The sequence below is a fragment of the Anolis sagrei genome, chromosome 9 (assembly GCF_037176765.1).
Source record: "Anolis sagrei isolate rAnoSag1 chromosome 9, rAnoSag1.mat, whole genome shotgun sequence".
In the NCBI taxonomy this organism is placed as follows: Eukaryota; Metazoa; Chordata; class Lepidosauria; order Squamata; family Dactyloidae; genus Anolis; species Anolis sagrei.
In genome coordinates this window covers 19,028,281-19,251,475 of record NC_090029.1, presented here as the reverse complement: position 1 = coordinate 19,251,475, position 223,195 = coordinate 19,028,281, and the positions used below count along the sequence as shown (strand labels likewise).

At 42.1% G+C, this 223,195-nt stretch overlaps 5 protein-coding genes across 7 annotated transcripts; 4 read left to right on the top strand and 1 right to left on the bottom strand.

The window, feature by feature from the left end:
* Window positions 1–17,414: 17,414 nt before the first annotated feature.
* TRIP4 (thyroid hormone receptor interactor 4) lies at window positions 17,415–83,272 on the bottom strand. The gene is made up of 13 exons (XM_067471315.1): window positions 83,123–83,272; window positions 78,946–79,112; window positions 77,100–77,236; window positions 75,501–75,722; window positions 72,784–72,862; window positions 71,232–71,361; window positions 67,886–68,101; window positions 64,644–64,767; window positions 60,316–60,506; window positions 53,909–54,033; window positions 49,435–49,526; window positions 36,145–36,247; window positions 17,415–17,989 (listed from the first exon to the last, which is right to left on the bottom strand). Exons 1-13 carry the CDS (start codon window positions 83,209–83,211, stop codon window positions 17,922–17,924), a joined length of 1,743 nt encoding a protein of 580 aa, XP_067327416.1. The 5' UTR covers window positions 83,212–83,272; the 3' UTR covers window positions 17,415–17,921.
* A 7,019-nt stretch (window positions 83,273–90,291) lies between these two features.
* On the top strand, window positions 90,292–99,863 carry PCLAF (PCNA clamp associated factor). The gene is made up of 4 exons (XM_060755598.2): window positions 90,292–90,421; window positions 93,136–93,213; window positions 97,926–98,094; window positions 99,495–99,863. Exons 1-3 carry the CDS (start codon window positions 90,370–90,372, stop codon window positions 98,090–98,092), a joined length of 297 nt encoding a protein of 98 aa, XP_060611581.1. The 5' UTR covers window positions 90,292–90,369; the 3' UTR covers window positions 98,093–98,094; window positions 99,495–99,863.
* Window positions 99,864–107,556: 7,693 nt separating this feature from the next.
* Window positions 107,557–160,216, top strand: CSNK1G1 (casein kinase 1 gamma 1). 3 transcript variants are annotated; one of them, XM_060755600.2, is made up of 14 exons: window positions 107,557–107,672; window positions 120,366–120,757; window positions 121,129–121,169; window positions 121,689–121,758; window positions 123,452–123,603; window positions 125,986–126,220; window positions 129,191–129,276; window positions 130,098–130,182; window positions 131,911–132,059; window positions 134,228–134,335; window positions 136,000–136,107; window positions 138,510–138,616; window positions 143,906–143,929; window positions 153,087–160,216. In XM_060755600.2, exons 2-14 carry the CDS (start codon window positions 120,580–120,582, stop codon window positions 153,139–153,141), a joined length of 1,398 nt encoding a protein of 465 aa, XP_060611583.2. In that variant the 5' UTR covers window positions 107,557–107,672; window positions 120,366–120,579; the 3' UTR covers window positions 153,142–160,216. The 3 variants fall into 3 exon arrangements, with proteins under 3 accessions (XP_060611583.2, XP_060611585.2, XP_060611584.2); XM_060755602.2 differs by lacking the exon at window positions 136,000–136,107; XM_060755601.2 differs by lacking the exon at window positions 143,906–143,929 and having other exon boundaries at window positions 107,558–107,672.
* Window positions 160,217–166,301: 6,085 nt separating this feature from the next.
* Window positions 166,302–179,627, top strand: PPIB (peptidylprolyl isomerase B). Its single transcript, XM_060755603.2, has 5 exons — window positions 166,302–166,498; window positions 173,664–173,777; window positions 175,759–175,852; window positions 177,684–177,868; window positions 179,170–179,627. The coding sequence occupies exons 1-5, from the start codon at window positions 166,343–166,345 to the stop codon at window positions 179,290–179,292; spliced, it is 672 nt and encodes a 223-aa protein (XP_060611586.2). The 5' UTR covers window positions 166,302–166,342; the 3' UTR covers window positions 179,293–179,627.
* Window positions 179,628–187,969: 8,342 nt separating this feature from the next.
* On the top strand, window positions 187,970–222,992 carry PATL2 (PAT1 homolog 2). Its single transcript, XM_067471467.1, is given in 19 exon segments — window positions 187,970–188,107; window positions 192,192–192,378; window positions 197,825–197,910; window positions 197,912–197,965; window positions 201,485–201,587; window positions 203,765–204,090; window positions 204,202–204,348; window positions 206,055–206,138; window positions 207,561–207,691; window positions 209,212–209,289; window positions 210,945–211,086; window positions 213,065–213,182; window positions 213,260–213,357; window positions 214,873–214,917; window positions 218,472–218,620; window positions 218,761–218,920; window positions 220,688–220,828; window positions 222,649–222,746; window positions 222,839–222,992. Coding segments are annotated over 19 exon segments (2,439 nt in total).
* Window positions 222,993–223,195: the final 203 nt, after the last annotated feature.

Below are 223,195 nucleotides of genomic sequence, written 5' to 3'. Positions count from 1 at the left end.
ATATCAAGCAAAATGTAGGTGCTAGAAACAATATCATATGAAAGCTGACTGGCGCAACCTGGGGATCACAACCAGACACAGTGAAGACATCTCCCCTTGCACTGTGCTACTCTGCTGCTGAGTAAGCATGCCCAGTGTGGAACACATCTCACCACACTAAAACAGTGGATGTGGCTCTTAATGAGACATGCCGCATTATCACGGGGTGTCTGCGCCCTACACCACTGGAGAAATTACACTGCTTAGCCGGTATTGCACCACCTGACATCCGCCGGGAAGTAGCAGCCAATAGTGAAAGGACCAAGGCAGTGGCATCTCCAGATCATCCCTTGTTTGGGTATCAGCCAGCACGTCAACGACTTAAATCAAGACATAGTTTTCTTAGATCTACAGAGACACTCGCTGGAACACCCCAGCAAGCGAGAGTCCAAAAGTGGCAGGCCCAAACCCAGCACCTCAACTCATGGGTGATACCAGATGAGAGACTCCCCCCTGGGCACTCAGAAGACTGGGCGACTTGGAAGGCGCTGAACAGACTGCGTTCTGGCACCACGAGATGCAGAGCCAATCTTAAGAAATGGGGCTACAGGGTGGAATCCTCGGCATGCGAGTGCAGAGAAGAGCAAACCACTGACCACCTGCTACAATGCAACCTGAGCCCTGCCACATGCACGATGGAGGACCTTCTTGCGGCAACCCCAGAGGCACTCCAAGTGGCCAGATACTGGTCAAAGGACATTTAACCAAATACCAAATTTACAAAATCTGTGTGGGTTTTTTTTTCTTTCTTTTTTTTTCTTTTTCTTTTTAATCTCTGTGTTTGTTTTGCTCTGTTAGAATTGTAATACAATGGTTGCTGATGACACGATAAATAAATCCTTCCCCTTGAAAGAAAACCCGGGGCGGAGTTCTGAGGCTGGATCTACCTTGCCCTCCATGATGATGATCAGGCCTGTAGCGAGGGGGTGGTTTTAGGGGTTCAAACCCCCCCCCCCGAAATTTTCAACCCTCCCTGAAATTTTCACACACATCCCCGAAATTTTCCACCCCCCCCCCCAAATTGTCAACCCTCCCCGAAATTTTTTTCTGGCCCTGATGATGATGATGATGATAATAATAATAATAATAATAATAATGTTGTTCATTCGTTCAGTCGTCTCCGACTCTTCGTGACCTCATGGACCAGCCCACGCCAGAGCTCCCTGTCGGCCGTCACCACCCCCAGCTCCTTCAAGGTCAGTCCAGTCACTTCAAGGATGCCATCCATCCATCTTGCCCTTGGTCGGCCCCTCTTCCTTTTGCCTTCCACTTTCCCCAGCATAATTGTCTTCTCTAGGCTTTGCTGTCTCCTCATGATGTGGCCAAAATACTTCAACTTTGTCTCTAGTATCCTTCCCTCCAGTGAGCAGCCGGGCTTTATTTCCTGGAGGATGGACTGGTTGGATCTTCTCGCAGTCCAAGGCACTCTCAGAACTTTCCTCCAGCACCACAGCTCAAAAGCATCTCTCTTCCTTCGCTCGGCCTTCCCTAAAGTCCAGCTCTCACATCCGTAATAATAATAATAATAATCCGTAATAATAATAATAATAATGAGTCCGAAGACTCAAAGACCTCAACGGCGGGGCAAGAAGAGAATAACATGGTACATGTTACAACGGCTGTGAAGGCGGAAGAAGGCTGCAACAGACTGAGAAGCCACGGTCATTGTGTCAAACTACATCACCAGTGGAACCTCACTCTGTGAAGACTGTGTGTTGATCACTTGTGCACTGACCTCCACACATTAAAAAAAACCCACGCACAGGCGTCTTCCAAAGAAAATAAAAAAACAAACCAAGAACAGAAGAAGAAGATCAATCATCATCATCTATATAAATAAAAATGTTAGGTTCGTTTGTGGGATTAACAGAACTCAAAAACCACTGGACGAATTGACACCAAATTTGGACACAAGACACCTAACAACCCAATGTATTCACACCTGGCTCCAGCAGACAAGAGTCCTTTGTCCCACCCTGGTCATTCCACAGATATATAAACCCATTTTCCTACTTCCAACAGACATCACTACCTCTGAGGATGCTTGCCTTAGATGCAGGCGAAACGTCAGGAGAAAATGCCTCTAGAACATGACCATATAGCCCGGAAAAACCTACAACAACCCATGAACATATTGTTGGAAATATTCTGTTGGTCTGATGTAACACAAAAGTCCTCTCTCTGTTGTTTCATCAGTCACAAAATGTATTTAAACAAAACATTGTTTTATGGTATCAGGTAGGGATAAACCAGTCCAAAGTATTCAGGTAGTCAAAGCACAAGGTAGTATGTGATGCTGGGGAAAATGGAAGGAAAAGGGAAGAGGGGCCGACCAAGGGCAAGGTGGATCGATGGCAACCTTGAAGGACTGGATTGACCTTGAAGGAGCTGGGGGTGGTGATGGCCGACAGGGAGCTCTGGCATGGGCTGGTCCTTGAGGTCACCTAGCGAAGACAATGATGTTGGGGAAAATGGAAGGAAAAAGGAAGAGGGGCCGACCAAGGCCAAGATGGATGGATGGCATCCTTGAAGTGACTGGATTGACCTTGAAGGAGCTGGGGGTGGTGATGGCCGACAGGGAGCTCTGGGGTGGGCTGGTCCATGAGGTCGCCTAAAGAAAACAATGATGTTGGGGAAAATGGAAGGAAAAAGGAAGAGGGGCCGACCAAGGGCAAGATGGATGGATGGCATCCTTGAAGTAACTGGATTGACCTTGAAGGAGCTGGGGGTAGTGACGGCCGACAGGGAGCTCTGGCATGGGCTGGTCCATGAGGTCACCTAGCAAAGACAATGATGTTGGGGAAAATGGAAGGAAAAAGGAAGAGGGGCCGACCAAGGGCAAGATGGATGGATGGCATCCTTGAAGTGACTGGATTGACCTTGAAGGAGTTGGGGGTGGTGATGGCCGACAGGGAGCTCTGGGGTGGGCTGGTCCATGAGGTCGCCTAAAGAAAACAATGATGTTGGGGAAAACGGAAGGAAAAAGGAAGAGGGGCCGACCAAGGACAAGATGGATGGATGGCATCCTTGAAGTAACTGGATTGACCTTGAAGGAGCTGGGGGTGGTGACGGCCGACAGGGAGCTCTGGCATGGGCTGGTCCATGAGGTCACCTAGAGAAAACAATGATGTTGGGGAAAATGGAAGGAAAAAGGAAGAGGGGCCGACCAAGGGCAAGATGGATGGATGGCATCCTTGAAGTAACTGGATTGACCTTGAAGGAGCTGGGGGTGGTGACGGCCGACAGGGAGCTCTGGCATGGGCTGGTCCATGAGGTCGCCTAGAGAAAACAATGATGTTGGGGAAAATGGAAGGAAAAAGGAAGAGGGGCCGACCAAGGGCAAGATGGATGGATGGCATCCTTGAAGTAACTGGATTGACCTTGAAGGAGCTGGGGGTGGTGATGGCCGACAGGGAGCTGTGGCCTGGACTGGTCCAGGAGGTCAGAAAGAGTCAGAAGCAACTAAACGAATAAACAACAACAGGGGGGAAAGGAAATGGCCTGAGGCTGTTAGGAATGGTGGGAGTTGAAGTCCAAAACCCTTGGAGGGCCAAAGTTTGCCCATGCCTGGTATGCATTATATGTATGTTACAAATGGCATCTTAAAATTGTTGTAAAGTCACATTGTGTTTATTCAAAACCGCACTACTTTTCTCTTGTTTTCTATCATATTCATAATTATTGAATGCATTTTTTTAAAACCCATGTGATTACGATTAATCACTCAACTTGGTTTTTTGAAAGCTCTTCTAACACCACCCCGAAAGGTCCTGTCCCAGCACGCAGAGATATTGCTCCGATACTGAAAGAATGTTGATCAACGGGATAGGAATAGCCTTATAAAACTGGTAACCGCTGCCATGTTCCTGAATCATTGTAATAGCCATAATTACCACCAAGTCTGCCCTCAAAGTATGTTGCTCACAAAGACCATCCTTAATTTGCCAAGTGGGGGAAAAAAGTACTTCCAGTTAACAATATAAAAATATATGCCCACTAGCAAAATATCCAGTCTGGAAGGGCAACTGGATTCAGTAGTCTACGGGTGTGCAAATGAAAACATTCGAAAAGCAGACAGAAAAATAAAGAAGACACGCAACTCTTATCACTCCTTTTCACCTAATTCCAAATAAGTGGTTCCTGGTCACAACATATTTTATAGAACTCTCATATACTGATGATAACATAGTCTGTGCACATTCAGAAGAAGACCTACAAGCCACCCTAAACACCTTTGCAGAAGCATACGAGAAGTTCGGCCTGTCGAGAAAACCAAAGTGCTCTTCCAGCAGTCACCAGCCAATCCCTCTCCAATGCCAGAAATACAACTTAATGGTGTAACATTAGAAAATGTGAACCATTTCCGCTCCCTTGGCAGCCACCTCTCCACCAAAGTCAAGATTGACACTTAAATACAACACCGCCTGAGCTCTGCAAGTGCAGCATTTTTCTGAATGAAGCAGAGAGTGTTTGAGGACCGGGACATCCGTAGGGAGACCAAGGGGCTTGTCTATAAGGCTATTGTCCTCCCAATCCTGCTATACGCCTGCAAGACGTGGACTGTCTACAGACATCACATGCAACTCCTGGAATGATTCCCTCAGCGTTGCCTCTGGAAAATCCTGCAAATCTCTTGGGTAGACAGGCGGACAAATGTCAGCATGCTGGAAGAAGAAGCAAAGACCACTGCTGGACTTTGGGGAAAATAGATCTTGACATTTGGGAGTTGTAGTTGCTGGGATTTATAGTTCGTCTACAATCAAAGAGCATTCTGAACCACAACAACAATAGAATTGGGTCGAACTTCCCATAACCAACAGAAAATACTGTGTTTTCCGATGGTCTTTGGTGACCTGTCTGACACCCCCTAATCACACTCTTAGGATTCCCCACCTTCAGCTTGAGAAACACTGGAAAAGGAAGTGGAAAAGGAAAGGGAAAAGGAAAAGGAAGGGGCCTGAGGCTGTTAGAAATTATGCCAATTAAGTCCAAAACATCTGGAGAGCTGAAGCTTGCCCATGCCTGCTGTAGAGGAAGCATCCTTGCATTCCACACAGTCAATAGAACCTAACGTTGGTGATGGGCCCAGCATTCAGCTTAAGCAGCTGAGGGGGGAAAGGAAAGGGCCTGAGGCTGTTAGGAATTGTGGGAGTTGAAGTCCAAAACACCTGGAGGGCCCAAGTTTGTCCATGCCTGTGTTAGAGTATATAAATGTGTGTCTATCTGTCTCAAAGGGGACTATCTTTCTGGGATTCAGTGCCATTTCTTTGAGACAACGAAGCTAGGCAAGGTATGGTTATTATATGGTTGTACTACAACTCCCAGGTTTACTTAGCACTCTCTGCTCTGGCGAAGGTTGTTGGGAGTTTCAGGTGAGCAACATCTGGAGTCTTGCACGATTCCCATCCTTGCGTTCAAAGAAAACCCATATTAGGAGCACAATCTTGGCAGCTCACTCCGTTTCAAATCAAAATGAGGTGCCAGAAAGGGAAAAGTCCTCTTGTTGTAGAGCAGTTTAGAATGGCTGTGGATTAGGCCCAAGCCATTGTGGGTTGCCTGGTGAGAAAAAAGAAGCCAATATTGCAAAATAAATCTCACCAAGTTGAAGCAGAAGCCACCGAGATATTTATTGCGATCCAGCTGGAAAGGATGTCACACCGCGATAATTTCTCAAGCAGACATACATTGAACACAAAATAAAGCTTTTTATACCCAAACAGAACTGTCAGATTTGACTTTCCCGCTCCCCACCCCTCAGCCGGCTAGGTGATGATTGGCTGATGCTCTACAGCTGGGAGGAGGCTAGGCCGCCTCCTGAGTGCCTTAACCAATGGATAAGCTCCTGTTGCCTCAGCCCCCTGGCCAATCAGGAGAGAGGGAGACGGAACGAGAGGGAAACAATGAAATCTTGAGTGGATTATGGAAATATGTGGTGTCCAAATGGCTGGTGAGTCCTCAGGGGCCTTCTAGCTGACCACATTATTGTCTTAATCATTTTTTATTGCGTTATAGTGTAAATACATGGAAAGTGGGGGAATAATTGTGAAGGAGATAGGAAAGTAGGAAATAATAATAGAGAAAGGGTACTGTGGAGGAATGGGTAGGGAGAGAGAGAGCCGAGGAGAAAAAAGAGGGAAAAAAGAAAAAGAAAAACTTGGTTGGACTTCCATCTGTTCTTTGAAGATCTTCTATATTTGTATATATATATATATATATATATATATATATATATATATATATATATATATAAATATATAAAGCATGGTAAAAAGTAGAGGAGAGATAATGAAAGCAAAAAATGTCTTTCATTCTCAATAGTCCAGTCTGCTTTCCTGTGATACAGTTATTTGTATTCTATCTTATTATGGATCAAGAAATGACCTCTATTTTCTGTTGTTTGAGATAATTTTTCACCAAGTCCCAATTTGTATGTTTTTTCGGTTTTCCTTCATTCGGTGTCAGCCAGTATGTTAACTCGTCCATGTTCATTATATCTAGTATCTTACTTTGCCATTCTTCTATTTGTGGTATTTCTTTCTGCCTCCAACTCTTGGCGTAGACAATTCTGGCTGCTGTGATTAGGTAATTAAAGATAATGTCTTTATTTTCGTCTCCCATAATGTCAAACATTCCCAGCAAGAAGAACTCTGGTTCCTTTCTCATTTTTATGTCAAGTATCTTTTGTATATCAATATGAATTATATTCCAAAAAAAATTGGCTTTTGGGCATGTCCACCACATATGATAGAAGGATCCTATGTGTTGATTGCATTTCCAGCATCTATCTGATGTATTTTTGTGGAATTTTGAAATCTTTTGTGGTGTAATGTACCACCTATGTATCATTTTCAATTGATTTTCTTTCAGGTTATAGGAGTAGGTATACTTCATTTTCTGATTCCATACCTTCTCCCATTGATCTATGCGGATTTCATGGCCTATATTTTGTGCCCATTTAGTCATAGATTCTTTTATTTGTTCTGTTTCTGTTGCCCATTCTAGTATTTTTTTGTAATTTTTTGTGATTGTTTTGTTGTTTGTCATCATAATATTGTCCCAAAATCCCTCTTTAGCTCTGAAATTTAGTTCTTTGTCAGTTTTATAGCAGTCTAAGATTTGTCTATAATTCAGCCATGATAGGGTAGTGATTATTGTCTTGAAGGATGGCAATCATCATCTGATGTCTGGCGAGAGGGCCAGGATCCGGATTTTTCCTGAACGGAGCTATGGAGACAATGGAGCAATCTTGGCTGTAGTTTTGGTGGATGGAAGTCAACTGAGAAAGCAGATCAGGACAAATTGTGGCTTTCCGAAGGCCCTGAGTTGCCTGCGGGCTGATATGGGCAGGGCGGGATATAAATAATGTAAATAAATAAATGTGTCCTGTTGAGATATGATCAATCATGCCTAGTGGGCAATTTCCCCCAAGCGGCCAGACTCCGAGACTTGGGATCGGTGCCCTTTGTATTGTTCATGCAAATAAGTCCTTGTCAGGGTTTCCTTTCAATCAGGGGAATACTTCCTTTCCGAGGTCACTGAGGGTGGTTTTCCATATATTTTTATACATTTTATATAAAAGGGAATAGGGCAAGAGGATCAGGCAAGGGGTCACATACATAAGGAAGAAGATAGAAATCATAATATAGGAAACATTCCCACTTACGGTGAGGTGGATCTGTAATTGGTTAAGTGGACGAACACAGAGAGTGCTCACTAATGCTTCCTCTTCATCTTGGAAAGAAGTGACGAGCGGAGTGCCGCAGGGTTCCGTCCTGGGCCCAGTCCTGTTCAACATCTTTATTAATGACTTAGATGAAGGGCTAGAAGGCATGATCATCAAGTTTGCAGATGACACCAAATTGGGAGGGATAGCCAATAGTCCAGAGGACAGGAGCAGAATTCAAAACGATCTTGACAGATTAGAGAGATGGGCCAAAACTAACAAAATGAAGTTCAACAGTGACAAATGCAAGATACTCCACTTTGGCAGAAAAAATGAAATGCAAAGATACAGAATGGGGGACGCCTGGCTCGAGAGCAGTACGTGTGAAAAAGATCTTGGAGTCCTCGTGGACAACAAGTTAAACATGAGCCAACAATGTGATGTGGCAGCAAAAAAAGCCAATGGGATTTTGGCCTGCATCAAGAGGAGCATAGTGTCTAGATCTAAGGAAGTAATGCTACCCCTCTATTCTGCTTTGGTTAGACCACATCTGGAATACTGTGTCCAATTCTGGGCACCACAATTCAAGAGAGATATTGACAAGCTGGAATGTGTCCAGAGGAGGGCGACTAAAATGATCAAGGGTCTGGAGAACAAGCCCTATGAGGAGCGGCTTAGGGAACTGGGCATGTTTAGCCTGAAGAAGAGAAGGCTGAGAGGAGATATGATAGCCATGTATAAATATGTGAGAGGAAGCCACAGGGAGGAGGGAGCAAGCTTGTTTTCTGCTTCCTTGGAGACTAAGACGCGGAACAATGGCTTCAAACTACAAGAGAGGAGATTCCATCTGAACATTAGGAAGAACTTCCTGACTGTGAGAGCCGTTCAGCAGTGGAACTCTCTGCCCCGGAGTGTGGTGGAGGCTCCTTCTTTGGAAGCTTTTAAGCAGAGGCTGGATGGCCATTTGTCAGGGGTGATTTGAATGCAATATTCCTGCTTCTTGGCAGGGGGTTGGACTGGATGGCCCATGAGGTCTCTTCCAACTCTTTGATTCTATGATTCTATGATTCTATCCCTCCCACCAGAAATCCATAGAGAAATTGATGAGAGCCTTGATCATGGCTCAGCATACGTCCTTGTCCTTAGCAAAACTATAAGTTACTATATTTTATGGCGGGGGGGGGTCATGTTCGACCTCACTCTCCCAAATCATTTTCGAGGGAAGACCATTGGCTTGGGTTCCCCAGCATTCATATTACAACACGGAACTCCCACCAACAAGTGGTGGGTATGTTTTTAGTGCTTGTTTTAAAACGAGACCAAAAAAAAAGCCGCAAAAACCGCCGTCGATTCGCTGCGCCGACTTCCTCTCTCTTTCCCCAAAATCGGCACTTTGGGAACAGGGCAGTCTGCATTCCCAGAAATGGAAAATAGATTTGCTAGAATGATAAATGGATAATGCCCCGCGGGCAAAATGGATTCTTACGCAAAGTATTTTTACAGCTGGGAAGTAACGTCAAGGCATCACTTCCTATCTTTGCACAGAAAAGGGATTGTGCACAATACACACAAAAGCTCGCCGCTTTGTCTGATCAACATCAGAAGAGTCAGCAGGGTCCTAAAATATATAGAAAAAAATATTGCGTTATTAGGTAATTTGTTATTCTTGGCTAACTGTGTTGCATAAGGGTTTTTAATATCTTCTAACTCAGTGTTTCTCAACCTTCCTAATGCTGCGACCCCTTAATCCAGTTCCTCATGTTGTGCTGACCCCCAACCATAACATTATTTCCATTGCTATTTCGTAACTGTAATTTTGCTACTGTTATGAATCGTTATGTAAATATCTGATATGTAGGATGTATTTTAATTCACAACCAAATTGGGCAGAAATACCCAATACACCCAAATTTGAATACTGATGTGTTTGGGAGGAGATTGATTTTGTCTTTTGGGAGCTGTAGTTGCTGGTTCACTTACAACCAAACAGCATTCTGAACTCCACCAGCGATGGAATTGAACCAAACTTGGCACAGAATTCCACCGGAGTGTGGTGCAGGCTCCTTCTTTGGAAGCTTTTAAACAGAAGCTGGATGGCCATCTGTCAGGGGTGCTTTGAATGCAATATTTCTGCTTCTTGGCAGGGGGTTGGACTGGATGGCCCATGAGGTCTCTTCCAACTCTATGATTCTATGATTCTATGATTTGGGAGTTGTAGTTGCTGGGATTTATAGTTCACCTATAAGACCGACAGGTCACAGGTTCGAATCCGGGGAGAGGCGGATGAGCTCCCTCTATCAGCTCCAGCTCCTCATACGGGGACATGAGAGAAGCCTCCCACAAGGATGATAAAAACATCAATTCATCCAGGCGTCCCCTGGGCAACGTCCTTGCAGACGGCCAATTCTCTCACACCAGAAGCGACTTGCAGTTTCTCAAGTCGCTCCTGACACGACCAAAAAAAAAAATAGTTCACCTACAATCAAACTCTATCAACAATGGCATTGAACCCATCTTGGCACACGGAACTCATATGACCAATAGAAAATATAGGGTTTGGGGGACACTGACCTTGAGTTCTGGAGTTGTAGTTCACCTATATCCAGAGAGCACTGTAGACTCAGAGATGTATCTGGACCAAACTCTACACGAATACTCAATATGCCCAAATGTAAACACTGGTGAAGTTTGGGGAAAATAGACCTTGGCATTCAGGAGTTGTAGTTGCTGGGATTTATAGTTCCCCTACAATCAAGGAGCATTCTGAACTCCACCAGTGATGGAACTGAACCAATCTTGGCACACAGAACTCCCATGGACAGCAGAAAATACTGGAAGGGTTTCGTAGGCATTGACCTTGAGTTTTGGAATTGTAGTTCATCTACATCCAGAGAGCACTGTGGACTCAGTGATGTATCTGGACCAAACTTGGCACGGATACTCCATATGTCCAAATGTGAACACTGGTCGAGTTTGGGGAAATAGACCTTGGCATTCAGGAGTTGTAGTTGCTGGGATTTATAGTTCACCTACAATCAAAGAGCATTCTGAACTCCACCAGTGATGGAATTGAACCAATCTTGGCACACGGAACTCCCATGGCCAGCAGAAAATACTGGAAGGGCTCGCTGCTTGAGTGGTGATGGCACGATCGACAGCATAGATTAAATTCTCTGTCCCTTCTGGCAGTGGCTGGTTATTTGTGTGAATGTTAAACATTAGGAATCAGCTGGTTTTCCCTGTAATAGGAAGTAAGAGCACCTAAAGCTTCAGAGAGTTCTGTTCAACCATTTCAAAGCTCCCTGCTTGAGCGGTGATGGCACGATCGTCAGCATAGATGAAACACTCTGTCCCTTCCGGCAGTGGCTGGTCATTTGTGTAAATGCTAAACATTAGGAATCAGCTGGTTTTCCCTGTAATAGGCAGTAAGAGCACCTAAAGCTTCTGAGAGTTTCTGTTCAACCATTTCAAAGGTCGCTGCTTGGGCGGTGATGGCACGATCATCAGCATAGATTAAATTCTCTGTCCCTTCTGGCAGTGGTTGGTTATTTGTGTAAATGTTAAACATTAGGAACCAGCTGGTTTTCCCTGTAATAGGCAGTAAGAGCACCTGAAGCTTCAGAGAGCTTCTATTCAACCATTTCAAAGCTCGCTGCTTGGGCGGTGATGGCACGATCGTCAGCAATGGTTGTATGTATTTAAAAAATGGAAACTCACTAAGTAATCTTGGGTGGATCACATTCCCATACTCCTCGAGGAAGGCAACAGGAAGTGCCCTCTGAATCATTCTTGCTCAGTAAACCTATGATAGGGTTGCCGTCAATTGGAGTCAAACCGAAGGCAGATAACAAATCTTGGCTACTGGCCACCAGCTACTGAATGCATTTCACACATTCAGGTAGCTCTGCTGACTTGATTTATGTTGCTTAACAGCATGCAAGGTGCCAAAGAAACAGCTTAATTCAGAACTTTGGATTCTTGCATGCTCCCCTGCCTCTGCTATTTTTTATTATTTACTAGCTGTCCCCTGCCAGGCGTTGCTGTGGCCCAGTCTGGTGATCTGGGAAATAAAGTAAGGAGAAAGTGTTGATTTCTAATATATGCAATTTCTTTATGCTTGAGGGTAAACAGCACTTCTTGCTGTTTCTGTGTCAGTGTTGATGTGGAGATTGTCTGGTTTGCCTACTCTGGGACATGCAACATATCATTGTCCTTCTTCAGGGGTCTCTTTCAAATCTATGATACTATATCTCTGTGTGTGAATCATATATAAATGTATGACTGGATGGCTTTTTGTCAGGAGGGCTTTGTTTATGTTTTCTTGCCATGGTGAATGGAGTTGGACTGGATAGCCTTAAGTATTTTGCGTTGGTCATGGGGAAGTTTCCCCAATTCTCTTTGATTCCCCAATTATCTTTTATTCTAGGTGAACTGTAAATCCCAGTAACTACAACTCCCAAATGTCAAGGTCTATTTCCCCCAAACTCCATCTGTGTTCATATTTGGGCATATGGAGTATTCGTGCCAAGTTTGGTCTAGATCTGTGTTCATATTTGGTCCAGATCCATCATAGTTTGAGTCCACAGTGCTCTCTGGATTAGGTGAACTGCAACTCCCAAACTCAAGGTAAATGCCCACCAAACCCTTATAGTGTTTTCTGTTGGTCATGGGAGTCCTGTGTGCCTAGTTTGGTTCAATTCCATCGTTGGTGGAGTTCAGAAGGCTGTTTGATTGTAGGTGAACTATAAATCCCAGCAACTACAACTTCTAAATGACAAAATCATTTTTTTAGTGATGGTCACTCCTTGGGTTAGTAGGAATCTTGTGGCCAAATTTGGTGTGAATTCGCCCAGTGGTTTTTGAGTTCTGTTAATCCCACAAACGAACATTACATTTTTATTTATATTTATTTATTTAACGTATTTGTACCCCGCCCTTCTTATACCCCCAGAGGGGGGACTCAATTTGATGCCACTACATACACATAATACAGTAATTATATATGAATAATATATTAAATTAGTTTTAAAAATTGTTCAAGGCTAAAAAGTACAATGATAAATAATACAACCACACTGGCTGTGTAGCCTTGTCTAAAAACGAATCCAGCAAACACAACACAATTGGAAACCTATCCATAGTTCATTTTCCATTACATTGTCGCCATTGTCATTGTCAGTTATTTGCAAGGTACCCAAAGGCCTGGTCCCATAACCACATTTTCAATTTTCTCCTGAAGGCAAGGAGGGATGTTGCTGACCTGATTTCGCTGGGGAGGGAGTTCCATAGGCAGGGGCCACCACCAAGAAGGTCCTGTCCCTCGTCCCTGCCAAGCATGTTTGCGCCAAAGGCAGGGCCGAGAGCAGGGCCTCCCAGAAGAGTAAATTTTGAGGTGGGACATAGAGGGAGATACATTCGGACAGGTAAGCTGGGCTGGAGCCGTATAGGGCTTTGTAGGTCAAAACCAGCACTTTGAATTGTGCTCGGAACTGGATCGGCAGCCAGTGGAGCTGACGTAACAGAAGAGTATTATGCTCTCTGTATGATTCTCCCGTGAGTAGTCTAGCTGCCGCCCTCTGGACTAGTTGAGGTTTCCGAAAAGTATTCAAAGGCAACCCCACATAGAGCACGTTGCAGTAATCTATTTGGGATGTAACAAGAGCGTGGACCACCGTGGCCAGATCATACTTCCCAAGGTAGTCTGGCGCACAAGTTTTAATTGTGCAAAAGCTCTTCCGGCCACCGCCGAGACTGCCAACTCAATTTTCTGGTGCACTTTGGGGAAGGATGGATCTCGGATGATGGGACTTGCAGTACTCATCTGAGACCACTGCAACCCTCATCCAATGACTGATCAAGACCAAACTTGGCACACAGAGCCCCCAAGACACACTCTACTTCCTGGTACTGTTTGGAGGATGATGGACCACGGATGATGGGACTTGAAATACCTTCATTTACTTCCCGAGACCGCTGTGACCCTCATCCAATGACTGATCAAGACCAGTGGAGCTTAACAGCATGCAAGATGCCAAAGAAACATCTTAATTTGGAACTTTGGATTATTGCGTGCTCCCCCGCTTATACTATTTTTCTATTTCTCTATTCACACTTACTGGGAGCCAGGCCCATTGAGCTTAGTGGGAATCGCTTCTGAATTTATTCATAGGATTTTGCTCTTACGTCTCCAAAGTAAAAAGCCTGAATGTTTATATTGTGTCGCTCGGCATGTTGACCTCCCAAATGGCTTGGAACCGTCCAGGATGGACCCTGTGAGGCTTTGGCCAAGAGAGCCTCTTTGCCCTGAATAGTTCCCCCAACAGCTGTGAAAGTGGATAATGTGCTGCCAGCTGAAGGAAAGCCAAGCCGGGACTAATTTGCAGAAGTCTGATGAAGTTCTTGAAAGGCAATAAATCTCTCCGGGCTACGAGATGCGTGCTGTGGAGGGTCAGGCCAGCCCGATTCCCCTTACGAGAGTAAGCAGTTTTATTTATTGCATAACTGGACAGAACCATCTCATCAGCAATACGTCTTGTAAATCATGCCAGGATTGCAGCGAGAGAGAGAGACTCGGCGCCCAGAGCTGAGTAAGGAAAGCAGATATTTCACCTGCAGTCCCCTTCCTTCACCTGTCCTCCCTTGCAGTGCCTGGCTGGCGTTCAGGTGTGTCTGCGGAAGGCGGGGAAAGAAGTCAGGATGGGAATCGTTTGTTGCAACTCAGGGTACTTTTCACCTTGCTCCCAAACACCACCACACCAAAGCTGTAGATTTTGTAGTTTATTGAAGAAAAGGCAAAGTCAAAACATAGTATAAGAAATGCAAAGTTCCAAAAAGGCTTAAATGCAAAGACAGAGTTCCCAAGATCCAAAAGCAAAAACATGAAGCATAATCTTTTAAGCAATGGTCAAACAATAATCCATGAAACCCAGTTGAACACCGGAATTGTGGCGCAGCTGGCTGAGTGTCAGCTGCATTAAGATCACTCTGACCAAAAGGTCATGAGTTCGAAGCCAGCCCGGGCTGGAGTGGGTGTCCAGCCATTGTGTAGCCCGTTGTCGACCTTTGCAACCCAAAAGACAGTTGCATCTGTCAAGTAGGAAAATAAGGTACCACCTTGTGTGGGAGGCTAAATTTAACTAATTTATGAGGCCATAAAGAAGACTCCGGGGAATGTGGAATGCGGAAGAACTTCATCGGTGTCGTTGATGGACGATGAAAAGCAGCAGCTCCCCTGGCGGCCAGAAAAAAAAAGTTAGATAGCCTTTGTCTGTTAAATGTTGTTTGTCAAACTGGCACTGAATGTTTGCCATATATGTGTTGACTGTAATCCGCCCTGAGTCCCCTGCGGGGTGAGAAGGGCGGAATATAAGAACTGTAAATAATAAATAAATAAATAAAGAACACAAGAACCCAAAATCCCAGACTCAGGAAGCCAGAAGCGTGCTGCTTAAAGCCAAGGTTAATCCATCATTATGCTTCTGGGGACATCATTGTGCTTCTGATGAAGACGTTGAGAGAACTGTGAGACTCTGGTTGCGGAAACAGAGTGTCGACTTCTCCGTAACAGCTTCAGAAAACTTCTTCATCGTTGGCAGAAATGTATCCAATTGTCTGGTGGTTATTACAGTCTTTTAATTGTTTTATCTTGTACATGTGGCCCGCCCATTGTTATCGTTGTTGTGATTGTGTTTATTAGAATGCTATTTTATGATTGCTTTTTAAAATGTATTTTGATGATATTGTTGTTCTTTGTTGTTTATGCTTTGATTTTATTGCTGTAATATGTCCAGGCTTGGCCCCATGTAAGCCGCTCCAAGTCCCCATCAGGGATATGGTGGCGGGATATAAATAAAGGTGATGATGATGATGTGGAACAGTGAATAGTGGTAGTTAAAGAGCACATTCTAAGGATTATTTCTGCGCTTGATTTATTAAAATATTCCCATCCAAACCCAAGTAACGAAGGTGGAGGCATTACTTTTCATTCAACTCTCGTAAAACAAATGTTTGGAGGTGCACTCCACATAGATTGGACATGGCTACGCTACCTTCCCAACTGTTAATTGGAGATGGATTCCAATATCTCCAGAGCTGCACAAAGCCCACTTTGATATAGACCTGGATGGAAGTATGGCTGCCTCCTCTTCCTGTTCCAGGAGGCTGCATGATCATGTTTGCCTTCTGTGTTCTCAGCGGTTTTCCCATTCCCTCTGAAAGGCAGAGCTTCTGGCAGCAGCACCTTCCCACCAAGGCATTCAGCCAACCTTGGCGCACAGCTCTGCACATTTCTGCTTGCCACAGCAGAGCACACCTGCTCTCTGGAGATTCCCAGGCGCTTGTGGCTCCAGCCCACACCTGCCCAGGAGATCAAGGCTTAAGGTTTACATTGCATGCTGTGACACCTAAAGGCCAAATGTAGGAGAAAAGAAAGTGTACACGTATATAAGGTTTGATTGTTGTAGCTCAGCAGCCTGGGGCTGATGGGTTCACTGATGATTCAGAATGGATTGTGGGATTGCCTGGGGTTCAAAATAATGCAGATTCAGGCCTGGATCAAAGCGTTGAAGCTTCAGGCCAGAGAAATGAAACTGGCTCTGACGATACCAAGCTCCAAGGTCAGTCAGAGGAGCCAGAAACAATGTCATTAGATAAGGGGTTGAGTGAGGATAAAAGAGAAAATTTTCAAGGGAAATCACCTGGAGTTATGGAAATAAGCAATGAGCTTCATTTAAGGACTAGAGCAGAGATTCAGCCCCATTGGTTCGAGAGACTACGTGGGAAAGAGATAGAGAAAATTCATGGGAAATGACATGATTTCACGACAGCTTATTAACAGGCAGTTGTTTACGTTATATTAGTTCAGGCAATGTTGACTTTGGAGTGAGAAATCAGGCTTGGGTTCTTGTGCCAAGTCAAATGGATGCCTGAGCTATTTTGTGAAGGAGAGGATGAGATGTCAAGGAAGCATCATGTGTTCACACTATTATTTGCTTAAGAAAATACATGAACTCATAGGAGTTCTGTGTGCCAAGTTCAGATGTAGGTGAACTCCAACTCCTAAACCCAAGGTCAATGCCCACCAAACCCTTCCAGTATTTTCTGTTGGTCATGGAAGTTGTGTGCGCCAAGTTTGGTTCAATTCCATTATTGGTGGAGTTCAGAATGCTTGTTGATTGTAGGTGAACTATAGATCCCACCAATTACAACTCCCAAATGTCAAGGTCTATTTCCCTCAAACTACACCAGTGTTCGTATTTGGGCATATTGAGTATCCATGCCAAGCTTGGTCCAGATCCATCCTTGTTTTAGTCCACAGTGCCCTCTGGATGTAGGTGAACTACAACTCCAAAATTCAAGGTCAATGGCTACCAAAAACTTCCAGTATTTTCTTTGGTCATGGGAGTTCTGTGTGCCAAGTTTGGTCCAATTCTATCGATGGTGGGATTCAGAATGCTCTTTGACTGTAGGTGAACTATAAATCCCACCAACTACAACTCCCAAATGTCAAGGTATATTTTCCCCAAACTCCACCAGTGTTCATATTTGGGCATATTGAGTATCCATGTCAAGCTTGGTCCAGATCCATCATTGTTTGAGTCACAGGATGTAGGTGAACTACAACTCCAAAACTCAAGGTCAATGCCCACCAAACCTTTCCAGTATTTTCTGTTGGTCATGGGAGTTCTGTGTGAAGAATGAATTCCATCATTGGTGGAGTTCAGAATGCTCTTTGTTTGTACATGAACTATAAATACCAACAACTACAATTCCCAAATGACAAAATCAATCCCCCCAACCCCACCAGTAATCAAACTTGGGAGTATTGGGTATTTGTGCCAAATTTGGTCCAGTGAGTGAAAATACATCTGCAAATGAGATATTTACATTATGATTCAGAACAATAGCAAAATTACAGTTATGAAGTAGCAACGAAAATAATGTTGTGATTGGGGGTCACCACAACATGAGGAACTGTATTAAGGGGTCGCGGCATTAGGAAGGTTGAGAACCACTGCCTTACACCATCCTTTGGTCGCAGACAACTCAACGTGTATTTATTGTTATAGAAACAAGTTCTCCTTTGTGTATCTTCCTCATGGCTGTCTGTTCCCTCTGTGGCGTTTACAGCACCTCTGATGTTCCTGAAGTCCCAGGCGCTGGGTTGGGAGCCCTTCCTTCTGCTGTCCGGGATGCTGGTGGGTATTGTATGGCCTGCAGCTCACATGGAGGCCTTCTGCCTCATTAGCCCCTTCTTCGCTCCCTGATGGATCTTTGAATCCAGCTTCCCTGTTTAAAAAAAAGAAACAGAAAAAAGGGTTTCAGGTGTGTGGGGAGAGGCAGTCTAATGGGTAGGTTGTTGTGAGTTTTCTGGGCTGTATGGCTATGTTCCAGAAGCATTCTCTCCTGACCTTTCACCTGCATCTATGGCAGGCATCCTCAGAGGTTGTGAGTTCTGTTGGAAACTAGGAAAATGGGGTTTATATATCTGTGGAATGTCCAAGGTGGGAGAAAGAACTCTTGACTGTTGGTGGCAAGTGTGAATGTTGCAATTGGCTTCTATAATAATAATAATAATAATAATAATAATTTATTTGTACCACGCTGCCATCTCGCCAAGGGACTCGGTGCGGCTTACATGAGGCTGAACCCACAGCACATCAATAAACAAAAGCAATAACAAATAATCAATACAAAACAGTTAAAATAAAAAATCAGAAAACAAAAATACACAACAAGCAATAAACAATAACAATAACATACAGCATTTAAAAACCTATGGCCGGGCCAAATGTAATAATTTAAATTTAAATTTAAAATGCTGGGCATAGACAAGGTAGGGTAAACTAGGATAGGGTTTTCAAAGAAAGATAAGGGTGCGCAGACAATCCTAAGTCAATATTAAAGTGCATTTGAGGACATATTGCTAAGAATTTTCCTTATTCTGGGAAGGCACACTGGAACAACCACGTTTTCAGGCTCCTCCTAAAGACTGCCAGCGTTGGGGCATGTCTGATGTCCTTAGGGATTGAATTCCAGAATCGAGGGGCCACCACCGAGAAGGCCCTCTCCCTCGTCCCCACCAATCGCGCCTGCGAAGGAGGTGGGAGCATGAGCAGGGCCTCTCCAGATGATCGAAGAGATTGTGTGGGTTCATACACAGAAATGCGGTGTCTTGTAGTTGGTCTTTTAATGGTCTTGTAGCTTCAAAGTTTGGCTGCGTTCTGCCTGGGGGGTGGTGGGAATCCTTTGTTGTCCTCAGTGAATAAAGTACAACACTCAGAAAGCAGAGTTATTCCAGACAGGAAACAATCAGGGAACTCTTTGCCCCGGAGTGCGGTGGAGGCTCCTTCTTTTAAACAGAGGCTGGATGGCTATCTGTTGGGGGTGCTGTGAATGCAATTTTCCAGCTTCTTGGCAGGGGGTTGGACTAGATGACCCATGAGGTCTCTTTCAACTCTATGATTCTATGATAGGGCCAGCGAACACCTCCCAACAAAGGATTACACCAGGCAAGAAGCCCAACTTTGAAGCTGCAAGGCCATTAAATGCTAATCAAGGTAGCCAATGGAAACATTCACATTTGCCTCCAACAGACAAGAGTTCTTTCTTCCACCCTGGACATTCCACAGATATATAAACCTCACTTGCCTGGTTTCCAACAGACCCCTCAACCTCAGAGGATGCTTGCCATAGATGTGCGCAAAATGTCAGGAGAGAATGCTTCTGGAACATGGCCATACAGCCCGGAAAACTCACAACAACTCAGTGATTCCGGCCATGAAAGCCTTCAACGATGCATAGTCTCACGAGTGCTTATTTTTAAAGGTTATTTGCAATGTAAATCAGCTGTAGGCAACAAGATCTCCCTCCAGTGACTGTGTTGCTGTCACATTCAATTTTCCTGCTTGAGGAATCAGGCATTTCCAAAACTCAGTGCTGCAGTGACATGGGGAGCTGTGAAGCGCTCTTCAAGGGGGTGGGAAGGAAAGAAAGAAAGAAAGAAAGGAAAGACACCCAGGGAAGCCGGGGAAGGAATCCATGGTGGAAGCTCCCAGTTGCAGATGTCAAAAGTGACAATGAGAAAAGCAAACAGGAGGAGAGCAAGACTCTGATCAAAGTGAGAAACAGTTGCCTGCCATTGTGAAAGGCGGAAGGGAGAAACAGCAAAGCATTCTGGAAACAGGGAAGGGTTCAACTTCCAGCTAGCAAGGTCAAAGTGAGTACCAGGATGTCAAGTGCAAGGAAAGTTCCAATTAACATGAAGCTCTAGGTCAGCGTTTTGCATTGCTGGGAGTTGGGACCCCTGGGGGGGTGGGGTCGTGAGGAGGTATCAGAGGGGTCACCAAAGACCATCAGAAACACAATATTTTCTGTTGGTCACGCAGGTTCATTGTGGGAAGTTCTATCATTGGTGGGGTTCAGAATGCTTTTTGATTGTAGATGGACTATAAATCCCAGCAACGACAACTCCCAAATGTCAAGGTCTATTTTCCCCAAACTCCACCAGTGTTCACAGTTGGGCACATTGAGTATTTGTGCCCAAGTTTGGTCCAGATCCATGGGCGTATCAGGTACCTTCATTTTTTGGCCTGTTCCTGGGGTGATTTGGGGTGAAAACCGCTCTGATTCCCCCCCCCCCTCCCAGGGGGGTTGAGAAGGGCAGGGTAAAAATGCTGTAAATAAATAAATAAAATAAATAATGCTGATTCAGAGAATTGCATTTGATAGACCACATCAGCTCGAGATTATTAAATATGGTTTTCTGTAGGTAGTCACCATCCTGTAGATGGTGACAACAGGATGGCATATGTTCTGTATCAGACACTAGAACTGATGTGGTCTATCCAATGTGATTTTCTGACTCAGGACCCCAAATAACCAAACCAAATCTAAAGTTGACCCAAAACTGATTTGTAACCCTTTTGGTACTAATGTTGGAGAATGGATGTAGGTGAACTCCAGCTCCAAAACTCAAGGTAAATGCCCACCAAACCATTCCAGTATTTTCTGTTGGTCATGGGAGTTCTGTGTGCCAAGTTTGGTTCAAATCCATCATTGGTGGAGTTAAGAATGCTCTTTGATTGTAGATGAACTATAAATACTAGAAACTACAACTTCCAAATGTCAAGGTCTATTTTCCCCAAACGCCTCCAGTGTTCACATTGGGCAGATTGAATATCTGTGCCAAGTTTGGTCCAGATCCATCATTGTTTGAGTCCACAGTACTCTCTGGATGTAGGTGAACTATAACTCCAAAACCCAGGTCAATGCCCACCAAACCCTTCCAGTATTTTCTGTTGATCATGGGAGTTTATGTGTGCCACGTTTGGTTCAATTCCATCATTGGTGGATTTCAGAATGCTCTTTGATTGTAGATGAACTATAAATGCTAGAAACTACAACTTCCAAATGTCAAGGTCTATTTTCCCCAAACTCCACCAGTGTTCACATTTGGGCACACTGAATATACGTGCCGAATTTTGGTCCAGATCCATGGGCGTATTAGGTATGTGTGCCAAATTTGGTGCAGCGAATGAAAACATACCCTGCATATCAGATATTTACATTATGATTCATTGTTGTTGTTGTTAATTCGTTCAGTCGCTTCCAACTCTTCGTGACCTCACGGACCAGCCCACGCCAGAGCTCCCTGTCGGCCGTTTCCACCCCCAGCTCCTTCAAGGTCATAATGATTCATAACAGTAGCAAAATGACAGTTGTGAAGTAGCAATAAAAATAATGTTATGGTTGGGGGCCACCACAACATGGAGAACTGTATTAAGGGGCCATGGCATTTGGTCCAGATCCATGGGTGTATTGGGTATTTGTGCCAAATTTGGACCAGTGAATGAAAATGCACCCTGCATATCAGATATTTACATGACGATTCATAACATTAGAAAATTAGCAACAGAAATTATTTTATGGCTGGGGGTCACCACAACATGAGGAATTGTATTAAGGAGCCGCAGCACTAGGTTGAGACACACAGCTCTAGGTCAAACAACAACAAAAAAGCCCTCTCTATGGTTCAGATAGGTGGGTGACACCTTCACCATTTGGAGCCATGGAGGAGAAGAACTCAACAAGTTCCTGGACCACCTCAACAGCATCCACCCAAACATCCAATTCAATGTGGAAAACGAAATTGAAGGAAAACTGCCATTTCTAGTAGGCATGTGCAATCCAAGGTTCAAAATCAGTGGTTCGAAATCTGTGGGTCCCCAGACGTTTTGGCCTTCAACTCCCAGAAATCCTAACAGCTGGTAAACTGGCTGGGATTTCTGGGAGTTGTAGGCCAAAACACCTCGGGACCCACAGGTTGAGAACCACCGTTCTAAATGGTTCTAAAGTACTTACAAAACTAAAGTTCTGGTGGTGAAAACGAGGGGGTGCTGGTGCTTTGCTTCTACAGTGTTGCTAAAGTTCTGGTGGTGAAACTTTCAGAACTCTAACACAGCTTTCAAAATTTCATTATAAATGGCAGTTCCTAATAGGTTCTGTCATAAAAATCCCCAATAATGAAATAATAATGAAATTTTGAAAGTTTTGTTAGAGTTCTGAAATTTTCACCACCAGAACTTTAGCAACACTTCAGAAGCAAAGCACCAGCGCCCCCTAGTTTTCACCACCAGAACTTTAGTTTTGTAAGTTTAGTTTAGTTTTGTAGAACTCCAGTATGCTGATGACAACGGATGCCTAACCACCGTCTCCCAAAGCAGTTGCTCTACTCCGAACTCAAGAACGGAAAACGGAATGTTGGAGGACAGGAAAAGAGATTTAAAGATGAGCTCAAAGCCAACCTTAAAACCTCTGGCATAGACACTGAGAACTGGGAAGCCCTGGCCCTTGAGCGCTCCAGCTAGAGGTCAGTTGTGACCAGGAGTGCTGCAGAATTTGAAGAGGCAGGAATGGAGGGTGAAAGAGAGAAATGTGCCAAGAGGAAGGCGTGTCAAGCCAACCCTGACCGAGACCGCCTTCCACCTGGAAACCAATGCCCTCACTCCGGGAGAACATGCAGGTCAAGAACAGGGCTCCACAGCCACCTACAGACTCACAAGAATTCTGATCCTGGAAGACTATCCTACTTGGCCAACAAGGGATCGCCTAAGTAAGTAAGTGAGTTTTGTAAGTACTTTAGAACCATTTAGAACTATGGATTGCACATGCCTAATTCTTGATGTCCTAGTCATCTGAAAACCCAATCAACAATTGGGATACATTTGTGTAGGGTTTTTGTATTTAATGGTGCATGGAGAGAAATTCAGGCAGAGTTACTTTTCACTCAAGTAGTACCTGCTGAAATTCCCCCTTGAAGAGACCAGAGCCATGCTCCTTATTGCACCCGGCAACACAAATAACCAGGTAATGGCAGGGAATCATATTTTATTGCCTTGTTCCCTCCCATTGAGTCCAAAAGTGAACTTAGCTGTTGAAACCTCATACCTGTACCTTCAGGTGACCTGATAAGATCGATCTGTGAGTCTACAGACACTCCCTCTGAATTACATCTCAGGAACTGCAACATGCAGGTGAGATGGTTTACAGATCAGATCTGTCCTCCTTCCCTCTGATGGCTTAAAGATCAAACCCTCCTTCCCTCTGATGGCTTAAAGAACAAGCCTGTCCTCCTCTCCTCTGATGTTACACTGGCTTCCCTGATGAAGAGATGTTGAGCATCTGCAGAGCTTGCACATAATCGGGTGCCTCCATAAAAACATAACCACAAACTGAGTGGTTATCTTTATCCAACGTATTTATTAATGACTTAGAGTTGAAGGGTTAGAAGGCATAAGCATCAAGTTTGCAGACGGGACCAAATTGGAAGGGAGAGACAAGACTCCAGAGGACAGGAGCAGGATTCAAAACGATCTTCACAGATTAGAGATGATGGGCCAAAACTAACAAAATGAAGTTCAACAGGGACAAATGCAAGAGACTCCACTTAGGCAGAAAAAACGAAATGCAAAGAGACAGAATGGGGGACAATGCCTGGCTCAAGAGCAGTACGTGTGAAAAAGATCTTGGAGTCCCTGTGGACAGCAAGTTAAACATGAGCCAACAATGTGATGTGGCGGCAAAAAAAGCCAGTGGGATTTTGGCCTGCATCAATAGGAGCATAGTGTCTAGATCTAGGGAAGTAATGCTACCCCTCTATTCCGCCTTGGTTAGACCACACCTGAAATATTGTGTCCAATTCTGGGCACCACAATTCAAGAGAGATATTGACAAGCTGGAATGTGTCCAGAGGAGGGCGACTAAAATGTTCAAGGGTCTGGAGAACAAGCCCTATGAGGAGCGGCTTAAGGAGTTGGGCATGCTTAGCCTGGAGAAGAGAAGGCTGAGAGGAGATATGATAGCCATGTATAAATATGTGATAGGAAGCCACAGGGAGGAGGGAGCAAGCTTGTTTTCTGCCTCCCTGGAGACTAGGACGCGGAACAATGGCTTCAAACTACAAGAAAGGAGATTTCATCTGAACATGCTCTAGGAAGAAGGGAATTCCACATTTCTGGAGCAGTCATCAAGAAGTGTCTTCATCAGGCAGAACTGGGACAGCACTGGAATGTGTAAAAATCCTTCCCGAAGGGTCTGAAGGGTCTCAAGGCCTCTTTGATCTGCCCAAAGAAGCATTAGGTGCCCTTGGCCCGCCGAGCCCTGCTTTAGACAGAGACATTTGTCAGGAGGGCCCTGCTGGCATTGATCTCTGCACTCACAGGGTACCCGCTGACTTGAGACATCCCATCCATAATAAGCAGCAGTAATTCATTAGCCCCGTTCTTAGCTCTGAGAGATGTTCACACTCCATACAAGCCAAGCCAGCTGTATCTCAACGCTAACAAGGTTGAGAGCACCACACATCTGAAGACATACTCTCAGTCCTTCGGGTTTTGATACTACTACTAATAATAAACTTTATCTATACCCGCCACCATCTCCCCAAAGGAGACTCAGGGCGGCTTACATAAGGCCAAGCCTGATAATGCAATTGCAATAAAATAAATATAAAACGGCAAAAATAACATTGTGATAAAATAAGTGAAACATAAGAATAAAATAAAACAGTGCAAAATACAGAACCCAGTGCAATAGAGCAAGTCAGTCCTTTTCCCTTGGAGGAGCACTTGCCATATAGTTATTGCTTATTCCTCATAAGTCAGACTGATTGGTGAAGTTCTGGTCCACAAGAATAATATCCTCCAGCTCTGGTCATACCAAAGCATGCCATTGGTTCCTCTGTCACCCCAAAGGAGATTCATCAGAGAATGCAAGCTGTTTATGGTGATTGTGTTGATGTGAGTACTGTGCGTTTAAAGATGATGAGGTGACACCTTCTGCTGTCAAGAATTCAATGACTGCATGTTGCTTAAGTCGCATTGACTAACCGTCTGCGCAGGGTTCCATACTTTGTACTTTAACAACACAACCGTACAATGCTAAGGCTTCCCGCCAAAATGGAACTGTAGAGGAGAGTCTACTGAACAAGCCAGTACCTGCCGCATACAAGTACTGCCATCTGTTGAGGAGTTATGAAGATGGAGGCATTACTTTTTCTGCTAAGGCTTCCCGCCCAAATGGAACTGTAGAGGAGAGTGTACTGAACAAGCCAGTACCTGCTGCATACCAGTACTGCCATCTGTTGAGGAGTTACGGAGATGGAGGCATTACTTTTTCTGCTAAGGCTTCCTGCCAAAATGGAACTGTAGAGGAGAGTCTACTGAACAAGCCAGTACCTGCCGCATACCAGTACAGCCATTTGTTGAGGAGTTATGAAGGTGGAGGCATTATGTTTTCTGCTAACGCTTTCCACCAAAATGGAACTGTAGAGGAGAGTCTACTGAACAAGCCAGTACCTGCCGCATACCAGTACAGCCATCTGTTGAGGAGTTACGAAGGTGGAGTCATTACTTTTCATTCAACCCTCGTACTTTTTTCCTGAGGCACTACAGAAGTAGTGGGCTCCAATCCAGGAGCACAAGGCCCACCAAAAGGCTCTCCTCTTCCTCTTCAGACCACCCCTCAACAGCAGCACCCCAACATCTGTTTTTTTCCAAGGGCCCCAGAACCTCCTACAATTCTTCCATTTCAATTTTGTTTTGAAAGATATTTTTGATTCCTGCAAATGAAAGGGAAGCCTGAGAGAAGCCATCCCTGTGTGACTAGAAGGGCAAGCCAGGATTCAAGACTTTTGAAAAATAAATGTTATGTTTGATGCTCAAATATGGACTGGACTCAGTTGCTGGGAATTCTGAGCTTCTAAGTAAGGCACCTGCAGTTCACCCAGATAAAGAGAGAAGCACATCTTAGTTTTAACTTTATAGTGTCGGTGTGACAGCACAGTCATCTATGATTTTAATGAATTATTCAAAAATGGAGTCTGTTTCCAACATCCACACTGTTGGACAGCTTTTTATATATATATCAGTCCTTTAAAAAAAATATCATAGTCATTTCCCCACAGCTGCTCACATGCAGGAAATGGGAGTCCTTCCCAGCGTGCGTCTTGTTCCCGTCCTTATCCCATCCTCTGCACCCGGACACCCAATCTCGAAGGCTGCTCTCATTACTAAGAGACACGAAATCACATTCGTAATGCATTTGGCCAGGGGCCTAGTCGTTGCTTCTCTCAAATGTAATCCCACGCGACACGTTCCCTCACAGCCTCAGCATGAGGGATAAATGTACTTTTGACAAGCAACAAACACTACGCCCACGAAGGCGGTGGAATACCACTCCAAACCTGTCTGGTTAAAGGGAGAAGCCACGGGGAATGAAGGCAGGAGAGAAGAGGCAAGATTTCTGCAAAACCGCTTCAATGTAAACAGACAAAAACCTGTTCTTGAGCCTCAGTCCTATCCCACCTTTTGACAAAGATCTACTGGAAATGAAGAAACATCAACACTTGTATATAGAGTAATTGGGGATAGAAGGAACCTTGTGGCACACACCTTGTTTGCATTGGGCAAGTGGGCTTATTAACAAGAGACCCTCCTCATAAATGTACAGCAGAGTAACTTAGAAGCAGCGTGACCCAGCAGCAGTAGCCCAAAGTGATAAAAAGAACAAAAACACCCAGACCAATGTTACATCTTCCTTAGGCTTTTCTTTATAGCAAAATAATATGGTTGCGCTATTTCCAAGAACAAGGTTTCCATGACACAAATAAAATTCAAGTTTCACAAGGGAACTTCTCATACTGAGGCCTACCTCACACTCTGAGGCCTATTCTCCCACTGAGGTGTTCTCTCACACAGAGACTTCTCTCACACTGTAAAGTTCTTTATACTTCCTTCTTAGCTTCCACACTGGGCTTCTTTCTCATGCAGATAAACAGCTTCTGTCTCACACAGCCTAAGCTTACACAGGAGCTTCACACAGTAGCCTTTTAGACACAGCAGCCTTCACACTGGAGCTTTACATACGAGGCCTTTAACTAGGGGCTTCTCTCCCCGAAGTCTCTCAAACCAGCTCTCTCACACACTGAGGCCTACTAACTTTGAGGCCTACCGCACACTGATGCCTTTCTCTCACTGAAGACTTCTCTCACTGAGGCCTACCTCACACTCTGAGGCCTATTCTCCCACTGAGGTGTTCTCTCACACAGAGGCTTCTCTCACACTATGAAACCTTTAACCGGGGGCTTCTCACCCCAAAGTCTCTCACACCAGGCTTCTCACACCAGCTCTCACACACTGAGGCCTACTAACTCTGAGGCCTACCTCACACTGAGGCCTTTCATTCACTGAAGACTTCTCTCATACTGAGGCCTACCTCACACTTTGAGGCCTATTTTCCCACTGAGGTGTTCTCTCACACAGAGGCTTCTCTCACACTATAAAGTTCTTTATACTTCCTTCTCAGCTTCCACACTGGGCTTCTTTCTCATGCAGATAAACAGCTTCTGTCTCACACAGCCTCTTCTCACACTAAGCTTACAAAGGAGCTTCATACAGTAGCCTTTTAAACACAGCAGCCTTCACATTGGAGTTTTACATACGAGGCCTTTAACCGGGGGCTTCTCACCCCAAAGTCTTTCACACCAAGCTTCTCACACCAGCTCTCTCACACACTGAGGCCTACTAACTCTGAGGTCAACCTCACACTGAGGCCTTTCTCTCACTGAAGACTTCTCTCACTGAGGCCTACCTCACACTCTGAGGCCTATTCTCCCACTGAGGTGTTCTCTCACACAGAGGCTTCTCTCACACTGTAAAGTTCTTTATACTTCCTTCTTAGCTTCCACATTGGGCTTCTTTTTCATGCAGATAAACAGCTTCTGTCTCACACAGCCTCTTCTCACACTAAGATTACACAGGAGCTTCACACAGTAGCCTTTTAAACACAGCAGCCTTCACACGAGCTTTACATACGAGGCCTTTAACCGGGGGCTTCTCACCCCAAAGTCTCTCACACCAGGCTTCTCACACCAGCTCTCTCACACACTGAGGCCTACTAACTCTGAGGCCTACCTCACACTGAGGCCTACTAACACTGAGGTTTACCTCACACTGAGGCCTTTCTCTCAATGAAGCCTTTTCATACAGAAGGCAGCTAACACTGAGATGTTCTCATACTGAGGCAAACTAACACTGGAGCCTTCTCATACTGAGAGTCAGGAGAGTCATGGTCTCTCCTGACTCTATGATTTTGAGATATCTGGATTGCAGTTGTTATGGTCTCAGTGTGGTGACTGAACTCTTTCCTCTTCTGCTTTGGCAGGAACACAGAACTTGACTGCTGTGATCAAAGCCTAGGGGTGGCTGAGTCCCTGCACCCCTGTCACTACCTATTTCGTGCCGGCCTGAAATGATGAACCTCGCCCTCCGCCCCTGCATGCAAACACACTTGCTGCAGCCAGCAACGAGCTTTCCTGTGGCCGAACCCCACCAAGAGGGAAAGTGGTGAGAGCAAGGCACTCTGGCAGCCTCCGGAGCAGGCCATCTCCTTCCAGTCTGTTAGGTCTGATCCCTCTTCAAGCAGGAAGCTGTCACTCTGGAAAGAACATGCTGTGACACACTTGGGAAGCGTTTGCACTGGCAGCAGGCACGCAAATGCTGCTTCTTAAAAGCACAAACAAAACACATACACAAAGGAAAAGAACAAACTTCCTTCTGTCGCTCTCTCAGTAAAGAGGAGAGGAACTGATTGGAATTAGTACACAAAATTTTTGGGGAGCCCAATGCCCCAAAGGACAGTGTTACCACTGAAACCTAACCAGTACTGGTCTTTCTGCTAAAAAACCCCACTGATAACCATGTTCCGTTTTCATTCTCCACAACCACCTAGGTCAGTGATAGGCAACCTTTTGAGCTTGGTGTGTCAAAGTTCGCCAAAAACCTGAGCATAACTTGGGTGGAGTGTCACTTCGAGAAAATAACCCATAACTTTGCAATATTTACAGTTTAAATAAGAAAAATGTATAACCCATGCTGAGTTATGGAGTGAACAATGCTCAAATGTGCAGATGTTAAATTTGTAGAGCCTTTTACAAATTTAAGAATGGAATTAGATTGGCTCTTATAAGATGTACTTCTCTGTATGCGGCCACGTGTGTCTGGGTGTCATCAAAAATAGCCATGCGTGTCAGTACTGACACAAGTGTCATAGGTTCACCATCACGGACCTAGGTGATACATGCGGAAAATTGAAATGGTGGCTTCCAGCTGCTCAGCATTCATTTAGGGTAACTCCACACTATAAATTTAATGCACTTCAACACCATTTTAAAGTAAAGGTAAAGGTAAAGGTTTCCCCTGACATTAAGTCTAATTGTGTCCGACTCTGCGGGTTGGTGCTCATCTCCATTTCTAAACCGAAGAGCTGGTGTTGTCCGTAGACACCTCCAAGGTCATGTGGCCAGCATGATTGCATGGAGCACCATTACCTTCCTACCAGAGCGGGACCTATTGATCTCCCATTTCCATGTTTTCGAACTGCTAGGTTGACAGAAGCTGGGGCTGACAGAGGGAGCTCACACTGCTCCCTGGATTTGAACCTGTGACCTTTTGGTTAGCAAGTTTAGCAGCTCAGCAGTTTAAGCCATGAAGGATTTAGGGAGCGGTCCCCACAAAAACGTCACTTTCCCCAGATCTGCAAATCTCTCAATAATCTCGTCCTCGAATCTTTTCCCGTAAACTCTGCTGTGGTTAAACTACTTGCCAGGTGTGTCCCTGTTCAGCATTGCACACAGCCACAGCTGCCAGAACAGTGAAAGAGGCCCATTTGTTTGGGAGACAATGGCACGGCACATGCCAGGAAACCATCCCACGTAAAGACACATTAATCTCTGTTTCAACCACAAACACAGGAGCATGAACAAGTTATTAAATCCAAGGACATGCAAGGAGGAAATGGCCAACGCTACAGCAGTGTTTCACAACCTGGGGGTTGGAAACATGGGGGTGGGGGGGGCACAAGATGTTGTCAGAGGGGTGCCAAAGACCACCAGGAAACACAATATTTTCTGTTGGTCATGAGGGTTCTGTGTGGGAAGTTTGGCCCAATTCTATTGTTGGTGGGTTTCAGAATGCTCTTTGATTATGTTGTTGTTGTTCATTCGTTCAGTCGTTTCCGACTCTTTGTGACTTCATGGACCAGTCCACGCCAGAGCTCCCTGTCGGCCATCACCATCCCCAGCTCCTTCAAGGTCAATCCAGTCACTTCAAGGATACCATCCATCTATCTTGCCCTTGGTTAGCCCCTCTTCCTTTTTCCTTCCATTTTCCCCAGCATCATTGTCTTCTCTAGGTGACCTCCTGGACCAGCCCACGCCAGAGCTCCCTGTCGGCCGTCACCACCCCCAGCTCCTTCAAGGTCAATCCAGTCACTTCAAGGATACCATCCATCCACCTTGCCCTTGGTCAGCCCCTCTTCCTTTTTCCTTTCATTTTCCCCAGCATCATTGTCTTCTCTAAGCTTTTCTGTCTTCTCATGATGTGGCCAAAGTACTTCCTCTTGGCCTCTACTCTCCTTCCCTCCAATGAGCAGTCGGGCTTTATTTCCTGGAGGATGGACTGGTTGGATCTTCTTGCAGTCCAAGGCACTCTCAGAACTTTCCTCCAGCACTACAGTTCCAAAGCATCTCTCTTCCTTCGCTCAGCCTTCCCTATGGTCCAGCTCTCACATCCGTAGGTGACTATGCGGAATACCATTATCTTTGATTGTAGGCCAACTATAAATCCCAGCAACTACAACTCCCAAATTATCAAGGGCTATTTTCCCCAAACTCCACCAGTGTTTACATTAGGGCATATTGAGTATTCGTGCCAAATTTCGTCCACATCCATCATTGTTTGAGTCCACAGGATGTAGGTGAACTACAACTCCAAAACTCAAGGTCAATGCTCACCACACAATAGCATATCCACACTCTCTTCTAGACTACAGCTCCCAGCATCCCCTAGCCCACGCCCTTTAGGAGAGGAGGATGATCCAAATGCACAGCTTCCGAGATGGAAGCTTCCTTCTCCTTGGATTTCTCTGAGAGCATCCCAATCCCGGCATATTTCCAATTACTTATTCCTGGAATGCAACTCCCAGCAATCCTCCAGATAGATAAGATAGATAAACAGATTACATAGAGATAGATAGGTAGGTAGATAAATTGATCAGGAGGACTGCTGGGAGTTGCAGTCCAAGAATAGGTAGAGAAGGAAGAAAGGGGAAAAAGAGGAAGGGAAAAAAAGGACGAAGGAAAGGAAGAGGAAGAGAAGGAAAGAAGGAGACAATGAAAGAAAAAAAGGAAGGAGGGAGGGAGGGGGAGGGAGAGAAGGAAGGGAGGGAGGGAGGAAAGAGGGAAGGAGGGAAGGAAGGGAGGGTGGAAAGGGAGGGAGGGAAGGAAGGAAGGAAAGAAGGAAAGAGGGAGGGAGGGAAGGAAGGAAAGACGGAAAGAAGGAGGGAGGGAGGGAGGGAGGGAGGGAGGGAGGGAGGGAGGGAAGGAAGGAAGGAAGGAAGGAAGGAAGGAAGGAAAGAAAGAAGGAAGGGAAGGAGGGAGGGAGGGAGGGAGGGAGGGAAGGAGGAAAGAGGGAGGGAGGGAGGGAGGGAGGGAAGGAGGAAAGAGGGAGGAAAGAGGGAGGGAAGGAGGGAGGGAGGAAAGAGGGAGGGAGGAAAGAGGTAGGGAGGGAGGAAGGAACGAAGGGAGGAGAGAAAGTAGGAGAGAAAGAGGGAAGATTGGTCACAGCAACGTGTGGCGTGTACAGCTAGTATGTAATAATCTTGGACAGATGCCCCAGTTGTAAGCCACCTTGCATCTCATGTTGAGAAAGGTAGGGTATTAAACAAATCAACAATGTTCTGCCTGCACATGCCTCATCGAGTGCCACACTTGAGGATCTTATCTTGACTGACTGAACAACAGGTTGTAGAGATTTCCGAACTAGCAAGATGGCAGCTAAAAAAGCTAATGGGATTTTGGCCTGCATCAATAGGAGTCTAGTGCCTAGATCCAAGGAAGTCATGCCACCCTTCTATTCTGCCTTGGTCAGACCACACTGGGCACCACAATTGGAGATATTGACAAGCTGGACTGTGTCAGCTGCATTAAGATCACTTCTGACCACAAGGTCATGAGTTCGAAGCCAGCCCAGGTCGGAGTGAGCTTCCAACCAATTGTGTAGCTTGTTGTCGACCTTTGCAACCCAAAAGACAGTTGCATCTGTCAAGTAGGAAAATTAGGTACCACCTATGTGTGGGGAGGCTAATGTAACAAAATTTATGAGGCCATAAAAAAAAGGCGGGATCGAGAGCAGGGCCTCCTCCGACGATCTCAAGTTCCTGGTGGGTTCGTAGGAAGAGATGCGTTCGGATAGATAAGCTGGACCGGAACTGTTTAGGGCTTTATAAGCTAAAACCAGCACTTTGAATTGTGCAAACTGGCAGCAAGTGGAGCTGACACAACAGCGGAGTTGTGTGCTCCCTTAGCAACCTGTCTGCCGCACGCTGGGCCATTTGGAGCTTCCGAACAGTTTTCAAAGGCAACCCTACGTTTTCAAAGGCAACCATCCTTTCTAATATTACCTCTCAAACCAAGCATAAACAGCTGCATAACATAAAGTTCAGTCTATGTCTTTCCCCCTAAAATAGGTCTCCAACTGTGGAACTCCAAAGATTATTGGAATGCAACTCCCATCATCTCCGAGCATAACAGCCAATGGTGAGGAGTCATGGGACGTGCAGCCTAACCTATTTGGAAAGCCACAATTTCACACCTCTGCCTCAATCCGAGGTGCTATACATGTGGTTCATAACTTCCTCCGCAGTCTTTATGTTATTTACATGGGAGTCTAGGCTGAGCTGATAACATCGCAAGCAGCTTGCAATTCTCATAACGTCAGCAAAGACACATAGACATGAACCCTAGAGGAAGCACTGCCTTCATGAAAAGGAGAAACTGACGAGGAAACAAATGCTGAAGATGCTTTTGCAGCAGGATGGATGGGAAAAGTGGAGTAAACAGGTTGGAGTCATGAGGGCTCAGGAAAAGAGAGTTGTAAGCAAGATCAGCCCAACATTCTCAGGCAGAGACCTGTGGCCCCATTCAGGCTCCTTGCTGATGCATTTCCTTGAACTCCATTAGCATTGCTCGCTCTGTGTGCATATGTGACAATCAATACTCGGAGGTGGTTCTGACAGTTCCTTCTTCTGAAATATAGCCTACAGCACTTGGTCTCGAATAAGTATTAACCAGGGCTGAACCTTCTTAGTTTTCAGAATCAGTTGGGATCTGGTGCATTTAGGGAAGCATTTCTCAACTTGGGGGTCAGGACCCCTGGGTGGGTCGTGATGGGGTTGCCACATATTTCTGATGGTTGTAGGGACCCCTTTCGCAAAGAAGGCTGAAGATATACTGTATATACTCGAGTATAAGCCTAGTTTTTCAGGCCTTTTTTTAGGCTGAAAAAATCTCCCCTGGCTTATACTCGAGTCAACGTAATTTATTATTTTACTTGTTGTTGTTAATATTATTAAATTTATTATTTTATTATTGTTGGTAATTATTACATTTATTATTTTACTCTATTATTATTATTATTATTATACTCAATTTATTATTATTGGAGGACATGTAAGCATATTTACATTGAAGAAGGTTAGAATAATGGTTTAATCAGAGTTGGACAGTCTTATCTTGAATTACAGTTTTATGTAAATATTCAAAAACATTTAACCTACTGATGCCTAAATTAATATAATTTTATTGGTATCTATTTTTATTTTGAAATTTACCAGTAGCTGCTGCATTTCCCACCCTCAGCTTATAATCGAGTCAATCCATTTTCCCATTTTTTTGTGGTAAAATTAGGTGCCTCAGCTTATATTCAGGTCGGCTTATACTCGAGTATATACGGTATTTATTTATGACATTTATATGCTGCCCTTCTCACCCCGAAATGGACTCATAGCAGCTTACAAGATATATATACATACAATATATTATATATATTATTAAACATTACTATATTGTACTATACCATTATATTGTAATATTATTGGTAATATTACATGTAATATAAATATATAATTATAATATCATATTAATATCATATTATTAGTAGTATTATATTGCATTACATTATAATATTATAAATATTATATGTATGTACAATATATTATATTATATTATATTATATTATATTATATTATATTATATTATTAGCATAGCACAGGAGACAAGGTGGAATTGTCCTCTAGCCCCCCTTCACTCTGGCGCAGAGTGGCCTCTCTCACTGCCTGTCTTTCTCTTCCTTTTTGGAAACTGATGGTGAATCCTCCCAAAAGCCCTCTTCTGCTGTGATTGACCAGCCTCTCAGCCAAGGGACAGCCTCTCAGCCTCTCAGCGCATGGCAGCGTGATGCTTGTGTGGGCGAGGGAGAGCATGTGAACTTGGAGGGAGGCTTGCACCAGGGAGTATCTTCAAGGCATGGGGATTCTGTGTGGGAAATTTGATCCAATGCCATCATTGGTGGGGTTCAGAATTCTCTTTGTTTGTAGAACTATTAATCCCAGCAATGATAACTACCAAATGTCACGATCTATTTCCCTCAAACTCCACAGGTGATCACATTTGGGCATCTTGAGTATTCATGCCAAGTTTGGTTCAGAACCATCGCTGTTTGAGTCCACAGTGCTCTCTGGATGGAGGTGAACTACAACTCCCAAACTCAAGATCAATGCCCACCAAAACCTTCCAGTATATTCTACTGGTCATGGGAGTTCTGTGTGCCAAGCTTGGTTCAATTCCATCATTGGTGGAGTTCAGAATGCTCTTTGATTGTATGTTAACTATAAATCCCAGCAACTACAACTCCCAAATGACAAAATCATTTTTTGAGTGAAGATCCTAGATGGTTCATTTATATAAAATCACTAGCTGTCTCTGCCATGCATTGCTGTGGCCCACTCTGGTGGTCATGGGGGTTCTGTGTGGGAGGTTTGGCCCAATTCTATCATTGGTGGAGTTCAGAATGCTCTGTGATTGTAGGTGAATTACAAATCCCAGCAACTACAACTCCCAAATGTCAAGATTCTATTTTCCCCAAACTCCACCAGTGTTCATATTTGGACATATTGAGTATTTGTGTAGAATTTGGTCCAGATCCATCATTGTTTGAGTCCAAAGTGCTCTCTGGATGTAGGTGAACTACAACTCCAAAACCAAAGGACACTGCCCACCAAACCCTTCCAGTATTTTCTGTTGGTTATGGGAGAACTGTGTGTCAAGTTTGGTTCAATTCCATCGTTGGTGGTGGTTCAGAATGCTCTGATTTTAGGTGAACTATAAATCCCAGCAACTACAACTCCCAAAGGACAAAATCAATGTTTTTGAGTGAAGGACATACATTGGGTTGTTAGGTGTCTTGTGTCCAAATTTGGTGCCAATTCATCCAGTGGTTTTTGTATTCTGTTAAACCCACAAACGAACATTACATTTTTATTTATATAGATAATATTAATAATATTACAATGTTAATACAATATAATACTACTACTAATAATATAATATTATAATTATATATATATTATAGTACATGTAATATTACTAATAATATTACAACATAATGGTATAGTACAACATAGTAATATATAATATTGATATTGTACTATGCTAGTAATATAATTTACTGCATGTATGTATGTATGTATGTATGTGTGTCTATCTATCTATCTATCTATCTATCTATCTATCTATCTATCTATCTATCTTGTAAGCCGCTCTGAGTCCCCCTTTGGGGTGAGAAGGGAGGCTTATAAATGTTGTGAATATCAATAAATAAATAAATAAAGTACACTATCATCCCAAGGTATTATTGAAAAATAAGATGAGGTTTCAAAGTGTTTGCAGTGTCTGTGGAAGAGAGCCCAAGAGTGCAGGAAAAAAGGACCACCAGCAGGGATTCTGCCAGAAACCCTTTCAAAAGCAGAGTAAAGAACAGCAGACTTACAGATCTTGTGCTTGCCTTTGATGGGAAACTTCACAATCATCTCCTGGGGATTATTGCAGATAAACACAAACGGAGAAGCGGACTCCTGGCTCAGCTGTGGATACTAAAAGGATGGGGGGGGGGGGGAAACAGAACAGAAAGCAACACCATCATAAACATGTCAGCAAACACTGCAATGGATTCAAGAGCTGGAAACTGCTTTCTCTACAAGTTAGGCATATCAACAGAGATAGGTCTGGAATAGCCACAAAGCCATTTAGAATCAGTATAAAGGTAGCAGGCCATCTTTCCAAAGGGATCTTAGGTTTAGAGGATGCTTCCAGGTTTAAGTCCTGGTTTGAGCCCCCGGTGGCACAGTGGGTTAAAGCACTGAGCTGCTGAGCTTGTTGATCGAAAGGTCGCAGGTTCAATTCTGGGGAGCGGCGTGAGCTTCCGCTGTCAGCCCTAGCTTTTGCCAACCTAGCAGTTTGAAAACATGCAAAAGTGAGTACCGTAGATCAATAGGTACGGCTCCAGCGGGAAGGTAACGGCGCTCCATGCAGTCATGCCAGCCACATGATCTTGGAGGTGTCTACGGACAACGCTGGCTCTTCGGCTTAGAAATGGAGATGAGCACCACACCCCAGAGTCAGACATGACTGGACTTAAGGTCAGGGGACTACCTTTACCTTTACCTTATCCCGCATACAGGCAAATCCACACAGATTGAAATGAAAAAAATGTGGCTTTATAGGTTACTGACTTACTTAGGCCAGGGGTCCTCAAACTAAGGCGCGGGGGGTCATTTACCTGGCCCTCAAACAGGGTCAACCTAAGTCTGAAATGACTTGAAAGCACACAACAACAACAACAACAGTCCTATATCATCAGCCAAAAGCAGGCCCACACTTCCCATTGAAATACGAATAAGTTTATATTTGTTAAAATTGTTCTTCATTTTAATTAATGTATTGTTTTAAAGTGGGGTTTTTTTTGCACAACAAATAAGATATGTGCAGTGTGCATAGGAATTCATGTTTTTTCTAAATTATAATCCGGCCTGTCACCTGGCCCTCTGTTTAAAAAGTTTGAGGACCCCTGACTTAGGTGATCCCTCGTTGTCCAAGTATGATAATCCTCCAGGGTGTGTCCGTAGGTGACTGTGGAGCCTGTGGTGACTGTGGAGGTCTGTTGGAACTAGGAAAATGGGTTTATATATCTGTGGACTGACCAGGGTGGGACAAAGAACTCTTGTCTGCTGGAGTTAGGTGTGAATGTTTCAACTGACCACCTTGATTAGCATTTGATGGCCTGGCAGTGCCTGGGGCAATCTTTTGTTGAGAGATGATTAGATGTCCCAGATTGTTTCCTCTCCTTTTCATGGAGGAAACCATGAAAATGAACAAAATTTGGCTATCAGTATTAAAAAAAACTCTAAAATTACAACAGCAAAACAACAGAGAGGAAACAATCTGAGACATCTAATCACATCTCAACAAAAGATTGCCCCAGGCACTGCCAGGCCATCAAATGCTAATCAAGGTGGTCAGTTGAAACAGTCACACCTAACTCCAGCAGACAAGAGTTCTTTGTCCCACTCTGGTCAGTCCACAGATATATAAACCCATTTTCCTAGTTCCAACAGACCTCACAACCTCTGAGGATGCTTGCCATAGATGCAGGTGAAACGTCAGGAGAGAATGCCTCTAGAACATGGCCATATAGCCCGAAAAAACCTACAACAACCCAATTAATTCTTTGTCTAACAATTGCTTCGCCAATAGAGAAGCCTGAATAGTGCGGTGTTTGTTTTGTTCTTTGGGAAATGGCTTTGAAAATCATGGGGCAAAAGACTTGCACGAATTCACAGGCCTCTGAAGATGTTCTTATATCGTTCAGAGAGGCAGAAGTCCTTCAGGTAGATGAGTCTCCGGCTCTTTGGGGCTTTCAAGCGCTCTGAATGGTGTCGGGAAGGCAGCCGCAGGAAATATTCACAGTTCGAACATTCCTCAGAGAGCTGCCTTCAGATCTCTGAAGGAGATGCAGAACAACAGCATGAGAACAGAGGAGGGAGCGCTTTCAGCCGCTGCCTTTTTGTTTTTTCACGCAGGGAAACGGGAAAGGGCTAGACGGTTCAGACAGGCATCACAGCTGGCTTTCCGCACAACATGTTGGGGAGAGAAAAAGAGAGGCAGCCTGCGGACTAAAACAGGGAAGGACGCTTTGATGTTCAAGAAAGCTCAAAGCACACCCGCTCTCGAAAGATTAAGTCAGAGAACCATCGCAGAGTGACAAAAAGGCCCCGGAGAAAGAGACTGTGGACTGAAAGCAAAGAAAAAGTGTGCTGTCAAAGGCTTTCACGGCTGGAATCTCTGGGTTGCTGTAAGTTTTCCGGGCTGTATGGTCATGTTACAGAAGCATTCTCTCCTGACATTTTGCCTGCATCTATGGCAGGCATCCTCAGAGGTTGGGAGGTCTGTTGGAAACTAGGAAAATGGGGTTTATATATCTGTGGAATAATGTCCAGGGTGGGAGAAAGAACTCTCGTCCGATTGAGGTAGGTGTGAATGTTGCAATTTGCCACCTTGATTAGCATGTAATGGCCTTGTATAAGAATTTCTCAGCAATATGCCCTCAAAATGCACTTTATTATTGATTTAGGATTGATTGATTTGCACGCCCTATCCCCTCCAAAAAATTTCCATCCCAGTTTTATCCTACCTTGCTCATGCCCAGCATTATTTTTCAAATTTTAAATTTCACATTTATTTATTTATTTATTTATTTGCTTTATTTATATACCGCTTTTCTCAGCCCTCAGGCAACTCAAAGCGGTGAACAACATCAATACATCACGAGACAAGTATAGGGCAATTAAAAACAATTGTAACATGAATAATTAAACATCAGTATAACAATCATTAGCGCCTCAACAGTAAAATCAGAATCCAGTCTCATCATCCATTATTCCGTATTCCTATGTTCAGTTACACTGTTTAATCAAATGCTTGTTCAAACAGCCAGGTCTTCACTTTCCTCCGAAACGCCAGCAGGGAGGGGGCCAATCTGATATCTGCAGGCAGGGCGTTCCACAGCCGAGGGGCCACCACTGAGAAGGCCCTGTCTCTCGTCCCCGCCAAGCGCGCCTGTGATGCAGGCGGGACAGAGAGCAGGGCCTCCCCAGATGATCTTAGTGTCCTAGCCGGTTCATAGAGGAGATGGGTTCGGAGAGGTAAGTAGAGCCAGAACCGTTTGGCCCAGCCATAGGTTTTAAATGCTTGTTGTGTCACTGTACTGCTTTATTTTATTTTATTTTTGTTTATGAGATGTATTTTATCTGTTTTTTGTATTGTTTGTTGCTATTGTTTTATTATTGATGTGTTGTGGGCTCGGCCTCATGAAAGCCGCACCGAGTCCCTTGGGGAGATGATAGCGGGATATAAATAAAGTTTATTTATTTATTATTATTATTATTATTATTATTATTATTATTGTAGCTACAAAGCCTTCTACAGCACACTTTTTCTTTTGGGACTGTTGGCTGAAAGATATGGTCCAGATCAAAGGTATTGATCAAGGTCAAATGTGTAAAAACACAGTCCTGCACACCAGGTTGACCAAAAGGTCATGAGTTCAAAGCCGCCTGGGTTGGAGTGAGTGTCTGACCAATTTATGTAGCTTGCTGTCGATCTTTGCACCCCAAAAGACAGTTGCATCTTCAAGTAGGAAATTTAGGTACCGCCTACATGGGGAGGCTAATTTTACGATGCCATAAAAATCTCCAGCAAACCTGCAAAGAATGAGGAAGTACTTAATCAGTGTCACAAATGGACGGTGAAGCAACAGCTCCCCTGGTGGCCAGACGGTGAAGCAACAGCTCCCCTGGTGGCCAGAATACCCTCATGAAAAGTTGGAATCTTAACTTGTCTCTGTGTCTGTCTATATATGTTGTGTGTCTATGGCAGTGGTTCTCAACCTGGGGTCCCCAGATGTTTTTGGCCTACAACTCCCAGAAATCCCTGCCAGTTTACCAGCTGTTAGGATTTCTGGGAGTTGAAGGCCAAAAACATCTGGGGACCACAGGTTGAGAACCACTGGTCTATGGCACTGAATGTTTGCCATATATATGTACATTATAATCCGCCCTGAGTCCCCTGCAGGGTGAGAAGGGTGGAATATAAATACTGTAAATAAAATAATAAATAATAATAAAACCTCGATGGTTGCTTCCTGGAGGCATCCTTTGTTGGAAGCCTAATGAACCAACATGGACACAGCATATTATTTGAGAACACAGAAATGCTGGACCACTCTCACAACCACCATGTCAGACTACAAAGAGAAGCCATTGAAATCCACAAGCATGTGAACAATTTCAACGGAAAGGAGGAAACCATGAAAATGAACAAGATCTGGCTACCAGTATATAAAAAAACTCTAAACTCAGGATAGGAAATAAAGAGGAACACTCAAACAACAGAGGAATTCCAGGGATCATGAAACAGCCGGGTGCCAATGCGCTGAAATAAGGAATAAGTCAAACGTGAATGGATATGGCAGTACAAATCCACAAAACATAAGCAGGGTATAAATAAGACTAGATATGGTCCGGATCAAAGGTATTGATCAAGACCAAATGTGCAAAAACATATATACCTATTGTATATGTTACAGGAGTCAGTGCAAAAAGATAACATTTATATTTGTGTTTGGGTTCGGGTTGTATGGCCGTGTTGCAGCAGCATTCTCTCTTGACGTGATGCCTGCATATGTGGCTAGCATCTTTAAGGATTTTGTTGGCAGTGAAACAAGTGGCATGTCCAGGGTGAGATAAAGAACCCTTGTCTGGGTTGCTGTAAGTTTTCCGGACTGTATGGCCATGTTCCAGAAGCATTCTCTCCTGACGTTTTGCCTGCATCTATGGCAGGCATCCTCAAAGGTTGTGAGGTCTGTTGGAAACTAGGAAAATGGGGTTTATGTAAAATCATAACAGGAAATAAAGACAAGGCTCCAGACAAGAAACAATCAGGGGCAGCTAATCACCTCTCAACAAAGGATTCCCCCAGGTAGTAGAAGCCAGACCTTGAAAACTGCTAGGCCATTAAATGCTAATCAAGGTGGCCAATTGAAACATTCACACCTACCTCAAACAGACAAGAGTTCTTTCTCCCACCCTGGACATTATTCCACAGATATATAAACCCAACTTTCCTATTTTCCAACAGACTTCACAACTTCTGAGGATGCCTGCCATAGATGCAGGCGAAACATCGGGAGAGAATGCTTCTAGAACATGGCCACACAGCCTGGAAAACTCACAGCACGCCAAGGAAAGCCCCCGGTGGCGCAGTGGTTTAAAGCACTGAGCTGCTGAGCTTGTTGATCGAAAGGTCGCAGGTTCGATTCCGGGGAGCGGCGTGAGCTTCCGCTGTCAGCCCTAGCTTCTGCCAACCTAGCAGTTCGAAAACATGCAAATGTGAGTAGATCAATAGGTACGGCTCCGGCGGGAAGGTAACGGCGCTCCATGCAGTCATGCCGGCCACATGACCTTGGAGGTGTCTAAGGACAACGCTGGCTCTTCGGCTTAGAAATGGAGATGAGCACCACACCCTAGAGTCAGACAGAATGAGTCCAATGCAGGACTCATTCTGTAAGTCTTAACCAGCTGAAGTTGGTGCCTGATCCGTCCAATCAGAAAAGTCCAGGACTCCAGATACTCCCAACTGTGTGAGACTGACTCTGCTATCCTGAGTAGATACCACTGGACCAGCTGGGCTAATAACCTGACTCATCTCTACGCCTAAGGCAACTTACGAAGTTGATATACTCAGCTTTCTCTCTCACACACACATATCCTTCTAAGATCTAATCAGGTACTGATAACAGACTTTCCAGTCCATTGCTACAGCCCCAAAGGCTAGAAACTTGCTTTATTAAGAATGTAAGAAGAAGGAAATCCAAGACTGCTTCAGGACACTAGATTTCAGTGGTTCTCAACCTTCCTAATGCCGCGACCCCTTAATACAGTGAATGAAAATACATCTTGCATATCAGATATTTACATTGTGATTGATAACAGTAGCAAAATTACAGTTATGAAGTAGCAACGGAAATAATGTTATGTGGTGGTGACCCCCAACCATAACATTATTTTCGTTGCTACTTCATAACTGTAATTTTGCTACTGTTATGAATCACAATGTAAATATCTGATATGCAGGATGTATTTTCATTCACTGGACCAAGTTTGGCACAAATACCCAATATGCCCAAATTTGAATACTGGTGGGGTTGTAGTAGAGTCTGCTAGTAACATTGCAAGTGGTAGTATGGGTGTCAGAAGGGGGAAGAGGAGTGCTCATGAGCAAGAGCTTGATGAGGAACAACAAAGGAAACGGATCTGGGAGATACTTATGTCACCCACTGACGAAGACTCCTTCGAAGGATTTTCTGAGAGCAAAGGGTCAATGAGTGAGGAAGAGGAAGGAGATACAGTGGATGTGAATAGGGGAACTAAGAGGGTTACTCGGGAGCAGGAATTGGATGAGGAGCGACAAAGGAAGAAGATTCGAGATATACTTACTGCTCCCACAGACGAAGAGTCTTTCATAGAATCATAGAATCATAGAATCAAAGAGTTGGAAGAGACCTCATGGGCCATCCAGTCCAACCCCCTGCCAAGAAGAAGGAATATTACATTCAAATCACCCCTGACAAATGGCCATCCAGCCTCTGCTTAAAAGCTTCCAAAGAAGGAGCCTCCACCACACTCCGGAGCAGAGAGTTCCACTGCTGAACGGCTCTCACAGTCAGGAAGTTCTTCCTAATGTTCAGATGGAATCTCCTCTCTTGTAGTTTGAAGACATTGTTCCGCGTCCTAGTCTCCAAGGAAGCAGAAAACAAGCTTGCTCCCTCCTCCCTGTGGCTTCCTCTCACATATTTATACATGGCTATCATATCTCCTCTCAGCCTTCTCTTCTTCAGGCTAAACATGCCCAGTTCCCTAAGCCGCTCCTCATAGGGCTTGTTCTCCAGACCCTTGATCATTTTAGTCGCCCTCCTCTGGACACATTCCAGCTTGTCAATATCTCTCTTGAATTGTGGTGCCCAGAATTGGACACAATATTCCAGATGTGGTCTAACCAAAGCAGAATAGAGGGGTAGCATTACTTCCCTAGATCTAGACACTAGGCTCCTATTGATGCAGGCCAAAATCCCATTGGCTTTTTTTGCCGCCACATCACATTGTTGGCTCATGTTTAACTTGTTGTCCACGAGGACTCCAAGATCTTTTTCACACGTACTGCTCTCGAGCCAGGCGTCACCCATTCTGTATCTTTGCATTTCATTTTTTCTGCCAAAGTGGAGTATCTTGCATTTGTCACTGCTGAACTTCATTTTGTTAGTTTTGGCCCATCTCTCTAATCTGTCAAAATTGTTTTGAATCCTGCTTCTGTGTTCTGGACTATTGGCTATCCCTCCCAATTTGGTGTCGTCTGCAAACTTGATGATCATGCCTTCTAGCCCTTCATCTAAGTCATTAATAAAGATGTTGAACAGGACCAGGCCCAGGACGGTGGGTTTCATGGGTTTCTCTGGGACTGATGGGTCTGAGAGGGATGGGGATAGGGATGACACACTGGATTGGACTAAGGTTCAAGAGGTTTGTGATGTATGTACTCAGCCAACGTCAAGTGATACGTTTGTGAGGTTTTCTGGTGGTGGGGATTGGCAATCGGGAAATACTGCTGAGTCTTGGGGAGATCTAAGTCTTGAGGGCCTTCTCGGTGGTGACCCCTCGTCTCTGGAACTCACTTCCTAAAGACATCAGGCATGCCCCAACTTTGGCAGTCTTTAGGAGAAGCTTGAAAACGTAGTTGTTCCAGTGTGCCTTCCCAGAATAATGAACCCTTAGCATTATGTCCTCTAAAAGCACTTCATACTGATTTAGGATTGCTTGTACCTTTCCACCAACGCCCTACCTCCTCTGTCTTGTTCATTCCCAGCATTATTTTTAACTTTAATTACATTGGGCCCAGCCATAGATTTTAAATGTGTTTTGTGCTATTGTTCAATGTTTATGCTATTTATGTGTTTTATTTTAATTTCTTTGTATTAGTATTTGTATTTTGCTTTGTATTGTGGTTGTTATTGCATGTATTGATGTATTTTGGGCTCGGCCTCATGTAAGCCGCACCGAGTCCCTTGGGAGATGGTAGCGAGGTATAAATAAAGTATTATTATTATTATTATTATTATTGACAATTTATTTATTACAGTCGCTTATACCCCGCCCTTCTCACCCCGAGGGGGACTCAGGGTGGCTTACACAACAAGGCACAATTCGATGCCCGCATTACATGATAACAAAACATAACATCAATAACAATAGCAATTATAACAATGATAACAATTAACCTAAGCAGTCATTATTATCGGTGACACATCCAAAAAACCCATAAAGTAAAAGCAATTAAAACAATTAAAACAGTAAAAGCAATACAAACCTCATTGCTGGACAGCGTTTAACAGACTCATAGTTAGGTTCTACTTTCCGCACATTGTCAGTCCTATCTATCTGGATTCCATATCTAATTGTCAGGATGCCCAAAGGCCTGGTCCAATAGCCACGTCTTTACCTTTCTCCTAAAGGCAAGGAGGGATGTTGATGTCCCAATTTCCCCCGGGAGTGAGTTCCACAGGTGGGGGGCCACCACTGAGAAGGCCCTGCTCCTCGTCCCCACCAGCCTCACTTGTGATAGTGGTGGGGTCGAGAGCAGGGCCTCCCCAGATGATCTCAAATTCCAGGGTGGAAGAGTTGGAGGGGTGGAAGAGTTGGAGGGATGGGCGTCGGAGTTCAGGTGTGGAAATAAGGACAGCTGTAAGTGGTAATGGCAGGGCGGACGTCAGCTCATCATCGGATGATGAGGTGTAAGAGAAAAGTAGGCACTGAAATGGTGGTTCTTTGCAGAAGGCAAAGTGTTGGTTTCATGCCTTGGGTTTTGTCGCTGCTGCTTTCGTGTTGGGCTTGGGTCCTGGATCTGCAGGTTGCTGCTTCCTATCATGTTACAACTTGGCTTGGATTCTCGTGAGTGCGGATTTCTCCTTCTTTGACTTCAGACTGCTTTCGATTATGACGCTGCCTACGTGGACTTTTGGAACCTCGCAACTTCGGATTTGGCTTTCTTCGACCTCAGACTTCTTTTGACTACGTCCCCTGCTTCACAGCTCTTTGTTTGTTCGTCCTTTACTTGCTGTGTTGTTTTGCGTGACTTTGGAAGCACTTCAGTTTAATCCGGATCTTTTCTCCGGATAATCCGGATTATTGCTTTAGGGTTTTTTTAAAGCTGGAACTTGCTGCTACCTTTGAGTTTTGACCAGAGACACTGAAGTAAGTGTCTTTGAGTCCTTTTGCTTTGGGTTAATAAACTACTTTTGGACATACTCTTGAGTCTGACTCTTTAAGGCGTCTGAGTTCCGACAGGTGGGGTTGGGAGCCCAAAAGCTTACTGGCTCACTTTTAGCAGCATTCCATTTCTGAAGGAAAAATCCTTGCATCTGCAATCGCAGAGTCCATGGCAATTAGTTCACTGCCTGGCCACTGTTCCTTCTCATGGAGACTCAGGCTATGTGCCAACCTAAGTCGAGGTCCATCAACAGTGGGGTGCAAACTGCTCTTGGACTGCAGGTGAACTATAAATCCCAGTACTAATGGGAGCGGTGTATAGGGAGCTCACAACCCCCCTATTGCGCCAGCTCCACTGCCTGCTGGTTTGCTACTGAGCACAATTCAAGGTGCTGGCTTTGGCCTATAAAGCCCTGAACCTCTGGCCCATCTTACCTGTCCGAACGCATCTCCCTCTATGAACCATCATGGAGGTTAAGATCTTCTGGGGTGGCCCTGCTCTCAGCCCCACCACCTTCACAGGTGCAACTGGTGGGAACGAGAGACAGGGCCTTCTTAGTGGTGGCTCGTCGGCTGTGGGAGTGGGAGTCGATTGGCCCCTTCCCTCCTGTCATTTTGCAAACAACTGATTTGGGAGCAAGTATTTGGCCCAGCATAATTATCTGTGCAATGCAGTTGGAATTGACGCTGGATTAATGAATATGATTATTTGATGATCTGGCTTTGGATCTCTGCACACTAGTCATCTAGTGTTTATATGATGTATTCCCTTGTTGTTCTGTGTTTATGTTGTATTATGTTGCATTATTTTGGGCTTGGCCTCATGTTAGCTGCCCCAAATTCCCTTTGGGGAGATGGAGGCGGGTTATAAATAAAGTTTATTATCATTAACATTTATTTATTTTTATTTTTATTCTCGACATTTATATGCCGCCCCTTTCACCCTGAAGGAGACTCAGAGCAACTTACAAGAGAGAGATATATATATATATACACACAATATATTAAATTATTAGCATAGTACAGTATCAGTATTATATATTATATATTACTATATCGTACTACACCATTATATTGTAATATTATTAGTAATATTACATATAATATAAAATATATAATTATAATATTGTATTATTATTAGTAGTATTATATTGTATTACATTATAATATTACTAGCTGTACCCGCCATGCTGTGGCCAACCTTCCCTCCTTCTTTCTTTCTCTCCTTCCTTCCCTCTTTTTCTTTCCCTTCTTTTCTTCCTTCTCTACCTGTTTCTTTCCTCACTTCCTTTGCTCTTTGGTTCCATCCTTCTTTGTCTCTTTCCTCCCTTCCTTCTCTCCCTCTTTCTCTCTTTTGTTCCTTCTCTCCTTCCTTCCCTCTTTCACTTTTTTATTTCGTTCTCTCTCTCCTTCTCTCCTTCCTTCCTTCTCTACCGTTTTTCTTTCCTTCTTTCTCTTATTCCCTCCTTTCCATTCATCTTTCCCTTTTTCTCTCCCTCCTTCTCTCCTTCCTTCCTTCTCTACCTTTCTTTCTTTCCTTCTCTCTTTCCCTCTTTCTCCCCCTTTCTTTCCTTATCTACCCTTCTTTCTTTCCTTCTTTCGCTTCTTCCCTCTTTCTTCTTTCCCTTCCTTCTCTCCCTCCTCTCCTTCCTTCTCTACCCTTCTTTCCTTCCTTCCTTCTCTCCTTCCCTCCTTCCTTCCTTCTTTCTGTGTATATGTTTTGTATGTGTATATGCATATATGTGTGTATATATGTGTGTTTGTGTATATACGTATGGTTTTGCACGTGCATTGTAATGTATTTTTTTGGTTTTTTGGCTTTTTGAGTTTCTTCCGCTGTGTTTTTCAGTGTTTTTATGAGTGATGGTCACTTGTTGGCCTGAGAGGTGTCTTGCGTCCAAATGTGGTGTCAATTCGTCCAGTGGTTTTTGAGTTATGTTAATCCCACAAATGAACATTACATTTTTATTTATATAGATAAATATTATATGTATATACAATATATTATATTATTAGTAAAGCACAGGATACAACATATGTTGCTGTAAATTGTTGTTTAATTGTTTTTAATTGTTGCTGTTGTTTGGGCACGGAATAATGCCAATTATGTAAGCCTCGGAGTGAGAAGGGTTGGATATAAATGTCGCAGAAAAATAAATAAATAATCCTAGCAAACGTGGATTGCTGACTGTACATCTTCCCTCCTTGCACCCAGCGCAGGCTGCTTCCTCGCCATTGTGCTTTGTGGTGACCCTAAGGCCTACCTCCTTTCTTACCACTTCCAGTGCGGTTTTGCACAGATCAGTCAGCGTGAATCGCAAGGTTGAGCTTCCATCCGGGTGAGATGAAAAGGGAGTGAAGCAGCCTTGCTAAGGCGTTTGGTGTCTCTCCTTCAGAGCCGCCCAACCCCTTGCCAATGTGTTTCTGTTATCTGTGAGCAGCAGGCAGAAAGCTCTCCGCAGCCTCCGGGGACGATGTGTCCAGTTAAGGAGCAGAGCAGGACTGTGGTTTGTAACCTCAGCAACCAAAGCCGTTAGGACGGTATTTTTTCTCCTTTTCGTCAAGTCATTTTGATTACCAAATCTATTACTATGAGCCGTGGTGGTTTCTCACAGTTCCTTTCTCGCCTCCTCCTGCTCGGCTTTGCAGGCTTTCCCACGCAGACTGTGCGGCTTTTGAAAAGTGCAAGCTATCTCTAACTTGAATGCGTTGAAGCCATCCCTCTCTGGTCCCGATTCTTCTTCTTTCAATGGATTAACTTGAGGTGCATCTGTACCAGTGGTGTCAAAGAGTTGTGGCCCTCCAGGCATTTTAAGACTTCTGTTTCCAGACTCCAATGGCTTCCCAAACATTTGGAGGGCCACAAGTTTGACACACTTATCTACACTCTAGAATTTATACCGTTTGACATCTGGAATACTGTGTCCAATTCTGGGCACCACAACTAAATGGAGATGTTGACTCTAAGCTGGAATGTGTTCAGAGGAAGAAGGAGACTCAAAGGATCCAGGGTCTGGAGAACAAGCCCTATGAGGAGCGGCTTAAAGAGCTCGGCATGTTTAGCCTGAAGTAGAGAAGGCTGAGAGGAGACATGATAGCCAACAGGAAATACTGGAAGGGTTTGGTGGGCAGTGTCCTTTGGTTTTGGAGTTGTAGTTCACCTACATCCAGAGATCACTGTGGACTCAAACAATGATGGATCTGGATCAAACTCTACACAAATACTCCATATGCTCAAATGTAAACACTTGTAGAGTTTGGGGAAAATAGAATCTTGACATTCAGGAGTTGTAGTTGCAGGGATTTACAGTTCACCTACAGTCACAGAGCATTCTGAATCCCACCAATGATAGAATTGGGCCAAACCTCCCACACAGAACCCCCATTTGGGCCACAGCAACACGTGGCGGGGGACGGCTAGTAATATTTATAATATTATAATGTAATACAATATAATAATACAGTATTATAATTATATATTTTATATTACGTGTAATATTACTAATAATATTACAATATAATGGTGTAGTACAATACAGTAATATATAATACTGGTATTGGACTATGCTAATAATATAATATATTGTATGTGTGTATGTGTGTGTATATATGTGTATATATGTGTGTGTGTGTATCTTGTAAGCCACTCTGAGTCACCTTCAGGGTGAGAAGGGCGGCATATAAATGTCGCAAATACATAAATAAATAAAATATGGGTATCACATTTCCCACATTTTCTTTACCAACAGGGTCTTTGTGGATGTTCAGCTAGGAAAATCACTGCAGAAGTCAGAACAAGTGGGTTTTTTTGGGGGGGGGGATGCATACATTTTTGCCACAAGTACCAAAACAACATGCCACTGCTCCATCAACCGCCTATATGGGCAGACCTTTGCTCAGCTTACCTGTTCCTTAAATTGCTCTTGCGACAAGCAGTCACTCAAGTCGACGCAGCCAAGGAGGCAGCTGGAGGGATAATCTTGGGGGAATTCCAAATCTGTGGTGAGAAAAAGAGAAAAGCATCAGGCAGACTCCCACCTTTGATCCCAAGCCCTCTCCGCTGTTCTCCACATGCTCCCGATTAGCCCTTGGCTGTTCTCTCTACAGTGCTTTTAACTGCTTATTTTATGGCTTGGACACTGTGTACATTTCCTTTGAAAAGCATTGTCTGATAATAGTTGCAGGGGGAAAGCTCTCCGACAGTCCTGGAGGTGGTTCTCCAGACGTTCCAAGGCCCTCCCATCTGTTCCATGAATGTGTCTCCAACAGCACAAGACCATTACTGGGCCTAGGTGGCAACTCAACAAAGGTCAAGCATTATTTTCGCTGCCCAAACATCCAGGTCCTGGGCCAAGAAATATGCCAGCTCCTTAATTAGAATACATTTTTCTGCCTGAAATTCTACAATTTAAGGTCATGCAGAATTTACAACATTTGTGACAATCAAAAGCGAGGGAATGAACAAGGACAAGCAAAAATCTCCCAGCAGGAAAGAGAGCCAATAATCAAACAAGTGTAATAGTCATTATTAATAAAAAAAAAGTATTACATATATCCTCGAATACAAGCCTACCCGAATATAAACTGAGGCACCTAATTTGACCACAAAAAATTGGGAAAACGTATTGACTCGAATATAAACCTAGGGTGGGAAATGCAGCAGCTACTGGTAAATCTATATAAATAAAAATGTAATGTTTGTTTGTGGGATTAACATAACTCAAAAACCACTGGACAAATTGACACCAAATTTGGACACAATACACCTATCAGGCCAAGGAGTGACCATCACTCATAAAAACAATGAAAAACACAGTGGAAGGGAGTTAAAAAACCAAAAAAACAAAAATATATTACAACTCATGTGCAAAACCACACATATATACGCAAACACACATATGTCACAGGTTCAAATGGGGGAAATGCATTTTAGCCCCAGCTTCTGCCAACCTAGCAGTTCTAAAACATGCAAATGTGAGTAGAACAAAAGGTACCGCTCCAACGGGAAGGTAGAGGCGCTCCATGCAGTCATGCCGGCCACATGACCTTGGAGGTGTCTACAGACAACGCCGGCTCTTCGGATTAGAAATGGAGATGAGCACCACCCACCAGGGTCGGATATGACTGGACTTAATGTCACGGGAAAACCTTTACCTTTACCTTACACAAATATACACACACACACATGTACAGACTGGGCCACAGCATGGCAGGGGACAGCTAGTCTTCTATATAAATAAAAATGTAATGTTCGTATGTGGGAGTAGCATAACCCAAAAACCACTGGACGAATTGAAACCAAATTTTGACGCAATACACATATCAGGCCAACGAGTAACCATCACTCATAAAAACACTGAAAAACACAACAGAAAAGACTTAAAAAGCTAAAAAACAAAAAATACATTACAATGCATGCGCAAAACCACACATATATATGCAAACACACATATAGACAAATATATATACACACAAAACACATAAACTGGGCCACAGCAACGTGTGGCAGGGGACGGTTAGTATACAATAATAATAATAATATTTATTTATTTGATCCGTCATATGACCATTTCAAAAGTGACGGCTAGTATACAATAATACAGTAAAATTGGGGAGGGGTCAAGGTTTGCTTTTTGGATTATTTTCCAAAAAAATATTTTCAACCCAGAATATGTGGCTACAGAGGGCTGAGTGTAGTAATAATAATACAGCTACACCAGGAACCCAGTTCTCTGCTGATTCCCATGCTGCGAGGAGCCAAGATAGCACACTCCATACTGGGACAAGCTGCCTTTCTCAGAACGGTCTCCCACAAACAAACAGACAGGCATTTGAAATCCTGACCTGTCATCTCTCACTATGTTCTGTGCTCGACCTTCCCCAGCGGAACCAAAGTGTCTGAGATCACAGCACAGGAGGTCGGAGCTGCTGCTTCGAAGCCAAAGTCCACAGGCTGGAATCCAATCTGACACATGGCCTTTAGATCGGAATACTGGTCAGGGCACACATTACTGTCATACTTCACGTCTGGCCATGTCCTAAGCCCAAGCGTATGGAAGGATGCTCAAATGCTTTATCTCAATGTTACGTTGCCTCAGCCACTTTCTTTCCGTGTCAGGGTCAATTGGATCTTCCGTAATACGGAAGACATATGGAAATCAAGAGATAGGGAGCAGAGTATGGGAAAGGCAGGAAAGGAAAGCAGGAAAGGGAAAAGAAAGAGGGAATTTATGGAGGGGAAAAGTGAACTTTTCTTCAAAAATGACATTTCCTGTGTATTATCGAAGGCTTTCATGGCTGGAATCACTGAGTTGCTGTGAGTTGTCCGGGCCGTATGGCCATGTTTCAGAAGCATGTGGACAATTTCCACAAAAAGGAGGAAACTTCTCTATTCTGCCTTGGTTAGACCACACCTGGAATATTGTGTCCACTTATGGGCACCACAATTGAAGAGAGATATTGACACGCTGGAATGTGTCCAGAGGAGGACGACTAAAATAATCAAGGGTCTGGAGAACAAGCCCTATGAGGAGCGGCTTAAAGAGCTGGGCATGTTTAGCCTGAAGAAGAGACATGATAGCCATGTATAAATATGTGAGGGGAAGTCACAGGTAGGAGGGAGCTAGCTTGTTTTCCGCTGCCCTGGAGACTAGGACGCAATGGAACAATGGCTTCAAACTACAAGAAAGGAGATTCCATCTGAACATTATATGATGTAATTTTACTTCATGTACATTGCCCCTCTTGAGCTGTTTAGGAAACAGAAGGAGTTGCCCCCTGGCGACCCTAACTCCTAATTTTTAAAAATGGAATGATTATGAGACCACTTTGATTAAAATCACACAAAAGGCCCTATCAGCAGCGTGACCCAGTAGCAGTCGCCAAAAATGATGAAAATAACAAAAACACACAGACCAATATTATATCTTCCATAGGAGGTTTTTCTTTGTAGTAAAATAATATGGTTGCACTGTTTATAAGAACAAGGTTTCCATAACACAAATAAAGTTCTTAATACTTCCTTCTTTGCTTCCATGCTGGGCTTCTTTCTCATGCAGATAAACAGCGTCACTCTCAACAAGCTTCCTCTCATTCCGAATTCACACAGTAGCTTTTTACACACAGCAGCCTTCACACTGGAGCTTTACACATGAGGTCTTCAACCTGGGGCTTCTCTAACATAAGCTTCTTACATCAGGATTACTCATACTGAGGCCTCTCTCCCACTGAGGCCTTTCTCCCACTGAGGCATTTTCACACTGAGGGCTCTCTCAGACTGACACCTCTCAGACTGAGGTGAGCTAATACTGAGGCATACTATACTGAGGCCTATTGACACAGTGAGGCCTTTCTTCCACAGAGACTTCTCACAGACTGAGGGCTACTAAGCTACAGGCACACCTGCTTATACTGAACTAGTTTTTGCTGAGTCATTGCATCCATTTAATTCAGTGGTTCTCAACCTGGGGGTCGCCAGGGAGTGTCAGAGGGGTCGCCAAAGACCATCAGAAAACACAGTATTTTCTGTTGGTCATGGGGGTTCTCTGTGGGAAGTTTGGTCCTATTTGACTGTTGGTGGGGTTCAGAATGCTCTTTGAGTGTAGGTGAACTATAAATCCCATCAAATACAACTCCCAAATGTCAAGGTCTATCTTCCCCAAACTCCACCAGTGTTCACATTTGAGCATATTGAGTATTCATGTCAAGTTTGGTCCAGATCCATCATTGTTTGAGTCCACAGTGCTCTCTGGATGTAGGTGAACTACAACGCCAAAATCAAGGTCAATGCCCACCAAACCCTTCCAGTGTTTTCTGTTGGCCATGGTAGTTTTGTGTGCCAAGTTTGGTTCAATTCCATTGTTGCTGGAGTTCAGAATGCTCTTTGATTGTAGGTGAACTATAAATCCCAGCAACTACAACTCCCAAATGACGAAATCAATCAATCCCCCCCACCAACCCCACCACTATTCAAATTTGGGCATATCGGGTATTTGTGCCAAATTTGGAAATACATCCGGCTTATCAGATAATTACATTACAATTAATAACAGGAACAACATTACAGTTATGAAGTAACAAAATAATGTTATGGTTGGGGGTCACCACAACATGAGGAAATGTATTAAGGGGTTGCGGCATTAGGAAGGTTGAGAAACACTGATCCTTTCTGTACTTGAGTCACATTTTTGTAATTAAAAATACCTAGTTAATATTTAATATTTCTAACACCCATTACCCCAATCCCTAAAATTAGTTTGTTTTCATGTCAAAATGGTAACGAAAATAAAACATTTCTGGTCACTAATTTGAGATGGACTCTCAAGAAAAATGAGTACTTTCAGAGAGGTTGCGTTGGCCTCCTGTCCACAGAGGACTCACCTTTCTGCAAGAGGATTTTGTAGGTGGTCTCAAGCTCAGAGATCTCCTGCTGGGAAGGTCTTTTCGCTGTAGCAGCTATCCAGAGTCGGCCCCTGTGCGATGTGTACCACGTTCTACCTTCTACCCTACAGAGAGAAGGAGGGATTGAGGGCATGCTGACCAGAGTACCTACACCATTGTGGACACAAATCAGGTGCCACTTTTGTATCTTGAACTCCGCACTCTGCGGGAGACAATCGCCAATCATTTGCATAGAACACTATTCAAAAACAGACAGAATTGCAAAGCTGGAAATCCAAGGAAAGAGCTCAGAAGATCCAAGACTGGCTCCAGAATTATGATCAATGAAGGACCAGAGCAATACTCATACAAATTCAAGAGAGACCTTATTCACAGCAGGAAGGCTCAGAGCAGGCCAAACAATATGGCAAATGTGTTTCCACTCCTGTTAGCGGACTTTTAAGGATATTCCGAGGCAAAACAAAATCCAAAAAGGGAAAAAAAATCAATCTTAGGGAATGGATATGACTGTTGCACTTAAAGACTGGGAACCACCTCTATACGTAACACACACTCCAGTCCAAGGGGGACATGAGAGAAGCCTCCTCGCAGGATTGCAAGACATCCGGGCGTCCCCTGGGCAACGTCTTCGTAGACGGCCGATTCTCTCGATCCAGAAGCAACCAGAGACGACTTGAAGCATGCAAACAAGGAAGCAAAACAACCAACGGTCCTTTTCAGGACCAACCATGACAATAATCACAATCAACATCGAAGGCATGTCAGCTGCCAAAGAACAACTGCTCTATGAACTGTGCCGAGATAAGAAATGCGACGTGCTGTGTGTCCAAGAAACACACAGGGATGAACAACAGAAACGACCCAAAGTTCCAGGAATGATCCTAGTAGCGGAAAGACCACATGCGCAGTATGGAAGTGCTGTCTTCGTCAAACCAGGCCTCCAAGTCAGCAGTGCCCACAACACTGAAGAAAACAATATCGAGGTTATAACAGTAGAGCTTAATAACATCACCATCACCTCTGTGTACAAGCCCCCAAATGAAGATTTCTGCTTCTTCTCCCCCGAGAACTTTGACAGGCACCAAAGGGCGGTAGTAATTGGTGACTTCAACAGCCATAGCCACGTATGGGGCTATGCCCAAGAGGACAGAAATGGAGAGGCTGTCCTGTCCTGGTCTGAACTGCACAAACTATCACTCATCCATGATAGCAAGCTCCCACCATCCTACAACAGCGGGAGATGGCACCGAGGTTATAACCCAGACCTCTTATTTGTGAGCGACAGCATCGTACAGCAATGCACCAAATCAGTGGGACCACCAATCCCAAACACACAGCACCGACCAATAATATGCCAACTGTTCCCAACAATAAGGCCTCAGGAAGTTCGATTTAAACGAAGATACAACTTCAGAAAGGCAGATTGGACTAAATTCTCAGACATGTTAGACGACATGATCACATCGGTCGCGCCAATCCCTGAGGAATACGAACATTTTATTGAAATAGTGAAAACCTGCTCACGGGCCTCCATACCGAGAGGCTGCAGAACCCACTACCTTCAGGGCATTACTCCTGAAACAGCCGCCTTGTTGGAAAACTATTACAGGCTCCACAACAAAGACCCATTCAGTGAGCAGACTCTTCAGGCAGCGCAGAGCATTGTGTCCTCCATCTCTGAAGCCAAGAAAGAACAGTGGATCAAGTTGATCACAGAGGTCGACATGGGCAGGAGCAGCCAGAAGGCGTGGAGGCTGCTGAGACGGCTGAGCAACGATCCCTCACAAACTAATACCCACGCCAACATAAAGGCAGATCAGATAGCACACCAACTCTTGAAGAATGGGAAACCCAACCTTGCCACCAAAGTAGGAAAGAAACCAATAGCCAGACAGCCGGAGATTGAGAACAACAACCTCCATGAACCCTTTACATCTACTGAATTGGACATGGCTCTCAACAAATGTAAGAATGGCAAAGCAGCTGGCTTGGATGATCTACGGATGGAACAAATCAAGAACTTTGGTCCAAAAGCAAGGCGCTGGCTGCTGGAGCTGATGAACAACTGCACTGCATCCTGTCAGATCCCCAAAATCTGGAGGAAAGCAAGAGTCATCGCCATCTTGAAGCCAGGCAAAGACCGTAATGACCCAAAAAGCTACAGACCAATCTCCCTGTTGTGCCACCTCTACAAAGTTCTGGAGAGACTTATTTTGCATAGAATTATGGAAAACATAGACCCCTGTCTGATCCCACAGCAAGCTGGCTTCAGAAAAGGCAAAAGCTGCACATCGCAAGTGCTGAACCTGACCCAGCACATAGAAGATGGCTTTGAAAGGCAGCAGATCACAGGAGCTGTCTTCATAGACTTGTCAGCAGCCTATGATACTGTGAACCACCGCCTCCTCCTGAGAAAAATGTATAATATCACAAAGGACTACCACCTCACCCGCCTCATAGGAAACTTGCTACAAAACAGGAGCTTTTTTGTTGAGTTCCAGGGCCAGAGAAGCAGATGGCGGAAACAGAAGAACGGCCTGCCTCAGCGGAGCGTGCTTGCTCCATCCATGTTCAACATCTACACAAATGACCAGCCACTGCCAGAAGGGACAGACAGTTTCATCTATGCTGATGATCGTGCCATTACTGCTCAAGCAGGGAGCTTTGAGATGGTTGAACAGAAGCTCTCCGAAGCTCTAGGTGCTCTTACTGCCTATTACAGGGAAAACCAGCTGACCCCTAATCCATCTAAAACAAAGACATGCGCCTTTCACCTTAAGAACAGACAAGCATCCCGAGCTCTGAGGATTACCTGGGAAGGAATCCCACTGGAGCATTGCAGCGCACCCAAATACCTGGGAGTCACTTTGGACCGTGCTCTGACTTACAAGAAGCACTGCCTGAACATCAAACAAAAAGTGGGCGCTAGAAACAACATCATACGAAAGCTGACTGGCACAACCTGGGGATCACAACCAGACACAGTGAAGACATCTGCCCTTGCGCTATGCTACTCTGCTGCTGAGTATGCATGCCCAGTGTGGAACACATCTCATCACACTAAAACAGTGGATGTGGCGCTTAATGAGACATGCCGCATTATCACGGGGTGTCTGCGACCCACACCACTGGAGAAATTACACTGCTTAGCCGGTATTGCACCACCTGACATCCGCCGGGAAGTAGCAGCCAATAGTGAAAGGACCAAGGCAGAGACATCTCCAGCTCATCCCCTGTTTGGGTATCAGCCAGCACGTCAACGACTTAAATCAAGACATAGTTTTCTTAGATCTACAGAGACACTCGCTGGAACACCCCAGCAAGCGAGAGTCCAAAAGTGGCAGGCCCAAACCCAGCACCTCAATTCATGGGTGATACCAGATGAGAGACTCCCCCCTGGGCACTCAGAAGACTGGGCGACTTGGAAGGCGCTGAACAGACTGCGCTCGAGCACCACGAAATGCAGAGCCAATCTTAAGAAATGGGGCTACAGGGTGGAATCCTCGGCATGCGAGTGCGGAGAAGAACAAACCACTGACCACCTGCTGCAATGCACCCTGAGCCCTGCCACATGCACGATGGAGGACCTTCTCGCGGCAACCCCAGAGGCACTCCAAGTGGCCAGATACTGGTCAAAGGACATTTAACCAAATACCAAATTTACAAAATCTGTGTGGTTTTTTTTTCTTTCTTTCTTTTTTCTTTTTCTTTTTAATCTCTGTGTTTGTTTTGCTCTGTTAGAATTGTAATACAATGGTTGCTGATGACACGATAAATAAAACTCCAGTCCAAGGTAAAATAACAAAGCAGTTTATTGAGGAATATATATGAAAAGCAATCTGCAAAATAGTATCAAAATACCAAATTATCGAGAATAATCCACAGAAATCAAAATATAGGAATAGCACCAAAAACCAGGAATACAAAAGCAAAATAAATCCAAAACATGAGATTTAGAAACAATCCTCAAAACTTGGAATCATGAGACATGAACAAAAGGAAACATGGAACCTGGAACTAGAAATCCCTTGACTTGACAATGGATCTAAACTCAAACATCAACGTTGCCTGGACTGATGGACCCATCTGCTGGGCTAGCTAATATAAAGTCATGCCTTCTCCCCCTGGGAAACTGATAAGGACTTTTTGGCTAATAGGCATCTTGACCTTCGCAAACTCTCCTGAAAAGCTCTATGTTGATGGATCGTAAATCTCCTATTTAACCAGTCTTTAGTCTGCCCACCTGAACTTTTTTTTCATCCTCTGAGCTCAGATCCGTTTTTGACCTTGCTTCCCTAGCAAACTGCCTTTTCAGGAATGTGGCCTTCAGAAACATTTTAAGTGTTTCTGTTAGTCATTCAGAGGACACTGGGGATTCTGGGTCTGCGAGTCAGCAGGAGAGCCAGCAAGAGATTTTCTCTTGCTGGCTCTCCTGCTGACTCGCAGACCCAGAATCCCCAGTGTCCTCTGAACGACTAACAGGCCAAGAATCCCCAGAGAGATCAGGTTCAGGCACAATCAATGGATGAACTACAACAGTGACCTTCAGGCCAGATTCTTCTCATCCCTGCTCTAAACTGAGAGTCTAATTCACTGGGACAGAGTAAAGAGAGAGGGGGCCAGGGGACAGTTCCATCTTGTCTCCTGCATATGTCATCAGTCAGGGACCCCTCCCCCCAGCACCAACTGCTGATCTGGGCAGAGTGACGAGAGGGGGGAGGGGACAGTTCTATCTTGTCCCCTGCATATGTCATCAGCTGGTGACCCCTTCCCCCAGCAACTCTTGCCCGATCTGGGCAAGAGTGAAGAGAGAGGGGGCCAGGGGAAAGTTCTATCTTGTCCCCTGTGCTATTCTAATCTACATAAATAAAAATGTAATGTTCGTTTGTGGGATTAACTCAACTCAAAAACCACTGGACGAATTGATACGAAATTTGGACACAACACACCTAACAGTCCAACAAGTGTCCATCATCCATAAACAAACACACACACATGCGCGCACACACAAAACTCCAGCTTAACAGATTTAAAAACCAAAAAATACACTATATATACATATACACATACACATACATTCATATACATATGCACATGTACACATTCATACACACATACGCACACAAATATACACATATACACGCATACATATACATACACACATATATACATATACATATGCACATATACATGCACACATACATATATACATATCCACATACATACATATATACACACAAATATGCATATAGACAAGCATACACATATACACAGTATACATGTACACACATAAACACACAAATACACAAATATACACACACAAATATATATACGCAAACACATATATACACACACATACACACATATATACACACACAAAACACAAATACACAGACTGGGCCACAACAACGCGTGGCAGGGGACTGCTAGTAATATAATATAATGTAATATAATATAATATATTGTGTATACATATAATATTTATAATATTATAATGTAATGCAATATAATACTAATAATGATATTATAATTATATATTTACATTACATGTAATATTACTAATGTTACAATATAATGGTATAGTACAATATAGTAATATTTAATACTGATATTGTACTATGCTAACAATATAATATATTGTGTGTGTATGTATGTATGTGTGTGTGTGTATATATATACTTGCTAGCCGCTCTGAGTCCCCTTTGGGTTGAGAAGGGCAGCATATAACTGTCGTAAATAAATAAATAAATACTTCAATGAAACAGGGATTATGGGCTACACTAGCTTCTCAAGAGATTCCAAGAGAAAGCCACAAGGCCCCTTGGGAAAGAAGACACAGTTGATTTTTTTGCTGCTAAATGCCCCCATTAGATTCTTTTTCTCCTGCTACTAGCAGTTACGAGGAAGTACTAGCCTGATTTAGCAAAGCTGGAGGACAGTGTAGGGAGATGGCTCTTCCCTTTCTCCCCCACTGCGCCTCATACATCTCTCTTGTCCCCCACTTGCCACTAGCAGGAAGGAAAAGGCCATCTGCATCAGGATTGCTGGGTTGCAGATGTTTTTTGTTTTGTGTGTTTGGTCCCTGACCCACAATCAATTGCAGCCCTTGAGAGCGGAAAAGGTTGCTGGCCCTTGGCTAACCAAGCTGGAGCTATGCAGCAGTTCTGCTCAGAGGAAGAGTGGGAAAGAGCCCCACCTAGCGTAGGATGCAGGAGAAGAAAAGGTCTTCTGTATGTGCCTTCAAGTCACCTGCCGACTTATGGCAATCCCATGAATATCATAGGGTTTTCTGAGGCAAAATATCAACAAAAATTAAATTCTAGAAGCCACACTCTTGAAAACAGATCATAACAAAAACTCATTCCTGGTTACTGTCACCTGCTTACCTTTTGATTCCTTTGATCAGCAAGGAGGCCCAAGGCTGATGCATGCTGAGGCACCAGCCGTCATCTGAGATCTCCTGCAGTTCCTTGTCCTGGACCCGTAAGCGGCTTCTTTCCAACAGCGCCTCGCTCCCGCCGGGCCCTGCAGGAGGGCCAGTCTTCCTGTGCTTGGGCAAACTAGACTGGTCCACCCACTTTAATGGGGTTTTCAAAAGAAAACAGACAGAGAACAACATCAGAGATGGTTACTATCTCTCTCCTTAAACCAGAAACACAAACAGGCAGCCATGGCAATATGTCTCAGGGGTCTTCAATGCCATCAACACTGACATATCCATTAATCTTATAAAAGCATTTCCCCCTTATCATTAATAATGATTAATGATAAGCTAACTTGCAATATTAAAATTAAAAGGGGAATATGTAAACAAACAGACTTTTGGAAAATACGGGGAAAATTTATTGAGTATGTGCTAAATGAGGGAAAGGGGTATAAGCCAGCAAGAGAAACAATGATATTTTGGAATGGTGAAACAACATGAGTTGGTTGGTCCTGGTGAAGGGGGCACAAACTAAAGGTAAGGGGAAGAGGGGGGAAAACGATAGAATAATAATTATAAAGAAATACAATATGTATAAGTGGATAAAAGGTGTGTGATAGAGTTATATGTAGCATAAGTTGTAATGGAAATTTAAAAATAATAAGAAATATGATTAAAGATGTTTTTGATGTTTATTTACTGTTAAATTGTATATAATATCAATCAATCAACTTTATTTATCATAGAATCATAGAATCAAAGAGTTGGAAGAGACCTCCTGGGCCATCTAGTCCAACCCCCTGCCAAGAAGCAGGAATATTGCATTCAAATCACCCCTGACAGATGGCCACCCAGCCTCTGTTTAAAAGCTTCCAAAGAAGGAGCCTCCACCACACTGCGGGGCAGAGAGTTCCACTGCTGAACGGCTCTCACAGTCAGGAAGTTCTTCCTCATGTTCAGATGGAATCTCCTTTCTTGTAGTTTGAAGCCATTGTTTCGTGTCCTAGTCTCCAGGGAAGCAGAAAACAAGCTTGTTCCCTCCTCCTTGTGGCTTCCTCTCATATATTTATACATGGCTATCATTTATACCCCGCTACCATCTCCCCAAGGGACTCGGTGAAGCTTACATGAGGCCGAGCCTCATATTGTTGTTATTGCTTGTACAACAATACAAGCAATAACAACAATACAAGCAATTAAAATCAAACAAAAAACAATAAAACAAGAACATAAGCATTAACAGTAAGACATACTCTTTTGTCTAAGATACTGTATAGAGAAGAATGTATGCTTATACATTTTGTTGGACAAATTTATAAATAAAATCTTTAAAATATTTTTTAAAAATTAAAAAAGAAAGAAAAGAAGTAAAAAAACAAGCATTTCCCCCTGAAATATTTGTTAACCTCTCCTAAAGATATATAGACCTTTCCCCCTGCAAGCCTTTGCAATCCCTATGTACCTATATATCTGTATCTATCTAGCTGGGGGACACCTGTTCGGACCCCTGGCCTTTATCCCGTGGGGTCCTGTCAGGTTCAATTTTGTCTCTCATGCTATTCAAAATCTACATGAAACCGCTGGGAGAAGTCATCCGGAGTTTTGGAGTACGGTGCCATCTCTACGCAGATGACACCCAACTCCACTACTTTTTTCCAATCAGAATCCAAGGAAGCCCCGAGGATACTGGACCAGTGCCTGGCTGCTGTGATGAGCTGGATGAGGGCGAACAAGCTGAAGATTAATCCCAACAAGACAGAGGTCCTCCAGGTCAGTCGTACGTCTGATCGGGGTATTAGTTGGCAACCTGTGCTTTGCGGGGTTGCACTCCCCTTGAAGTCACAGGTCCGCAGTTTGGGGGTCCTCCTGGATTCAGCGCTGATGCACAGGTGTCAGCGGTGACTGGGAGGGCCTTCGCACAATTAAAACATGTGCGCCAGCTGCAACCATACCTCGTGAAGTTTGACTTGACCATGGTGGTCCACGTCTTAGCTACCTCTAGACTGGACTACTATAATGCACTCTATGTGGGGCTTCCCTTGAAGACTTCTATTGCTCCAACGTTCGGCAGCCACACTACTAACTGGGGCGAATTACAGGGAGCGGTCAACCTCCCGTTTAAGGAGCTTCATTGGCTGCCGTTCATTTTCTCAATTCAAGGTGCAGGTTATCACCTATAAAGCCCTAAACGGTTTGGGACCCGCCTACCTTTGTGACCGCATCTCCTTCAACAAACCTGCACATTCCCTCCGATCCTCGGGGGAGGCCCTCCTTTCACCCCTTCCTCTATCACAGACACGACTTGTAGGAACGAGGGAGAGAGCCTTCTCCGCTGTGGCCCCCCAGCTATGGACTCACTACCTGGTGAGATTAGGCAAGCCCCCACTCTAGCAGCCTTTAAGAAAGATCTAAAGACTTGGCATTTACGATGTGCCTTTGGAGAGTGACCATATATTCCAGTCCTGTTGTTTCACCTACACTGCTTCCCTCATATTGCACTTTCCCCCACCTTATTGAAAGTCTAACTCCACCTTTCAGTCCCCTACGAGCTCCTCCTCCCACAAATGTACCTTTTCATTGCTATCTCATCCAGTGTTTTATCATTTTATGGCGTGCATTTGGCCAGCCCACTGTGTTTTATTTTCCATTATGTTATTTTGTACTGTTTATTTTACTTGATTGGTTTATTTATTTTATTGTGATGTTATTTTTGTTGTTTACATTTTATGTTGATGTAGTGTATCTTTGGGCTTGGCCTCATGTAAGCCGCTCCGAGTCCCCTTTGGGGAGATGGTGGCGGGGTATAAATAAAGTTTATTATTATTGTATTGTTGAAGGTTTTTATGGCCAGAATCACTGGGTTGTTGTAGGTTTTTTCGGGCTATATGGCCATGGTCTAGAGGCATTCTCTCCTGACGTTTCGCCTGCATCTATGGCAAGCATCCTCAGAGGTTATTATTATTATTATTATTGGAGCCCCCGGTGGCGCAGTGGATTAAACCCCTGTGCCGGCAGGACTGAAGACCAACAGGTCACAGGTTGGAATCCGGGGAGAGGCGAATGAGCTCCCTCTATCAGCTCCAGCTCCTCATGCGGGGACATGAGAGAAGCCTCCCACAAGGATGATAAAACATCAAATCATCCAGGCGACCCCTGGGCAACATCCTTGCAGACGGCCAATTCTCTCACACCAGGAGTCACTCCTGACACCACAAAAATTATTATTATTATTATTATTATTATTATTATTAATCTATATACATTAATTTTATATATGAATTTCCCCTCATATGTTTGCAGATAGATATGAATATAAATATATAGGGCTTGCAAATACGCACACACTCTTATAGAGACAGAGATGTCTAGATAGATATAACCATAGATGTTTAGGGCTTGCAAATATTGCAGGAGGGAAATGCACATATACAGAGAGAGTATTTGCAAATGTTTCAGGGGGAAATGCATATGTGAAATTAGTATAATTAATTATAGATCTATATCTAGCACTGCATTTTTATATAGGCATGAATGTTTACCTTTTACTATGTTGGAAGCCTGCCTGAGTCCCCATGGGGAGATAGGGTGGGATACAAATGAAGTTCTATTATTATTATTATTATTATTATTATTATTATTATAAGGTTATTGTTGATAGTATATTGTTTTTATTGACCCTACTTTTCCAATTATAGAGCTAGTTTACTGTTTTTTCTTTGAAATATGGTAAATATTCAAAAACATTTAACTTACTGATGCCTCAATTAATATAATTTTATTGGTATCTATTTTTATTTTGAAATTGACCAATAGCTGCTGCATTTCCCACCCTCAGCTTAGACTCAAATAAATACAATTTCCCAGTTTTTTTTGTGGTAAAATTAGGTGCCTTGGGTTAAATTCAGGTTGGCTTATACTCAAGTATATACGGTAGGTCATTTAAACAGCAAACCTGCTGTCAGGGCAAGGACAATCAGTGTCATCTCAAATATCAAAAAATTGGCTCTCTAGTCAGTCTTCCTCAATAGAACTTTTAAGAAACTGTATCCAATGAAACCAGAGGAGATATAGAAAAACCATATTCAATTTCAAAAAGCTGGCCTAAAGCTAAGACAGAAACATAAAATGCTTTTGGTGCATTATGACGCTTAACTTGGTATGCCAAAGACAATTTCAAAAGAGCCAAAAATCCTGAATTCAGGTTTTGTAGTGCAAGAACATCTGGCAGGATGCAAACGACCCACTTCTGATTTAGAGTTGTGTGAAAGGAAAGAGGAAGTAAACACTGACCACAGGGGCTGGCTGCAGGAGGTTGGGATTCACCAGAACTGCAAGGTCCTCAGATTTCCCCTTGGAGCGCTGCTTTGTTTTGGTCAAGGTGCCACTGTTAATAGCTTCAATGGTTTCATCCAACCTGCAAGGACAATCAAGCGGTTTCAATTATTTTTTATACAGGCAAGCTACACTTTCAACTGATTTTACAGGCTCCTCTCACCTCCATTGCTACATAAAACTTCACTACCTAGGTCACCCCAAAGTCAGCTTGTCCGGTTGGGAGTTTGAACCTGTGTTTCCTTGGTTTTAGTCGAGTGGTTTTTTTCACCAGGGTCCACTTTGACCATGGACCCCTATGACCATGAACCCCTTTGACCAGGGACCACTTGACCAGGGACCCCTTTGGCCAGGGATTGCTTTGACCAGGGACCGCTTTGACCAGGGACCGCTTTGAGCAGGGTTTCCTATCACCGGTGTCCCCTATGACCAGGGAACGCTTTGACCAGGACCACTTTGACCAGGGACCCCTTTGACCAGGGACCCCTTTGGCCAGGGACCTCTTTGGCCAGGGACCACTTTGACCAGGGACCAATTTAACCAGGGACCATTTTCCAAGATCAGTGCCAAAAAGGTTACAAATCAATTTTTGGTCAACTTTAGATTCAGTTTGTTTATTTGGGGTGCTGATTCAGAAAACTGCATTGGATAGACCACATCAGCTTTAGTTTCTGATACAGAACATATGCCATCCAGAAGTCGCCACCTGCTTGCCCACAGAAAACCATGTTTAATAATCTAGAAGTGATGTGGTAGTCGTAATCTTTCGTGGGTAGTCAACCTCTCCCCTCCTGACATTCCCATTGCCTCGGAACTATAAGACGGTTTCACGAGACTAGTCGCTTTGAGACAATGGTAGTAATGGCAACCCAAGAACAAGCCATTTGAACCAAGGCCATCAAAGCCAGAATTGAAAAGTCGACAACAGATCCCAAATGTAGACTCTGCAAGGAAGCAGATGAAACAGTAGATCACATCCTCAGCTGCTCCAAGAAGACTGCACAGACAGACTACAAACAGAGGCACAACACCCTTGCTCAGATGATTCATCGGAACTTGAGCCACAAATACCATCTGCCTGCGACAAAGAACTGGTGGGATCACAAGCCGGAAAAAGTTACAGAACACGCCAAACTCCTCTGGGACTTCCGGATTCAGACAGACAGAGTTTTGGAGCATAATACTCCTCACCTCACAATTGTGTTAAAAAACAAAGTATGGATCGTCGATGTCGCAATCCCAGGCAACAGCAGGATTGCAGAGAAACAACAGAAAAAGCTGACACGATATGAGGATTTAAAGATCGAACTGCAAGGACTCTGGCACAAACTCGTAAAGGTGGTCCCAGTGGTGATCGGCACTCTAGGTGTAGTGCCTAAAGACCTTGGCCTGCACTTAAACACAATCGGCGCTGGCAAAATTACCATCTGCCAGCTGCAAAAGGCCACCTTACTGGGATCTGCACACATTATTTGGCGATACATCACACAGTCCTAGACACTTGGGAAGTGTCTGACGTGTGATCCAATTCAACAGCCAGCAGAGTGTCTGCTGTGGACTCATCTTGTTGTGTTTCAAATAATAATAATAATAATAATAATAATAATAATAAACAACTTTATTTATACCCCGTCACCATCTCCCCAAAGGGTACTTGTTGGAGCGGCTTACATGTGGCCATGCCCAGCAATACATTACAGCAACATAAAATATATAAACAAAATAACATCAAAAATAAATAAATAAACCAATCAAGGAAAATAAACAGTACAAAATACCATAATGGAAAATAAAACACAGTGGGCGGGCCAAATGCATGACATAAAATGATAAAACTCTGGATGAGATAGCAATGCAAAGGTACATTTGTGTTGGAGGAGCTCGTAGGGAACTAAAAGGTGGAATTAGACAAACAAACCCACAAAGTGAGTCCACTACTAAAAAATCTTCATAAGCTGTGCTTCTGACAATCAACAGAGATTATATAGGAACAGACAGCACCAAATATATGCAGTTGGAAACAGAAAGTTTGACTACACAAAGCATGTTCTAATTCAAGAGATCCAAAATAATGAGACAATTTACACATTTTAGCCTGTCACGGTTTTATATAGGGTTAATAATGGAGTATATTTCCTTGCAGGGCTTTTAGGATCAGGTACTTGGCAAGATGCCTATAGCATCACAAGTGTTTCCGTTCCAAATACATTCTGTTCTGATCGGTGCTGTCTGTTTAGTCGACTGCAATGCCACACAGCACTGAAAGTGAGAGAGACATAAATAGCAGAAGTACACTAGAACCTTGGAAACTTCCTTCCCCTGCTGTCAAAAATGAGGCAACAAGAAAATGTCAAATAATACATCCACTTTGACTGAAAAAGGAGATGGCTGTCAATCTATCATACCGACACCTTGAAATGACTGCCCTTCTGGTACTTAACTCCAGAAATACTTAGAAAAAATAGTAAAGGTAAAACATAAGACATATGCTGGAAATGTGAAAAAGAAAAAGGCAAATTTATCCACATGTGGTGGAATTGCAGGAAAGTAAAAAATTCTTGGTTACAAATACACAAAAAGATGAAAAAAATTTAAACACAAAATTCAAACCAAAACCAGAAATACTTTTATTGGAATTATTAGACTTCAAAATAGAAAAGAACGAGGAAAAGATATTCTTCTACCTAATATCAGCCGCAAGGATGACACTAGCAAAAGTATGGAAAACCAAAGAAATCCCCACAATGGAGCAGTGGATAGCAAAAATAATGGACATAATAAATATAGACATATTGACACAAAGAATCTCACATAACTACACAAAACCCCAAAGAACCGACTGGAAAATAGTTCTGGATTTTGTTAAAGAAGAAAACAAAGAGATGCATATTATGGACCTGTAACTGAAATCCAAGGAATGTGTAAGCAAGAAGACGACAACTGAACCAAGCAAGGGCAAAAAATATGTGTGTTTGCCAGTGTATACGCCCAGATAGAGAAATATATGTATGTGTGTGTATATATACATATTTACAAACGTACATAAATATATAACTAATCGAGACACCCCGGGTCATCCTGGAAGTAACCTACTGAACCCATCCCAGTAATTTCCCCCCTCCCACATACCCCCAACCCCCCTTTTATGTAAACATGAAGAAAACTTTATATAATGACTGCCCTTCCACAAAGAGACTCACTTGCTGTGATACTCCGCCATGCTGCCTTGCTCTTCCAGGACCTGACGTCCAGCAAAGTCAATGGTGATCTTCTTGGAGAGCCGCGAGGCATGCCTCAGTTCCCGCAGCTCCTTCTCTCTCTTTTCCAAGGCCTCCCGCTCCTGTTTGGAGAGCCACTGGTTCGAGTCGGTGGCAAAGTAGTCCGACTCGTCATCAATCACCTGGGTTCTGCGTACACTGGAGAGCAAAGAAGAGACGGGTCCACGATTGACCCCGGGAATATTGTTATAAATACAAAGGGTTGTTTTCTAATACTTTTGGCCTCTCTATCTTAGTTTGTCTACTCTGACTGGCAATTGGCCTCAAGATTTCAAGGGAAAATCCATCCCATGATATTCTACTTAAACCTCACGTCAGTTGCTGTATTTTTTTACTATTGCATTTTCCCCAAAATAAGACCAGGTCTCTGGATGTAGGTGAACTACAACTCCCAAACTCAACATCAATGCCCACCAAACCCTTCTAGTATTTTCTGTTGGTCATGGGAGTCCTGTGTGCCATGTTTGGTTCAATTCCATCATTGGTGGAGTTCAGAATGCTCTTTGATTATAGATGAACTATAAATCCCAGCAACTACAACTCCCAAATGACAAACTCAATTTTTTGAGTGATGGTCACTTCTTGGGTTAGTGGGTGTCTTGTGTCCACATTTGGTGTCAATTTGTCCAGTGGTTTTTGAGTTATGTTAATCCCACAAACAAACATTACATTTTTATTTATATAGATTATTTACTCTATTTATTGTTATTACATTTATTATTTTACTCTATTTATTATTGTTATTATTACATTACTTTGCTTAAGTTATTATTACATTAATTATTTTATATTTATTTTATTTATTACATTTATTACTTTACTCTATTATTACAGTTATTATTACATTTCCATTATTTTAACCGTTATTATTTCTATTACAATTATTGTTTTACACTATTATTATTAGAAGGATACATAAGTAATAATAATAAATTGAGGGAGGTTAGAATAATGGTTTAATCGGTTGGACAGTCTTATCTTAATGTACAGTTTTATGAAAATATTCAAAAACATTTAACCTACTGAGACCTCAATTAATGTAATTTTATGAGTATCTATTTTTATTTTGAATTTTTCCAGTAGCTGCTGCATTTCCCACCCTCGGCTTATACTCAAGTCAATACGTTTTCCCAGTTTTTTTGTGGTAAAATTAGGTGCCTTGGCTTATATTCAGGTCAACTTATACTCGAGTATATACAGTATCTGCAAAATTCACTGTTGGCACCATTAAACTGATCACACATCTGACTTGCAAAAAGCTCAATGTGTTGTCATATTCCTGTCTAACATTAGTGTACTTCACAACCTAATGAGTTGTTATGTAAGACTCGACTAATAATAACTCCGTAGGGAACTTAGGGGAAAGAAGCCTTAACTATCAATGCTTCATGACTAAATTATTTATCACTAAGGAACTTTTATATCCTGTTTTTACATTTTACAAAGTGTATTCCAATAATAATAGAGTAACATAATAAATGTAATAGAAATAATAATAGTGATGATGATGATGATGATAATAATAATAATAATAATAGAGTAAAACAATGGAAATGTATTAACGACAGTAATAATAGAGTATAATAATACATTTTAATAATAATAAATAGAATAAAACAATGAATGCAATAATAACAAATAGAGTAAAATAAGGCAATAATAATAGAGTAAAATAAATGTAATAAAATAATAAGAGTAAAATAATGTAAATATAATAATAAATAGGGTCAAATAATAAAAGTAATAAGTTCTTGTGGGTTTTTTCGGGCTATAGAGCCATGTTCTAGAGGCATTTCTCCTGACGTTTCGCCTGCAAATAACTTAAGGAGAAATGCCTCTAGAACATGGCTCTATAGCCCGAAAAAACCCACAAGAACCTAGTGATTCCAGCCATGAAAGCCTTCGACAATACAATAAAAGTAATCATAATAAATGTAATAATAATAATAACAGAGTAAAAGAATAAATATTTATTGACTCAAGTACAGTATAATCCAAGGGGGAGGTTTTTCAGCCTTATAAAAGGGGCTGAAAAACTTGGCTTTTACTCGAGTATATATGGTAATTAAATTTGGGATTTGGAAACATGGTAAAGTCAGGATGACAGCTTCATTTCAAGCAACTATAACTTCTTACAGGACTAAGAGAAATAAACTCTCCAGGTCCTCTCTCAAAAGCAGTCCTTCAAGCCAAAACTGAAGTATGTCTGCTGGAGAAAAGGATTTAAATTGGAAGTGCAAGAATAAGCGTCAGGCGTGGAAACTACAAACACTAACTTTGGAAATGGACCCCAATGCTTTAGCATTAGATTGTGGGGTCAACTACTATACTGAATGTACCATTAACTCTATAAGGTAAAGGTGAAGGTTTTCCCCTGACATGAAGTCCAGTTGTGTCCGACTCTGGAGGGTAGTGCTCATCTCCATTCCTAAGCCGATGAGTCGGCATTGTCCATGGACACCTCCAAGGCCATGTGGCCAGCATGACTGCAGGGAGTGCTATTACCTTCCCGCCGGAGTAGTACCTATTGATCTACTCACATTTGCATGTTTTTGGACAGCTAGGTTGGCAGAAGCTGGGGCTAACAGCTGGAGCTCACCCTGCTCCCCAGATTCAAACCACCAACCTTTACCTTCCCACCAGGGCGGTACTTATTGATCTACATTTATTAATTACTTATTTATTTGCTACATTTGTATACCGCCCCTCTCAGCCCCAAGGCGACTCGAGGCGGTTCACAAAGCAACAATTCAGGTTCACAAGGCAATAATTCAATTCCCAATAATATCATAAAAGCATTTACAACATTTAAAAACATTCACACACACACACACACACACATACATATATATATGTGCATGTTTTTGAACTGCTAGGTTGGCAGAAGCTGGTGCTAACAGCGGGAGCTCACCCCACTCCCTGGATTCGATCCGCCAACCTTCGGTCAGTGAGTTCAGCAGCTCAGCGGTTTAACCCGCTGCACCACTAGGGGCATATTAACTCTATAAATATGTCTAATTCAGTCTCTCACATAAAGTTTTGTGGCTATCCATGGCCAATTCTCTCACACCAAAAGCGACTTGCAGTTTCTCAAGTCCCTCCTGACATGAAAAAAAACTATTCATGGCTTGAAAATACTAAAAGCAATGCTTTGTTTTACCATTTTATACAAGGGATACCGTTTTACTACATCACTGTGTATAATGGAAGTCGAGCCTCCATGGATTGTGATATCTATGAGGAGTCCTGAAAGCAAACCCCACTGTACCTTGTTCTGTCGTACTCCAGCAGCTTGTCCTTGTGTTTCACTGCCTTTTCCAGCCCTGTCTTGAGTCGAGCCTCCTGGCGAGGGAACACGTCCTTGCCAACTTCATCTACTTTCGTAGAATTTTCCCCACCTAAGAACCAGAGACACTTATGATCACCTAGGTGTATCTATTTATTGGTCCACCGTTAATAGAATAGGCTGCATACACTCACCAAGCAGCAATAGAATTTTGGGATCCAGAAGTGACTACTGTGAAGTCTCGGCCTAGTTTTTACTCCTCTGTTTATTTCCCTGTTTATGGCTTTAAGTATTTTCTGCTGTTCATGGGGGTTCTGTGTGGAAGGTTTGCCCCAGTTCTGTCATTTCTGGGGTTCATTCAGAATGGTCTTTGATTGTAGGTGAACTATAAATCTCAGTAACTACAACTCCCAGATGCCAATGTCTATTTCCCTCAAACTCCATCTGTGTTCACATTTAGGCATATGGAATATTCATGCCAACTTTGGTCCAGATCCATCATTGTTTGAGTCCACAGTGCTCTCTGGATGTAGGTGAACTACAACTCCCAAACTCAAAGTCACTGCCCACCAAACCCTTCTAGCATTTTCTGTTGGTCATGGGAGTCCTGTGTGCCATGTTTGGTTCAATTATATCACTGGTGGAGTTCAGAATGCTCTTTGATTATAAGTAAACTATAAATCCCAGCAACTACAACTCCTTAATGACAAAATTGTTTTTTTGAGTGATGGTCACTCCTTGGGTTAGTAGGTGTCTTGTGGCCAAATTTGGCAGCAATTCGTCCAGTGGTTTTTGAGTTCTGTTAATCCCACAAACGAACATTACATTTTTATTTATATAGATTGCTTTTGACGCAAAATAAATAAATAAACCTATAAGGGACAAATATCTTGTTAGAAAGCACTGCAAGGTGATTTTTGGGACGTTTCAATAATCAAATCAAGACAGTGAGCAAAATTATCATATTTTTATGGATGTTCATTGAGTCACAAACAAGCTTAACACTATTGATTATGTTAAATAAATTTAAGGCATTTAATGTTATTTATTGTCTTGCTTTATATTTTAACTCTCTCTTGACATCTTGTAATGGCTAATCAATAATAATGAACTAAAATGATTCAACAGTAGTTTCTTTTTAGAATTATTATCCTCCATTTACTACTGTGGAAACTGCAGGAACAGTTCAAAGGCTGCAGCTGGCACCATCCATCAAGGGCCAAACCAATTCGGGCCTTCATAGTCTACTCTTTTCCTCCCAATGTTCTTGTAGCCAAAGAGGATTTGAGGTTATGCCCTTCTATCCATTTACAAGAAAGTAAATCCTATTAATCTCAATTGAATTTAGATCTCGGTAGATCTAAGAGTAGGAATATACTTTAATATTCACAAAATTGAGACTTTTAGTGACCAGAATAAAAAAAATCAAACCTATGCTCATTCAAGGGCATAGTTTTGCAAAATGAGCACTGCAATTTTATCACTGGCTCAACAAGAGGGTCTGCATAGAAACCTTCTACAATAAACTACTCACCTGCCAAGAGTTTCTTCAATAGCTTCTGACTCTTGTTGGAGTCTCGCTGCAGGACATCCTGTTCTTCTTTGGTGCACACCTTAAGGAGAAAGAAATACGATGAAGTGAAAGGATGGAACTAAAACACCAGTGTGTTTCCATTAATTCATGCCAGTTTCTACATTCTACCATCAGTGGTGGGAATGTGGAAAAGTCAAAAATATTGGAAAAAAATACATCATGCCACCCAAAAAATATTAAAGATAAGTTTCTCACAGGCGCCGGAAACATACCTGTTAGGCATACAAAAAGAATCTAAAATGAATAAAAATCAAGAAAAAAATCTTATTTCTGCTATGCACAGCGGCCAGAATAGTCTTAGCAAAAAGGTGGAAACAAAAAGAAGTTCCCACTCAGGAAGACTGGATGCTGAAGGCATTTGATATTATACAAATGGACAATCTATCTCAGAGAATAAATGGTGCAAATAAAAGAACGGACTGGACAGACTTTAAGGAATTCATAAAATCAAAAGAGATACCTATCTTAATTGACTTGACTAATATTTAAAGGAACAGGAGGAAAGGAAATCTGTCGGCAAGCAGAAGAATGTAGATACAGAATGGATAAGATTTCTGGAAGACCCTGGGAAGTCACATCACAACCCCCCCCCTTTTTTTTCTCTTTCCCCAACCCCCCTCACCCACACCCCCTACCCCCCCAGCCCCCTCCGTCCCTCCCTTTTTTTTTACCTGCACTGTTTGTTCAAAAAAATCAATAAAAATATGTTTAAAAAATTCATGCCAGTTTCTTAGACTTAGGAAAGCCATTTTGACCTTTCAGAGTAAGGGAAATTTATTTATTTATTTATTTACTTCACTTGTATACCGGTCTTCTCAGCCATCAGGCGACTCAGAGCGGTTAACAACCAGTATCAACAACACAGTACAAAATCATTAATCATTTAAAACAGTAATATCAATTAATTAATATCAAAACATCAATACAACAATACAGCAAAGCAACAATCCATCACGTCTCATCAATAGAATCAGCATCCAATCTCATTGTCCATTAATCCATATTCCAGTAATCAATCAATTGCACTGCTTAGTTGAAAGCCTGTTTGAAGAGCCAGGTCTTCACTCTCTTCCTGAACGCCAATAAGGAGGGGGCCGATCTAATGTCTGTAGGAAGGGCGTTCCATAGCCGGGGGGCCACTACTGAGAAGGCCCTGTCTCTCGTCCTTGCCAGGCGTGCTTGTGAAGCCGGCGGGACCGAGAGCAGGGCCTCCCCAGACGATCTTAACGTCCTATGCAAAAGTAAACCATAACATGAAAATATGTAAAAGTAAACCATAACATGATGCTTTTGAACTGTGGTGTTGGAGGAAATAATAATAATAATAATAATAATAATAATAATAATAATAATAATCTTTATTTATATCCCGCCACCATCTTCCCAGTGGGGACTTGGAGCGGCTTACATCGGGCCAAGCCCGGACAACATATTACAGCGGAATAAAACCAAAACATAGACAACAAACAACATCATCAATAATAATAATAATAATAATAATACTTTATTTATACCCCGCTACCATCTCCCAAGGGACTCGGTGCAGCTTACATGAGGCTGAGCCAACAATACATCAATACAACCACAATACAAAGCAAAATACAAATACTAATACAAAGCAATTAAAATAAAACTCATACATAAATAGCATAAACATTGAACAATAGCACAAAACACGTTTAAAATCTATGGCTGGGCCAAATGTAATTAAAGTTAAAAAATAATGCTGGGCATGAACAAGACAGAGGAGGTGGGGCGTTGGTGGAAGCGTACAAGCAATCATAAATTAGTATAAAGTGCTTTTAGAGGACATAATGCTAAGGGTTCATTATTCTGGGAAGGCACACTACAACAAAATTACATAGAAAGAAAAAAAACCAGTCACAATAACAGTGGGTGGGCCACATGTACAGGATAAAACAATTAAAAGACTCTAATGAGATAAAAATAGGAGCAGTTGTTTGCAGGGAGCTCATAAAAACAGAGTTGTGAAACTAAACTTCCCATTTGGAGGGCATGTACTCCAGTGGCAGAAGCATTAAGGGGAGCAATAGTATCATGTTGTACACCTACTCGCCAAAGGCGCAGCGGAAGAGCCAGGTTTTAAGGTTCTTTCTGAACGTTTCTAGGGTAGGGGCTTTCCTGATCTCTCCAGGTAATGAGTTCCAGAGTCGGGGGGCCACAGAGGAGAAGGCTCTCTCCCTTGTGCCCACAAGGCGAGCTTGTGAGATTAGTAGGGGCAAAAGGAGGGCCTCCCCCGAAGATCAAAGGGCCCGGGTTGGTACATGGAGAGAGATACGGTCATGAAGGTAGGTGGGTCCCAAACTCTCAGAAAGTTCTGGATCTGTGTGCAGCATTCAAAAATACATCACAGTCCTAGACATTTGGGAAGTGTTCGACTCGTGATTTTGTGATATGAAATCCAGCATATAGATCTCGTTTTCGGTAACATACTGTGCTTTTGTGTCAGTGAAATAATAATAATAATAATAATAACAACAATAATAATAATATCATGTTATGTATCATACAGATCTGTACGCCACCCAGAAAACTTTGGTCTAAAAAGTTCAGTCAATCAGAACAGAGAAACATGGAATAAGTCCAATCTTGAGCAAGGTAAATGAGGTGCAGAGGAGGATAAGACATAATCTTACCAGAGTCCCACAGAATAAACAAGGTCCGGAGCCTTCTTGTTCGCAAACAATGCGGCCACAGGTCAGGCAGTTGTTGATGAGCTTGTGCTTCTGAGCCAGGCACTCACAAGGGTGGCGTCCTGGAAGCATCACTGCCAGCTTGTCCTGGCCTTCCTTTGTGTACAAGTTGACATATTTCGCCTTCTTCTTGGAAGAGGAGCTGCTACTGTTTAATTCCTGGCTCTTAATAGGGAGCAAGGGAATGCGTTTCAGAGGAAAAATTAAAATCGGAACCCACTGTAGTCTTCCCCAACTTAATGCCCTACAAATGTGTTGGCCTCTATTTACCCTAGTCACTGCCACACTAAAATCCAATATGTCTGGAACAAAGCAGTTTGGGTAAATATCTTTAAAACAACTTCTAAAGACGACAGCTGCGTAGCCATATCCTTAATCTCCAAGAAGCTTCAAAAAGAAACCTTGTGTGGACTTTCGACCGTCCACAACGTCCAAAAAGCTGCAATTACTATAATTCAAAGCAATATCTAATCAATCTACATAAATAAAAATGTAATGTTCATTTGTGGGATTAACAGAACTCAAAAACCAGTGGGCCAATTGACACCAAATTTGGACAGCATATACCTAACAACCCAATGTATGTCGTTCACTCAATTTTTTTTGATTTTGTCATTTAGGAGTTGTAGTTCTTGGGATTTGTAGTTCACCTACAATCAAAGAGCATTCTGAACTACACCAATGATGGAATTGAACCAAAGGTGATACACAGGACTCCCAAGACCAACAGAAAAAGACTAGAAGGCTTTGGTGGGCATTGACCTTGACTTTGGGTGTTGTAGTTCACCTACATCCAGAGATCACTGTGGACTCAAACAATGATGTATCTGGACCAAACTCTACAAGAAGTCTCAATATGCCCAAATGTGAACACTGGTGGAGTTTGGGGGAAATAGACCTTGACATTTGGGAGTTGTAGTTCACCTACAATCAAAGAGCATTCTGAACCCCACCAATGATAGAATTGAACCAAACGACGGAATTGGGGCAAATTTCCCACACAGAACCTCCATGACCAACAGAAAATACTTAAGGCCATCCAGTCCAACTCCCTTCACACAAGAAAACGTCATCAAAGCCCTCCTGACAAAGAGATATGATTCTCACACACAGATATAATATCATAGATTTGAAAGGGACCCCTAAAGAAGACAATGATATGTTGCATATTCCAGAGTAGGCAAACCAGACAATCTCCACATCAACACAAAGAAACAACAAGAAATACTGTTTACCCAGAAGCAGAGAGACATTACCTAGATTAGAAACCATTACTTTATTTTACAGATCACCAGACTGGGCCACAGCAACATGTGGCAGGGGACAGCTGGTGAACAAATAAGTATCCTTGTTAGGATTATAGATCCTCTCACCAAGACACTTCTTCTGGGATAGAGATATGCAATAGCTGCAAGAGAGAATTCCTAAAATAGCTTATGTCTCACTTGCTCCTGTGATTTGTTGGTATTAATAACCTAGTCATAACCTATCCTTTGTTGATTCTGCATCCCAGAATCTTTTGTCTACAACAAAGGCACCTACCTTGGCTAAATCAAGAGGGGTTTTCACTTCCTCCACCGGCTGCTCAGCTTCTACATAAACAGGTGCTTCCAATTTGTTTCTCCCTTTTCGTCTTCCTCTCTTGGCCTGGTCTCCTGGGCGAGGAACCTCTACAGCACCTTAAGGTTTATATAAAAAGCAACAAACTCAATAGTTGCTTGCACCTCAGGTCTCACTTCATCCCTTCTACTTGTAATATCTGAGGAAACATATCGCACAATACCACTGTATTGATTTAGAGTCCCATTTCCTGTTAGAAGAGATCAACTCACAACCATTGCAGGTTTTGACCTACAAAGCCCTGAACAGTTTGGGACCCGCCTACCTGCGTGACCGCATCTCCATCTACGAACCCACGCGACCTCTTCGATCTTTCAGAGAGGCCCTTCTCTCGCTCCCACCCACATCGCAAGTGTGACTTGTGGGGACGAGGGAGAGGGCCTTCTCTGTAGTGCCCCCCCGACTCTGGAACTCACTCCCCAGAGATATTAGACAAGCCCCCTCGCTGGCAATCTTCAGGAGGAACCTGAAAACCTGGTTATTCCAATGTGCCTTCAATGATCAAATGTAGGACACTCCCTGTCCAAAATGGTTTGTGCAATTAAAACCTTTCTCATCCCAGTTTCCCCTTCACGACAATTTTACATTGCATATCTCCAAGTGTTTTTAAAATATTTAAAATTTTCATTCTTGAAGTGGCCCTGCCCTGTGGAATTTCTTGTGTTTGATTATTGATTTTATATTGCTGTGTTGTTTATTATATTGTTTATTATATTGGTGTTTGGATTTTATGTTTTTGTGTAATACTGTGCTCATTGTGTTGATGGGCGTGGCCTCATGCAAGCCACCCTGAGTCCCCCTGGGGGAGATGAAGCAGGGTATAAATAAAGATTATTATTATTATTATTATTATTACTATTATTATTTAACATTGCATTGCCCAAAACATTAAATAAAACAACAGAAGCAGTATCACAGAATTATAGCAGCCTTGTGTCTTCCATACTGTTTAATGAAATTGCAGGAACAGTGCTATAAGGAGTGGAACTCTCAAAAAGAATGGGAATTTTATTGTGGGCATGAGGAATGAGTAAGACCATTATGTGCTAATATTTAGTTAGTACTAATACATCATTCCAAGAAGAAGCCCTGTTCGCCGTTAAAAGCACCCACTTTATTTATTTATTTACTTATTTATTTACTTACTTACTATATTTATATACCACCCCTCTCAGCCCAGAGGCAACTCGGAGTGATAATTTGGTAGGCCTTTGAATTGATCCATCATGGCTCTTTTAATGTTCCCATTTGATCCTGAAATAGGCCGTCAGGACCCTAAGATCTTCTGGGGAGGCCCTGCTCTCTATCCTGCCTGCTTCACAGGTGCGGCTGGCGGGGACGAGAGACAGGGCCTTTTCTGTGGTGGCCCCTCGGCTGTGGAACGCCCTTCCCATGGAGGTAAGATCAGCCCCCTCGCTAATGGTGTTCCGAAGGAGATTAAAAACTTGGATGTTTGAACAGGCATTTGGTTAATCAGTGCAATGAATGTGACGATTACAGGAATGGAAATATGGACGACGAATTTGGATCACGAGTCTAGTTATGAGATGCATTGTGTCGTTATTGTTGTGTCAATATTGTATATTGTGCTCTAATGGTTTTAAATTGTATATCGTTGATTGATCTTATCCTTGTTGTAAACAGCATTGAGTCGCCTGTTAGGCTGAGAAACTGCGGTATACAAGTAATGTAAAGTAAAGTAAATAAATAAGTAAATAAATAAATAGCTGTTTTTGTGGATAGCACCTCAGCGTTTGTGTCCACTCACCATCTTTCTTCCGATACAGAGGTAGAAGGTCAGAGGTTGGCTGACAGGACATCCGCCACTTGGCTACTAGCTCTTCCACAAAGTGCTTCTTCTTGCCATCCGTCCCCTGGATCAGGTCAGCAACATACTCTCGAATCTCTTCCTCATTCTCAATAGATAAGATATATCTAAGAAGGAAGAGGGGGGAAAGGAAAGCTTGTATGTATGCTTTACTCAGAAGAAAAACAAAACAAAAGTGTGTGTGTGTGTGTGTGTGTGTGTACAAGCATGCCTTCAAATAACTTGTCAACTTATAGAGAACCATTCATTTCGTAAGATTTTCTTAGGCAAGGAATACTCAGAGGTGGTTTTGTTGGTTCCTTCCCCAGAAATATAGCCTGCAGCTCCTGGAATTCGTTGAAGTTTCTCATCCAAGTACAGACCAGGGCTGATCCTGCTTAGCTTCCAATATCACATGGGATCTGGTACTGAAGAAATTTCCCTTTGAAGGCAGCTTTAAAAGAAATCTCAAGTATATTTAAGTCCAAATCAATGCACAATTTATTTATTTATTTATTTGCTACTAGTTGTACCTGCCACGCGTTGCTGTGGCCAACCTTCCCTCCTTCTTTCCCTCCTTCTTCCCTTTTCTTCTTTCCTTCTCTCCTTCCTTCCTTCTCTACCTCTTTTCTTCCTCCCTTTTTCTTTTCCTTCCCTCTTTCTTCGTTCTCTGCCTGTTTTCTTCCTTCCTTTGCTTTTTGCTTCCAGCCTTCCTTTTGTCTTTCCTTCCCTCCCTCTTTCTCTTCTTCCTTCACTCCCTTTCCTTTTTTCTTTCCTTCTCTCCTTCCTTCTTTCTCTCCGCATTTCTTTCCATCCCTCTTCTTTTCCTCTTTCTCTCCTTTATTCCTTCTCTACCTCTTTCCTTCCTTCCTTCCTTCTTTCTTTTCCCCTTCCTTCCCTCCCTCTTCCTTTCCTTTTTTCTGTATGTCATTTATCTTTTTGTCATTTTGTCATCTTTTGGGGTTTTTAAGTCCTTTCCATTGGGGGGGGGGGAGTATGAGTGATGGTCATGCATTGGTCTGTTAGGAGTGTTGTGTCCAAATTTTGTGTCATTTCATCCAGTGGTTTTTGAGTTATGTTAATCCCCCAAAAGAACTTTACATTTTTATTTATATAGATATTTGTATAAGAAACAATCATGGCCAGCTATTTATTTACTATTTATTTACTATACTTGCATATCGCCCTTCTCAGCCCTCAGGCGACTCAGGGCGGTTTACAGAGGCAACTATTCAATGCCCAAGAACATCATAAAACATTTAAAACATTAATACATAGTATAAAACCCAAAAAAAGTAATAAAAACGTAAGCCATTTGTGTCTCCTAATTAAAAATGCGTATTCAAAGTAGACTGGAACGTACTTAGTCCTAATCTTTTTCTATACTGGTTTTAAACCACATCACTGGATGTGTTGCAATAGCAGATTCCCAGATTAATTTAGTGTTTACACCTTATTTTATTTTTCTGGTTATTTAATATGTAATTTTTATTTTACTTAAGTGATATTTGTCTTTACTGTTCTAATGTAGTTCAAATCCTATGTAAAATCATACTACATATTTTTGACATTAATACTGAAATCTGAAATATATACAGAAAGGCTTTACTTTCTGTACACAAGAGACAAGAGACCTCATAAAAGAAGCACATAATTTACTTGCTTTGAAGTTTCAGCCTTAACAGCCTCTTTCTCTGTGGAGTCAAGTGGACAATTCCCTCTGAAAGCTATTACAGGGTTGCTGTGAGTTTTCCGGGTTGTATGGCTATATTCCGAAAGCATTCTCTCCTGATGTTTCGCCTGCATCTATGGCAGGCATCCTCAGAGGTTGTGAGTCTGTTGGAACTGTGGTCTGAGTTTCTAACAGACCTCACAACTGGGTTGTTGTAGGTTTTTTCGGGCTATATGGCCATGTTCTAGAGTCATTCTCTCCTGATGTTTTGCCTGCATCTATTTATTTATTTATTTATAACATTTATATTCCGCCCTTCTCAACCCGAAGGGGACTCAGGGCGGAACACAGCATATACATGGCAAAAATTCAACGGCGAGACACAAATTCACATACAAATACATAAAAACATTTATCAAAATATTAAAATACACCATTTAAAACCGTCCTAGTCATCCACGTCAAATCTAATTGGCCTGGTAATCACCAGGATTGTGGCGCAGCTGGCTGAGTGTCAACTGCATCAAGATCACTCTGACCAAAAGGTCATGAGTTCGAAGCCAGCCCAGGTTGGAGTGGGCTTCCAACTAATTGTGTAGCCTGTTGTCGACCTTTGCAACTCGAAAGACAGTTGCATCTGTCAAGTAGGAAAATTAGGTACCACCTTGTGTGGGGAGGCTAAATTAACTAATTTATGAGGCCATAAAAAAGACTCCAGCAAAGCACTCCAGCAGGGAAGCATGCGGGGAATGCGGAAGTACTTAATCAGTGTCGCAGATGGACGATGAAAGCGACAGCTCCCCTGGCGGCCAGAAAAAGTTAAATAGCCTCTGTGTTTGTCTGTATACGTTGTATGTCAATTGGCATTGAATGTTTGCCATATATGTGTACATTGTAATCTGCCCTGAGTCCCCTGCAGGGCGAGAAGGGCGGAATATAAATACTGGGAGGAATATAAAAGCTGTAAATAAATAAATAATATTTCCTATTGCTGCTTTATTGCCCTGTCACTAAAGCTTGGTCCCACAGTCAAGTTTTGACCATCCTTCTAAAGGACAGGAGGGAGAGGGCCGACCTGATCTTACCAGGAAGGGAATTCCATAACCGGGGAGCAATCACCGAGAAGGCCCTGTCTCTTGTCACCACCAATCGTGCCTGTGACAATGGTGGGACGGAAAGCAGGGCCTCCCCGGAGGATCTTAAACCTGTGCCTTCAAGGGAAGTGTGACCCCATCCAGCACAGGTTGCAACCCTATACCCTGTTTGCCTTGCAACTGACCAAGAAGATCTCTGTCTTGTCTGGATTCAACTTTAATTTGCTTGCCTTCATCCAGACCATCACAGCGGTTCAGGACCTCACTACCTCTGAGGATGCTTGCCATAGATGCTTGCCATAGAGGTCTCTTCCTTTCTGTTGAAATTGTCCACATGCTTGTGGATTTCAATGGCTTCTCTGTGTAGTCTACTTCAACCAGGGAGGTCAGCCGTGGTGGAGCGCCTGGTGAATCAGCCTGGACACAGCATATTATTTGAGAACACAGAAATGCTGGACCACTCTCACAACCACCATGTCGGACTACACAGAGAAGCCATTGAAATCCACAAGCATGTGGACAATTTCAACAGAAAGGAAGAGACTATGAAAATGAACAAAATCTGTATTATGAACAAAACCAGTATTAAAAAACTCTAAAATTACAACAGCAAAACAACAGAGAGGAAACAACCAGGCACATCTTAACACCTCTCAACAGGGGAATTTCCCAGGCTCAGGCAGACCTTCAAATGCTAATGAAGGTGGTCAGTTGAAACATTCACACCTAGCTCCAGCAGACAAGAGTCCTTTGTCTCATCCCACAGATATATAAACCCTTTTTCCTAGTTCCAAAACACCTCACTACCTCTGAGGATGCTTGCCATAGATGCAGGCGAAACGTCAGGAGAAATGCCTCTAGAACATGGCCACATAGCCCGAAAAAATCCACAAGAACCTATTGATGGATCTGGACCAAACTCTACACGAAGACTCAATATGCCCAAATGTGAACACTGGTGGAGTTTGGGGGAAAATAGAATCTTGACATTTGGGAGTTGTAGTTGCTGGGATTTATAGTTCCCCTACAATCACAGAGCATTCCGAACCCCACCAACGATAGAATAGGGCCAAACCTCCCACACAGAACCCCCATGTGGGCCACAGCAACGCGTGGCAGGGGATGGCTGGTAATAATAATTATTATTATTATTGTTATTATTATCATATTCCCTTGTCATAACCATACTGCATCTCATTCATGGAAGAGAACATCATGAGATCATAGAATTGTGGCGTTGGAAGAGACCCCAAGGGCTATTCAGTCCAACTCCACTCTGCCAGGCAGGAAGACACAATCTAAGCCTTCCCGACAGATGCCCACCCACCCTCTGCTTAAAGGCCTCCCTCCTTAATTCCTCCCCGCAGCTCACTGGACAAGCTCTTCGCCGACATCCAGCCCGAAGCCGCCTCGCAGTTGCCCCATGCACCAGGGGACGAGGCCCTCGGCAGCTCCCGCCATCTCCTTCCTGGCTCCAGTCCTCTTCAAGGCCGGGCTGCGGGGAAGGAAAATCCGGTTGCACCTCCGTCTCAAGCCGGTAATACATGGAGGTGTTACACACAATACTGCCCGGTCCAGAAACACCAGCTGCATGTTGATAGTTCCGACCACAACAAAGGTCACCCCTATTGGTGACATTTTCTTTCCTGTGACTATGGAGGAATCATTCTACATCAGGCATGGGCTGAACATCAAGCAAAAAGTGGGTGCTAGAAACAATATCATACGAAAGAGAGATATTGACAAGCTGGAATGTGTCCAGAGGAGGGCGACTAAAATGATCAAGGGTCTGGAGAACAAGCCCTATGAGGAGCGGCTTAAGGAACTGGGCATGTTTAGCCTGAAGAAGAGAAGGCTGAGAGGAGATATGATAGCCATGTATAAATATGTGAGAGGAAGCCACAGGGAGGAGGGAGCAAGCTTGTTTTCTGCTTCCTTGGAGACCAGGACACGAAACAATGGCTTCAAACTACAAGAGAGGAGATTCCATCTGAACATGAGGAAGAACTTCCTGACTGTGAGAGCCATTCAGCAGTGGAACTCTCTGCCCCGGAGTGTGGTGGAGGCTCCTTCTTTGGAGGCTTTTGAACAGAGGCTGGATGGCCATCTGTCAGGGGTGATTTGAATGCAATATTCCTGCTTCTTGGCAGGGGTTGGACTGCATGGCCCATGAGGTCTCTTTGATTCTATGATTCTATTATTCTATGAAAGCTGACTGGCACAACCTGGGGATCACAACCAGACACAGTTAAGACATCTGCCCTTGCGCTGTGCTACTCTGCTGCTGAGTACGCATGCCCAGCGTGGAACACATCTCACCACACTAAAACAGTGGATGTGGCTCTGAATGAGACATGCCGCATTATCACGGGGTGTCTGCGCCCTACACCACTGGAGAAATTGCACTGCTTAGCCGGTATTGCACCACCTGACATCCGCCGGGAAGTAGCAGCCAATAGTGAAAGGACCAAGGCAGAGACATCTCCAGCTCATCCCTTGTTTGGGTATCAGCCAGCACGTCAAAGACTTAAATCTAGAAATAGTTTTCTAAGATCTACAGAGACACTCGCTGGAACACCCCAGCAAGCAAGAGTCCAAAAGTGGCAGGCTCAAACCCAGAACCTAAATCAATGGCTGATACCAAATGAGAGACTCCCCCCTGGGCACACAGAAGACTGAGCGACTTGGAAGGTGCTGAACAAACTGCGCTCTGGCACCACGAGATGCAGAGCCAACCTTAAGAAACGGGGCCACAAAGTGGAATCCACGATATGCGAGTGTGGAGAAGAGCAAACCACTGACCACCTGCTGCAATGCAACCTGAGCCCTGGCACATGCACAATGGGGGACCTTCTTGCAGCAACGCCAGAAGCACTCCAAGTGGCCAGATACTGGTCAAAGGACATTTAATCAACTGCCAAACTCACAAATTTGTATTTTGTCTGTTTGTTTGCTTTGTTCTGTTAGAAATGTAATATAATTTGACTGGTTGTCCTGACATGACAAATAAATAATAAATGGGCCAACTTTGGCCCTCCTCCCTCCATGTGTTTTGGACTCCAACTCCTATCTTTCCTAACAGCTTCAGACCCTTTCCTTTTCCCCCTCTGCCGCTTGAGTGGTCAGCAAGTTCAGCAGCTCAGCGGTTTAACCCGCTGCACCACCAAGGGCTCCAGATTTTAATATATATTTCAATATATACTAGCTGTCCTGTCACCATTGCTGTGGCCCAGACTGTGTATATGTGTTTTGTGTGTGTGTATTTGTGTATATGTGTGTTTACGTGTATGTGGTTTTGTGCATGCGTTGTAATGTAATTTTTGTTTTTTTTTTGGCTTTTTAAGTGTCTTCTGCTCTGTTTTTCAGTGTTTTTATGAGTGGTGGTCACCCGTTGGCCTGAGAGGTGTATTGTGTCCAAATTTGGTGTCAATTCATCCAGTGGTTTTGAGTTATGTTAATCCCACAAACAAACATTACATTTTTATTTATATAGATTTTATAGAAATACATTTAATATGTATAGCTGTGGTATTTTTACGATGTTTATGTGTTTTGATTATTCTGTAACCTGTCTTGAACCACGTGGAGAGTTGGGTAAGAAATACAATTATTATTTGAAACACAACAAGATGAGTCCACAGCAGACAAGATCACTCTGCTGGTTGTTGTATTGGATCATACGTCAGACACTTCCCAAGTGTCTAGGACTGTGTGATGTATCGGCAAATAATGAGTGCAGATCCCAGTAAGGTGGCCTTTTGCAGCTGGCAGATAGTATTTTTGTCAGCGCCAATTGTGTTTAAGTGCAGGCCAAGGTCTTGAGGCACTGCACCCAGTGTGCCGATCACCACTGGGACTCCCTTGACTGGCTTGTGCCAGAATCTTTGCAGTTCGATCTTTAAATCCTCATATTGTGTCAGCTTTTCCAGTTTTTCCCTTCGGGGTGAGAAGGGTGGCATATAAATGTCGCAAATAAATAAATAGCCACATCTTCAACTTTTTCCTGAAGGAAAGGAAGGAATCCGTTGACCTAATTTCACTGGAGAGCAAGTTCCACAGGCGGTAGGCCACTGCCGAAAAGGCCCGCCGAGAAGGCCCTGCCTGCTACTTTCTGGCGGGTGTCAGGTGGTGCGATACCAGCGAAACAGTGCGATTTCTGCAATGGTGTAGGGCGTAGACATCAAATTATAATGCAGCATGTCTCATTAAGAGCTATGTCCACTGTTTTAACATAGTGAGATGTGTTCCACTCGACATTCGTATTCAGCAGAGGAGCAGCAAAGTGCAAGGGCAGATGTATTCACTGTGTCTGGTTGTGATCCCCAGGTTGTGCCAGTCAGCTTTCGTATTATATTATTTATAGCGCCCACTTTTTGCTTGTTATTCAAGCAGTGTTTCTTATATATAAGTCAGAACTGGGTGGGTGGGTGACATTTCAGAGGAAGGAACTGGCCAAGACACCTTTTTGTGTATTCCTTGCCTTCAAAAAAGGATAAGAATCTCGAAGTCAGCTGCACACAAAAGGAGTGAAAGTGCTTTAAAGCAATTACATCAGTTTAACATAACAATCGCTGGCTCTGTAGTTACAACCACTTTAGGGCCATTGACTTAAATGAGTTTAAAATCTGATTAGCTCAGCTGTATTTGGTTTTGAATGCAGCTGTTAATCTTTCCAGGTAACTAATAGTAAAGGATTTAGCTTTGTATTGTAACCCCAGAGGTACTTACAGACAGGAATACACACCTTTTGAAGAAAATAATTGAGTCCTGTGTTAAAGGCTCACCTTTTTGTTATATGTATTGACGAAGGCTTTGATGGCCGGAATCACTGGGTTACTGTGAGTTTTCCGTACTGTCAGTCCATGTTCCAGAAGCATTATCTTCTGACGTTTCGCCTACATCTATGGCAGGCATCCTCAGAGGTTGTGAGGCCTGTTGGAAACTAGGCAAGTGGGGATTATATATCTGTGGGATGTCCAGAACTCTTGCCTGTTTGAGGCAGGTGTGAATGTTGTTATTGACCACCTTGCTTAGCATTTAATGGCCTTGTAGTTTCAAAACAGACGAGATTTCTGGAGATTCCACAGATATATAAACCCCACTTGCTTAGTTTCCAACAGACCTCGCAACTTCTGAGGATGCCGGCAATAGATCCATAGATGTAGGCAAAACATCAGGAGAGAATGCTTCTGAAACAGCATGGAGGAGCTTCTTCTGACAGCTCCAGCTCCTCATGCGGGGACATAAGGGAAGCCTCCCACAAGGATGATAACATTTCAAAATATTTGGGCCTCCCCTGGGCAACGTCCTTGCAGACGGCCAATTTTCTCACACCAGAAGCGACTTGCAGTTTCTCAAGTACGCTCCTGACTCTTTACTTTTTATTTTAAACCCTCCAAATAGATACATCCTCTGCTCATGTCCAGCATTTATTTTTAAAGTTTTAACTATTCCATTTGGCAGAGCCATAGGTTTTTTAACTCATGTGTATTATTGTCTACTTATGAGTTACATTAATTGTATTGTTTATTTTGTTTATTGCTGTTGTTTTTGATGTGCTGTTGGGCTTGGCCTCATGTAAGCCGCTTCGAGTCCCTTGGGGAGATGGTGGCGGGGTATAAATAAAGTTTTATATTATTATTATTATTGTTATTATTATTATTATGGAGCCCCCGGTGGCACAGTGGGTTAAACCCCTGTGCCGGCAGGACTGAAGACCGACAGGTCACAGGTTCGAATCCGGGGAGAGGCGGATGAGCTCCCTCTATCAGCTCCAGCTCCTCATGCAGGGACATGAGAGAAGCCTCCCACAAGGATGATAAAAACATCCAATCATCCGGGCATCCCCTGGGCAATGTCCTTACAGATGGCCAATTCTCTCACACCAGAAGTGACTTGCAGTTTCTAAAGACAAAAAAAGTATTATTATTATTTCTGGCATTGGAGAGAGATTGGCTGGTGACTGCTGGAAGAGCGCTTTGGTTTTTTTGATGTTTAATGACAGGCCGAGCTTCTTGTATGCTTCTGCAAAGGTGTGGCTTGTAGGTCTTCTTCTGAATGTGCACAGACAATATTGTCATCAGCATACTGGAGTTCTGTAACAGATGTTGTTGTGACCTTGGTTTTGGCTTTCAGTCTGCTGAGGTTAAATAGCTTGCCATCTGTCCAAGAGATGATTTCCACTCCAATGCTCCAGTGGGATTCCTTCCCAGGTGATCTTCATAGCTCGGGATGCTTGTCTGTTCTTAAGGTGAAAGGCACATGTCTGTGTTTTAGATAGATTAGGGATCAGCTGGTTTGCCCTGTAATAGGCAGTAAGAGCACCTAGAGCTTCAGAGAGCTTCTGTTCAACCATCTCAAAGCTCCCTGCTTGGGTGGTGATGGCACGATCATCAGCATAGATGAAACTCTCTGTCCCTTCTGGCAGTGGCTGGTCATTTGTGTAGATGTTGAACATGGATGGAGCAAGCACGCTCCCCTGAGGCAGATGCCAGTCAGCTTTCGTATGATATTGTTAGTTCCTCAGCTGGAAGGTGTTTAGAGTGGCTTGTAGTCTTCTTCTGAATGCGCACAGACAACGTTGTCATCAGCATACTGGAGTTCTATAACAGAACTCCAGTATGCTTCGGAGAGCTTCTGTTCAACCATCTCAAAGCTCCCTGCTTGAGCGGTGATGGCACAATCATCAGCATAGATGAAACTCTGTCCCTTCTGGTAGTGGCTGGTCATTTGTGTAGATGTTGAACATGGATGGAGCGAGCACGCTTCCCTGAGACAGATGCCAGTCAGCTTTCGTATGATATTGTTAGTTCCTCAGCTGGAAGGTGTTTAGAGTGGCTTGTAGTCTTCTTCTGAATGCGCACAGACGACGTTGTCATCAGCATACTGGAGCTCTATAACAGAAGTTGTTGCGACCTTGGGTTTGGCTTTCAGTCTGCTGAGGTTAAATAGCTTGCCGTCTGTCCGATAGAAGATTTCCACTCCGGTGGGAAGCTTCCTGTCAACAAGGTGAAGTATCATAGCGATGAAGATGGACAATAAAGTTGGGGGAACAACACATCCCTGTTTGACACCTGATTCCATCTTAAATGAGTCACTTTTAGGGGACTATTCCTACTCTGTATATGAGGATAACCGTTTGTATAAGTTCCTCAGCTGGAAGGTGTTTTGAGTGGCTTGAAGGTCTTCTTCTGAATGCGCACAGAGGACGTTGTCATCAGCATACTGGAGTTCTATAACAGATGTTGTTGCGACCTTGGGTTTGGCTTTCAGCCTGCTGAGGTTAAATAGCTTCCCGTCTGTCCGATAGAAGATTTCCACTCCGGTGGGAAGCTTCCCATCAACAAGATGAAGCATCATAGCAATGAAGATGGACAAGAAAGTTGGGGCAATAACACATCCCTGTTTAACACTTGATTCCATCTTAAATGAGTCACTTTTAGGGGACTATTCCTACTCTGTATATGAGGATAACCATTTGTATAAGTTCCTCAGCTGGAAGGTGTTTGGAGTGGCTTGTAGGTCTTCTTCTGAATGCGCACAGACGATGTTGTCATCAGCATAATGGAGTTCTATAACAGAACTCCAGTATGCTTCGGAGAACTTCTGTTCAACCATCTCAAAGCTCCCTGCTTGGGTGGTGATGGCACGATCATCAGCATAGATGAAACTCTCTGTCCCTTCTGGCAGTGGCTGGTCGTTTGTGTAGATGTTTATTATTTATTTATTTATTTATTTACTGTGCTTATAGACCGCTGTTCTCAGCCCAGGGGCGACTCACAGCGGTGTACAACATGGAGAGGATAGGTGCAAATTACAAGACATAATCTAACAACAAACTAGCAATATCAAAAACATCGTCATCAACAACATCAACAATCTCAATATCAATAATACAAAAAGTCATTGTGGAGCGAGCACGCTCCCCTGAGGCAGATGCCAGTCAGCTTTCGTATGATATTGTTAGTTCCTCAGCTGGAAGGTGTTTAGAGTGGCTTGTAGGTCTTCTTCTGAATGCGCACAGACGACGTTGTCATCAGCATACTGGAGTTCTATAACAGAACTCCAGTATGCTTCGGAGAGCTTCTGTTCAACCATCTCAAAGCTCCCTGCTTGGGTGGTGATGGCACGATCATCAGCATAGATGAAACTCTCTGTCCCTTCTACTGGAGTTCTATAACAGATGTTGTTGTAAACTTGATTTTGCCTTTCAGTCTGCTGACGTTAAATAGCTTGCCATCTATCCGAGAGATTATTTCCACTCTGGTGGGAAGCTTCCCATCAACAACTAGGACTCCCATAGATAGCATTGAGCCAAGGCATTTCAAGTGATGCCAAACTCATTGAGTTCTGCAGTGTAGCTGCACCCTAACTTGGTTCTCGCTTTGGCCTTGAACGTGAGTTTATTCACTATTCTGCTGGGGAACCAATCAGCGAGGAGAAGAGCTGCGGGAGGAGAGTGATGAACGGCGGAATCAGACGGGCCCGTTTGTGATTGGTCGGCCGCAATTTCCGGCCGGGCCAATGGGAGCGTGGCGCGCGCGCGGGAACGGGTCTACAAAGTTGCGGGTCAGTTTTTAAAAAGTCCTCCTCGAGGTCGGAAGGGTTGTCTTGGCGGAGATGGTGCGGACCAAGGCGGACTGCGGAGGAACCGGCGGGGCTTACCGGAAAGGCAAGAAAGAGACACATATCTTGTGTGTGGGGGAGTGTCTGTGTGTTGCTGTGGTGGTGCATCTACACTGGGACATTTAATGCGGGTTGATTCCGCTTTACCTGCCCTGGCTCAAGGCTATAGGACTTTGGGAGTTGTAGTTTGGCGAGACCCCAGCAGTATTTGGCAAAAAAAGGTAAAGTTCCCATAAAACTGAAACTTGTACAATTCCATCGCAATTAAAGCGATGTCAAGCCGCTTTAATTCTGCGGTGTAGAAGCAATTTTAAGTCGGTTGCCCTATTGCTGTGTTTTCTGGGTAGAAAGGAGGTGATTTTGCCTTCCTCTGAGGCTGAAAGAGTGTTGCAGAGTTTTGAGCCTTGTCTGGTTAAAGAGTGCTGGTTCCACACCAAACTACAACTCCCAGGAAGGAATATATATATATTTGTAATAATATTCCCACCAAAATGTCTCCAAACCAATCGATAACTGATGTGAATTTTAGACTTTGCTTAAAGAGTGCTGGTTCCACACCAAACTATAACTCCCAGGAAGGAAAAATATATTTTCATAATAATATTCTCACAAAAAAATGCCTCCAAACCAATCGATAACTGATGTGAATTGTAGACTTTGGCTAAAGAGTTCTGGTTCCACACCAAACTACAACTCCCAGGAAGGAAAAAACTATATTTTCGTAATAATCTCACCAAAATGCCTCCAATCGTTAATGGATGTGAATTGTAGACTTTGGTTAAAGAGTGCTGGTTCCACAACAAACTACAACTCCCAGGAAGGAAAAAATATCTTTTCGTAAAAATATTCTTTCCAAAATGTTTCCAAACCAATCGATAACTGATGTGAATTGTAGACGTTGGTTAAAGAGTGCTGGTTCCACACTAAACTACAACTCCCAGGAGGGAAAAAAGATATTTTCATAATAATATTCTCACCATAATGCCTCCAAACCAATCGATATCTGATGTGTTGTGGACTTTGGTTAAAGAGTGCTGGTTCCACACCAAACTACAGCTCCCAGGAAGGAATATATGTATGTATGTAATGTATGTATGTATGTATGTAATAATATTCTCACCAAAATGCCTCCAAACCAATCAATAACTGATGTGAACTGTAGACGTTGGTTAAAGAGTGCTGGTTCCACAACAACTCCCATGAAGGAAAAACTATATTTTCATAATAATATTCTCGCCAAAATGTCTCCAAAGCAATTGATAACTGATGTGAATTGTAGACCTCCAACAACATCATTCCCTGTGTTTCTAAAATATTTTTCGCTTGATTAAGAAGCTTTGAAAGTGCCTGCTTTTCATATTTTGGTTAGCCAATAATGCTATAAGTCAGGCCTGGGCCAACTTGGGCCCTCCAAGTGCTTTGGACTTCAACTCCCACCATTCCTAACAGACTCAGGCCCCTTCTTACAAGAGAGTTGTGTTGCTGAGTTTTTAGCCTTGTCTTGTTACAGAGTGTTGGTTTCACACCAAACTACAACTCCCAGGAAGGAAAAAATATATTTTTGTAATAATATCCTCACCAAAATGTTTCCAAAGCAATCGATAAATGATGTGAATTATAGACCTCCAACACCATAATTCTGTGTTTTTAAAATACTTTTTGCTTGGTTAAGAAGCTTCGAAAGTGGCTACTTTTCATATTTTGGTTAGCTAATAATGCTATAAGTCAGGCCTGGGCCAACTTGGCCCCTTCAAGTGCTTTGGACTCCAACTCCCACAATTCCTAACAGCCTCGGGCCCTTTCCTTTTTCCCCTCATCCACTTAAGTGGTGATGGCACGATCGTCAGCATAGATTAAATTCTCCCTAAGGAAGAAATAGATCAATTTGGGCCCTCTGAGTGTTTTGGACTTCGACTCCCACCATTCCTAACAGCCTCAGGCCCCTTCCTTTTCCCCTTCAAGCACTTAAGTTGTTACACTACTATGAATATAAACAAGATTATAAATGGTAAAGTTAGTTGAAATTAGTTTAGTTATAATTTAAAACTATATCTCCCTGGTGGTGCAGTGGGTTAAATCGCTGAGCTGCTGAAATTGCTGACCAAATGATTGGCAATTTGAATTCGGGGAGCGGCCTGAGGTCCTATCGTTAGCCCAGATCCTGTCAACCTAGCAGTTTGAAAACATCCAAATGTGAGTAGATCAATAGATAGCACTTCGGCAGGAAGGCAACTGCGCTCCATGCAGTAATAATAATAATAATAATAATAATAATAATACTTTATTTATACCCCACCACCATCTCCCAAGGGGACTCAGGGCGGCTTACATGATGCCAAGCCCAGCAAGACAGTAAAACAATATAACACAAGAACACAACAGAAAATAAAAAATAAAATACAAAAACCAATATAAATAAATAGAACAAACAATATAAAGTCAGAACATTGAAACACAGAAAATTGATCACAGTGGGCAGGGCGAATTGCGAAACATTAACATATAAAACACTGGGTGAGAGAGCCAAGTAATCTATCAAGGACAGGGGATCCGGCCTTGGAGGTGTCTACAGACAATGCTGGCTCTTCCGCTTAGAAATGGATGCAACTAGACTTAATGTCAGGGGAAACCTTTACCTTTAATTTAAAACTGTATTGTTTTTGAAAAGTTTCACAAATTAAATACTATTGTTTGAAGAAATAATTGATGTTTGTATCCCCATTGTATGAGACTTTAATGGTTTCCTTCTTTTAACGGCAGTGGTTGCTGCAAGGGCTCCACGGAAGGTACTTGGCTCTGGAAGTGCCAATTTAACATCATCTCCTCCCTCACGGAAAGGTAAGTGTGGGTTGGTAGGACTGGTTCTTTATTGGCTTACGGTTGGAGTATGAGTCATTTAATACTTGTAAGATAACATGTAATTGGCCTCCATTAGAGCCTTCTGCTCCCAGACTCTTCAACGAGCAACACTACCATATATACTTGAGTATAAGCCAAATTTTTCAGCCCTTTTTAGTCTGAAAAAGCCCCCCTTGGCTTATACTCAAGCCAAAGTTATTTATTATTTTACTCTGTTATTGTTATTGCTTTTTTATTTATTATTTATTTAAAACATTTCTATCTCGTCCTTTTCGACCTCCATGGAGGGACTCAGAACGGCTTCCAACCCAATTTAGAAAAAAGGAAAGGTAAATACTCTGTCCCCAGTAGTTGTGCAACACAAATGCCTGTTCAAATCTATACCTCCAAAAGTGGAAAAAGTCATTTTCACGGACAGCTTCTCATTTATAAATGCTTTCCTCAATTGGGGCTCATGGGATGCCTTCTTTACAGTCTTTCCTGCATTGTGTGAAAGCCTTTACTTCCGCTGCTGGTTTGCACATTTTTAATCCACTACATTTTACACATGCTATGCTGCATCTTTTATATTAATATTTCTGTTATGTTGACCGTGTATTTTGTAGGCTACATTGAACACTCTTAAAGATAAAGATTCCCCATGACATTGAGTCTAGTCGTTTCTAACTCTGGGGTTGGTGCTTGTGGTGAAGTGTAAATTTTTAACTTGCAGTTATGTATAATTATAGATAGACGTTTTAAAGGGTAAGTATTTAAGTTGCATAACAAAGGGGGATGATAGCCAGCTCAGCTCATGTTGAGCTGGGTTACCATGGAAACAGGGGCGGAGCCAACTGCCACTTGGCAGGGCAGCCATTTTAAAACAGTTAGTCTATAGTCTGTGAACTGCAGGAGTGGCTGGTTCTGTTGAGTAGTGAGAACCAGGAAGGCAATCCGTAGTTTAAAAACTACAGGCAAAGGCTGATTCTATAGTAGTGAGAATTAGTAAGGTTTTGGCTTTTAGCCTGAGTAGTTTAAATAAGTTGAGTTGACTTAATTATATTAATACAGTGGTTCTCAACCTTCCTAATGCTGCGACCACTTTACATGGTTCCTTATGTTGTAGTGACCCCCAACCATGAAATTATTTTTGTTGCTATTTCATAACTGTAATTTTGCTACTGTTATGAATCATCATGTAAATATCTGATTTGCAGGATGTATTTTCATTCACTGGACCAAATTTGGCACAAATGCCCAGATTTGAATACTGGTGGGCTTGGGGAGGGGGTTGTTTTTGTCATTTGGGAGTTGTAGTATTAGGATTTGGCGCAAATACCTGATATGCCCAAATGTGAATACTTGTGGGGTTGGAGGAAGGATTGATATTGTCATTTGGGAGTTGTAGTTGCTGGGATTTATAGTTCACCTACAGTCAAAGAGCATTCTGAACTCCACCATCAGTGGAATTGAACCAGTCTTGGCACACAGTATTCCCATGACCAACAGAAAATACTGGAAGGGTTTGGTGGGCATTGACCTTAAGTTTTGGAGTTGTAGTTCACCTTCATCCAGAGAGCACTGTGTACTCAAACAGTGACGGACCTGGACCAAACTTGGCATGAAAACTCTATATGCCCAAATGTGAACTCTGGTGGAGTTTGGGGGGAAACAGACCTTGACGAGTGAGAGTTGTAGTTGCTGGAATTTATAGTTCACCAACAATCAAAGAGCATTTCTGATCCCCACCAACGATAGAATGGGCCAAACGTACCACACAGAACCCGCAACATAAAATACTGTGTTTCCTGATGGTCTTTGGTGACCCCTCTAACACCCCCTTGTGGGCCCCCCAGGGCTCCCGACCTCCAGGTTGAGAAACGCTGTATTAATAGTTAATGAATGAGAGAAAGGGTGAGAGAAACCCAGTAAGGATCTCTATTGCAACAGAAACATCACAAAGAAAGAATAAGCTTGTAACTGAAGTAATCTATTAAGGGAAGAAACACAATTTGAAGAAAAATAAGTTGGAAACCTGTTTAGTGAAAGGGAGAGTCCTTTCTAGAGTTGTTTAAGAAGAGTTATAAATGTAATTTTTGAAGATATGTAGGAAACATTGAATCCATCACGCTTCTTCTACATTTCAATAAACTTGTTACTGTTTTTCCTAAAGCCTTGTCCCTGTTACATTTGCTTTCTAAGTTAAGTAACGCTACACAGAAGAAAGACCAAATCAATATTATTAGCTATAAGCTACGCTATCAATTTAATAAGCCTTTACAGAGTGGTGGCTCTTTTACAAATGGGTGGCCTCATCACAAATTAGTGGCATCTTCTAGAATCGTTACAGTGCTCCTCTCCATTTCTTAGCTGAAGAGCCGGCGTTGTCTGTAGACACTTCCAGAATCTTGTGGCCGGCATGACTGGAGCACCAATTGAACAGTTAAATTAGGTGACAAACAACAATTCTGGGCATAAATGTGCACACAAGCACACATAAAATAGATCTTATTATTTAGGTTTAATAGTTGTTGCTATCAACTATGCAAAAGTCAAGGAGTAAGTCCACACTAATCTATATGCGATTTTCCTGCTTCTTGGGAGGGGGTTGGACTGGATGGCCCACAAGATCTCTTCTAACTTTTATGATTCTGTGACTGTGTCTGTTGAGCTACACTCTTTCACAAAGCATGCTACAAATGATAAATATTTGTTAAATATTCAAACATGTCAGTAATCTATATTGAAAAACTAAGTTACCCATTGCTTATTTTTTGCACTACTTGTATATAAAATGGATACATTTTTACAAAATCTGGAGGAGACATTAACATCTGACTTAACTTGGCATACTCAAAATTCAGTTGGGAAAGCCCAGGTGAAAATCCAAAAACTTTACTGTTATGTTTTTATCCCAAGCGGCCTCAAGGGCAACTGAGAAATGAACAATAGGAGGAAGAGTTTATTATTATTTTACTATTTTATTTACTAATTTATTATTTTACTCTATTATTATTTTACTCTATTATTACATCCATTATTTTTTCTCTTTTTGTTATTTATTATTTTACTCTGTTATTACATATACATTATTTTACTCTATTATTATTGGAAGGATACGTAAGCACATTTACATTGAAGAAGATTAGAATAATGGTTTAATCAGAGTTAGACAGGCTTACCTTAAATTATGGTTTTATGTAAATATTCTAAAAACATTTAACTATGTAATATTATTGGTGTCTATTTTTATTTTGAAATTCACCAGTTGATGCTGCATTTCCCACCCTTGGCTTATATTCGAGTCAATACGTTTTCCCAGTTTTTTGTGGTTACATTGTGTGCCTCGTCTTATATTTGGGTTGGCTTATACTTGAGTATAACTAGGGATTATGGGAATTAAAATCCAAATTTTTGGAAGGCCAAAGATTTCCTTCCCCATCTCCTTATAATTATTTCTTTATTTTAATCTTTATTTAAATCACAGAAAATCAGATATAGAAAGAAACAATAAGAACCAAAGTAAAAAACAAAAAACAAACACAAGGCAAGTTTCTTTCAAATTATGAACATTACAGGCATGCGACAGCTTATTTTGTGAGATCTTGCCACTGTCCTGCCATAAGTCAGCTGCAGTAATAAACACCATGACATTTGTTTCTGGTTATATTTAAATAGAACTGTATTCTTAAAGCAAGACTTGCTCTTGTAAAAATAGAGTGTGTGGCAGGGAGCTCTCACTATCGTCTCTCTCAATTTAGAGGTAGGAAGGTGTGGAAAAACCCTGCTTGTTTCTCCCTAAAGTGGCTTTTCTGGGATTTTGTTTGATAGCCAACACGTGTGCCCCTATATTCTGAACACATGCAATATCTCATACGCTTAATCTATATAAATAAAAATGTAATGTTCATTTGTAGGATTAGCATAACTCATAAACCACTGGACAAATTGACACCAAATTTGGACACAAGACACCTATCAGGCCAACAAGTGTCCATCATTCATAAAAACACTGAAAAACACAGCAGAAGGGACTTAAAAACACCCAAAAAATCACAACGCATGTGCAAAATCACACACACACATATATGCATATATGCACACAAAACACATACACAGAAAGAGGGAAGGAAGGAGAGAAAGAAGGAAAGAAAGAGTAGAGAAGGAAGGAGAGAAAGAAAGAAAGATAGAAGGAAGGAAGGAGAGAAAGAGGGAAGGAAAGAAAGGTAGAGAAGGAAGGAAGGAGAGAAGGTGGGAGAGGAGGGAGAGAAAGAGGGAAAGAAGGAGGGAAGGAGAGAAAGAAAAGAAAGAAGGAAGGAGGGAGAGAAAGAAGGAGAGAAGGAAAGAAAAAAAGGTAGAGAAGGAAATAAAAAAGTGAAAGAGGAAGGAGAGAAGGAATGAAGGAAGGAAAGAGCCAAGGAAGGATGGAACCAAAGAGCAAAGGAAGTGAGAAAAGAAACAGGTAGAGAAGGAAGGAAGAAAAAGAGGGAAGGAAGGAAAGAGGAAGGGAAGGAAGGAGAGAAAGAAAGGAGGAGAAAGTGGGAGGGAAGGTTTGCAATAGTAACGCGTGGCAGGTACAGCTAGTGTGTGTGTGTGTGTGTGTATATACATACACACACACACACATATATATATAAACATATATATAAGTGGGACGCTTTAACTGTTTTTGTGGGTTTTTCTATTGATGTGTTCTTAATTCCATTCTATAGGGGAGAACAAATATGCTGGTGGCAATCCAGTCTGTGTGAGGCCAACACCACCATGGCAAAAAGGAATAGGCGAATTCTTTACTCAATCCTCAAAGCACTCGGAGAAGGAAAATCACATTTTGGACGATGAACAACCTGGGTGCAGCGGAATAGGAACAAGTAGTTGAAAGTAAGAAACACAGGCCATTAGGTTAACCACCCTAATAACCCTGTAGCAGCGTAACATGCTTTATTTTCTAACAATCGCTGAAATTCAGGCCTAAAGACTGGCAGAACTGCTTCAGATTTGGCTTTTGAGCCTATATGTAATTGTCCATCCGTCTTGATAAAAGTCAGAAGTCACAAAAATGGCATTGAATATAGAATGAACTTTTGGTAAAATGTATCAGGAGTCACAGGTAACGTTCTTCTCCGTAAACCGACCTTTTTGAGTTATATGTCTTATTCCTACATTTTATTAGTATTCGTCTTTGATATTTTAATATACTATATGCCTTCTAATATTATATCTTATCTGTGTTTTAACTGTGAGGAGAGGAGGGTAAGAAATTTGTTACTATCATCATCTAGAAACTGAAACTAGGGGACAGGAACCGTTTCTGGCCAAGTAGTAGAAGCAAACAGAGGTGTGTGAGAGTTTGTTATGTAGCCCTTTGTAAAAAGGTAAAGGTTTCCCCTTGAAATTAAGTCTACCCGAGTCCGACTCTAGGGAGTGGTGCTTATCTCCATTTCTAAGCCAAAGATCCGGTGTTGTCCATAGGCGCCTCCAAGGTCATATGGCCAGCATCACTGAATGGAGCACTGTTACTTTCCCGCCGAAGCAGTACCTATTGATCTATTCACATTAGGATGTTTTCGAACTGCTAGGTTGGCAGAAGCTGGGGCTAACAGCGGGAACTCACCCCATTCCCCGGATTCGAGCCACCAACCTTTTGGTCAGCAAATTCAGCAGCTCAGCGGTTTAACTTGCTGCGCAACCAGCGGGATCCTTCACTGTGTCACATAATGATGTGATGTCAATATCCACCAGTTCCTTGGCAGTGAGAATAAGGATATTGATCTATTCAAATTTGGATGTTTTCGAACAGCTAGGTTGGCAGAAGCTGGGGCTAACAATGGGATCTCACCCCCCCCCCCCATCCTGGGGATTCAAACCACCAACCATCCTGTCAGCTTAGCAGTTTAACCCACGGCCCCTAGCCCTTTGTATGATGTATATGATTTGTATTTTATTGATTGTTTTTTTAATGTTGTGTTATTGATGTTTTGTTTGATGTATTTTGGGCTTGGACTCATGTAAGCCGTGCCGAGTCCCTTGGGGAGATGGTACCGGGGTACAAATAAAGTTATTATTATTATTATTATTATTATTATTATTATTATTAGTGGTACTCCCCCCCCCCCCCCCCAAATCTGCTTTGAAATTCTATAATAATTTAGATTTGCATTTTGAGCAGCTCCAAGGATTGCAAGCAAAGGGAAAGAGAGTCTTTGTATTACAATGCTGCAATGCCAGCACAATTTTGGATTTGGGATACTGACTTCCATATGATTTTCTTTCCTTTTCAGGGTTTGTCCCCTGCTTCCCTATGTGGATCCCACAGAAGATGACCAAAACTTACTTAGGCTCACCTCTTCTGCTGGCAGATCTTGGCATGCTCTTATAATGACAATGGTACACTTATGTATATATATATTCTGAATTTGTTTTGAGTAAAGGCTTTATAAAGACCTCCTAGGCTGTTTTGTTTACTAAAATGACCTAAAACTTGAATAGCCATTAAGTGAATGGAAATCAATATTTCCTGGGCGTTTAGGTACCGATAAGCAACGCATTGCTTGGTAGATAGGGAAATTATGCTAAATGCTGTTTGCTTCTTTATGCACTTATGAAATACTTGTGCCATATGACTGTTAATAAACTTTTTGTAAAAAATATTTGTATTATTAACATCTGTTTTTCTCTTTTGGTCACTAAATGTAAGATCAAGATGATTTCTTTGTAAGAAGAAGAACTTTATTTTTCTCCCTCGCCTCCATCTCCCCGAGGGGATTTGGGGCGGCTTACATGGGGCCAAGCCCAAAGCAACATACAATTAAAGACAGAACAATCTATACAAATAAAAATGTAATGTTCATTTGTGGGATTAATATAACTCAAAAACCACTGGATGAATTGACACCAAATTCGACACCTACTACCCCAAGAAGTGACCATCACTCATAAAAAATTGATTTTGTCATTTGGGAGTTGTAGTTGCTGGAATTTATAGTTCACCTACAATCAAAGAACATTCTGAACTCCACCAACAATGGAATTGAACCAAACTTGGCACACAGAACTCCCATGATCAACAGAAAATACTAGAAGGGTTTAGTGAGCATTGACCTTGAATTTTGGAGTTGTAGTTCACCTACATCCAGAGAGCACTGTGGACTCAATGATAGATCTGGACCAAACTTGGCATGGATACTCAATATGCCTAAATATGAACACAGATGGAATTTGGGGGAAACAGACCTTGACATTTGGGAGTTGTAGATACCGGGATTTATAGTTCACCTACAATCAAAGAGCATTCTGAACCCCACAAATGACAGAATTGGGGCAAACTTCCCACACAGAACCTCTATAGCGAACAGAAAATACTTCACCATCCAGTTCAACTCCCTTCACCAGGGCAAGAAAACATAAGCAACACCCTTATAACTGATCCCTATATAATATATCACCAAATATCACGCCGCTGGACACCACTATAAAGGAATGTATGTGATATCACACCCAGTGACGCGAGGCTGGAGGCTTATTGATAATGGGTCTGGGCAGGATGGTTCTTCCCCCAAAGATTCCCTTTTTTGTCACGAATCCTACCCCCGTGCCTCCAATTTGGTAGCGAGATGTAAATAGGTATGTGTAATGGTAGAATGAACTCTACTTGTCTTTTATTCTTTTGGTTTAAAGCTGCTACCAACCCAAGTTTCCTTAGGATTTCTGAAATGAGTTTCTGAGGTAACCTTTTCCCACTTCTGCCAACACTGCTCTTCCCCTAGCTCCCAGAATGACTATTTGGATAAGAAGCCTTTCTGTAGTATCAGGATGTTAAAGTTACTGGAACTACCACCAAGGATTAATGATAGATTGAGGAATGATAGAGACCTTTTTGAAAGTTAAATAGAAAAAGATTTATTTATAAACACAGACAACTAACTACTTCTGAGAGGCACAAAACGCTTGTTACAAAAGTTCTTTAGCTTGATGGTTGCTAGAATAAGTTTCTTCACTTAGTTACATACAGAGCTAATAAAACAGATCTAGCTGCTAGTAACAAAAATCCCTCACTCTACTTCAGAGAAATAGTAATGAGTTTCTGACTAACCTATCCTAGGTAGTCCCCTAAGTTATCAGCTAACTCTTCTCAGAGTTATTGCTGCTCACTAACTCAGTCTAGAGAGCTAATCTCTTGTGCTATCTCCCACAAGAAATCAGGTTGCTGTTTGGCCTTTCTCCTGTCAGCTAATCAACCCGTCTCACAGACACTCTCTCCCTGAAAACCTAGTTTCAAAAACACTTCTTCACCCATCAGCTCCCAGTTCTCAACTTCACAGAAGCTGAAATCTTTTCCCTCCTAAGGCTTGGCTCCTCCCACTTGCTCTAGCCAATCCCAGAAGACCTCAAACCCTTCCCATCTTCCAGCTATCCTCACTCAAGATGACTGCTTTCCTGGCTTACACTCTCAAAATGGAGGTTGCCATACTGTTATCCAGGGTTCCTTTTCGGCCTACTAGGTAAGATTCACTGCAACCCTCCTGACAAAGAGCCATCCAGCTATAGATCTATATATATATGATTCACACACACACACACAGATCATATCATAGATTTGAAAAAGGACCCCTAAAAGACAATTATATGTTGTATATCCCAGAGTAGGCAAACCAGACAATCTCCACATCAACACTGACAAAGCAACAACAAGAAATACTGTTTACTCACAAGCATAAAGAAATTACATGTATTAGAAACCAACACTATCTCATTATTTTGCAGATCACCAGATCCGGCCACAGCAATGCGTGGTAGGGGACGGCTAGTAACATAATAAAATAGCATAAAAACAGCATAAACAATAAAACAAACATCAGAAGCAACAACAGACTCATTTTTGGCAGGGGAGAGGGGGCCAATATGCGAAATTAGTTAAAGGATAGGGTGGTCAATAAGGTGGATAGAAACGTATAGTAGCAATTAAACAGGATCAATTCAACTTAATGTGGTGATGGAATATAAGAATTTGGATTCAAGTCATGATTCAGGTCTTGATTCAATCACCTGTCACAGGAGTTGTCAATCGATTAACCCAAGTCGTAATGAATTAACCTACCAAAAGATTATAGAATAATTTCCATTCTTAACATTTATCTGAGTCGACACTGCCATATATTCCAGTTCAAAGCAGATAATTTTATTCAGTTATGTGGAAGGGACCAGAGAGACAACAAATAGATATACAGGGTTAGTCAAAATGAATAGGCCAATAAGAAAATTAATTGTAGCCGAATGTATGTTTACTGTAACCAAACCACAGCTACGTAGCGACAGATAAACTATCAAAGTTTTTTTTGAGCAACACACATGTACGTTAATGCCGCTAGGCGTCGCTAGGAGTCGCTGTTTTCAAAATGGCGGAATCAGGCAAAGAGAAGGCGTTTTGTGTGATGACATTTGCTAAAACAATGTCAGTAATTACGGTCCAGCGAGAATTTCGAGCCAAGTATGGCAAGGAACCACCTCATCGACATTCCATTGCGAGGTGGGTAAAGCAATTTGAGGAGACGGGCAAACAGTTCCGACCTCCATTACCGCTGACCTTGGACGACTTAAAACAGCGCATATGTGCTGCATTCGATGCCATTACGTCGGATGTGCTGCAACGGATGTGGAATGAACTGGACTATCGCTTGGACGTCTGCCGTGTCACACGGGGCGCCCATATCGAACATCTCTGAAGGTGAGACAAAACTTTGATAATTTATCTGTCGATACGTAGCTGTAGTTTGGTTACAATAAACATACATTCGTCTAAAATTAATTTTCTTATTGGCCTATTCATTTTGACTAACCCTGTATTTACAGACATTCAGGATTTGGGGAATCCCTCAGCTAGCCTAATGCTAACTGTTCCTTATTGAGGGCTGCAGACTTGAGCAGTATGAGGTAGACTTCCAACAAGCGCAATATTTATTTGTTTCATAAATGGAATTTTATACAGTTCTGGCCCAGCTTACTTGTCCCAACGCATCTCCCTCTACACCCCGCCTCGCAGTTTAAGATCATCCAGGGAGTCCCTGCTCTCACTCCCTCCAGCATCGCAAATAAGTCTGGCGGGGACGAGAGACAGGGCCTTCTCAGCTGTGGCCCCCTCATCTGTGGAACTTGTTCCAACGAGGTAAGATTGGCTCTGTCCCTCCAGTCATTTAGGAAGAAATTGAAGTTGTGGTCCTGGGACCAGGCTTTTGGACAACAGACACAGCACTTGGACATGGAATTGACTGGAATGGTGATACAGCTGTTAATACTGTTTTTTACTGTTTTAATGAATGTTTTTATTACTGTTTTTATTATATTGCTCTGTTATATGTGTTGTTCGTTTGTTCAGTCGTTTCCGACTCTGTGACATGGACCATCCCACACCAGAACTCCCCGTCAGCCGTCACCACCCCCAGCTCCTTCAAGGTCAATCCAGTCACTTCAAGGATCCCATCCTTCCATCTTGCCCTGGGTCGACCCCTCTTCCTTTTTCCTTCCATTTCCCCAGCGTAATTGTCTTCTCTAAGCTTTCCTTTCTTCTCATGATGTGGCCAAAGGACTTCATCTTGACCTCTCATCTCCTTCCCACCAATGAGCATTCGGGCTTTATTTCCTGAAGTACGGACTGGTTTGATCTTCTGGTGGTCCAAGGCACTCTCAGAGCTTTCCTCCAGCACCACAGTTCAAAAGCATCTCTTTTCCTTTGCTCAGCCTTCCCTATGGTCCAGGTCTCACATCCGTAGGTCACTATGGGGAATGCCATTGCTTTAACAATGCGGATCTTCGTTGCCGGTGTGATGTCTCTACTCTTCACTATTTGATCGAGATTGGACATTGCTCTCCTCCCAAGAAGTAAACGTCTCCTGATTTCCTGGCTGCACTCTGCGTCTGCAGTAATCTTTGCACCCAGAAATACAAAGTCTTCACGGCCTCCATGTTTTCTCCCTCTATTTCCTAGTTGTCAGTCATTCTTGTTGCCATAATCTTGGTTTTTTTGATGTTTAGCTGCAACCCAGCTTTTGCGCTTTCTTCTTTCACCTTGATTAGAAGGCTCCTCAGCTCCTCCTTGTTTTCGGCCATCAAAGTGATATCATCTGCATATCTGAGTGTTATTGTTGTATTTGTTATGCTGTTGTTTTATTGAGGGCCTTGGCCTTTTGTAAGCCGCACCAAGTCCTTCGGGAGATGTTAGCGGGGTATAAATAAAGTTAATAATAATAAGGTTCAGTTCTTGTGGGTTTTTTCGGGCTATATGGTCATGTTCTAGAGGCATTTCTCCTGACGTTTCGCCTGCATCTATGGCAAGCATCCTCGGAGACCTCACCTCTGAGGATGCTTTCCATAGATGCAGGCAAAACTTCAGGAGAAATGCCTCTAGAACATGGCCATATAGCCCGAAAAAACCCACAAGAACTGAGTGATTCCAGCCATGAAAGCCTTCGACAATAATAAGGTTGTTGATGTTTCTTCCAGCCATTTTCACCCCAGTCTTGCATTCGTCAAACTTCGCCAGTATTCACATTTGGGCATACTGAGTATTCATGCCAAATTTGGTCATCATTGTTTGAGTCCACAGTGCTCTCTGGGTATAGATAAACTACAACTCCAAAACTCAAGGTCGGTGCCCACAAAACCCTTCCAGTATTTTCTGTTGGTCATGGGAGTTCTGTGTAGCCAAGTTTGGTTCAATTCCATCCAATGGATTTCCAAATGCTCTTTAATTGTAGGTGAACTATCAATGCCAGCAACTACAACTTCCAAATGACCAAATCAATAACCCCAACCACATGAGTATTCAAATTTGGTCATATCGGGTATTTGTGCCAAATTGGTCCAGTAAATGAAAATACATCCCGCATATCAGATGTTTACATTACAATTCAGAACAGTAGCAAAATGATAGTTATGAAGTAGCACCACCTCCTCCAAGATGAACTGAAATACCTAAACTGGCCCCTACATTCGGAACAGGCCTGTAGCCAGGATTTTGATTTGGGGGGGGGGGGGGGGCTGAGTCTGAGTGAAAGAAGGTGTAGCCTAGCAAACCTTTTGTATTGTTACCCCAATACCCCCATGCATATGGGATATATTGAGCATGGTGATCAGATCATGATATGAATAAACATAACAGTTTAAATAATGCACCAGTAAGGCCTTCTTGCGAACCACCAATTTCGGGGGGGGGGGGCAAGCCCCTCAAGCCCCCCCCCCTCCCCGGCTACATGTCTGATTCAGAAGAATGCTGCACCCGCAGAGCTCAGGCGGTGTTGTATTTCAGTGTCGATGTTGACTTTTATGGAGAAGTGGCTGCCAAGGGAGCAGAAATGGTCCACATTTTCTAATGTCCCACCATTAAGCTGTGTTTCTGGCATTGGAGAGGGATTGGCTGGTGACTGCTGGAAGAGCACTTTGGTTTTCTCGATGTTCAATGACAGGTGGAGCTTCTCGTCTGCTTCTGCAAAGGTGTTTAGAGTGTATTGTCGAAGGCTTTCATGGCTGGAATCACTAAGTTCTTGTAGGTTTTTTCGGGCGATAGGGCCATGTTCTAGGGGTCATTTCTCCTGATGTTTCGCCTGCATCTATGGCAAGCATCCTCAGAGGTAGTGAGGTCTGTTGGAAATAGGAAAATGGGTTTATATATCTGTGGAATGACTGGGGTGGGGCAAAGAGCTCTCTGCTGAAGCTAGGTGTGAGATATTATTTGAGAACACAGAAATGCTGGACCACTCCAACAACCACCATGTCAGACTACACAGAGAAGCCATTGAAATCCACAAGAAGCATGTGGACAATTTCAACAGAAAGGAGGAGACCATGAAAATGAACAAAATCTACCTACCAGTATTAAAAAACTAAAATTACTACAGCAAAACAGCAGAGAGGAAACAACCAGGCACATCTTAACACCTCTCAACAGAACATTTTCCCAGGCTCAGCCAGGCCTTCAAATGCTAATGAAGGTGGTCAGCTGAAACATTCACAACTAGCTCCAGCAGAGAAGAGCTCTTTGCCCCACCCCAGTCATTCCACAGATATATAAACCCATTTTCCTATTTCCAACAGACTTCACTACCTCTGAGGCACATCTTAACACCTCTCAACAACCAGGCACATCTTAACGCCTCTCAACAGAACATTTTCCCAGGCTCAGCCAGGCCTTCAAATGCTAATGAAGGTGGTCAGCTGAAACATTCACACCTAGCTTCAGCAGAGAGCTCCTTGCCCCACCCCAGTCATTCCACAGATATATAAACCCATTTTCCTATTTCCAACAGACCTCACTACCTCTGAGGATGCTTGCCATAGATGCAGGCGAAATGTCAGGAGAAATGCCTCTAGAACACGGCCCTTTTTGTTGTTGTTCATTCGTTCAGTTGTCTCCGACTCTTCGTGACCTCATGGACCAGCCCACGCCAGAGCTCCCTGTCGGCCGTCACCACTCCCAGCTCCTTCAAGGTCATTCCAGTCACTTCAAGGATGCCATCCATTCATCTTGGCCTTGGTCGGCCCTTCTTGCTTTTGCCTTCCACTTTCCCCAGCATCATTGTCTTCTCTAGGCTTTGCTGTCTCCTCATGATGTGGCCAAAGTACTTCAACTTGGTCTCTAGTATCCTTCCCTCCAATGAGCAGTCGGGCTTTATTTCCTGGAGGATGGACTGGTTGGATCTTCTCGCAGTCCAAGGCACTCTCAGAACTTTCCTCCAACACCACAGCTCAAAAGCATCTCTCTTCCTTCGCTCAGCCTTCCCTAAGGTCCAGCTCTCACATCCGTAGGTGACTACAGGGAATACCATGGCTTTGACTAGGCGGATCTTTGTTGCCAGTCTGATGTCTCTACTCTTTACTATTTTATCGAGACTGGACATTGCTCTCCTCCGAAGAAGTAAGCGTCTTCTGATTTCCTGGCCACAATCTGCATCTGCAGTAATCTTTGCGCCTAGAAATACAAAGTCTGTCACGGCCTCCACATTTTCTCCCTCTATTTCCCAGTTGTCAATCATTCTTGTTGCCATGATCTTGGTTTTTCTTATGTTTAGCTGCAACCCAGCTTTTGCGCTTTCTTCTTTCACCTTGATTAGAAGGCTCCTCAGCTCCTCCTCGAACATGGCCCTATAGCCCGAAAAAACCCACAAGAACCTAGTGTTGAGAGTGGCTCCCTCTCCCTTCCCCCCTCCCTTCCTTGTGGCCTAGCCTGGCCCACTTCCGCTTAGCAACCGAACGCGGTTGCTAAGGAGCGGGCGTGGCGGCGGGAACCCGGAAGTGGCGTTGTGACGGCCCCGCGGCCCCGCTGGCGCCTTCCCGATAGGCCGCAGCCTGGCTCAGGGCGTGTCCGGAGGGAGGGAGGGAGAACTTCCGGGTCGCCCCGCTCCCCCCCCAGAGAGCGCGTCGTGAAGGAGGGGGCAGAGGCCCCGGGTTGGCGCCCCCTCCCGAAGGCGGTAAGGCCCTCACTCCCCTTCCCGGCGCTTCGGCCGGCCCGCCTTCCCTTCTCCTTCCCCAAACCCCTCTCTCCGTTTTGTTGTTGTTGTCGTCGTCGTCGAAGGGTCGCCTACGGGGCTTCCTGGCGGGGTCGGGAGGGGAGGAGGAGGAGGCCAAAGGCCTGTTCTCTCTCTCTCTCCCTCACAAGGCCGGCATGCCCCGGCTTGCCCAGCTGGGCCGGCGCGGTGGGGGATTGCTTCCCTTCTCTCCGTCTTCTTCTCGTCCTTGCCTCAGGCTTTGTGCGCTCCTCCCAAGGCCTCATTGAGCTACTTGCCTCCAACAGGCCTGGGCCAATTTAGGCCCTCCCTCCAGGGTTTTTGGACTCCAACTCCCACCATTCCTCATAGCCTCAGGCCCTTTCCTAATAATATAGAGACACTATTTAGTCATAGGCTTTGTGTGCTCCTGGGAAGGAATTGTATATATATATTTCACACATACATACACTTTGTTTGCTTCTTTGAATGCAATATGAGATCACCTCATTTATCTATTTCTGATATCAGCATCAAGCAGAGCAGTTTAGTATAGCTGTTTTAGGCCAGGTTTAGTAGTTGTTTCAGGTCTGGATGTTTGTCCCAGTTTCAGGGACCTCTCCTATATTCTCAGGATATATGGTCATGGGCTTCCAGGGGTTTGAGACTCCAACTCCCACCATTCCTCACAGCCTCAGGCCCTTTCCTAATAATATAGAGATACTATATAGTCATAGGCTTTGTGTGCTCCTGGGAAGGAATTGTATATATATATTTCACACATACATAAACTTTATATATATAGATATATGGTCATGGGGTTCCTCACAATTTAGGCCCTCCCTCCAGGGGTTTGAGACTCCAACTCCCACCATTCCCCACAGCCTCAGGCTCTTTCCTAATAATATAGAGAGAGTATAATATATACTCTCTCTATATTATTGTCATAGGCTTGTGTACTCCTGTGAAGGAATTGTGTATATATATATTTCACACACACACATACACTTTATATATATTAGTCATGGGCTTTGTGCACTTCTGTGAATGCACTGCATACATATATTCTATCTCTCTCTATATATATTGTTATTGTTATGGGTTTTGTGTGCTTCTGTGAATGCACTGCATATACTCTATATATATTGTTATGGGTTTTGTGTGCTTCTGTGAATGCACTGCATATTCTCTTTCTATATATGTGTGTGTATATATATATATATAGTCTATAATTATTTCTATATTATTGTCATAGGCTTTGTGTGCTCCTGTGAAGGAATTATAGATATATTTCACAATACATACACTTTTTATATATAAATATATAGTCATGAACTTTGTGCGCTTCTGTGAATGCACTGAATATATATATTCTCTCTCAATATATATATATATAGTCATGGGTTTTGTGTGCTTCTGTGAATGCACGGCATATATATATTCTCTTTCTATATATGTGTGTGTGTGTGTATATATAGTCTATAATTATTTCTATATTATTGTCATAGGCTTTGTGTGCTCCTGTGAAGGAATTGCATGGTTATGGGCATTGTGTGCTTCTGTGAATGCACTGCATATATATGTGTGTGTGTGTGTGTTGTATATATATATATATATTCTATTTCTGTGTGTATATATAATTGTCATGGGCTTTGTGCGCTTCTGTGAATGCACTGCATATACTTTCTCTCTTCCTATATATATATATAGAGAGAGAGAGAGAGAGAGAGATAATGTGTGTGTGTGTGTGTGTGTTATGGGCTTTGTGTGCTCCTGGTAATGCAGTGCAGTGTCACTTCATCTGTCTATTCCTAATATTGACACTAGTTTGGCTTATTTGGTAGGTACTTAAGTTCTTCTTTCTCAAAATAAAAACAATGTTCTTCCCATCTTCAGGGACCTGCCTTGTTCTTCCAGTATTATTATTGTTATTGTCATGTACTTTGTTTGCTTCTGTGAATGCAATGTGAGATCACCTCATTTATCTATTTCTGATATCAGCATCAAGCAGAGCAGTTTAGTATAGCTGTTTTAGGCCAGGTTTAGTAGTTGTTTCAGGTCTGGATGTTTGTCCCAGTTTCAGGGACCTCTCCTATATTCTCAGGATATATATTACTATATTACTATATATATATATATATATATATATATATATATATACACACACACACACACTTCCCCCCTTTATATATACATACATATACACACGTACTCTATAACTACACACACACATATATATGTCATGGGCTTTGTGTGCTCCTGTGAATGCAGTACAGTGTTGCCTTATTTATGTACGGTATTCCTGATATTGACGTAAAGGTTGCCTGTTTGGAGGGTGTTTTAGGTCTTCTTTTTGAAAATAAGAACAATGTTTGTCCCATCTTTGGGGGCAACCCTTGTTCTCCCAGGATTTACAGTTTGTAGCTGTTATTATTATTATTATTATTATCATTATTATATTTTATATTGCTGTTATTCATTATTATCATTTGTGTGGGCCAGTGAATGCAATGCAATGTCATCTAATCTGTGTATCTCAGTTATTATGATATCAAGCTGTCCATTTTGTTAGTTGGTTTAGGTCTTCTTTTTGAAGGACAATTTGTCCTATTTTCAGGGTCTCACTTATGTTATCCCATGATTTTTAAGTTGTTAATATTATCATTATTATATTTTACCTTATTATGATGTATTTATAGTATGTATATTATTTTATATCATTATTAAAGTCATAGGCTTTGCGTGTTTCCGATATTAACATCAAACTGGCTAGTTTGGTAGTTGCTTTAGTTGTTGTCATTATTACAGCAATTAGGGTATTTAATTGTGTCCCCGCTTTTCTCTCAGGACCAAATTGGGTCAAAGCCTAAAAACACTCCAGTTTAGTAAGTTTGTTTTAGATTTAGTTTTCTTAGATATAGGGGTTTTATTGTTATATATTATGAAAATCTGCTTTTTTGTTTTCATACTTTACTTTTAGATAAAATTAATTTAAAAAAATTGTCCAAAAACATACAAAACATTACAGATTGTAAACAAACTGAGGTTATGCCTGCCAGTTCCTATAATAGGAAGTAACTAATTTGACAATGAACATTTAAATTCATTTAAATTAATTCCATGTATAATTTCATTTCCTGTATATTTATAATGTTAAGTTTTGTTGTTCTTGTTTTCAAATGTATATGTTGATGTCCTGTCCTATGGTGAAAGAGCTATTCTAGATAAACGTTGAGTATTGTTATTATAAATAAAGTAAGTTCCCAAAGTTCCAAACATTATAGGTTTTGTAGGTTTCTTAAGTTGAATTTGTATTTAAGTTGGAGCAGGCACATCTTAAAGTGTAACTTGTCCCAAAATATATATGTTTTTTAGCTTTGGTCACATAGGGAAGAGTTAACACCCCTGTGGTGTTTGTTTTACTGTCTATGTCCCTGTTCAGAAGATTTCACCTCACTTTCTGACCCAGTGAGAATTGAATTTTGAAAAAAATGTCCTCTTGTTGAAACAAGGATTGATGATAAAGCTTCAGTTGAGCTTCCCCATGATAACTCTTTCAGGGTGAACTTCCCTTCATTAGGGGTCTATTTCCCTCACAGTTTATTTCAACATGAAGTGATTAAATGTTTTTAAGCCTGCAGAATGTAACATGCATATTGTGTGTTCATTTATCCAGCACATTTAATTCAAAATATTTCAAGTTCGATCATAAGCTTATTTTTAACATATTTTGAGTGGTTTTTGTGTGTGCTAATTTAGTTTTTTAATGTGATCTTGGAACAGAAAAATTAATTCATACCAATCTTCCTGAGGTAGTGGACTGGAATTAGAGTTTAGGGTTCTTTGATGGACTCTGCTACATGCAGAAGTATAGTGTGTTAAACAAATTGTTTGCTTTCTTTTCATATGGGAAGTTATGTGCTTTGAATTTTCACAAGTCAGCTCTGCTCTTGCACAGTGAGTCAGTAATATTAATTAGAAATCCATCACGGGAAGAGTAAAATTGCTGGCTTCCCAATGGGATATTTATTGATACCCCTTTCAAATACAGCTTCTCAGACAGCTTTATCAACATGGAATCCGGGGTATGATTGACTATATTACTTCAGTTGTATTTATTTTATGTCTGTTGGTTTAGAGTCTTACATTGTAATATTTGAACAAGGTATGTTCACATGCTGCGTATGGCCAAATCTCATTGAGGACTGATCCATACGGAGAAGTTTTAACACCTACTGCTATTAGCAAAAATGAAGTCTGTATATGTCAGTCTTTTGGAACTGTATGTTGTTCTGTTCCATGCAAACCAGCTGTCATCAGAGATAGCACTACAGCTAAATGAAAAAAATAAGCTTTTCGGCTACTAAACCATGTTAAATTTGTTATTCATACTGAATCCATATTTGTGTCAGTTATCTGGAAAAAGCTGTTTATCTTAATTTTAATGTGAATAAATTGGCAGAGAATTCAGCTAGATGTCAAGGGGGATGTATAAAGTTACCAACTCTCATACTAAACTCCTGTACTTTTATTTACATGAAAGCCGAAGCTAGTATATGGGTAATTAGGGTTAATTAAGTCTCAGCTTCTCATGCAGGGACATGAGAGAAGCCTCCCAAGAATAGTAAACCATCTGGGTGTTTCCTGGGCGGTCTCCTTGCAGACGGCCAGTTCTCTCACACTAGAAGCGACTTGCAGTTTCTCAAGTAAATTTCATAATTATGGACTATTTTGTTTGGTTTTCCCTTTTTAACATTGGTACAAAACCATTGGGAGAGAACTGTGGTTTGGAGTTCAGAGGTACCAAGCTTATATTGGATGTCTTTCCATCTGCCTCATTACTGAGCTGTGTTAGACTCCAGTAGCAGTACCAGTTCTTTCATGGCTGGAATCACTGGGGTGTTGTAGGTTTTTCGGGTCAGGCTTAGGGTCAACCTAAGTCTGACCTCACAACCTCTGAGGATGCTTGCCATAGATGAAGGCAAAACATCAGGAGAGAATGCTTCTAGAACATGGCCACATAGCCCAAAAAGCCTACAACAACCCAGTACCAGTTCTTGTTGGCTGGATGGTGAAGCAAAATCTGGAGAAGATAAAAGTGATTCTTTAGTAATGAAAGATTGCAGGCAATTCTACAGGAGCAGGTATGTCATCCAGATGTTCCAGAACTAGGAGTACCTCTGGATTAATTTGCTCTTGGAGTCCCTTCTAGTTTATTGACTTGTGCTGGTACTAGAGCAGGGGGCCCGGGGGCCGGATACGGCCCTCCAAGTCATTTACTCGCTCAGGGTCAACCTAAGTCTGAGTCATTTACTCGCTCAGGGTCAACCTAAGTCTGAAACAACTTGAAAGCACACAACAACAACAACAACAATCCTATCTCATCAGCCAAAAGCAGGCCCACACTCCCCACTGAAATAATAATAACTTTATATTTTTAAAATTGTTCTTCATTTTAATTATTGTATTGTTTTTAAGTGTTTTTTTGCACTACAAATAAGGTATGTTCAGTGTGCATAGAAATTCATTCATCTTTTTTTCAAATTATAATTCGGCCTTTCAACAGTTTGAGGGACTGTGACCTGGTCCTCTGTTTAAAAGGTTTGAGGACCCCTGCACTAGAGAGATCATCCAGTATTGTAAGCATTTATGGAATGTCAGTTAGGCTAATATTAACCAAGTTGCAGCAGCTTTAGTTTATGGGTAAAAAGAGCATCTCTATGCTCATCTTGGTTGAAAACTTTTTCATAAACATGGGCAAGGCTTTGTTTACTATTTGACCTCTGTATTGCACAGAAACAACTGAGGAATGGTAATTGCTCTGGTAAGAAGAAGCCCATTAACAACACAGGTGATGACGAAAAGGAACTAGTTGGCATAAATATTAAATGAAGTTAATCTAACCCATGACACATGGATATAGCAGAATATAATGCTGCAGAATTTTACTTCCATCCCCTTTCTACTGTTAGACTTTGGCTCTTCCTGTAGCCACCTGCTTCTTCAGTTTCTCAGTGCTGATGCGTGGGCACAACTGTGAGTTGCTTCCATGGCAACTACATTTAGCTGTTGACTGATCTGCAAATAGGTAGTTAAACAATGCAGATTTATTCAATATACACACACATACATGTATCGATATATATTAATAGGTTGGCAATACAGGTCACGACATTTGTGCAGTGAAATGGTCAGCATCTTTACAAGTTAATTTAGCTTGTTTTGTTCACAGGAAAACCCATCCTCTAGTTTACATCATAAACTTCTCTTTTACTGCTGAGTCTTTAGTTAAGTAGACTTCCAATGGAATTCATACCTATCATTTTTAATCACCACCATTACCATCTGCATTTTATTAAGCATAATAATTAAATTCCATTGGGGCTATCATGCAAATAAACAGTCAAGGATATTAATCTAATTTCCAAGAAATGTTCTCTTGAGAGTCATGTTAATATTATTCCAGTACACAATGAGCACAATAGCAGTGTCATTGGTGGAGGACGTCTTGTACTCTTATTGAATGTTTCTTGTCGTGTTTCTACTGCATTATTCGACACCACAGTGCTGCCTTTTTAATGTTTTGTTTGATATTTGGATATTTGGTTGTATAAATGGCTTTGTATATGAGTCAAAATGAGTGATAAATAGTAATACTTCATTGTGCAGAGCAGAAGCCACATTCCCAAAAACAAGATTTTTTTCTGATACTACCTACATGTCTTTCAGTCATGTCATACCCTGTTGATGTTTACATATCTATTTAAATATACCAAAATTTACAATCTGAATGAGTGAAAGGCTGTATAAATAGTTGCAGTGCTCTCCGTTCATGCAGATTTTCTTCACGGAATCTATAATTGCTGACTCCTTCCCACATAAATTCAAACACCCACCTGATTTAATATTGTTCAAAATGTGAATGTGCTAAATTCATTATAGTAGGATAAATCTTTTTCGGAAGTGTTGTGCTAAAGCGGGTTGTCTTGAAATTGGCGAATTGGTAGCCATTGCGAGTTTCATTAAGGTTCTGTGTGTTTTTATGCCGTTGTTACAGTTTTAGTGCTTACAAAGAAACTCTTTTCAAGTTTGTAAATGTCTATTTACTCTACCTCCAGAAAAACCTTAGTATTTATTTATTTATTTATTTGATGCACTTATTAACCGCCATTCTCAGCCCTTACGGGCGACTCATGGCGGTGTACAGTACACATAAAAAGACAGTTACAAAGACCAGTATCAACAACATATAACTACGACAAATACAAACTACATAAAAATCCGCTTCGTCTCTTAGTAGAATCATAGCCAGTCTCATCTTCCTTATACCATTCCAGTTCTCATTACCGTAATGTTGTTGCTTAGCACTTAATTAAATGCCCTCTCGAACAGCCAGGTCTTAAGGCTTTTTCGAAAGGACATGAGGGAGGGCGCCTGTCTGATGTGTGCCGGGAGAGTGTTCCACAGCCGGGGGGCCACCACCGAGAAGGCCCTCTCCCTCGTCCCCGCCAGCCGTGCCTGTGACGCAGGCGGGATCGAGAGAAGGGCCTCCCCAGACGATCTCAAGGTCCTCGTGGGCTCGTAGGCCAAGATGCGGTCCGAAAGGTATTTTGGGCCGGAACCGTTTAGGGCTTTGTAGGCCAAGACCAGCACCTTGAATTGGGTCCGGTAGCAAATCGGCAGCCAGTGGAGCTGGGACAACAAGGGCGTTGTGTGCTCCCTGCTACCCGCTCCAGTTAGTAACATGGCTGCCGCACGCTGGACCAGCTGAAGCTTCCGGAGTTGGATGTAGCATCTCAAGTTCCTTAATAGTTATATTTAGAGTTATTTGAGTTTATTCTTTTTTAAATAATAATTTATTTATTTGACTAGTTATATGACCACTTCAAAATAAAATACAAGGCAAAAAGGAGAGGATAGTAGCAGAATATTGAGTCACTTAAGTAATTATTGAGTGAAGTTATTTATTTATTTATTGCATTACTATGCTGCTTTTCCCACCCCTGGGGAGACTCAAACATAATAAATGGGGGGGGGGGGGAATCAATGCCAGACATATATAAAAGCAATACACAACATATCTAAAAGATGACATATAACTATGAATTTAAACCATTAAAACTAAACAACACATCAACATGAACATAATACATAATAGGCATATTGGACATTGAATCAATCCCATGGTTTATTTATTTATTTATTATTTGAACTTATATGCTGCCACTCCCCTGAGGCTCAGAGCGGCTTACAAGAATAGCTAAAATCTAACAAAATTTAAAAGCAATTTAAAACAATTTAAAAACAACAATATCAAACATTAAAAACCTGTCGAAACAGGTATGTCTTACATGCCCTGCGGAAAGCTGGTAAGTCCCATAAGGCACGGACTTCAGGTGGCAGAATATTCCAGAGTGATGGTGCCACTGCTGTGAAGGCTCTGCGTCTGGTTGCTGTTAGACACAAGGTTTTGACACTGGGGACTTCCAATAGATCTTAGTCCTCAGAACGGAGGGATCTCTGGGGTTGGTAGGGGGTGAGGCGGTCCCTCAGATACATCGGCCCCAGACCATGCAAGACCTTAAAGGTGAGGTGATCCGGTGCTCAATTGGTAACCAATGCAGCTGTAGTAAGATTTGGGTTATGTGGCATCTCATCGGAATTCCCGCAAGAAGCCAAGCAGCTGCATTTTGTACCAACTTGAGCTTCCGGATCACCGACAGAGGAAGGCCAATGTAGAGGGCGTTACAGTAGTCCAGTCTTGAGATGACCGTGGCCTGGATCACCGTAGCTAGGTCGTCCCTGGACAGGTAGGGGGCTAGCCGTCTAGCCTGCCGCAGATGAAAATAGGTGGTTTCTAACGGCGGAGACCTGGGCCTCCATCGTCAGCAGAGGGTCCAAAAGGACTCTTTACCAATGATGACGGGCGTAGTGCCTCGCCATCCAGGGTAGGCAGCTGGTTGTCATTTAGTTGTTTCTGTAGTGTTATCACTCGCCAAATGCTTGCTTGAATAGCTAGGTTTTGAATTGTTTTCTGAACGTCAGGAGGAAGGCGATATAATCTCGCTGGGAAGGGAGTTCCACAGTTGAGGGGCCACCAATGAGAAGGCCCTGTCCTTTGTCCTCACCATGCTTGCAATCGTGGTGGGACTGAGAGCAGGACTTCCTTGGCTCAAGCTGGTTTGGACAGGTAAGTTGGACTGGAAACATGTAGGGCTTTATAGACTAAAGCGGGCATGGGCAAACTAAGACCTGGGGGAGTTTTGCGCTTTTGCTTCAAGCAGATGAAATTTTTTAGCATTTTTATTATAAGTTATGTTGATGTAAAAATTTTCAACCCACCTTTTAGCTCCCAGTGCCTTCGCAAAACTTGTATTTAGAAAATTCCACTGTGAGACTTAATACTACATAAAGCTACTTTGCATTACTTGGTAGTTGTCATTTTTAGTCATTTTCAAAGAGCAGCGGTAATAATGCACTTTTAAATAACATGTTCTAAGAATTATCTCAGAAAGCAGAAATAATTGAGCCCAATGGTTCCTGTTCGACAAGCGAAAAATAAGTTTTTGTCAGGAAACTTAACTTCTTCAACTTCCTAATTGTTGTGACTGTACGCCTTGAATACATTTGAATTATATTATACTATCACAACCACCTATGTTCTATGAAACCGTCACATTCTAGGATGATGCAACCTTTCAATGTTAAATTGCCAGTCGGCTTTTATAAGAATACATAACTGGGAATATAAATACTTTTTTCTTTTACATAAGCAGCAACATGTTTTGTTCCTATCCTTTCTGAGTTAACTATGACCAAATAATAAAGTTAGGAGTTATAGCCCAATCTGTTATAGCTTATTTTAACTGTCACATTAAATGCAGAAAATGTGGGTAATACTGTTATCTTAAATCTACATTTAATGAGTATGCCTTTTAGAGTTTTTTATTATCCATTTTGAAATTACCTTTTCCTGTAGACAAAAAATAAAGTGAACTCTCGAGCATGCCTTTATGTTAAATTTGTGTAAGTCTATTTTCATTGTTTGCCTTCTAAGTGCAAATCATTTCTTTTTACTGACAGGTGTATATGGTGTTCGCAGGATCACCATTTTATAAAAGTCAGTAAATTCACCTGTCTAATCCCCTACAGTCTCTTCTGACTGGCAAGTGGCTCTCCTTACAAATGAGATCATAAAGCCACCCTTTACTTCATATGTTGTAACATCCACAGATGGAGTAGGCAGTAAAATTCCAACTGATTGGTGAGCTTGAATAATGTTTAACCTATATTTAAAATAGCTTTTTCCGAATTGTTTAGGCTTCAGGGGTGGACATCTAAAGTTATCCATATCTTCGTGGTTACCACAGCTTGTGCCAGTATCACAAGCTCGCCTTGTAAGCACAAGGGAGAGAGCTTTTTCCTCGGTGGCTCCCCAACTCTGGAATTCACTACCTAGAAGAAATTAGGAAATTAGGAGAAATTAGGAAAGCCCCAACCTAGAAACTTTTTAAAAGAACCTCAAAACCTGGCTCTTCCGTTGCACCTTTAGTGAATAGGTATTCAATCCGACATTATCCCTCATGTGCAGTGTTCTGTCACCGGAGTATGTTTCCCCTCCTTGTGGGAAAGTTTGATTCCACATCTCCCACTATAATGAGCCCTCCTTCACAAATAATTTGTTTCTCTTTTATCTCACCCGAGTTTTTAACCAGTTTTAATTCGTTCTTTTAACCATTACATGTAGCCCGCCCATTGTCATTGTGTTTGTGTTTATTGTAATTTTATATTGTTGTATATTCATATGTTTTATGTAATTATGATGTTGTTTATTGTTTGGATTTTCGGTTTGCGTTTGGTCGTACTTTATTATTATTATTATTATTATTATTATTATTATTATTATTTTATTTGTACCTCGCTAGCATCTCCCGAAGGACTCGATGTGGCTTACATAGGCCAAAGCCTCAAAACACAATACGACAATACAATACCTAAAGCAAATTAAAAACAGTTAAGCAGTATAAACAACAAACAATAACAATACATCAAGACACTATAAAACTGGGCCGGGCCAGAGTAATTAAAAGTGCTGATGTGACAGGAGGTATGTAGGATTATAAAGTAAGTTCAGTGTGCGGTGTGCAGCAATCTCAGTTCTACTAAAGTGCTTCTAGGACTTGGTATTGGAGATTCCTAATCTGGGAAGGCACATCGGAACAGCCAGGTCTTCAAGTTCTTTCTGAAGACTGCCAATGTAGGGGCCTGTCTAAGATCTCTTGGGAGGGTGTTCCAGAGTCGGGGGGCCACCATAGAAAAGGCCCTGTCTCGAGTCCCCACCAAGCGCGCTTGTGACGCAGGCGGGATCACGAGCAGGGCCTCTCCAGATGACCGAAGTGAATGCGTGGGTTCGTAGACAATTTAATGCAATTGTTGTTTGGGCTTGGCCCCATGTAAGTCGCTCCGAGTTGCCATTGGGGAGATGGTAGCGGGGTACAAATAAAGTTTATTATTATTATTATTATTATTATTACAATCTCTTAGGTGGCTGAGCATGTGAAATAATGGAGACCAATGTTTCCTGTTCGACAAGCGAAAAATAAGTCTCAGGAACATGTCGCCAGCTTCTATCCACAAAAGTCTGTTGATCCATTTCTTAGCACATTAATTTACAACAGTTTTTTCTAGTAGCCTGGTTGCCATGTCTCTAGGCAGAACATTTCCATACATTCTAAAACTAAGGGAAGTATATGTGTGCTTCCTTGAAGTTTCTTAAACAATGAGCCTATATGTAATAAGAAGCACTTTGTTCTTTACTACTTTAGGAACAAAAAATACTAGACTACTTGTCTTCATTAAATCTAATGAAGACAAGTAGTGGTGCAGCTGGCTGGGAATCAGCTGCATTAAGATTACTACTGACCGAAAGGTCAAGAGTTTGAAGCCAGCCCAGGTCGGAGTGAGCTCCCAACCAAAATTGTGTAGCTTGTTGTCGACCTTTTCAACCTGAAAGACAGTTGCATCTGTCAAGTAGGAAAATTAGGTGCCACCTTGTGTGGGGAGGCTAAATTATCTAATTTATGAGGCCATAAAAAAGACTCCAGCAAAGCATTCCAGGAAGGAAGGAGAGAAGGAAAGAAAAAAGGAAAGAAGGAAGGAAAGAGGGAACGAAGGAAGGGGGAATACAGAGAAAGAGGGAGGGAAGGAGAGAAGGAAAGAGAGAAGGAAGAAAAGAGAGACAGCAGAAGAGAAAGAAAAGGGGGAAGGAAGGAAAGAGCTGGAGAAGGAAGAAGAGAAGGAGAGAGGGAGGGAAAGAAGGAGAGAAAGAGGGAAGGTTGCCCACATTAACATGTGGTGGGTACAGCTAGTAAATAAATAAATATTAGATTCAGTCTTTCTTTATACCCAATTTTAAATGTACAGCCATAAGCTGTTGCTTTCTAAGGCAGTGGTTCTCAACCTGTGGGACCCTAGGTGTTTTGGTCTACAAATCCCAGCTGCTAGGATTTCTGGGAGTTGACGGCCAAAACACCCGGAGACCCACAGGTTGAGAACCACTGTCCTAAGGGTTCAAGCAGATTTTGGATGCTAGAATGTTAGAAAAAGCGTTATGGGAGATTAAAGCAGAATCATTGTTGGAACTGTCACATATTGCTCTCTTTCCTTTCTCTCTTGTAGGTTGTCTAAGATTTTCCCCTACCTCGCAGAGGACTGCAGCATCGCCCATCGAATGTCCTTTGGCAGTACTTGAACAACCTGGATATGTTGCCAAATATTTCCAAATGATTTTATAGTTTGACCCAATGATTTTTCTGGATATATGTTTCTCTCTTCAAGAATAAGTGCAGAGTCCAAATCCTGATCACTGGCAGATATTTTTTATTTTAAAAACATGGACCATCTTGCTAGGGAGAAAGATGAAAGGCGACCAACAAAAGGAACTCTAGTAAGAAGTACCCACAGTTCCCGCGGATCAGGTTCCTCTTCAGCTGCTGGTGTTCTTATGGTTGGGCCCAATTTCAGAGTTGGCAAGAAGATCGGATGTGGGAACTTCGGGGAGCTCAGACTAGGTAAAGCCACAGTCATTTCACTCATTGGTTAGCTCAGTTTTAATCAGTTAATCAGGAAATCAGTTTTAATCAGGAAATCTGAGTACCTCTCAAGCTGAGAATTCCAAAGGTTCCACCCTGAACTACAATTCCCAGAATTCTGCAGGAGCTACTCTGACGATTAGCCCCTGTTCTTTAACGCTAGTGGGAAAACGTCCTTGGTAACAAACTTAAGAGGAAATGACGTGAGTTACAAACCAGCCAGTGATAATCAGTAATATTTGCTATATCCTTGGTTTAAATTGATCTTATTATATGGTAAATATGTTTCTAGAAACGAAAAACAATTATTGTAACTGACACAGCTAATACTAGGAACCTTTATTTTTCAGGGAAAAATCTTTATACAAATGAATATGTAGCAATCAAACTGGTGAGTAGGCGTGTCCTTTTAAAAGATGCTCTTGTAATTCTGAATGTAAAGTAAAACAAGGCAACTTTTCCATCACTCTGCCTTTGTCCTAAAATGCATGGATGTCAAGAAAAAGTGTGCTGTTTTACAGAATCCTGGGAGAATGAATTCTTGTTCTAAACATCATAACAATATGCTTCTAAGACACCATTGGAAAGCTGTCTTGATGCTAACATGCCAAAAGGGGTTTTTAAATCACATCTTTATTGAATAACCTCTTTCTAATTTATCACATATAATACACCAGGTATGCAATTCAGATTAATGTCCCAGATTGTTGTGGTTTGATAAACTACTGTTATACTCATTCACATCTGATAATATGTTGCCTTAACCTATTAAATTAGGATTAAGATTTGGGCAGCAAATTTTCAACCCCTTTCAAAAAAAAATCTTAGGTTTTGGGTCATCCATATCCTTTTACATTTTGAGAAATACAGCCTCATTTGTGTTTATTGTTTCTTTGCTTTGTTTTTGTAGGAACCATTAAAATCACGTGCCCCACAGTTGCATTTAGAATACAGGTTTTATAAACACATCGGCTGCACAGGTAAGTACTCTCTCTCCCAGAAATAATAGGTGACTGTTGTAAAAGAGTGCATGAGGAGTTGTAGTTAGTAAAATCATATCTTTTTGAAATAATATTGTCTACTTTCCTAGAGAGAAAAGGAACAGGTTTTGACAGTAAATTGTGTACTTTTCATGTTGCAAGACAGACCCCTTAAAGCGCCAGACCAGTATTTAGTAAAAGTAAAGTTTATTAGTTCACAACCAAGAGAGTCCAAAAACAAACCAAAAAGGCTCAAAACACTTATTCTTCAGTGTGAAACACAGTATTACCCACAGTTAACCCAAAAAACAGGACCTGGAAAATAACTCAGATTAAACAGGAATATAATCCGGTTTAAACTTAAAGCTATGCAATCAGTAGGAAAAAAGGCACTCCAATCCGCAGCAGGATGTCAGCAAATACGAAGGTCAAACAGCAAGGCAGAAGTAGTCTACCAAGTCAGTCCAAACCTGATGTAGTTGTCGTCGTGAATCCAATCCGGGTCGAGGAAGGTGAAGGCAGCAAATACGATAATCCAGTCCAGGTCATACACAGAGCCAAAACGAAGAACGGCAGCGCAGCAGGTCCCCAGAAGTCTTCCCAAACAGCTCTCAAGAACACACGAATGCCCATCAACACTTTGCCGACTGCAAGGAACCCCATCTCCCAATCCCACTTTTATTCACAAATCATCCTCCGAACTGGAACCAGCCGACACCCTGTTACCAGCTGAAACCCCTTGCCCCAATTCCTCCTCAGAACTGGAAACAGACAACGCCCCACCAGACCTCCTTTCAGCTGAAGCCCTTTGCTGATCTCTCCAATCTCTCCATCTTCTATCCAGACCCATAACTCCCCAAGACTTAGTCGGATCCCCACTGTGCCAACTAGAGAACCCTACAAACGTGTCGCTACTTGTGGGCTCTTCACAGACGTTCTGAACCTCCCGCACTTTAGTCCAGTCCATTTCTCCATCCTCTGAACTTGCCATACCACTCTCCTCAGTCTCAGACCCATTATTCCCTGTGAAGCCCTCAAATGATTAATCATCACTGGATTCCATAAGTATTTCCCTAATCCGCTTTCTCTGTTGCTCTTCATCGGAGTCTTGCGCACGAGTAGTCTTTTTTCCCCTGCTAATACTCCCAGTAGTATCACTACTCGAAGACTCCATCACAACATTTCAGGGTATCTGATGGGGCAGACTGGCATATTTTATCTCAGTGTTTCATGCGCCACTATGATATATGTGTTCCTTGACTATATCTGGGTTATTCTTTTCTGAAAATTCGGAATTACTGGCAGATAAGAACCAGTTCCTTGAGTAGCATTGATGTATGAACAAGTAGCTAAACAGCCTTGCTACATAATGATTTTTGTTGCAGTGTTGGAGATTTGTGGAAATATGCAGTAAGATTAAGAAGAAATGTACTTTTTATCTCCAGTGGAGAGGAAATTGATAACTCCTGTGATCCTTGTGTTCTGTTACATAGGCAAGTTTGAAGGAAGCATGCATCATTAATATGTGTTTAGAATTGTAAAAAAAAAATGTGACTGAGGACATGTGGGAGCAGCTACTGTGCATAATACACAATAGGAAAACCATTTTGAGTGCTACCAAAGCTGTTAGTTTGAGAAAGGTACAGTGCTGTAGTCTCCCTGAGGTATTAAAGGATTTGTTTTACTCTTTCAGTTGAAGGCTTCCCACAGGTTTACTACTATGGACCATGTGGAAAGTACAATGCCATGGTTCTTGAGCTCCTTGGTCCCAGTTTGGAAGACCTGTTTGATCTCTGTGATAGAACATTCACTCTGAAGACAGTCCTAATGATAGCAATCCAGCTGGTGAGTAAAGGAAGAGCTTGATCTTTTGATTTTATCTTGACAGTTCTCCTCCCCCTCCCCCGTTGTTGTTTTCTTTGTTTTAAGTGGAAAGCTGTTTGTCGATATCAGAAATCGCTAACAATTGTTGTTTAGGCTTGATTATGTCGGCTATTTTCAATAGCCATTCCTCTATTGTTGGGACTTCTTTGATTTTCCAATTTCTTGCATAAATTATTTTGGCAGCCGTGAGAGAATAATTAAAACAATTTATCCTTATTTTATCTAACTCCATATCCGTCATACTTAATAGGAATTATTCCAGTTTTCAATATTTTCTGAATTATTTCCTGTATATTCTTTCAATAATTATTTGCTACTTTACAAGGCCACCATATGTGGTAGAAAGTCACCATATGTGTTTTACATTTCCAGCATATATCTTGTGTGGCCTTATAGCATTTTGCCAGCTTTTGAGGAGTTATATACCACTGGTACATCCTTTTGTACCAGTTTTCTGTCATGCCATATGCATATGTGTATTTTAATTTGTTGTTCCATATTATTTCCCATTCCTCCAGCTTTATTGAATGCCCAAAGTTGACTGCCCATTTAATCGTACAGTATTTGTCCATTTAATCATACAGATCTGGCCACTGTGGTCCACACTCTGGTTACATCCCAAATAGATTACTGCAACACATTTTATGTGGGGCTGCCTTTGAAGACAGTTCGGAAACTTCAGCTAGTTCAACGGGCGGCAGCCAGATTACTAACTAGGGCAGCATACAGGGAGCATACCACCCCCCTGCTATGCCAGCTCCACTGGCTGCCAGTCCATCTCCGAGCCCAATTCAAAGTGCTGGTTTTGACCTATAAAGCTCTATACGGTTCTGGCCCAGCTTACTTGTCCGAATGCATCCACCCCTACGTCCCAGCTCGCAATGTAAGATCATCCAGGGAGGCCCTACTCACGCTCCCGTAAACTGCACAGATGCGTCTGGCGGGGACGAGAGACGGGGCCTTCTCGGCTGTGCCCCCCCCCCCCCCCCCCCCCCGCTTATGGAACACACTCCCAAATGAGGTAAGATCCGCTCCCTCCTTCCTGGCTTTTAGAAAAAAATTAAAATCATGGTTTTGGGACCAGGCCTTCGGACAGTAGAAGTAAATGTATACAGCATTTTGGAAAGACAATCACTGGGATGGTGATTCGACTGTTTTATTGTTTTAATGATTGTTTTATTGCTCATTTAATTTATGTCTAATTGTAGTGTATAATTGTAATTGTTTGTACTAGCATTGAATTTTTGCCATTACTTATGTGTAAACCGCTTGAGTCCCCCTCGGGGTGAGAAAAGCGGTATACTAATACTGTAAATAAATAAATATTTTACTTGGTTTGGTTTCTGTTGACCATCTGTTGATCAACAGATTCATAGTACAGTGTTCCCTTACTTATCACGGGTGTTACTTTCCAGGACCACCTTCGAAAAGTGAAAATCCGCAAAGTAGGGACGTATTTATTTGGTTCAGAAGTAACTGTGTTGTGGGTGTTTTTGTTTTTTCCTATCTTCAAAAACAATCCAGTATGCCTTTTAACACCACTTGCTGGGGAACACGAGTGCAATAAACACATTAATGTATTGTGTATTGATTGATTGATTGATTGATTGATTTAAAGCATTTATATTCCGCCCTTCTCACCCCGCGGGGGACTCAGGCAGAGCACAACATATAAACGGCAAACATTCAATGCCGAAACATACTAGACCACACACATACAAAAGCATTAAAATCACTTATCTTGACGTTAAAATCCTCCAGTTAAAACTGTCTCAACAACCATATCGAATTTGGTTGGCATATGAAGCGTTCCTATCGCTGCCTCATTGCATAGTCCCAAAGGCTCGGTCCCACAGCCACGTTTTTATCATCCTTCTAAAGGACAAGAAGGAGGGGGCTGACCTGATCTCATTAGGAAGGGAGTTCCATAGCCGAGGGGCAATTACTGAGAAGGCCCTGTCTCTCATCCCTGCCAAATGCGCCTGTGATGGTGGTGGGACTGTGAGCAGGGCCTCCCCAGAAGATCTTTAATCTCCGCCCTTTGATAATGGAAGCATGGATTAGGGCAATAACTTCCAGGTTATTTATCAGGGAACTCTGAGATTTCATTGTAGTATGTAAGGGAAGTTCTCCATCTGAACAAAGTTTCATAAGGATTCAATACCCACCAGTTCCTCTCCATCTTTCTGTACAGGAAAATGTTGAGAGCATTACAAACTCATTTTATAATTTGCATAACCGTAGAGTCCAGTAGTCATGTCAAAAAACTATAGCTGAAATGTCTTAATGCTAAATTATGTATTTTGATGCATTTCAGTCATTGCATCTATGTTCCTCTTGCAGATCACTCGTATGGAATTTGTGCACTCAAAGAACCTCATTTATCGAGATGTCAAGCCAGAAAACTTCCTTATTGGCCGGCAAGGAAATAAGAAAGAGCATATCATTCACATAATAGACTTTGGATTGGCCAAGGAATACATTGACCCTGAAACGCAAAAACATATACCTTATAGGGAACACAAGAGCCTAACTGGAACAGCAAGATACATGTCCATCAACACACATCTTGGCAAAGGTTTGCTATATTTTATCAAAAAGCACTGGAGGTTTTTTTTGCACATTTAAAGCATTTTCACATGTTATCAGACATAAAACTGTTGATTATTAGAATTTCAAGCTTGCATGGCAGCCAAGTATAAAACTGGATAACAAAAGACTACAGTGGATCTGAAACTTAAATAGTGCAACAAGGAATGCTTTGGTGTTGTTGCTATTTGCTATTTTCTATACATAGCTATTTATCTTTTCTTTACTCTTTTACCTTATGCGTATACTTGCATTTTCCTTATTGGGTTCTGGAACATGGCTGTAAGGCCATGTTCCAGAAGCATTTTCTCCTGACATTTCGCCCACATCTATGGCAGGCATCCTCAGAGGTTGTGAGGTCTGATTATTCTTTAGCCGAACACAAATAGATTCTGCTGTACTATGTAGGATATCTTTGAACCTTTATGCATAACTTATATCATGCTTTGAGACGATGTATTTTTTTTTCTATCTCCGTTTTTTGTGATACCTTTTCTGCTCTGCTGCAAAATCCTGACTTGGACACAACTAAAAACCACTTTAAGGAAGTCTTCATATTAAGAAGTTGGGGCCTTCTTACTTTATACTCCATGTCTGAATATTTGCAAACGTGTTCCAGCTCCTCAAGTTGCCTTAGAGCAGTGTTTCTCAACCTCCCTAAACCCCTTAATACAGTTTTTCATGTTGTGGTGACCCCAAACCACAAAATTATTTTCATTGCTATGTCATAACTGTAATTTTGCTACTGTTACATGAATTGTAATGTAAATATCTGATATGCAGGATGTATTTTCATTCACTGAACCAAATGTGGCACAAATGCCCAGTACGCCCAAATTTGAATATTGGTGGGATTAGGTGGGGGCGGGGGGCGCTGTTTGCTTTTGTCATTTGGGAGTTGTAGGTACTGGGACCTACAATCAAAGAACATTCTGAACTCTGCCAACAATGAAATTGAACCAAACTTGGCATACAGAACTCTCACAACCAACAGAATATACTGGAAGAGTTTGGTGGACACTGGCCTTGAGTTTTGGAGTTGTAGTTCACCTACATCCAGAGAACACTGTGTACTCAAACAATGAGAGATCTGGACCAATCTTCAGTATGCCCAAATGTGAACACTGGTGGAGTTTGAGGAAAATTGATCTTTACATTTGGGAGTTGTCGTTGCTGGGATTTATAGTTCACCTACAATCTAAGAGCCCCTTATACCTCACCAATGGTTGAATTTGACCATTGCCCAATCTCCCAGTGTTTTAAAATTTTCAATTTTTATCCTTAAATTTGGCCTTGCCCCGTGCAATTTCTGTGTGTTTACTGTCTGATTTTATACTGCCGTCTTGCTTATTATTTAGTTTTTGCATTTTATGTTTTTTTTAGTTCTGTTATGCCTTGTGTTATGCTTTTGTGTAATATTGTGTTTACTGTATTGATGGGCTTGGCCTCATGTAAGCCGCCCCGAGTCCCTCTGGGAGAGATGGAGTGGGGTATAAATAAATTATTATTATTATTATTATTATTATTAAACTTCCCACACAAAACCCCCATGCCTTGAAGGGACTTGCTGGCGCAAGACTCCAACCTCGCACGCTCTCCCTCACATATGAGCACAATGCTGCTATGCGCCGAGCACGCCTGCTCTCCCCTCTCGGCTTGAAACAGCCCTCCCCTTGGCTGAGAGGCCAGCCAATCATAGCGGAGGAGGGCTCTTGGTGGGAGGATTTGCCGTCTGTTTCCAAACGAGGAGAAGGACAGGCGGAGACAGGCCTGTAGCGAGGGGGGGAGGGGTTAGGGGTTCAACCCCCCCCCCGAAATGTTTCAGATTTTAAAAAAAACCTGGTTTACTCATGAATTTTAACTGGTTAACCAAATCCCCATGCTAAGTCTATGAGATGCAAAAAATTAAGAGTCCCTCCAGAACTGCAAGCACTATCTCAGGCAAATATTGACAATTTATTCACACTGTCATTACTTGCAGCAATAGCCGATGTAGTGAAGCAACCAAATTGGGGGGGGGGGGGGTGTTGAATGCTCTCATTAAGGAGGCCAGACTTGGTGGAGGTGGTTGACAGGGGCAGAGCTGCAGGCTATTGAAGGCTGCTCTGCCTCCTGCTGTGCTCTTTGCTTCAGCGTGAGCTAGAAGGCAGGTTTCAACCCCCTCCCCCCCCCCCCAAATTTCAACCCCTCCTGAATTTTTTTTCTGGCTACGGCCCTGGGCGGAGAGATCTTCAGCCTTCTCTTCCAAAGGGGTTCCTAAGACCATCAGAAATATGTTTTCTGATGGTCTTTGGTGACCCCTCTGAAACCCCCTTGCGACCTTCCCCAGGGGTCCTGACCCACAGGTTGAGAAATGCAACCCTAAAGGCACCAGATCCCTACTTATTTATTTATTTATTTATTTATTTATTTATTTATATTTCCTGTATTTATACCCTGCCCTTCTCAGCCCCGAAGGGGGACTCAGGGTGGCCTCACAAACATCATACAGTATCATCATAATAAAACAATCAACAATACATTAAAATATTTAAAATATTAAAAACAATAATTAAAACAATTGATTAACACAAGCCTATTAAAATCAGAGTCTTGCAAAAAATAATAATAATTAATTATTACATTTGGCCCGGCCATAGGTTTTTTTATTCTGTATGTTATTGTTATTGTTATTGTGTACTGCTTATTGTGTATTTTTTGTTTTTGAGTTTTATTTCAACTGTTTGTATTGATTATTTGTTATCGCTTTTGTTTATTGATGTGCTGTGAGCTTGGCCTCATGTAAGCCGCACCGAGTCCCTTGGGGAGATGGTAGTGGGGTACAAATAAAGTTTTTTTTTAATATTATTATTATTATTATTATTATTAACCTCCAGGTTGAAAAATGCTGCCTTAGAGTGAAAAATGTACCCAGTAAGCATTTCTGTTAAAAACATGTGTCTTCTCTCATGCGTTTCAGAACAAAGCCGGCGCGATGACTTGGAAGCTCTTGGGCATATGTTCATGTATTTCCTTCGGGGCAGTTTGCCATGGCAGGGCCTTAAGGTATAAGCGTCAAGTGTTTTCGGTAAACTCCCTATGTGACTTGTATCTTTATTTTGTCTTCTGTTGGCAATTAACAGTAATTGGCTCAGTTCAGGAAACAACAGATAATTCTGAATGGTAGTATTTGGTGGGATGCCCAGGCTTTGCTCTAAGTGCTGTGCCCTGGGGTCACCGGACCAGCAGTCAACAAATAAAATTGCCAATTAACTGTGGAAACCAACAACTTAATTGTAGAAAGTTGCCCTTTTGTTTGCAGAATTTTTTCCTTTAAAGAACCTGGAGATAGCTACCAAATGAGCTTTGCCTGCTACATCTATTCATTTTAATCCTCACCTTTGCATTTCTTGAGACTTTCAAATCTCCTTTTTAGTTCCTGTATGCTTTCCCAAAAAACGATAGTACTGAAACTGAAACACGGACACACACACATCTATATAAATAATAAAAATGTAATGTTTGTTTGTGGGATTAGCATAACTCAAAAACCACTAAGCGAATTGACCCCAAATTTGGACACAGTACACCTATCAGGCCAACGAGTGACCATCATTCATAGAAAACACTGAAAAACTCAGCGGAAGAGACTTTAAAAGCCAAAAATAATAAAAAAATACATGCATGCCAAACCACATATATACACAGATATATACACACACATATACACATATATATCCCACAGCAACGCATGGCAGGGGATGGCTAGTATATATATATAGAGAGAGAAAGAGTGAGAGTTTACAATAACCCCTTAAGTTAGGTCGGTATTATCCTCTATTCACAGATAATAAAGATTTTAAACATATATATTTGCAATTGTACAGGCTGACACACTGAAGGAGAGATACCAGAAGATTGGGGATACTAAAAGAAATACTCCAATAGATGTTCTCTGTGAGAACTTCCCAGGTGAGTTTCAATCTGAGTAGCAAGTCATTTTTGTAAAATGCTGTATTTGACACATATTAAGTCATCTGTCAGATTCTTTGTCCAGTCCCATATGGAAAACTTCAAAGTGATTGTTTTTCTTAATTGCATTTGAATAATTACTTGCAGTACAGGTAAAGATTTCCCCGACATTGACTCTTGTCGTGTCCGACTCTGAGGGGTGGCGCTCATATTTCTAAGCCGAAGAGCCGGCATTGCCCTTAGACGCCTCCAAAGTCATGTGGCCAACATTTTTAAAATTGTTTTATTGGTTTTTCCCACTCCCACCCTCCCCTCTGTGTACTTGCAATTTATACATCAAACTACAGAAGTTACATTTGAAATATCAGTCTTAGTCTTAATTTTTCTACTCCACATCTTAGCACATTCTCTAAATAATTCCTAACTGGTTCCCACATCCTTTTTGTTATTGTAACCTTTTTAATTTTATCTATATTTTTCCAGTTGCAATTTGTTATTTCCACATTTAACATATTAACTATATAGTTATACCAGTGTCCATTTTGTTTTATCTTTCCAATGTGATTTTTATTATTATTTTATTATTATTATTATTATTATTATTATTATTATGTGATTTATATTAATTGTACTGCTTTTTTGTTTATTGCTTTTCTGTTTTATTGATGTGTTGTCGGGTTTGGCCTCATGAAAGCTGCTCTGAGTCCCTTGGGGAGATGGTGGCGGGGTATAAATAAAGTATTATTGTTATTGTTATTATTATTATTATTATTATTATTATTAACCCCTCACTAAAACAATTTGTGCACACGCTATTAATTTGTCAACCAGTTTTTCCTTTTGTATATTCTTCACTCCTTGCATGTAGTACATTTCTATTATTACGATTTGTAAATTTAACATTCTATTGACGTCTCCTTCAATCATTCTCCAGTACTCTTGCACTCACTCACATCCCCATATCGTATGATTAAACATCCCTCTTTGTTCACAGCCATGCCAACACCTATCCTTTATCCCTGGTTAAAAATGTGAAAGTTGTGCAGGAATTCTGTACCATTTTTGTAACATTTTCCTTCTTACCTCCCTTAATACATTATACTTTTCTTTTGCTATATTACTTATTTCCCTTTGGATGTCTTCCCTCTCAATTTCCATGTCATCATGTGGCCAACATGACTGCATGGAGCGCCGTTACCTTCCCACTGAAGCGGTACCTATTGATCTACTCACATTTTTATGTTTTCGAACTGCTAGGTTGGCAGAAGCTGGGGCTAACAATGGGAGCTCACCCCGCTCCCCGGATTCGAGCCACCAACCTTTTGGTCAGCAAGTTCAGCAGCTCAGCAGTTTAACTTGCTCCACGACCAGGGGGCTCCTTTGCTGTGCCACTTAAAACATCAAATCTGCGTGATGATGCGATGTCAATATCTCCCAGTTCCTTGGCAGTGAGAATAAGGCTATACCGACAGAACTGCTTCCTCCTCCTCCTTATTTGTGGGTTTTTGATCCCCCAAAGTTCCTTTTCATGTGTGAAAAATGCCTCATGTCCTGAATGAAACCATTTGGAGTTGTTTATATATCCAGTCAGTGACATGAGTTGATTGACCATCCCGTCAACGCCTGTAGCGATAGGGGATTCCTCTGCCGAGTAGGTAACCTTGAAATGTATTCTGCTTCTACTTCTTTCTGAACAGATTTTCTGATGTTGCTTCTTCCCTTTAACAGAGGAGATGGCTGCTTACCTCCGCTATGTCAGGCGACTAGACTTCTTCGAGAGACCAGACTATGAATACTTGAGAACCATCTTCACAGAATTATTTGAAAAGCGAGGATTCACCTTTGATTATGCCTACGACTGGGTTGGCAGGCCAATTGTAAGTTGTAGGCAAGTGACATACTTTTCTTGATCGTTGCTCTTTCCATACGATCCTGATTTTATGCCAAATAGAATTATAGAATCGTAGAGTTGGAAGAGACCTCATGGGCCATCCAGTCCAACCCCATTCTGCCAAGAAGCAGGAATATTGCATTCAAAGCACCCCTGACAGATGGCCATCCAGCCTCTGTTTAAAAGCTTCCAAAGAGGGAGCCTCCACCACACTCTGAGGCAGAGAGTTCCACTGCTGAATGGCTCTCACAGTCAGGAAGTTCTTCCTCATGTTTGCAAGAATCCTAGTGATAAAGAGAGAATACGGTGTGGCCTTAAAAAATGTATTTATTTATTTATTTATTATTGCTCATGGATGTATTTTTAAATTTAATTTATGTCTAATTGTAGCGTATAATTTTAATTGTTTGTACTGGCATTGAATGTTTGCCATTACTTATGTGTAAACTGCTTTGAATCCCCCTCGGGGTGAGGAAAGTGGTATACAAATACTGTAAATAATAAATAAATAAATAAATAAATAAATAAATACATTTATTCATGGCATTTATATGTCACCCCGAGGAGGACTCAGAGTGGCTTACAAGTAAAAAGTAAATACAATATTTTATATTATTATCATAGCACAATATTAATATTATACATTACATTGTACTATAACATTATACTGTAATATTATTAGTAATATTACATTTAATATAAAATATATAATTGTAATATCATTTTATTAGTAGTAGTAATATATTGTATTACATTATAATATTATCAATATTATTATATGTATATACAATATTTTATATTATATTATATTACATTATATTATATCTCTTCGATCATCTGGAGAGGCCCTGCTCGCGCTCCCACCTCCTCTGCAGGCGCGATTGGTGGGGACAAGGGAGAGGGCCTTTTTGGTGGTGGCCCCCCGACTCTGAAACTTACTTCCCAAGGACATCAGACATGCCCCAATGCTGGCAGTCTTTAGGAGGAGCCTGAAAATGTTGTTGTTCCAGTGTGCCTTCCCAGAATAAGGAAAACTCTTAGCAATATGTCCTCAAATGCACTTTAACATTGATTTAGAATCGCCTTCGCGCCCCCATCTTTCTTTGAAAACCCTATCCTAGTTATACCCTACCTTGTTCATGCCCAGCATTATTATTTTTTAATTATTACATTTGGCCCGGTCATAGGTTTTTAATGCTTGTATGTTATTGTTTATTGTATATTTTTGTTTTGAGATTTATTTTACTGTTTTGTATTGATTATTTTGTTATTGCCTTCGTTTTGTTGATGTACTGCAGACTTGGCCTCATGTAAGCCGCACCAAGTCCCTTGGGGAGATGGTAGCGGGGTACAAATAAAATTATTTAATTATTATTATTATTATTATTATTATTATTATTATTAGCACAGTGCAGGAGACAAGATGGAACTGCCTTCCTGGCCCCTCTCTTCACACTGATCTCAGAGCAGTGGTTGGTGCTGGAGGGTGTGGGGGGAATCTTTTAATGACATTGGGAAATATTTACCTTTACCTTTACTTCAATCATGTATTGGAATGTGGGAATAAATCTACACATAGTAATAGTCCTCTCTGAGAAAGTCTAAATCCATGTGGTCAATAATTTTGCAACAGATGGTAAAATTATGAATATTAAAGCTAAGCACTTGGCAATCCCAAGTTGTTAAGCGGCTCCATTTGACAAAAGGCTTGGGCATTTTCAATTCAAGTTGTCCGGTGGAAAGTCATGTATATAGGCCCTAAATGTGTGCACCACTTCAGCCAGCTCAGCTGTGTTAGTTTTCACTATTGGCACTTGGTGCTGAAGAAGCTGGAGGCAAATGCTGTAGGACCTGAGACCAATAGCCTACAGGACCTTATTTATAGTATTTGATGCCTACTCTTAAGTGAGTTGCTGTACTAAAATCATCTATGGCAAGCATCCTCAGAGGTTGTGAGGTCTCACAACCTCTGAGGATGCTTGCCATAGATTCAGGCGAAACATCAGGAGAGAATGCCTCTAGAACATGTCCATACAGTCTGAAGAAAACCTACAACAACCTGGTGATTCCAGCCACGAAAGCCTTCAGCAAATATTATTTGGGTTTCACTTGGATATTCAGTTCCCTCTGTGAGTGTGTGTATTTCTTTTCTAGCCTACTCCAGTGGGGCCTTTGCCTGTGCATGTTGAATCTGGACCATCTGTAACAAGAGAAGTCCATCCACATAGAGATCGGTCCTTGATACCAGTTCACCGGAGTCAGGTTTGTTAACGTGTGTGTGTCCCTTCAAGTCGCTTTCATTTTATGGCAACTCCATGGGCCTCATAGGGTTTTCTCAGGCAAGGAATCCCAAGGAAGTGGTTTAGCCAATTCCTTCCTCTGAAATATAGCCAACAGCACTTGATATCCCTTGACATTCTCCTATCCGAGTACTAACCACAGCTGACCTGCTTAGCTACCAAGATCAGATTGGATCTGATGCCTAACCTATCTATTAACAAAAGACCCTCCCCATAAATGTATAGCAGAGTAATTTAGCAGCAGCAGCGTCACCCAACACCAGTAGCCCAAAGTGACAAAAAGAACAAAAACACACAGACCAATGTCATCATCTCTTCCTTAGGAGGCTTTTCTTTGTAATAAAATAATATAGTTGCACTATTTACAATAACGATGTTTCTATAACACAAATAAACAAATACATAGTAGCTTTACATGCAGCAGCCTTCACACACTGGAGCTTTACTCACAAGGCTTCTCTCACACAGAGGTTTACCTCACACTCCTCAGGACGACACACTGGAGCTTTACTCACAAGGCTTCTCTCACACAGAGGTTTACCTCACACTCCTCAGGACGACACACTGGAGCTTTACTCACAAGGCTTCTCTCACACAGAGGTTTACCTCACACTCCTCAGGATGACACACTGGAGCTTCTCTCACACAGAGGTTTACCTCACACTCCTCAGGATGACACTGACTTGGGTCCACTAACTCTTAACAGGCCTTGTTACACTCATTTCTGAGGACAACACTAGCTTTGGCCGACAGACTCTAACAGGCTTCGGCCTATTAACTCTTTCAGTGCTTGTAATAAAAACTACTCTGTTAACTTTAAATATTTCTGAGATTGGATGTGGTTCCTAACATACCATCTAACTGACAGATCTCAGAAATCAGAAATCAGCTTAGACCTGCAGTTATACCTGTACAGAATGGATAAAAAAGTATTTATTTATTTATTTAGTTATTTACAGCTTTTATATTCCGCCCTTCTCACGCCGCAGGGGACTCAGGGCGGATTACAGTGTACACATATATGGCAAACATTCAATGCCAATTTTTGACATACAAACATATACAGACATACACAGAGGCTATTTAACTTTTTCTGGCCGCCAGGGGAGCTGTCGCTTTCATAGTCCATCTGCGACGCTGATGAAGCACGTCCGCATTCCCCGCATGCTTCCCCGCTGGAATGCTTTGCTGGAGTCTTCTTTATGGCCTCATAAATCAGTTAATTTAGCCTCCCCACACTTTAAGGTGGTACCTAATTTTCCTACTTGACAGATGCAACTGTTTTTCGGGTTGCAAAGGTCGACAACAGGCTACACACAATTGGTTGGAAACCCACTCCAACCCGGGCTGGCTTCGAACTCATGACCTTTTGGTCAGAGTGATCTTAATGCAGCTGACACTCAGACAGCTGCGCCATAATGCTTATTCTGCATTCTTTTCCCCCTGTCTGCTAACTACTTTCTGGTTTCTGTGCAAAGGGTGGGGGTAATCTTAATGCATAATTGAGATGCTTATTAACCCAAATTTCCTATCCCTGAATGAAAAAAAGGGCATTGCTTTGCTGTGGCTCACCTCTGCCTTTCCTCCTCTGTCTTTTTGCTCTTCTGCTTGCAAACCTCTGCACAGGGTTTAGAACGTCGAGGAGACTGGGAAGCCACGGCACCGAACAGGCAGGCCAATGCTTTGTTCCTGACACCTCACTTGGCTACAGAGCGACATGGGGGATCGGTTCAGGTATCGCCCTTTCTGGTTTGGGGCCACATTTATACTGCAGCTGGCATCTAGGGGATGGATTCCCAGTTGCTTCATTGCTTGTCTAAAATGAGTTATACAGTCAGAAATGTGCCGTATATGCTCAAGTATAAGCCGACCCGAATATAAGCCGAGGCACCTAATTCTACCACAAAAAAACTGGGTAAACATATTGACTCGAGTATAAACCTAGGGTGGGAAATGCAGCAGCTAATAGCAAATTACAAAATAAAAATAGATACCAAGGAAATTGCATTAATTGAGGCATCACGAGGTTAAATGTTTTTGAATATTTACATAAAACTGTAATGTAAGGTAAGACTGTCCAACTCATATTAAACCATTATTCTAACCTTCACTGTACAGTAAATTTCTTTATTTCTTTATTTATTTTATTAATTACATTTATATTTGGGGTATAAATGTGCTTACATATCCTCCCAATAATAATAGAGGAAAATAATAAATGTAATAAAAATTAATAATAATAGAGTAATATAATGGAAATGTAATAACAGTAATAATAGACTAAAATAATAAACGTAATAATAAAAATAGAGTAAAGTTATAAATGTAATAAAAATGTAAAAAAAATAATAAGTGTAATAAAATAGAGTAAAATAATGTAAATGTAATAGTAATTATTATAAATTGAGTAAAATAATAAATGTAATAATCATCATCATCATGCACTAGCAGATTATGCGAACGGCAGTCAAGAACCAACATTGGGGGAAGCCAATAGTAGTAAACTGCTTCAAGTGCAAAAGACAAAGAATGAATACCATAAAAACACAATCCAGAGCAGAAGAGAAAACTGGCCAAAGAAGGCTTTCCATGGTCAGTTCCTGGGAAAAATTGAGAGCCAAATTGACAAAGAAAAAACATGGCTGTGGCTCACAAATGGGACTCTGAAAAAGGAGACAAAGGAGGGCCTGATTCTGACAGCCCAAGAACAAGTCATTTGAACCAAGGCCATCCAAGCCAGGATTGAAAAGTAGACGACAGATCCCAAGTGTAGACTCTGCAAGGAAGCAGATGAAACAATAGATCCCATCCTCAGCTGCTGCAAGAAGATTGCACACACAGACTCCAAGCAGAGGCATAACACCATGGCTCAGATGATTCATTGGAACTTGTGCCACAAACACCATCTGCCTGCCACAAAGAACTGATGGGATCACAAGCCGGAAAAAGTTACAGAGAATGAACACGGCAAACTCCTCTGGGACTTCTGAATTCAGACAGACAGAGTTCTGGAGCACAACACTCCTGACCTCACAATCGTGTTAAAAAACAAAGTATGGATTGTCGATGTTGCAATCCCAGGTGACATCAAGGTTGAAGAGAAACAACTGGAAATGCTGACACGATATGAGGATTTAAAGATGGAACTGCAAAAACTGGCACAAGGTGGTCCCAGTGGTGATTGGCACACTGGGTGCAGTGCCTAAAGATCTTGGCCTGCACTTAAACACAATCAGGGCCGATGAAATTACCATCTGCCAGCTGCAGAAGGCCACCTTAGTGGGATCTGCACGCATTATTCGCCGATACATCACACAGTCCTAGGCACGTGGGAAGTGTCTGACGTGTGATCCAATACACCAGCCAGCAGAGTGTCTGCTGTGGACTCACCTTGTTGTGTTTCAAATAATAATAATAATAATAATAATAATAATAATAATAAATGGTCTTGTAGCTTCAAAGCTTGGCTTTGGGGGGGGGATCCTTTGTTGTCCTCAGTGAATAAAGAACAACATTGAGAAAGCAGAAGAATTTCTAACAGGAAACAATCAGGGAGCTCTCTGCCCTGGAGTGTGTTGGAGGCTCCTTCTTATTTTATTTATTTATTTATTTATTTATTTACTATTTTCATATACCGCCCCTCTCAGCCCCAAGGCGACTTGGAGCGGTTCACAGAGCAGGGGCATTATTCGCCGATACATCACACAGTCCTAGACACTTGGGAAGTGTCCGATGTGTTATTCAATACAACAGCCAGCAGAGCATATGCTGTGGACTCATCTTGTGGTGTTTTTAATAATAATAATAATAATAATAATAATAGCATAGTAAAATAATAAATAACTTTGACTCGAGTATAAGCCGAGGGGGCCTTTTTCAGCCTAAAAAAGGGGCTGAAAAACACAGCTTATATTTGAATATATATGGTTGACGACATATGTTATGTATCTCAAATACTAGAGCTGATGGGTACCATTTTTGGAATAAGCAGGTTGACTATATCCAGAAGCAGGGCTGACGTTTGAAACATCAATATGTGTGTTGGCCGGTGTATTATGTCGGTTCTGCTTTGACACAAACTGGGGGGAGTTACGTTCCATATATTCACAACAGGGTTATGTTTTTGTTCTCCTCAGGTGGTAAGTTCAACCAATGGGGAGCTGAACACCGATGAGCCAACGGGAGCCCCCTCCAATATACAACTGGCAGCACGCACTGAGGTGGAAGTAGTGGAGGAAGCTAAGTATGTTTGCAGGCAAGCTTTCCCCTGCCTCACCTGTCTGTTTCTGTCTTTGGTGCCTGTTTCCATAACCTATCAAACCCTTTAGTATTTTTGCATGATGGCTGCAGTTCTGCTGGTGGCAGCCCCGCTTCTTGTCACTCATGCTGCCTGGATAGCGCTCTTTCTGGCCAGAGCATGTTCTGCAAAGTCAGACCTAAACATTCCCGAAGATTTGCAAATCGCATGTGTAGAAAAGCTTCTCGGAAGTAGGGCTGTTACCTTCAGTCCCTAAATGCGATCGTAGGTCCAAGTCTCCCTCTGAGGCCATGTTTTTGGACTCGTAACTGATCCTTACAATGATAGTATTTTGAGCTATCAATCATGTGAGTTTTATATTTGCTACAGAAATCATGAATTATTATTTTGTCATCGCTGCTGGCGGTATATTCTGCACGATCTGTTGCCACCACATGCATTGTGATGTGGAGTCTTTTCCCAGCTGTCATCTCATTTTCTCTATGAGGAAAAATCGAAAACATTGAATCATTATGGGAAAGAGGTTCCTCAAAGGCTTCGTGGGGTTAAGGCATCACGCTTTGACTGACTTGCCTTGTCACTCTGGTGAAGCTCCCCATAAACTTAATCGTACTTGGAATTTCTTCTCTCCCCCCTCCCTTTTCCCCTCTCCTTATTGCAAGCTTTGAGGCCCTTCATTCTCTGTGTTGAAAATGGCTTTCAAACATTCTTGCCAGAAAAGCTCGCAATGCCTTTAATTGTGCTTCAGGTCTGACTCTCCAGCTGAGATGAAGTAACCGCCTAATACTCCATTGCCCGAGAAACAGGTTATCGATTTGCAAACCTTTCTGTCATCTCTACTCAGGAGACCTTCATTGCCACCTCAAGGCAGGATTTAAATGTGTTTACATAAATAAAATTCAGAATGCTTGTGGCAAACTTCACCATTGCACTTTGCTTTCCCTATTAATGCTTTAGTCATGGCTGCTTTGCAGATTGTTTATGTATTTTGGTAGATAAAAACAGAGGTTATGTTCTTTGGATACATAAGTATTCTGCTTTGGGAAAACCTGGGGCTCTCCCTGTAATTTAACAATAGCTTCCAGCAAGTTCTACTCATATGGGCCAAGCCTCAGTACGATTTGCTTGCGGTTTCATGCTTCTTTTTACTGTGGCACAGCGGCAAGTTAGATCATGACTTTTTCCTGTGGAATCGTACTATTGAAGGCATCCAGAAGATCCTTAAGAAAATATTCTTTTGTGGTAAATTTAAAAATATTGTCATAGTCAAATCACCATCTCTTAATGCAAACATGGAAATACCATATATACTCGAGTATAAGCCGTGTTTTTCAGCCTCTTTTTAAGGCTGAAAAAGCCCTTCTCGGCTTATACTCAAGTCAAGGTTATTTATTATTTTACTCTGCTATTATTATTTTTATTACATTTATTATTTTACTGTATTATTCTTATTACATTTATTATTTTCCTCTATTTATTAGTGATGTTATTACATATACATTCTTTTACTCTATTTATTATTATTACATTTATTGTATTACTCTATTTGTATTGTTGTTATTACATATACATTCTTTTACTCTATTTATTATTATTACATGTATTTTATTCTATTTTTATTATTATTGCATATACATTATTTTACTCTATTTTTATTATTGCATTTATTATCTTTTATTGCATTTATTATTTTACTTTATTTTATTGTTATTATTACATAGACATTATTTTACTCTTATTTATTATTATTACATTTATTATTTTACTCTATTTTATTATTATTGCATATACATTATTTTACTCTATTTTTATTATTATTATATTTATTAATTTACTCTTTTATTATCACATTTATTATTTTACTCTATTATTATATTTATTAATTTACTCTATTTTATTGTTCTTATTACATATACATTACTCTATTATTATTACATTTATTATTTTATTCTGTTATTACTGTTATTATTACATTTATTATTTACCTCTATTATTATTGGAAGGATATGTACGCACATTGACATTAAAGAAGGGTAGAATAATAGTTTAATCAGAGTTGGGCAATTTTATCTTAAATTACAGTTTTATGTAAATATTCAAAAACATTTAACCTCCTGATGCCTCAGTTAATGTAATTTTATTGGTATCTATTTTTATTTTGAAATTTACCAGTAGCTGCTGCATTTCCCACCCTTGGCTTATACTCAATCAATATTTTCCCAGTTTTTTTAATGGTAAAATTAGGTGCCTCAACTTATATTCGGGTTGGCTTATATTGGAGTATGTGCAGTAAAGCTTATTCTGTTCTCTGAGACACACTCCCAAGGAAATGCATCTGGAATTGTCTAGCTATGCAGTGTACATTTTGGGAGAAATTAAATTAAGTACAATAATGGAATAAAGAAGGTCCTGTTCTAGTGTAAAAGGTTTGCGACTGCTACTCAGCACATTGCATCTCCTCGCCACATGACCCTTCAAACTAAATCTCCAAATCTTACTTGGTGTTTTCTGTGTATGTCCCAAATGTCCATATGTTGTATGAAGTTGCAAGGATTTCAGTGAACATCATATTACTGTAGTGAGGTGCAGCTATGCAAGGGGAGTGAAAGATACCCCAATCCTGCATATCTGTTTGTTTTAAGAGGCCAAGATTGGATCTAATAATTGTATATAGTACTGAACTATAAATGAATATTTGGGTTTCTTGGCAGGCCAGGAAATCTATCTTTAGGTTGACTTGACTTTACATACCGCCATTACTCTCTCTCTTGTCCCATCTTGAACTTTTGCTCACCTTTTCTTGCCCGTTGCCTCCCATCCATGACTTACTATTATTTCTTTATTTGAGCATCAACTTATGGGATTCAGAAAAGTCCTACTGAAATGTTGAGAGTTCTCCTTCCTTGCCAAATCACTCATGTTTGCGGTGTGCTGCACATTTATCTTGCTCCTAAAGCCATCTTGTCTACTGTCCATCCATCTTTGCAGAGTTTTAATATCTAAAAGTCAATTTTTGCCTAAAGATCTATTGTTTATTTTCCATTTTTCCTTCAAAGTCATTATTCTGCCTTTTGTGTTATATCTGATACTTGATGTATCCCAGAGCAGGAATAATAATAATAATAATAATAATAATAATAATAATAATAATAATAATAATAAGGTGGTCCCAGTGGTGATCGGCACACAGGGTGCAGTGCCTAAAGGCCTTGGCCTGCACTTAAACACAATTGGCGCTGACAAAATTATCATCTGCCAGTTGCAGATGGCCACCTTACTGGGATCTGCACGCATTATTCGCCGATACATCACACAGTCCTAGACACTTGGGAAGTGTCCGATGTGTGATCCAATTCAGCAGCCAGCAGAGTGTCTGCTGTGGACTCATCTTGTTGTGTTTCTAATAATAATAATAATAATAATAATAATAATAATAGGATTATCCACCGATACATCACACAGTCCTAGACACTTGGGAAGTTTCTGACGCATGATCCAATACAACAGCCAGCAGAGGTGTCTGCTGTGGACTTATCTTGTTGTGTTTCTAATAATAATAATAATAATAATAATAATAATAATAATAATGTACTTGGGAAGTTTCTGACGTGCGATCCAATATAACAGCCAGCAAAGTGTCTGCTGTGGACTCATCTTGTTGTATTTCTAATAATAATAATAATAATAATAATAATAATAATAATACTTTTTTTTCAAATTAGCTTTTTATTTAATTATATCATAAGTAGGTAAAATGTGAAACATCGAAAGAGTGAGAACAATATTGGATAGGAAAGTTTGGAAAAAGAGAGAATTAGGAAAAGAGAACAATTAAAAAAACAGGTATATGAAAAAGAAAGAAAAGAAAAATATGATACATAAATGGTTTGACTATTCTTCGGTGGTTGTAGTCATAATTATTGGTCCCCCCCCCAAAGGGGCAAAATGAAAAATTAGTCTGAGCATCCCTGTGATTTCTAATCTTCTTGTGAGTGTTTGTTTAGTCATATTATTAAATCTATCTTTAATTGCTTAAGGTAGTTCTTGACCAGGTCCCAGTTTGTTTGCTTGTTTATTTATTTACAGTATTTATATTCCGCCCTTCTCACCCTGCAGGGGACTCAGGGCAGATTACACATACATGACAAACATTCAATGCCATAGACACACAACACATAGAGACGGACAGTCAGAGGCTATTTAACATTCCAATTTTCTGGCCACTAGGGGAGCTGTGGCTTCACCGTCCATCTGCGACACTGATGAAGTACTTTCCACACACCCCACATGCTTTTGCTGGACATTTTATTAGCCTCCTCACACATAGGTGGTACCTAAATTTCCTACTTGACAGATGCAACTGTCTTTCGGGTTGCAAAGGTCGACAGCAAGCTACACAAATTGGCCGGAAGCTCACTCCAACCTGGGCTGGCTTCAAACTCATGACCTTTCGGTCAGTAGTGATCTTAATGCAGCTGCACCACAATCCCAGTTGGGAGTAATCCAGTAAGTAAGCTGGTCCATGTTCATTACCTCCAAAATTTCTTTTACCAGTCCTCTTTTTTGTGGGAATCTCATTTTGTCTCCTGGTCATAGGGGTCCCTGGTCAAAGTGGTCACTGGTCAAAGGGGTCCCTGGTCAAAGTGGTTCCTGGCCAAAGTGGTCCCTGGTCAAAGTGGTCCTTGATCAAATCCTTGGTCAAAGTGGTCCTTGGTCAAAGTGGTCCCTGATCAAGTCCTTGGTCAAAGTGGTTCCTGGTCAAATCCCTAGTCCAAGTGGTCCCTGGTTCAAAAAAGGTTGGGAACCACTGATTTAAACAGATGCTGAGCCGTTCTTGCCTGCTATTTTAGTGTTTTTTGATTAACTTTTCCAAGCGCCTAATCTAGAGGTGCCCAAACTGGAAGGGCTATAAATGTGTTTCAGTCAAATTCCCATAAGTCCTGCCCATTGACCAAGCTGGCTGGGGCAGAGTGGAGACACCTTGTTGCCTGCATCCGGCAGAGTGTCCTAAAGCACCTTCCCTTTAGCGAGGAGACTCCGTTGTCTCGTGAAAGCAAGACTTCCGTCCTGTTATCCCTCCTATTTCGGGAGAATCGGGTGAAACCAGGTTGGAGAAGGCAGGTGGGCCTGGTGTGTGCGCAGATCTGCACTGCATGTTTGCATGCCTGGCCATGACATGCTTCCATCTCACCTCTTACAACTAATGTTTCCTTCCTTTCTTTTTCCGTGTTTTTATTTGTCTTTCTTTCTTTCTCCTCACACTGTCTGTTGTAGCTGCCTGAAAATGCTCAACTTGTGGTGAGTCACTCTCTCTGGTTCAGATACAAGGGGGAGTGATCAATATGATGGCTGGGCAGACTGAAACGGAAAGCAACTTGGTGGGATGCTCTGGAATGGCCTCCTTAGGAAAAAGGAACCAGAGGCAGGGTTGACTTGGCTAGTTTAGCATTGACACATTGAGACCCATTGGCTTAAGCGGCTGAGCGGGAAAAGGAAAGGGGCTGAGGCTGTTAGGAATTGTGGGAGTTCAAGTCCAAAACACCTGGAGGGCCCAAGTTTGCAATATAGAAATAATCTTCTGGATTGGAGGCCCTAACTCTGTGGTTCTGTATGATGCTAGGCTTCTTTTGCTTGACATCCAGATGATCAGTTTCCTATGACTCTTTGTATTTTTCAAGGTGGAGAGTATTAATTGGTTTATACGTCTTTAGCTTGGAAAATTAAACAATTTTTTCTCTTTAGTGGACCCTCCAGATCTATGGGCTCTAGAGCCACATTTGCCACTGACTGTGGATCGCCAGACCCATATTATTAAGTGATGGTGACATGAACGAGGATACGCCTAATAATAATAATAATAATAATAATAATAATAATACGAAATCCAGCTTATAGATCTTGTTTGCTGCAACATACTGTGCTTTTGTGTAAATAATAATAATAATAATTATTATTATTATTATTATTATACATCACACAGTCCTAGATGCTTGGGAAGTGTTCGACTTGTGGTTTTGTGATACGAAATCCAGCATATAGATCTCATTTGCTGTGACATTCTGTGCTTTTGTGTAAATAATAATAATAATAACAACAACAACAACAACAATAAACTTTATTTATACCCCACCACCATCTCCCCAGAGGGGACTCTGAGCGGCTTACATGAGGCTAAGCCTGGTGATACTTTACAGCAAAATTAATACAGAATGGCAAAAAAGCATGCCATTTAATCATTTGGGATGTTATTATTTGCATTTTGCAAAATACTGTTTTGATACTGGGTACCCAAGAGGCCCTCCACACAAGTAGAGGTCATATAATCATAGAGTTGAAGGAGACCTGGTGGGCCATCCAGTCCAACCCCATGCTGCCAAGCAGGAAATCGCATTCAGAGCACTCCCAACAGATGGCCATTCAGCTTCTAATTAAAAGCCTTCAAAGAAGGAACCTCTACCACACTCTGGAGCAGAGAGTTCCACTGCTGAACAGCTGTCACAGTCAGGAAGTTCTTCTTAATGTTCAGGTGGAACCTTCTTTCCTGTTTCACCTTAAAGTCATTGCTCCACATCCTCGTCTCCAGGGCAGCAGAAAACAAATCTGATTTCTCCTCCCTATGACTTCCCCTCACATCTTGGCCCTCATCATGTCTCTTCTCAGCCTTCTCGTCTGCAGGATAAACATGCCCAGCTCTTTAAACCGCTCCTCTTAATCTCCAGACTTTTCATCGTTTTAGTTGCCCTCCTCTGGACGCCTAGCATGTCAGCATCTCCCTTAAATTGTCAACGTTTCCCTTAAAGATCATTTTGGAACATTTTATTATTTTTGAAAACAGAAAAAAATTCAAAAATTATTGTTGACCCATGATGAGTGGTCGCTTGGGGCAACAAAACGGCCCAGGGGCTGCAAGCTGCCCATGATCTGTGCCTTGCTAACCCCAAGAGATCAGAGTTCACACATATGGTTGAAGGCTCCTCCAGGTAGGAGAGAAACCTACTATTCCCTCTTCCTTAATGCCATTGTCGTTACCCTCTGCATTTGTGCCATCTCTTTAACTTGTGTGATCTGCAGTCCTTCTCTTAAAAGTCTCTAGGCCAGTGGTTCTCAACCTGTAGGTCCCCAGATATTTTGGCCTTCAACTTCCAGAAATCCTAACAACTGGTAAACTGGCTGGGATTTCTGGGAGCTGTAGGTCAAAACACTTGGGACCCACAGGTTGAGAACCACTGCTCTATTGAACCATTGTTTTGCCGTTATCCTGTATTATTTCTATGAGCCTTAACAGGACCAGCAAAAGCACACAAGCCCTTGTCTGTGTTGCAGAAATCAAGAGACGGCACTTAATAGACACGGAAGGAGCAGATTATCTTTCTAGCTAGATCAGTGGTCCCCAGGTGTTTGGCCTACAACTCCCAGAAATCCCAGCCAGTTAGCTGTTAGGATTTCTGGTAGCTGAAGGTCAAAACATCTGGGGACCCACAGGTTGAGAATCACTGAGTAAGGTCCATGGTAGCAGCTCTCTTTAGGTGACTTTGAAATAGGCTAATTATGAGGGATACCAAAAAGTGGAGTGCTCAAATGCAGTGTAGTGTATTATGCGATTGGTACTCGGAGCCAATAAAAGTCAAGGTTGAGAACACTTTTGAAACTGAAAACATACTTGGCTCTTTAGTTTGTTTTGTTTTTAGGGGGTGCCACAAAATAATGGTCTCACTGGGCTTCCAAGTATTGGATAGTCGGTTGTAGCATCTGATGAAGCTCTGGGTGGTCTCATATTTATTATTTTTATTTATTTATTTGTTTGTTTGTTTGCACCATTTCTACCCCGCCCCTCTCACCCCCGAGGGGGGACTCAGGGTGGCTAACACAGGCAACAATTCAATGCCAACAGTATCAATAACAAGAATATAAACCAACAATATAAAATCCTATTACATAACTATTAAGCAGTGATATTAATTAAAATTACATAATTACATAGAACAAATCACATAATCACAAGTCATATAGCAGTTTCCAATTTTCATAACAATCCTATTGTCCGAATTCAGTGCCTAAAGTGCTGCTGTGCCCACTAGCCAAAGGCCTGGCTCCAAAACCACGTCTTTAGTTTTTTCCTAAAAGTAAGAGGCAGGATGCCGATCTAATCTCGCTGAGGAGCGAATTCCACAAGCGGGGGGTCACCACTGAGAAGGCCCAGTCCCTCGTCCCCACCAGATGCATTTGAGACACTGGTGGGACCGAGAGCAGGGCCTCCCCAGTAGATTTTAAATTATGAGGTGGAACGTAAAGAGAGATACGTTCGGATAAGTTGGGCCAGAGCTGTATACACCTTGAAATGGCTTCTGAGATTGATATCTAAGTGATCTGCATGCCCTGCTTTGTGCTTCAGATCATGATCTTAATCCTGAGCAAAGACAAACAACATTCAGTTCTCTAATTCTTCATATTTAATGTTACCTATTGCGTTGTTTTTTCTGCTTTGCAAAATACACGTCTTCCTGTTCCTTGACCCCCCCCCCGCCGTTAAGCTTGTTGTCTTTACTAATAATTTAATATAGTTTACTGTATATACATATAATATTTATAATATTATAATGTAATACAATATAATACTAGTAATAATAATACATTATAGTTATAATTATATATTTACATTACATGTAATATTACTAATAATATTACAATATAATGGTATAGTGCAATATAGTAATATATAATGCTGATATTGTACTATACTAATAATATAATATATTGTATGAAAATATATCTTGTAAGCCTCTCTGAGTCCCCTTCGGGATGAGAAGGGCGGTATAATATTGCCGTAAATAAATAAATAAATTGATAAATGAGTATAGAAGGTAAACTCAATCACATTTCAGAATTTGGGCCTTCGTTCAATTCCTACCCATTTTGGAATATGTTCTTGGTATCATTTCCCACCCAAAGTGGGTGTAAATGATGTATTTGCTCTGCTGCCTTTACATACGTAGAAGGTGCACCTGAGTCGAAACCGGCCATGGGGAATCCTGTGGGAATAGATGGAGAGTCATGAAGGATGTTAGTTAGCAAGTCACAGGGAATTGTCCAACCACTGCAATAAGATAGTGAAGGTGGTGTGACAGGTTAGCCTATTTAACACTTGCACCTAATAATCTTATACATCAGAATATATAGTTTCTGATTGTCATTTGTTATTATTCTCTGTCTCTCAAGGCACTTTTAAGACCCTTTGGACAGAAACTTCTTCCTTGCTCCTGAAATATGTGCTATCCTGAAGGTTCTTGAACATCCTTCGGAAAACACAAAGGAAGGGAGATTTTTCTCCAAATACGACTATGGTGGAATTGACTATAATAACACTCTATAATAATAATATAATAAAACTTTATTTATATACCACTCCATCTCCCCGAGGGGACTCAGAACAGTTCCCAAGTAATATCACAAAACATACAGAGTAAAAGCAACATAACCATAAGATTAACAAACAAAACATACATATAAAAATTGTTGTCATAACACACATATATTAAAAGTAAACCTGCCTGTTCAAGGCAATAAAAAAATTAAAAGGCTGGGCCAAGATTTGTGCAAGCCCTATAAGTCTAGGGCCCCCGGGAATTAAGTGCAATGCTATGGCAGGCAACAATAATATTAGGTACGGGTCTGTGGCTGTTCATTCCGGGGCCAATTAGAGGGAAGAACCTGGGTAACTGGTGGGAAGAATAAGGCTGTATTTGACAATGTGTAGGGCTGAATTAGAACTGATCATTTTCAAAGGCTTGTTGAAACCACCAGGTCTTCAAGCTCTTACGAAAGGAGGGGAAGGATGGGGCCTGTCTTATTTCCTTTGGAAGGGCGTTCCAGAGACGGGGGGCCACCACTGAGAAGGCCCTCTCTCTCATCCCCACCAACCGCGCTTGAGACGGTAGTGGTCAAGGGCCAACCGAGAGGAGGACCTCCCCAGAAGATCTTAGAGCTCTATGAAATCACCTAATCCTCAAACAGTTCCCTGGTTCATGTAGCTTAACCTGACAGGTAGTGGCTTGTCAGAGTTTCAGATAGGAATTTTTTCCCGATCAGAAGGCAGATCATGCATTCCAAGCTTGCATGATATGCAGTTGTCCTGTATTTATTCTATGAACCTTAACAGGATCAGGATATACACACAAGCCCTTGTCTGTGTTGCAGAAATCAAAAGACACCACTTCATATTTATTTATTATTTATTTACTATATTTATATACCGCCTCTCTCAGCCCAGAGGCGACTTGGAGCGGTTCACAAATTGGCAACAATTCGATACCTCAACAATTATAACAAGTAAAAACAATCAAGAAATATAAAAACCATACAAAGCCTTAAAACATTATCTTGAGCATCTCTATGTCAAATCGTTATTCCATTACGTTATCAAATACTTCCATAATTCCGTTTAGCTATGCTGTATTTGGGAAGGCCTGCTCAAAAAGCCATGTTTTCATCTTTTTTCAAAAAGTCAGGAAGGAGGGAGCCAATCTTATATCTCTAGGCAGGGCGTTCCTCAGACAAGGGGCCACCGCTGAGAAGGCCCTATCTCTCGTCCCCGCCAGACACATCGAAGAAGGTGGGAGCAAGAGCAGGGCCGCCCCAGAGGATCTTAACGTTCTATCCGTGGAAACAGTCATATTGTCTTTCTAGCTAGGTCAGGCATGGGCAAACTTTTTACCTTGGAAGCCACTTAGGGGGCTGGAGCAGGGTGGGTGGGCCGGGAAGGAATGGGTTCTCCCCAAGTCCCCTCCTTCCCCTTTCCTCCCCTTCCTCTTCTCTTTTGGTGGCAGAAAGTGAAGGAAAGACGGGACACGTTTGGATCCCAAAAGGGTTGGCCTTGGCCAGGATGAGATGGTGGACGGGAGAGAAAAAGTGTTTTCATTAGATCCTGTATTGCCTACTCCTGATATAGAATCCTAAAGCTGGAGGAGACCCCCCCAAGGGCCATGCAGGAAGGCACAATCAAAGCTTCCGTGGAAAAGCCTCCAGAGAAGGAAACTCCACCCCACTCCCAGGCAGCCAAGGCCACTCTCCAACAGCTCTTACTCTTGGGACGTTCTTCCAAATCTTTTCAGTCCAATCTCTTTCGCTGTCATTTTAACTCATTGCTCCTTTGTGCCCTGGTCTCTAGAGCAGCAGAAAGTCAGTTTCCCTCCTCTTCCTCCTCCTCTTCCTCTTCCTCCTCCTCAATGGGACACCCTTTGAAATCTTGAAACATGGTTCTCATGCTCCCTCTCAACCTTCTCCTCATCCCCCAGGAGGAAAGGGGGAAGGAAAAAGAGAAGAAAGGATAGGCAGGAGGGAGGAAAGAAGGAAGGAAGGAAGGAAGGAAGGAAGGAAGGAAGGAAGGAAGGAAGGAGAAAGAGAAAGGGGGGATGGAGGGAGGGAGGGAGGAACAAAGAGAAAGGGGGATGGAGGAAGGAAGGAAGGAAGGAAGGAAGGAAGAAGAAAGAGAAAGGGGGGATGGAGGGAGGAAAGAGGGAAAGAAGGAAGGAAGGGTGAAAAAGGAAGAAGAAAGAGGGAGATAAGGAAGAGAGGGGAAGGAAGGGGGAAGGAAAGAGAGAAGGAAGGATAGGATGGTGAGAGAGAGGAGGGCCTGAGAAAAGAGCCCAAGGAGCCCCATCCGGCCCCTGGGCCTGGGTTTGCCCATCCCTGAGCTAGGTGCTAGTAGCAGCCGGAGTTAGTGTTTGGTCTCTTTCGGTGACTTGGAAAGAGGCTAACTATGAAGAATACCAAAAAGTAGATACTCAAATACAATATAATGTATTATGCAACTGGTACCAAGGACTGAACTTTGGTTCTAGACTTCTTTACTCAGTAGCATTTACGGTGCCACTTTCACCATGGAACGACTCATTTGCATTGTTGAAAGGAAAAATCAGAACTGGGTGATTTCCTTTTTTTGTGCTTGCGGAGTGACTTGAAAGTTTAACCGCCACATGATATCTCAGTTTGACATCATTCTTTCAAAAATAACATTTAGGATATAGTTAAATTGGCAAGATGACAACGTTTTGACTTTCCCAAGGCTGTCATTTCTTATTTAGGGAGGACACCGTCATCTTGAGGCAACTTTTCTGTCTCAAAAATGAATATATGCTTGTCATGTGTGAGAAGCCATCTTTAGCAAAGCTCCCACTGGTGGTACAAATAGAAATACTAAGTAAGGGAAGCCAGGTGTGTTACTTAGTACAATAGAGTCTTGCTTATCCAACATAAATGGACTGGCGGAACGCTGGATAAGCAAAAATGTTGAATAATAAGGAAATGAAAAAGCCTATTAAATTAAGCACCCAAAGCAAATTAAGCACCCAAACATCATGTTTTACAACAAATTGAGAGAAAAAGCAGTTCAATACACAGGAACGTTATGTATTGGCACCAAAACATCGCAATATATTGGAACAACTGTGGATCCGGGCAGGAGGCAGACTGTGTTGGATAATACAGAACGTTGGATGAGTGTGCCGGCAAAAAAAGCCAATTGGATTTTGACCTACATCAATAGGAGCATAGTGTCTAGATCTAGGGAAGTCATGCTACCCCTCTATTCTACCTTGGTTAGACCACACCTGGAATATTGTGTCCAATTCTGGGCACCACAATTCAAGAGAGATATTGAGAAGCTGGAATGTGTCCAGAGGAGGGCAACTAAAATAATCAAGGGTCTGGAGAACATGCCCTATGAGGAGTGGCTTAAGGAGCTGGGCATGTTTAGCCTGAAGAAGAGAAGGCTGAGAGGAGATATGATAGCCATGTATAAATATGTGAGAGGAAGTCACAGGGAGGAGGGAGCAAGCTTGTTTTCTGCTTCCCTGGAGACTAGAACGCAGAACAATGGCTTCAAACGACAAGAAAGGAGATTCCATCTGAACATTAGGAAGAACCTCCTGACTGTGAGAGCTGTTCAGCAGTGGAACTCTCTGCCCCGGAGTGTGGTGGAGGTGCCTTCTTTGGAGGCTTTTAAACAGAGGCTGGATGGCCATCTATCAGGGGTGTTTTGGATGCAATATTCCTGCTTCTTGGCAGGGAGTTGGACTGGATGGCCCAGCTCTTTAAGGAATAGAGGGGTAGCATTACTTCCCTAGATCTAGACACTAGGCTCCTATTGATGCAGGCCAAAATCCCAAAATCCTATCTTATTTACAGATGCATTGTCTACAGTTGCATTTACCTGCACTCCCCCAAAGAAACCCTTCTGCAAGTATTTGTGGGCCTTTCTGCGATGGTATGCTTCTGGCTCAAGTATAGTCAAAATAAAGGTTTTGCTATTTAGTCAAAATAAAGGTTTTGCTATTATCTGTGGTTTCAGGTATCCATAGGAGGTTTTGGAATGCATCCCCCATGGATACAAGGGTCATTCTGTATTTAATTCACGTCAACCCTAGCTTTTCGAGCAGTGAAATTAGCGGTTTGTACATACATTTTGGGAGAGATGTTGACAAAAAAGGTAGTTTCTGTTCCGTGACAATCCAGCCATCCAGAATACATGGACAGAATAAAAATTAAGTAGTACTCTCAGAATTTCACTTCATGTGTTTTGAAAACTCCAGATCAAGGCAACTTACCCTTTGGCCATGGCTGGACCTTCATCCCAATATACCCTTGTTTACATCTTTCTCCTATATTCCTTTTTAAATCCTCTCTTGTATTTGTTGTCAACCATGGTGGGTTTTCTCTGTCTGTTCTAGAAGCCTCTCACTTGGGAATTATTATCTTCATGGCTCTGATATATCCTAACAATCAGCCACAGTTTGGAAGCATCCTGTTTGTCCAAATAAGGCCTTGTTCATTTCTTGTACTGCAAACACATCATCTCTGTTTGTGAAAGTGGTTGGTCAAAGTTGTGCCATTCCTTCAGCATACTCCTCCAGGAAGTGGTCTTTGGGATTGTGAGCCGTTGTGACGGAAGCTGCAATGTCTGTATCGTTGGCGTGTGTGTACATTAGCTGTGCAGAATGCAAACCAAGCCAGAAGCATGCTTCCCCGGAGTGTGTTGTGGCTTCTCCAAAGGCTCTTTGTTTGTTCCAGTTGTGACGTTCCTTCGGCATACTCCTCTAGGAAGTGGTCTTTGGGATTGTGAGCCGTTCTGATGGAAGCTGCAATGTCCATATTGTTGGGGTGTGTGTACATTAGTTGTGGAAAATGCAAACCAAGCCAGAAGCTAGAATTAGTCCTAGTAACCCTCCTTGAACTTGCCTTTGCAAACAAAACTGCATGCTTCCCCGGAGTGTGTTGTGGCTTCTCCAAAGGCTCTTTGTCCATCCGTTTTTTGCAGGGGAGGGGTGGGTTTGGGAGCGCATGCGCATGGGATGCTCTTGAACGTGAAGATGTGGAGCCCGTCCCTTATGTGTTGGAAAGCGGGGGCTTGCCAGAGGCCCCAGGTTGCCTGTATTGATTTGCTGTGTTCTTTGTGCTCCAGGTGCTGCTGCTTCTATAAGAGGAAACGAAGGAAGTCTTCCCAGCGCCAGAAATGACAGGTGTTTCCTTGAAATCTTTGGGGGACTTTGTTTACCTGCTGTTCCTGCCACGTCTTATTGAATGGGGCTTCTCTTGGGGAGAGGACGAGAAACAAGGGACATTTCCAAACCAAAAAGGAGAGAGAGCGTGCAAGAGAGAGGGAGAGGAAAGGGGAGAATACCCAGAATAAACATTCAGGTGGATTCCCTAAATGTTCTCTGTTGCTCACTTCACACCTGAGGCTCCTTTCGGAAGTGGAGCCGCATCCTCTCAGGCACTGGTTGCCCTTGATGGAAGGATGGCTGGCTACCTTCCTTCCTTCCCTCCCTCCTTCATCTCTGTACAACAGTTCCACAAAGGGAGCGTTCCTGGTGAATGTGCTTTGTTCCTGCTCCCTTTCTCTTTTTTTCCCCTCTCTCAATATGCTTTCTCCACTCCCTGCCACCGGCTGCGAAGAGCTTTGCGAACTGCGTGTAGACTTCAGGTGGCGGCGGAGAGGATGGCTTTCTGAGGGTCCAGTTCCTCCTCTTCTTCCAAATGGCTTCGTTTTCAGCTGCTCTGGCGGCTCCGATCTGACCCTTCTTAAACTGCACTCCACCAAATTCCATGATAGTAAGCCAAGAGCAAGAGAACTGCAATCTACTCTTCCAGTTGCCTTGATTTACTGGTTTTATGTGATGTTGCCCTTCTCAGAATGGTGATGGAGAAGTGTCTGTTCTAAAGAAACGTATGTTCTTGCACTTTTTAATTATGTTTTAGCATTATGTATGCATATGCTGTATGTGTGGGTGTTTTCCTTGTGGGTGTGACTGATGCCAGCACACACCTTCAGCCAGTGTTTTGTGTGCAAAGCCTCCGCCTGACGTCACCTTCCCGGCCCATTTGGAATCCCCTAGGACGACTCCGAGGCTTTTAGAGCTTGCTGTGGGTTGTGCACTGAAGCTTACTTGAATTTCCAGCTGCCATTTCCAGCTGTCAGTGGATACCCCCTGCCCTCCCTTGCGGTTTTCCTCCATGGTGCCTCACCAAACCTGCTCTGAACTGGACATTATTATTTTTTTCTCTGCTGACGGGTTGGGAGAGAAGTCAGCTGGGCTGAACTTTGACAGGTCACAGAAATGCAAAACAGACTAAGAGGAAATTGAGATACTTCAGCCATTGGAAGGGAGCCAAGCTGCTCAGTTGCGGAGAGGAAACTGCCACTGCCTTAGACATTACCAGTAATCCGAACGTCCAAAGGGTTTTCAGAATGGGAAAGACCTTGGCTTCCAGCAGAGCAGTTGCTTTTGTATTTTGCCTATACTTCTTTCTGCTAGCAGTCAGGACTGTTTAGTAATGTGCCCCGTGAAGTGGGCTATTTCCACTTTGAATCCACTCAGTTTCGTATTCCAAGCCTTCGTTTTCGAACGTCTACCGCCTAGCTTGGGATAAATGTTGGGAATGGAGATAATTTTGTCCCCAAAGGGTGTGCTTCCTGCTGTTCTGGATTAGAAAGTAATTGTTTTGCCGAGAAAGCATCTAGTCTTGCCTTGCCGAATCTTGCGTCCTAAGGGGCCTTGGAAAATAACCTGTCTCAAGATTCCTGCATTTTGAAGTCAGGGAGGAAAGGTCGAGTGCCCCTTGCCTGACGACGAAGACTCTCTTTGGACAATGAACGTCCTCTGCAGTGATAACTTATTTTGTTAAATTCCACATATTCATTCCATGGTTGTAAAACTCTACTTAATCTAAAAACATAAAGGAAGTTGCTACTGCTGAGTTGCAGGCTGTTTTTCGGTCCCCGTTCCATAAGCCAAAAACATAGATTTGCTTTTTGCTCGTGAGCTGTCATTCCTCAAACCTTGTGTAGCTCCATTCTTTGAGTTCTGTCAGTTGCCTTTTCCATGCTTTTGGGATGCAATTTGGAAACATGAAACACATTTCCTTCCATCATTGATAATAGCGACTCTTTTTTTCTGCTGCTCCTAATTGTTCTCATGGACTAAAACGAGCATCGTTTCCCCCTCTTACCATAGGAAAACAGACCTGATTTCTTAGATGGAGGGGATGTAGGAATTCACAAAGAAACACAGTTCAATTCGATGCTTCAAGCTCTGCAAAATAAGGCAGCATTTTCCAGTCTGTTTCCTAATCCCCATGGACTACATACCAAGCACTCATCCCAAAGGAAAGCCCTCTTCCCCTCTATACCACATTCTGTTTCTCTTCCTCCAGTGAAAAACTGGGGTTTCCTGGAAAGCTATATTGCAAACAAAGCTCCCCTTCCTTGGAAAAATAAAGATTTATTCATGAATGCCTGCAAGGAAATTTATATTTAAACATTTTGCTTCTCTACCATTTTTCAGCCCCAAGAGATGACAATTTTCTGAATGCAATTTCTTTTTTACGGTCATAGGAAAAACAAAAATGTGTCCTGGTAAATATTCAATCTTATTTGGTATTCACATGCTCTCTAGAAAGCAAATATATGAGAAAGATGACTTGGTAGTACCCTCCTTCTAGATCAGTGGTGGGAAGAATGTTATTTCCCACCTATTGCAACTTTCAAGATCACTATCAGTTGCTCAACAGCATTTGGAGGGTGATGTGAGCCTTCCTCTGTCTTCTAGCTCCTTAGAGCAGTGGTTCTCAACCTGTGGGTCCCCAGATGTTTTGGCCTATAACTCCCAGAGATCCCAGTCAGTTTACCAGCTGTTACGATCTCTGGGAGTTGAAGGCCAAAACATTTGGGGACCCACTAGTCGAGAACCACTGCCTCAGATCCACTGGATTAAATATGTGTTTATATAGGCCTCCACATGTCTCACAAATTAGCATTTCAGACGAGAAACAGCTGCATAACCATGCAGAATGTGTGCAAAAAGCAGTTCCCATGTCCTAAAGATGGACTCCTACTCGTTCCATGTTTACTCTAGAAGGGTTTCAGTTCGTGAGCTTATCCTGCAGCCCTTTGTTTCCATGGAATAGCCAGCATTGACTTGAAGCTTCTTTGAGCCGTTGTGATCTTTCTCTGAAATGTATTGATCTTTTCCAAAGAACAGCAAGACATTAAATGGCTTTCTTCCCCTTCCTTCCTAACAGCTATTTTGAACACAATGCTGCCAATTATCTTCTTTTCCTAGTCCAAATCAGTGCCAACGCTGGCAAGACACAGCAGGCATCACTACCCATCCTTCTGAAACTTACAGTTGAGAAGCCAGAAGTAAAAATTAGTGATCTGTCTCCCTTCCAATTCTGTGTATCTTCTCAGATATTACAAGCTAAAATGACTTAATTGAAAGGATAATCTTGCTCCGGGTCCTACATTTCTCTGATAGCTTGGCTTTTAATTTCCTGTTTTGGTGGGAAGAAGGTGTCAACAAGTAGATGTTTATACTGAATGCAGAGACAGCTTGAAGGAGATTGAGCGATCTGTCTCACTTCCAGTTCTGTGTATCTTCTCAGATATTAAAAATGACTTAATTGAGAGAATAATCTTGCTTTGGGCCTTAGATTTCTCTGATAGCTTGGCTTTTTGTTTCTTGTTTGGGTGGGAAGAAGATGTTAGCCAACTAGATGTTCGTCCTGAATGCAGAGACAGCTTGAAGGAGATATTCAAAGGTTGGGCTTCCCAAGGTCACCATTCTTTCTTGCCCTTTGGAGAGAGAGATCTCTGTCCCAGGACAAAAAAGGCCCAAAGTCCATCTATGTTCTTGAATCTTAACATTAACTTCCTTGCCATTGCTGAGGCCTTTTGGGGAGTGGGAGACATCAGACTTGCTACTAGTCTTGTATCAGTCTCTACAAATAGCTCAAGTTTAAGGTCTGGAATACACATCTGTGTATGTGGGTCTCATTACTGCGGGAATGAAGATCTTCTTAAGCATGTGGTCATTGCTTTGAAAACCTTTCCCAATATTCAGCCTTAATTTTCCTTCCAAAACTAACACCATCTTGAGCTAGCTTACAAATTTCCTCCACCAAAGAGCACTTTTCAATATGTCTTACTCACTCTCCCTTCAGTCCTAAACATGATCAGAATCCATGAATTATAATAACTTCAGGGTTGGGGAACGAACTTGTGTTATCCCTTCTTGACGTACAGTCTACAAGTCTGCTTCTCCAGAACATGTCGATGAAACATTGCTCTGAGTTGTATGTGTTTTGAAGACAGCGATGGAAGTGATGAAAAAGCACTTACTTTTCAATATGTCTTACTTAACATTAACCTTCTTGCCATCCCTACAGTCCTAAATATGACCAGAATCCATACTAAATGCAGATCAGCTTGAAGGAGATATTGAAAGGATGGGCTTTCCAAGGCCACCATTCTTTCTCACCATTTGGAGAGGTAGATATTTGTCCCTGGACAAAAAAAAGTCCCAAAGTCCATCTATATTCTTGAACTTTAACATTAACCTTCTTGCCATAATTGAGGCTTTTTGGGGAGTGGGAGAAATCAGAAGTGAAAATAGTCTTGTATCAGTCTCTACAAGTAGCTTAAGCGTAAGGTCAGAGATACACATCTGTGTATGTGGGTCTCGTCACTGCAAGAATGAAGATAGTCTTAAGCTTGTGGTAGTTACTTTTGGGGAGTTGAGGCATCAGATGTGCGAATAGTCTCATATCAGTCTCTACAAGTAGCTCAAGCGTAAGGTCAGAAATACACATCTGTGTATGTGGGTCTCACCACTGCGAGAATGAAGATAGTCTTAAGCTTGAGCTTGTGGTCATTGCTTTTGGGGAGTTGAGGCATCAGAAGTGCTAATAGTCTCATATCAGTCTCTACAGGTAGCTCAAGCGTAAAGTCTGGAATACACGTCTATGTATATGGGTCTCACCTTTGCAAAAATGAAGATCTTCTTAAGCTTGTGGTCATTGCTTTGAAAACCTTTTCCAACATTCAGCCTTAATTTTCCTTTCAACACCATCTTGAGCTAGCTTTCAAATCTCCTCCACCAAAGGACACTTACTTCTCACTATGTCTTACTCACTCTCCCTTCAGTCCAGAATCCATTAATTGTAATAACTTCAGGGTTGGAGGAACGAACTTGTCTTATCCCTTCTTGACGTACGGTCTACAAGTCTGCTTCTCCAGAACATGTCCATCTCAACATTGTTCTGAGTTGTATGTGTTTTGAAGACAGCAATGGAAGGGGACTGCTGGGTACACACCTCGGTATAAATACAAAGCCATAGACCTTGGTTTGTCCAAATAGTACTAAATGTTGATGAGGAACTATCATTGCTTATCAGTCCTTGAACAACATCATCTTTGCTTGGAATTTTAGTTTTCAGTTCGTTTTTAAGTCTTGGTAACTGAAAAATGAAAGTGCTTCCTTTCTTTCTTGGTAGGTTTAAACCAGATGGGCAAACTTTGACTTTCCAAGTGTTTGGACTTCAACTCACATCATTCTTACCAGCCTCAGGCCCCTTCCTTTTCCCCCTCAGCTGCTTAAGCCAAATACTTAGAAAGTCAAAGTTTGCCCGTGTCTGGTCTAGACATTGGTATGTTGTCTAGAAGTTCCAGGGCCGAAGATGGTCAGTGTGCTTTGCCTTGTCCGGTGTTTGTAGTATGCCTACCCCAGTAAGGGACTGGAATGGAATGGGTTTCCTCAAACTTTCCCTAATATGTTTACTGTGGTAGAAGAGGACTTTGGTCCTACCGAAATTATAGAAATGACTCTTTCCTTTGGGCGAGTATAGAAGTTGGGAGGAAAGGAAACCTTCTGATTCATATACAGCCAGCCATGGCTCCGAGGAGGAATAATAGCAGATGTTTGTGAGGGATGCCAAACTTCTCAGCAACGGAACCTCAATCTGTCGAGTAGGATTCATTCTCCACAGCTTCAAGGTGCAGAAGAGTCAAATGGGATGTTATCTTAGCATAATGCTTCTCCTCTGAAGCTTCCAGACACTCGGAACCTCACTTCTTTGTGTTTTGTGGGCTTCGGATACCCTCCAGACACTCGGAAGCTCACTTCCAATGTGTTTTGTGGGCTTCAGATGTCCTCCAGACACTCGAAACCTCGCTTCCTTGTGTTTTGTGGGCTTCGGATGTTCTCCAGACACTTGGAACTTCAATTCCAATGTGTTTTATGGGCTTCAGATGCCCTCCAGACACTTGGAACTATGCTTCCTTGTGTTTGTGGGCTTCGGATGCCCTACAGACACTCAGAAGCTCACTTCCTTGTGTTTTGTGGGCTTCGGATGCCCTCCCAAAGAAGTGGCAGGGGCACGCCAATCCATATGCGCAGAAAAGGTTTCTCAATCACCTATCTCATCCTTTTAATTCTGTCTCAGGAAAACGAGTGTTTTTTTGTTCCTAAATAAATGCTTTTCCTCCAACTGCATGGTGTGGGACATGGCGAGGTTATATTCTCCAGTTAGGAAAGCCATTTTTGGGGGCCGTGGCGAAAGGTGTCTTTGCAATCTCCAAAGTTGAGAGGAGAAATGAGCCAGTTTTGAGGCAACGTGGACCATACCAAATAATGCATCTTTCCCTGCAACGAAAGGGAAACCGCAGTTTTTAAGTGGCTTGTTCCCATTGGAAACTGTGTGGTGTATAATTTATTATAATGTCTTGTTTATTTCATGTAGGCCTTTTGTGCTTTTTTTCAAAACGGGATGACTGGGATAATGAGTGCAACTCTTGTTACTGTAAAGGAAAAATAAAATCAGCTGTGAAAATCTTTTTTTTAAAGTATTGTGTGCACATGTCTGATTCTTGTTGAAATGCCTTTTGATTTTTTTTAAAGAATTGTTTTATTTTTTAACACGTGATGCAATGTTTGATTCACATCCTTCCGGCACTGCTTTTTGAACTTCAGCAGTGAACATGCAACCTTGTATTTTTAACATGAATGTCGATTTTACACATGCGTCTGAAACGGTTCGACCAGGATAAGGGCTTACAATATTCTACACCAAGCGCCGGAGGGCCTCTCCTCTGCCGCTGGTTGGATCTCTCTTTGCCAGGAATTGGAGTCCTGCTACTGATCTTTCTGATGTGCCTGTTTTAATGGGACATTGCAAGAAATGTTGTGTACCTTCTACACCCCTTCCCCTATTTGCACCCTTTTAATGTAAAATAAACATCGACTTTGCTCTGTTCGTGTCTGTCCTCCTCAGTTTTGCCTCAAGTGTCTATTTCATTGCCAAGCAGGCCTGGAAATATGGTCATTGCATTGCCTAATTTCTTCATTTGTGTGTGTATGTGTGTGTTAGGAGCGACTTGAGAAACTGCAAGTTGCTTCTGGTGTGAGAGAATTGGCCATCTGTAAGGACGTTGCCCAGATGTTTTGAAGTTTACCATCCTTGTGAGAGGCTTCTCTCATGTCCCGGCATGGGGAAGCTGGAGCTAACAGAGGGAGCTCAACCCGCTCTCCCTGGATTTGAACTTCCAACCTGTCGGTCATCAATCCTGTCAGCACAAGGGTTTAACCCATTGCGCCACCGCATTCTTCCCTATGAAGATGCTGCATGCGCATTCCCTTATTATTTGGTAAAAGGAATACAAGCATGTCCATTGTGGTTTTAGCTCTGAATCGGTTTTAAGGATTTTAACTGTTTATTCTTAATATTAATATTTAATTCTTTTTAATGTTTGTACATTTTTGAGTTTTAAATTGTATTTCATTGATTTTCTCTCATTTGTAGAGAGAAAAAAGTAGGTTATAAATAATAATAATAATCTATATAAATAAAAACGTAATGTTCAGTTGTGGGATTAATATAACTCAAAAACCACTGGACGAATTGACACCAAATTTCGACGCAATACACCTATCAGGTCAACAAGTGACCATCACTCATAAAAACATAGAAAGACACAGCAGAAGAGACTTAAAAAGCCAACAAATAAAAAAAAATTACAACGCATGCATAAAACCACATATATATGCAAACACACATATATACACATATACACAAACACACACACACACACTTATATATACACACACAAAACACATATACACAGACTGGGCCACACAACATGTGGCAGGGAACAGCTAGTCATATTATTATTATTATTATTATTATTATTATTATTATTTTGCGGTTTTCTGGCATTGCATATTTCTGCTGCTTCTGTGACTGTTGATTTGTATTTTGATTCTGTAGCCCACTTGTCGATGGATGTCCAGAATCAGCAGCATCCACCACAGTCCTTTTTATCCTGGGTGTCAACCGAACCAGTATAGACTTTGTTTTGATTTGTTTCTCCATAATGCTAATGGGTTAGGTGCTCTTGGTTCCACTCCTCAGCTGAGACCTCTCTGACTTGGTTGAACCTGCTGGTGGTTACACTACCATCAGCACAGCTCTCAGCATCCTTGGAGCAGTTAAGCCTCCCACCACAACAAGGTGGCACCCATCACACAGTCCTAGACCCTTCGGACGTGTTCGACTTGTGATTTTTGTGATATGAAATCCAGCATATAGATCTCGTTTGCTGTGACATACTGTGTTTTTGTGTCAGTATAATAATAATAATACTCTGGCACAAGCCAGTCAAGGTGGTCCCAGTGGTGATTGGCACACTGGGTGCAGTGCCTAAAGACTTTGGCCTGCACTTAAACACAATCGGCGCTGACAAAATTACCATCTGCCATCTGCAAAAGGCCACCTTACTAGGATCTGCATGCATTATTCGCCAATACATCACACTAGGATCTGCATGCATTATTCGCCAATACATCACACTCGGGAAGTGTCCAACATGTGATCCAATTCAACAGCCAGCAGAGTGATCTTGTCTGCTGTGGACTCATCTTGCTGTGTTTCTAATAATAATAATAATAATAATAATAATAATAATAATAATACATAAAAGGAGAGGGAATTCACCATACATATCAGTCAGAAATGTGGAGTTTGTTTCCAAAAGATGCCAAATCCAAAATGATTTATAGAAAAGTGAGCACATTGGATTGCTGTGAGTTTTCCGGGCTGTATAGCCAAAGTCCAGAAGCATTCTCTCCTCCTGTTAACAGGTTGTGTTCCTGACTCTGGGGTGTGATGCTCATCTCCATTTCTAAGGCAAAGAGCCAGCGTTGTCCGTAGACACCTCCAAGGTCATGTGGCCGGCATGACTGCATGGAGCGCCCTTACCTTCCCGCCGGAGCGGTACCTATTGATCTACTCACATTTGCATGTTTTCGAACTGCTAGGTTGGCAGAAGCTAGGGCTGACAGCGGAAGCTCACGCCGCTCCCCGGAATCGAACCTGCAACCTTTCGATCAACAAGCTCAGCAGCTCAGTGCTTTAACCCACTGAGCCACTGGGGGCTCCTGTTATAATATGTACTATATGTATAATATGTATATGTACTATATTATATATATATATAATTATATATTATTATATATAGTATAATATATTGTATGTACATATAACTTTTCAGCCACTCTGAGTCCCCTTATACTATATTGTACATATAATATAATATATAGTATATAGTATATATAATAATATACTATATAATATATAATATAGTACTATAACATATTGTACACATATATAACTTGTGAGCCACTCAGTCACATTATACTATATAATATATAATATAATATATATATGTATATTATAGTATATAATAATAATAAACTATATAATATATATTGTAACGTGGGGTTGCCTTTGAAGACGGCTCGGAAGCTTCAATTAGTCCAATGCTCGGCAGCCATGATACTAACAGGAGCGGAGCGCAGGGAGCATACCACTCCTCTGCTGCACCAGCTCCACTGGCTGCCGATTTGCTACTGGGCTCAATTCAAAGTGCTGGCGTTGGCCTTTAAAGCCCTAAACGGTTGTGGCCCAACCTACCTATCCGAACGTATCTCTGCCTATCAGCCCGCCAGGACCCTAAGATCTTCTGGGGAGGCCCTGCTCTCTATCCCGCCTGCTTCACAGGTGCGGCTGGCGGGGACGAGAGACAGGGCCTTTTCTGTGGTGGCCCCTCGGCTGTGGAACGCCCTTCCCATGGAGGTAAGATTAGTCCCCTCGCTAATGGTGTTCCGAAGGAGATTAAAAACTTGGATGTTTGAACAGGCATTTGGTTAATCAGTGCAATGAATGTGACGATTACAGGAATGGAAATATGGACGACGAATTTGGATCACGACTCTAGTTATGACATGCATTGTGTTGTTATTGTTGTGTCAATATTGTATATTGTGCTCTAATGGTTTTAAATTGTATATCGTTGATTGATCTTATCCTTGTAAACCGCGTTGAGTCGCCTGTTAGGCTGAGAAACTGCGGTATACAAGTAAAGTAAATAAATAAATAAATAAATTTTATGTACATATAACTTTTCAGCCACTCTGAGTCCCCTTATACTATATTATACATATTATAATACATATTATATGTTGTTGTTCATTCGTTCAGTCGTCTCCGACTCTTCGTGACCTCATGGACCAGCCCACGCCAGAGCTCCCTGTCGGCCGTCACCACCCCCAGCTCCTTCAAGGTCAGTCCAGTCACTTCAAGGATGCCATCCATCCATCTTGCCCTTGGTCGGCCCCTCTTCCTTTTGCCTTCCACTTTCCCTTCATATTATATAGCATATATAATTATATATGCTATATATTATATAGCATATATAATATACAATATAATATATATTATAATATAGTACTATAATATATTGTACACATATATAACTTGTGAGCCTCTGAGTCCCATTATACAATATAATAAATATAATAATATATATGTTATAATAATATTATATATATATATAATTTTTATATATAATTTATATAATATTATATATTATAGTATATATCATAATAATAAGAAACTATATAATATATATTGTAATATAATATATAATAATATAATTTGTTTATTTTTTGTCGTGTCAGGAGCCACCGCTCCTGTTGTGAGAGAATTGGCCGTCTGCAAGGACGTTGCCCAGGGGACGCCTGGATGTTTTTTTGATGTTTTATCATCCTTGTGGGAGGCTTCTCTCATGTCCCCGCATGAGGAGCTGGAGCTAATAGAGGGAGCTCATCCGCCTCTCCCCGGATTCGAACCTGCGACCTGTCGGTCTTCAGTCCTGCCAGCACAGTGCTTTAACCCACTATGCCACCGGGGGCTCCAATACAATAATAATATAATATATTGTATGTACATATAACTTGTCAGCCGCTCAGTCCCATTATACTATACAATATATATATACTCATTTCTTGTGGGTTTTTTCGGGCTATATGGCCATGTTCTAGAGGCATTTCTCCTGACGTTTCGCCTGCATCTATGGCAGGCTTCCTCAGAGGTCTGAGGAAGCCTGCCATAGATGCAGGCGAAACGTCAGGAGAAATGCCTCTAGAACATGGCCATATAGCCCGAAAAAACCCACAAGAAATGAGTGATTCCGGCCATGAAAGCCTTCGACAATATATATATATATTAGTATATAATAATAATAATAATAATAATAATAATAATAAACTATATAATATATATTGTAATATAGTATATAATATAATAATATAATATATTGTATGTACATATAAGTTGTCAGCCGCTCAGTCCCATTATATATATATATATATATATATATATATATATATATATATATATAATAGTATATAGTATATAATAATAATAAACTATATAATATATATTGTAATGTAGTATATAATATAAAAATATATTGTATGTACATATAACTTGTCAGCCACTCAGTCCCATTATATTATACAATATATATATATTAGTATATAATAATAATAATAATAATAATAATAATAATAAACTATAATATATATATTGTAATATAGTATATAATATAATAATATAATATATTGGTATGTACATATAAGTTGTCAGCCACTCAGTCCCATATTATATATATATATGTATATATATATATATATATATATATATATATATATATATCAGAAGACGCTTCCTTCTTGGGAGGAGAGCAATGTCCAGTCTCGATAAAATAGTCAAGAGTAGAGACATCAGACTGGCAACAAAGATCCGCCTAGTCCAAGCCATGGTATTCCCTGTAGTCACCTACGGATGTGAGAGCTGGACCTTAGGGAAGGCTGAGTGAAGGAAGATCGATGCTTTTGAGCTGTGGTGTTGGAGGAAAGTGCTGAGAGTGCCTTGGAAGATCCAACCAGTCCATCCTCCAGGAAATAAAGCCCGGCTGCTCACTGGAAGGAAGGATACTAGAGACAAAGTTGAAGTACTTTGGCCACATCATGAGGAGACAGGAAAGCCTAGAGAAGACAATTATGCTGGGGAAAGTGGAAGGCAAAAGGAAGAGGGGCCGACCTAGGGCAAGATGGATGGATGGCATCCTTGAAGTGACTGGACTGACCTTGAAGGAGCTGGGGGTGGTGACGGCCGACGGAGCTCTGGCGTGGGCTGGTCCATGAGGTCACGAAGAGTCGGAGACGACTGAACGAATGAACAACAACAACATAGTATATAATAATAATAATAATAATAATAATAAACTATATAATATATATTGTAATATAGTATATAATATAATATATTGTATGTACATATAAGTTGTCAGCCGCTCAGTCCCATTATATTATACAATATATATATATATATATATATATAAAATAGTATGTAATAATAATAATAATAAACTATATAATATATATTGTAATATAGTATATAATATAAAAATATAATATATTGTGAATAATAATAATAAACTATAATATATATATATTGTAATATAATATATAATAATATAATATAATATAATATATTGTGTGTACATATAACTTTTCAGCCACTCTGAGTCCCCTTCGGGGTGAGAAGGCCGGGATCAATAAACAGTATGTCAATGAATGGTCCATGCAGGTGTGTCTCTTCCAGGCCCCTACCTGTCTGTCTCAGGCCCAAGGAAGCCTGGCCTCTCTCTCTCTCTACCTCCCTCTAGAGGCGAAGCGCGGCATGGCGCGCCGGTCTCTGGGCGGCGTCGTCGTCTCGCCCAATTCCCTTTGCCTCTCCTTTGTTTGCCGCGTGGGCCAATCAGCGCGCGTCACCCTCCGTGCCCTCTCCTCATTGGCTGAGCGGTGCTTGCCCTATGCGAGGATGGAGACGTGGCAAGCCTTTGTGGCGGGGCCTCCCCCTCTGGAGATGGAACGCGCCAATCGCCGCCGCTGAGGGAGAGCGCCCCGCCCGGATTGGGGCCGTACCATTGCTGCGGGGAGGGGGGGGGTGAGGAAAGGAAGGCAGAGAAGGGGGCGGATGTGGCCGGGCGGGCGCTGCCGGGGCTGCGAGCGGAAGAAGATGAAGCTGGTGGCGGCGGCGGCGCTGCTGGGCCTCGGAGGCTCCCTCCTGCTCCTGCTCTTCCCCGCGGCCCACGCCGAGGAGCGCAAGAAGGGCCCCAAGGTCACCGCCAAGGTGAGCAGACCAAGGCCTCGGACCCGCTTCCCTCAGGACAGAAATGGGGCGCGGGCCCTTTAAGAGCGCCAGGCTCTTAAAGGGGACACTCCTCGCAGGCCAAGCACAACAGGACATCCATTTATATACATATATTATATATCTCTGGGTACAATGTATTTGGGGTCGCTGTGAGTTTTCCAGGCTGCCTGGCCATGTTCCAGAAGCATTCTCTCCTGACGTTTCGCCTGCATCTTTGGCAGGCATCCTCTGAGGTTGGGAGGTCTGTTGGAAACTAGGAAATTTGGGTTTATTTATCTCTGGAATGATGTCCAGGGTGCTTGAGGCAAATTTGAATGTTGCAAATTCCCACCTTGGTTAGCATTGAATAGCCTTGCAACTTCAAAACCTGGCTGCTTCCTGCCTGGGGGAATCCTTTGTTGGGAGGCGATTTTCTTGTCTGGAATTCCCCTGTTTTTGAACAAATTTTGTAAATGGCCACCTTGATTAGCATTGAATAGCCTTTCAGCTTCAAAGCCTGGCTGCTTCCTGACTGGGGGAATCCTTTGTTGGGAGGCGATTTTCTTGCCCTTACAGTTTCTTGTCTGGAATCCCCCTGTTTTTGAACAAATTTTGCAAATGGCCACCTCGATTAGCATTGAATAGCCTTGCAGCTTCAAAGCCTGGCTGCTTCCTGACTGGGGGAATCCTTTGTTGGGAGGCGATTTTCTTGCCCTTACAGTTTCTTGTCTGGAATCCCCCTGTTTTTGAACAAATTTTGCAAATGGCCACCTCGATTAGCATTGAATAGCCTTGCAGCTTCAAAGCCTGGCTGCTTCCTGACTGGGGGAATCCTTTGTTGGGAGGCGATTTTCTTGCCCTTACAGTTTCTTGTCTGGAATCCCCCTGTTTTTGAACAAATTTTGCAAATGGCCACCTTGATTAGCATTGAATTGCCTTGCTGCTTCCTGCCTGGGGGAATCCTTTGTTGGGAGGTGTCAGCTGGCCCTGATTGTTTCTCGTCTGGAATTCCTCTGTTTTTGAGTAAATGTTGCAAATGGCCACCTTGATTAGCATTGAATGCCATTTCAGCTTCAAAGCCTGGCTGCTTCCTGCCTGGAGGAATCCTTCTTACATCAACTGGCCCTGATTGTTTCTTGTCTGGAATTCCTCAGTTTTTGAGTAAATGTTGCGAATGGTCACCTTGATTAGCATTTAACGGCATTTCAGCTTCAAAGCCTGGCTGCTTCCTGCCTGGGGGGAATCCTTTGTTGGGAGGCGATTTGCTGACCCTGATTGTTTTTCATCTGGAATTCCTCTGATTTTGAACAAATTTCCCCTGCATTTTGGGTGTTAGAGTTTTTTAAAATACTGGTAGCCAGATTTTGTTCATTTTCATGGTTTCTGCCAGTATTCTAAAAAAAAACCCCTAGAATCAGGACAGTAAATAAAGAACAACACTAAAAAAAAAGAGGAATTCTAGACAGGAAACAATCAGGGCCAGCTAACACCTCTCAACAAAGGAGTTCATTTATTGTTCCCAAACAGGAAGCAGCCAGGCTTTGAAGCTGCAAGGCTATTCTATGATAATCAAGCTTGCCAATTGCAAAATTCCTACTTGCCTCAAGCAGACAAGAGTTATTTCTCCCACCCTGGACATTACTCCACAGATTTATACGTAAACCCCACTTGTCTAGTTTCCAGCAGACCTCAACCTCTGAGGATGCCTGCCATAGATGCAGGTGAAACGTCAGGAAAGCGTGCTTCTGGAACATTGCCCATAGCCAGGATTTTGATTTGCGTGGGGGGGGGGTGACCTTTTGTATTGTTACCCCAATACCCCCATGCATATGGGATATATTGAGCATGGTGATCAGATCATGATATGAATAAACATAACAGTTTAAATAATGTACCAGTAAGGCCTTCTCGCGGACCACCATCAGAATTCTGGGTGGTCAACCCCCCCTTCAAGAATACATTGTACATATCTTGATTTAATTTGATTAACAAGTAAATATAATACATGTATACATGTATAAATCTTTTCATAAATGTACAAATGTGTCTTTATTTTATTTTATTCTATTAAATACACATATTTAAGAATAAATACACAATTTATTTAATCACGATTCCACATTAAATTGTATTTCTAAGGAAGGAGCCCCTGCAAACTACAGAGTTGTGAACCTCGGTTTCTTTTCCCTTCTCTCTCTATTGGGATCTTTAATCCTGCTAAGAGCATATTTATGGTTTGGGGGGGGATTGCAAATAATAATAGCAATAATCCATGATAATCAATTGTTTCAGGTATATGTTTTTGGAAGACTGTAGTCCCTGCAATGCATGTGCTAGGGAAGGGGCCATGTTGGTTGTACATAAGTGGTTTTCAACCTGTGCGTCCCCCGATGTTTCGGCCTACAACTCCCAGAAATCCCAGTTTGCCAGCTGTTAAGATATCTGGGAGTTGAAGGCCCAAACATCTGGGGACACACAGGTTGAGAACCACTGTTCTATGTAATGTCTGCATGTGGTTCAAAATACACCTGAACGGCTGCAAATTGGTTGGCATTGTGTGACTGCAAAAGAGGACTTAAAGATTAGAGCAAGGGTCCCCAAACTAAGGCTCGGGGGCCGGATGCAGCCCTCCAAGGTCATTTATTTCTCCCTCATTTCTCTCCGAAAAATCCTATCCGAGTTATATTTTACCTTGTTCACGTCAGCATATTTTCAATTTTAATCTATTACATTTGGCCCGGCCATTTTTAAAATTGTTTATGTCACTATTGATTGTTTTTTGTTTATGTGATTTATAGGATTTGTATTTTATTGATTGTTTATTGATGTTGTGTTTATTGATGTTTTGTTTAATGTACTTTGGGCTTGGCCTCATGTAAGCCGCACCGAGTCCCTTGGGAAGTTGGTAGCGGGGTACAAATAAAGTTTATTATTATTTATTATTATTATTTACCCGGCTCTTGTGCAGGGTCAACGTAAGTCTGAAACTACTTGAAAGCACACAACAACAATCATAGAATCATAGAATCCTAGAGTTGGAAGAGACCTCATGGGCCATCCAGTCCAACCCCCTGCCAAGAAGCAGGAATATTGCATTCAAATCACCCCTGACAAATGGTCATCCAGCCTCTGCTTAAAAGCTTCCAAAGAAGGAGCCTCCACCACACTCCGGGGCAGAGAGTTCCACTGCTGAATGGCTCTCACAGTCAGGAAGTTCTTCCTCATGTTCAGATGGAATCTCCTCTCTTGTAGTTTGAAGCCATTGTTCCGCGTCCTAGTCTCCAAGGAAGCAGAAAACAAGCTTGCTCCCTCCTCCCTGTGGCTTCCTCTCAATCCTGTCTCATCAGCCAAAAGCAGGCCCACACATCCCACTAAAATACTAATAAGTTTATATTTGTTAAAATTGTTCTTCATTTTAATTGGTGTATTGTTTTAAAGTGTTTTTGCGCTACAAATAAGACGTGTGCAGTGTGCATAGGAATTAATGGATTTTTTTCAAATTATAATCCAGCTTTCCAACAATTTAGGGCACTATAACCTGGCCCTCTGTTTAAAAAGTTAGAGGACCCCTGGATTAGAGATTAGTCTCACAACCACGTCAGTGGGAAATCCACTCACCAGGAGGATCCTCCCAGATAGTATTGGACTACAACCCCTAGCATCCCAAGACCAACCTTGCAAGTAGGATGAGCGGGGTTGCCATCCAGTTCATCTGCAAAGGCATGTCGTCCTGCTCAGGGAAGGCTGGGATGTAGGAACAAAGCAGAGGCATATTTGAATGTTGCTCTGAGTCAGAGTTGTTTCCATGCTTCAGGATTACTGCCAGGTTACAGGTAACAGTTAACAGGTTACAGGTAACAAGTTAGGCTTAAAAGGCTTACCGGGCTCCTTTTTCCTTATCCCCTTTTTTGGCTAGGAAACTCAGCCGGTCAAGCAGAAATATGACAAATATGTGGCGCTCCAAATAATGTTGGTTTTGCAACTCTCATCATCTCTAACCATCGACTAATTTGCTGAGGAATCATGGATGTTGCAGTCCAGCAGCATTTGGAGGGCCACACACTTCTGTTTCCTGGCACCATCCCTTTTCTCGCTGCCATGGGGACGAAAGGGGAGTTGTAAAACTTGGATTCGACTCAGTGGTGCTGCTGCGGCTCCTTTGCTTGCTCCCAATCCTTTTCACAAAGCCGTTGCCGCAGCTTGATGTCAAAGCACGTGCTTTGCATTCAAAAAGGCCTAAAATCGATCTTTGGAATGGCTACTTAAAAGAGGGATCAGGTGGGACGTTGACTTGCGGCCTTGGAAAAAGCAGCTGTTAATTGCTGCAGGAAGTATTGGGCCAAATGGGCAATATCCCCCCAGGGCAGCTCCCTCGATTCCTCTTCTCCCCTAGCTTTAAATCTCAATCTATTGTGTTTATTTAAATATTTAAAACATTTATATTCCGCCCTTCTCACCCAGACTCAGGGTGGAGCACAGCATATATACGGCAAACATTCAATGCTGGGACAAGAATTCATATAAGCAAGCATAAACATTAAAAACATTTATCAAAATACTAAAATACACCATTTAAAACCGTCCTAGTCATCTGCGTCAAGTCTAATTGGCCTGGTCATCTTTCCTATTTCCGCTTTATTGCCCTGTCCCAAAAGCTTGGTCCCACAGCCAAGTTTTGACCATCCTTCTGAAGGACAGGATCTGATCTCACCAGGGAGTTCCATAGCTGGGGAGCAATCACCGAGAAGGCCCTGTCTTTCGTTCCCACAAGTCACGCCTGTGACAATGGCGGGATGAAAAGCAGGGCCTCCCCGGAGGATCTTAATCTCCGCGATGGTTCATAGGGGGAGATGCGTTTGGATAGGTAATTTTGGCCAGGGCCATTTAGGGCTTTATAGGCCAAAGCCAGCACTTTGAATTGCGCCCGGTAGCAAACTGGCAGCCAGTGGAGCTGGCGTAACCTGGGAGTTGTATGCTCCCTGTATGCCACCCCAGTTATTAACCTGGCTGCCTCTCGTTGGACTATTTGAAGCTTCCGAGCAGTCTTCAAAGGCAACCCCATGTAGAGCGCATTGCAGTAGTCTATCCTGGATGTAACAAGAGCGTGGACCACTGTGGCCAAGTCTGACTTCCCAAGTACGGGCACAGCTGGCACACAAGTTTTAATCCCTTTGTTTTGACAATTGCATGTTTTCATTGGAGTATTACGGCAATTTATGAATTTCTCTGAAGTCTTGTCTTTAAATTTTGATATATCCTTTAAAAGATACACAAATGCACAGAGAAAGCAGCTGTTTATTATGTTGCTTCCAAATTTGGTTCGTTTTTCTCTTTTTCAAGTCAAAAGGAGCCCACGGTGGCTCAATGGGTTAAACCCTTGTGCCGGGAAAACTGCTGACCGATAGGTGAGCGATTCAAATCTGGGGAGAACGGGTTGAGTTCCCTCTGTCAGCTCTAGAGGGAAACCTGGAGAGAAGAAAGCTTCCTTTCTGCTTCCCTGGAGACTAGGACACAGAACAATGGCCTCAAACTACAAGGAAGGAGATTCCACCTGAACACGAGGAAGAATTTCCTGACTGTGAGAGCTGTTCAGCAGTGGAACTCTATGCCCTGGAGTGCAGTGGAGGCTCCTTCTTTGGATGGCCATCTGTTGGGGTTGCTCTGAATGAAAATTTCCTGCTTCTTGGCAGGGGGTTGTACAGGATGGCCCATGAGGTCTCTTCCAATTCTATGATTCTAGCCTCCCACAAGGATGGTAAAACATCAAAACATCTGAGCATCCCCTGGACAACGTCCTTGCAGACAGCCAGTTCTCTCACGCCAGAAGCCGCTTGCAGTTTCTCAAGTCACTCCTGACACGAAAAAAAAAGTCAAAATTCAGTGCCAAACCCACCACTACTTCTTCCCATTCCAACATTTTATTGATTTAGATTATGGATCTTTAAATCAGTAAATCCATTTACTAATTTTTGAAATTTATCTATGGCTGCAGATTGTTGTGTGAGTGGACTTAACAAAAGACCCTCCCCATAAATGAACAGCAGAGTAACTTAGCAGCAGCAGCGTGACCCAGAACCAGTAGCACAAAGTGATAAAAACAACAAAAACACACAGGCCAATGTTATCTCTTCCTTTGGAGGCTTTTCGTTATAGCAAAATAATATGGTTGCACTATTTAAAACAAGGTTTCCATAACACAAACACATAGTAGCTTTACACACAGCAGCCTTCACTTTACTCACAAGGCTTCTCTCACACAGAGGTTTATCTCACGCTCCTCAGGACAACACACTGGAGCTTTACTCACAAGGCTTCTCTCACACAGGTTTACCTCACACTCTTCAGGACAACACACTGGAGCTGTACTCACAAGGCTTATCTCACACAGAGGTTTACCTCACACTCCTCAGGACGACACACTGGAGCTTTACTCACAAGGCTTATCTCACACAGAGGTTTACCTCACACTCCTCAGGACGACACACTGGAGCTTTACTCACAAGGCTTCTCTCACACAGAGGTTTACCTCACACTCCTCAGGACGACACACTGGAGCTTTACTCACAAGGCTTATCTCACACAGAGATTTACCTCACACTCCTCAGGACGACACACTGGAGCTTTACTCACAAGGCTTATCTCACACAGAGGTTTACCTCACACTCCTCAGGATGACACTATCTTTGGCCCACTGACTCTTAGCAGGATTTGGCCTGCTTGCTATTTCAGTGCTTGACTCACACTTTTGCAATAAAAAATGCCTTGTTAATATTTAATATTTCTGACAGATCAGGATAGAATTGCAGTGAAATTGACTACGCAGTTTTATTTTGCTTATTTGCTCTGTATCACAGGATGTCAGAGTAGCTAATGGTTTGCAGGAAAACACAGCTCTAAAATAAACAATTTGATGGCTTGAAAGCTTCTCTCTGATTTCTAAAGTATAGGTTTTGTTGGAATTGTTATAACTTGCTAATGGTATTCAGGCTCTTCTCGGTCCAAATACAAAATTAAGTTCTTACAAGAAGAACTAAGAGGAGTTACTTTTTGGAGTGTAACTCCCAATTATTCCCCAGTAGAGGCTGGGGATTGTAGGAGCTAAAGCATGTTAATGTTTCCACTGCACTCAGTCTGCAATGCCTCTTGTTCCTGGGGTCTTCTCTAGGTATATTTTGACCTGCGGATTGGAGATGAAAACGTGGGGCGCTTCGTCATCGGCCTCTTTGGAAAGACGGTTCCAAAAACAGTTGAGAATTTTGTTGCCTTAGCCACGGGAGAGGTGAGTTGTATCTTAAGTCTGCAACAGTCCTAATTGATGGTAAGGAGAGGAGCTGGGGACGGAAAAATACCTTTTGAAGCTTTTTTGTTGTTGTTGTTCGATGTAATCACATGCATTCAGGCCAAAAGGCATACCGTTTTTGGGTCCGTTTCCGTCTCATCCTTCATTTTGTTTACTGAAAGGGGAGGGGTGTTTTCTGTTTTATTTGGCAGAGATTTGATCCACTTTTAATTAGTTCTTAATTAGTTTTTCTTTTAATCATTACATGTAGACCGCCCATTGTCACTGTGATTGTGCTTATTGTAATTTTATATTGTTATGTATTCACATGTTTTACCAGTATCACCTTGCGTTCATGGCCCAGCATTATTTCCAATTTTAACTCTACATTTGGCCTCCCACTGTTTTAATTATGTGTTCTTTTTTGATAATGTTGTGTATTTTATTGTCTATGTTTTTTAATTGCTTGTATTGATGTTTTATTGCTTGTATTGTTGTGTTTGGGCTCGGCCTCATGTAAGCCGCACCGAGTCCCTTGGGGAGATGGTAGCGGGGTACAAATAAAGTTAATAAATAAATAAATAAATATGATGTTGTTGTTTATTGTTTGCGTTTTTGGTTTGCGTTTTCGGTTTTATTCTGTTGTAATTTGTTGTTTGGGCTTGGCCTCTTGTAAGCTGCTCCAAGTCCCCTTCGAGGAGATGGTGGCAGGGTATAAATAAAGATGATGATGGTGATGATGCTGATGATGGTGATGATGATTATTGACTCAATCCTCAGCCATTTAAAGGCCTATCTGCATGAAACCTACCTCATTTCTGTGTACGACCCCACATGATCTCTTCGATCATGCTCACGCCCCCTTCACAGGCGCGATTGGTGGGGACGAGGGAGAGGGCCTTTTTGGTGGTGGCCCCCCAACTCTGGAACTCACTTCCCAAGGACATCAGACATGCCCCAACTCTGGCAGTCTTTAGGAGGAGCCTGAAAACGTGGTTGTTCCAGTGTGCCTTCCCAGAATAAGAAAAACTCTCAGCAATATGCCTTCAAAATTCACTTTACCACTGATTTAGGACTGACTGAGTTCCCTCATCTGTTTTTGAAAATCCTATACCAGTTATATCCTACCTTGATCATGCCCAGCGTTATTTTTTAAATTATTACATTTGGCCCGGCCATTGGTTTTTAAATGTTTGCGTGTTTCTGTTCTGTTGCCTATGTGATTTATATTAATTGTATTGCATTGATTGTTTTGTTATTGCTTTGTTATTGATGTACTGTGGGCTTGGCCTCATGTAAGCTGCACCAAGTCCCCTGGGGAGATGGTAGCGGGGTATAAATAAAGTTTTATTATTATTTTATTATTATTATTATTAGTTGTAGATCCCATTTACAACTGCAGGTCTGCCACGTTTCAAAACAATTCACCAATCTACTGAATTTTTAGAATTATTTTAAGTTTTAAACATAACATTTTTAAAAATAAGTCAAAGTGCAAGACAGGGTTCTGGGAATTGTAGTTGCTGGTTGTGTCCCTTCTTGGCCAATCAGAGTATGGATACCACAAGGGTTTTTATTGGCTGGGAGACACACAGAGAGAAAAACTTCAACTCCCAGCCACAGACCCCCCCCCCCCCCCCTCAGGTATTTTGTGGACTTAACTCTTTACGAAAAGACCGTCTCTCTCTGGATTTGTTTCACTGGTCTTTTCATCTCTTTCTTCCTTATTCTATTTTTGAAAATTACACAAAAACAGCCATCCGAAAACTACAAATCTTTTTGTTAACAGTGATTCGGGCCTAACTCTAGTTAGATCTATAACTTCCCACCAGATTCCTTGCATGGAAGAAGGTACCTCTTGCCAATGAATGAATTGAGGTGCTGTGATGTGAAATGGATCGGGATGGGTTATGGAGAAGTGGCATGCAGGCTATGATTTTGTGGTTCTCATAATATTATTCTTTATCTTTTTCGTTTCCAGAAAGGGTTTGGGTACAAAGGGAGCAAATTTCACCGTGTGATCAAGGATTTCATGATCCAAGGAGGAGATTTCACCCGGGGAGATGGAACAGGAGGTGAGACACCAGACCGCACTGCAAGGCAGTCTAAACTTTCCCTTGTTCTCTCTTATTCTGTGTTGTGCAGAAGTCGTGTGCTGCTCCAGCTGAGTTAGTTTTCTTTGTCAGAAATATCTGGCATTTTGACATTAGTCTTCTAGGGCCAGGTTGGCAGTTTGAAGCCTGGGTTGGGGTGAGCACCCGACCTTCAGCCCAGCTTACTGTCCACCTGTCGCAACTTAGGATAGATTCATCTTGCTCAAGACACCACCACACACCAAGGCTGTAGGTTTTGTAGTTTATTGAAGAAAAAGCAAAATCATAAACATAGAAATAAAGTTGCAAGAGTTCAATAGCCAAAACAGAGTCTTAAATGCAAAGACCATGTTTCCAAAATCCAAAGGCAAATAACATGAAGTATAATCCTTTAGCATTAGTTAAACAAGAATCCATGGCAGCATGACAAGGTCCCCAAAAACCATGATCAAAACCAAAGTCCCAAAGAGCTAAAAGCTTTCCTCAAAAGCCAAGGCAATTCCAGAGAATTTAGCAGGGTGTAAGCAAAGTTGCACTGACAAAGGATTGACTTCAATCAGATCGTTAAATATGTTTCCCCAGCATGAAAGCATTACATTGACCTCAAACTTCCCGTTTGTTGGCAAGCCGAGCACTTCATTGTACCCTTAATTGCAAACAGTCCTCCCTAATCAATTCTCCATCACCTTCACGGCTGGATAACTCATTATTCTGGGAGTGGTCACCCTGGGAACCGAGAGGCACTGAGCTCCCAGATGGAGCGGCCGACTCCTCCACCTGCAGCTGTGAAGTTTCACTATTTTCATATAAAACAACATTGCTTTCTCTGGGAAACAGAAATGCCGTCTCTTCAGAATCAACACTGTCTGCCTCAACAACAGGGACATGTTCAGAAATCTGTAACCCATCATCCTCCTTGTCCCGAGGAAACTCAGGCTCAGAAAGCTCAGGCTCAAAGTGAGCCACAACACTACCCAAACAGTTCAAAAACAGCAGTGAGCTTTGAGTAGAAAAATAGGACACAGCCTAAGTGGGGAGGTATTGTATGGCACCATTAAAGAAATTCCAGAAAATGCCAGCACTCAAACAAAGGAGGAAGTCTCTGATCAAGGCTCTTCGCCATAGAGGATAGAGTGATAGCACCCCCCTGTGGCTGGAATCTAGCACAACATCCAGGACACCAAAGTTGGGGAAAATGCCGACATATACCTCTATCTGTCCTGTCTGTTTAGCGGCATTGAATGTTTGTCGTGTATGTGTTCTGTGATGCGCCCTGTCCCCTTCGGGGTGAAAAGGGTGGAATATAAATACTGCAAATAAATAAATAAATAAATAAATAGTTGTGCAGCGTTCCCTCACTTATCGTGGGTGTTATGTTCCAGGACCACCCGTGAAAAGTGAAAATCCGTGAAGTAGGAGTAAATATTATTTATTTTAATATTTATACAAAGTCGGATACGACTGGACTTAATGTCAGGGGAAAAACTTTACCTTATGAACAAAATCCTTCAGTCACTTTAGTTGAGCAGCAACTTTTAGAAAGTGCTCCCCAGTTGATGTCGATGGTCGAGTACCGCAAAAACCCGTGAAACAGCGAAAATACAGTGATAAATATTTTACATTAATATTTATTGAAAACCCGTGAAACAGCAAGTCTGCAAAAAGCAAATCGCGAAGTAGCAAGGGATTACTATATGTAAGAGCGTTAGAGTCCTGCAGGTCCAAACCAAGGACCTTATTCACCATCTTAAGACAGTTACTTGCATAACAGAAGCAGGTCGCAAGGAAACTCAACTCTTTCTCTTGCTGCCAGGCAAAAGCATCTATGGTGACCGTTTCCCCGATGAGAACTTCAAGCTGAAACACTATGGGCCTGGTTGGGTCAGCATGGCCAACGCCGGTAAAGACACCAACGGCTCTCAGTTCTTTGTCACTACTGTTAAGACCTCATGGCTGGACGGCAAGCATGTTGTGTTCGGGAAAGTCTTGGAAGGGATGGTGAGTATCATTTTAAAAAACATAACTCTCTGCCTGGCTGTGGCTGAGATCTTTCTTGACTTATAAGTGCTTATTTACCTTTGTTTCTATCTCACAATATCCTTATTCTTCGTCATCAGTAACTGGAGTTCCTATAGCAAACATCATACACTTTAGCATATCTTTCTTCTCACTGCCAAACAATCCACAAGAGAAAGGCTTTTATTGGAAGACATTACCTTTCTCCTTTACCTCCATTCCCAACTTAAGTTTACTGGAAGGTGAAAGGGGGGGGGGGGGGAAGCATTTCCGGGATCTGTTTAAGGAATTATTACTTGAGCAAACTTTGGGAGACACAACTCTTCGGAAGGATCCAATGGAACTGTCATTCATATAGCAATTTGCACAAAAAATTGCAAGCATTATTGATGATCTCCAGAGCAAACAGTTCTGTGGGATTATCATCTCATGAACTTTGCTTGTCACTGTGGTCCATGCGCTGGTTACATCTCATATAGACTACTGTAATGCACTCTACGTGGGGTTGCCTTTGAAGAATGTTCGGAAGCTTCAAGTAATCCAGGGAGAGGCAGCCAGGTTAATAACTGAAGTGGCATACAGGAAGCACCCCCCCCCCCCCAATTGTGCCAGCTCCACTGGCTGCCGGTTTGCTACTGAGCACAATTCAAAGAGCTGGCTTTGGCCTATAAAGCTCTGAACGGCCCCAGCCCAAGTTACCTATCCAAACGCATCTCCCTTTACAAACCATCACGGAGGTTAAGATCCTCTGGGGTGGCCCTGCTCTCAGCCCCACCACCTTCATAGGTGCAACTGGTGGGGACTAGAGGCAGGGACTTCTTAGTGGTGGCCCCTCAGCTACTTCCTCCCTAGTGGGATTCAATCGGCCCCTTCCCTCCTGTCATTTGCAAACAAGTGTCTTTTGGAACAAGCATTTGGCTCAGCATAATTATCTATGCAATACAGTTGGAATTGACCCTGGATTGATAAATATGATTATTTGGCTATCTGGCTTTAGATCTATGCACAATAGTCATCTATTGTTTATATATGTTGTAATGTTGTTTTACATTATTATTTAATTTGAATTGTTATTGTTGTTTGGGCATGGAATAATGCCAATTTTGCAAGTCTTTCCTGAGTCCCCTTCGGGGTGAGAAGGGTGGGAAAGAAATGTTGTAAATAAATAAATAAGTAAATTTTCACTTGGGTCCATCTACCTCAAACTCTTGGGTATGCTGGCCTGGAGAAGTCAATGAGCCGGGTTGCCTCCCTTCTTAATGACTGCCACGTTTTCTTCCTAGGACGTAGTGCGGAAGGTAGAGAACACGAAGACCGACAGCCGGGATAAGCCCCTGAAAGATGTCATAATTGTCGACTGCAACATCATCGAAGTAGAGAAACCGTTCGCCATTGCCAAAGAATAGCTTTGTAGCAGCCAAACGGCCGAGGGATCTACCCTAGTTTGCAAAGGGCTGGGCGGGTGGGGTGGGCACACACTCACACCGAGGCCTCCATATCATCCTAACAGTGGCACGCAGCTGTTACTCTCTTTTCCCTCTCCTGCCAGAAGCTGGTAGTGGTGCTGGGGGGGGGGGGGGGGGGCAGTGGTTATCTCCATTCCTGTTAACGAGCTCATTCCATCAGCCCCCACGGGCATCGTGGCCCCTCTCTGAGCAACTTGGGGAGGGCTGAGTATCGCATTCTCCTTTTTTGTAAGAAAGCACATGGGCTAATAAACATGACCATTGTGTTTTTGTAATACTGTCTGCCTCGTCTTGTTTTTTTCCCCCATGAACACCCCAAACAGGGCCATTCTTTGTCATGGTTTGTGTGTGTCGAACAGGTCAGAGTCGCATCACTGACACACACAGTTAACTTGCAATACACGCTTGAGGCATTATCGAATGAAGGTACAAAGGGGAGGTCCATATATAAAACATGCATGTTTCATGCATGGACTTCTTTGGGTGAGATATGCCCAATGGACAACAAGCACGCAGTGGATCAAAGTAGACTCATTGTCAGGAGTCAATTTATGACGGCATGAAGACATCACAAATTCCCTCCGTGACATCCTGACTGAATCATCCTGGCTGCCCCAATTCTCTCTCTGTGACATTTTGAAGCTAGCAGAGGGCACTGGAAACCTTGTATTGGAACTTGTAAAGCAGCAACAAGCTCTAATAAGGAAACTGAGAAGAGGGGGGAGATGGGCAGGAAAGGTGTATAAAAGGAAGTGGTGGTGGGAAAAAGTCAGTAGTGTCTTTCTTTGCTGCAGAGATACAAGCAATATATCCATTTCAAAGCAAAACTGGCCTGTGAGCGGTCATTTAATATTGCTATATAGATCCTACAGTCTTCCACTCATAGAGTTGGCAGAGGCCACAAGGACCATCCAGTGTTAACCCCATGCCATGCAGGAACTCACAATAAAAGAAATGGAATAGTTGCCAATGTGCTCTGCACATTACAATAGTTACTCTGCGCATTTCAGTTGCCTAGGAGAGTTTCAATCAATGACATTTACTGTATATATTCAAGTATAAGCCAGGTTTTCAGTCCTTTTTTAGGCTGAAAAAGCCCCCCTCGGTTTATACTTGAGTCAAGGTTATTTATTACTTCACTTTATTATTATTACTATTTTATTACATTTTTATTTTACTCTATTATAATTATTACTATTATTATTATTATTACTCGCTTTATTATTATTGGAAGGAGATGTAAGCACATTTACATTGGAGAAGGTTAGAATAATGGTTTAATCAGAGTTGAACAGTCTTAAATTACAGTTTTATGTAAATATTCAAAAATATTATTACTCTATTATTATTACATTTATTATTTCACTATTATTTTATTACATTTATTTTACTCTATTGTTATTACATTTACATTATTTTACTCTATTATTACGTTTATTATTTCACTCTATTATTATTACATTTATTATTTTACTCTCATTATTATTGGAAGGAGACATAAGCACATTTACATCGAAGAAGGTTAGAATAATGGTTTAATCAGAATTGAATGGTCTTATCTTAAATTACAGTTTTATGTAACTATTCAAAAATATTTAACCTACTGATGCTGCAATTAATGTAATTTTATTGGTATCTATTTTTATTTTGAAATGTACCAGTAGCTGCTACATTTTCCACCCTCGGCTTATTCTCGAGTCAATGCGTTTTCCCAGTTTTTTGTGGTAAAAACTGTGTCTCGGCTTATATGCGGGTCGGCTTATACTCAAGTATATATAGTACCAGTGATTCATAAACTTGCACTACTGTGGACTTCCAATATAAGAAATGCATGTTTGTTGTTTATTTGTTTAGTCGCTTCCATCTCTTTGTGACCTCCTAGACCAGCCCAGGCCAGAGCTCCCTGTCAGCCATCACCACCCCCAGCTCCTTCAGAATCAAGCCAGTCACTTCAAGGATGCCATCCATCCATTTTGCCCTTGGTCGGCCCCTAATTTCTTTGCATTCTGCATAAAGCAGTCAATACATATTTCTGCTGGGAGTTATTTATGCTACGCTACACTGATGTAGGACCTCAGCTATATTTTGCTTGGTCCATTTATGGTCAGTGTTTTAACAGAAAATTTGGCACCAGTGGCACAAACTGCATGGAGATGAAATGCCTCGGTTCCTATACCATAAAAACAAAGAGCATTTAGACAGGAAACATTTTATTCAGGACAGATCCAACAATATGCTGATGCAAAACAAAACAATTTGTTCAGATAAAAGACAAAAACACTGTGAGCCTTCGCCATCTTCCAGCGCGTATGCAGCCCATCCAGGTAGGCTAAACCACCAGTCGTTACAAATAAAATGTTAGCGATTGTACTTTTATCAAGAGACTCCAGTCATTTTACATTTCAAAAAAGACAAATAAAATGATTCATTCTCAATATATAAAAGAAGTTTTAAGCACATCATCTTGTCAAGCCTTTCACGAAATTTCTGACAGAAACTTAAACAAGTGTCTAGAATATTTAACAAAGGCAAATGAGCAGAAAATGACTCTTTTAAAGAGAAGCTCAAGAAGTGTGTGATAGCACAAACTTCCAATGCAATCTTGAGTCTTTGCTTAGAAAGGGCCTACAGGAAATCCCTTTCAGTGCAAGTGTGGCATATCAGTAGCATACACAGAGATGCCAATGTGTGTGCTTGAAAACCGAGCTCGGTCTACTGCAAGCTGGAACAACTGGGAGGTAGGCTTAAAGGGCTATGCTCTTTCATAGGCAAGGCTTTTCAAACCTGGAAAAAGGAAAAATGTTGACGTTATTTCAGGTTGAACCTCCTTCCAGGAATTTGAAAGACTTCAAAAACTAAAATATCTTGTTGCTCCATCCCACCTCTGTCTTTGAGAAAAGGAGGAACAATTACACATTTGACCTTGGTCAAGTTTTCCTCAAGGAATTATATCTGCAAATGCCAAAATCCCCAAAACTAAAAATCCAATAGAATAAAATCACAAATATCTATGTATATTCTAAAAGTCATTGTTTGTATGCAGAGGAAGTGCGACGGACGTAGGGCGGAGGTGTTTGTGGCAGCTTTCTGATTGGTTGCCACTGAGGTACAATTTGCATATAGTCTCTGATTGGCCAGCCTGAAAATTCCAAGACTATGAGGTGACAAAGAGGGGAAAAGGCCTGAGGCTGTGTCGGAAAATTACCAATACAGACCAAACTTGGCACACAGAGCCCGCAAGACCCACTCTACATCCTACTGCAGTTTGGAGGAAGGTGGACCATGGATGATGGGACTTGCAGTACCATCATTCACTTTCTGAGAGCGCTGTGACCCTCATGCAATGACTGATCGAGACCAAACTTGGCACACACATCCCCCATGACCCACTCTGCATCCTGGTGTTGTTTGGAGGAGGACATACCATGGATGATGGGACTTCAAGTACCTCCACTCACTTCCCAAGGCTGCTGCCTTGGGCACACAGAGCCCGCAAGACCCACCCTACATCCTACTACAGTTTGGAGGAGGGTGGACCATGGATGATGGGACTTGCAGTACCATCATTCACTTTCTGAGAGCGCTGTGACCCTCATGCAATGACTGATCAAGACCAAACTTGGCACACAGAACCCCCATGACCCACTCTCCATCCTGGTGCAGTTTGGAGGAGGATGGACCACAGATTATGGGACTTGCAGTACCTTCACTAACTTCCTGAGACCACTGCGAGCCATATAAATAACTGATAAAGACCAACCTTGACACACAATTCCTTTCTCAAATAACCCGGGCAGTGCTGCGTCCCCAAGCTAATTGCAAATAAAGGAGGCTCAAACTGTACTCAGACAAGTAAACACTGACCCTCCAGATGTTTCTGAATATACTTCCTATCAAAATAAGAGTCCTTTTTTAATATGTCTGTTGAAAGGCAGTCAGGCACAATGACCCACGTGGTTCATTATCTATCCTGCATCTTTTGAAAGAAAGAAAAATAAAATATCTCTTATTTAGATCACATTCACATCAACTTATAACTTTAATCCAGTATCCTTACCTTACTTCTGGGGTCATCTGTTTAGTACTCTTGATCTGTAGAAGAAAACAGTATCAGTACACGCGGCTGATTAAATTACGTAAACTGATGGTTAAATTATCCAATATTTCAAAGACCTAGAATTCAGTTCCTAAATATTTGCAGCCACCAAGGTGATGACTGTTCTTACAGAACCCAACCAACTCCTCATCAGCAGCCCAGAAATATACCAAAGTGGCTTAAGGGTTCGTATCAATCTATCTATATAAATACAAATTTAATGTTCGTTTGTGGGATTAAGGTAACTCAAAAACCACTGGGCGAATTAACACCAAATTTGGACAGCATACACCTAACAATCCAATGTATCTCCTTCACTCAAAAAATATTGATTTTGTCATTTGGGAATTGCAGTTGCTGGGATTTATAGTTCACAATGAAAGAGCATTCTGAACTCCACCAGTTATGGAATTGAACCAAACATGGCATACAGTACTCCCATGACCAACAGAAAACACTAGAAGGGTTTGGTGGGCAGTGACCTTGAGTTTGAGAATTGTATTTCACCTGCATCCATAGAGTACTGTGGACTCAAACAATGATGGATCTGGACCAAACTTGGCACAAACATTCCATATGCCCAAATATCAACACAGATGGAGTTTGGGGGGGGGGGGGGAGACCTTGACATTTGGGATTTGTAGTTACTGGGATTTGTAGTTCACCTACACTCAAAGAGCATTCTGAACCCCACCAACAACAGAATTGGGGCAGATTTCCCACACAGAACCCCCATGACCAACAGAAAATACTTAAGGCCATCCAGTCCAACTCTCTCCATCAAGGCAAGAAATGTAATCAAAGCCCTCTTGACAAAGAGCCATCCAGCCACAGATAGATATATATGATTCACACACAGAGAAATATAGTATAGATTTTAGGGGTCCCTTTCAAGGGACCCCTAAAAAAGGACTATGATATGTTCCATATTCCAGAGTAGGCAAACCAGACAATCTACACATCAACAGTGATAAACAAACAAGAAATACCATTTGCCTATAAGCATAAAGAAATTACATATATTAGAAACCCACACTTTCACAATATTTTCCAGATCACCAGACTGGGCCACAGCAACGCGTGGCAGGGAACGGCTAGTAACAAATAATATATATCTGACAAGACCTCTCCTCCCTTGAGTATTTACACATTTTAGGATGAGAGAAAACACATGTTAACTACTACCAAGTAGTGATGCTTACATCAAAAGTACAATAAACAAGAACTATTCTGTATTCTAACTATGTAAATTCAGATAAAACAGTGTTGCAAAGGACAACTTGAAAGTGCTGAAGAAAAAGCACTGTAATCAACGTATCAATAATAAAAAGTAAACAGCATTCAGTGATGCATAAGCATAATTCAATCAGACCCTTTGTAAATAGATGGGTCAAAAACCGATGCTGTGTATTATCAAACAGCCGCTTTGAGTCTCTTTGAGAGACAGAAAACAGAAAACAAACACTACAAATCAACAAATAAATAAATTGTGAGCTCTGCTTTTCCTTTAGGTCCTCTTTACTGATAAATTAAAACATAATGATATGCATATATTATGTATTATTTTCTCTACGGGAGGAATGTATTATTATTATTATTATTATTATTATTATTAATAATAATAATAATTCCTCCCGTAGAGAAAATAATAATAATAATAATAACAACAACAACAACAACAACAGGGAGCCCCCGGAGGCACAATCGGTTAAACCCTTGTGCTGGCAGGACTGAAAACCAACAGGTCGGAGGTTTGAATCTGGGAGAGCTCGGATGAGCTCCCTCTATCAGCTCCGGCTCCCCATGTGGGGACATGAGAGAAGCCTCCTATAAGGATAGTAAAACTTCAAAACATTCAGGCATTCCCCTGGGCAACGTCCTTTCAGACAGCCAATTCTCTCACACCAGAAGCAACTTGCATTTTCTCATGTCACTCCTGACACGATGACGCCTGTGGAACTCACTCCCCGGGGAGATTAGATCGGCGACCTCCCTCCTAGCATTTAGGAAAAAACTAAAGACCTGGATGTGGGACCAAGCTTTTGGTCACTCTGACAATTAACTCAAGGACCTGGGAATAGACAAAGACAAACGGAGTAGAACGGACTTATGGACTCTGATATATGGACTCTGACATGAGATTGTTTTAGGTTTTAGGATTTTACTATGCATTGATGTTTTAATTTAAGTGTTGAATTGTTATTTTTTGGATTACTTGTTATGTGATCAGGCATCTAATTGTGCCCTCCCTGTAAGCCGCCCTGAGTCCCCCTCGGGGTGAGAAGGGCGGGGTATAAGTGAATGAAATAAATAAATAAATAATAATAATAATAATAATAATAATAATCCTTTATTTATACCCCGCTCCATCTCCCCCAGGGGCGGCTTACATGAGGCCACGCCCGTCAACACAATAAACACAGTATTACACAAAAACATAAAATGCAAAAACCAATATAATAGACAACACAGCAATATACAATCAAAAATCGAACGCAAGAAATTCCACTGGGCAGGGCCACATCAAGAATAAAAATTTTAAATATTTTAAAAACATTGGGAGGGAGATAGGCAATGTAAAATTGTCGTGAAGGGGAAACCGGGATGAGGAAGGAATTAATTGTTAATAAATAATAATAACTTCATTCTTATACCCCACCACCATCTCCCCAAAGGGACTCGAGGCAGCTCACAAATGGGACAAGATGTCCACAAAACATAGAAGCAAAAACAATCCATAAAACAAAACATATTTTAAAAAGGGGCACCACAAAAATACAACAGCCAAGATAAAACAGACGAGACATAACAGAATAGAACAGATTGCATTGGTGCTCCATCACACCAAGTTCAACAACAACAATGACCAAGATGTCCAAACTGGGCATGACCCAGATATAAAAAGGATAGTGCAAGTAGCGTACCACAGGGCCGGGGAAGCGGATGAAGTGCAAAACAGAGAACTATTTGGCGACTTAAGCAGGCATAACTAGGGACTAATCAATCTCAAATACTTGCTGAAACACATTAAGAACAATTAATTCCCTATAATACATCCACTGTAAACGTTATCTCTGTGCTACTTTTGGAACAAATGAAACAATACTTCCTCCCATAATGTTGCATGCATTTCTGTTTGTAACATCCTTAAAATGTCCAGTCATCCCTCCACATTTGTAGTTATTGTTGTAGGTTTTTTCGGGCTATATGGCCATGTTCTAGAGGCATTCTCTTCTGACGTTTCGCCTGCATCTATGGCAAGCATCCTCAGAGGTAATGAGGTCTGTTGGAACTAGGAAAAAGGGTTTATGTATCTGTGAAATGACCAGGTGGGACAAAGGACTCTTGTCTGCTGGAACTAGGTGTGAATGTTTCAACTGACCACCTTGATTAGCATTTGAGGGCCTGGTAGTGCCTGGGGCAATCTTTTGTTAAGAGGTGATTAGATGTCCCGGAACAAAATCTGGCTACCAGTATTTAAAAAACTCTAAAATTACAACAGCAAAACAACAGGAAACAATCAGAGACATCTAATCACCTCTCAACAAAAGATTTCCCCAGGCACTACCAGGCAATCAAATGCTAATCAAGGTGGTCAGTTGAAACATTCACACCTAGCTCCAGCAGACAAGAGTCCTTTGTCCCACCCTGGTCATTCCACAGATATATAAACCCTTTTTCCTAGACCTCACTACCTCTGAGGATGCTTGCCATAGATGCAGGCGAAACGTCAGGAGAGAATGCCTCTAGAACATGGCCATATAGCCCGAAAAAACCTACAATAACCCAGTGATTCTGGCCATGAAATCCTTCGACAATACTTTGTAGTTAGAATTTTTGCATATTTGATTATTCATAAATTTTATTATTTTTTTTCTGTAGGAATCTCTGGGTCCCCCAGTGTGATTCTTCTGATGGTCAGCTTCCAGCAGAAGCCAATCATGGTGTGGTGCTGGATGACCAAGAAATTCCTAGAGAAACATTATCTCAGGTAAACACAAAACAAAACAGCAAATTCTTTACTTGCATTTAGGCTTCCTAGCAAATGTGAAGGGCTGACTGTCCATTTACCATTCTTCATAACAAGTACTTAGAAAATTGCATCTTCTTCTTTGTGTGTTCCATTGGCAGGAGCACACAAAGGCGGGCAATGTATTATTATTATTGGTCTGTTAAAAGAAGAGTGTCTTGGAAACCAGAATGGCAGCCAGGATATTTTCCTTGAAAGACTGTAATATAGAAAGCACCCAAATGGTTCACAATGGTTCCTGAGAAAAGAACGGAGTGTCAAGGCAATGGCAGGAAGAGTGAAGGCGCGAGGCACTCACCCCACGTGACGTTCTTTGGAGAGGTCATGCTGCTGTGCACCACAATACAGGTGTAATTGGCTTTCCCATCAGGAATAATGTGGACATAGAACAGACACTCAAAGGCCCAGTCCAGATGAAAGGTAAGATCGGACTTCTTCACCCTCTCAATCAGGACACCATCCTTCTCAAAAGTGACATCAATTTCGGGAGGATGGAAGCCCTCCGCATAGCAATGGAGCGTATTATTCTTGCCTTTCTCTGCTGGATAACGAGAATAGACCTGCACGTTGGGCTCCTCTGCGAGAAGAATGAAGAAACAGAAGGCAAAGTGTCAGTTGACATGCGTGAGGTCTCTGCCATTGTCTTCCTAGGCAGAATCGGTCGCAGCATACACCAGACAAGGACCACTTTTCCAACTCAGATATGACTTCCTTAGAGAAAGGTTCAGGGATGGTGTGGATGCATCTAGACCAGTGGTTATTAAAGTGTGCTCTGTGGAGCCATTGGGGCTCCGCTGGGCATAATGGATGGGCTCTGTGCTCCTTCCTCCTCTTTCCTCCTCCTCCTCATAGACACCTCACTATGCACACCCTTTCCCCCAAGTCTTCCTTGCTTCCAGAATTAGTCAGGGGTTGTTTGGATTGTGTTTTTCCTGCATGGCAGAAGAGGGTTGGACTGGATGGCCCCTGGGATTGCTGCTAGTACTACTACTACTACTACTACTATTATTATTATTATTATTATTATTATTATTATTTGAAACACAACAAGATGAGTTCACAGCAGACACTCTGCTGGTTGTTTAACTGGACTACACGTTGGACCCTTCCCAAGTGTCTAGGACTGTGTGATGTATCGGCGAATAATGTGTGCAGATCCCAGTAAGGTGGCCTTTTGTAGCTGGCAGATTGTAATCTTCTCAGCGCTGATTGTATTTAAGTGCAGGCCAAGGCCTTGAGGCACTGCACCCAGTGTGCCGATCACCACTGGGACCACCTTGACTGGTTTGTGCCAGATTATTATTATTATTATTATTATTATTATTATTATTTAGTACTGGTAATTTTTTGCCATAGTCTTTGCAGTTCGATCTTTAAATCCTCGTATCATGTCAGCTTTTCCAGTTGTTTCTCTGCAATCCTGCTGTCACCTGGGATTGCAACATTGACAACCTATACTTTGTTTTTTAACACAATTGTGAGGTCAGGAGTATTATGCTCCAAAACTCTGTCTGTCTGAATCCAGAAGTCCCAGAGGAGTTTGGCATGTTCATTCTCTGTAACTTTTTCTGGCTTGTGATCCCACCAGTTCTTTGTCGCAGGCAGATTTATTTATTTACTTATTTATTTATTTACTTTATTTGTATACCGCTCTTCTCAGCCCTTAGGAGACTCAGAGCGGTTTACAACAATTTAGGTATACACAATACAAAATCATTAAGCATTTAAAAGCAATAGCACCACAAATCATTAAACATCAATATCATTACATCACTACATCAGTATAACAAATCCATCAGGTCTCATCAATGAAATCAGAATCCAAACTCGTTATCCGATATTCCGTGTTCCGATAGTCAATCAAGCAATCACACTGCTTAGTCAAATGCCTGTTCAAACAGCCAGGTCTTTACTTTCCTCCGGAATGCCAGATGGTCTTTGTGGCACAAGTTCCAATGAATCATCTAAGCAAGGGTGTTGTGCCTCTGCTTGTAGTCTGTCTGCGCGATCTTCTTGCAGCAGCTGCAGATGTAATCTATTGTTTCATCTGCTTCCTTGCAGAGTCTACATTTGGGATCTGTTGTCCGCTTTTCAATTCTGTCCATGGAGAGAGAGCCTTCTTTGGCCAGTTTTCTCTTCTGCTCTGGATTGTGTTTTTACGGGATTCCCTTTTTGCCTTTTGCACTTGAAGCAGTTTACTACTATTGATTTACTTCAATGTTGGGTCTTGACTGCCTTTCACATTATTATTATTATTATTATTATTATTATTATTAGGCGTATCCTCATTCATGTCACCATCACTTAATAATATAGATCTGGAGGGTCCACTAAAGAGAAAAAATGGTTTCATTTTCCAAGCTAAAGACATATAAACCAACGAATAGTCTCCACCTTGAAAAATGCAGGGACTTCCCTCAATGTTGTTGTTGTTGTTATTTGAAACATCACAAAATGAGTCCACAGCAGACACTCTGCTGGCTGTTGTATTGGATCACATTTCGGACACTTCCCAAGTGTCTAGGACTGTGTATCGGCAAATAATGCATGCAGATCCCAGTAAGTGGCCTTCTGCAGCTGGCAGATGGCAATCTTGTCAGCGCCGATTGTGTTTAAGTGCAGGCCAAGGTCTTTAGGCACTGTACCCAGTGTGCCGATCAACACTGGGACCACCTTTACTGGCTTGTGCCAGAGTCTTTGCATATTTACTATTTATATTTCTATTCTATTATTATTATTATTATTATTATTAAAATGACCGGTTGTGCAATCCGGATGGTAATTTTGTCAGTGCCAATTGAATTTAAGTGCAGGTCAAGGTATTATTATTATTATTATTATTATTATTATTATTATTATCATTATTTGAAGCAAACAAGTATTAGTATTATTATTAAAATGACCGCTTGTGCAATCCGGATGGTAATTTTGTCAATGCCAATTGTATTTAAGTGCAGGTCAAGGTATTATTATTATTATTATTATTATTATTATTTGAAGCAAACAAGATGAGTCCACAGCAAACGAAATCACTATGCTGGCTGCTGTATTGGTTATTATTATTATTATTATTTGAAACACAACACGATGAGTCCACATCAGACAAGGCACTCTGCTGGCTGTTGAATTAGATCACATGTCGGACCATTCCCAAGTGTCTAAGACTGTGTGATGTATCGGCAAATAATGCGTGCAGATCCCAGTAAGGTGGCCTAGCCCTAGGACATTCCACAGATATAAAACCCAATTTCACAAGATTCCATCCATGAAAGCCTTCAACAATATATTGAATTCCACAAATCAAATAATATATTGAAGTCCACAAAATCAAATAATATATTGAAATCCACAAATGAAATAATACAGGGAGAGGCAGCATAACTTCCTTTTTTAAAATGCGTGCCATTCAGTCGGTTGAAGACGTAGCGGAGCGCTAGCGGTCTCGTTTGAGAGGTGGGAGTATAAAGTTTTGTCCTGATACAGTTCAGTCACCATGATGCGTTGGAACAGTGAGGAGTGTGCTTTTGCTGTTGAGGCCTACTTTTCAAGCAGATTTGGAGTGGCCGGCCCACTCTCCTTGTGATTTTTTTTCTATGGGTTTTTTTTTAAATCCCGTGTTTATGTGAACTGTCCAAGGACCCTACAAGATTTGAAGACCAACATCCAGGAAGAAATTGCCAACATAACGCCTGCTATGCTGGCAAGAGTCATGACAAATGCCAGAAATCGGTTTACTCAGTGTATGGAGAATGGAGGACGTCACCTACCTCATTTGATCTTCAAAACTACGTAAAACAAAACTTTAGGGATGTGCCTACATTATAAAAAAATTAAAATTTCTGATTCATACAATGGGTTTTATTAAGTTTTGAAAAAAGGAAGTTATGCTGCCTCACCCTGTATATCAAGTTTGAATCCGGGGAGAGGCGGATGAGCTCCCTCTATTAGCTCCAGCTCCTCATGCGGAGAAGCCTCCCACAAGGATGATAAAAACATCATAGAATCATAGAATCAAAGAGTTGGAAGAGACCTCATGGGCCATCCAGTCCAACCCCCTGCCAAGAAGCAGGAATACTGCATTCAAATCACCCCTGACAGATGGCCATCCAGCCTCTGTTTAAAAGCTTCCAAAGAAGGAGCCTCCACCACACTCCGGGGCAGAGAGTTCCACTGCTGAACGGCTCTCACAGTCAGGAAGTTCTTCCTCATGTTCAGATGGAATCTCCTTTCTTGTAGTTTGAAGCCATTGTTCCGCGTCAAATCATCTGGGCATCCCCTGGGCAACGTCCTTGCAGACGGCCAATTCTCTCACACCAGAAGCGACTTGCAGTTCCTCAAGTCACTCCTGACATGGAAAAAAGAACAACAAAACCCTGTATATCGAAATCCACAAGCATGTGGACAATTTCAGCAGAAAGGGAGGAAACCATGAAAATGGACAAAATCTGGCTACCAGTTTGACAGCCCCTGATCTGATCTACACTACTTAATTAATGCAGTTTGATACCACTTTAACTGTTGTGAGAGTTGTGGTTTGATGGCACACCAGCCCTCTCTGGCAGAGAAGGCTAGAAAGCAGGCCTGGGCAAACTTCCGGTCCTCCAGGTATTTTGGGCTTCAACTCCCACAACTGGAGGGCCGGAAGTTGCCCAGGCCTGGCTCATCACAGGAAGTTAAGGAGTTAAGAGCTGAAGTTTGATCACACGTTCAAAGAGAGGATTACTTTGGAGGGCTTCGAGGACCTCGAGGCAGAGCAGGAAAGCCAAGCAGGGCAGGAACATGGCTAAAGCCTCGGAGGACGACACCAAGAAGACCCCCGCCTCTTCTTCAGCTTCCTCTGAATCAAAACAAGCCAGGGAAACGCCTGGAACTCAGCGGGCTTAGGTTTCGGCCAATGGGAGCAATTCATTCTTCAGCATCACTAGTAGCCGGGCAGATGTTTCTCCTCAAGCGCATGCGCACTCTCGCGATTGGAGGATTTGCTGGGGTTTTTTTTCTTCTGTTTCCTTTGCTGGGAAAAGGATGGAAGGCAGGCTGGCAAAGGTGGATCTCTGAAATAAAAGAAATGCAAGAGACTATCAGAGAAATAAAAATAGCCCAGAAAGGCTGCAAGTCTGAAAATATGGATTCAGTAGGTTCTTGTAGGTTTTTTCGGGCTATAGGGCCATGTTCTAGAGGCATTTCTCCTGACGTTTCACCTGCATTTATGGCAAGCATCCTCAGAGGTAGTGAGGTCTGTTGGAAATAGGAAAATGGGTTTATATATCTGTGGAATGACTGGGGTGGGGCAAGGAGCTCTCTGCTGAAGCTAGGTGTGACTGTTTCAGCTGACCACCTTCATTAGCATTTGAAGGCCTGCCTGAGCCTGGGAAAATGTTCTGTTGAGAGGTGTTAAGATGTGCCTGGTTGTTTCCTCTCTGCTGTTTTGCTGTTGTAATTTTAGAGTTTTTTAATACTGGTAGCCAGAGAACACAGAAATGCTGGACCACTCCAACAACCACCATGTCAGACTACACAGAGAAGCCATTGAAATCCACAAGCATGTGGACAATTTCAACAGAAAGGAAGAGACCATGAAAATGAACAAAATCTGGCTACCAGTAATAAAAAAACTCTAAAATTACAACAGCAAAACAGCAGAGAGGAAACAACCAGGCACATCTTAACACCTCTCAACAGAACATTTTCTCAGGCTCAGACAGGCCTTCAAATGCTAGTGAAGGTGGTCAGCTGAAACATTCACACCTAGCTTCAGCAGAGAGCTCTTTGCCCCACCCCAGTCATTCCACAGATATATAAACCCATATTTCCTACTTCCAACAGACCTCACTACGTCTGAGGATGCTTGCCATACATGCAGGCGAAACGTCAGGAGAAATGCCTCTAGAACATGGCCCTATAGCCCGAAAACGCCTACAAGAACCTAGTGATTCCAGCCATGAAAGCCTTCGACTATATGGATTCAGTGCCTAGAAAAATAAATATAAAAGTTGAAAGAATGGGAGATAAACATTATTTACGTTTCCCAATATAGAGACTCAAGGCAAGCATAATTTTATATTATTTTATATTATTAATAATCCTGTGCATGGAATAAACTTTGCTGTACTTTTGGACTATCAGCAAAGCTTTATTGGCCACAAATTTTGATTATTTTGGAATATTTCAGAATTACGGATAAATGATCCTCAACCTGTTGCGTGAAGTAATCGGAAGTCACAAAAACTATAAAAACAAAAAGGGATGGATAAAAAAATACGTTGCTGGACAAAAAAAGGAGAAAGGCCAAGTCTTCAGAGTGTTGTATTCTACAAAATAGTGCTGGAAAGAGAAGGTCAAGGGCAGAGGTCCTCAAACTAAGGCCCGGGGGCCGGATGCGGCCCTCCAAGGTCATTTACCTGGCCCTCGCTCAGGGTCAATCTAAGTTTATAACGACTTGAAAGCACAAAGCAACAACAATCCTATCTCATCAACCAACAGCAGGCCCACAGTTCCCATTGAAATACTAATAAATTTATATTTGTTAAAATTGTTCTTATTTTTAATTATTGTATTGTTTTAAAGTGTTTTTTTGCACTACAAATAAGATATGTGCAGTGTGCACAGGAATTCATTCATGCTTTTTTCAAATTATAATCCGGCCCTCCAACAGTTTGAGGGACTCTGACTTGGCCCTCTGTTTAAAAAGTTTGAGGACCCCTGGTCAAGAGCTTAGCCAAGGCCCCATCAACACTGCCACATACTGCAGTTTGAAATTGCATATGGTCTCATTCATATATATGTGTGTGTTTGTGTGTGTGTGTTTGTATGGTTTTGTGCATGCTCTGTAAGGCATTTTTTTGGTCTTTTAAGTATCTTCCATTGTGTTTTTCAGTGTTTTTAAGAGTGATGGTCACTCGTTGGCCTGACTTGCAGCCTTTCTGGCCTGATAGGTGTATTGTGTCCAGATTTGGTGTCAATTTGTCTAATGGGTTTTTGAGTTATATTAATCTCACAAACGAGGGCTCGCCTAACCTATGTGTGTGTGTGTGTGTGTGTGTGTGTGTGTGCATATATATATATATATAGGTTAGGCGAGCCCTCGTTGTCCGAGTAGGAGAGTAGGATAGTCTTCCAAGGTCAGTGTACTGGCGGTGGATCCATTGGTGACTGTGGAGCCCTATTCTTGACCTGCATCTTCTCCCGCAGTGAGGGCATCGGTTTCCAGGTGGAAGGCGGTCCCAGTCGGGGTTGGCTTGACACGCCTTCCTCTTGGCACATTTCTCTCTTTTGCCCTCCATTCGTTCCTCTTCACATTCTGCAGCACTGCTGATCTTAGCTGACCTCCAACTGGAACGCCCAAGGGCCAGGGCGTCCCAGTTCTCAGTCTATTCCAGTGTTTTTAAGCTTGGCTTTCAGCCCATCTTTAAATCTCTTTTCCTGTCCTCCAACATTCTGTTTTCCGTTCTTGAGTTCCATTTGTGCCTCTTCAAATTCTACAGTACTACTGGTCACAGCTGACCTCCAGCTGGAGCACTCAAGGGCCAGGGCTTCCCAGTTCTCTGTGTCTATACACACACACATACATATATATATATTATCTATATCTGTATATCCACACAGCCATTGTATGAGGCTAGATCTACACTGCCAAGTAATGCATTGTAGGAGTATACACTGACCACGATGGCATTTCAAACCACATTATAACTAGCTGTCCCCTGCCAAATTGCTGTGTCCTAGTCTGTGTATATGTGTTTTGTGCGTGTATATATGTGTATGTGTGAGTGTGTGTATTTGTGTATATGTGTGTTTGCATATATGTGTGTGTGTGTGGTTTTGCGCATGCGATTTAATGTATTTTTTGGCTTTTTAAGTCTTGTCTGCTGTGTTTTTCAGTGTTTTTCTGAGTGATGGTCACTCGTTGGCCTGAGAGGTGTCTTGTGTCCAAATTTGGTGTCAATTCGTCCAGTGGTTTTTGAGTTCTGTTAATCCCACAAATGAACATTACATTTTTATTTATATAGATAGAAGATACAATCTGTGTTAGTTAGTTAGGTGATCCCTCGTTGGCTGAGTAGGATAGTCTTCCAGGATCAGAATTCTTATGAGTCTGTAGGTGGCTGTGGAGCCCTATTCTTGACCTGCATCTTCTCTCGCGGTGAGGGCATTGATTTCCAGCTGGAAGGCGGTCCCAGTCGGGGTTGGCTTGATGCACCTTCCTCTTGGCACGTTTCTCTCTTTCACCCTCCATTCTGCAGCACTGCTGGTCACAGCTGACCTCCTGCTGGAGCGCTCAAGGGCCAGGGCTTCCAAGTTCTCAGTGTCTATGCCAGAGTTTTTATGGTTGGCTTTGAGCCCATCTTTAAATCTCTTTTCCTGCCCACCAACATTCCGTTTTCTGTTCTTGAGTTCGGAGTAGAGCAACTGCTTTGGGAGACGGTGGTCGGGCATCTGGACAACGTGGCTGGTCCAGCAGAGTTGATGGCGGAGGACCATCGCTTCAATGCTGGTAGTCTTTGCTTCTTCCAGCACGCTGATGTTTCTCCGCCTGTCTTCCCAAGAGACTTGCAGGATTTTTTGGTGGCAACGCTGATGGAATCGTTCCAGGAGTTGCATGTGACGTCTGTAGACAGTCCACGTTTCACAGGCATATAGCACGGTTGGGAGGACAATCTATATATATAAAAATGCTCTGTGCATAATGAGTGCCTTAAAAACAAAAGAACCAATGAACGAAATCACACCAAATTTGGCAACAAAACATCTCACAACACAAGAAGTGACCATCACTCAAAAAATTATGATTTTGTCATTTGGGAGTTGTAGTTGCTGGGATTTATAGTTCACCTACAATCAAAGAGCATTATGAACTCCACCAATGATGGAATCAAACCAAACTTGGAACACAGAACTCCCATGAGCAACAGAAAACACTGGAAGGGTTTGGTGAGCATTGACCTTGAGTTTGGGAGTTGCAGTTCACCTACATCCAGAGAGCACTGTGGACTCAAACAATGATGGATCTGGACCAAACTTGGCACAAGCACTCAATACGCCCAAATATGAACACAGATGGCATTTAGGGAAATAGACCTTGACATTTGGGAGTTGTAGGCACTGGGATTCACAGTTCACATACAATCAAAGAGCATTCTGAACCCCACAAATGACAGAATCGGGGCAAACCTCCCACACAGAACCCCCATGACCAACAGAAAATACTTAAAGCCATCCAATCCAACTCCCTTCATCAGGGCAAGAAAAGTAATCAAAGTCCTCCTGACAAAGAGCCACCCAGCCATAGATAGAGATAGATATGATTCACACACAGATATAGTATAGATTTGAAAAGGACCCTTAAAGAAGGACAATGATATGTTGCATGTTCCGGGGTGGGCAAACCAGAAACTCTCCACATCAACACTGACAAAGAAACTGCAAGAAATACTTTTTATCCACAAGCATAAAGAAATTACATATATTAGAAACCAACACTTTCTCATTTCTTTATTTTCCAGATCAACAGACTGGGCCACAGCAACGCGTGGCAGGGGACAGCTAGTAGCTTTATAAACAAGCACCTTAGTCTCCCTACAATCTCTATCTCTGTATCCACACAGCCATTGTATGAGGCTGGATATACACTCCCAAGTAATGCACTGTAGGAGTCTACACTGACCACATGATGGCGTTTCAAACCGCATTATATAAATTATAATTATAAATTATATAATATATAATTATATATTATATTAAAGGAGGAGACCATGAAAATGAACAAAATCTGGCTACCAGTATTAAAAAACTCTAAAATTACTACAGCAAAACAGCAGAGAGGAAACAACCAGGCACATCTTAACACCTCTCAACAGAACATTTTCCCAGGCTCAGCCAGGCCTTCAAATGCTAATGAAGGTGGTCAGCTGAAACATTCACACCTAGCTTCGGCAGAGAGCTCTTTGCCCCACCCCAGTCATTCCACAGATATATAAACCCATTTTCCTACTTCCAACAGACCTCACTATCTATGGGGATGCTCGCCATAGTTGCAGGCGAAACGTCAGGAGAAATGCCTCTAGAACATGGCCCTATAGCCCGAAAAAAACCTACAAGAACCTAGTGATTCCAGCCATGAATGCCTTCGACAACGCATTATATAAAATTGTAGATTGGGGGGTTGTCTTTGCCTTGAAAGCCCACAACAACACTGACAACCTGTTGACTGTTGGTCTACAAGTTCAGGCCTTTTGTGTGTGTGGTCACAACAGGCCCAAATCCTTCTGTCAACTTACAGCAGCCATTAACCTTTTTCTTTTTTTTTCCTTTTTGGAAGCAACTGAAAGGCACACTTGTTAATAATATAGGGATATTGGCTTTAATTAACCTGCCCCGCCCTTAGGAAGGCAGTTTAAAAGAGTGGGAATGGAGGGGAAAGGAAAGTGTGAGGGAAGAGAAGAGAGGAGGAAGGTGTCATGGCGGAAGGGGGTCCAGTGGAGGCCGCTGTGGTGAGTAGCCGTGCCTTTTGGGCCTCCTTTCTGAGGGAAATTAGGGACTCATAATATCTCTAATCATCTCTCCACCTTTTGGCAATAATCCTGAAGCTATAATCCCTTCCCCAAATTGTATATATTCCCTCAAGATTGAAATAGTAGAGGAAAAAGTGTGGAAATTACAAGGGAAACTTGAGCCTGGTTCACAGTTTTGTGCTTCAGCCAAACACTTGGCCTTGCGATTGTGAATTGTCTGTCTATTATCCTATTTATTCTTCAATTATGAGTCTTCAGTTGTTTACTATTCTGTTTATTCTTCAATTATGAGCCTTCAGTTAATTAATTAATGGTTTTAAACAGTGTGATATCATTTTGGGGAGTTGTGTTTCTCAAATGTGTGCTTTCACACCCAAGCCCAACAACAGGCAACTGAAAGGATTCTGGTTTGGAGGTTTTTTCACTCTTTCTGAATGTGCGCATGCGCAGTCTTTGCAGACACACCTGTCGCTGAGAAGGAAGGCTGGAATTGAGACTCCTGAGTTAACGCGCAGGCGCGGAAGAAGAGGCGGGGGGGGGGGAGAGGAGAGAGAAGGATGCTACGCATGCGCAGTTCAAAGAGTCCTTTCTCTTCCCATTTCCCCAGATATTCTTCAATGGTTTGCATCCAAATAGATGTTCTCCATTTATTTTGTTTTATTCCTAGGAAAACTATCCTTAGGGACTACAATTGAATTGTTTATTATATATTGCATGTAATATTAGAATCATAGAATCAAAGAGTTGGAAGAGACCTCATGGGCCATCCAGTCCAACCCCATTCTGCCAAGAAGCAGGAATATTGCAATCAAATCACCCCTGACAGATGGCCATCCAGCCTCTGTTTAAAAGCTTCCAAAGAAGGAGCCTCCACCACACTCCAGGGCAGAGAGTTCCACTGCTGAACGGCTCTCACAGTCAGGAAGTTCTTCCTCATGTTCATATGGAATCTCCTCTCTTGTAGTTTGAAGCCATTGTTCCATTGCGTCCTAGTCTCCAGGGAAGCAGAAAACAAGCTTGCACCCTCCTCCCTGTGGCTTCCTCTCACATATTTATACATGGCTATCATATCCCCTCTCAGCCTTCTCTTCAGGCTAGGCTAAACATTCCCAGCTCCTTAAGCCGCTCCTCATAGGGCTTGTTCTCCAGACCTTTTATCATTTTAGTCGCTCTCCTCTGGACACATTCCAGCTTGTCAATATCTCTCTTGAATTGTGGTGCCCAGAACTGGACACAATATTCCAGGTGTGGTCTAACCAAAACAGAATAGAGGGGTAGCATGACTTCCCTAGATCTAGACACTATGCTCCTATTGATGCAGGCCAAAATTCCATTGGCTTTTTTTGCCGCCACATCACATTGTTGGCTCATGTTTAACTTGTTGTCCATTACTGGGTTGTTGTGAATTTTCCGGGCAGTATGACCATGTTATATATTAATATAATATATTGTATATATTATAATCTATATAAATTAAAATGTGATGTTTGTGGGATTAACAGAACTCTAAAACCACTGGACGAATAGACACCAAATTTGGACACAAGACACCTAACACCCAATGTATGTCCTTCACTCAAAAACATTGATTTTGTCATTTGGGAGTTGTAATTGCTGGGATTTATAGTTCACCTACAAGCAAAGAGCATTCTGAACCCCACCAATGATGGAATTGAACCAAACGTAGCACACAGAACTCCCATGGCCAACATAAAATACTGGAAAGGTTTGGTGGGCAGTGTCCTTTGGTTTTGGAGTTGTAGTTCACCTACATCAAGAGATCACTGTGGACTCAAACAATGATGGATCTGGACCAAACTCTACATGAATACTCAATGTGCCCAAATGTGAACACTAGAATCTTGATATTTGGGGGTTGTACTTGCTGGGATTTATAGTTCACCTACAATCACAGAGCATTCTGAACCCCACCAACAATATAATTGGGCCAAACCTCCCACACAGAACCCCCATGTGGGCCACAGCAACGCGTGGCAGGGGGCGGCTAGTCTATAAATAAAAATATAATGTTTGTTTGTGGGATTAACATAACTCATAAACCACTGGACGAATTGACACCAAATTTGGACACAACACACCTATCAGGCCAACAAGTGACCATCACTCATAAAAACACTGAAAAACATAGCAGAAGAGACTTTAAAAGCCAAAAAAATAAAAAAATACATTACAACGCATGCACAAAACCACTTATACACATATATACACAGACTGGGCCACAACAACGCGTGGCAGGGGACAGCTAGTATTATAATAGTATAATGCAATACAATATATAACTAATAAAATGATATTATAATTATATATTTTATATTACATGTAATATTACTGGGTTGTTGTGAGTTTCCCAGGCAGTATGGTCATGTTATATATTAATATTAATAATATATATATATATATATATATATATATACACACACACATACTGTATAATATTTATAATAATGTAATACAGTGTAATAATAATATAATTATATATTTTATATTACATGTAATATTAACAATATTTCAGTATAATAATATAGTAAATATAGTAATATTTCATACTGATATTGTACTATTCTAATAATATAAAATATATATGATCGTGCCATTACTGCTCAAGCAGGGAGCTTTGAGATGGTTGAACGGAAGCTCTCCGAAGCTCTAGGTGCCCTTTCCACCAATTACAGGGAAAACCAGCTGATCCCTAATCCATCCAAAATGCAGACATGTGCTTTCCACCTTAAGAACAGACAAGCATCCTGAGCTCCGAGGATCACCTGGGAAGGAATCCCACTGGAGCATTGCAGCGCACCCAAATCCCTGGGAGTGACCCTAGACCGTGCTCTGACCTACAAGAAGCCCTGCCTGAATATCAAGCAAAAAGTGGGTGCTAGAAACAATATCATACGAAAGCTGACTGGCACAACCTGGGGATCACAACCAGACACAGTGAAGACATCTGCCCTTGTGCTATGCTACTCTGGTGCTGAGTACGCATGCCCAGTGTGGAACACATCTCACAATGCTAAAACAGTAGGTGTGGCTCTTAATGATACATGGCACATTATCACGGGGTGTCTGCGCCCTACACCACTAGAGAAATAACACTGTCTAGCCGGTATTGCACCACCTGACATCTGCCAGGAAATAGCAGCCAATAGTGAAAGGACCAATGCAGAGACATCTCCAGCTCATCCCGTTTGGATATCAGCCAGTACATCAACGACTTAAATCAAGAATCAGTTTTCTAAGATCTACAGAGACACTTGCTGGAACACCCCAGCAAGCGAGAGTCCAAAAGTGGCAGGCTCAAACCCGATAAATAAATAAAATAAATTGTATTTATGACACTGTAAACAATTAATTTTGCCCTGTTAACCACCTTGAGTCTCCTAGGGCTGAGAAAGGCGGTATACAAATAAAGTAAATAAATAATAATAATATGTTTTTTTCCTCGCTTCCAACCATTTGCATTTTGTCACCACCAACTAGATCCTGGAGGATTTCTTCATAATGGATGAGGAACCCGTGCCTGAGGAAACCACTGAAGAGGGTGAAATTGATCTTTATGGTAATTTGACATTCACCTCATCAGGTAAAATAGTTAAACTTGTTTTGTGAGATCTTAATTAGTATAATAGGACATTTTATTGGTATAGGCAGTCCACGGGGGTTACAAACATCCGACTTGCAAGCACCTCGTACTTACTTTACTTACTTTTTTTATTATTTACAGTATATATGTTCGGTCCTTCTCACCCCGCAGGGGACTCATATACATGGCAAACATTCAATGCCATAGACATGCAACATATATAGACAGACACAGAGGCAATTTAGCATTCCAGCTTTTCTTGAGGGTATTCTGGCCACCAGGGGAGCTGTCCTTTCACCAACCATTTGTGACACTGATGAAGTACTTCCTCATTCTTTGCATGCTTGCTGGAAAAATTTATGGCCTCGTAAATTAGTTAAATTAGCCTCCCTGCATAAGCAGTACCTAAGTTTCCTACTTGACAGTTCTGACTTTTCTAAAAACTTGTTTTGGTTCATATAAACACTTTGCATGTCTAATATTAATTATTAGTCAGCTGCATTCAAATAACTACTGACCTAGAGGTTATGAGTTCAAAGCCAGCCCGGGTCGGAGTGAGCATCCGGCCTTTTGTCTAGCTTGCTGGTGACCTTTGCAGCCCGAAAGACAGTTGCATCTGTCAAATAGGAAATTTAGGTACCACTAATGCGGGGAGGCATCTTTAACTAATTTATGACGCCATAAAAACTCTCCAGCAGTATGCAAAAGAATGAGGAAGTACTCCACCGGTGTCACAAATGGATGGTGAAGTGACAGCTCCCCTGGTGGCCAGAAATCAAAAAGCATATTCTTATGAAGCTGGAAAGTTAAATAGCCTCTGTGTCTCTGTCTATATATGTTGTGTGCCTTTCTCATTACTTAATTTTCCAGATCACCAGACTGGACCACAGCAATGCGTGGCAGGGAACAGCTAGTTAAGTGCATATTTGGCTGGAGTTACACTTCAAAAAGTACCTGTTCCAACTTACATACAAATTTAAGGCCAAACCTATATAGCCTCTTTTACACTGCCATATTGTCCAGATTTTCAAAGCAGATAATCCACATTTTCAGCTTTGACTTGGATTATACGAGTCTACACCAGAGGTCCTCAAACTAAGACCCGAGAGTCAGATACGGCCCTCCAACGTCATTTACCCAGCCCTCGCTCAGGGTCAACCGAAGTCTGAAATTACTTGAAAGCACACAACAACAATCCCATCTCATCAGCCAAAAGCAGGCCCACACTTTCCATTGAAATACTAATAAGTTTATATTTGTTAAAACTGTTCTTCATTTTAATTATTGTATTGTTTTTAAGTGCTTTCTGCACTACAAATAAGATATGTGCAGTGTGCATAGGAATTCATTCATGTTTTTGCAAATTATATTCTGGCCCTCCAACAGTTTGAGGGACTGTGACCTGGCCCTCTGTTTAAAAGGTTTGAGGACCCCTGGTCAACACTATCATATAATCCAGTTCAAAGCAGATAATTTGGATTTTATATGGCAGTGTAGAAGGGCCTGTGCGAGAACACAGCCAATGTGATGATTGCATCTGTGTGTCAGACTGCAGGATCTAAACGGCAATAGTAAATAACCACTCACAAGCCGGCTTGCTTTGAAATTGATATATTGCTTGTATCTCTGCAGCAAAGTGACTTTTTCCCACCACCACTTCCTTTTATACCCCTTTTCTGCCCATCTCCCCCTCTTCTCAGTTTCCTTATTAGAACTTGTTGCTTCACAAGTTCCATAATATGTATTGTCGAAGGCTTTCATGGCTGGAATCACTGGGTTGTTGTGGTTTTTTCGGGCTATATGGCCATGTTCTAGAGGCATTCTCTCCTGACGTTTCTCACTACCTCTGAGGATACTTGCCATAGATGCAGGCGAAACGTCAGGAGAGAATGCCTCTAGAACATGGCCATATAGCCTGAAAAAACCACAACAATGTAGTTCCATAATATGGTTTCCAGCACCCTCTGCTGGGTTGAGAATGTCACAGAAAGAATAGATTCAGTCAGGATGATTCAGTCAGGATGTCACGGAGGGAATTTGTGATGTCTTCATGCCATCAGAAATTGATTCCTGACACTGTGTGAGAACTACTTGCCTTTGTAGGAAGGGATGCTGTCTCTTTCCTTGCTCTTTCCCTTCTTCCACTGATCTGGAATGCTCTTGCTCCTTCTCCAAAGCTTATGCAGAACAAAATGGGGTCAAAACCCCTTTAACAGATCAAGAGCAAGCTCCTAAGGATGAACCCGAGGGGCTGATGGTGTCTGCTGCTTGTGAAGAGCAGCCCTGTGATGTGCAAGAGGAGGACTCCAAAGCTGTAGATAAAGAGCCAATGGTAGAAGATAACGTTGCAGAGAATGGAAGTCTCCAACCTGAGGCCATGGAAGAAGAGGAAGCAGCCGTGGCCGAGCAGGAAGAGGGCCATACAAATGGAGCAGCAGGGGAGCCAAATGAGCTGGGAGACCCAGCAGTCATGAGAGCTGTACGTGGCCAATCTGCATTAGAGGTAATGGAAAGCCCAAGCTCGGGAATGTCCTGCGAGTCTTCTTAGCCAGGCTTGTGTTGCCTCCCATATTGATCCTGTGAAGAAAATAATATTTGCTATTGTTCACTTCAGGCAATGGAGAGGGCATCCCTGTCCCGGGCTGATTTAGATTTCCTGGCCTCCCCAGTACAGAAGACTTTTCTGGATTCTTTGGGCCGTGAGCATTCAGTCTTCCATGGAAGAACCATCAAGCCCTCTTCTCAACATTTCATGCGGCAGGTAACCCATTGGACCTCAAGCTCTACCTACCTTTGGTGATACACAACTCTACTTATTAATTGTTTATTTTTTGAATAAAAAAGATATTGTTTCAGACTACCTATTGTAGTGTAATAACCCAAGCCTCAGTTGACCAAAGAGTCCAGCTGATAATGTACCATATATACTCAATGATACGATGAATTTTTCAGTCCTTTTTTTAGCCTGAAAAAGCCTCCCTTGGCTTATACTCAAGTCAAGATTATATATTATTTTACTCTGCTATTATTTTTATTAAATTTATTATTTTACTCTATTATTATTACATTTACATTATTTTACTCTATTATTATTATTATTATTATTATTATTACATTTACATTATTTTACTTTATTATTATTATTACATTGGAGCCCCCGTTGGCGCAGTGGGTTAAACCCCTGTGCCGGCAGGACTGAAGACCGACAGGTCGCAGGTTCAAATCCGGGGAGAGGCAGATGAGCTCCCTCTATCAGCTCCAGCTCCTCATGCGGGGACATGAGAGAAGCCTCCCACAAGGATGATACAAATATCCAATCACCCAGGCGTCCCCTGGGCAACGTCCTTGCAGATGGCCAATTCTCTCACACCAGAAGCTACTTGCAGTTTCTCAAGTTGCTTCTGACACAACAAAAAAAATTATTACATTTATTATTTTACTCTATTATTATTACATTTACATTATTTTACTCTATTATTATTTTAATTACATTTATTATTTTACTCTATTATTATTATTACATTTACATTGTTTTACTTTATTATTCTTACATTTATTATTTAACTCTGTTATTGTTATTATTACATTTGTTATTTTACTCTATTATTACATTTACATTATTTTACTCTATTATTGTTATTATTGCATTTACATTCTTTTACTCTATTACATTTATTATTTCATTCTATTATTTTATTATATTTGTTATTTTACTCTATTATTATTCTTACATTTATTATTTTACTCTATTATTTTATTACATTTGTTATTTTACTCTATTATTATTATTATTACATTTACATTACTTTATTATTATTACATTTATTATTTCATTCTATTATTATTTTATTACATTTGTTATTTTATTGTTACATTTACATTATTTTATTCTATTATTATTGGAAGGATATGTAAGCACATTTACATTGAAGAAGGTTAGAATAACGTTTTAATCAGAGTTGGACAGTTTTATCTTAAATTACAGTTTTATGTAAATATTCAAAAACATTTAACCTACTGATGCTGCAATTAATGTAATGTTATTGATATCTATTTATATTTTGAAACTGACCAGTAGCCGCTGCATTTCCCACCCCTCGGCTTATACTGGAGTCAATCCGTTTTCCCAGTATTTTGTGGTAAAATTAGGTGCCTTGGCTTATATTCGGGTGGACTTATACTCAAGCATATATGGTATATGGAAAAAGGTCAGTTAGGCAGCAGAATGTCTTGGGATGGTCCAGATTCACATGCAAATGTTGGTATGGATCCTTCTACTGCAATTATTTCTTCTATCCATGTCTTAACAGGAACCCTTCAATTGTGTCCCTCTGGCTGTTTGGGCCTCCAACTTCCAGAAGACTGGCTTGTTCAGTGGTTAGTGATTCTGGGAGTCGGAGGCTCAAACAGCTGAAGGACCTTAGTTTGAGGATGCCTGCCATAACTCTCTCTCTTGCCTCGCAACAGTCTCCTGTGAAGCCCGGCTCCGTAAGGTCACCCTACTTGTTCACACCACCCCGAAGAACACGTCGAGCGTTTGGTCTCAATCAGGTAATATAATGCACTAGCCATCCCTTGCCACATGTTGCTGTAGCCCAGTCTGTGTATATGTGGTTTGTGTGTGTATATATTTGTGTATATGTGTATATATGTGTGTTTGGGTATATGCCATCCATCCATCTTGCCCTTGGTCGGCCCCTCTTCCTTTTACCTTCCAATTATGTTGGGGAAAGTGGAAGATAAAAGGAAGAGGGGCCGACCAAGGGCAAGATGGATGGATGGCATCCTTGAAGTGACTGGACTGACCTTGAAGGAGCTGGGGGTGGTGACGGCCGACAGGGAGCTCTGGCGTGGGCTGGTCCATGAGGTCACGAAGAGTTGGAGACGACTGAACGAATGAACAACAACATGTGTGTTTGCGTATATATGTGGTTTTGCGCATGTGTTGTAATATTTTTTTATATATTTATTGGCACACAGGTCTCCCATGACCAACAGAAAATACTAGCAGCGTTTGGTGGGCAATGACTTTGGGTTTGGGAGTTGTAGTTCACCTACATGTAGCTCACCTCCAGAGAGCACTGTGGACTCAGACAATGATGGATCTGGACCAAACTTGGCACGAATATTCCATATGCCCAAATATGAACACAGATGGAGTTTGGGGGAAATAGACCTTGGCATTTGGGAGTTATAGTTACTGGGATTTATAGTTCACCTGCAATCAAAGACCATTCTGAATGAACCCCACGAAGGACAGAACTGGGGCAAACTTCCCACACAGAACCCCCAAGGCCATCCAGTCCAACTCCCTTCATCAGGGCAAGAAAACGTAATCAAAGCCCTCCTGACAGAGAGCCATCCAGCCATAGATACAGATAGATATATATGATTCACACACACACACACACACACAGTATTATAGATGTGAAAGGGACTCCTAAAGAAGGACAATTATATGTTGCATGTTCCAGAGTAGACAAGCCAGACAATCTCTACGTCAACACTGTCAAAGAAACATCAAGAAATACTGTTTACCCACAAGCATAAAGACATTAAATATACTAGAAACCAGCACTTTCTACTTACTTTATTTTCCATATCACCAGACTGGGCCACAGCAATGCGTGGCACGGGACCACTAGTGTTGTATAAGGGATTTATTTATTTATCATGTCAGGAGTGAACCAAAACAGTTGTATTGCATTAAAAACAAACAAACAAAACACAAATATAAGGGATGCAATTTTTTCTACAGTGTTTTGTATCATGGATTTTAAGCTTCCACAGATTTTGGGGGAGAGGGGGGCTGGAACCAAACCCCAGTAGATACTTAAAGGCCTGCTGTATTATAGTTGACTTTGGAAATGATGAGAAGCTGCTCCAGGGAAGCTTTGCTCCCTGAGGATGAGGATGAGGATGGTGGATGATGGTGAGGCTAGCCTTTTCTGTTCTCTCTTTTTCTCTCTTTAGAGACCAGGCTATGCTTCTCCACCTCCATTTAGACCATTTTTCCCAAGTGCAAATAGCCCAACCTGGTCCTTGACTCACATTCCTGATGTTCCGCCCTTCAGTCCATCAACCGGCAGTCAACAGAAATTCAGGTACAGAAGGGATGGGGAGGGAGGCAGCCTGTTGAGAAACTGGGACTGAAGTCTTAGAATGGCAAAAATCTGGACTGGAGTTTATTGCATAGGATTACAGCAGGGGTGGTGTAACATTAGAAATTGTGGACCATTTCTGCTCCCTTGGCAGCCCCCTCTCCACAAAAGTCTACATTGACCCCGAAATACAACACTGCCTGAGCTCTGCGAGTGCAGCTTTTTTCAGAATGAAGAAGAGAGTGTTTGAGGACCGGGACATTCTTAGGGAGACCAAGGTGCTTGTTTATAAAGCTATTGTCCTCCCAACCCTGCTATACACCTGCATGACGTGGACTGTCTACAGACGTCAACATTGACACCGAAATACAACACTGCCTCAGCTCTGCGAGTGCAGCTTTTTTTCCGAATGAAGCAGAGAGTGTTTTAGGACCGGGACATCCGTAGGGAGACTAAGGTCCTTATTTATAAAGCTATTGTCCTCCCAACCCTGCTATACGCCTGCGAGACGTGGACTGTCACATGCAACTCTTGGAATGATTCCAGTAGCGCTGCCTTCAGAAAATCCTGTAAATCTCTTGGGAAGACAAGCGGAGAAATGTCAGCGTGCTGGAAGAAGCAAAGACCACCGGCATTGAAGCGATGGTCCTCCACTCTGCTGGACCGTCAACTCTGCTGGACCGCCACGTTGTCCGGATGCCCGACCACCGCCTCCCAAAGCAGTTGCTCTACTCCGAACTCAAGAACAGAAAACTGAATGTTGTTGGACAGGAAAAGAGATTTAAAGATGGGCTCAAAGCCAACCTTAAAAACTGTGGCATAGACACTGAGAACTGGGAAGACCTGGCCCTTGAGTGCTCCAGTTGAAGGTCAGTTCTGACCAGCAGTGCTGCAGAATTTGAAGAGGTACGAATGGAGGGCGAAACAGAGAAATGTGCCAAGAAGACGGCGGAGGACCATCACTTCAATGCTGGTGGTCTTTGCTTCTTCCAGCACACTGACATTTGTCTGCTTGTCTTTGGATTTGCAGGATTTTCCAGAGGCAACACATGCAATCGTTCCAGGAGTTGGATGTGATGTCTGTAGACAGTCCACGTTTCACAAGCATATAGCAGGGTTGGGAGGACAATAGCTTTATAAACAAGCACCTTGGTATCCCTACAATCTATATCTCGGATGTCCCGGTCCTCAAACACTCTCTGCTCCATTCGGAAAAATGCTGCACTTGCAGAGCTCAGGTGGTTTTGTATTTCGGTGTCGATGTTGACTTTGGTGGAGAGGTGGCTGCCAAGGGAGCGGAAATGATCAACATTTTCTAATGTTACACCATTAATCTGTATCTCTGGCATTGGAGAGGGGTTGCCTGGTGACTGCTGGAACAGCACTTTGGTTTTCTCGTGGTGACACATCGGATACACCGTACCTGCTCCCATTTACTCCCAATTCCTATGTTATCTGCCCAATCTTTTTAAAAACTCCACAAGAATTGGACTGCTTCAGCTTGTACTCTTGTGTATTTCTAGTTTTCCCAGCGCCATGATGCAGCTGCATCCTTTGCACCAGCGGATCTTGACTCAAAGACAAAAAAGAGGGCAAAAAAGGTAAGTGGAAAGGCAAATGAGAGAGCAAAGACAACTCAGGGCCCTTCCAGAAAGGCCCTAGATTCCAGGATGATTCCAGATCTGATCTACTCTCTCTTTAGCACAAGATCTGAGGCTTGTACACATAATTGGATTGGGAAGAGTGACTTTCCAGATATTTCCAGCAATTGTCTACTTGCAAACCCCAGTATTTTTCAATATTGACTACGTGGCAAAAACTGGTAGTTGTTGCAGTTCTGGGGAAATTTACAGCCTTTATATTTATTTACAGTATTTATATTCCGCCCTTCTCACCCTGCAGAAGTATCAGGGCGGATTACAATGTACATATACATGGCAAACATTCAATGCCATAGACATACAACATATATAGACAGACACAGAGGCAATTTAACATTCCAGCTTTTCTAGAGGGTATTCTGGCCACCAGGGGAGCTGTCCCTTCTCCAACCATTTGTGACACTGATGAAGTACTTCTCATTCTTTGCATGCTTGCTGGAGATTTTTATGGCCTCGTAAATTAGTTAAATTAGCCTCCCCACATAAGCAGTACTTAAATTTCCTACTTGACGGTTTTGGCTTTTCTAAAAACTTGTTTTGGTTCATACAAACACTTTACATGTCTAATATTAATTATTAGTCAGCTGCATTCAAATAACTACTGACCGAGAGGTTATGAGTTCAAAGCCAGCCTGTGTCGGAGTGAGCTTCCGGCCTTTTGTCTAGCTTGCTGTCGACTTTTGCAGCTCGAAAGACAGTTGCATCTGTCAAGTAGGAAATTTAGGTACCGCTAATGCGGGGAGGCACATTTAACTAATTTATGACGCCATAAAAACTCTCCAGCAGTGTGTAAAAGAATGAGGAAGTACTCCATCGGTGTCACAAATGGATGGTGAAGCGACAGGTCCCCCACTGGCCAGAATTCAAAAAGCATATTCTCATGAAGCTGGAAAGTTAAATATCCTCTGTGTTGCTGTCAATATATGTTGTGTGCTATTGAATGTTTGTCATGTATATTTGCATTGTGATCCACCTTGATTCCCCTGCGGGGACTTCCTCATGCTTTGCATGCTTGCTGGAGATTTTTATGGCCTTGTAAATTAGTTAAATTAGCCTCCCCGCGTAAATGGTACCTAAATTTCCTACTTGACAGATGCAACTGTCTTTTGGGCTACAAAGGTCGACAGCAAACTACACAAAGCATTCCCCGCATGCTTTTGCTGGAGTGCTTTGCTGGAGTCTTTTTTATGGCCTTGTAAATTTTGTTAAATTAGCCTCCCCACACATAGGCTGTACCTAATTTTCCTACTTGACAAATGCAACTCTCTTTCGGGTTGCAAAGGTCGACAGCAAGCTACACAAATTGGTCGGAAGCTCACTCCGACCCGGGCTGGCTTCAAACTCATGACCTTACAGTCAGTAGTCATCTTAATGTAGCTGACTCCTAGCCAGCCACACCACAGTCCCACTACATAATTGAAGTATGCACGGAAATAATTGAAGATATTCAATATGTCTCAGCAAGTTACGCAAAAATAGGTAAGCACCCCACTGTCCCCATTTGTAGCCTTGCCTTGGACCACTGGATTTTAGATTGCTTAAGAGGAAGAGCTGGGAATATCCCTTATTCAATGCTTCCTGTTTATATCTCAAAGAATGGCATGTAGGGAGCCTCAGCCTCCAAAAAAGGATCCCTATGCATCACTCATGACTCTGGAGGAAAAGGACTGGGTGATAAAGGTGCAGATGCTGCAGCTGCAGAGCGAAAACCCCCAACGCAATGACTACTATTACCAGGTGGGTACAAGGAGAAGGCAACGAGTCCTTTGAAGGCCTAGGAAAACTGGGGTGTGGACTTCACTATATTTATTTATTTACGGCATTTCTATGCCGCCCTTCTCACCCCGAAGGGGACTCAGAGCAGCTTACAAGATATATATACATACAATATATTATATTATTAGCATAGTACAAGATCAGTATTAAATATTACTATATTGAACTGTACCGTTATACTATAATATTTAATATTACATGTAATATAAAATATAATTATAATATTATATTATTATTAGTATTATATTTCATTATATTATCTATATAAATAAAAATGGAATGTTCGTTTGTGGGATTAACAGAACTCAAAAACCACTGGACGAATTGACACCAAATTTGGACACAAGACACCTAACAACCCAATGTATGTCCTTCACACAAAAAAATGATTTTGTCATTTGGGAGTTGTAGTTGCTGGGATTTATAGTTCACCTTCAATCAAAGAACATTCTGAACCCCACCAATGGTGGAATTGAACCAAACTTGGCACACAGAACTCCCATGACCAACAGAAAATACTGGAAAGGTTTGGTGGGCAGCGTCCTTTGGCTTTGGAGTTATAATTCACCTACATCTCGAGATCACTGTGGACTCAAACAATGATGGATCTGGACCACAGTCTACACAAATACTCAATATGCCCAAATGTGAACACTGGTGGAGTTTGGGGAAAATAGAATCTTGTCATTTGGGAGTTGTAGTTGCTGGGATTTATAGTTCACCTACAAACACAGAGCATTCTGAACTGCACCAACAATAGAATTGGGCCAAACCTCCCACACAGAACCCCCCATGCGGGCCACAGCAACGCGTGGCAGGGGATGGCTAGTCTATATAATTAAAAATGTAATGTTAGTTTGTGGGATTCAAATAACTCAAAAACCACTGGACGAATTGTCACCAAATTTGGACACAATACACCTATCAGGCCTATCTATTATTATTATTATTATTATTATTATTATTATTATTATTATTATCTATATAAATAAAATGTACACCTCTCAGGCCAACGACTGACCATCACCCATAAAAATACTCAAAAGCACAGCAGAAAAGACTTTAAAAGGCCAAAAAATACATGCGCAAAACCATATATATGCCGCATATATGCTGCCCTATATATACGCAAACACACACACACATATACACACATATACGAACGCAAACCACATATACACAGATTGGGCCACAGCAACGCATGGCAGGGGACGCCTAGTCTATATAAATAAAAATGTAACGTTCGTTTGTGGGATTAACAGAACTCAAAAACCACTGGGCGAATTGACACCTAACAACCCAATGTATGTCCTTCACTAAAAAAAAACAACAATTTTGTCATTTGGGAGTTGTAGTTGCAGGGATTTATAGTTCAACTACAATCAAAGAGCATTCTGAATTCCAGCAATGATGGAATTGAACCAAACTTGGCACACAGTTCTCCCATGACCAACAGAAAATACTGGAAGGGTTTGGTGGGCATTGATCTTACGTTTGGGAGTTGTAGTTCATCTAAATCCCAGCAACTACAACTCCCAAATGACAAAATCATAATTTTTTGAATGATAGTCACTCCTTGTGTTGTGAGACATTTTGTTGCCAAATTTGGTGTGATTTCGTTCATTGGTTCTGTTCTTTTGTTTTTAATGTAGTCATTATGCACAGAACATTATATATATATCAATGTTTGAGAGAGGTTTGTATGAAAGGCTTAACTGTTAAAATTTTGTTTATGTGTGATACTTTAATGTGCAACCTAATACTGTAGTGTATTCAGCTCCAATATGATCTTCAGCCGTCTTCTTGTAGAATATCTTCACTTCAGTAACTTGACACAAGTCTTTATTGTAAGAATTGAACAAAGAAATATTTATTTATGGATTCTCAGGCACATAAGGTGTAATGGTTACACAGTATTTCTCTCCTCTCCTTCCCCCAGAAGTATTATCATAAGCTGGAACAGAAGCAAGTAGAGAAGGGGCCCTTTGGAGGGTCCAAACCTGAGGTCCCCAAGCTTGTGACGCCATACATCCAGAAAGTGGAGACGTACGAATCTGGTGAGTGTTTTGCAAGATGGAAGCCTTCCTCTGGAATGGAGATGTGGCATCCTGACAACGACTGTTTCTTCTTCTAGTTGTGCGGATCCCAGGCTCTTTGGGTCAGGTGGCCGTCTCCACATGCTACAGTCCCCGGAGGGCCATTGATGCACCGCACCACATTTCATTGGAGCAGGTATGTGCCAGTGCTTTTCCCTGGGCTTAACTTCCCCAGAAAATAGGGTCATGGGCTGTCTTAAAGTACATCCTTTCTGTGAGGGTGAAATGAAAAGTAATACCTCCACCTTCATAACTCCTCAACAGGTGGCAGTACTGGTATGTGGCAGGTACTGGCTTGTTCAGTAGACCCTCCTCTACAGTTCCATTTTGGCAGGAAGCCTTAGCATTGAACGGTTGTGTAGTTAAAGTACAAAATATGGAACCCTGCGCAGATGGTCGGTCAGTGCGGCTTAAGCAACGTGTGTGGCAGGTACTGGCTTGTTCAGTAGACTGTCCTCTACAGTTCCATTTTGGCAGGAAGCTTTAGCATAGAATGGTTGTGTTGTTAAAGTGCGAAGTATGGAATCCTGCAGACCAGGCATGTAGCCGGGGGGGGGGGGAGGGGGGAGGGGGGAGGGGCTTCAGCCCCCCCCCCCCCGAAATTCTCATGGTGGTCCGCGAGAAGGCCTTACCGGTGCATTATTTAAATTGTTATGTTTATTCATATCATGATCTGATTACCATACGCAATATATTCCATATGCATGGGGGTATTGGGGTAACGATACAAAAGGTTTGCTAAGGTAGACCCTCTTTCACTGGGACTCAGCCACCCCGAATCCAACTCCCCCCCCCCCCCCCCGAATCAAAATCCTGGCTACGGGCCTGCTGCAGACGGTCGGTCAATGTGACTTAAGCAACGTGCAGCCATTGAATTCTTGACCGCAGAAGATGTCACCCCAAAGGAGATTAAGCAGAGAATGCAAGCTGTTTATGGTGATTGTGTTGATGTAGGTACTGTTTAAAGAGTAAGTTTAAAGATGTTGAGGTGGGAACATCTGACTTGCGTGACAAACAAAGAGTTGGATGTCCTGTGACAGCAACCTCCGAGTTTCACAAGCAAAAGGTTGACAGATTGATTCAGGACGATCGTCGTATCACTCAGAGAGAAATTTCAAGCATAATCAGCATTTCACAAGAACGTGTGGGTCACATTATTGCTTTGCTTGGCTATCGGAAGATCTGTGCACGATGGGTACCCAGGATGAGAGAACAGTGAGACGCTGGTTGTGGAAACAGAGTGTCGCCTTCTTCCGTGACGGCTTCAGAAAACTTGTTTGTCATTGGCAGAAATGTATCCAATTGTCTGGCGATTATGTGGAAAAGTGAATAGCGGTGGTTAAAGAGCACATTCTAAGAATTATTTCTGCATTTGATTTATTAAAATATTCCTATCCAAACCCAAGTAACGAAGGTGGAGGCATTACTTTTCATTCAACCCTCGTAATACGTGCATATTTAGGGCTGTTGTATGGATGGACATACTACGATTTTTTTTATTTCGTAGCAGTAGATAATGGAGTTTTTATTCTTACCATATTTCATGTTTCTAGACAACCTGAAACTTCTGCTTAAAGTTTTGCAAGCTCTGATGTAGGGATGCATCAAGGTGTTGTGAAATTAATATTTATCTTCCCCTTTATATTTGAAGGCCATCGGGAATCAACGGCTGCATGTGTTATATCAGATCGAGAAGGTGAGTTGAGTGTAGCTCCTTCTTCTGATGGTTGCTTTGTCTCACAAAGAGGGCCAGATGTCACCTTTATTTAAAAACATCATAGAATCATAGAATCAAAGAGTTGGAAGAGACCTCATGGGCCATCCAGCCCAACCCCATTCTGCCAAGAAGCAGGAATATTGCATTCAAATCACCTCTGACAGATGGCTATCCAGCCCCTGTTTAAAAGCTTCCAAAGAAGGAGCCTCCACCACACTCCGGGGCAGAGAGTTCCACTGCCGAACGGCTCTCACAGTCAGGAAGTTCTTCCTCATGTTCAGATGGAATCTCCTCTCTTGTAGTTTGAAGCCATTGTTCCAGGGAAGCAAAAAACAAGCTTGCGCCCTCCTCCCTGTGGCTTCCTCTCACATATTTATACATGGCTATCATATCTCCTCTCAGCCTTCTCTTCTTCAGGCTAAACATGCCCAGCTCCTTAAGCCGCTCCTCATAGGGCTTGTTCTCCAGACCCTTGATCATTTTAGTCACCCTCCTCTGGACACATTCCAGCTTGTCAATATCTCTCTTGAATTGTGGTGCCCAGAATTGGACACAATATTCCAGGTGTGGTCTAACCAAAACAGAATAGAGGGGTAGCATTACTTCCCTAGATCTAGACACTATGCTCCTATTGATGCAGGCCAACATCCCATTGGCTTTTTTTGCCACCACATCACATTGTTGGCTCATGTTTAACTTGTTGTCCACGAGGACTCCAAGATCTTTTTCACACGTACTGCTCTCGAGCCAGGCATCCCCCATTCTATATCTTTGCATTTAGTTTTTCCTGCTAAAATGGAGTATCTTGCATTTCTTGCATTGCAAAAAATTGACCAATGAAGTGAAGCATGGCTTTTTTTAGCATGCAGATACTCTGACCATCAAATGTTAATGTTGAGTAGTTCCAGTACCTATTAATCTACTCAATATTTGCATGTTTTCTTTTTTATTATTTTTATTCAGTAATCTTTATTTGATTTAAAAACTAAATAAATGATTATAGTAAAATATCAGTAGCTTTAGATAGATAGTATAGAGATAAATTAGTTAAAGATAGGGTTGGGAGACTCCTAGAATTGGTCAGAGCAGTTGGGAGGAGCCAAGTCGGAGGAGGGAAAGAATGTAGCTTCAGGGGGAGTTTGAATCTGGAGTTTTTTGGGGGGGAGAGCCAGGCGAGAGAGTGTCTGTGTTAGACAGTGCTGTGAGCTGACAGGGAAAAGGTCAGACAGCTGTCTGATCTCTTGAGAGAGTTAGTACAAGAGATTGGCTCTCCAGGCTGGGTTGGTTAACAGGAAAAACTCTAGGGTAGAGTTAGTTAATAACCCAAGGGCTACCTAGATAGCTAGTCAGACTCATCACTATTCTCTGACATAGAGCGAGGGTTTTGTTACCAACAGTTGGTTCTGTTTGGTTAGCTCTGTCTAGAACAGTGTTTCTCAACCTGGGGGTCGGGACCCCTGAAGGGGTCGCGAGGGGGTGTCAGAGGGGTCACCAAAGACCACAAGAAAACACAGTATTTTCTGTTGGTCATGGAGGTTCTGTGTGGGACGTTTGGCCCAATTCAATCGTTGGCAGGGTTCAGAATGCTCTTTGATTGTAGGTGAACTTTAAATCCCAGCAACTACAACTCCTAAATGTTCAGGTCTATTTTCCCCAAACCCCACTAGTGTTTACATTTGGGCATATTGAGAATTAGTGCCAAGTTTGGTCCAGCTCCATCATTGTTTGAGTTCACAGTGCTCTCTGGATGTAGATGAACTACAACTCCCAAAACTCAAGGTCAATGCCCACCAAACCCTTCCAGTATTTTCTCCTGGTCGTGAGAGTTCTGTGTGCCAAGTTTGATTCAATTCCATCATTGGTGGAGTTCAGAATGCTCTTTGATTGTAGGTTAACTATAAATCCCAGCAACTACAACTCCCACAGGACAAAATCAATACCCTCCCCCAATCCCACCAGTATTTAAATTTGGGTGTATTGGGTCTTTGTGCCAAATTTGGTCCAGTGAATGAAAATACATCCTGCATATAAGGTATTTATATTACTATTCATAACAGCAGCAAAATGACAGTTATGAAGTAGCAATGAAACTAATTTAATGGTTGGGGGTCACCATAGCATGAGGAAGCGTATTAAGGGGTCGTGGCATTAGGAAGGTTGAGAACCACTGGTCTAGAACAAAGTGAAGAGAACTGTTCAAGCAACCAATCAAGCTGAAGTACTTTTGTACCTCATGCTTTTTGTACCTCTCAGGAGTGGTTAGTTGTCTGTTTTAAAAAATAAATCCTATTCTATGTAACTTTCAACAAAGTCTCTACTGTACATCATTCCATCGTGAAGCTTTTGTGATAGTTCCAGCAATTTTAACACCCTGTTGCTACAGAAAAGCCTTTCAACAAACAGTTTTTGGGAGCCAGGGATAAGAGCAGTGTTGGCAGGAGTGGGAAAAGTTCACCTCAAATATATATATATATTTGAAAATCCTAAAACACCTTACTTGGTGGCAGCTTTGATGCAAAAGAAAGTTTAAAGACTATTTATTTATTTATTTATTTATTTATTTATTTGGGGTTCTTCTTTGGGGTGCTTCTCACCCCGAAGGGGACTCAGGGCAGCTTACAAAGGCAAAGGCACAATTCGATGCCTGCATCATAAAACAATCATACACAAAATTACATCAATTCACAGTTAACAGTTCATGCATTATAAGCATAACATCAATAAAACCAATACAAATCCAGTTTCTCATCTTACATGGTCAGCGTTCGCTAACTCATAGATCTAGTTTTACATTCCACTTCATCAATCCTGTTGGTCTTACTCGCCTGATTGTCTAATTTAATTGCCAGAGTGCCCAAAGGCCTGGTCCCATAACCACGTCTTCACCCTCCTCCTAAAGGCGAGGAGGGATGATGATGCCCTGATTTCCCCCGGGAGTGAGTTCCACAGGTGAGGGGCCACCACTGAGAAAGCCCTGCTCCTCGTCCCCACCAGCCTCACTTGTGACAGTGGTGGGGTCGAGAGCAGGGCCTCCCCAGATGATCTCAGACTCCGGGGTGGGACGTAGAGGGAGATGCGTTCGGACAGATACACTGGACCGGAACCATACAGGGTTTTGTAGGTCAAAACCAGCACCTTGAATTGTGCTCAGAACTGAATCGACAGCCAGTGGAGCTGGCACAGCAGGGGGGTGGTATGCTCCCTGTATGTCGCTCCGGTGAGCAGTCTGGCTGCCGCTCGCTGGACTAGTTGAAGTTTCCGAACAGTCTTCAAGGGCAACCCCACGTAGAGAGCGTTGCAGTAGTCTATTCAGGCCAAGCAGTGTTCACTTCACAACAACACATATCCATCATCGTCTCGCTATCCTATTGGAGGCACAGGGGTGGGATTTTTCTTTTGTTTTTTTAAGGAAAGGAAAACTTCTGGGAAGATCCATCCTGCCTGGACATAATATTAATAAGTCTCCAGCCTTGCGTCTTTTGTTATACATAGCAAGGCAGTCTTTGACAAACCTTCTCTGCTCATGTGAATAGATGTATCTGGAGCTACTGGCTGCAGAGGACACTCAGCAGAAACTGGAACTTTCACCTGAAGAGCAGCGTTCCCATTTCCGTGAGCAACTGTCACATCAGGTGGAGCATATGTATCAGTCTCTGAGGATCGAAGAGCACAACAGTGAAGAGTGAGTCTTATGGATATTATGGCAGGGAAGACTTAAAGGGGAGAGGGAAGAGAAGAGGTTGCTGCGGTAGCTTCCTACGCGTTGAGCAATTCAATGTGTTTCCATGCCTTGTGTGTGGACCAGCTGAGCTCTTCTTTCAGGGAAGCGAAAGACGAGTTCCTGCAGATTCTGCTTGTGGGGAAAGGGAAGAGGTTGGTAGCCCGTCTGTTGCCGCACTTGTCGCAGGAGCAAGCCAAGCGAGTCCTGGTTGCAGTTGTACAGCACTTACCTCTTCTGATTAAGAAGGACATGCAGGAGGAGGTATTTTCTTTCATATCCCTTCCTTTTTAACTGACTGCAAATGACCAAATAGCACCAACAGCCCAGAATTAGCTTTCTGTAATAAGTTGGCTTTGGGGTTATATACAGCACCGGGACTGTGGCACAGTTGGTTGGGAATCAGCTGCATTAAGATCACTACTGACCAAAAGGTCATGAGTTTGGGTCGGAGTGAGCTTCCGACCAATTTGTGTAGCTTGCTGTCAACCTTTGCAGCCCAAAAAACAGTTTCATCTCTCAAGTAGGAAATTTAGGTCCCGCTTATGCAGGAAGGCTAATTTACAACGCCATAAAAATCTCCAGCAAGCATGCAAAGAATGAGGAAGTACTTCATCAGTGTCACAAATGGACGGCGAAGCGACAGCTCCCTTGGTGGCCAGAATACCCTCATGATAAGTACAAGGGGTCTTCAGACTTTTAAAACAGAGGGCCAGGTCACAATCCCTCAAACTGTTGGAGGGCCGGATTATAATTTGAAAAAAAACAAAAACGAATGAATTCCAATGCACACTGCACATATCTTTTTTGTAGTGCAACCCCCCCCCCTAAAAACAATACAGTAATTAAAATGTAGAATGATTTTAACAAATATAAACTTATTAGTATTTCAATGGGAAGTATGAGCCTGCTTGCGATAGGATTGTTGTTGTTGCATGCTTTCAAGTGGCTTCAGACTTAGGTTGACCCTGAGCAAGGGCTGGTTAAATGACTTGGAGGGCCCTATTCGGCCCCCGGGCCTTAGTTTGAGGACCCCTGAAAAATAAATAAGTAAAAAAATAAGTAAAATAATAAAAATAAATAATAAAATACAAAGATATTAGAGATTTTGATAGTTGGGATTATAAAAATACACTTTATTTATATTCTTCTCTATCTCACAAAGGGGACTCAGAGCAGATTACAACATACACAAGTAGGCAAACATTCAGTGCCTTTAATCAATCTCAAGGCACCACACATTCTTGTACCCATGCCTCTTTCCACTCTTCCAGACCTCCTTGATTTTCAAAATTGGAAGAGAATAATACAGAATTAAAATACATATTTGCACCTGGAGGCTTCTGGGTGCTATTCTCATTTTTAGACCACTTTTCTGTTGGGCGAGTCGCAGGCCCGTAGCCAGGATTTTGATTTGGGGGGGGGGGGGGGCTGAGTCTGAGTGAGAGAAGATCTACCCTAGCAAACCTTTTGTATCGTTATTCAAATACCCTCATGAATATGGGATATATTGAGCATGGTGATCAGATCATGATATGAATAAACATAACAGTTTAAATAATAAATGTTATTTATTTATGCTCATAAATCTATATAAATAAAAATGTAATGTTCGTTTGTGGGATTAACATAACTCAAAAACCACTGGACCAGTTGACACCAATAAGGTCTTCAACCTGGGGCTTCTCACACCAGGCCTCTCACACACTGAGGCCTACCAACATTGGAGCCTTCTTATGCTGAGGTCTCTCACACTGAGGTCTCTCTCAGACCGAAGCCTCTTCATACTGAGGGCAACTAATACTGAGGCATACTAAGCTTTAGAACTGCAGCTTTTGCTGAGTCGTTGCATCTTTTTAACCCTTTCAGTGTTTGACTCACATTTTTGTAATTAAAAATACCTAGTTAATTTTTAGTATTTATGACATTTTCCTCATCATATCGGATGGGAGGAGAGGGATGAAATGTCGTAATCTCTCATGACTGCAGCCCCTGAACTTGATCTTATTTGTCCCTTCACCGTCTTGGCAGACCCTCCCCATCCTCTACACTCCCCTCAGAGTTGTCATTGAGCACTTGGACTTCAGTGAGCTGATTGACGTTCTGCAGGATCTGACCAAACTGCATCCGGAACCTGTCAAACAATCCCTTTCCATGATCTTTGGGAACAAGGTATGTAGGAGGCAGAGATCCAAAGTGGAGGATATTTCAACTTGTAACTCGGTAGAAAATCTAGATCAGGTTGGAGGTGGGAGTAGAGATGAGGAGAATATGTGACAGTATAGCTCAGAGTCACCAGGATTTGGATGCTGCAGATTCCCCCCTAATTGTCAGACCCTGGAAAATCTTGGAGTTAAATTCAAGTTCAACAATAAAACGCTGGAGACAAGTGTTTTATTCTTTCTTTCCACAAAACGGGACTGTGGCGCAGCTGGCTGGGAGTCAGCTGCATTAAGATCACTACTGACTAAAAGATCATGAGTTCGAAGCCAGCCTGGGTCGGAGTGAGCTTCCTACCAATTTGTGTAGCTTGCTGTCAACCTTTACAGCCTAAAAGATAGTTGCATCTGTTAAGTAGGAAATATGGGTACTGCTGATGCAGGGAGGCTAATTTACGAGGCCATAAAAATCTCCAGCAAGCATGCAATGAATGAGTAAGTACTTCATCAGTGTCACAAATGGACGGTGAAGCGATAGCTCCCTTGGTGGCCAGAATACCCTCGTGAAAAAGCTGGAATGTTAAATAGCCTCTCTGTGTCTGTCTATATATGTTGTGTGTCTGGAACTCATTACCTGGAGAAATTAGGAAAGCCCCTCCCCTAGAAACCTTTAAAAAGAACCTTAAAACCTGGCTCTTCTGCTGCGCCTTTGGTGACACTATTGCTCCGCCTCAACGTTTTTGTCATTGGAGTATATGACCCCCCGCCCTCATGGAAAAGCCTGATTCCACAACCCCCACTATAATGAGTCCTCCTCCTTAAATAATCTGTCTCTCTTTTATCTCGTCTGAGTTTTTTAATTCGTTTTAATCAGTTTCTCTTTTAATTATTACATGTACCCCACCCATTGTCATTGTGATTGTGCCTATTGAAATTTTATATTGCTATGTATTCACATGTTTTATATAATTCTGTTGTTGTTGTTTATTGTTTGCGTTTTCGGTTTTACTCTATTGTACTTTGTTGTTTGGGCTTGGCCTCGTGTAAGCCGCTCCGAGTCCCCATCGGGGAGATGGTGGCGGGGTATAAATAAAGATTATTATTATTATTATTATTATTATTATTATTATTATAGCATTGAATGTCTGCCATGTATATGTATATTGTAATCCGCCCTGAGTCCCCTGCGGGGTGAGAAGGGCGGATTATAAATACTGTAAATAAATAAATAAATAAATAAATCCTAAAAAGACAGTTCTAAAGTTTTCCAGCTCAAACTTCCTGTCAGTCCCAACTCCCATCTGCCCTCTAGTGGCCAAACACTGTGCCTACAGTCCATTAACTGCAATTTAATTTCCCTCAAAAAAAAGATGTCTTATCTACACAACCTTCCCCAACTCTGCCTTCCTTTCACCCACCTCCAGGCATGTAGCCAGGGGGGGGGGCTCGGGGGGCTTCAGCCCCCCCCGAAATTCTCATGGTGGTTCGCGAAAAGGCCTTACTGGTGCATTATTTAAACTGTTATGTTTATTAATATCATGATTTGATCACCATTCTCAATATATCCCATATGTATGGGGGTATTGGGGTAATGATACAAAAGGTTTGCTAGGCTAGACCCTCTTTCACTCAGACTCAGCCCCCCCCGAAACTCAGCCCCCCCCCCGAAACCCCCCCTAAAAAATTTTTACCCCCCCCCCCCCCCGAAACGAAATCCTGGCTACGGGCCTGCCCACCTCTCTTCTTTATGGCAGAGCACCGAACAAGCCAGTCCCAGGCTGATACGGTGATCCTGACACTAATATTTCCTGATTTCTTTCTCCTTCCCTCAAGTTTGCCATCTCATTCCTGTATTTACTGCTCAGCCATGGTGAGAGATGCCTGTCTTCTGGCATACACCAAAATACCCATGATGCAGATTTTGAAAAATGGTGAGTTAGCATCTGTGAGCAAAATTATTCCTCCACATTTTGTCCAAGCAACCCCCTTAACAGTTGCACCTCCTCTTTTTATTTCTCCCTAGGGTAAATACAGTGCTTCTCGTTGCAAGAGAGCTCTCTCACGTGCCTAAGGCCTCCATGGTGGAGCCGCTTCACCTCCCCAGCAACCTCTTGCTCCTCTTTTGCCGCTATGTAGACAAAGACATTGTGACTTGCTTGGATGACAAGATGGAGTAAGTATGGATGAAGAGAACAGGTTTCTAGGTGAGGGGGTCCATGCAACGTAGATGCCCGTACTCACCAAAGTTACACAGGAGCTTCACACAGGAGCTTTCTACACAGCAGCCTTCACACTGAAGCTTCACACATGATGACTGTCACCCTGGGGCTTCTCTCACCGAAACTTCTCACACCAGGCCTACTCAAACCGAGGCCTGCTA

Bases quoted from the DNA above. Each gene is read 5' to 3' on its own strand.
- CSNK1G1 (XM_060755600.2), top strand. From the start codon at position 120,580: ATGGACCATCTTGCTAGGGAGAAAGATGAAAGGCGACCAACAAAAGGA. The intron at 121,759-123,451 runs GTAAGTACTCTC...TTACTCTTTCAG, and splicing joins TAAACACATCGGCTGCACAG to TTGAAGGCTTCCCACAGGTT. The intron at 132,060-134,227 runs GTAAGTTGTAGG...TTTCTTTTCTAG, and splicing joins ACTGGGTTGGCAGGCCAATT to CCTACTCCAGTGGGGCCTTT.
- PCLAF (XM_060755598.2), top strand. From the start codon at position 90,370: ATGGTGCGGACCAAGGCGGACTGCGGAGGAACCGGCGGGGCTTACCGG. The intron at 90,422-93,135 runs GCAAGAAAGAGA...TTTTAACGGCAG, and splicing joins CGGCGGGGCTTACCGGAAAG to TGGTTGCTGCAAGGGCTCCA. The intron at 93,214-97,925 runs GTAAGTGTGGGT...TCCATTCTATAG, and splicing joins ATCTCCTCCCTCACGGAAAG to GGGAGAACAAATATGCTGGT.
- PPIB (XM_060755603.2), top strand. From the start codon at position 166,343: ATGTGGCCGGGCGGGCGCTGCCGGGGCTGCGAGCGGAAGAAGATGAAG. The intron at 166,499-173,663 runs GTGAGCAGACCA...GGTCTTCTCTAG, and splicing joins GCCCCAAGGTCACCGCCAAG to GTATATTTTGACCTGCGGAT. The intron at 177,869-179,169 runs GTGAGTATCATT...TTTTCTTCCTAG, and splicing joins GGAAAGTCTTGGAAGGGATG to GACGTAGTGCGGAAGGTAGA.
- TRIP4 (XM_067471315.1), bottom strand. From the start codon at position 83,211: ATGGCGGGAGCTGCCGAGGGCCTCGTCCCCTGGTGCATGGGGCAACTG. The intron at 75,723-77,099 runs GTAGGTGCCTTT...CTCCCTATTAAG, and splicing joins CCCCTCTTGATTTAGCCAAG to AGCCAGGAATTAAACAGTAG. The intron at 72,863-75,500 runs GTAAGATTATGT...TTTCTCCTTAAG, and splicing joins GTTTATTCTGTGGGACTCTG to GTGTGCACCAAAGAAGAACA.